Below are 208,212 nucleotides of genomic sequence, written 5' to 3'. Positions count from 1 at the left end.
CACGTCTTTTAAAGGCTCCTGTAGTTCTCACAATGGACGCAAGGAAGTTTTAGGACGCCAGGCAAAAGTCGACCGCTTTGCAGAAATGTCTCGGGGTGAGCCCTCTGCGTCCCTGGCTGGCTGGGGGCCTGTTAAATTCTGTTAAAACAAAATAATCTAGAAAAAGGGGGAATGACAATGTAAATGTGCTCGAGGACCTTCACCATGCTTTTCACTCCCAGCAAAAGATAAAAACTCAGAGGCCAGACAGGGGGTGGGGGTAGTCAGTGGAAGAAAGTGAGTTACTGGAAAGAATACCCAAAGTGTCTAGATTTTTCCTCATCTCATTGCTTACCAATTCCATGTGAATGGGAAAGAGTGGGAAGAAAAGGAAAAGCCAAAAAAGAAAAGGAAAACCAGAAACAAACCACCAAAAAAAGCCCCAAAACGGGAATGAGAAGAGATTCCCGAAAGAATGGTGCTTACAGCCCTGCTTGCTGATTTAACAAAACCTAGACTGTCCTGAACCTCCGAGGTCTCTGAGGCACCGAGAAGCTATTGCAAAGCCACGACGGACGCTGCCTCTTGCTGGAATGATGACAGAAGCTTTTACAAGGCCGATTCTCCAGCGAGAGCTCTGGGGTACCACGGGCTGGCTTTCCAATTAGCCCATTTGTGCCCACTTAAAAGGAAATGAAGCTTGTCTCCTTCCGCTGTCTGGGGACCCTCATTTCAGGCAGCAAGGACTCTGGCAAAGAATGTTAAGTGGTACCTTTTAGCCTCCAAACGCTACCGCACTCCTCAAGCAGGGCCTGACTTTTCTACTTCAGTTGCGTGTATGGCATTGATCTGAAAGTACCTGGAAAGAAGTGACCTTGGCATTCACCCTTTGCTAGTCTTGCTATGATGGGTCCACACACTGGTAAGATAAAGGGCGTGACGTTAAAGTAAGTCTCACACACGAAGCAAAAAACAAGAACAAAAACAAAGAAACCCACGCCTGGATTTTAGAGAGACAAACACCAACAAAAACCCTCAAACGGTGTCCAAGTGGCAGAGCTCGTGGATGTTTTCTAAAAACGACAGCCGAACAGGTGGTGCAGACACTGGGTAGAGGCCACCCTGGACGTGCTCCCGTCACCGGTATCCTCATTCTCCAACCCCAATAAAAGCTAAGACCGGTTAAGCCCTTAGACCAAAGGGCCACGTCTACTCGAATACAAAGATCGGCTACCACCTCCGGTAAGGCAAACCACACCTAAAGCACAGCGACAGGAATGTTTCTGACTTTGCTCAACTGTAAATGACCCTGAAGGAAAGCACAAAACAGCAAGACAATTTATATACACGTAGAGTCATAGCATCTTTTCATCATGCAACACTGGCTCCCCACATCGGATTAAATAGAATAGTCACGCATATCGTCTATACACGTCTTTTCCTCCCTCCGTGAATACACGTGTGCTCGTCCTTGCCCAGGTCTCCAAGGCCACACGTGGTCACGGGCTACACTTGCTGCGTAAGAGTCCAGTTTGGATCTGCTTCTTGCTTAGGACACGTTCTGGGTCTTCTCTCAATTTTTCCGGATGTCCGCATACACCACAGACTCTGACTTGTTAATCTTGTCACTGTGATGTCCGCCAGAGTGGTCTAACTGCGCATATATGACTGGGCCCTGGAGAAGAGAAGGACAGTTATTAGGGATCTGGGGAAACGGGTGGTCCCTTCGAGGGCAGGTGCAGAAGCAATCATTAGAGTGATAACATTAGGGTTCCAGAGTAAAGGGTTCCTTCTTCGGAAGGTCTTCCAGAAGATCTCTTAGGAGCAGGATGTCTAGGACTGACTTTATCACCAAGACTGGGCTGCTCTGGGACAGTTAATGCTGGTGCCCAGAGGTGTTACCTTACTCTGCGTGGCTGTGTATCTGTTTGGGAGTTTCTATACAATGCAATATTCCTCCTCAGGAATTGCCCTTATGTTAGTCCCTGTCACAGGGCTCCTCAACCCTTGGAACTGGGATCCGAGGACGAAGATGGGGACTTGTACCAGCCTGAGACCCACGGACGCGGTGAGCCTCAGAATGTTGCACGTAGGAAACCAGTGTGTTGGATGCCAGCAAAGTCACGAACGATTTGAACTGGTCGCTTTGTACAAATAGGTGCTTAAAAACACTTCAAATATTCTCCCATGTACATACCTACCGTATAATCCTTTTAGTCTGATCCTATCATAACCAATAAAAGTACTGCTTCTTTAATATTTAAGAGCAGGTAACTATTTTTCCTATTTCAAAATAAAAAACCAAGAAGCTACGATGCAAAGAAAACCCTGCACGGACGAGTGTAGAAGAGGTCCTCCCCTCGGCCTCAGCAGGGAGGAAGGGGGCTGCAGGGCCCCAGCGGGGGCAGCCAGGGAAGGTGGGCTGCGGGCGGGGGGGTTGGGTGGGGGGGGCGGGGCACAGTGAGTTCTTGGACGCCTGGGGAGGAGGTCTGAGCAGAGGCTGGGGTTTCAAATATCAGACCGGTGCTTGCATTTCATGACCCTTACAGACCCTTCCAACCCAGAGATTCTAAAATTGTAAACAACAACAAAATGGCCCCGACTGTAAAAGAAAAGTCCAATCAAACCCAAAGTCAACTCTTCTCCCCATCCAGGAAAACTCTCCTTGAGAAGTCGAATACTGTGCTTAATCTTCCAACTTTGGAATCATAAGCTCGGTAGCCAAAAGCCTGTGTTTCGACTAAACATCCTCATTCCCACCTAGGAGGCCCACAGCCTGCATCCCCCCGGGTGTCACGGCGGATCCTGGGGGGTGTGGGCACTCGAACTCGAACTGTGTCTCTGGCCCGCAGCCTGCCCACTAACAGACGGCGATTGAGACCGCTGTAGACTGTCCAGCCGACGGCAGGTGCACGAGTGAGCCAGCGGAGATCAGCTGCTCTGCCCCCCGACCAGAAGACCCACCCAACCAACCTAGAGAATTGGGAGCCGAATAAATGGTGGCTGTTTAAGCCCTTATGTTTCGGGGTGGTTTGTTACACTGCATTAGGTTTAACTGACACACTAGGGGAGTGGAACAGAAAGAGAACAGAGAAAGCAAAGAAGAAAAAGAACACAGAATAATGTGAGAATCAGTCAGTAAATGTTAAAATACCAATTAAGGCCTCTCATGTGAGACAGTGCGGTCTTTCATGACAAGAGGACACAACAATTTGTTGAAAGCAACTGGGAAATCACTAAAGAATAAAAGAAACTCCCTCCTGTTGATGGGTTTGGTTTTTACAAATTGCTTACCACTATCCAATGCCCTCACTCTCCTTCCCTCTTAGAATAGGGTCCTGAGGTCAGGGATTTTGTTAGTTACGTGCCTAGAGCAGTATTGGGCAGACCCAGTAGGTGCTGGGTGAAGGGCTGGATGACGTAATGGAACCAAAGGACTTCTGGGATGTAGGTCAAGATCAGGCATCTGCTGGCAGGTCTAGTTCAGTCTAAATTTTTTTTTTTAATGTTTATTTTTGAGAGAGAGACAGAGCACAGCGGGGGAGGGACAGAGAGAGAGGGAGACACAGAATCTGAAGCAGGCTCCAGGGTCTGAGCTGTCAGCACAGAGCCCGACGTGGGGCTCGAACCCACAGACTGAGCGATCATGACCTGAGCCGAAGTCGGACGCTCAACCGACTGAGCCGCCCAGGCGCCCCATAAGCCTCTTACTTAATTTGAAAGCCACTTTTATTCAAGCTTTCTGTTACTAAGTCTTCCAATTATAACAAAAACGGTGACCAAGGACAGACAAATAATACAGCAAACTTAATGTCCTGCCCGGGTGTTACATCTTTTGTAAATTTCCTTGTTAGTGCATTCTGGATGCTACTGGTCTTCTGATAAGATAACATGGAGGTATTTACTCATCCAAGTGGTCATTACTAATGCTATTAGATAGGATGACGCCTGCAGGCAGGAAATGGAAGGTTTTGCTGATCAGGGAACATGTCACGGTAGAACCCTTGGAGGAAAGCACCAAGGGATCGTCCGCAAATATTCCCATCCACACCCCTACTTCACCGACCTGATTGCTAAGGTGGGCAGCAACTGCCTAAACCTGTTCTTATAAAGCACAGTGCACCAGGGGCCCTTATAATTAAATACAGAAAAATGAGGGGTGCCTGGGTGGCTCACTCAGTTAAGCGTCCAACTCTTGATCTCAGCTCAGGTCTTGATCGCAAGCTTGTGAGTTTGAGCCCCACACTGGGCTCCACAATGGGCATGAAGCCTACTTAAAAAAAGAAGAAGAAGAAGAAGAAGAAGAAGAAGAAGAAGAAGAAGAAGAAGAAAAATGAGAAGGTCAACTTGCCCTAACCCATCATTTCAGAGACGAGAACAGACGCTGAAGTTAAATAATTCTCCCCAAGTTAACACCATTGGCTAGACCCCAGAGTCAGTGCTAGTTTGTAACACATCACTAATTGTTTTTTAAAAATTTTTTAAATGTTTATTTATTTTTGAGAGAGAGAGAGACAGAGCATGAGTGGGGGAGGGGCGGAGAGAGAGGGAGACACAGAATCCAAAGCAGGCTCCAGGCTCTGAGCTGTCAGCACAGAGCATGACACGGGGCTCGAACCCACTGACTGTGAGATCGTGACCTGAGCTGAAGTTGGACGCTTAACTGACTGAGCCACCCGGGCACCTCACACATCATTAATTCTTAAAACACTACCCTGAAGTTTATCTAAATACAAAGATTTCCTCAAGGCTGTTGGTCAGGGTATTAAAAAACAATAATGACAACAATTATTCGTTAGGCTATGTATAAAAAAATTCTCCACATAATGGAAAATCCTAAAAATGATCTCAACACCCCAGGAGACTCGAAGGTTCTCGAGGGCAGGGCCTGGGTGTTAATCACGCCTGCATCTCCTGTGTTCAGCCCACATTGCACGTACAGTAAGCGCTCACCTGTGTGTGGAAGTGATCAGAACATACAAAGGGATGATTAGATTCTTTAATTTTTTTTTTAAAGTTTTTATTTATTTTTGGGACAGAGAGAGACAGAGCATGAACGGGGGAGGGACAGAGAGAGAGGGAGACACAGAATCGGAAGCAGGCTCCAGGCTCTGAGCCATCAGCCCAGAGCCCGACGTGGGGCTCGAACTCACGGACCGCGAGATCGTGACCTGAGCTGAAGTCGGAGGCTTAACCGACAGCGCCCCTTGGGATGATTAGATTCTTAAAAGAATTATTGTTTGGTTGTGCCCAACTTATAAAACGTATTTAATCTCCTAAATTCCCTAATGAGGTCAAGTTTCCCAAACTGTGAAAACCATTGTGGCCTTAGTTTGAACAAACTGAAGACACAGCTACCATAAAGGATTCTGGAGAGAACCTCCTCCGTTAAATACTCTGGGGCTCTGAAACGTATGCACCCCTGAGACATAAGCTGAAGGTAGCGTGTGGTGGTGAATAAAAACACACACCAGGGTCACCTGCTAACGCTCTACGGGGCTTGCAGAGTAAGTGAAGCGAATGTTTTAACCTCAGGGTGACATTCCCTGTTGTAAGTTGACACGCCCACTAAACGCAAATCTAAATGAAACAAATACTAGAAGATACATTTGCTAGGAAATCACACGGTCCACTTCCAAGCCTTGGGTTAACTGGCACAGGATTGGTAAATTCCAGAAACGTGCAAGGCAGAAACTAGTTTTAACAAGCACCACTGGAAACTAAAAAGTTTGGTAGGCAAGATGAAAATAACCGAGGAAGACCCAGGGGACTCCAGGTCCATGCCACCTGAACAGAAGCCCTGCTTTACAACAGGACGGGGAGAGCGGGGGGCCTTCAGGGGTCTGCACTGAGCCCAGAGGAAATAAGCCAAGAATCGACTATGAGGAACACCCCAAAGCTAACCTGGTGTTATCTTGCAAATGCCGAAAAATGCCAATAGAGATCGACACGGTGAGTGAATTCTCACCAACCTCTAGAAAATGCCATCGAGTCAGGCCTGGGCAGAACCCTGGGGGGCTTACTCACAGGAAGTGAGGCAGTCTCTGACTCCAGAACAGCAGGCACGGCTGGGGGAGGTGTCTGCACTGAAAACGGGGTGGGCGAGTCTGCTTCCTGAACAGTGAGCCCTCATCTCTCCTTCCTCTGTTCAACTCCCAAGCCGGAGATCAGATTTCCTTCTGGAAAAATTGACTAACTCGAGAGAAAGGACCCTCTGCAACTGACACTTAGAGGCCCCGAACTGGAAAACAGCCAGCACTTTATACAAACAGTGAAGCCCCCCCCCCCCCCCCCCCCCCGCCGGGAAGCTCTATCTCTGCACAAAGAGCTGATCAGATTTGAGTACCTTACTTTTCAAATGATTTGATTTATTTTTGAGGGGGGGAGGGGCAGAGCAAGGGGGGAATGGGGATCCGAAGTGGGGTCTGAGCTGTCAGCACAGAGCCCGATGTGGGGCTTGAACTCAAGAACTGTGAGATCATGACCTGAGCTAAAGTCAGACACTCAACCGACTGAGCCACCCAGGCGCCTCCAGATTTGAGTACCTTAATTAAATATGATGGATAGCCAAGGATCATTGGGCATTTGAGTAAAGCTTCTAATATGAAAGACAGAAATAATAAGAGAAAAAGGCAATTCAAAAGAAACAGCAAAATCAAGTGATGGGAGAAAACATTTACAAAATCACATAAAACAGAAGAAAAAACGATATGCTCAGAGAGGTAAGACTATGCATTCATGAAAACAAGTACAGGACGTTATAATTAGAGAATAAGAAATAGCTCTTGAGGGGTGCCTGGGTGGCTCAGTTGATTAAGCGTCCGATTTCGGCTCAGGTCATGATCTGAGTTCGTTTGTGAGTTCGAGCCCCACGTCGAGCTCTGTGCTGACGGCTCGGAGCCTGGAGCCCGCTTCAGATTCTGTGTCTCCCTCTCCGTCTGCCCCTCCCCTGCTCATGCTCTGTCTCTCTCTGACTCAAAAGTAAATAAAACATTAAAAAAAAGTATAAAAAAAAAAGAAATAGCTCTGGAAAATAAAAAGCTGAAATTTAATATTCAATAAAAGTTGAAGATAATAGTGCAGAAATTTGCTAGAAAGCAGAACAAAAACTGCAAAACAAAACATAAGAAAACTAAAGGACTGATCTAGGAGTTGGTCCAATTCCTGGCAGGAATTTCCAAGAAGAGAGAACCGAAAATGGAAGGAAGAACATCTCTAAAGAATAATGGAAGAAAATCTCCTAAAACTGAGGGACACAGTTTTCAGACAGAAAGAGCCCATGGAGCAACCAGCACAATGAATAAAAGACTCACAATTTTATAAAATTTCAGAACACAAGGGATAAAAAAGATTCTGAGAGGTGGAATAAAACCGCTACCAAAGAAGCAGGAATCAGAACGCAGCAACTTAGCACTGGAGGCTAGAAAAATCGACAATGTCTCAAAATACTGAAGGAAAACAATTCATAACCTGGAATCCTACCCAACTGCATTATCGAGCACGTCAGAGGGAGGAGAGTAAAAACATGCTAGAAACAAATGTGTTATCTTACAGTTTCGGAGGCCAGGAGGGCTAAACTCAAGTATCAGCAGGGCTGCGTTACTCTGGGGGCCGTGGGGGGATCCCACCTCCTTGTTCTTCCCGGCTTACGGAAGCTGCCTGCACTCCTTGGCTTGAGACTCCGTCCTCTATCTTCAAGGCCCAAGGTATGGCATCTTCAAATCTCTCCCTGACTCTGACCCTCCTGCCTCTCTCTCTCACAAGGACCCCTGTGATGACACTGGGCCCGCATGGATTATCCAGGAGAATCTCCCCATTTCAGATCCTTGATCAGAGCTGTGGGGTCCTTGTGAAAGGTGAGGCAATACCTTCCACAGGTCCTAGGAATGAGAATCTGGACACCTCTGGGGTCATTATTCTGCTTATCAAACAAAGCCTCAAAATTTTTATCTCCTGTGCATCTTTTCTCAAGAAGTTATGGATGATATGTTCCACTGTGACATGAGAATAAACTAAAAAGGTGAAGACCTGAGGTCTAAATAAGAAATGAGTAAATGAAATTCCTTGGGGGAGGAGGCCCAGGATGACTGCTCTGCAGCAGCCTAAGGCACAACAAAGCTAAAAGATTCTAACAGGTATGTCTCCAAAAAGAAAATGAAACCAACAGAATATGTGGCATGTTTGAAGGTGTTCCAATTAGAGAGTTCTGAGAAGGAATATAAATATGTACTTAGAAAACTATGCAAACAAAAAATGAGGCAAATATTGGCTCCGTGAAAAACAAAAAAGTATAAAAGGAAGCATATATATGTGGTACAACAGTGAAAAACAAACAGGTACATGTGGCACTGAAATATACCTAACTACAGTGAGATACACACTGGGGAGAGGCTGTGTATATATATGTATGTGTACAGAGTGTGTGCTGGGAAGAAAGGCTGGGAGAAAAAGAAATGTATGTTCTCATTTTTCATAGTATGGAGTCAGTAGATAGTATCTAAAATTGAAGTACTGAAGTAGCAATGTGATAAAGTTGTTCAGAAACATGAAGAAAATATCAGAAGAAATAGTGAAAAGAATAGAAAGCGTTTGCTATTATTCTTTGATTTTTTTTCCTTACTCCCTTCTCTTTCCTTTCCTTTCCAGACTCCCATCAGATTGTTTGATATTGTCCATTTTCACTCGTCTGCCCGTCTCTTCATGCTTCATTTTGGATAATTTCTATTGCTGTGTCTTCAAGCTTACTGATCTTTTCTTCTATAGTGTCTAATCTGTGGTTTACACCATCCAATGTTTTGTTTTGTTTTATTTTGTTTTGTTTCCACTTTGGTCTTTTTTATATTTCCTCATTATGTCAAGGTTTCCTTTACATCATTCAGGTTATTTAGAAGATTCATCATACTTGTTTAAAAGTCCTGGTTCTATGAATTCCATTGTCTGTCATTTCTGGGTTTGTTTCTGTTGGCTGGCTTTTCTCTTATTTTTGTTTTTATTTTCTTGCTTCTCTGTACGTGTGGTAATTTTTGACTGGTGCTGGACTTGGTAAACTTTGCATTGTTGGGTGCTGAATTTTGTTGTATTCTTGTAAAGAGTGTTGGGTTTTGTTATGGCATGCAGCTAAAATACTTTCTTAGTTTGATTCTTTAAAGGCCTCCTTTTACGCTTTGTTATGGCAGATCCACAGCATCCTTATTCTGGTGCTACCTTAACCCCACTACTAACGCATGACCATTCTGAGGACCACGACCGATATTCTGTATATTATGAGTTCTCTGCACTCTGGCTTTTAGGAACACAAACAGTTCCTAGCCCTGTAGGATATCATATAACCTATTGCTTTTCAAGTGGTTCTTTCTCTGGTTGTAGGGTCTTTTCTCCCATGCATGCAAAAAACTATACTCAGAAAAGGCTCAAGGGAGCCCCACCACTCCAGATGTCTGAAACTCTCTTCTTCTCTGTGTAGTTTCTTCTTTGCTGCAGCAAGCCTAGCTATGTTGGCCTCTCCAAACACTGACTTCTGCCTCCTCAATTCGGTGAGACAAATGAGCTCCATTTCTGTTTCTTCTCCTGGCACTGCAGTGTGGAAACTGCTTCAAGACAGTAAACTCAGACGATCACAGGACTCCTCGTTTCCTTTCTCTTAGGGAAAACAGTACCATTCAACCTGTTTGCCAATGTCCCCAAACCATTTGTTTCCTAGTCTGCTTTCGGCAGGTGAGCAACTCCCACAGCACTTCAAAGGCAGAAAAAAAGTTTCCAAGGCTTTTTAGATCTTAGGCCCAACTCTCAAGCCTTTATTCACAACCCTATCTCATTCACAATCCAAATTAGTGTATGTGAGGTATACTGTGTTATCCTAAGAGAGACAGACAGACTAGGAATAAGTCATGAGCCCTGATGCTGTTATGACAGAGAATGTACGGTCTAGAAACTTGAGCTCTAGCCCTAATTCTGTTGTTAGCTGGGTATGAGCTTTTAGTAATTTAATATCACAATGCCTCAGTTTCCTCACTATGTATTAACACCTTTACTTCCTTTTGAATCCATCCGACCTCTAAAACACCTCAGGGAAAAGCTGTAACTAACCAAATTCCTTAGGATGCTTTCGACCCCAGAAGAACAAAATTGCTCTACAACAGAATTGTATATACTAAGCTGTGGAATTTTTGCCACGCCACAATTACAGTTACAATAGCATAGCCAAAACACAGTATTAACCGTGATGCTAGATTCTGTGCTAAGTTATAAATAAAAGTTCTTTCTCTTCTGTACTTCAAAAAAAAAAAAAAAGTATTTTTTTTTTTTTTTTTTTTTTATTTAGAGGGAGAGAGAGCACACAGGAGCAGGGGAGAAGCAGAGAGGGAGACCGAGAATCCCAAGCAGACTCTGTGTTATCAGCGTAGAGCCTGACGCAGGGCTCGAGCTCACAAACTGTGAGGCCATGACCTGAGCTGAAATCAAGAGTCAGACGCTTCAACGACTGAGCCCCCAGGCGCCCCTTCTGTACTCTCTATAAGAAGCAGAAATTGATGCCTTTCCTTGTTCATCCAGCCTACCAGTTATCCAGATAAATGTTGACTTTCAATTTCTTCTGAAGAATTCATACAAAATAATTTTTTTATTTTCAATACCAAGAATATCCCTGCGAATTCCTGGTCCTATAGAGGACCTCAAAACAGAATCTAGGTCTTTGGATTTATTTCCTTAAGCAATGAAGGAATTACACCTGCCAAAGCCGTTTCCTAATTTCATTCGGGCCCGAGGAGCCACGTTATTGGCGAACAATCTGTTAGTGGTGCTTGCGATCCTCCCCAGCCAGCGTATTTCCCCTCGTCCTCTCTTGCTCTGTTTTCTGTCTTACTCCGCTTCTGTCTCACGGCTCAGTGTCCTCTCCTGCACCAGGCAAGTGGCAGAGAGCACAGGGCGGCGGGCAAAAGGGCAATCAGCCGTTACCTGGTGAGATCCAGAAGGCAGGCTCTTTACTAGACCCTCTGTGTCGCAGGGGGACTTCCGGGGAGCCTGCTTAACCGGTGAGACACTCTCTGATGTACTGCAGCTGATGAGTTGGCAATGTGGAGAACAGATGTAAAAAAAAAAAAAAATTAATTAAAATAAAGGGGGAAAAATATAGAAATGCAAGTGATGACAAGATGAAACCGCAGATAGAACAAAACACGACAGAATGATGAGTGTCAAAATGATCACAGATCTTGAGACTTTTTTTAATCCCTGACACTATCTCTCGTAAGTCAGTGAACCTCCTCTGGGCTAAATACAGAAACCAGTACGGTGCCACCTCTTTGCCTCACTGTGCAATAATCCTGTCTCCTGAAGGGCCTCTGGCTATAGTGCCCATTTATCCTCTGGCCCCTTCGTGTGTTTCTCCTGCCGTCACTCCTCTGGGATAAAGGTTTACGGGAGTAAGCTAAGCCTTCGTAACAGCAATGCAAGGCGAGCCCCTGCTGAATTTATTTCCCGAATTACAGATCCACATCGAAGCTGTAGTCTTGGCTCATCTCATTCCTTTCATTCCCTAGTTCCCCATCTTCGGTGTCCCCCCGCCAGAACTACAACCAAACCGAAGAAAACCCAGGAAGTCATGAGTGATAAGAAACTGTGGAATGCCACATCACACAGGCTGGACTTTTTCAAGGGCCCGGGGCGGGGGGGGGGGGGGGTCTTTAACAACAAGGATTATCTCGTAAATAAAGAAGGGAAGGCAAATGCCGGGAGGGAACTCTTTAGGGATTCTCTATTGGTACTTGTCAGAGCTTTAATCCTTTCGGATGTATTTTTAAAGAAAATCTTAGGAGTTTGGCAAGGTTCACGTTCAAGTGTTGTTACGAAGACCGAAGCCAGCTGTGTGTTTAAGCTGCGTCTTCTCTGAAACGGGAAGCTTTGCATCCCAAATGAAAATAGTCTGAGTATCTAACACAGAGAGGGTCTCAATCACAACACAATTCATGCATAAAAGAACACTAAAACACACACACACATACACACACACACGCACACACACGCACACACACAAAGCCATTCTACATGAGGAACATATATATTCGGATAATCGTACAAGCCCCTAGGAAACCTGACAACCCAGTTTCACTGGGCTGGTATGCTCGACAAGTTGCCAGTGCAAACGCAGGACGTATTTGCGGACAAACCATAATAACTGTTGGGTTAGCTCGGAGCAAGCTAGTTAGTCGTCAACAAGGGAGATGGGCTGAATACGTACACACGAATGTTAACAGCAACGGGCGATGTGATTAGTTACCATGTGTCTAGTGTAGGTGGAAGGAGACCCCAGCCCTGTTACAGTCCCAGTGTGTCGTCTATGTCAGCTTTTCTTAAGAAGTGGAAGATAAGCAGGATCTGATCCCGGCACACCAAGGTAGAAAAAGGGAGGGGGGAAAAAAAACCGAAGTAAGAAGAAAAGCAGCATTCACCACGCCATGCAGGATTCGAAGGCACGCTCTTCTGCCCCTTTATTAACCCCAAAGCGAAGAACTACAGAGGCTGGTATGTCCCCATCCTGGATTAGTCTCCCGTTGAAAACCAACACTCCGGTTATATTTCCTCGTAAAGCACTCACCATGCAAGGGGGGGAGATACAGTCGGCAGAACAGAAGCATTCCGAGCAAACAGTATCTGAATTTGAACACTCGAGCTTGTTTAAAACACGGCACTCCTAAAGCCGGGCGCAGAGGGGCCCGGGTTCCCGCCGTCCACGAGCAAGGGGGCCCGGGGCATGCAACCCTCTCAGATCACCGTGCCTTCGGGCTGGGTAAGCCGCGCCCGCGCACGTGGGACCCGGCTCGTGCTACACCTGGAAACCAGCCTCCGCTCAGTCTTACCCCACGAGTTCTACATAGCTTACATGGGTCAGCTGTCCAGCTGGAGTCGGGGAGAGAGAAGGTCCTCAGTTAGGCACACACCCTCTGCTCCAAGGGAACAGCCATAAACAAAAAGAAAATCTATTCCCCTCTATGTTTGGGTGCCCAACTTTTACTGTATCCCAGTTTGGATGGGTCCAGCCATGCACTCCAGAATGATCAAAGCAATACAGCTGCTTACAAAAGTACAGAAAGGAAAAGCCCTCATCATCATGTCCGTCAGCTGAAGCCCTTTACTGGCTTCACTGCACCAAACCGAAGAAAGGGACACTGATCCCCCTGAAGCAGGGATTAGTGTCACAGCCCACGTCTGACAGCAGGCCACCGATTTCTGCGTGCCCACGTCGGCACGCCTCTGATTCCGGTGTAAATGCAAACAGTAAGTAACTAATTCTTCACAATTCTTTTTCCATAAAAAACACAGGCAGTTTTTGATTCCTCCCCCCACCCACCCCCGCCCTTCCCCCCCCAAAGCAGTGCTACTTACCCAGTGTAGTCTCGTTTAGAGTTTCTCCTTCTATAGAGGACAGCCAGGATCATGCTGATGAGCAGAGTGAGCCCTAGGACCACGGCAGTAACTATACCCACCACCACCCAAACTGGAAACACGGGCAAGATCTCTAGAGAGAAAGAACAAAATCGTTTTAAGGTGCTTTGCTACCAAGAGAAGACGGGGGATTTTATGAAATTAGTAAGCGAGCGCTTTAGAGGCGACCACGTCCTCTTTTATCGTCCGCGTTATGAACTTCTGGTGTCTAACTGAGGATGTACACATCCTAAAGAATGAGCTTCAGGGCCAAGCGTTTCTGCACACACAATCCCTCCCTTTCAATGCTCTGAAGTCAAAGAAAATCCAGGGTGTGAATTCACCTCAGTGTGCTCTCCAACAAAGCAGACTTTGTCTCAAAAGGAGACACCAGAACCTGCATTTCCTGCTTATTTTCAAAAAAAGGAAGAAAAAAAAAAAAAAAAAAAGGAGGGTTGGGGGGAGAAAGAACTGTACTGTTTTTGTAAACGTTGAAACTTTCTCCTGGAGAATGGAGAAGCAGTATTCATCTTCTCTCCCGGTGCCCACCCCACCCAAGCACAGCGGATTTGGTCTTAACTTCTGATAAACACTGAAAACTGGACACTCCCGAAACCGGACCAGCAGGCTCCAGGTATCCGAAGGAGGAGGCCGGTTGCTACAGCTGTGTGAGTGCGGCTCCCAGCACCCTGGCACGTGAGGAGGGACCACAGGTGCACAGAAACAGGGACATAGCTAGCACAAAAACGCCCCTTCCAAATACACCCGGAGATGGAACTCTTGTTCTCCAACTAAACCGGAGATAAAGGGGGCTGCACCATCACCGCCGAAATACTCAAGAAGTACCTTTCTCTACAACATAGAGCCTAATGTGTCCTGGCTGGACAACAATGTCAGGAGGGTTCTTGACATCACAAATATAGGTGCCGTTGTGTATAAACTGCATATTTTCTATGTTGATTGACGCATCTTTCTTGTCGAGGTCTCCAGCCCAGCTGATTCTGTCCTTAAACGGTGGGTAATTCCCAGGATACACCTGCCCTTGCGAGTAGTGGAAAAACTGCAATTAGAAAAAAAAGAACACATGAGATTTTCTAAAGGCAGACGCTCTAAACTCTGTAATAGGCATGCTGTGTGTGGAAGGTTCTTTTTTTAAAAAAGACTTCATACAGAAAGAAATACAACTTCGTATCACAAATAAGCTATGGAATCTAAGCCAGACCGTTTAGAAATCACAGGGTTCAATCCTATTTCAGTGGAAGAAATAAACTCATGTGTCATCTTAAATTTTCGCAATATACCCCTGATGTAGTGATTACTGCCCACTTTTTCATATAGAAGGAAAAGGAGACTCAAAGAAGCCATTTGCCCAAGGTTACAGTGATAACAGGTGATGAATCCAAAGTCAAAGTCAGGACCATCTGACCCTTCACAGCCAGTGATTGTCATCGTGACAGAGCCTGTGAATCCAAAAGTTTCAGTCTGGATTCATGAAGTTTACTATTTAGTTATACAAAGACATGAAGAAAACAAAGCCTAAATATGACAGATCAGTTAGTCTGATGGGTTTCTCCCTCTTAGGTATCAGTTTCCTCTGGAAATGGCATGGGTGTGTGAGTGGAAGCCCAGACACCCCCAATGTTCTCGCTTCTCTTTGAAGAGTCAGACTCTAGCTCACTCTTTCCTCACACCTGCTTTTAGTCAAGGAACTCCTTCCTCAAAGAAAACGTCGACAAGGGCTGGTCAAGCCCAGCACCTTGGAAACTAGATTAAGGCCTGGCAAGTGGGGATCTATCCTGATACCTGGCTTCAATCCAAGCATCTCGGCAGGAGGCCCGATGCCTTTCTTCTTATTCACAGGTCGGGTGATAGTGGGGCCAGGCAAACAAATCAGTAGGAGTCAACCACGAGCTCCACAATAACTCAAACGGAACGTTTTCAGAACCCTCTGAACACAGCAAATCCTCCCTATGATCGCATCCATTCCTAAGATTTAAGGACCATTGATATTTTGGTAACTCCCCAGCCCCTCTCTCCATCCGTGATGTTCCCCTGAGCCCTAGAATCTCCTCACCCAAATGCCTACTAACTTTACAACCCAGCTGCCTACCTCCAAATTTATCACCTTGCTCTGTAACCTCCACCTTCCACCTGTGTGTCCCACCTCAACGGGTGGATTATTCCAGTCTCTCGAACTATAATCCTGGAGTAATCCTTGATTCCTCTACCTTCCTTCCCATCCAGTTAATCTCCACCCAGTGAATCCTGTCAATTCTACCTCATACCTTTCTCTCTTCTCTCTACTGAAGTCCCACTGATAATACCTCATTTCATGCTCTCATCATCTTGGACTGTGGCCTCTTTACTGGCCTTGATCTCCTCTAACCCACCCTCCACAATACCTAAATGATCACTAGAAAATATTAATAGTAATAATTACATTATTATCATTTATCAAGCATATACCCCTATGCTTAATATAATCTAAATGCTTGTTAAGAACTATGAAGGCTCTCAGGAACTAAGATCTGGGTGGCTCAGTTGGCTGAGCATCTGACTTTGGCTCGGGTCACGATCTCATGGTTCAACGGTTTGTGCTGACAGCTCAGAGCCTGGAGCCTGCTTTGGATTCTGTGTCTCCCTCTCTTTCTGCCCTTCTCCACTTGCACTCTGTCTCTCTGAAAAATAAATTAATGTTAAAAAAAAAAAAAAACAACTATGAAGGCTCTCGGATTTTACCCTCCTTGGAAGTCTGTTAGAGTTTTTACTAGCTTGGAGATGATCTCATAAGAGAATGGAAGCAGGGCTGAAGTGTGAAGCTGGAAGTGACCTGTAAGACATTCTAGACAAAGTGCTGAGCATTGTTAGCAGTGGGAAACTAGGCTTTCCAACGAGAGGAGGGACAAGGTACAAGAACTGTTGTAGGGCTATGAACCTCGTGGAATGTAAGGTTGGATTGAAAGATGAACAGAAGTGGAGGAACAACCAAGGGGGCTACTGCACTAGTCCTAGCACGGTTTTTATCACGTGATGGAGAGCAGAGAAGCAGGAAAGCTGACGAGCGCTAAATGTCAGAAATCAAAACAGAAGACCCAGCAAACATTCGTATTTCCTGGGATGGAAAAGAAGTGGGAGCAGATAGGGAAGGGCAGGACCAACATAAACCCCCATAAGACTCAAGATTTTAAAATCTGGGTCATTAGACAAACACAGCTACCTGAAAAGAACTAGCAAAGAAGGCAAACAGAGGGGAGAAAAGACGAGTTCCAGCTTAGACATGGGGACTGTGATTCCACGGCCCAGAAAAGGCATCTGTGGTATGCCGGGCTTCAATTTGCCTGAAAATCTGTGAAAATCAAAAGCATCCTGCTCATCTTCTTATACACGTTCTGACACCTGTGAGTTAAAAGATCTTCCAGGGGCGCCTGGGTGGCGCAGTCGGTTAAGCGTCCGACTTCAGCCAGGTCACGATCTCGCGGTGCGTGAGTTCGAGCCCCGCGTCGGGCTCTGGGCTGATGGCTCGGAGCCTGGAGCCTGTTTCCGATTCTGTGTCTCCCTCTCTCTCTGCCCCTCCCCCGTTCATGCGCTGTCTCTCTCTGTCCCAAAAATAAATAAAAAACGTTGAAAAAAAAAAGATCTTCCATCAATAGCTAAGCATTCTGGAACTACCTGTAACCAGGCTGGTGGGGAAGTACCAATGGGTTAGCTAAATACACTCATCAAAAATACAGCATGTTCTTTATAGTAAGTCTTGAGGTATGTTCACCTGCCTTGACCCCCTCGGCAAGAATGTTTGTAGAAAGAAACATTATTGAAAGAAAGTTATTACCATTGGACATCTTCCAGGGGATGTTTAATTTGCTGTAGACTCAACAATGCCCCCCATGTCTACTCTGACCGAAGACTTCAGCTGGGAAACCCTCGCAGGTTTAAACAATTCTTCAGACTTTCTTGAGTAAACCTACGCGTGCTTGCTTTTGCCTCTACAGGAAGCATGTTGTGCACTGAGGCCACATTTGTGTGAAGCAGCAGTAAGTTTTCCCAGGGGTGTGTGTGTGTGTGTGTGTGTGTGTGATGCCTGCTCTCACTCACTCCTGTGCTACCACACACAGAATCACACCCAGCCGGACCCGGTGAGCACTCCCGGACTTGACCTTAGCCTTCCTTCCTTCTTGGTACAACACCCAGGGCTTCCTCCTTTTTTATATAAATCCTGGGGGACACAGGTCCACCCAAGAATTTGGAAATCGGGTACATATTCCAACCCAGTGCAACCGAGATTTTCTTTTGGAGACTTATTTCAACAGAAGATACATAGCTTTGAGAACGTCACATATGAAACGGAAGCCACTGAGGCTAAACATAAAAACGGTTTTATTTCAGGGGCTATAGTTATCTCAATGCACACCCCCAAGTTTTCCCAGAGAAGACCCTCAGGAACTCAGGACCTAGAGACAATGGACAGGTAGTCCCTCTGTTCTTTAAGGAAAGGCATCAAGGGTAAATTCTTAACACAAGGCTTTCTGCAAAAAAAAAAAAAAAAAAGACGCTTCAAAATGTCATAGCAGCAGCTATGAGGCAGATAATTCCCACTAGAGTTTCTAAGCTGTGCCTTCTCAACAGGGGTGACATCTCCCCTGGGGGGGGGGGGGCAAATACTGGCTCTAAGGGCAAGGGAGAAAGAGAAAAATACTTCGATCTTTTTACACATAAAGCACAGATATGCAATGTATCTGTAGTATTAAAATTGCATGGGGCATCTGGGTGGCTCAGTCGGTTGAGGGTCCAACTCTTGATTTTGGCTCAGGTCATGATCTCATGGTCATGGAATCAAGCCCTGAGTCAGGCTCCGTGCTGAGCATGGAGCCCCCCCCCCCCCACTTTCTGTCTCTCTCTCTCTCTGTGCCTCTGTCTGTGCCCTGCTCTCTCTCTAGAAAAAAAAAAAGCCAACAAACCTATAAATAAATAAATGAATGAATGAATGAATGAATGAAGTTTCGTAGATGGGGGGCAGAAATTGGGAAAAGTGTGTTTTAAAAAGACTCCTTAGGGGGCGCCTGGGTGGCGCAGTCGGTTAAGCGTCCGACTTCAGCCAGGTCACGATCTCGCGGTCCGGGAGTTCGAGCCCCGCGTCAGGCTCTGGGCTGATGGCTCAGAGCCTGGAGCCTGTTTCTGATTCTGTGTCTCCCTCTCTCTCTGCCCCTCCCCCGTTCATGCTCTGTCTCTCTCTGTCCCAAAAATAAATAAACGTTGAAAAAAAAAAATTAAAAAAAAAAAAAAAAAAGACTCCTTAGGAAGGTGATCATGAACAAAAAGACTGAGAAACAGTGCTTCAAGCAATCCCTAAAGCCTAGAGTTGGTTATCAACAAATGTTTCCATCTGAGAGAGAAAGAACATGTAAGGGAAAAAAACAGAGTAACCAGAGTGCAAGAAAACGGGGTGTGAATGACTCCAGCCCGGATGGTGTGACGACTCTCGGAGCAGGTCCCCAGGCCCTCCCCAGCCTGTAAGTGGGGAGAAGTCTCCTTCCTCGTGAAGGTGAGGGGGTAATTACATCCGGGTGAGGACCAACAAGGTAACTCGTCATCATGCAAGAGAAGAAGTGGTCGGGAAGAGAAATGACAGACTCTGTCCCAGCTGCGCATGGACAACCGGGACTGTGAAACACTGTGAAAGCACATGCTGATACTTAAAGGACGGTCAACACGCAGACGGAACGGAAACACGGTGAGTTATGCCTGCTAGCCACCTCAGGAACTAGACCTAGCAGGAGCAGACTTGAACAATGTCCCCCTGGGCCCTCACAGCAGCCCCAGAAGGTGTGAGCATCCCCCCTCTTTGGGACAAGAATCAGGATGGTCGGTGTTGAAGAGCCCCACGGCTCAGCCAGCACTCGGCTAGTTACTAACTGGACCTCGCTTTCGTTCTGCCACTCACCTTAGTCTGAAGTCACCCACAAAGCATTCCTTTTTTTTTTTTTTTTTTTTAAGAGAGAGACAGAGGGAGGGAGGGAGAGAGAGCACATGCGCACCATGCGGGGCTCGATCTCACAACCGAGACATCATGACCGCAGATGAAATTAAGAGTGGGACGCTTAACCGACTGAGCCACCCAGGTGCCCCACCAATGTGCTATCCTTATTCCTACTGAGGACTGAGGGCAGCCTGGGTTGCACACGGTTCTGAAGACCCCACATCCCCACTGCACAGTGAGCTCCAGGGACGACTGCTGAGTCAGGCGGCTCTACGATAAATGCAAACAACCTCATAATTAAGTCAGAAAGGGGTGTGTGTGTGTGTGTGTGTGTGTGTGTGTGTGTAACAGGAAGACCTCAAAGAAATTCAATAAAAAATGGGGCAAATGAAAGCTGAAATGCGGATCAGAGTCATAAACCATGATCAGAGTCAGCAAGGCCGGCCAGCGGGGGCTCCGTGGAAGAGAAATTCCATAAGGGGATTTGATGGAGAAGAACTGGGGGGGCGGCAAGGGGGAGAGCGCTGTGCAAAGCCAAGGAAAGAGCTGCATTTAAGAGATGCTGAACTTATTTTTTCCTGGAGAGTTTAGAGCAAGAGAAGGGCCTTGAAATCTCCGAGTCAACGCAGTCACTCCTTTGGGAAGGGAACCATCAGAAGAATGGGTATTTATGACATCACAGCCGTAAAGAACCCGGGAGGCAGGCCCAGCAGGCGCGATCAAGCATTCCTACCGACACAGTGGTGTCGGTCCCCTCTGGCTGGAAGCTCCAGGAGACTGAGGTCAACGTGCCGGTGGTATTAGTAGACTTGAACTTGCAAGTCAGCTTCCCTTGTGTCCCATTTGCCACGAAGATTTCTTTTGGGGTATATACCTCCAAGGCCGATGTGCCCGTGGTCACTGGAGAGAGAGGAGCAAGGAAAGCTTGAGTAGCATTTAGTACAAATATCATGCTGCATATGACAAAGATATGACAAAGTTACTTGATATACACAGTTATAGAGATTATCTGTCTGTCTATCAATCAATCATCTCTCTCTCTCTGCTGCCATTGTGTCATACACATTTCTGGCAGAATATTCCACAGCCAGGTGCTTCCCAGAAGCGGGATAAACTGCTGACGGTCTGGGATTTTGTCTTTGGTTTTCAGTAAGAAGATACTTTCACGAGTTCAGCTATTACCTCATGTTTATGTTTTCTTTTTCATTAACAGACTTTATTTCTTAGAGCAGTTTTCGGGTTACAGAAACACTGAGCATGAAGCAGAGAGTTCCAGTATATTCCCTCACCCCTACCCCCAGTTTCCCCTACTCATAACATCTTTTGTGAGTGTGGTGTGTGTTATAATTGATGAGCCAATACTGTTACACTATTAACTAAAGCCCATCATTTATGGTAGGGTTCACTGTGTGTTACACATTCCATGGGTTTTGACAAATGTACAATGTCATGTATCCACTATTATAATAAAACACAGAATCCTTTTACTGTCCTAAACATCCCATGTTCCACCCATTCATTCTTCCCCCCTCCCCCTAAACCCCTGCCAACCACTGATTTTTTCCTGTATCTGTACGTTTGCCTTTTCCAGAACATTATAGAGCCGGAATCCTACAGCCTTTTCAGATTAGCTTTTATCACTTAGCTCTATTTACTTAAGTTTCCTCCTTGTCGTTTTATAGCATGACAGTTCATTTCTTTTGATTGCTGAGTAATATTCACGGTATGGATATTATCCATTCCCCTCCTGAAGGACATCTTGGTTGCTTCCCTGGTGGTCTGTTTTTAATGATGTAGAGGCCATATATATATATATATATATATATATATATATATATAAAGATGTATATATATATATACACACACACACACACAAATATGTATATATATATAATATATATTATATATAAATATAAATATATATATTAAAAATATGCATATATATGTGTGTGTGTATATACACATATATATATATATATACATATATTTTTTTTTGCTTAAGTAGTTCTCACATTCACCTGTTAAATTTCAACTGCTATCACACTGAACTTCTCTCATCTGCCATTTAATTTTAACACAATTAAAACTATTCTAGGTAAGGTATCACTTCATTCAGAGCCGTGTTTATTATTTCACTGATCCTTTTCCTGTAAGGGATTTAAGGCAAAAAACATGCACAACATGCTGTTTTCGTTAATGAAATCCCATCTACCGTTACATCTCAGTGCAACCTGTGCTAGATAACTGTGAGTTCAAGAACCAGCTGACCACACCGGGCCACGTTTTCACTCTACCCCTTGAGTTTCATTCAGTCAGCCTAAGCCCAGAAATAGTAATTCAAATGTCTATCACTTGTAATACAAAAATAGCTCCTTTTTTTTTTTTCCAAGATCTGTAATCAGAGGCAACTTAATCAGAGTTTTAAGGATGGCTGCTAAAATAATCTTCACTTAAAAAAGACACTTTCCTGGATTAAGTGAAGGTCAGAAAGGAAATTCGTTAGCCTAAAAATGGACACAATTAAAGCTAATGGAGGAAATATTATCTTCCAAATAGGGTATTTTCTAAAGAAATGGTTTGGAAAGAATCCGTATCTGCAGTGTTCCAATTATTCTCAGAATGTAACAGATGAGCAGAATGAGGAGGGGTTTGCTGTCACCCAGGACTGATGAGCACACTCAGTTTTTCTTCCTGAGGTCTCGCCCGAGACTCTAGGCCAGGCAGAAAAAGAGTACTCCCCCAGTTCTCCCAACCATCTTCCAAATGTTTATTCGCAGGACACAATGGGCACTTTGGCTATTCTTTTAAATAAACTGATAGCCATACTGTATCAATCAGATTTTTTTTCTGCTAAAGAGGGTGGATTATTATTATAGAGAACAATGGATTATTATTTGTGGCCCAAACCTCAAAACAAACCCTTCTTTCAAACAAGAAGCAAACAAAAGATGTTCCTTGCCTTTGTGGGTAGGCAGAAAACCAGCCCCAGGGCATCTGAGTTCAAAACGAGGGACAAAGCACAAGACCAGAAGATCTGACCAGCTTTTCCAGGAAGCAGTGTTGGCTTATAACCCTTATTTATGCTGCGTGATTTTGACTAGTTTTCTCCACAGTGGCAAGCGCTACAAGGAAAACCAGTCTGCGAAGTCAATAAATAAGTCTCCTCAGGGTTTTCTCAAAGCCAGACCCCTGCCTCAAGGCCGGCCTGCAAAATCTGGTCGGTACCGGAGAGGTTATTTAAAGATGTTTCAGTTTACAGTCACGGAATTTTGGCCGAAAAGACTAACCAAATCCCTAAAGTGGCTTTTAGACAATTGATCTGAGGCAGACTTAACTACACCAGAGCTGGTTAATATACAAGTGACTTAAAAACAAAAACAAAAACAAAAACCCTCACTCTTTGGCTCATTTGCACAGACAGCTGTTACAGCCAGGGTTATGGATTCCAACTCTGGTCAGTCAGCTGTTCCAAAAGAACAAAATGGCTCCATGCACAGCTAGTTAGCATCCTCTGATCCCTGACACTCTCTCTCTCTCTCTCTCTCTCTCTCTTTCCAGCTGTCCTAGTTCTTGGAGATCCCAACTAGTCATAAAATGAACTTCCCAAAGCCCTGGTCTCTTTGTTGATCTTCTCTTCTACAAAAATGTTACCCTCAGGCCTGCCCCAGCCCCCCATCCTCACATCCGACCCTCGGCCAGGGCTTCTCCGCCTTAGCACTACTGACAACCGGGCTCGACTGTTCTCTGCTCAGGTCTGTTCTATGCATCGCAGGACGTTCAGCAGGGTCCCTGGCCTCTACCAGGTGTCAGTGGAATCTTCTCCCCTTCCAGCTGTGGCAACCAAAAAGGACCCCAGACATTGAAACATCCTCTCAGGGGCCAAGTTACCGTGGCTGAGAATCAGTGCCCCAGACCCTACCAATACGAGCACCCGCTCCACAATCTCAAGCTTCTCTGCTCTCTGGCGGCCTCCTCCTGTCTTTCCAGACCACTTCCTCCAACACTCTGACTTTGCTGATCCTTCAGCCGCATCAGAACCTAAGATCTGTCACCCCCTCCCCCCAGAGGACCACTTCGTACCCTCCTCTCTGTGCTTCCTAGTTCACTGAGAAAACAAGCAAACCCGAAGGCAACTTCCTCGCGTCCCTCGCTCCCCGCAGCAGCGCCCCGTGCTCCGTGTTTCCTCTGCTACCACGTCCAAAAGGTCTGCACCTCTTCTCAGGGCCGGTCCCTGCTCGGGGCACAGGACCCCATCTTCTCTCGCCTAACTAAGGATGTTAATCCAGCAATCCTCCCTCTTTCTCCTGAAGTTCTCACTCTCAACTGAGTTACTGCCACCGGCCATATAAATTACCTATATTTATATCCCAGGTTTAGGGGGAAAAACATCTTGACCCTGCATCTCATTTGAAAGAACTGTCTATATTCACCGTGCGCAGTTTCTCTCCTCCCATATTCTCTCCATTTTTTTTAATTCTTTTAAGTTTATTTGAGAGAGAGAGAGACAGACAAACAGAGAAAGAGTGCAAGCATGCATGGGGGAGGGGCAGAGAAAGAGGGAGAAAGGAGAATCCCAAGCAGGATGCGGGGCTCGATCTCACGAACCGTGAGGTCACGACCTGAGTTGAAATCAAGAGCTGGACGCTTAACCCACTGAGCCACCCAGCCACCCCCTCCCATATTTTCTTGAATAAACCCAATCCAGGCTTTTATCCCCAGTACTCCACTAAAACTATTTTTTTTTAATTTTTTTTAATGTTTATTTTTGAGAGAGACAGAGACAGGATGTGAGTGGGTTAGGGGCAGAGAGAGAGGGAGACAGAACCTGAAGCAGGCTCCAGGCTCCGAGCTGTCGGCACAGAGCCCGACGTGGGGCTCGAACTCACAAGCTATGAGATCATGATCTGAGCTGAAGTCAGACGCTCAACCGACTGAGCCACCCAGGTGCCCCTAAAACTATTCTTGTCAAAGAATCTAATGGCCTCCATGTGGCTAAATCAACAGTCAATTCTCAAACTGACCTATTGCAACATCTGACACAGCCGATCCCTCCCAGCCTCGGAACACTTTTTCTTCCCATTTTAACTTCTGAAGCATCACTCTTTTGTTCTCTTATCTCACTGCCTGTTCCTTTCTAGTTCTCTGACCTCTGCATGTTGGAGAGTCCCAGATTCTCCCACTGACCTCTTATCTCTTGGGGACCTCATCTAGTTTCAAGGCTGTAAATATCACCTAAACGCTGATGATCCCTGTACACACACACACACACACACACCTATCAACGACTTCACTTGGATCTACCTGGCATCTCAAATTTAATATGACCAAATTGAATTCCCGATTCCCATCCTCAAACCCACCCTTCCACAGCCTATCCCATTTCTGTAAATGGCAATCCCAGCCTTCCAGTGGCTGAGGCCAAAACCCGGGAGTCCTTCTTGAGACCTCTTTCTCACATCCTTACCACCACGCTGTCACAAAACAGGTTTGTATCTACTTAGAAACATCTTCTCAAAAGTGATCTCTCACTGCCTCTCTCAGTGCTGCCATCTTGGTCCAAGCCACTCTCCTCTTTCACTTGGGATATTTCAGTGGCTTCCTAAACTGGTGTCTCTGCTCCTACCCTCACCCACTTAACCACAGCCAGTCCATGCTTTTTAAAATGCATTATCAGGGGGCGCCTGGGTGGCTCAGTCGGTTAAGTGCCTGACTCTTGGTTTCGGCTCGGGTCATGATCCCATGGTTTGTGGGCTCGAGCCCCACATCAGGCTCCATGCCGACAGTGGAGCCTGCTTGGGATTCTCTCTCTCTCCCCCCCTCTCCGCTCCTCCTCCACTTGCTCTGTTTCTCTCAAAATAAACTGAAAAAAAAAAAATTTAAATGCATATCAGATCTTATGACTCCTCTGCTCCAAACACTCCAAACAGTCTCCACATTAGCCAGGATCAGGACAAAGTCCTCACAGGTCCACAAAGCCCGACAAGAGCTAACTCCTAGCCACCTCTCAGACCTCGCCTCCCACCCTCCTCCTTCAGACACGCTGCAGCAGCCACCCTGGTCATTTTGTAGCTCCTCTGCCCGGGATGGGGGCCCCCAAGGACAGAGAACGCTAAGGACAAAAACATGGAGGTATCCCAGGAAGTCACGATGCCAGGAGAGACAAGGGAAGAGCAAGCAGCGATGTGGCACCCTGAGTCAGGTGCTCCCCCGGCTGCTCTCGGGAGGAGTCTGGGGAGACACCCTTGCTTACGGTGCCTGTGGTCGCCAAGCACAGCACGGCGGTTTCTAAACAAATGCGATGAGCAAGATGGGACGGCCAGAGAAGCTCTCCTGTGTGGGGAAAACACAGGTTTCCCTCTCGGACTGCATTCCATGAGGCTCAAGCAAGGGATGAGTTCACTGGTTTCTTAAACAATTGGGAATGGTTTGCTTTGTCCAGGCCTTTTCTTTTCCCCTCCTGAGTCACTAGGAGTATTATGGCAATACACAGTAAAATTATTGTGGAATTCAGATGGGCCTGTCTTCACAGTCATAAGAGGGAATTTTTAGGGACCAGTTAAAATGGCTAAAAATGCAAATGTAAAGTACCCTGAGATGCAGAGAAACCACTGGTCTAAACTCCATCAAGTCCATGCCACTGAGGACGGGAATCCCGTCTGAACGAGACGTTAAATAGGGGTCTTTTAGGCCTGAGATTCACAGTTACAGTACACGGGCAAAAACTGCTGTGAAAAGTATCAAAGCTTTAATTCAAAAACTTGGATGGGGAAAAGTGTCCTGCTGAATCCCGGAAAAACCAATTGCCTCAGGAATAAAAAACACAGAAATGAAAGGAAATGAAATGGAAAGATTAAGTGATATGTAAACGTTTTTATATCCTGCCAACTTTGGACTCTGAGTTATATATTAACTTACATGTAAATTTCAAAAACGGTAACAGGCGCTGAGCTTACGACTTTCTTCCTGGGGAAGGAATCCTGACCTGCTAAGTTACACCAGCATCCAGAGGGCAAGAAGACGAACAAGAACAGTCCTTCTTGTAGGAGATCAATTCAAATGAAAAAAGCCTGAAAAATTGTTTGACAAGTAATCGAAGAGTTCGCAGAATCAACTCAACACGGGTCATTTGTTTCTACAGCAGTCAACTATGACACCTACAACTTGGTTTTCTTCCATTTTGGATGGAGAACCAGAACAGTTTTGGGGGAAAATCCAAGTAAATACACAATACAAAAATAACACCCATCACAGCCACAAAGGAAAAAAGCAAATTCAAATTCAAAAATAGTTTGGCCAGGAGTCTGTTTCCTGATGTGATCTGTTTCAATACCGTGAATTGTTGAAGAAATGCAATGTCAGTAATGCCTCCAAAAGTGCCAAATGGTCTTGCTCCAAGTAAATTCAAACTCATACTATAAAATCATCTGAAATACATTGGAATAGCGTTATTACGGATGAATAAACACTTGCGGGGCCTAGACGGAGATCCCAAAACTTAACAAGTGAAACAATTCTTTGGCATATCACTTCTGGGTCCATTTGTAGTACCCTGGTTTGTAAAAACCTTATCCTTTGAACAGCTCCCACCACAGTTTTCCTTGAAACTGAAAGAAGGCTTTTGTTTTGATTTTTTTTTTTTGTTTTGGAAACACTTTGATGTCACCAGAATATTCTCCTGCCTAGAAGAATACAATCAAGTAATTTATTTAAATAGATTTCTGGCCTATCTCACCGGTACACAGTGTTAACCTGATATCGTAATATCGCCTAACCACAAGCATAAACATGACCTTTCAAAACATACTAAAAGGGAGAAATAAAAGGGCACCGAACACAACCGAGACGAGTGGCTCGGAGTGGAGGAAGGTAGACGGGGCAGGAGGAAAAAAGGCACACACTACTGGTAACGTTTTATTTCCTAGGGTAGGCCGTGAGGGCATGGGAGCTCATTTTAACGTGAGGTGTGTAAACTGTAGGCACGCGCACACACACACACTCTCTTTTGTATGTATTTTATTTTTCATAATAAAACCTGTTTTTCTTTTTAAAAGAAAGGAAGACATCAGTAAGGTGGTAAGAGATTTACCTCTTCAATTCCAGAATGCTCCAGTGAAAGCATTCAGCACAGGATTCCCTCACAGTGTCAATTGTCACTCCTACAATCAGGCTGGATACCAAGAAGCCAACTGATGACGTGTGTCAGTTGGAAACAGCACAGGGGCCGGGCTGGAGGCCTCACATCCTCAGAACGGGACCACTCTGCAGCTGAAGCGGGCTCCTTTCTTCCGTGAGTCAGGGCTATCTATCTTGGACTCCCTCGGCTGGATAGCACAAAGTAAGGGGAGGCTACAAAAATATACTCTCTTCGACGAACCCTAACGATTAATAAATTCAGCTTTTCGCTTGTCAGGAACACACTCCTCTACTACACGCTTTGGCTGTTATGCTTTGGGCCTCAATGTAAAAGTGACATCCTTACAACGTGTGCCCCAAATCCCCACCCTGTGCTCCCTCACATCCTGCCTGCCCCTGCGAAGGCTCCCTCACACTCTACTGGAATGACCGGCTGTCTGGAACCAGGAGAGAGCAGGGGACTGTGTCCACCTTGTTCACCGTCATATTCTCATCACCTCACAAATGCCTTTTGTCAACGCGTTCAACAAACGTTTTCTGGGAAATGGGGAGGAAGGAAGGAAAGGAAAGAAAAGAGAGAAAAAGAAAACATACCAACTAGACTCAGATAAGCTCAGCCATAAAAATTACACACTTGCTTCACAACAAATGCCTGTAGGATAATGCCCCAAACAAACAGTGTCTGCAAAGAGGACTCAGGGCCAGGCTCGGATGCTGAATCTGTCTTGGATGAGGCTGAGCCAGGCTTCGATAGACTCACCTTCCAATCTAGATGAGAGAATCCCAAAGGAGACTCATCTTTGGAAACGTTCAATAAGAAAAGTCTATGTACTTGAAGACCCTGAATGGCCAAAGCAATCTTGACAAAGAAAAACAGAAATGGAGGTATCACAATTCTAGACTTCAAGTTATATTACAAAGCTGTAGTAATCAAAACAGTATGGTGCTAGCACAAAAACAGACGCACAGATCAGTGGAACAGAAGAGAGAGCCCAGAAATAACCCACATTTATATGGTCAATTAATCTTCAACAAAGGAGGCATGAATAAGCAACGGGAAAAAGTCTCTTCAACAAATGGTGTTGGAAAAACTGGACAGTAACACGCAAAAGAATGAAACTGGGCACTTTCTTACACCATACACAAAAATAAACTCAAAATGGATTAAAGATGGGGGCATCTGGGTGGCTCAGTCAGTTGAACATCCGACTTTGGCTCAGGTCATGATCTCACAGCTCATGAGTTTGAGCCCCGCGTCGGGCTCTGTGCTGACACCTCAGAGCCTGGAGCCAGCTTCAGATTCTGTGTCTCCTTCTCTCTCTGCCCCTAACCCACTCGCATCCTGTCTCTGTCTCTCTCAAAAATAAATAAACATTAAAAAAAATTAAGAAGTGGATTAAAGATGTAAATGTGAGAGCTGAAACCATAAAAATCCTAGAAGAGAATATAGACAGTAATTTCTCTGACATCAGCTGTAACAACATCTTTCCAGATATGTCTCCTGAGGCAAGGTAAACAAAAGCAAAAATAAACTATTGGGACTACACCAAAATAAAAAGCTTCTGCACAGCAAAAGAAGCAACCATCAAAACTAAAAGACAACCTACCGAATGGGAGAAGATACTGCAAATGACATACTGGTAAAGGGTTAGTATCCAAAATATATATAAAGAGCTTATACAACTCAACCCTAAAAAAAAAAAAAAAAAAAGCCACAAATAATCCAGTTTAAAAATGGGCAGAAGACATGAACAGGCATTTCACCAAAGAAGACATCCAGATAGCCAAGAGACACATGGAAAGATGCTCCAACGTCATTTCATCATCAGGGAAATGCAAATCAAAACGACAATATGACATCGCCTCACACCTATTAGAATGGCTAAAATAAAAAACACAAAAAACAAGTATCGGTGAGGATGTAGAGAAATAGGATCCCTTGTGCACTGTTGGTGGGAATGCAACCTGGGGCAGCCACCATGGAAGACAGTATGGAGGTTCCCCGAAAATTAAAAAAAGAACTACCCTAAGACCCAGTAATAGCACTACAGGGTATTTACCCCCAACATATAAAAAGACTAATTCAAAGGGATACATGCTCCCCTATGTCATCTATTGCAGCATTATTTACAATAGCCAAATTATGGAAACAACCTAAGTGTCCATCAACAGATGAATGGATCATGATGTAAATGGATGAAGATACATAATGGAATATTATTCAGCCATAAAAAAAGAATAAAATCTTGCCATTTGCAACAACATGGATGGATCTAGAGAGTATAAGGCTAAGTGAAATGAGATAGTCAGAGAAAGACAAATACCACACGATTTCACTCATATGTGGGAATTTAAGAAACAAATGAACAGAGGAAAAAAAAGAGAGACAGACCAAGAAACAGACTCCTAACTATAGAGAATAAACTGATGGTTACTGGAGGGGAGGTGGGGGGAGGATGGGGTGATGGGAATTAAGGGCACAGTTATCTTGATAAGCACTGAGTTATATATGGAACTGTTGAATCACCATATTGTACACCTGAAACTAATATAACACTGTATCTTAACTACACTGGAATTAAAATTAAAAAAAAAACTTTATCTTGAAAAAAATAATAATAAGGCTGTGTACTTTCACTAACACACAGGATTACTCAACTCCTCTCAGAGTCCATTCCTTCCACTAATGATCAATGTCCAGCTGGCCACATCTCTATCTTTAACCTTTTTTGCACCAACAAAGGTCTTTCTGTTTCTCAAATGAGAGACATTCAAAAGGTCCTGAATCGGGCCAGTCATTGAACTGATCATTTGACTCCTTAAAGCCCTGGGATTTCTTCTTTGCCCTCCTCTATGTATGCACTGTTCATCTTTCTTTCCTGTTACTGCTTTCCTTTCCTTCAATCAACGGTTCATTCTTTCAAACCACACTGGGACTCAGCCTCTGCCCTTAATGGACTGACAGTCTCATGGAGACAAATAAACAACTATCTACAGTGCAGTGGCAGAGGCATGGTGCCTGGCCCCTGGGACGAGGAGACTTTACAGGACCAGGGCTTCCACTAAAGGACAAAGTGTCCAAACAGTCAAGCAGTCAACCCAAATGCCACAGTTGTAGTCAATCTGAGTTGTATCATCTACATCCAGTGTCCTAGCATTTCTCAGTTCTTAGCAAACTGATGGAAGTAAGAAATCAGATCATTTTATTTCCGATAGATGATAGTGGACTAAAAGGCTTACCGTAAAGAGCATGTTGAAAGCCCTGGGGGGCACATGTTATAGATAAAAAAAAAAAAACAAAAAAACCCAAAAACAAACAAAACACTATCACATACTTTACACTTCTCATGTGCTAAAACATACTTCTCTTTCTAGTCAAGCAAAAGACCACGGTACCTTACATGTATCTTTCCGAGCTCTCAAATCTTATCAGAAGGTCTACCAAATGTTAGAAGATATCTGAACTGAAATTTAATCCAAACCAGAAAAAAACCAAAATCCAAAATATTAGGGCCAACAACAGAACATGAGATTGGAAAGAATGTGACTGTGATCAAGGGCAAGAAGGGTATTCCTCACCTCCAAAATAAGGTAAAAGGGTGCAACGGAAAAACACCACTTACTGAGTGCTTATTACGGGTAAAGCATTACTAAACTAAGGAACATGTATTCTTTTTCAACAACACTGTTGGGTGTTATCTATTGGATGGAAACTCAAGAGAGGCTAAAGAACTTGCCCAAGTCACTTACTCAGCAGATATGGAGCCAAAAGTTGAATCCAGGATGTCCTGACCCCAAAGCCTAGCTCTTTCCGCTACGCTGATTCTCAAGCTTTATATGAATCTTTTATTCAAACAAAATATGGGTTCTTCTGGGGAACCGAGTATGTAATGGAGAAAGGTAGTTTTCACATACAAGTCGGATAAGTATTCAAAACTTACAATTTAAGTCCAAGAACGGCAGCACAGCACAATGGTTCTCGACCTTGGCTGCACACTGGAATCACCTAAGAGCTTTAAAAAATACTGATGCCATTGGGGCGCCTGGTTGGCTCAGTCGGTTAAGCGTCCGACTTCCGCTCAGGTCATGATCTTGCGGTCCGTGAGTTCGAGCCCCACGTCGGGCTCTGTGCTGACTGCTCAGAGCCTGGAGCTTGTTTCTGATTCTGTGTCTCCCTCTCTCTCTGACCCTCCCCCGTTCATGCTCTGTCTCTCTCTGTCTCAAAAATAAATAAACGTTAAAAAAAAAATTAAAAAATACTGATGCCTGGGGCACCTGAGTGGCTCAGTGGGTTAAGCATCTGACTCTTGATTTTGGCTCAGGCCATGATCTCACGGTCCATGGGAACCAAGCCCCATGTTGGGATCTGTGCCGATAGCTCGGAGCGTGCTTGGGATTCTCTCTCTCCCTCTCTCTGCCCCTCCCCTACTCGTGCTTTCTCTCCCTCAAGATAAATAAATAAAACATTTAAAAAAACAGTAGCTGTAAAAAATACCGATGCCTACTGAAACTACTCTGCGTGATACCGTAATGATGGATACATGTCATTATGCATTTGTACAACCTGGAGAGTATACCCTATTGTAAATCATGGACTTCAGGTGGTTCAGATGTAACACTGTAGGTTCATCAACTGTAACAAATGCACAGCTCTGGTGGGGATGTTGGTAACGAGGGAGGCTATGCATGCCTGGGAGAAAATGGCATAGGGATATATAACCTTTCTCTCAATTTTGCTGTGGAAAATAAAGTCTATTAAAAACAAATATTGGGGCGCCTGGGTGGCTCAGTCGGTTGAGCGTCCGACTTTGGCTCAGGTCATGATCTCGCGGTTCGTGGGTTCGAGCCCCGCGTCAGGCTCTGTGCTGACGGCTCAGAGTCTGGAAGCCTGCTTTGGATTCTGTGTCTCCCTCTCTCTCTGCTCCTCCCCTGCTTGTGTGCTGTCTCTCTCTCTCTCTCTCTCAAAAATGAATAAGTATAAAACAAAAACAAAAACAAAAACAAAAACAAACATTGATGTCTGAGTCCCACCCCTAGCCCCAGGGACTCTGGTTTAATTGGCATGGGGCATGGCCTGGGCACCAAGACTTTTAAAAGACCCCTAGGTGATTCTAAATTTGTAACCACTATCTTACAGACCACTGATATGGTACTATAATACAGTGAGATGGGCCCGAAGCATACGGGCCAAGCCTTACCTGGCATCTGGCTGAGTGTAGGTGCAGTATTTCACTTGTAAAATATATTATTAGTACACATGCAGAGACCTGAATTTTTTACGAGACTAAGGCAGTGATTGACTACCTTCTTAACCACACACTGGCAAGTTTAAACGTATACACAGAAATTACAAAAATCTGCTTCATTCTGAAGAATGCGTTAGCTGCTGGAATCGACACGGCAGTGGTCTCACAGTCCTCAAATTATGCCTATAACTTCACATCTGTGTATGTCGCTCTTTATTATTATTTTCATTGTTAAAAATAAACTTTAGGAAAAAAACGTACATCCAACATTTGGAAGCTCTAAGAGCACAGCTGCCAGACCCCCGCCCCCGGGAATCTACTGAAGAGAGCCTGGAAACTACCGTTCTGCTCGGTTTTTGAGAAGTTCAGGTTTACCGCAGGGGAGTAAAGCCACAGTCTGCTACTGCCGCAGCCTACAGCCGGACAGACTAACCACACGTTAACCGCACGGGAGAAGTGGATCCAACGGAGAAGGAAATGGTTCACCCCGGTTAGAGCTACGGGTGCTCTCAGAGCTTGGTCTCCTCCCTGCTTATTCTTTGGGCACGTTATTAATTAAACGCAAATTTACCCATGCCAATTTCTGAGATTTAAAACCCGGTTTAAAAGTCGCCCCGTTGCTTCACGAAGTCCCTGGTCCTCAGCACGGAGCACTAGACTTTTCAAAGTAACATCCCCCCCGCCTTTCCTGCTTTACATCGGTGAAGGCCAATGGATAGGCTGGTACCCGCTTGCTCTCACTTCCCTCACCAGGTCGCGCAGACGGCACACCTCTGGGCAACAGAGGTCCATCTCTAAAATCCTGCAGACTCTCAAAACTCCACCTAAACTTGACTTCAGTAAGACCCTCCCTGATCTGACTACCTCTTCTGCCCCAATACTCGGTATTTCGCGTACATCTCTCTGTGGCTACCAATTACTGAAGCAGCACCTTCAAGTGAGAGCCCAGGTCTTTTTTTGGTGCAGCAATCATCTCGAGCACCCCCCACCCCGACACTCAAGACTCCTTGAGGGGTGGAGTTACATCTTACTTGGCCTTTGTGGGCCAACGCACAGGATACCTCCGGGTGGTCACAAAGCTCTCAAAGAACACTTAAGGAGGAAACAAGCTGATTAATGGCTGAATTTTTAGGATTCCTGTAACGTGAAGTTATCGTTAATGAAACATATAGCACTTTTCTCTGGCTGAAGTAAATCAAAGAACCAACTTGCCCTTTAGCGGATACCTAACCTCAGGCAACAAGATTAAGCGGCACCATTTTGTCACCGCCATCGCGAGTTCAAAGTATGGATGCTCATCCTTGGACAGAACATAAAATATGAGAACTGAAAAAAAACATTTGCTTCTTGTCGAGATGCAGGCTTTGTTAGCATAAAACGATAACAACAAAAAAATTTAAAGAATTGTTTCAATGTTTATTTTTGAGAGAGAGAGAGAGAGACATACAGAGTGTGAGTGGGCGAGGGTCAGAAAGAGAGGGAGATACAGAATCCAAAGCAGACTCCGGGCTCTGAGACATCAGCACAGAGCCCGACGCGGGGCTCGAACTCACGAACTGTGAGATCATGACCCGAGCCAAAGTCGGACGCTCAACCGACCGAGTCACCCAGGCGCCCCATAATTTTAAAGATAATAATAAAAAAGGATTAGTATCAATTAAACAACTCATTTCCTGAATAGCAAATAAGGGCTGGCTCGTTCTGTGAGGGATGCAGTCTCATGAGACACCCCGCGTGAACACACGCGCATCGCGAATGCACGCAACAAACAACAAGTGCCGACAGTGTGCGGGGTCCGGGCACGATGCAGGAAGCAGGAAAGAGTCCTCCAAACGGGGATCACAGGCTACCCGGTCTGTACTTTACTTCTTGTTTATGGCACCTTACTCTCCCTAAAAAAGTTCCTTACAAAAACATCTCCTTAAAGTAGCAAACAGACTATATGTAGTTGAAGTTTGAAAAATGAAGAGGTGAGGCAGCATTTCATGGAAAATGCACTTGCAATTTATCTGGAATGCTGAAAAGAACCAAGACAGATGGATAGAAGGGCATTTTGCAGATAGAGAAAAACAGGATGATGTTTACAAATGAACTGTGTAGTTAACTTGGCTGGAGTAGAAGAAAGCTTTAAAGTTAAAAAGGCAGGCTGAGAAGCTGGAACTTGATCCTGGGGGAAGGGACACCACTGAGTATATTCGAGAAGGATGATACGGTAAAAGTGGACTTTTCGGTGGAGACATGAAAAACACAGAAAGAGGAGGGAAAGAAGAGACATTCAGACAGATTTCTCCCTGCGAAGGATTTTGTTTGTTTCATTTCTGCCCCACCACTGGACAAAAACAGAAAAAACTTCCAGGCATGACTCTTGTCTAAATCTTTCATAAGTAACAATGCTACTATGGACCAAATTATTCTTACGTATATAACCCTACGAAGTGAGTTTAGATACATGAGGAATATTTTTTAAAAAATAAGTAGTAGAGGGGCGCCTGGGTGGCTCAGTCGGTTAAGGGTGTGGCTCTTGATCTCAGCTCATGTCATGATCTCACAGTCCGGGGGGGCTGGTCCAGGGGAATCAAGCCCCCCGTCAGGCTCCGCGCTGACAATGTGGAGCCTGCTTGGGATTCTCTCCCTGTCTCTACCCCTCCCCACTGGAGCTCAGGCACTCTCTCTCAAAATAAATAAACTTAAAACATTTTTTAACTAAGTAATACATATATCTAGTTTCTTTGAAATAATTAATAATTCTACATGATTACGTTTGTCATATGGCTCCCACAAGCTCCTTTTAAGACTACAACCATTTTGATGGAAATATTGCTAAAATGTATTGTTTTTTTCTGCCTTCCTAAAAAGATAATACAGTGAGTAAAGGTTTGCAGAGAAACAGCGTTTACAAAGTTTCAAAGTATTCCTCCCCAAGACAGTTATTAAATACAAAAGGAAAAAATAGTACATTACAGCACAGAAACATGGTAGACATTATCTCCACTGAGGATCAAAGGGGGCGTCATCAGGGGCGGCTGGGTGGCTCAGTCAGTTAAGTGTCCGACTTCGGCTCAGGTCATGACCTCACGGTCCGTGGGTTCGAGCCCCGCGTCGGGCTCTGTGCTGACAGCTCAGAGCCTGGAGCCTGATTCAGATTCTGTGTCTCCCTCTCTCTCTGCCCCTCCCCTGTTCATGCTTTGTCTCTCTCTGTCTCAAAAATAAATAAACGTTAAAAAAAAAAAATGTAAAGGGGACGTCATTAGTAACGGAGCAAACTGGTAAGACATGCCTCCCTATCACATGCACCGAGAACAGCACGTCACTTCTGTGGTACTCCTGACAATTGAGTGTGACCGGAACCATCAGACAAACCTGATGGAGGGACATTCTACTATGTAAGTGGCCCTTATTCTTAAAACATGTTAATGTAAACTCAAGAAGAGAAAGAAAAAAGATTCAGGCAGTAATGCAAACTGAAGGCGACAGAAGGGCCCGGGACAGCTCAAAGAAACTCCCACAATGGACATTATTGGGACAGCTGGCAACATCTGAATGACACAGTAACTGTACCGCCTCAACATTAATTTCCTGATTTTGATAATTACACTGTGGTTACGTAAGATAATGCGCCTAGTCTTCAGGAAACATTCAAGTACTTAAACATTAAAGTACTTAAAGATAATGGGGGGCATACATGCACGCGCACGCACAAAAGTATTTAAGAATAAAGGATCAGGGGCGCCTGGGTGGCTCAGTCCGTTAAGTGTCCTATTCGTGATGTCAGCTCAGGTCACGATCTCAAGGTTTGTGAGATCGAGCCCCAAGTTGGGCTCTACGCTGACAGCACAGAGCCTACTCAGAATTCTCTCTCTCTGCCCCTCTCCTGCTTGTGTAGGCTCTCTCTCTCTCTCTCTCTCTCTCTCAAAATAAATAAACTTAAAAAAAAAAAGAATGAAGAATGAGCACTTCTGTAGCTTTCCTATAGTTGAAAAACACACACATGAGGGAGTGGGAGAAGGATTAAGGAAATATAGTAAAATGTTAACATTTGAGAAATCTGGGTGAAGGGTAAATGCTATTTTTTTTTTTTTTTTGCAATTCTCTTGTAAGTCTGAGATTACATCAAAAGAAAAATGGACAAGAAATAATGCAGTATTTTGTTTAACTGGGGGTTTTGTTTTTGTTTTTGTTTTGCTAACTCTTTGGTAACGGGACTTGTATGCACATCAGGAACATAATAAAACTGAGTGATGCCCATTGGGGCCCCTCGGATACGTGAGGCTATTGGCCCCGATCTAGAGGTCCCCAGCATGATTATTTTTGAACTTTTATAAATGCTTTCAATTTTCTTCCTATCTGCTGCATCCCCATCACCACTGCGGACTGCAGCTTGCCTCCAGCAGCCCCTACTGCGCCTGCTAATTGCTCTAATCTATTACCGGCTGGGAAAAACTCACCTAGTTCACGTTCATTTTACAGATGACACAATGCTAGCCCAGAGAGGCTAAGTCACTGATAGAAGGTATCCACATTATCAAGAACAGAAGAAGGATCTGAACAACTCTTTTGCTCTTTTTGTGACATCACGCTGGTCTGATGAGGGTATAAAATAACATAAAGTAGTTTATTTATGAAGAAGCATATTACGAGTAAAGTACCAAGAACCCAAAGGAGCAGACTTTGTCATATTAATCTTTGCGTTCACTGGATGTTTTTTTGCTTACTTTTTTTTTTTTTTAAAGCGACATTCCGTTTCTTTCTTTTTTGTCGTCGTTGTTAATTTATTTATTTTTGAGAGAGCCGAGGAGGGGCAGAGAGAAAGAATCCCGAGCAGGCTCTGCACCGTCAACACAGACCTCCACCCCACAAACAGATTATCACCCACTTGGATTTATATACGTGAGAACACAACGCGGCCCAAACAGCAAGGGAGGGCACATGCCATTAAGTCATCTGGAACCGATATAGTGTAAATGTACAACACGATAAATGTAAGGCACACTGGAGTGCCTTATTCCTCCACAAGTTCAGATTATCACCCCACTTGGATTATATACGTGAGACACAACAACGCGGCCAAACAGCAAAGGGAGGGCACATGCCATTAAGTCATCTGGAACCGAACATAGTGGAAAATGTACAACACGATAAAATGTAGGCACAACTGGAGTGCCTTATTCCTCCACAAGTTCAGATTATCACCCACTTGGATTATATACGTGAGACACAACAACGCGGCCAAACAGCAAAGGGAGGGCACATGCCATTAAGTCATCTGGAACCGAACATAGTGTAAAATGTACAACACGATAAAATGTAAGGCACAACTGGAGTGCCTTATTCCTCCACAAGTTCAGATTATCACCCACTTGGATTTATATACGTGAGACACAACAACGCGGCCAAACAGCAAAGGGAGGGCACGTGCCATTAAGTCATCTGGAACCGAATATAGTGTAAAATGTACAACACGATAAAATGTAAGGCACAACTGGAGTGCCTTATTCCTCCACAAGTTCAGATTATCACCCACTTGGATTTATATACGTGAGACACAACAACGCGGCCAAACAGCAAAGGGAGGGCACATGCCATTAAGTCATCTGGAACCGAATATAGTGTAAATGTACAACACGATTAAAATGTAAGGCACAACTGGAGTGCCTTATTCCTCCACAAGTTCAGATTATCACCCACTTGGATTTATATACGTGAGACACAACAACGCGGCCAAACAGCAAAAGGAGGGCACATGCCATTAAGTCATCTGGAACCGAATATAGTGTAAAATGTACAACACGATAAAATGTAAGGCACAACTGGAGTGCCTTATTCCTCCACAAGTATTTTTCCAGATGTTTTCAGATAACGGAGAGCATCTTCTGCCTCCTGACTTACTACGAACATTTCATGGGATGAAATCTCTCTCTGGAAACAATTCTTTGGAGTCATTCTCCCCAGAGGAATGGTATTTACTCAAAGGCTTCTGGATGGCAAGAATCGCTTAGAACAGAAAAGCCTGCCAAATGGTTGAAACTGCCATTTTGAGGAGGCTGATATGAAATCACTTTTCAAGCCCCAGGATATCTGAAAAAATTTACAAATCCAAATGTTTATGTACGGGGGAACTGTTTAAATAAATTTGGCATATCTATAAAAGTAAATATATCATGAGAAAGAACAAGGAAGTCCATTAGCGTCGATATGAAATGATCTCCGAGGCATATTCGATGAAAAAAAAATTCAACGAAAAAAATACAAAAATTCACTCAAAATGGACCACAGACTTAAATGTGGTCTTAAAACTATAACCTTAAATGCGGTCTTAAAACTATAGAACTCTTAGAAAACATAGTAAATCTCTGCGATCTTGGATTAGGTAATGATTTCTTAGATGTGGCACCAAAAGCACATGCAACAAAAGAAAAAATAGATAAACTGGACTTAAATTAAAATTTTTGTGCTTCACAGAACACCATCAAGAAAGTCAACCCACAGAATGGGAGAAACTGTTTGCAAATTTTATATCTGAGAAGGGGCTTGTAACCAAACATACAAAGGACCTTTAAACTCAACAACAAAAAAAGACAAACCAATTAAAATGGGCAAAGGACTGGAATAGACATTTCTCCCCCAAAAAAACCCCAAACAACCCAATAAGCCAATAAGAAGATGCTGAAACATCATTAATCACGAGAGAAATGCAAATGAAAACGACAATGAGATGCCACTTCACACCTGTTAGGATAACTATCATCAAAAAGACAGTAACTAGTATTGGTGAGGATGAGGAGAAGTTAAACCTCTCTGTGTTGCTGGTGGGAACATAAAGTGGTGCAGCCCTTTGGAAAACAGTTTGGCAGTTCGAGTTGCTACGACTTAGCGATCCTACTCCTACGTGTACATCCAAGAGAACTGAAAACACGCTCATCAACTGGCGAACAGGTAAACAAAGTCCCGTACAATATTTTTCAGGCATAAAAAGAAACAAAATATCGATATATGCAAAGGATGTACCTGGAAAACATCATGCTAAGGTAAACTAGACGCACTGTGATTCTATTTACAAGAAATCTCCAGAAGAGGCAAGCCCACAGAGACAGACAAGTAGATTAGAGGGGGTTGCAGGCAGAGAGGAATGGGGAGTGACCACTAAGGGGTACAGGGCTTCTTCATGGGGTGATGGAAGTGTTCCGAAATTAGGTAGCAATGATGGCTGCACTACTCTGTGAATATACCAAAACCCACCGAATTTTACACTTTAAGGGGGTGAATTTTATACTAGGTGGATTATATCCCAATAAAGCTGCTGTTTAAAAAAACAAGTTGTTGAACAGCCGGTATGGGATGTTACCAATTTACAGATCTGCTCAGGTCTCAATAAAATGTCTTTGGAAAGATATACAGGAAACTAACATTGGCCTCCTCAGCAAGGACTCCGAAGACAGAGAAAGATTTCTTACTATGGACAGTACTCTCTTTTTAAACTTCTGAACTATGTCTATTTTTTTTTATTAGAGGTGAACTGAAATTAGAAAATGTTTTTAATAGACTAGTCCCTTCCGCCAGTTTAACAATGCAAAGCTCTGTGCAACAATATACTCAGCGACAGCAGAGGGTATGAAGGCCAAAATTAGCTGGAAGTAACAGAAAAATTCGCGGTTTTCTATACTGTTTAATTCCGGTTCCATTAACTTTTCCTCATTGGTCTTCTCTTTGTATCTCAGTGGCTCTCTGATGAACACATTTTCTGTGCCTCTTTTATTTGGAGACCCAAACCGAACAAATATTTCCTATAAGGGATCAAATTTCCAAACTTAGGAAAAAAAAAATCTATTTGAAAAACTTTTTTAAAACCTTCTTCTACCAGATGTTATATTTTAGAGGAAGATAAGAATAATAAATGACCCTTAGGAGAAAGCCAAAAACAGCTTAGAAACAGTACTTCCTGCATGCTTTCCTCCAAATTCCCATCCAATTGGATTAAAACTACCCTATGAAAGCCATTCTTGGGGTGCCTGGGTGGATCAGTTGGTCAAGTCTCTGATTTCAGCTCAGGTCGTGATCTCGTGGTTTGTGAGTTCGAGCCCCGCGTTGGGCTCTGTGCTGACAGCTCAGAGCCCGAGGCATGCTTCGGATTCTACGTCTCCCTCTCTCTCTGCCCCTCTCCTGCTCATGCCCTCTCTCTCTCTCTCTCTCTCTCTCTCTCTCTCAAAAATAAACATTAAAAAAATTTAAAAAAAAAAGAAAGAAAGAAAGAAAGCCATCTTCTATTTTTCAGCCATAGCACCAGTCCAGAAATAGGCTTCCAAAACAAGCCACCGGACCCCAGCTCTACTCACACCTGGGGCAGAAGGAAATAGCCCCACTGGGTAAAGTTCTCCCTCCCATTCAATTCCGCACCATCTGGCTAGCTGCTTTCACTTGGGAGAGCTCTGTACCACTGATGAAATTTGATGTACTGCATTCTCTGCCCTCTTCTGTTACTATGTCAGTGCTACCCACCCCTCGCTGATGCAAACAGGGGCGGCTGGTCTACAAGGCTATGTGGACGCACCAATACAACCTAACTCCCCAGCGGCCCCACCAATCCTCCCAAGGCTGGCTCCAGGCTACCATCCCGCCAGTTGATCACTCTCCCCATGTCACTCCCGCTCCTTCCTACGTTTCTGCCACACCGAACTCCTAGCCCACTCCCCAACACAATACAGTCCTTAACACGCTCCTCTCTCCCGCTCACTCACACTGAGCCAACGCCTACTTTTCCTTCAAGGCAACTCTAAGACAATCACATCTGGCACTTGGTTCTGACTGTGGATATTTTCCCTGAAGCTTAAATGCACTTCTGCAGAAGAGGCATAAAGCTATAAAAATTTGCATCTTTCATCAATTCTAAGATGCCACTGATGGCTAAGACCCATTATTTCACGTGCCAGTGGGAACTGACTAATGCTGGTTCTGACTCACCAGCAACTGTAAGGCATATCCCAATGTCACAGATATTAAAACACGAGAAACGGTCTGAAAATTAAAGATCTGCAGTAAACCACAAATCTGAAAGGTAAAGATGTCGTCTTCCGACTATTTACCCGTAACATGTCTCCTGATAACTGTTTCCCAGTCTCTCCCAGGCCTCTGGCATCTAAAAGTCTGCATTTTACTCCCACTTGATCCTACTCCCCAACAGTTAACCCAGAACCTAAAACTTAAGATGCGCACAGTAAAACGGGAGTCCCATTTATTAAATTTAAAACCAAGAGTTCCTATTTATTAAGCATCTGCTTAATAAAGTACGCAAAGAATGTGATTAAGACTTAGAAACCATTAATGCCATACAAATAAAACTAAAAAAAAAAAAAAAAAAAAAGCTTCTTTGCCTACAACGACCCAGACAATACCAAGTATTTCAGAATCGTGGTTAACCCGAACGTATTAAAGATGTCAAATATTTTGTGTTTTTAAAAGATGGGGCGCCTGGGTGGCGCAGTCGGTTAAGCGTCCGACTTCAGCCAGGTCACGATCTCGCGGTCCGTGAGTTCGAGCCCCGCGTCAGACTCTGGGCTGATGGCTCAGAGCCTGGAGCCTGCTTCCGATTCTGTGTCTCCCTCTCTCTCTGCCCCTCCCCCGTTCATGCTCTGTCTCTCTCTGTCCCAAAAATAAATAAACGTTGAAAAAAAAAATTAAAAAAAAATAAATAAATAAAAGATACACAGGATACGGCCTTGGGTCCAAGGTTCCCAAGACATTCTTGATATTAGAGTTTGCAGAACCTTCCATTTGCAGTATTAGATTAATGTGACATGGTATTTACTTTAGTCCACAGACAACATTTCTGCCCTAGAACAGAAACAATGGTAAGCACTTAAAAACATTTTCGTCCGATGTTTGCTGACGGCTTTCAGGCGGCCCCAAGCCCCTGCCCCTAGGCAGGCCGATAAGAAAGCCCAGGTGATCCCTCCCGTGGAGCAGGCCGGAAGTTACCACCGAACCCCAGCCAGCAGCCCTGGCCCCGCCCCACCATCTGGTCAGGGTCAAGATGAAGCCAGTCCCCTTTACCTGTTCTTCTAAGCCACCTCTGACCCTGCTTGGGAAGCCTGCCCTGCTCTTCCCAGGACGTCTCATGACATGTTTAGCAAACCTTGTCATGCCTTCTTGGTGCCTACGCGGTACCTTCCGTTTCTACATCTGAACCCAATACTGCGGGGACGGGAGGGGGATCCATTCCACCTCTGCAGCGCCCACAACAGTTATTCTTGAAGTGATCTTCTGATTTCACTCCCAATTAGATTTAATGAAACCAACACATATAGATGTTCACCCACTGCTGTAAAGGGTCCATGAAAAGAACTTTTTTTTTTTTTAATTTTTTTTTTTCAACGTTTATTTATTTTTGGGACAGAGAGAGACAGAGCATGAACGGGGGAGGGGCAGAGAGAGAGGGAGACACAGAATCGGAAACAGGCTCCAGGCTCCGAGCCATCAGCCCAGAGCCTGACGCGGGGCTCGAACTCCCGGACCGCGAGATCGTGACCTGGTTGAAGTTGGACGCTCAACCGACTGCGCCACCCAGGCGCCCCTGAAAAGAACTTCTATTAAGGCCCATAGGAGAACTTATTTCAGAGGGAGGTGGCAGGCCAACTGCTCGTCTATCCGTAGGTTCCTACAGAATCCGTGGACTTTATTTAGCCGCACTTTCCAACGGATCTTACTTGTTTTACTTATCAAAAGTTGTCCCCCCTGGGGCGCCTGGGTGGCTCAGTCGGTTAAGCGGCCGACTTCGGCTCAGGTCATGATCTCACAGTTTGTGGGTTCGAGCCCTGCATTGGGGGCTCTGTGCAGACAGTGTGGAGCCTGCTTCGGATTTTTGTGTCTCCCTCTCTCTCTGTCCCTCCCCTGCTCACACTCTGTGTCTCTCTCTCAATAATAAATAAACGTTAAAAAAAATTAAAAAAAAAAAGTTGTGCCCCCTGTAGGGTAAGTTTTTAACATGATACCACAATTTTTCCTGAAAAACTACCAGCGCGGCTATGTGCTCTGTCACTGTGGACACCAGAGGGCTACCTGAGATCACAAAGAATGGTGTATAACCTGGCGCAAAGACCCCTTTGTGCGTCCACTTCTGCTTAAATTGTTCTCATAATAGTGTCTATGGTTGTTACAAGAATGAAATGAGCTAGTATCTCATTAAAGGGCTCAAGGGCTTAGAAGAATGCCTGGCCTATGGAAGCTCCACATGGACTTCTGATAAATAACTAAGCAGCTGCAATGACACTTAGGTATATTTGTGCAATGGGATGCTTCTGGACTATACCAAGTACCCATCAAAACAGACAGTAGCCTCGCCCTTCTCCGAGCAACCACTGTACCAATAAGGAGCTCCCAAATCGTGGTCCCCTTTATCTCATGCATTATTTGTTCTCTCTCCAAATGCACTCGAAGCACCTTGAGTGCACACACAGGTCACCCCCAGGCTTCTGCTGCACCTGCCACGGCACTTTTGCGGCGTCAGCCTCCTTAGCTGTGTGATGTGGGCCGGACTGGCTACTTCGGCAACGGTGTACCAGTTGTAGCCGGAAGGAGAGGCTAGAAAGGCTGCCCAGCCCCACCTCAATGAGATCTGTTTCTCGAAATGGAAGGTGTTCTAAAGCAATCGGTAAGTAAAGGCTGTTCAGCAATCGTTCACACAGAATCCAGAGACAGAGGCCAAGTTAGCCAGGATCAGAGCACTGGAAAACAAAACAATATCAGGGCGCCTGGGTGGCTCAGCCGGTTGGACGGCTGGCTTCAGCTCAGGTCATGATCTCTCGGTCCGTGAGTTCAAGCCCCACGTCGGGCTCTGTGCTGACAGCTCTGAGCCTGGAGCCTGCTTCGGATTCTGTGTCTCCCTCTCTCTCTGCCCCTCCCCCTGCTCATGCTCTGTCTCTCTCTCTCTGTCTCAAAAATAAATAAAACATTAAAAAAAATTAAAAAAAAAAACTCAAAACAATATGACCTGACTACTGGAAGCAAGAGGCATCGTTACCTTTACTTACTCACACTCTGCCTAAAGGAGCTGATGCTGCTTACCGTAAATGCATATAAATGTTAAATAAAATACGGAAATCAGGAAAATATAAAGATCGATATTGGGGTAGGAGAATAGAACACAGAGAGGCAGGAGATACGGTCCATAAAGTGGCTAAAACAAAGCTTTCCCTGGCTGGCGTTCTGGAAGAGATTTCTCACATACATTATATGCGCAGGGCAGGCTGAGTCATGTGAGGAGCGTGTCCCCAGCCACACCTAGGGTAGTGAAATAATGAGTTTTATAAAGCAGGTTCTCCTGACACTCTTAAAAAAACCAAACAAGCAAAACAAAGCAAAACAAAACAAAACCCCCCAAAAGCAGCGAACAACATGACACCACCATAGATTCAAAGAAAGTAACTGTACAAGGGGCCTAAGCCCAAGTGTCCAAGTGCAAAGCCAAGCCGAGGACAAAACGTGGAACAGCTTCAGAAATAAATGGACCGTATGTCACTTCAACAATCCTTTACAAAGACCACTTCCCTTAACTGGGCTGCTGATAAAAGTTGTTTGGTGAACCGTTTCCGTTATATTCTTTGCCACTGGGGTCTGTGCTGATTATCAAAGGCAGACCCACATTCTTAACAGATCAAAGAACAGAGCCGGCTGTAAACACCGAGGTGCCAAATCAAGGCTCTCTGTAGCCTAGATCTGTGGCCACCTCACCCGAGGGAGGGGAGCGATGGGCGGGCCCCTTGAAGGCGACAGCAAGCGCTTTTCTTGGAGAGTAACTTTGGGAATGCCCCAGGATGAAGTAGAAATGAACTGATCACACTGCTGGCTCTAGAACACAGAGCACAGGCAACATGATTTTAGTCCAGAAATTTCCCATGGCACTTACTACCAGTCACCCAAGGCAGCCATCTGCTACACACTGTGTAAGGCCCAAGCCAGGAGTGGGAAAGGGCTTGGTACCCTACATCAGGAGGGTGAGAGGTCCCTGCTGAGTTACCCACCACACTCGCCGTGGTGGGGCCAGCCCACAGGGGGATGGGAATGGTCAGCATACCGTACGCCCAAAGATACCCCAGAGCGTGCACCGGACATTGATCCTCCCTGGGAGAAGAGCAGTGGTCACAGAGCAGGGGAGGTTGTGCAGGGCCCAGGAGACCAGGTGCTGGAAAGCAGCTGGGTAAAAAGACCCATCCCAGGGAAGCAGGGAGGTGGCAAGAGGCAAGTCTGCATGTGAGCAGAGGCTCTTAAGTCCCTGTGTATACCCCACTGTCCCATCAGACTCATGTACAAAACACACATTCAAGGGGCGCCTGGGTGGCTCAGTCGATTAAGCATCTGACTTCGGCTCAGGTCATCATCTCACAGTCCGTGGGTTCGAGCCCCGCGTCGGGCTCTGTGCTGACAGCTCAGAGCCTGGAGCCTGCTTCGGATTCTGTGTCTCCCCCTCTCCTGCTGGCACTCTGTCTCTCTCTCTCTCTCAAAATAAAAGTAAACATTAAAAAAAAATTTTTAAATTTTTTTTTTTTTCAACGTTTATTTATTTTTGGGACAGAGAGAGAGCATGAACGGGGGAGGGGCAGAGAGAGAGGGAGACACAGCATCGGAAACAGGCTCCAGGCTCTGAGCCATCAGCCCAGAGCCCGACGCGGGGCTCGAACTCACGGACCGCGAGATCGTGACCTGGCTGAAGTCGGACGCTCAACCGACTGCGCCACCCAGGCGCCCCAAAAAAAATTTTTAAAGCACACATTCAAAGATAAAACTATTGGGGAGGGGGACTGGGCGGCTCAGTTGGCTAAGCGTCTGACTCTTGATTTCGGCTCAGGTCATGATCTCACAGTTCGTGAGTTCGAGCCTTCAGCTGGGCTCTGCTCAGGACGTGGAGCCTGCTTGGGATTCTCTCTCTCCCTCTCTCTCTCTGCCCCTCCCCCATGCATGCACCCTCACGCTCTCTTTCTCTCTGCAAAATAAATAAACATTAAAAAAAAAAAAAAACACAACAAGCAAAGAAAAAACTACTGGGGTGCCTGGCTGGCTCAGTCAGAGAAGCATACGACTCCTGATCTCAGGGTAGTGAGTTCAAGCCCCACGTTAGGTGTAGAGAGTACTTAAATAAATAATTTTTTAAAAAGATAAAATTATTAAGAGCTTCAAGACGGTGACCTCAGAGCATTAAACCCCAAGTTGATTGCGGGGTCCTTCTGAGTGCGGTGCCCCGTGTAACTGCACTGGCTGTGTGCCTATGAGGCTGGTTGTGACAGCCATAAGAAATCGTGCCGAATACTGTCACCAAGTGTCTGTTTTTCAGTGATAAAACGTACCCATAAACCTAGCAACGGAATGAGTGGGAAAAGATATTCCTCTGTCACATTTATAATTCTGTATCATATCATCCAGAGCAAACATTGGCTCAAAGTTACCACCACTACCTAGAAAATGTTTTGGCTCTAAAACATGAAACAATTGTTCCCATTCTGACTCTGGTAGACTGATATGGGACTCCTTACGGAATGCCTTCAGGCAATCCATATATGTTTACTTTAAGAGTTGAAAATTGGGGCGCCTGGGTGGCTCAGTCGGTTAAGCGGCCGACTTCAGCTCGGGTCATGATCTCGCGGTCCGTGAGTTCGAGCCCCGCGTCAGGCTCTGGGCTGATGGCTCAGAGCCTGGAGCCTGCTTCCGATTCTGTGTCTCCCTCTCTGTCTCTGCCCCTCCTCCATTCATGCTCTGTCTCTCTCTGTCTCAAAAATAAATAAACATTAAGAAAAAAAAAGAGTTGAAAATTACCTTTTATTGAAAGTGATTATTAATATATCTGCCTGTAATATTACACTTCACCAACCTGCTCTTATATGTGCACTTGCATTCAAGGTTTTTGACATTATGTGGAAAACAAAAATAAGTTGATCAAACTGAAGGATTTTAAGGAAAGCGATATGATCTGATGCAAAATGGTTCCTGCTCCCGTGCGGGAAATAGAATGGGGGCAATACAGACAGAAACAGAGAAACCGGCGGGAAGGTACCATAGCGGTTCTGGTACAGGGTAGTGGTGGCCTGGGCGGCAGGGGCGGGGTGACGAGGCAGAAATGGACACTAAACAGGACTTCGTGCTGACGACTGAACGTGGGAATGAAGAAAAATGAACGAAGAGTGACTCCTGGGTTTCTGGCCTGAACAAATAGATAAATGAAGGTGCTCATAGAGCTGGACGTTTAGCTGGGGAGAAGGAAGAGAAATCAACCTGCATTGTTGCAAATGTTGAGTCTGAGACGTCTACACGCCTCCGAATGGAGTCAAGTAGGTACCAGGATATGGAGGGCTGAAGCTCACAGAGGTCTTGGCTGTGTATACATTTCTGAAGATAGCAATACACAGGTGGTCGTTAAAATCCCAGAAGAGGGGCACTTGGGTGGCTCAGCATCCGACTTCGGCTCAGGACATGATCTCATGGTTCACGAGTTCGAGCCCCGCATCGGGCTCTGTGCTGACAGCTCGGAGCCTGGAGCCTGCTTCGGATCCTGTGTCTCCCTCTCTCTCTCTGCCCCTCCCCCACTCATATCCTGTCTCTCTCTCTCTCTCTCTCTCTCAAAAATATATAAAACATTAAAACATTAAATCACAGAAGAAAATGTCACCACATTGGACAATAATGTAGAGAAAGATAAGGGCCAGGCTTCAGTGATGAGGAGCACTGAGCTGTCGAGGTCAGGTATGGAGGGAAGACGGGGGCAAGTTGTGAGAAGGGAAGAAAACCAGAGAACGGGGTGTCAGGAAGCCAAGGGAAGGGGCGTGGCAGAAAGGTCTCAGAAGATGACCACAGCAAAGGGTAAAGAGGGACTGGCAGCCTGGAGCGCACGGACAATCCCGACAGGAGAAGTCTGTATGCGGAGGAAGCAGCTGTGACAAGGTTGGACTCCAGAAGGATGGCAAGGAAGGAAGTGTGTGCAGAGACAGGAGCACAGGCAGTTCTTGAGAAATTCTGCTGAGAGCCGGAGCCTGGAAAGGTAGCGAAAGGGTGTATTGTAAGAAGAACGATCCAAAGAGAGGCAATAACTAAAGCAAGAAAGCTCTGGGTAGACGAAAAGAGCTTCGGGTTTCCCCAAAGCTGTATTCCCCACCCAGTACAATGAAGGGACAGAAGGGCAAAGGAGGCAGGAATTTTTGCAAGGAAGTGATTCTAACAATGGATCACAGACTCCAGGCTGGAGAAGGGGAGAGGAGCAGCCAGGAAGTGATTCACGTAAATAAGAAAATGGGGAGGCATCAGAGGTAATGAGTTCCAGAAAGTATTGCAGTCAGACTCGAAGAAGAGGAGGGTGCTCGACCGACAGGGGGAGGTTTTGGAGCTGGTGCATTTTCTGGTACTGACGAGGTTCGGGGAAGACAAGCGGGTAGGACAGATGGTCAGAGCAGATGTTCAGAGCCGTAAGACACAACTCCTCAAGAGGCAGCACGCGCCTGGAAACTCCCTGCAGGTGACTGTGGTCAACAGGGATATGACAAATGAGGGGAAAATGCAGACACTCCCTGAGAGGGAGGTACAAAACAAGCCCTCTGGCCTGTTCCCCAGGTAGAAAGCTGCTCAGCAGGCTCCCTGGGGCTCCCTGTGTGTGTGTGGGGGGGGGGGGTGTCATGGCAATGCTCAGAGGCAGGCAGCACCTGCTGAGACTTTCAGAGCTCAAACTCTATGCTTTTATAAGGTAAATTATACCTGAAAATTTTAGACAGTTTTTTTTGTTGAGAGAGAGAGAGAGAGTGTGTGCGCTCAGGGAGAAAGGCAGGAGAGAGAGAGAATCTTAAGCAGGCTCCACACTCAGCAGAAAGCCCAACGCAGGGCTCCCAAGACCCTGGGTTCATGACCTGAGCTGAAATCAAGAGTCAATCAACGGAGCCACCCAGGGGCCCCGATTTTAGAGTTTTAATTTTTATTTTAGATATTCAGAAAGCTCCTGTATCTCAAAACTTTACTTGAACCAAGTATATAGCAACACGTTGCTATATGGTGACCCACAACTCAACAGACATCTACTGGCTTCCCACCGTTTCAGGTTCTTTTCTGGGCCTCAGTGTAGATTTACACTGTAGTGGGAGAGCCAAGAAAGAGCAGACATGTAAGGAAAAAAATAATATATTTTGTTATAAACAGTAGGGAGACTACACACGAGAGCAATGGACATCAGCAGTAACGGGGCTGGCAGTGATATGCTCATTTTACTTGGGGCCATTGCCTTGCTAGGTGCCACGGGCGTCCGCCACACGTGTGTTCATTTTTGTGCACGCCTGTGTCCAACATTCTTTCCATGTTATGTTGGTGTAGTAAATACCTCAAAACCTGATAAAAAAAAAAACAGATTAAGAAAAACACAGAGGCTAACGAATTTTGAAACGAGAAGCATCAACACTCAACGGGTAATACTATTCACCCGTGGAGAATCCACTCTATGCGACAGGCTCTCTGTCTAGGGGCTCTCTCAAGACACAGGAAACTCTAAAGCCCAGTCAAGGTTTCTAGGCTGTCTCTTCATGTCTAAGGTGTCAGTGTCATTGTCAGTGCGGGGCAACACTGGCCAGTGAAGAGCAGGACTTAACCAGTCTAATGCATCTGTCAGCTCATTATATATATATATATATATATATATATATATATATATATATATTCCTACCACGGACAGAAAGCTATTTCAGGCTACCATTGCCACTGTGGTCACTCTGATGATCCCATATTCCCTGGACTATCTTGTGAGGACAGTCTGTCTTTACACAGGGGAGAAAAATGCACTACCAACCCCATCCACTTAAGCACTTTGCCCCCTGCCCCAGCATTTATAATGCTTACTTTAAGTTAATAAGCTGACATTATGTTCTTACTGAATATCGTGCCCTTGAGAGCTTGGTTAGATGGTTTCCCCCTGAGCCATATCACTGTCAAGTCCAGTGTCTGGAGTAAGGCCTGACTGCTCCCTGGATCTTGAGGTCCCAAGTTCTAGGAGGACCTGTCTCCTCATTTTCGCTCACTCTCTGCTCTGATGTTTACAGTTCCCACCTGGGGTTCAGTTTAATGGTTCGCCTAATATCTACTAAATGCTTCCCATGGTCTGGGTATTGTGCTAAATGTTAGAGACCCAGAGATGAATAAGACACAGTTTCTGCATTTGGAGAAGCTATCTTATAAAAAGATAATCTTATAGAAAGCAATAGAAAGGAAGCTTAGAGGCAGGGTGCTTGGCCTTACCTGGGGATATCTGCTAGATGACATTGCACTTGCGATGGAAAGGCTACATAGGAGTCAGCCAGGTAAACAAATACAGAGAAGGGCAATCAAGAGGGAGACTGAATATATCATACACAAAATCAAGAAGGCAAAATGAGTATCAGGCAGAAACGTTGCAAACAATCAGTGGAGTGCAAGGAAGAGAATGGCAGGCGATGAGCGCAGATGAGGGCAGGACGGAGGAATCAAGTTCAGGACCCGAGCTCATCCCAGAGATAATAGGGATGAAGGGTCTTAGCACAGGAGTGGCCTGATTGCATCCGCCCATGAAAAACCCCTCTGGCAACAGCTGGGAGGGTAGACCAGAGGGGAGAAAGTCGCGGAGGCGAGACCCGCGAGGAGGCTCTCTTGGTAACCTGGGCTTAAATGACTGGGACTTGTCCCAGCACACTGGAAAGGTAGAAATGGATTCAGAAATAGAAGGAAAACACTGGCAAGACTCTGATTACATTCACGGAGGTGGGGGAGGGAAAGGGAGGATTCTAAGATGATGCTCAAGCTTTTGTCTTGGGCGACTGAGGGAAAAGCAAATGGGACAGCAGGACATGAGAAGACTGCGGCGGCGGGGGGGGGGGGGTGGAGTGGAGGTGCAGTGTGGGAAAGGAGACATACGTGGAGTTGAGTTTTCAATATGCAGGGTCGGGGTGCCTCTGGATGCTCTGAGGAAAGTATGTGGACAAGGCGCAAGAGTCTGCAGTTCAGGGCGATGAAGACACATTTGGGAGTCACCGCTTCCCTAACGAATCCTTATGGAATGCCTGTATCTACCGAATATGGGTTGTGATAGAAAGAACGAAAGGAGAAGGTCACCAAAGATGAGCACATGGTGAGACTACCAGAGGGCTGAGAGCAGAACCGAAAGAAAATCAACGCCAGGGCACCAGAGGGAGGGAAAGGCTTGGGACGAACGGAAGAGCAATGAGAAGCAGAAGCGACGTCTCAAAGACAGAGGAAGTTAGATCAGAGGAAGTTAGATCAGATCATCAAAGAAAGCAAAGAAGTCCAGAACGAAAAGGCCTGGAACAGGTCATTGGGTTTGGCGATATCAGGTGGCCTTTATCAAAGTGTCGCATGGGTGAGAGGAGGTCAGACATCATGACATGAGATGTGAACAGGAAGTACTGAAACAGAGCAAAGAACGGAACTGTTCGCAACCCGGCCACATCAACAATTTGAGATTTCCACCTACAGCCTATCTTGTATAATTCATTCCTGGTGTGGTGGTTACTTTTTTGTATCATCTTGGCTGATGGACCAATAATCTTTGGCCAAAGATTAATCTGGATGTTTCTATGAAGTTGTTTTTTGAAACACTGAAACTGGCAAAGTAGATTATCCTTCACGGTGTAGGGGGGCTTCATCCATTCAGCTGTAAAAGAACAAAAGATTAACCACCCCTGAAAAAGAATACTACCAGTAGACTGCCCTTAGACTCAAACTATACTAGTTCCCTGAATCTCTACCCTGCTGGCCTATCCCGTAGATTTTAGGATTACTAAGCTTACATAACTGTGTGAGTCATTTCCTTAAAATTATCTATCTACCCACCCATCCATCTATCCATCCATCCATCCTTATGGTTCTGTTTCTCAAACACTAATACAGATTTGGGTACAGAGAATGGTTCTAGACTAACAGAATCTCAAGGCCAAGTTTTCTGAATCTGATCCTGGGGTGTCTGGAATTGGCTTTCTAATGTGATTAGATTTAAAGACACAAACGACTCAATTTCCAGTAGGTAAAGAGAGCACCGATAGTCCATGGCACGATATGGTCAAAGAGATATGTAAACATCACCACTGGATATCCTACTAATCAAACACTTATAAAGGCAAGGTTCTGGGTCACCAAGTATATAATACCTTTGAACACTCATCAAACTAATGAATACAATGATAACGGCTGATTGTTCCTCAGGTCACTAGATAAGGTGGGAAAGAGGGGGTCCGAATTCCAAGGTGAATTTCTGAACAAATGATCAGAAAATTTCTCTATCCTGAAAGACACCCTTATCTGCTTTAGCCGCAGAGCCGAGACTGAGGACACCAAGCCCAGAATCTCATCCTGAGAGGCGCTGAACTACAAAGCAAACAGAACTCCTAACCTCACAGGGCATCTATTTTTTTTTTTTTAATTTTTTTTTTCAACGTTTATTTATTTTTGGGACAGAGAGAGACAGAGCATGAACGGGGGAGGGGCAGAGAGAGAGGGAGACACAGAACCGGAAACAGGCTCCAGGCTCTGAGCCATCAGCCCAGAGCCCGACGCGGGGCTCGAACTCCTGGACCGCGAGATCGTGACCTGGCTGAAGTCGGACGCTCAACCGACTGCGCCACCCAGGCGCCCCAACAGGGCATCTATTAAAGTGAGAGCACTGACTAGAAAGGACTAGAACCCTGAAAACCGGGGACGCTGTGGGAAGACTCTGATAAGGTGGAGACACTGAACCCCTAAACACTGACGAGTCCTCTCTCAGTAGAAGACACCTGCCTGAGCAGACTAACCTGAGAAAACGGTGATGGCCTCTCGGAGGCAGCTGCCCTGAAAGACACGACTCTCCTCGGGACCCACACCCCCCACTCCTCTGTGCTTCCAGATTTAGAACCAGACTCAAGTCACAGAAGGCCCCCGGAGGTACAGAGCATGACCCACGAGGAGACCCACTACACTCCAAAAGAACTACTGGGTTTTTCTCATTTATACAGACAGAGATCCAGGGACTGCGTGTGGGAGAACAGTAAAAGAAACAAAAGTGCATCAGGCCAAATTTATTGATACGGGCGCGCTCAACAGAGGTTCTGCATTTCGTGTTGCAGCTCAGAGAGTCACAAAGAGCTCTAACAGTTGCTTCCTCGGCCGAAACGTGGATCACAAGCGGCCACAGCAAATGAACATGAAGTGCCAGGCCTGTCTCGGGTTAATAGAGAGGAAGGGATTCAAAGGCTTAGGTAGACTGGAACGTTAGAGTGGATTTGTCATTTGAGACCTACTCACCACCCCCCCCCACTGCCCCGGGGGGGGGGGGGGTCCAGCAGACACACCTTTCCCCATGATGGTGAGAAATGAATTTCTGGGAGGAGCCCCGGCATCCCTGAAAAGCTCTGTGATTACTTTGTGAGCCAGCCCTCCGGTGGGAACAGTGCCTCCTAAAGGCGATGGAAGGAAGTGCTTCCTGGAGTGGCAGGGGCCAAGCGGCAGAGGAGTGAGGGCAGAATCAGAACAGCCAGCCTTGCACAGACCTGCAGCATTAGCTGGATGATGATCGTGGTGTTCCTAGAAGAGATACAGACAGGCAGCCTCCTCAATTCTTACTTGACATGTAAAGACTTTTTTTTTTTTTTTAAAGTTTTTTTATTGATTTTTGGGACAGAGAGAGACAGAGCATGAACGGGGGAGGGGCAGAGAGAGAGGGAGACACAGAATCGGAAACAGGCTCCAGGCTCTGAGCCATCAGCCCAGAGCCCGACGCGGGGCTCGAACTCACGGACCGCGAGATCGTGACCTGGCTGAAGTTGGACGCTTAACCGACTGCGCCACCCAGGCGCCCCAAGACTTTTTTTTTAATGGTTTGTCTTGATTTCTCTTGAGAGAGAGGCGGGGGAAGAGGCAGAGAGAGGGAGAGGAAGAGAGAGAGAGAGGGAGAAAGAATCCCACGGTTCGACGCAGGGCCCGAACCCGCGAACCGCGAGATCATAACCTGGGCCAAAATCAAGAGTCGGACGCTTAACCGACCGAGCCCCCCGGGCGCCGCCCCCTTACTTGATCTTTATAAGCAGAAAAGTTGTAGGTCAAGTGAATTAAAGTCTTGAGGCATAAAAACATAAAGTCACATGTCCTCGATCAATTCCAACCTTGAGCCACTTTACAGACCCAGAACCCCTCAGTAAAGGGGAGGCCGGGTCCAAACTAGCATAAATTAAAAAAAGGAATCTGGGGGCGCCTGGGTGGCTCAGTCGGTTAAACGTCCGACTTCAGCCAGGTCACGATCTCGCGGTATGTGAGTTCGAGCCCCGCGTCGGGCTCTGTGCTGACTGCTCAGAGCCTGGAGCCTGTTTCAGATTCTGTGTCTCCCTCTCTCTCTGACCCTCCCCTGTTCATGCTCTGTCTCTCTCTGTCTCAAAAATAAATGAACGTTAAAAAAAAAATTAAAAAAAAAAAAAAAAAAGGAATCTGAATGAAGGTGTTTAAGTGGCAAACCACTAGCTCTATGTACCAAAATACTTAAAGAACTAAAAACGTGTTCTGTTGCTCTTGGTATTTACAAGAGTAAGAGAAAATTTCAGAGATAAAATACTGTACGGGCCCACAACCTCTTACCGAAAACCCCTGGGGCCAGATGTGTTTCGGATGGAGAATTTTTCAGGTTTAAAAAAAATTAATACAATGCCTACACTATATATCATCTCCCAGCCCCGGCAGGGCCCCGGGGAGCATCCCGTAACCAAACACATCAGTATTTCTGCAGTGAAACACGTATCAGTCACACCGAGTGGGATCGTGCCTAAAAACAGGCTCTCATTAGTACCGGTCAAGTTCTGCAACCAAAAGACTTTGTGTCAAGCTTAGAAAAAAACGTTCGGTTTCCAGAGATCTGGAGATTTTAAAGTGCTCACAAGAGGCTGCGAAGCTACGGTCTGAAGGGAGAACGAGAAACTGCCCCCCAGCGTGTTCTGTTTTCTGAAGCGCACGTATGACAACTTGATCGCAATCGGTGTCGCCTCGACTTACTGTCAAGACTTGCTCTACCTTCTCCACGATGTACGATTCAGCAGCTCTCACCAGGGTTCTTCTACACTGCCAGGCACCGGGGGAAAAAAATTAAGTTCCTAACAGTGGAAAGGTGATGAAGACCAAGTCCCCACAAGTTCAGGGCTGGACCTCCTCTAGAGGCAGACGGCAGGGCCACAGGGCCACAGGGCCTCGGGCAATGGGGCGCAGGGGTGCAGGGGCCAAAGAGAGGCACCGGCGAGGAGCCTCTGCTGCAAACACCCTGGGCCTGTGTGGACGTCCTGCAGGGTAAGCCTGCCACTGGTCTAACTGCAGAAAGATCAGCACAGCCTCCAGAAGAACTCAGCCCAAGCAGAGAGGCAAAGGCTCAGTGGCCTGGTCCACATGTAGAGCCTCCTGAAGAGGGGCAAGGGACCTTTCTGAGCCCAGCATGGAGTCAGACACTTGGTTGACTAGATTCCGGCTGTGTCCTAGCCAGAAGGATCTGCGTAAGAGGGAGAAGAACCTACGAAAACCACTCAAGATTAAAAATCCCTGAGGAGTAGGGGCGCCTGGGTGTCTGTCGGGGTAAGCATCTGACTCTTGATTTCAGCTCAGGTCGCGATCTTGCGGTTCATGAGTTCGAGCCCTGCATCCGGCTCTGTGCTGACAGTGCAGAGGCTGCTTGGGATTTTCTGTCTCTCCCGCATTCCTTCTCTCTCTCTCTCTCTCAAAAATAAATAATAAATCTTTAAAAATCCCTGAGGAGTAGTCAGAGCATTGGGTGGAACAGACTCCACGCTGTTCGTAAGGATGGCTTCAACACACAGGCTCTGTGTCTCCAGAGCAGAATCAGCAGTACGGAGGCTTGGAGAGTCTCACACAAACATTACCACAAAGAGAAGGAAATTGGTGGACACCGTGGGACAGAGTAAAGACGCTCTGTAAACATTTCAGATATGCCAAAAGCCTCCTAAAAAATGTTTGGAGACTTCGCAAGAGAAATTCTATAATACAGCAGAGAAGTTGCAAAAATATATGCTTTGAGTTCCAACTCCATCATATATGAGCTTTGTGTAGCCTTGGGCAAGTTACACAACCTATCTGATTCTTCGTTTCCTCATCTATAAAATTCATAAAAATAATAATTATCACAGAATTGTAATGAGTTGATGAGACAATGCACGTAAGTTGCTTAGCAAAGGCTTGGCACACAGTAAGCACTCAGTCACTGAAGGCAGAGCAAAAGACAACAGGAAGCTAGTTCTAAATCCAAATTTCTAAGGGCTAAGAAACAGGAACTATAGACGGTAGAACGCACGCACGCACGCACGCACGCACACACAGAACCTGTATCTATACAGACAGATATAATATCAATCAATTCAAAATTTCTCCCTAACTACTCACTTTCTCTCTGCCCTTCTTAGCCGTTTAGGAGATTTCAAATATTTGCATTTTAACACATTTTTCTCTCAGGAAACTGAGTCTTTCACCTATCACCTAGGTAGAAGAAGGCTATATAACAAATACAACCTGAACGTGACTGGAGAGTAACTAACTATAAGACACGGTCTGGCGCAGACTCATAAAGTTCTCAGTGAAGCTCAATGTAGCACCTTCATTTTTTTCAAGTGCTATCTGGAAAAAGCACAAGTGACATAACTCCACACTGTGTTCCTTCATGACTGAAGACAAAAGAATAACACATTTCTTAATTTTGATAAAGGCATCTTAAAAATAATTTTTTATTTTTTTTAAAAGCTTATTTATTTGAGAGACAGACAGTGAACAAGAGAACAAGCATGCAAGTAGGGGAGGGGCAGAGAGAGAGGGGGAGAGAGAGAATCCCAGGCAGGCTCCACACTGTCAGCACAGAGCCTGACACGGGGCTTGAACCCACGAACTGTAAGATCATGACCTGGGCCAAAGTCAGATGCTTACCTGACTGAGCCACCCAGGCACCCCCAAAAATGTCTTTCAATTGCACAGAATAAATTCCCCAGATCCCAAAGTAGAACATCAGAGTCCTAGCATGAACAATGTTCACTGCAAATTCATCAAAGTTTGTTCAGTTGGTTACAGCATGATACTAACTGCGCTCAAGTTGTGGATTTCAATCTGTGTGGCAGTTATCTACAATAATAATAATAAATAATAATAATAATAATAATAAATAAATAAATAAATAAATAATAAATAACTTAGGCTAGGTAAAGACATAGTACATTTCTAAACCCAATTAATTACAACTAAGGTCTGGGTACAGTATATCAGTTGCTAGAAAACTACAGTTGAGCCCTTGAACAATAGGAGTCGACAGTAGGCCATTAGCAGTTAAGTTTTCAGGAAGCAACGTTGTAACTGAATTTTCGACTTGGGGGGGGGGGGTGGTCGGCGTCCCTAACCCCAGTGTTCTTCAAGGGCCAACCACATTGCAACTACATGCCCAGTCAATCAGAGGTACTGCAAAGTATCACAATTTCTAAAGAGACCCCTGAGTTTGGAAGAAAAATAAATAAATAATCGAACCATTTATTAATGAAATCATCCTTTTCTTGATAAAGGCTTAATGGGACCAAGAGAAAATTATAAGTGAATAAAAATCACAGCAGCCACATGCATTCAAAAAGATAATGAATAAAGAGGTTTAAGGGCAAAGATATAAAGGTCCCAAGAGACCATCAAATTTCTCAATTTAGGCACTAGGAATGGGCCCAAAGCCAACTGATCTCTAACTTCTTGTGGCAGTCAAAGTCCCAAGGACTGTGGTCTGGACTCTAGGGCATTGCTAATGTCAAGCACTTGGCAAACTAAGAGTGGAAAAGGAAGAAAGGAAAATCACTCAAGATACACGAAGACTTCGTATCTCCTCAGCCGCAGGGACCAAGACCCAGAGCCGTACGATACTCGAGACCTTCTAGTTTTTCTAATAATTAAATTCCCTTCGATGGGACCTAAAGACCAAACGAATCCATAAAAATTCTGTCAGAGCAAACCCTTTATTCTCGCTTTGCAAATTATGCCAGTGGTCGGAGAGAGCAAGATTAAAATCTTCACAAGGTTTAGGTACACGTGAGATGCACGTTTTACAGAGAATTCAAATTCTCAGATAAAAGATACAACTTAAATAAAAACACCGGCTTTGGGGGCCCGTGGAAGATTCTAATCATCCAGGAAAAATGTGATTGTGGAATCACATGAATCAGCCTCAGTGGGAATAGAAGGGAATGTGAGAAATATTTAACAGGTAGGCCAGCATTTTCTAGATGCAGCAATATTTCTGAAAAACCACGTAGATCGAGTCTTTCCCAATCAAATCGCATTCTAAAAACTCAGTAGGAAAGATCAACCATCAAGGAAATCTCATGTGTCCTTTGTGAGTTGAAACAAATACCTATTTTGTAATACAAATAGTGCTCTATGGGTTTTTTTTTTTTAATTCTGTGAATTTGCATAATAGGTGAATCATATTTTCTTTTTTTTTTTTTTCAACGTTTTTTATTTATTTTTGGGACAGAGAGAGGCAGAGCACGAACGGGGGAGGGGCAGAGAGAGAGGGAGACACAGAATCCGAAGCAGGCTCCAGGCTCTGAGCCATCAGCCCAAACCTGACGCGGGGCTCGAACTCACGGACCGTGAGATAGTGACCTGAGCTGAAGTTGGATGCTCAACCGACTGAGCCACCCAGGCGCCCCTTTTTATCTATTTTTTTAATATTGTTTTTTAAAGTTTATTTTTGAGAGAGAGAGAGAGAGAGAGCTGGGGAGGGGCAGAGAGACACAGAATCCGAAGCAGGCTCCAGGCTCCTAGCCGTCAGCCCAGAGCCTGACGCGGGGCTCGAACTCACGGACTGCGGATCGTGACCTGAGCCGAAGTCGGACGCTCAACCGACTGAGCCACCCAGGCGCCTCATAATCTGTCCTTTATTATTCATGATTGAAGCATACCCATCCTGTGGAGGATCCAGTCTCCCTGCTGCATCCACAGTAATTCAAAGGGCGCCCGGCACTCGGTAGGTGTTTATTTAGTGCATAAAGACTTGGTGAAAACACAAACTTCGCTTCATGTACTTTTCACTTAGATCTTTCACAGAGGACTTGTTTTCATTTCTTCTTTTGGCAGTATCTGACCCTAGTGGCTATGCTAGAGTTAGAGTAAAAACAAGTGGTAGAATTTTTTTTTTAAGACTAAGTTTTAGTATCCTGACAGGTAAATCAGCAAAAGGCTGACGGAATTAGTACTGAGATCCGTGGCGTTTCAACTGCAGAGGTAGTGTCTCAAGTCTAAATCTTGGCAACAAGCGTCAAGTAATAGAAAAGTCCTATTGACAAAACACTGAAGGGCTACAACAAACATGATCAAATAATTTAAATATGTAATAACTAGTAATTCCAGAACTATGATGTTTAAAGTCGTTGAAGAGGGCGCCTGGCTGACTCAGTCAGAAGAGCATGTGACTCTCTATCTCAGGATCATGAGTTCAGGCCCCACATCAGGTGTGGAGATTAGTTAAATAAATAAACCTTAAGGGGCAGTCAGTTGAGTGTCCGATTCTTATTCTTAATTTTGGCTGAGGTTGTGATCTCACAGTTTGTAGGTTTGAGCCCCGCGTCAGGCTCTAAGCTGATAGCACGGAGCCTGCTTGAGATTCTCCCTCTCTCTCTGCCCCTCCCTCATACACTCTCTCTGTCTCGCTCAAAATAAATAAATAAGCTTATAAATAAATAAGGAAACTAAAAAAAATAAAGTAGTTGGAGAATGTTAATTTATCGCACACATACTTAAAGAGTGAAAATAACCAGATGATACATGAAATCACACTTGGGGAAAAAATATTCCTTCTTTTTTTTTTTTTATTTAAAAAAATTTTTTTTAACGTTTATTTATTTATTTTTGAGACAGAGAGAGACACAGCATGAACGGGGGAGGGGCAGAGAGAGAGGGAAACACAGAACCGGAAGCAGGCTCCAGGCTCTGAGCCATCAGCCCAGAGCCCGACGCGGGGCTCGAACTCACGGACCACGAGATCGTGACCTGAGCCGAAGTCGGACGCTTAACCGACCGAGCCACCCAGGCGCCCCAATATTCCTTGTTTCAAGAAACACTGGATACCCGCTATGCGCCAGGCTAAATCCTAACTACAGATTACAAACTACTAACAAACTGTTATTGAGACATACATATGCCTCACTGCCCTTTAACAACCATTAGCATCTATCCTATCCACTGTGCTAAGCACTGGGGATATTTATATAAACAAGACAAACGCTATCTGTCCTGGATTCTCAGAGAGGAAAGAAGAAAAACCAAATAGTTAGAAATTACAAAAAAGAAATAAACAAAGGACCAGGAAATGATAACAGGGAACTCCCCTGGATAGGGTGGTTAGAGAAAGGCTTCTCTGAAAAAAAGACATTTAGAGACATTTATATAAAAAGACATTTATTTTTGAGAGAGAAAGCACATGTGTGTGCATGCGAGCAAGAGAGCTGTGGAGACACGGGACCAGAGAATCCCAGCAGGCTCTGTGCTGTCAGCACAGAGCCCAATGCAGGGCTTGAACTCATGAACCATGAGATCACCACCTGAGCTGAAATCAAAAGTCGGTCACTTAACCAACCGAGGCACCCAGGTGCCCCTGAAAAAGTGACATTTATGCCCTCACTGATGAAAAGGAGACCGCTCTGGGCAGTCCTGGGGAAACGGTATGCCAGGGAGCCGGAACAGCAAATGCACAGGACCTGAGAGGGGGATGAGTGTCAAAGAGAACAAGATGGCAGTGTGGCTTGAATAGAGTGAGCCAGGGGGTGAGTGACACAAGCTGAAGTCAGAGAGGCAGTAACCAGATCTCACACAAAGCACCGCAGGCCATGGGGAGAAGCTGGTGAGTCATTGAGAATGTCAGGGGAAGCCATTAAGGACTGTAAGCAAGAAAGTAAGACGATCTGATTACATTTTTCTAAAAATCATTCCTGCAGTTGGGCGAAGAATGGATTAAAAAGAGGCACGATGGGGAAATGGGGGAGACCAGCTGGGTGACTCTGCCTAAAATGCTAAAAGCGGACTGTTCGTTGACAAGAAAAAAAAGGGGGTGAATTCCAAACGCATTTGGGCGATGGCAGAACCGGATGTGGGGCTTGATGAGGGGCAGGGCGGAATCGAGGGTGGGTCCCAGCCTTCTGGGTTGGGCAATTAGATGAAAGCCATTTACTGAAATGGGTGGTGCCAATCACGGAGCTTCCTTCTTCAGACCCTGTGTGTGTCCTTCCTATGTAAAGGTGATCAGAGACACGACAATTGCCAAATGCACTCAATCCTCATCTGACACTGTTAACCACTATCTCTTCCTTCAACCTTCATTCGGTCTTGGTTTCCAAGACACCACATTCTTCCCGTTCTTCATTTCCTCATCAGACCTCCCTCCCAGGTTCCCTACAGCCCAGGGCTCTGTCCTCGGCCCTCTGCTATTTCCTTCAACACACTCTTCCACGGTGACCTCATCCAAACCATGCAAGCTTTTACTCTCTTCTGTGATGCCTCCCAAATCGGTGCTTCCAACCAGAGCTTTCTCCTCATCTCTCCAGCACCATCTATCCCAACTGTTTTCTTCCCACTTCTATTAGGATGTCTCAGCAGCGTGTAAAGCTCAACATACCCCAAAGTAACTTCATCACCACCTTCCTCATACGCTATTCCCTCATCCACATTCTTGACCTGTGAGAAGCCCCATCTGCCCAAAATAGGCTCAGCTTCCCAAGCCCCAAACCTTAGGATCACCTTACCCTCCTCTTTCAAGCCGACAGCACATCAATTTGCAAGCCCTATCAAATTTACTCTCTAGCTAGCGCTCAAGAGCGTGTCCTCTCTTCATATCCCACTGCTTTCATTCACGCCCCCCTCTCTGGAGTAGAATAGCCCTCTGATCTCCTCAGTCTCAGACCACTCCGACCCATCCTTCACGTCTCCACAGAGAAAGAAAGGCTTCACCAGCCTCCACAGTCCTCAGGATAAAGACCCAGCCTTACAAATGGCAAACAAGGTCCTCTGTGAGTTAGTGCCTCTGGCTGGCTCTCCTGCCTTGACTGCCCCCATCTCTTTCCCAGCCACACTCCTACCTCCCACCACACGGACCGACCAACAGGTCCATTCAGGACTCTGTATATGCGGTTTCCTCGCCCAGTGCCTACTCAGCTTAAGCACCCCTTCCTCTGGTGGCCTGCCCTCCAGTCTGAGATGATGGCTCTACCTAGGGCTCTCACAGCACACCGTTATCCAAGGACTTCTTGTATTAACTATCACACTCTGTTTCTCCCACTGAACTGGAAATGATGTGAAGTCAGGGACCGTCCTTCTAGAATACTTTTGGTGCTTGGTACTTAAAAGGTTTGCTGGGTAACTATGTATCTGCATCAAATTCAGGAAGGTTTTCTATAAAAACGAACTGTTACGTACACCGTCCATGACCAGAAAAAGACGATTTGGCAAGAAGCAGCATTCAATCGTTTTCTAAAATTAAGCTAACCTTAGCTGCTGACTCTCCTACATCAGTATGCACCTTTCATTACTGAAGAGCTGGGTACATCCGAGATAAATGTAGCTCTCATTCTGATGATCTGTTCGTATTAATATCCATGAATACTCAGGTTTTCAGTTCTGCTTCTTTTAGTACCTTCAGTCTAATTAAGATCATCCTGACGTCCTCAGTACAATGTCTGACCTCTCGTGTCTAATTATTCTGTCTGAAGCACCCGAGCTTTCTGACAAACCTTAGTTTTAGGCTATTTCCTGCCTTCACTTAAAAGACAAACATTGTCATCATCACCAACAACCCCCCCCCCACACACACACTTTTAACCTTTTTTTTTTTTCCCCCTCACTAGAGATATTTACAGGGAATGGACTGTCTTATGCATACGAAGTACATTTTCAAGGAGGGTGACACTTCTACATTCATACTTCACCATGTTGGGATCAGTGGCTAAATGGTAAGTTTTCCTGGTTCGGAAGATTACACCGAAGACTTTTCCAGGGAAGAAATTACTGAGTAAACTTGTATTCAGACACTGTGATGCAACTGGTATTTTGAGAAACAAAAGAAACGAAAAAGTCTACGTGGTTTCCCAGGAGTTGGCCCTCTCTATAACCATTACTTAACCACATTCTGAGGCAGCAAGTACGCCGCTTTGAACAAGAGCACAAAAAAGTCCTATGGCCAACACTTCAGATGTCCATAAAACAACTCACCCAATGCCATAAATCGAGCCTGGGGTTTACCTTAAGTTGACCCATGAAATTAAGCAAGAAAAAAGGGTCATTTTTTTTAAAAAAAAAGGGAAAAGGAAAAACGGGCTTTTTACTGTGTCTTGACAAACTGCGGTGACTATGCCTGGAGTTATTACGTATTTGACCAAATTCTTTTAAGCCAGCTCATTCCAGTATTCCAGTGATGTTCCCAGTCTCTGCTTCCGAAGCAGAGGTAATCTGAATGTCCCCTCGGTGGGTGCTCTGCAAGCCACACGAGACGCACGAGACCCCAGGGCTCTTCCATCACGAGCCTTAAAAAATGGATCGGAGAGCACCCGAAATGGAATTTACAAGGTAAAACCAAACATTCGCTTAAAGCGGGGAAACAACCCAACAAAGGCCTTGCAAATGAAAGCCCTACCACCTTCCGCCACCTCGCATAGGTGGAGAGCGCCCGAACCCCGGGCTCCCGAACGGGAATCCCAGACGGGCCCGGGCGACCCCGGGTCCCCAGGCGGGGAGGGCAGGAGACCCCGCCGGCCCGCGGTCCCGACAGCCCCCCCCGCCCCAGGAAGGAGCAAGGTGGGGAGCTCGCCCCTCCTCCCGCACGCGCAGGGATCGGGAGGAAGGAAGGCTCCGCGCTCCCCCGACCCCGGAGCGCGCAGGCCGCGCCCCCTCCCCATCTCGGCGCCCGGCGCGCAGGGCCCGCGGCTGCCTCGAGGGAAGGGCGCCGGCCCCGCGAGGCCCCCGCCGCCCCGGCCCGGCCCCGGCATCACTCACACAGCCCGAGCGCCGCCGCCAGCACCGACCACAGCCAGCGCCTGCGGGCTGGGGCTGCAATCACTGCCTCGGCCCCGGCGGGCACTGCCATCGTCCTCCCGCCGCCGCCGCCGCCGCCGCCGCCGCGGCCCTGGGTCCCCGTCCCCGCTGCGCTCGGCTCGGCTCGCCACAGGGGCTCCAGCCTCGTCGCGCCCGCGCCCGCTGGCACCTCCACGCCGCGCTCCCCGCTCCTGGCCCCCACGCCGGCCCCAGCCGTCCGCTCATTGGCCGGCCCCGCTCCCTCGCCAGGACGCGATTGGAGGACACCGACTGCCCATCACGCCCTCTGCTCCGGAGGCCCGCCCTCCCCCCGGTCCCACCCAGGCTTCCACCCCAGGCTCCTTCTCCTGGCGCTGGAGGCCTGGCTCTTGGGCGGCGCTGGCTGCCGCCCGGCGCGCCGCCTGCTCCGGTGTCCGCCAGTGTCCCGTACACCGGCCGCCGGCCGCCGTCTCCTCTGCCTCTTCGGAGCTCCAGTCCAGCAGATCTCTGCATAGTGTCTCCTGGCCGGCGGGTCTTCGCCGGGTCTGCGCTCGCCTCTGAGTCACCCCTTCTGGGTTTCTGGAGCCTCACCTAAAGGGAAAGCAGCAGTTCATTTACAAAGAAATTAGAATGAAGGGGACGATGGGATGATGGGATGATTCGGCCGCCCACATGGAGCACATCTCCCGCCTGGCCCCTTGCGAGGCCTGTCCTTTGCCTCGACTAGGTAATTTATGTGTCGCAATTGGAGAAATCTAGCTTTAAAAGAAGTCTCCATCTTGCCCGGATCTCCTCTTAGGAGTACTCCTTTTGGCTTAAGAAAGGGTGGAAACTGGGAACTCTTTCCTGCTGCTTGGAACACGAATGAATGCGCTTTTTGTTTGTTTTCCCTTTTGCACACTAAATGTCCCTCAATTTGTCAATAAAAGCGGGCGTGGGGAAGTTTCTGACTGAAGTGCCTTGGCCGACTCTGCTCAACTTGGTTACTTTGGCCCAGAACAGTGTATGCCACTCAGTGGATGCCCAATAAGTACTGGAGAGTGTTTGGAAGGGTCCTTATGAGATACCCAAGAAGGGCACAGAAGGGGGGAACAGAAGCATGAAAAGTTGAGAGTAAGTGAAGGAAAGGAAGAATACAGATTGGCGGCGGTGGGGGGGGGGGGCGCGATGGAGTGAAGGAAGGAACGAAACGTAGACAATTAGGACAAGAGTGGGGCCTGGTGAGAAAACCCAAGTGCGATCTCTCATTGTGGGTTTTGTCTAAAGTCAGCTTTATAAACGCCGGTCCTGATATTTTTGCTGTTTTAGCCTCCCAACCTTGTATGCAAATTCATAATAATTAGCATTAGTGAGAGAAAGCTAAAAAAGCATGACATTTTGCCCTATAAGATCCTAATGAAGTGTGTCTGAAATGTCCATTGAATAGAATACAAATGCATTCAGTGAGTAACTACTATGTGCTATAGCTGTAGAACACCTAGGCTTTCCTCTCAAGAAGTGCACAGTCCACCAGTGTGGACAAACAGGTACTAGATTTTTTTTTTTTAATTTTGTATTTATTTTTGAGAAAGAGAGAGAGAGACAGAGTGTGAGCAGGGGAGGGGGCAGAGAGAGAGGGAGACACAGAATGTGAAGCACGCTCTAGGCTCTGAGCTGTCAGCACAGAGCCCCTCGCAGGGCTCGAACTTGTGAACCGTGAGATCATGGCCCCAGCCGAAGTAGGATGTTCAACCCTTTTAACCGACTGAGCCACCCAGGTACCCTGGTACTAGAGGTTTTTTAATGCTTGAAGAGAAGGGCGAATAAAGGAGAAACCCAAGACCAACAGAGGCAGTGGTTCTCAAAGACGCATGCAATGTTACAAGCTTCTCTGACTGTGATGTACCTCAACACACATACCTTCCCCCTCTGAGAACCACTGGCCCAAGAGATGTGTGGGAAAGATAGATGCACAGAGGATGTAACATTTGAGATGGCCTTTAAACGATGAGTACAGGTTCGCCAGAAAGTGTCAGGAAAAGCAAACTCAGAAACAGGAAAACAGTACCAGGTGCAAGAAATAGTAAATCCTGCATGGTTTGGAACTTCAGAGGAGTGAGGGAAAGAGAATGCTGGAAAAGTAGGCCGTGGTCATCTTTTGAAGAGCCCTAGGTTGTCTTTATTGCACAGGCAGTGGGGAGAGGTAAAGGGGAAGTGACAAGTTCAAGCCTGTGTTTTAGGAGGGTGACCACTGCAGCAGACCAGGTGAGTGGGAAGAGAGGTAGAGGGGAAGACAAGGGGTGGAGAAGCATTTCAGGGAGATGGTGACGGGACTGGGGATCAATTGGATGGGAAGTCTAATCAATAGGAAAGAATCCAGAAAGACAGGTGTAACCTCTAGTTTTTGGCCTGAGTAAAGAATGGTGATAGCCAGGCAACCAAAACTAAGAGCCGAGGAAGAGGGGCTCCTGGGTGGAGCCCAGTTGGTTAAGTGTCTGACTCTTGGGATTGGGACTGAGTGCAGAGCCTGCTTGGGATTCTCCCTCTGCCCCTCCCCTGCTTGCGCTGTCTCTGTCTCTCTCAAAATAGGTAAATGAACTTTTAAAATATGCATAAAATAGCAATCCCTATCAAAATAACACCAGCATTCTTCACAGAGCTAGAACAAACAATCCTATAATTTGTGTGGAACCAGAAAAGACCCCGAATAGCCAAAGCAATCTTGAAAAAGAAAACCAAAGGTGGAGACATCACAATCCTAGACTTCAAGCTGTATTACAAAGCTGTAATCATCGAGACAGTATGGTACTGGCACAAAGACACTCAGATCGATGGACAGAATAGAGAACCCAGAAATAGACCCACAAATGTATGGCCAACTAATCCTTGACAAAGCAGGAAAGAGTATCCAATGGAATAAAGACAGTCTCTTTGGCAAGTGGTGCTGGGAAAACTGAACAGCAACATGCAGAAAAATGAACCTGGACCACTTTCTTACACCCTACACAAAAATAAACTCAAAATGGTTGAAAGACCTAAATGTAAGACAGAAAGCCATCAAAATCCTCGAGGAGAAATTAGGCAAAACCTCTTTGACCTTGGCCACAGCAACTTCTTACTCAACATGTCTCTGGAGGCAAGGGAAACAAAAGCAAAAATGAACTATTGGGACCTCATTGAAATAAAAGGCTTCTGCACAGCAAAGGAAACAATCTGCAAAACCAAAAGGCAACCGACAGAATGGGAGAAGATATTTGCAAATGACATATCAGATAAAGGGTTAGTGTCCAAAATCTATAAAGAACTTATCAAACTCAACACCCAAAAAACGAATAATCCAGTGAAGAAATGGGCAAAAGATATGAATAGGCACTTCTCCAAAGAAGACATCCATATGGCCAACCAACACATGCAAAAATGCTCCATATCGCTCACCATCAGGGAATACAAATCAAAACCACAATGAGATACCACCTCACACCTGTTGGAATGGCTAGCATTAACCACTCAGGCAACAACAGATGATGGCGAGGATGCGAAGAAAGAGGGTCTTTGCTCTGGTGGTGGGAATGCAAACTGGTGTGGCCACTCTGGAAAACAGTATGGCAGTTCCTCAAAAAATTAAACATAGAACTACTCTATGACACAGAAATTGCTCTACTAGGTATTTATCCAAGGAATACAGGTGTGCTGTTTCAAAGGGATACATGCACCCCCATGTTTATAGCAGCACTATCAACAATAGCCAAAGTATGGAAAGAGCCCAAATTTCCATCAACTGATGAATGGATAAAGAAGATGTGGTATATATATACACTGGAGTATTACTCGGCAATCAAAAAAGAATGAAATCTTGCCATTTGCAACTTCATGGATGGATCTAGAGGGTATTACGCTAAGTGAAATTAGTCAGAGAAAGACAAATATCATATGACTTCACTCATATGAGGAGTTCAAGATACAAAGCAGATGAACATAAGGGAAGGGAAGCAAAAATAATGTAAAAACAGGCAGGAGGACAAAACATAAAAGACTCTTAAATATAGAGAACAGAGGGTCGCTGGAGGGGTTGTGGGAGGCGGGGTGGGCTACATGGGTAAGGGGCATTCAGGAATCTACTCCTAACTTGGATGTAAATTAATAAATAAATAAATTCATATATACAAATAATATACGTATAAATAAATTCATATATACAAATAAATTTATATAAATATATATACAAATACATTTATATAAATAAATAATTTATGAATAAATATATAAATAAAAATAAATAAATAAAACTTTTTATTAAAAATAAAATTTATATAGGGGCGCCTGGGTGGCGCAGTCGGTTAAGCGTCCGACATCAGCCAGGTCACGATCTCGCGGTCCGTGAGTTCGAGCCCCGCATCAGGCTCTGGGCTGTTGGCTTGGAGCCTGTTTCCGGTTCTGTGTCTCCCTCTCTCTCTGCCCGTCCCCCGTTCATGCTCTGTCTCTCTCTGTCCCAAAAATAAATAAAAAACATTGAAAAAAAAATTTAAAAAAAATAAAATAAAATTTATATATATATGTAAATAAATATACATACATATACATATGTAAATAAATATATAAAAATAATCTATATTTATAAATGTATATATTTATAAATATAAATATATAAATATAAATATATAAATATAAATATATAATGTTTATATATAAATATATATACATATATACATATATGTAAATAAATATATAAAAATAAATATAAATATTATATAAATATATTTATAAATATAAATATATAAATATATATATATTTATAAATATAAATATATAAATATATAAATATTTATAAATAAAATATATATAAATGTATAATATTTATATATAAATATAAATATAATATATATATTATATACAATATATATACATATACATATATATGTAAATAAATATATATAACATACTATATATAAATAGATATATATGTATGTGTATATATATACATAAAATAAAAGCCAAGGAAAAGAAACCGGTCTGTGAGGACGGCTAACGAGCTGGGCCTTGGACATAGCTTAAAATGCCGAGAACACACCATGGGCAACCAGAAGGCAATTAGATATCGAGGCCTGCCGCCCAGGGAAGCCGCAGAAGGGCTACACGGAGCCTGAGAGGCTGCCGTGGCGGTGAGGTGCTCTACAGTACACGGGAAAAAACGACCTCTGAGACGTCACCTGCTTGGAAAAGTCAGAGGGCTTGTCTATCCGAGCACTAGTTGCTGGGACTCCTGGATGACACCCGGATTTGGCCACCCCCGGACTGAGCACAGCAGCCCCCCTCCCTTCTTCCCTGGCTTCAAGCCCCAGCCAGCTTCTCCCCGCATGCCTTGGCATTCTCTCCAGTCCCCCAAAGCCTGTGTGCACCCCCCACAGGTAGGAAAACCAGGCCAGAGAGAACAAACGAGAAAAACTCGACTATGAGTTGTTTCGCAGGGGGCTGGCCTCCACCTGAAAGCGGACAGAATGAATTTCCCATTCACATCCTTTCTAGAGCCTTTCATCGGCTCCTTATTGCCCTAAGCATGAAGCCCAAACACCTTGGCCGGCATGCACATCCTTGCAGACTGCGTTTGTGAGCCCCTGCCCTGTGCCCTCCAGCCCACACTCCAGTCGTGCAATCCGAACCTGCCTTCAGCTCCAGCCCTGCCTCTTCACGCCCGCAGGGCTCTGTTCTCGCTGCTTCCTCAGGCTTCAGGCCTCCCCTCTGTCCCTTGACGGTCAAAGTTTATCTTCTCGTCTTTCAGAATATAAGTGGAGGGTGAGTTCCTCTAGAAAGGTTTCCCGCAGTCTCTAATACCTACGCCGCCCTGTGTGCACTTGACCACTGCCATCCGGTACAGCTCTGTACTCCTTCTGATTTCTATCGCATCGTCTTTAGGTTTTAGAATAGGATTCCTCTCTCAGGGTCTTTGCAAACACACATGGGAGTAATGTATTGGGCGGTACGTTCTCAATAAATGTTACTGGTATCATATCAGCACTTGCTTGCTATTATCTATTTACCTGTCTGTCTCCCATACAAAATGGTCCCCCTCTAGGGACACGGGGGACTAGCCATACGGTTCCATGTTTTCCCAGGGCCTTCAGACAGAGCCTGGCACACAGCAACACTCGTCTCCTATTACTCTCACTCTTGCTCCCCTCCTCTTAGCCACACTGTCCCCATTGCTATTTCTGGAACCTTTCAGGTACACTCAGGTGTCAGGGTGTTGGCACTGGCTTATCCCCCTCTACCCAGTTGGTTCTTCCAGATACGGACCTGCCTCACACCTTCCTGACCTTCTAGCCTTTGCTGCCATGTTATCTTCTCAAAGAGGCCTATGCTTACCACCCATTCAAGTCGCAAACCCTCCCTATGCAATTTATGTCTGCGTTATATTTGTCGGATGAAGAGATGGGTGAATGTTTATTAAATTGATCTAGTGAAGTTACAAAGAAAAAACCAAGCATGCGAGGTTGTTTGAGCCACAGCCCTTACACTGTGGTTTCTGATGCTGCTGTAGAAAGTAAATGGGAAAACAAACCCAAAACCTTTGGATTCCAATCATTATTGGTTAGCCCGTGATCCTCACTCAACAAACCTCCTCGTCTTCCCATACCGCTTTCCTCCTAGAAACTTCCCTTCACCAGCTCAAGCAGTTCAGGCAATACGATGAGAATCCACTGAGGACTTCCAATCAAGTCAGAAAGGTCCTTTTAATGGATGACTGCCTCTGAAAAGAAGGGGCTCCTTGGGGGAGAACTTTCCCCACAAAATCAATAATAAGAAAAAGTCATGCACAGAGGCCTTCTGAGAACAGTTATCTACACAGGCCCATCGGCTCACAGACTTCCTTTTCCATGCAGTGCACAAAAAATGCAGTTGTGGGGCGCCTGGGTGGCTCAGCCGGTTAAGTGTCTGATTCTTGGTTTTGGCGCAGGTCATGATCTCACGTTCATGAGTTAGAGCCCTGCGTCGGGGGTCAGTGCTGCTGGTGTGGAGCCTGCTTGGGATTCTCTCTCTCCCTCTCTCTGTCCCTGCCCTGCTCTCTCTCTCTCTCTCTCTCTCCCCCTCTCAATAAATAAACTTAAAAAAAAAAAAGATAAGGGGCACTCAGGAGCATCTAGTGCTGGCAAATATGTACAGACAGAATTTTCTAGGGCTGGAATTAATGGGAGAAATTAGGAAGAGGGTGACAGACACCAAAATTTCACACAGCTATTTGTGACTGTGGCAGAATCTTCCCCCACCTCCCGTATTCTCACTGGCGTCCTTTCCCTCCTTGTCTTTTAAGATCTGTTGCTAGAGGCATTGGAACACTGTGATCTGTGGGTCGCGATAGCAAGAGGTTTCTGGAACACTGAGAATCGGATTATTCACAAATAGATATCAGAGCCAAAGATGAATCCCAGGCCACCATGAAAAAGATTTGCCTGAAGCTGAATCAATTTCATTGACATTTCTATTGCCAGGATGGCTTAATTCAGAAGGGTTGCATTTTTTTGCTAGAAAATACTGAAAATTAGAGTTCTAGTGTCTGTGATATTTCTGGGCACCAAATTGGGGTAACAAGAATAATGGGGGTCCTTAGAGAGAGGTTGACTGTAGAAGTACATGTCACCAGGCTTCTTCATTCACTGTGATGGGGAGAAAATGCTCCTTAAGATCCTCTGCCTCCCTGGACCCCACTTCTGCTTCACAGAAACCTACAAGGGAAGAATGTCCCTTGCAGAGGGTCACAGGTCACAGGTGTCCCTTCACCAGGATACAGATATTTATCACTGTGGGTTAGGCAATCGATATTCTGAAGTTTTGTTACTGTCGGTCTTCCTGCATCATTGGGAGAGGTAAGTGAGATACTCCAATGGGGCCTGAAGAGTAATAGACAAACTGTTTTTCAATCCCTGGAGCGAAGTAGGAGTAAGAAAAAAACCCCTGAAAACAGTAATAACTATACCAAATTCAAGCGGGAAAGGAGAGCACAGAGACACCTTAGGAACTGTAGACACTGAGGTTTTCAGAAATCTGAAGTGGCGACAGTTTTTTATCTCACAAGTCATAATTTTTAGCTCCTCATTCTCATGAGAAATAGAAACTTCTTGGCGGCTCTTCCTGCCCATGGGTCCTGTCCTGGGGCTTTAATAAAATCAAAAACCATAGGAAGAATGTTGACCATTCAGTGTCTGGTACATAGTATTGTACTGTTTGTTGAGCAATCAGATGAATGAACACACTGATATGAAATAAAACAAATGAAGAGGTCTATTTAGGGTAGCCACCCTTCCACTTGTTGCCGATCTGGTTTGTTATTTGTTAGAGAGACAGTTTACCAAGATCTGTATTGTTAAGGAACTTGAAACCAGTTCGCCAATTACTGAGCACCGGCTTTGTTGGCATAAGTTTAAATACTAAATATTTAAGAATTTAAAATATAGTAAGCAAGTCATGCCATAAAAGATACCGGGATGATCGGACACCAGTTATAATGAATTACACAATTGGTTGCCAGTTATACAGATTTCAGTGTTGGTGTTGGCATCTTGTCCTCCAATAAATCATGATTAGAGGAGACAAGACTGCACCCCAGTTCTATGCCACATACAGTTGATTTTAATATGTTACAGGATCTCTCCGGGAAGGTCAGAGTTTGGGATTTATCCGAAAGGAAAGAGATTTTCCAGCCGAAGAGAATAGTTTGAGTAAAAACACAATGGGAATTCACAAGGCTTGGAAAGGTGGCATTTTGAACCCTACGATAAAAGGTAGTCCTGAAACCGACAATTTTACTATTATTAGAAAGCGCAAGGTCCAGAACACGGTAAGGAAAGTGTCTAGGATTTTCCTGCCACAGGGACGTTGCAACAGACACACTGCGATCTATTAGCGATGAATATAAACAGACTTACGGTTTTCGAAATAAGAGGTAAATATTACGCTGGTAGCGAGACCGTTTGTTTTCTTCTGTGTCGGATTCTCAAAGATAAAAAGTTAAAAAGGAAAATAGAAAACTCTAGAACACAAAACCATACGAACACCGGAGACAGAGTATGTAAATAACCACTTGGGGGCGCCAGAAAAAGTATCTTTCCCTTCCTTTAGTATAGCAGGCAGTAGGAGACTACATCGGCTCGTTGGTCTAGGGGTATGATTCTCGCTTAGGGTGCGAGAGGTCCCGGGTTCAAATCCCGGACGAGCCCTCCTTTTTTAAAAACTTCTCGATGAATTAAAAAGTTTCTGAATCTTAGAGCAATACACGCAATAAGTATATGTTGGTGCAAAACACGAAATCGAGGTTTTTGTTTTTGTTTTTTTTTAACATTACACCCGATACCATGAAAAGACAACGTGAAAACGGAGAAAGTTTGAAGACATTTTAACACTTTGGAAACGCTGTCGCTACCCCGATCAGTTCCCGAGTCGCGCGCGTGGGCAAGGGACGCAGAGTTCCGTTCTCGGTTGTCCGCAGCCGCGGGCCGGGTGCTGGGCGTCGGCAGGTGGACGGCGCGCCCCTTCTCGCGGACCGACCAGTGCTCGGCGCCCTGCCCACGTGCGGCGGGGGTGTTGGGGGGACCAGGACTCTGCACCAGGCGCCTCTCTTTCCCAGCGCGCGTGCTGTAAGGGTACAGCGGTTCTCCCCCTTGCTCTGCGACGCACCGTGGCCATTTGGTACGAATGGATCCCATTCGATTTCTTGCTTCGCAAAATTGGGGGAATCAACATTCGAGCTCAAGGGACCAGAGCACTCTGTTTCTTATAAGTGTGAGTAAGAAAAAAAAGAATGAAAGTGTAAAGTGCGGAGGGAAAGAGAAAGAAAAGCCTGGGCTCGTCCGGGATTTGAACCCGGGACCTCTCGCACCCGAAGCGAGAATCATACCCCTAGACCAACGAGCCACTCTCGGCAGAGCGGTTCCCGGCGCCTCCCTTCAGCCTCGCCCCGCCTCTCGTCGCCTTTCCCGCCGACCCGACCTGCGACCTTTCTCCCACCGCCTGGACCGTGCACCCGCAGCGGTGGGCCTCGGAACCCCTCTCGCCTCAGCCACACCACCCAGCGCCCGGGTCTACGCCGCACACGGCGGTAGCGGCGGGCGCGGAGGCCGCGGCTGGGAGGGTGCGGGGCCCCGCGGGGTGCCGGCCGCGCAGCGTCTCGCCGCCGTCAGTGCTCGCTGGGCGCGAGGGGACCGTCGCGCCTGGCTCAGCCTCCCGTTCGTGCCCTCGGACGGCAGCCCGCTGCTGAAAGCAGGCGGGCGGAGCGGGCGCGGAAGAAACCCCGGAGGAGGGTTAAGAGCTAACTTTCCCAGGGCTGCTCATGGGATCTTGCAGGTACGGAGCTCGCAGGATGTTCGTCACGTCCCGCCCGTAGGCACTACGGGTCTCCCTTTGCAAAGGAAACGCAGGCCCCACACGCTAGGTAGCTCGCTCGGGGCGGTGGGCTAGAAAGGCTTCGGAAAGGTCGGCAGGTGGGGCGGAGGCGAGAGGCGCCCAGACGGCTGCAGGGGCCTGGAGGACTTCCGGCCCGGGCGCCCCCCTGCTGCTGGAGGGCGGGGCCTCGACTCGCCCCGCCCCCGGCGCCCCGCCCCGGCCGCCCGCCCCGGCGCCCGCCCCCGGCGCCCCGCCCCCGGCGCCCCGCCCCCGGCGCCCCGCCCCCGGCGCCCCCGCCCCCGGCGCCCCGCCCCCGGCGCACCCGCCCCCGGCGCCCCCGACCCCGGCGCCCCGCCCGGCGCCCCGCCCCGAGCGCCCCGCCCCCGCCGCCCCGCCCCCGGCTGCCCCGCCCCCGGCGCCCCCGCCCCCGGCGCCCCGCCCCCGGCCGCCCCGGCGCCCCGCCCCCGGCGCCCCGCCCCCGGCGCCCCCGCCCCCGGCGCCCGCCTCTTCCCAGGGCTGCGGAGGGCCAGGTTCAGGACCCCAAGCTTCCTTTGAGTCGGGGTCCGTGGCAGCCGTTGCTCCGTAGCTGTCAGCTCTCCCGAGGGGTCAGTGTTCTTGTCCCTTCACCTTTTGGAAGCTCCCCGCTTCCCCCAGCTTCTCTGCTCTTCCCCTCTCCCTTCCTCCTGAGGCCAGCGGGCTCTTGGGGTGTCTCTCAGTGACTGAAGGTCAGGACCTGAGCTCACGCCCTTGGCGGGGGCGGAGGGACACAAGTGAAAAGGCCTCAAATCAGAGAGCAAAACTAAAAAACCTTTTTCATAACCGAATCTGACCCGGTAGTGATCCCAGAGCCCTGCCCGAGGACGTGGTGGAGGAGGGCAGCCCGGCCAAGCCCTCTGTTTGCTCTGATGGCCGGCCAGACTTTTAACGACACCCTCTCCTTGTCTGAGGTTATCCTCCTCCTCCTGAGCCGAGGTTTCAGAGCTTCGAACTCCTTCGTAGTTTGAGGACAGGTTCGGGGTGCGGTGGGTTCAGGGGTGACCGCGGGGCGGGAGGAGCTCTCAGCAGAGTCCTGAGCGATCCGCTTTGCCCTCTCCTTGAGACGGTGCCTTCGCTGGGCTCACTCTGCCCTGCCTGAGCTGGAGCCCCCTCCTGGGGCTCATTCCTTCCCCTCGCCAGGTGCCATGGGAGGTAAGGCTGGAGGCCTCTCCTGCCTCTGCCGGTGTCCACTCTCAAGGTTATTGTTGAATTTCCCACGCTTGCTCTCTCATCCCTTAGGCTGTCTGCCGTGACTTCAGAGGGCACCAGCGAGACAATGCAGCATGATCTCCTTCTTCTGTAAGGGACCCTAAGTGGTGTCCAACATTTCATCCATGTCAATGTGACTTGACTGACGCATCTGACCTTGTCCAGATTTCTAGGTCAAAGGAGGTGACCGTTTTTGTCCTTTGACGACTTCTCCGGCTCTTGAGGCAATTCCATGCCAATGAGCTTAGCTTGGCTGGTTAGCAAGTAAGGTGGGAACTGGCGTGGAAGAAGGGAACTGGTGGTTCTTGGAGAACTTTGAAACCCGTGCTTTGATGTTTTAATTTTACTTAAGGGATTTGGGGGCATCGAGGCTTTTTGAGAATGACGGTAATGTTAGAAGTCCGACGGAAGAAAGATTCCTTTGACTTGGGGTCAGATGCACGAGAGGAAGATGGGGAGATTAGAGAAGGTCCATTAAGAGATGATTAGAATAACGCTGGGAGGATGTCAGCCTTGAAACCGTGAACGGCTTTAAACATCACTTAGGTTCCTATTTTATGATTAATGGTTGTGTGCCACTGAATTCGGACCCAATCTAGACCTCAGCGGTGCAGCGTTGGTTCTGCCATGATGCGGTTACTCTTTGGAAATGAGAATACAATTTAATCATACGGCTCTGCCATTCAGAGGGACCTTCCTGCTCACTCGGCCCCCGGGACTGGACTCTCGACCGGGTGCCGAGCCTTGTTTGCTGCCTGTGAGGTTAGGCACCAACTGCCTCTCAGGCCACCGCAGTTGTCACAACTGGCAGATCTGCTTCACCACTGCAGGCCATGTCCTGATCCAAACAGAAACTTGAATCTGCTCGCACATGCGTCTTTTTCCAGGCTCCAGTCCAATATCCCATAGTAGCTTCAGCTACTTTTTACTAAACACATCTCTGGGTTTCGATGTGGTTTCCCCTCGGTGATTCTTTTTCTGAGGTTTATCTCATGCCTTCCTCTGGATTTTGCAGTCCCTGGATCATCAGAAATGAATCTTTGGAGCTGCCTCGGCCTGAGCGTTTTCACTCCCAAGTTTTCACTTGATTTAAGCTTTGAGAGTGCACGAAGTCCTAGAGGGGATAGACGTCCAAGGTCTAGATTGTGACAAGAACTGCCTTCTGCCAGAACACCATTTCCACCAGCACATCTTATTTTCCTTCTGTTTCATACACACTTGGTCTTGTTCTGGAAGTTACTGGCTGGGGAGAAGAGGACAGAAGTGCACGGTTTCCATGGGCAACAAGTGTGATTGTTCATGATAGTGTGTGACAAGGAAGAAAGATAGACAATTACATATCGTAAGATCTTAATTTTGTTACAACCAAGAATTAAAACAAAACAAATATATATATGTGTGTGTATATATATATATATATATATATACATATATATACACAGATTTAAAAACTAGAAAAATCCATAAAATCTTAACACCAGTGATTTCTAAGTAGAGGAATTACAATTTTTTGCTTATTTTTCTTTTCCTCCACAAGTTGTTTAAAATAAAGATGTACTGCTTTTATAATGAGGGAAAAAAATAAGGATAATGAGTATCTTGAAATCACAAAGGAACACAGAGGGCTTAAAACTTTCTTTGTGCTTGGTGGAAGACAGGAGATACAGAATCGGAGGCAATGCAAAGCAGGCCCTTTGCTTTTTCATGCCAGCTGCTTCCAGAGGTGGTCAGTGAGTGACTGTCACCCCTGAGGGGCCAGGGGCAGTTGTGATGGGGACGTGCCCGGCACCATGCCACACCTGCGGCTTCCTTAGATAGTCCGACAGGAGTGACCAGTGTTGCAAGTCCTATTATTTTGAGTACCAGCCATATATAATCATCCTAGAGTCTTGTTCTGAATGCTGGTACATTCCAGACAATTCCAGTACATTCCAGTACAGTCCAGTCCACTCATTCTTTTAAAAAAGAGGCGGTTGAGAAGTGTGATAACTGACGTGACAGGTTTGCCTAAATTCAAGTACTTTCCTGAAATCTGTATGTAAAACTACACCAGGAAAGGCCAGAGTCATTACTTACGGGAGTACCCAGGGGGGACCCTTGCTCATTTCGATCCCTTCCTTCTGCATCATGTGCCCCTCCTGGCATCTCCCTGGCAATGCCAGGACCAGGGTGTTGCAGCTCCCACAGAGAAGCCCACAACTTAGAAGGATTAGAAGGAATAAGAAGTCTTTTTGCTTCTGTTTTTGAGGGGGATGGTTTTGCCCTGGTGGCTCCCTTTTCACTGAGAAGCATGAAACATACTCGTCTCCTCCTCCTCCGTGGGGTCTCAAAGAACCACGGTTTCCTGCCCCATTTGACCACAGTGGAGCCTCTCCGGAATTCCCACAGATTTGTGGGATTTGAGGGCAGAGCTGGAATAAACGTCTTCTCAGCAACCATAATCACTGGGGTTGGGACCTCACTGGACTGAGAGGGAACCTGGGTTACCCCAAGCAATACCGGGAGGTGAGAGAAGTGTGTCTCCTGCCCCTAGACTTTTCTATACCTTGCTCTTTTTTTCAACCCCATCTGGGGAGGATCTCAAGAACCAACTCAACCCAAGCGGGGATGACAAAGGAGACTTAAACTATTCCTTCTCTCAGGACATGCCTTTTGATTGGGGAAGAAGACCGAAGCCAGTGGAATCAGGGGCTAATTATGACATCTCAGGCATCTGGTATCAGATAAGGGAGGTGTTGGGTAGCGATGGATGTTGAAAATAATCCTACTCCAGCTCTGAAATCAATTCAATCATTCATTACTTAACAAATATTTATTGAGCACCTATAACGCATGAGGCACTATACACAATGAAGAACAATACAGACATCGTCTTTACCCTCATGGAGCTCCAGGTTAGCTCTGGACAAGCAATACATTATTCCATGAAATCATGAGACTCATTTTCACTGGTGGCTTATGAAAAGAAATTCCATTTTATTTGAGTAGCGCTTGCATTTTGCTCAGTGGTCTTGGTATCTTCAGAAGTCATCTGGTCACACATCATATAGAAGCATTCTATTCATACTATTTTTACCTGGTCCATAGAGCATCAAGTTGATTAAAACAAATTTAATTCTTTAGTAAACAATGGAATAGTAGTTTGGTGTATCTGGGATTTCCCTGTTGGACGCATCTGGCGTGTGTGTGCGCATGTGTGCGTGTGTGTGCGTTTGCCTACCCAGCATTATTCCCTTTGGTAACAGCACCCCATTTGAGCTCTGTTGTTCCCATTCACAGTCCTTGCCGATTGCACAGGATTGACCCTTAGCTCCTGGCAGGGGGTCAGGGTGGTGGTGTCATGTGACCCAGGCCTGGCCAATCTGAACTCTGAACTCTGCACCTCCTTGGTCACAAAGACTGGTTCAGCTAGGAACATGTGATCCACAGGGGCCTATAGAAAACCTTTTCAGGATTCCCCCCCTCCCCCCCCCCCCGTTATCAGAAAAGAATCTGCTTTTCTCAATTGGTTTGCAGGCTGTGAAGAGCCTGGTTGGGAATATGGCCAACACAGAGGAAAGCAGAGACCAAGAATGAGAGGTTTCTGATACTGAGTGTTGTATTTAGGCCTATCCATGGATTTGTATGTTACTCAGTATATAGGTAGGGAGAGAGAGAAAGGCAGGGGGAGAGAGGGAGAGAGAGGTTGATTCATATAGTTTTGTTTTTCATCAGCCAATTTGAGTTGGGCTTCTTTCATTAGCAACTGAAGGTCCTCATTCATTCAACTAAACTATTACACTCCCTAAAGTATTTAATCAAAAGAAGATGATGAACCGATTGCCTGTCCACTAGTTTCTTCCTTTTACTGGACATATATTTATTGTCTAGTCTACTGATCACAGGCCCAAACCAACGTGGTTCAGGGTGACCTCAGTGAGGAGAGTGGAGGGCTCAGACCCCGGGGCTTCTTGTGGTCATCTGGTTCCACATGCAACTGAAACAGTGTCACAGCCCCCTATTAAACACTGGCATATCCTTTCAAAGCATCCGGGGTTTTTTCCTTGCTCCGTTTCTGGAGAAAGGAAGGATACAGTTTAAAATTCAAGCTGGATGACAAAGGTACAGGAGGAGGGACTCTGTCCCCTTTCTTTAGCCTTGTAGCTGTGAAGAACCAGTGTTTTATTTCAAGCCTATTAGGGAAGCCCGAAGGAAACACAATCTTCCTGGCCCGGTAAGGACCTGGAGCTACCTAAGACAGCCATAGATTCCTTTGATCCTCAACTTTGAGATCCCAGATCTGCAAATGCAACACATAATCAGAGTTGTTTCGGGAAAGGAGAGTGATAACCAGCTGGCCTAGCCTGTGGCAGGACCCGAGGTTCTGAGGTTCCTGCACTTTGTGAACTCCCTGCTGAGAGCCCCCATCACTAATGACAACCTCTGGGAATAGGGTCTCTGTTTTCTCACAAAAGAGATTCAGGAATGTGACTAATAGGGACCCAGGCAGACAGAAAGGTATTCTGACCCCATCACACCTGCTCCTTCAGTGTCACATTCCTGTCATTTTGTATTGCTCCTTACTCACCTGCTGCTGTAAGGTGTAGCCGCTCCAGACAAAAAATCGTTTCATCTTCACATCTACATCCCATGCTTTCTGTTCCAGTCCTTTTTCAAGTCAAGGAAAGTGGCAGATGTCCCCTTTATGTCACACATGCTCATAATCATGCACACATTCACTAAACTCTGGTCTGAATATGCGTGCGTGTAGAAATAACCCAAAGACATATATAATCGTTTGCGGGGGGGGGGTGTATACATCTCTGTTGATGATAGATAGATAGATGATTGGATGGACAGATATACATTATATAGACCTCAAATTAACTGAAACACACATCTCTCCAAAATTCTGCGAAAACATAAAACTTCTAATATTGGGCTTGACTATGTTACAAGTTTTAGAAGACGCATGTATTTAAAAATAGTTTTGAAAAAATATATATCCCAAGTATTAACACTATTCTGGCATTAGGAAAACTGTAACAGGATGAAAACATAGAGGTACCAGCAGTGACATAAGGCCCTTTGTCTGGAGGACTATTTTCTGAGTCAGGGTAGGAGGTGGTCTAACAGGCCTCCAGAAAAACAACTGCCCACCTACCTCATCAGCACAACGAGACACTGAAATACTCGAATCTGAGTAAGAACCAACCCTAAAGATTAAACATTTATGTGGATTGACCTCTTTGGGCACGAGTGCATCAAGAGGGGAGGAGGGTATTAGTCAAGGAACGGGTAGTCAGGCCCGTTCCTTGCAAAGCCCCTGCACTTTCCACAAAGAACATTAAAGCGAAAGCTACCCAGTGAGAAGACTGAAGACCCAACCCTCCTCCTGAGTCTGGAAAGAGAGCCTGGGCTTTGATTCCAGAGCAGCTTCCCAGGGAATCTAGGAAGGATGTTCTAGTTTTGTACCTTTCAAAATATGATGCTCAAAGCACCTCCCAGGAAAGATCTACTCCATGCTCAAGATCTCCTCCTGGAAGTGCAAATCTCATCCCTCCAGGCCCAGAGGGCAGGCATCGTTAAGGTCTCCTTGCTCTGCACACAGCAAATGCAGCACACGGAGCCGTGAAACCTCTGGACATCTGCTTCTCCATGAGGTTTGCTCCCTGCCCCCCCCCCCCCCCCCCCCCCCCCCCGCCAGAAGAGGGACCGCTAAGCCTGTCACCTCCCAGTGTACCAACAACTAGAAAACTACCCAAAAGTAAAAGCTCCCCCTGGATGGAACAGATACCTATTTTTTTAATGTTGCGGTAAGTATCTCTTTCCAGTCCAAGGATTAAAAACTTGCTGGCCAGTTCAAATTTGGATGAAGCTGAGAGGTTGTCTCCGGGTCTTGATACAACGTAAGGTCTTCTGTAACTTATCGGATTTATATCTCCAGCGACACTATTTTCTTTTGTTCCTAGCCGGTCTGAAATTTGTTCTTACTTACATCTGAGAATCGTAACAACTTGTCAGAACAGTAAAAAGGGTATCACTTTACACAAACAAAATCTGATTAGCTAAATCAGAATCCAGTTCCGACGTCAGCTGCAGGGACAGGTGGGTGTGGATAGGATTCAGGCCCCGCAGCTGACCAGTATTCCTGGGAGTTGTCACCACAGTAAATTGTTTTAAATAATTTTTGTTTGTCTGCTTTTAACCAAGTCCAGTAAGTGACACAAACTCAGGCTGATACAAGGCTGCTGCCCTCTGCCGGATCTGTCTGCAAGGGGACGTTCAGCGTGGAGACCTGGAAATAACACGCTCTGTCTTCAGGCGGCCTCCGACCCTCCACGAAATTCTCCTTTGGCTTCATTTGCTGCTACTACTCTTGCTGCTACTTCTAAAGAGAGGTCTCCAGCAGCTGCATCACTAGGCACAAGGAGCTCTTCACATTTTAGTGTCCTGGACAGGAGTGTCATCCTGTGAACAGAGGAGGAAAGAAGGAGTTAGGAAGAGAGGGTGGGGAAAATCCTCAGCACATCTTGGGGATGCCAGATCGAGCAGTAATTGTACCACCAGTAGAAGTGACGGTAATAATAACGCTATGTGCTCGATGTAGTTTTTTTTTTTTTTTTACATGCATCAACCCATTTATTCCTCACAAAAGCAACAGGAGTTAGGTACTTCTATTAGCCCTGTTCTACAGGTGGGGCAATTAAGGCACAGAAAGGTCAAGTGACTTCTAGGTCACACAGCTAGGAAGTAATGGAGTCAGGATTCAAAACCAAGGACCAGAGCTTGAGCCCTCAACTACTAAGTGACATTGCCTGTTCCTTGACGCCTGACTTCCCATGTCCTTCCTGCCCTAGCTTCTTACCCACTAAATTTCATCTTCCTGTTACACTGCTCCAAGATCTTTGGTGGCATAAAAGTGCAACAAGAACAGAAGGAATCGAAAAGAGAAGGTGGATACTTAGTAAAAGGATAGGAAAATAGCTATTTATTCAACACTCATCCAAAAGTATTAGTTTTAGCTCCTTCTGGGATGAGCTGGCCTTACCACCGTGAGTTCTCTGGCTGGGAAAGAGACATTTATGAACGCACCCGAGGCATCAGGTAGCATGTGCCGTTGGCCCCCCCAGTGCACTATACTGAGCGTGTGGAGGCGCCTGAGTCTCTGGGGGTGTTTGTCCTTGGGGCGGTCGGGGAAGGCCTATGGAAGGCCGAGATTCAGTGGGAGAATTTCCGGGTAGCAGTGAAGGTCACCTTGGTTGGGGGTGCAGGCATTTCTGGTGGGGGGCGGAGGATGCATAGCATCTTGTGGAATGCAGGGTGCTGCGGGCCGGCTGGAGTCCCGCGCCATCACAGGGGAAAGGGAATGGATGCGGGGAGTTCAGCATGCTGAGGAGGGTGAACTCAAGTGGGATCAAAGGTTTTGCGGTAGGAGAGTAGCCACGGAGGTGGCATTTTCGGGATGATGAGCTTGGTGCTCGTGTACAGGGCGGGTCTGGAGACCAGGGATTCCGTTCGGAGTGGGTTGTGACTGCAGAGACAAGAATGGGCAGAGCTGGGGCCACGGTGGAGATGGAGGGACAGCAGAAGGCACCAAATGGGAAACTCCCTGAGACCCAGATGATTAGGCAGGGAGCTGGGAGAAATTAAGTACCTCATCAGCAGAAACGCTTAAAGAGAACAAAGGAAACCAGTAGAACCCTGTGGGTTCCAGTAGAATACAGGTGAAGACACAGCAAGCAGGAGGAGTTTGGTTCTGGGCGTGAGGGGCTGGCAGGCATCCGAGCACAGTGCCCTGTCCGTGTGGGGTTGGGACACAGGCCAGGCTGGTGCTAAGCAGTCAGGAGCGGCCCAGTGGCTGGTGGTGAGGTCCAACCTTAGGGGTCAGTTACAAAACACAACAGCTAGAGTGTGGGAGTCGGGGCTGAGGACAGAATGTGGCAGCTCTTCTTTAGGAGGGGGAGGGAGGGAGGCTGGCTGGGTGGCCCAGCGCTGACGGACACTGGTGGGAGGGAGGTGGCTTCCGGGACAGGTTGCCAGCATCAGCCCCTTGGCAGAGGTGAGGATGACCAGTCTTTGGTGGCACTTAGAGCTTCAATTCTTAGTTCGGAGCGAGATCACAAGGGGAAGCAAATGAGAGGGAGACAGAGCGATAGGGAAGGGGCAGACTTGGGGGCTATTTCTTTGGGACTGGGCAGATCAGAGCATGTCTGTAGGCAGAAGGGGCTGAGCTAGTGGGGGGCTAGAAACGCGGAAGAATACATGGATGGATGAAATCCCCAGTGTCACCCCTCACTTAAAATGCACAGACACACTCTACAAGCGTCCTGTAAAAATGTCCACCAACTGGCACTTGGGGGAAGCCAGACCACAGCAGATGGGGGTTCGTCTGAGCAAGTAGGGACCTGTCCTCGGATTCACACGCTGAGGGTCTGAGGCAGGCAGTGCCCCAGCTGCTCTTCCTTTCAGTCACCTAGGAGGTGAGGTCGTTTGCAGAGCGGGAGGGGCTGGGGGAGGAGTAACTGAGGAATGTGGGTGAAGACTGGCTCAGCCCAGTTGGTAAGAGTTCCTAATAGATCCAGGCAGCATGGCCGTGTGAATTGCACAGTGACACGCACGAGTCTCGGCAAAGAAGGTGGCGCGATGGTGGCTTAGCTTTGCAGATTAATAGAGAGAGAGGAGGTCAATGGGAAAAGGGCCATGAAGGGGGCACCCGGGTGGCTCAGTCCGTTGAGCGTCCGACTCCTGATTTCGGCTCAGGTCATGACCCCAGGGTTGTGGGATCGAGCCCTGGTAAGGAGCTTGCTTATGATTCTTTCCTTCTGCCCCTCTCCCCCACCCACATGCACTGTCTCTCTCTAAAATAAAAAATAATTGGGGCGCCTGGGTGGCTCCGTCAGTTAAGCGTCTGACTTCGGCTCAGGTCATGATCTCGCGGTCTGTGAGTTCGAGCCCCGCGTCGGGCTCTGTGCTGACCGCTCAGGAGCCTGGAGCCGGTTTCAGATTCTGTGTTTCCCTCTCTCTCTGCCCCTCCCCTGTTCATGCTCTGTCTCTCTCTGTCTCAAAAATAAATAAACGTTAAAAAAAATTTTTTTTAATAAAATAAAATAAAAAATAATAACATAAAATAAAACAAAATAAATGAGGGGAATGAAGGTGCAGGATAGCACAGCCATGGACCTGGTCCCTGTGGACCCCCCCCCCCCCAAGTTCTCAGTGTAGGACAGGTGCTAAGGGAGGGGCTGAAGAGGGAAAGCACAGGAGTGTGTTCCCAAGTGAGGAGAGACAGGCCAAGAACTGAGGCTCGGAGACCTGCCCACTTAACCAGGAGGAAAAAGTAAACAGAGTTCTAAAGGCAGGGGAGGCCTAGCAGAAGGTGGTATCTCATCAGCTGAGGGAGAAAGGAATTTCGAATCAAATCCTGAGAGATCAAGGAGAATGCCCGGGAAAAGCAGTGGAACCAGGCAGCGAGGAAGCCAGCACGTCGGTCCTACGAAGTCTTGAATGTGATGTCAAACATCCTGAGTGTCGTCCTTGGGGTAAGTTTATCTCTGGCATCACCTGAGCGCCCTGCATGGTACCGGGTATGTAACAAGCATCTGAGAACCACTTGTTCAGTTTATTTACAGTGTGGGAGCCAGATCTTACTCGGTGCCCTCTTTCCGGGGGCGCTTTGCCTGTAAACAGAGCCCGTGTTGTGATTTGATATAGCCAGCCTGTTCCAGGACTGGAGTTCCCAGAATGGCTCATTCTTTAAGCACCAAATGTTAAAATACTTGTGAGGGGCTGGGTCACAGGCGGTTAACCCTCCACAGCGCCGATGCCTCGGGCCTACTGAGGCGGCCTTCCCCTGCTCTCTCTTGAAGGAGTCGCTCCGTCCTCTGTGCCTCACACAGGGCTGCCTTCCCTGGGAAGAATCACATTTATTCCCGTCTTGTCTTTGTTCATCTCTTTGTTTTATCTGTCATCATCACTGAGAGGGACAAAGAGGATGGGAGTCGACACGCCTCCCGGGATAAAGGAATCCGCGGATGTGCAGAGATGCGGTGTGATGTAGCTCATTCTGATGACTAGAGCCCGTGTCCGTCATGTCAACACTGAGCTCTGTGACCTTGGACAAGGTCATGTCCCCTCCTGGAGCTTCAGCTCCTTCCTCTCGAAAACCAGGGGGTTGGAGGAAGGGTGCCAAAGTGTTGTGCCTCCGTGACAGGTCAGGAGGGGGAGAAGGACAGAGAGGTGGGGGGTGGGGAGCTACTCTTTGGGACCCGGGCTTGGGTTTGGAAGCAGAGCGCTCGTGAGGGTGCGGGCACCCGGCTCCCTCCCCAGGGCTGTCAGATACAAGTGACCCGAGAGGTCCAGGTGAGCCTGTGCCAAAGCTCCCAGAGCTTCTGCAGGAAGCCTTCTCTACCTGAGACCTCCCTGAAGCTCTTCCACCAGGGTGACTTCCTAACCCTTCAAGACTAGAAGATGCTGCCAGTGAGACGGGAAGCTCTCCTGGGAAGACAGGCGCCTCCTAGCCTGAAAATAAGAGGCAGCAGCCACCGGCAGGTGGCCACGTGGACTCAGTGGCTTCATCGTCAGAAAGAAGTGAGGATCTGAGGGGCACCGAGGTGGCTCAGTCGGTTGGGTGTCCGACTCTGGCTTAGTTCGTGATCACACGGTTCGTCAGTTCGAGCCCCGCATCGGGCTCTCTGCTGTCAGTGCGGAGCCTGCTTTGGATCCTCTGTCCCTTTCTCTCTGCCCTTCAACCTGCTTACACACACTCTCTCTCAAAAATATACAAACATTAAAAAAAAAAAAGTCCGTATCCGAGGCACGTGTTTGCGTTCTGGACACCTGGTGGAGGTCTCCAGGTGACAGGATCAGATCATGCGTTTATAATGGACGGTGTTAAAGAAACGTGAAGCATCTTTGTCTGACAGCCCAGCCAGAGGGGTCTTAGTCATACCTCAAGAGTCTTTGGGACTCACACCTTCTCTCTTGGGTGGGAATAACGTGAGGGTCCCCGGTGAGTTCCCCTGCCCCCAAACACATCAACCCCTCTGATATGTCTAGTTCTATCATTAGAGATTATTTCTTTCGGGTCAAGCAGTTTTCTCCTTTTTAAAAATTCGTTCATTCACTCAACAAATACACTTTTTAAGAACTACAATGTTCTGGGTTTAGTGGCAAATGCTGGGGATCGGTGACGGGGAAAAAGTAGAGAGAGATGATAAGAAAATAAGTAAGAGCGTGTCAAATAGTGATACACACCGTGATGGCAAAGTGGAACAGTGGATGAGAGTAGCCGAGTGGTCAAGACAGGCCCGAGGGACATCCGAAGGATGGGTGGGAAGCGTCCCAAGTGGGGGACAACCGGGACAGAGCTCTGAGCAGGGAGTGAGCTTGGTATAGTTGAAGAACCGAATGACCACTGACGTGGCTAAAGCACAGTGAGGGGAAGGATCGGGGGCACCCGAGAGCAGCAGGGCCTCACAAAGGGTTTGGATTTACTTTGAGTGCACTGGGATATCATGGGACAGGGGATGGGGAGGCGTAGTGGGATGCACACCCAGAGATACGTCCAATCCTAGCCCCCGGTACCTGTGAATGCGGACTTACTTGAAACTGGGATCTTTGCAGATGTAATGAAAGACCTCAAAATGATTCTGGATTTAGGGTGGGTCCTACATCCAATGCCTGGTGTCCTTCTGAGAGAAAGGAGGGGGGCTGGGGATGCATAGAGCCAGGGAAAGACCCCATGAAGACAGAGGCAGAGATGAGAGTGACGGGTCTGTAAGCCAGGGAATGCCGAGGATTGCTGACGGCTGCCAGATGCTGGGAGAGGCAAGGAGGGGCCGGGGGTGCCAGCGGCCATCAGAAGTTAGGGAACCGGCTCGGGACAGACTTTCCCTCCGAGCCTCCAGAGGGAACCAACACTGCCCACGCCTCCAGAATTGTGAGAAAATAAAATTTCTATGGTTTTAAGTTCCCAAGTCTGTGGAATTTGTTATGGCAGCCCTAGGTATTGAATACAGGAGGTGAGTAATTTTAGCCACGAGTAGATGATCTAAACACACACACACTTTCTCCTTTGCCTGTGCTTCGAGCTTCCCCGAGACAACTCCCTGCCCACTGCCACATTCCGCCTTCTTCAGAGTGCCCTGAAGAGCTGCTGGTCCCCCACACTAGCCGAGTTGATGGGGAAGGTGCGCCCCCTTCATCTCTGAGCCCCTCCGGCAGGGAGCTGGGCCCAGGGCCCTGACTCAGTCACCTCGGTCTCCACACACACCCACAGCACAACAGACCTCCGAACGGGCAGGAAGGTGGAGACAGCACGGGCCTCCTTTCTTGTCCCTCTGTCCCCTCACATTTGCCACAACTTGTCTCAACCCAGTGCCTGTGTTTCTGCACACTTGAGCTCATCTGCGAGGAAGTGTGAGCAGGCACGCACCGGCCCCGGCCCTGCCTCCTCAGGGGAACACGCCGGCCACTCACCTCTGTCTTGGGGGCCTCATCGCTGGGGTCGCAGCCTGGCTCCAGAACGGCCCCCTCTTCGTCCTTTTCCTCGCCTCTCCCCTGCTCAAAGCTGTGGCCGCCCTCCACTCCTCCAGGGGGGCTCGGTGGGGCCTCCCCCGCAGCTCCCTCCGTCAGCCCCTTTGTGTCTTGGCTCCTCTGCCCGGGCTCACCCTCTTCATTTTCTGCCCTCTCCTCCTTCACCTCTGCAGACTTTCCTGTCTGTTCCCCGGCTGGTTTTTCTTCCGCGGGGCTCCTGCACCCGTTCGCTGCCTCCGGGCTGGAGGCCGGGGCTGGTTGAACGGCCTCCTCCTTGGCTGGACGGGTGCCGGCCTCCTCTTCAGAGCCCCGCACAGCCTCCTGGTGATGCTGGGCTTCCCCCGGGGCTCTGCCCTTCTCCTCCTGCTTCTCCGTCCTGCTGGACGTCCTCCTCAGAGGAGGCTTCTCCTGGGACCCCAGCTCCCCCACTGGCTTCTCGCTGGGCGGCGGGGACCCCGGGGCCTTGCTCTTGGACGGGAACACCTCATCCCCATTCTCTTCCTTGGCACCATTCTCCTGGGATGACTCGGGGGCCCTGAAACCTCCCAGGTCCCCACAGTCTGACTGAGACCTTCGAAATCGCCTGGAGGGAGGGCGCCTTTTTATCGAGCCCCTCGTCCGCACCTGGAAGAACAGGTGAAGAAGAATTATCTGAAGCCTGTAAAAAAAGGCCAAGAGGAGGACGGCATGTTCCTTCAACGTCCAAAGCACCGCTCTGTCAGCCAGCTGTCAAGGGGTCGTTTGATTTTCCAGGAGAATGTACCCTGTGTGCTATGCATCACTGGCTAGGGCCCCAGGGGGGTCGTGAAAGCACATGGTAACCCATAGGTTTTTGTCTCATGAAAACGCAAATGCTTTCCCTCCACTAAAAAGGATAACCTCCAATTTTATTATCCTGTGAAACGTTCATCAGTTTCATGTCTAACTTAGCAATTGGATTCTAACATCTGTTTCTTCAATTGCCTATAAATAACCGGTTGTTCGTTCTCTGAATGAGCTTTACCATCTAAATTGACAAGCTGAATAAAATCTATCTCTCTTGCGAATAAGAGTCACGTTTTAGCATTCAGGAAATTATACTCTGGCAAAGGTGAACCCAACAGAGGAGAGGGTAAAGGGCCTGCTGATGGCCTGGCCTTGCTCTGGGACCTCACGGGCACACCGCTGGACAGCTGGTGACTAGCTTCACCCCTTTCCCCAGCGTGGCCCTCCTGGCCCTCTGCAGCACTGGCTAATGCCAGGAAAGCTGAGCAGCTAGATGCCTTTGCTTTCCAGGAACCAGGTCCACCGTGAGCAGAAGCCATGCCTTACAAGCGTCCAACGGAGCTGCCCGGAGATCCTCTCCTCTCTGGGAATCACTCAGGCCTCACGTAGGCCCACTGGACTTGGCCATAACTTCAACGGAAATGTTTATCTGGATGCCCTACTTTATTCACGTGATGTGTCCTTATTTAAGTCTTTATACGTAGATGAAATCTTATTTTTATAAACCTCAAATCTGATTTTCCCACTGGCTTACATTTTGGTTATTTGTCAATTCTAGTTCCTTCTCAGAAATTTGGAGTCAATACTTGGTTTAAAAGGGCTTCCTAGGCCCTTTCCCGAGACCCTGGTGCTGCCAGCCCTACAAGCTATCAAGGCTCCGCCCGGCCCTCATGATCAGAGGGTTCAGGAATAACCTTGCCTCACTCTGCTGCTGTCAGAAGGCTAAGGCCTCCAGTATTACAACCTGGGGGCAGTGCCTCCCTCCCTGCCCCGACTCCCTAGCCTCCCCAGAGAGCACCTTATGAAGAGACGAGGCTCTCCCCTGGATTCCTCTCTGCCGTCAGGGGTCTCTCCCTGGTCTCACTCTGGGGTGGAGGATCTCCAACCTATCCCCGGCCAGCAGACTCAAGCCTTAGCGCCAGTTTGTTTCCAGGCCGTTCCCTTAGCGCCAGTAGAAACAAGTCCTACCTGTTTCTACACATGTGACTTTCTTCCCCTAGATGGGTTTTCTGGAATGGCCCAAAAGACCCCACTCTTTCCATCTATAACTTTGAAGTTGTATCCATCTGCCATTCCCTGGAGTCACACCCCCCCTTATGTCGGCCCTTGCCTGGCTCTGGCCCAGATTTGCTGGACACCTGCACAGGCTGTATTGGAGAATATCTCTGATTCGTACTGTGTATGGCATCAGGCAGAGGATCTGATGAAAGGAAGCACACACATCAGGGCAGCATCTACAGAAATGGGCCCTAGGTACATCTTTTTGCAAAGGGAACCGTTTGGATGTTCTTTAACGGGCAGGCTGCAGTAAGAATGATTTAAACCCACACTGGGTCGCTTAGAAGTATTAACATCAAGCCAGAACAGAGTGTTCTGGAGTCCCAGTGACCCTGCCCACCCTCTGCATCAATCACCGATCGGGCCTTTAGCGTTTATTTTCAGCTTTTGACACGACTCTCTGTGCAGCTGGGGTCGGTCCTGAATTCTCACCCCTCTCCCCACAAAGGATAGAGCGTTCCACCCCCCAACTGTGCTTTCTGGGCGAGCGGCACAGCTACTGGGAGAGGGGATGAGAGGCAGGCTAGGCAGAGGGGTGATCTCAGTCACAGATCACCGGCAACAGAAGAAATTTCCCTCTGCTGGAAACCAACTCCGACTGCAGCTCAAAAGCGTCCTCCTTTCCCCGAGACAACATCAGGGCAGAGAAAATCCAGGACTGGCACCGGACAGGGCCACAGCGCTTCGGACCCAGAGGTTACCTTATTGTAGCAGGGCAGATGGCTGCCCTCCGGAGGCTGGTCAAAGCTGACCGGCACCTCCTCCAGCTCGCCAGCCTGACACCGCACACCAGGGCTGCTGGGGGTGGACGGCGGGCTCTGGAATGGCGATACCGCGGCCTTGAGTCCAGGACTCTTGGGTGAGGCGCCAGGCAGCAGGGCTGCTGGATCGAAAGCTAAGTTGGCCTGCCGAGAAAAGGTGAGACGTTTCAAACGGGTGGGAGATGGGTATGTCTGCGTGAGCTTGTTGGGTGCCTGGCCTGGAACTGGTTGCGACTACGTAACATGAGGCTTTTTGGGTTACCTCCCAACCAATTATCCAGTCACGTCACGTCCGACCCCTGGAAGCACTGCCTCCTCAAGCCATCTCTGGCTACCTGGCTCACCGCAGGCTGCATTCCAGAAGGCCCAGAAAGTACCGATTTGGATCCAACAAAAATGCCCTGGAACAGCTCCAACTTATACACAAAGAGGCCAAAGTAGCACCTGCAGGCACACGATCTCACAGCAAGTCAACGCCCTTTATCAACTTTCTCAGCAGAGCCAATAGTAGCCACTGCCTACCGGATGCCTCCTATTTGCTGGCATACAAAACCTTCCCCTCTACAACAGACCTGTGTGTTCCATTTTGTTCTGATCGCGAACATCAGGACGGTGGCGAAGGAGCCTGCCCTGGGATTCAAGCCAGCTCTGCTGGTCTCTTATGCGTTGTTGGTAGATGGCCAGAAGAGTGGTGGACACAGCAGGCTGCCCAGCCCTTCCAAGAGGGAGCCCGCGGAGCAGACGTCAGTGTGTGCCCCACCTGGGCCATGGCGGGACAGGTGAAACCACATTCAAGGGCATCCGGAGGGCAACAGAGGGGAGAGGTTACCCAAAGGTAACAGAGGCCTGAGGGAGCCAAGAGCTGGGTAGGGGCGGGGGGCAGGGCGAGGCAGGTGGTCCCAGCTCCAGCCTGTGGCAGTGGAGAAGGTGGTGGTGCAGGAGGGCCTGTGGGGTGGATTGCAGTGAGCACTGGGTCCTCTTTAGCGCCATCGAGGGGCAGTCCTCCTGCTCCGGCGCCCTCTGGGTCTCCAGATCCCGGCCCAGCAGGGAGGACTTGCCCGGAAGGGATGGTGTGACGGGCAGATGACGCAGTGGGAAGTACAGGGGCTCTCCACACCGACAGACCTGACTGCCAAGCTCAGATGTTTCACTTAATAGCTGTGTGACCTCCAGTGAGTCCAATAAATAGCCTGAGTCTTGAACTGTATTTGTCCAAACCGGTTAGCATGACCGCCTGAGTCCTTCATGATCTGGTCCCTGGCACTCGCTCCTGCCATCACCCACTCATGCTCCACACTCCCCCCCCCCCCCCCCCAGAGCCCTCTCAGTGCCCCCTTCTTCCAGCCAAGGCTCTGCTGTCCAGGAGAACTGTGTGCTTTTGGACCTGCAGACTCTACGCTGTTATTCTTGTTTAGGAAAGTACCAGTATCTCTGTGATATTAAGAAAGACCTTACAGCAGGGGCGCCTGGATGGCTGTCGGTTAAGCATTGGACTCTTGATTTCCACTCAGGTCATGATCTCTTAGTTCATGAGTTTGAGCCCCGCACTGGGCTCTGAGCTGGCAGCACCGAGCCTGCAGGGGATTCTCTCTCCCTCTGCCCCTTCCTGACTTGTTCTCTCAAGTAAATAAATATACTTAAAAAAAAAAAAAAAAAGGCCTTATAATATGGACAAAACTCAGTCACGGTAAGAATTAAGAACGTGAAGATTGCATAGCAATGCTGTGAGCCCAAACCATGGCAAAAAGCAGCACATGGTGAGTGCCTGTGACGGCTTCAGGGCAGTGGACACTTGGGTTGGGAGTTAAGAGGTCTCCCTCCCCACCCAACTTCAAGCTGGAAAGCTCCCTCTGTAAGACTGCCTGCAAATAAAATATATTTTGCTAGCCAGCAGGAAACTTGAACTTGGAATTATGGGCTAGTCCAGTGAAGAAAAACCATACCTCATAACTCATCTAATAGAGTATTTAGAAGGAAAGTCTAGCTGGTGATGCATTTCTTAGTTCTTGGCCACCACCCCCCCCTTCCCAACAAAGTAAGGGCTCCTATGGCATCTGGCCAAATTGTCATTCTGTTCTTCTTCTTTTTTTAAAAGCAGGCTCCAGAACTCACGACCCTGAGATCAAGACCTGAGCTGAGATGGAGTCTGACGCTTAACCGACTGAGCCACCCAGGCGCTCCTTGTTGCTGATGTTCTTAATGAGACTGAAGGATCAGTGATCACAACCTTCTTCTCAGTGGCTGAGCTTCCCAGAGACGCTCCTCACTGACGGGAAAGGGGAAGGAGACCGAGACTGCGGGGCACAGAGCATGTGGGAACTAACTTCCGGCACTTGGATGAGGGCTGAGGTGGGCTGCAGGAAGGCGAAGGTGCAGGTCCCGGGCTACACCCCTCAGCTGGCTGTACATCGGGATCCTTTCTGAGAGACCCTCCTTACGTACGTACTCAGGAGCCTTGCACAGGCAGAAGCTCCTTCCCCGCTGCTGCTGCTGCTGTTGCTGCTGCTGCTGCTGCGGTGCCATCAGGCCTTTTCAGCAGGAGTTACCCTTCAGGGAGTCCCCTCCCACCGGCCACAGGGCGGGCTCAGGCCAGAAACCAGAGAGGCTTTTCTTGACCAGAAATCATGCCCGGGCTCTCCCAGAGGTGGAACCGTAGAAGCGGCAGCTACTTGTCTCGGCACGCCTCTAACAGTGATTTCTGACTAGGTTTTCCTAGTCGGGCCCAGATGGGAGGATACGGTGCGCAGGAGCCTTACGGTTCTCCTGGGTGGAGCACAGAGACCGTGGTGAAAGCTCTTGCGTCCTCCACACGCCCTATCCAGACATGCCCCTCTCCTCTGCGCTTTGGCTCATGCTGTCCCACACCAGGGGCACCTTCCTCCTTCCTTTCTAGCCACCCATCCCTGAGGACCGACTCAGGGTGTAGGTGTTTCATAAAGCATTCATTAATTACTCCTGCCCACTCTTCTCTCTTCTTGCTCTAAAATTCTAGAGCACGGCTCTCACCTGGGGCGACGGTGGAGGGCAACTGTGTTCCCAGGAGATGCCCAAAGACGTCTTTCATTGTCACAACTTCTGGAGAGTGCTACCGGCATTGAGTGAGTAGGGACCAGGGATGCTGCTAAACATCTTGCGATGCACAGGGCAGTGCCCCGCCTGCGCGAACACTGCCCAGGTTGAGGAACTCTGATTTAGAGGAGTAAGAACTGACACACGGCAAGCACACCATTTAGACCTCTGGGGTTTCCTTTCCTTTAAGTCTCTTATTGTACTACGTGTGAAAATCCCGTCTCCCCCAAAAGGCTGCGAGCTCAAGTACAGTGCCGCACGGTCAGTTGCATCCCCAGGAAAGGCAGCCAGCTGTGGTGCAATGGTGAGGGCTCTGGGTTCACAAGCTGATAGACGGAGAGGCGGGCATTCCAAACAACGGATTCTGCCATGTCAGTGCAATGCCTAGCTGTTGAATTTCAGCCCTGTGTAAAGCTGAAACAGTTTGTGGGGGCATTCAGGCCTTGCTTGGGAGGACTTGGCTAGTCCTGGAGTGTCTCTTGGGCTCTAATGTCTTTTTCCTGTAAGATTCTTGAGACATCCCATTATCCGCCAACCACCATGATCCGTTAACTTCATGAGCTCATGCTTGACATGATGTTTATTTTAGCTCTTTGCCCCTAGATAGGGCTCCTCATCCTTCACAGCTGGTTATCAGAGATCAACTCTTCAGGTGACAGATGGTGCTATCCCCAGGAGCCCCAAAGACGTGCACATGTTGCACAAGAGGTGGGGTGGCGTCAGAAGTAGCAATGGGTAACCACTGTGCACTTACCTGAAGCTTCTCAATCAGAGGCGAACTCTTCACCTTGATTTTAGGAGGGTGGCTTGCATTGGGCGGTGATTTCTACAGAGCAAATGGACCAAAACAACGGAATCAGTGAGGTGAAGGGAGGTGGGGTTCTGGCTGGAGCCCCAAAGGCCCAGGTGAAAGAAGAGGAGAAGTTGATTTCACCGCTTTCCCACTTAGCTTTCAGCAGCCCACCCACCTGGTCAGGGCCTGGGCCTGGGTGGGCTCCCCACCACCCCTCCCTCGTCTCACAGGTATAAGACCACTTGAATCTATGAATCAGAGCAGGCTGGACAGACATCTGAAACACAGGTGGTCTCCTGTTCCAGAAAGGATGACTTCATGGTCATTATGAGACAACAGACTATGGCTGAGGGGATGAGATCTGCACCTCCTGACCTTCAACAACATGAGCCAATGATGGGAGGGAATTCCAGAGAGAAAGGGCAAAATGACTATTTGTTCTGTTTGTACAAACAACAGAAGACACCACAGACCAAAGGTGAAAGCTTACAGAGGTTTAACTGAAATTTCTCCCTTGAACTAATGATATTTTGGAAAATCCAAACCACCAATAGTGTTATTTATAGATTATCATTTTCCAAAACATCGTTCATTTCGATTAAGCAGACATTTACCGAGTATCGACTACATTCCCGGCATTGTCTTGCCTGGTTATACGACGATGAACACGATATGGTCTCTGGCCTCTAGAAGCGATCAATGGCTGATACATACATATAAAACCATACATATGGAGGCACCCTGGTGACTCAGCTGGTTAAGTGTCCGACTTCAGCTCAGGTCATGATCTCATAGCTTGTGGGTTCAAGCCCCACATCAGGCTCTGTGCTGACAGCTCAGAGCCTGGAGCCTGCTTCAGATTCTGTGTCTTCCTCCCTCTCTGTCCCTCCCCCACTCGTGCTCTGACTCTCTTGGTCTCTCAAAAATAAACATTGAAAGAAATTTAAAAATAAAAAACAAAACCATACGTTATGTTCTGCTAGCTGGAGATATGTTTGTGATGAATGTCGGTCAGGAACCTTGTCTGTATTTTATTGTATCTAAAAAGATGGACCCCTTCTTGTTTTGTCTAAAATCCCTGCAACTTGAGTCTGGTTCTACAGGTATATGAGGACACTGATGATGATGATGATGGTGAAGAAGATGGTGGTGACTTCCATGTTGTTTAGCAGAGGCCAAGGCACAAAAGGGATTTTTCTACAGTTTAGAGACCCCACATACATTACCTGCCCCAGCCCCCGTGGACTCATTTAGCTGAATCACAAAAAGAAGAACACCAATCTCCTGGAAACATTCTGAGATACTTATTGAGTGAGATGACTGTATTTTAGTGACGGAAGGAGGAAGATTTACTCAGTTCAACTCCTTGTGACCCTTTTAAGGCCCAACATTGAGGAAGAGGCACTGGAGTGGGACAGTCACCAGCTGGGACTCTGGCTCTGACAGGAGCCGGACGGGTGCCCCGGCCTCAGCCTCCTCCACCAACACCCAGGCAGGTGGGTTAGAATAAATGACTCTCAGAACGCCTCCAGCTCGAAGGTGCCTCTGGCTCCATGAGTTTACACTGTCACACATACTCCTAGAGCAGTTTACAAGGCGCCTTGTGTTGGTGACAAGTACAAAGAGCTGCCAGCCCCAAATCAGTTGACTTCTGTGCTCTATGGTGAAATTTCACATGAGCCACTATTTCTAAAGATACTGTTTAAGGAAGTGCAGCAACAATTTTGCTGACAAACTTTGCTTTTTGTAATACCAGAAACTCTTCTCTTCCTCAACTGACCACTATATGTATATACATACACATATATATATATATAATGTGTGCGTATATATACATACATATATATATAATTCATTTATCGTTGAAAGACAGAGAGAGATAGAGCACCAGTGGGGGAGGCGCAGAGAGAGAAGGAGACACAGAATCCAAAGCAGGCTCCAGTCTCCGAGCTGTCAGCACAGAGCCTGACGCAGGGCTCGAACCCACAAACCGCAAGATCATGACCTGAGCCGAAGTAGGATGCTCAACCGACCGAGCCACCCAGGTGTCCCCATATATATACTTTTAAGTAGGCTTCACACCCAGCACGGAGCCCAACGTGGAGCCTGAATTCACGATCCCAAGATCAAGACCCGAGCTGAGATCAAGAGTTGGATGCTTAACCAACTGAGCCATCCAGGCGCTCCCTGACCACTATCTTCTGAAGAGAGTGAAAATTCAATACACGCAGCCCCTTCGCTATAGGATAGTGCGGGGAACCTAGCTCATGCTCCCCAAGATCCTTATTGCTTGGAATTGAACAGCAAAGCAGGAGGACTCCAAAATAGCTGCTAGTGCAGTTCCTAGGAACGGCAGCAGGTGGCAGCATTTCCTTTGCCATTTAACACGGGACTCCAGGCAGGTGGCTGGGCCTAAGACCACCGAAGGAGAAAAACCAGCCTCAAGCTCTATGGGTGTATATTCATATCTGCACATGATGTTCCTATAATGTCTAGAAATCATGAACCTGACTTTTCAGATGGGAGTGTTTTTCGGCCCTTCTCTGGCAGACAAGGCAAGGTTTACGGCCATACTAAATACCCTTTTGGCTGGGTTCTCCAGAGAGGAGTAACTCCTGGTCACCCCATGGTCTCAGGCCTGAGCAGGCATAGGGAGGGGGCGGGAATGAAGGGATGGAGAGACCCTTCCCTGCACTGTGCCTCGGGGACTGAGCGGCAGCCCGACTGGGGCCCTCCCTTCAGGCCCCCCTGAGGTTCCCCAAGGCCACGCCGTGGGAACGGAAAGTGGAGAACTGCAGGCCGCAGACTCCGTCCAGCCCAGCCACACAAAGCTGGTTGTTCTTTGTATTTCTGTGTGATTTTCAAGGTGACAAAAAGTCATCGATCCTGGAAGCGATGTCCTTCTTATGTGCAAGCAGCCGGTCACTCCAGGCAGGACTGTTTCCTCTAACATCCACTCTCCTACTCATCCAGCCCTTGGCCCTTCTATGCTATTTAACCGCTGGGCGGTACCTCATGGGATGAGCCTGTAGGTTTATTTCTCCCAGAGCCGGGAAACTAACCTGACTCATTCTGCTTTTATTCCAGAGAATAAAACACCCCCATCTGGCCCCCATCATCTGTCTGGTTAGTGTTCCTGTCTTACTTCACAAATAAGGAAGAAGGCTCAGTGCAGTATGGTGGCTTCTCCAGGGCCAACTCTGGGTCATCAGGGGGTAGCCTCACAGGAGGCTCCTGATGGCCAAGGCCTCAGCCTGTTGCCCAGGGGCTGAAAGTCACAAGGAGAAGCTGACCCTTGGTAAAGAGAAGTTGTCGGTATGCATCTGGCCATAGCACGAGCTAATAACCCCATGATGCCACACAACCATCAAGTCAGTGCTTGAAGAAATGCCAACAGAAAAGACTCAGTTTTTAAAAACCGTGTTTCTCGGGGTTCCCATTCCAGAAGAAGGCTGCTGTTCGGTGTGTGGGGCAGCGATCTCTGAGCAGGGGGGCTCTAGACGCCACCACCCCACTGGATCAGGGGCAGCTGCGCGTTTCCGCTTTCTCTGGTGGGCTTTGGCCTGTAAGCCTTGGGTGGGAAAGGCTGCTCTCCTCGTGTTCGTTACATACGTGCTCAAGGTCACACGGGTATCTAGTGTCTATTGTCAGGCTGCTGGTCCTCAGAAAGGAAGGGGGAGGGAGGTAGTTGAAGCGGGATTTGTGAATTGAACCGTCTTTGGCTTGCTTGCTTTCTCTAGAGGCTGGCTTCCCAGGCTGGACGAGAGAACACGTGAGTTCATTTCTGCAGGAGTGTGACGGGAGCACAGTGAAAGTTCATGGGCTGCTGGGATGGGGGACGGAGAAGTCACTCCTACAGCTACAATTAGATAAATAAGGGTCGGTACACACGCAGTTTGGGAATCTACTGCCGGCTATGATCTGTGATGCCAGCACCTTCCTTGTGTTGGTAACGTTGGCTATTTTATATGTGAGGGCAACGAGGCTTCTGTGCGCTCTGATTTTCTTCCAATGATCCAGAACAATAGCCAGTCTTTGCAAGGATAGCACGGAACCACGGCATTCGCTCATGTGGCAATTCTGCCTTATGTAAGTGCTGCGTCTCTTTCCAGGTGTCTTTTCCACAAGGAAGGTCATATAAACCGGACCTGGAGTAGAACATAATACTCTACAGCACATTCTCTTTGTTGAAATTCTCAGTCTTGAGAAACAGTGCTCCTGTCCTTGACAGACCCTGAAGGAGGCTCCGTTAGAGAGAGCAGGAAGGAACCTGGTCTCCAAAGTAAAGAATTCTAGAAGCAGTAAGAGGAGATGCATCCCCCAGTCTGAAAGGGAGAAACTCCCTGCACAGGTGTCAAGGTCTGAATGTGTGCCTCCTGTGCCCCCTCCCGTCAGAAGGAGAAGGCAGACTCATGACCGGTGTCCCCTGAGTCCTGGAACGGCACTTACCTCCTCACCGTTCTGGCCCAGCTCTACCTTGGGGGGGAACAGGGGGAGGGAGCAGGGTGGTTTCCTTCTTGTTGGCTTACAGGCTGGTGTCTGGAGGGAGGGGGACAGACAGACACACAGAAAGAAAAAGAGAGAGAGGTAGTCAGGCAACAGGGAGGAAGAGGAGGAAGTGGAAGCTGGTTGAGGAATGTTCAGGGATGTCTGGAGGAGAAAAGATGTAGGAAGGCTTGCCTGCCACTAGCCATACACAGGAACTCTCTCCACCCGTCCACCCCTCTGACTCCCAGGCTCCCGTCCCAGTCCTGCTGCTGCTGGAGCCTGACTTGACATTCGCCGGCCTGAAACAACATCTCGAACCGATATCTGCTTCTAGCCTCCAGGCGCTGCCAGTACCCTAGACCAACACTAGCTTCTTCACCCTTTACGACATTCCTACAATGTCTAGAAATCAAGGACTGATTTTTCAGATGGCGAAACAAAAGCACAAAACACTGTACCTAAAAAAGCATGATAGCAGCGCCTTTGTCCCAAGGGGCCACCCCCCAACTTTGGGGTGCCCTTCCTTCATGTTCTCCTAAGGAGCTCTTCAGACCGCGTGGCTCCAGAAAATGTAGCCCAAATCTCCCCCTTTTACTCTGTCCTCTCCAGCAGGATACCTCTGGGGCCCACTGATCATTGGATCCCTGTCCTTCCGGATCCCTGGCTTCCTAGCTGAATGCACGTTCCTGTAACTCTTCTCTTCCTCTTCAACTCTCAATTCAGAATCTGTCCCCCTCTTGCCTTGCTCCTGATTCCTGGACCCTGGGGCAGGGCTGAGGATGGGCATTTCTTTATCCTGAACCAGTCTAGGCCTGGCACAGCTGGGCGAGATCTAAGTCTCCCACAGTGGATGATCGAGATGGAAATGAATCCAGGCATCCATCTTTCCAGCTCTCTGCCCTTTGTCTCCTCGCTCCGGGCCACAGTGTAAGCCTCACTCTGGTGAGGAAAGATCCTGCACAGGCCAGCAGCATGGCCACATTCCTCACATTCAGAGGGACCCCTCTCTGGCTTCTCTTCCTAATTTGGTAATTACCAAGCCTCCTCCCTCCCTCTCCTCTGGGCCTGACCCAGACTTCCCCTTCCTCCAGCCCCCTTCCGGAAGAGGGGCTCGGAAGACGCCTGACTCACCTCCTTTGCAGCGGCTGCCTGCTCCCTAAACCGCCCAGCCAGCTGGGCCACCGAGGGGGGTGCCGAGTCATCCACGTTGGCACTGGTCTCTGCCGGTCTTTCCTGGCAAACCAAGGGAAAGCAAAAGTTAACCAGCAAATCTATCCTCGGCTCTTCTCAGTGTTGTTACTGGGTGCCACACACAGCCCTTGTTTCGTGACCGTAAGCAGAGAAGCTGTGACAATGAGGTATTTTAATAGCATCTTGCAATTGACCCCTGCATCCAAGGATTTTAAAAATCATCCAGTCGGGGTGCCTGGGTGGCTCAGTCGGTTGAGCGTCCGACTTTGGCTCAGGTCATGATCTCGCAGTTCGTGAGTTCGAGCCCCTCATCGGGCTCTGTGCTGACAGATTGGAGCCTGGAGCCTGCTTCGGATTCTGTGTCTCCCTCTCTCTCTGCTCCTAACCTACTCGCGTCCTGTCTCTGTCTCTCTCAAAAATAAATAAACATTAAAAAAAACCTTTTTTAAATCATCCAGTCAACCACGTGTCGTGAATATTTAGGGTGTGCTCGGCCCTGGGTGTGGCTCTGGGTCCCGTCCCGAAGGGGAACCCAGGGGTCTGGGAAGCAGCGTAAGCCCTGTGCTCCTCATGCTGCAAAGACCTAGACTGAAAAGGGGCATGTGGAGAGGAGATGACAGGAGTCGCCTTCCTTTGGGCAGAAGAGGCTTTCAGAAATGGGGGCTGGCAAGATGCATTGGCAAGCAAGGCTTCAAGTGTATGAAACGGGGTAAGCAAATGCCCTTTATTCAACTTTTAGCACGTGTATATGTCTTGTCTTCCCTCCTTAACTGAATGCCTTGGACAAAGAAGCGTCCGGTACATATTTGTTGAATTAATAAATAAATGACAGGAGAAGCAGGTAGCACGGCCAGACCCCCTGGATTTAACCCCTGGGTGGCTCTGTCTCCCACTAGCTCAGTGACCTGGACGAACGCCTTTACCTTTCTGTGCCCTGACAGGGATAATAGTAGCACATCACTCGCAGGGTCTGCGGATTAAATGATTTACTGTCTGAAGGGCTGGGACCAGGCCTGGCACACCCGTAAGCGCGTTGGAAGATTTGTTTAAATTCCTACAGCAACGGGGTCCTTCCAAGAGCCCCTGTGATGATTCAGGTCAGGTACTTGACACGGTGCGTTTCTGTCTCCCCAGAAACTCATCGCTTTCCCTCCTGTTCTTTTTGCTGGAGAAACCACCTGGGCGATGGGCTTCTCCACGTTGGCTACGAGCGTGCCTGTGCCCCTGCCCTGCCACCAGCAAAGACCACTGCTTCCCTGCAGCCGTCCCTCCCTCCAGTGCCTCCAGGCTCCCCCAGGAGGCCAAGACGCACGCACCCCAGAACCGTTCACCCCCACCTGCCACTTGTCACCGCGACACGACACACTCGGTGAGTCAGCGAGTGCTGTAAAAGGCCGCCTCGCTTCTGCCGGCTTGCATGCGGCCCCCATAGTAATTTTTTAAACATCCCTTCTCGAGACATGAGGCTTCTGTGTTTTGTGACCACGTTGACGGCATTTCTCACACGGGTGCAAACGCGCCCTACCTTTTCCCCTCCTCATGGGTGGCCTGAGACTGGGAGGATCTGAGTGGCAGCTGGCCCAAAAAGTCCACTTCTCCACGGGGCGCATACTTCCCAAACACAAGGCATGCTCCCCCCCCCGCTTCCGGCGTCCCCACGACACACAAACACACACATGCACGCATGCGCGCGCCAAAAGCCCGTACATACGCACGCACGCATGCGCGCGCCAATACGCATGCGTGCCCACGGGGCGCATGCACTGCACATGCGCGCGCGCGCACACACACTCCTTAGGCCCTCCTTTTTTCTTCCTTGGTGGAACCTTCCTTGGTTTCCATAGGGGTGTCGCAGTAAATGTGTGTGGTTGTGCCAGACGCTGCCGGCTTGGGGCAGGGCAAACCCGGAGCCCACCAAGGAAAAGTGCAGTTAAGTAGATGGGGCAGAACTCTGTGAGGCAGGCTTTGTTCAGAGACGGGCAAGAACTGCTGGGACCACGGCCCTTCAGATCTGAGAACAGGCTGTTCGGGAGGAAAGACCAGTCCGTCTTTACGGTTTCCGGCTGTGATTCAAGGTCAACCCCATTCCAGCCTAAACACCCGATGCTGACTTCGCATAAAGATGTGAAAGGATTCACCTCTATTCAAGATGCCAGGTTCTCCGTAATGCTGGGGAAAAGCGGGGGAATCTGATGCCCACTCCGGGAGGGGCCCGCTGGGCAGAGGCACACGACTCACACCTGTCTGCCTTCCACGCGTGCCACGATAGGGGTCGTCAGAGGGGAACGGCTCGTCCTTTGGGAACAACGGAGAGGCTTCGGGCACAGTGTGATTACTTGGGCCGCTCTTGGCAAAGACGCCAGGCCGATCAGTTTGTCCATCTGTCTAACTTCCTGCCCACGTAACAGATCAGTCTCTCTGTCCGTTGCTATTTATTGCTCGGGGTCCTGCTGACAACGTACTTTACCTCAGCTTCGAAGGCACCCAATCACTGGTGTGCAGGAAGATACATTCCAGATAAAAATAGAGCTGTACAGGAATCAAAAACTCCTCCCTAACTTCCCTGTCTGGAAACTGGGCTTGGCCAGGGGCTCAGAAGTGAGAGATCTATGAGGCTTCTGGAAGCATTTAGGGCTTAAAAGCTGGGTTGAAGGAAAGATTTTAATACACCCGAGTTTGTTTTCCTGGAGCCCAATGAATGACTTTTCTTTAGAACGTCTAAGGACTCCAGAGCTGGTTGAAACTGTTACATCCACTCACCACCCGCCCCTCGTCAGATTCTTTCTCTTTTTTTTAAATATTAGATATAATTTATTGTCAATTTGGTTTCCATACAACACCCAGTGCTCATCCCAACAGGTGCCCTCCTCAGTGCCCATTACAGTCTCTTATTCTCAGTTGTAGAAGACCGCCTTCTCCTAGCTAGCCCACTGAAGCCCAGAAAGGGCGAGTAACTTAGCCAGAGTCACACAGGAGGAAGCCAAACAATAATCTGTGCAACATTCTACTCCAACACCCGATAACCCAGCAAAGGATATTAGTTAAGTAGTATAATTTGTGAAGGTGTTTTGAAAACTAAAGTGCTATACAAAGAGTGAAATTATTATTAGCCACTGGGTTGCACAGGTGCAATGGAAGAAGCATGGCCTTGGAGGTGGACAGAAGCCAGTGGCTCAGCCCGTCTGAGGTCCTGCCTGGATTTCTGCCTTGTGACTCTGGCAGGTACAACTACTAACCTCCTCCAGGGGTCCAATGGCACACCACCTCAGGTCCAGGTTAGTGAGCAACTTCACTAGCTTTCTGTCTTGGCGCTGGGGCTGGTTTGGTAAGGCCATGCTCTCGCCTGGACTGAGAGCCCTTGCCTCGTCTCAGACTTTCCTGGGACCCCTCAGCCTCCCCCGGATTAAGTGTTCTTTCTCTGTCCCTAAAATGTCCACAAAGTATTTAACACAGAGCCTGGAACATAGAAAGTCTTGTTGAAGGGTGCTGTCTTTCTCCTCCCCACATCCAACCCAGCCTGCAGTCTCAGGGCCTGGGTACCTGTTCCCAGGGTCACTGACACACTCTGGGCCGTGTCGGTCACGGGACCACCCCGGCCTGCATCCACACTGAGTCTTAACCACTGCTTAGACCTCAGCTCATCCTTTCTTCTTGGGCCAATCTCTAGGTCTTAAATCTGTCCCTTTGTGTCTTGCTTTAGATGACACTCATTTCCTCGGACTGTCGGTCTTCATTCCATTTTCCTGGGCCCAGATCTTGCTTACCAAGCCCTCCCTGCTACCATTCCAGCCCGGCTCTGCCAGCCAGCTTGGAAACCACTTCTGTGGTTCCTGTCTGACTTTGCCTAGGCCAGAAAAAAAAAAAAAACAACCACCTCTGGTGTTTACTTTCCATTTCTATGGGACTTTCTTCTGAGAACTGAGGAGCCCCTGTGTCTGGACGGCATGGAACTTCCCCCAAGCTGTTGCCATGTTGAGTAAATACGATTTGCATGCTGCCTACGATCCACATAGTGGGACCTTTGTGTACAGGTCCGAATTGGGCTCTGCCCACCTCCCTGGCTCTTCCCCTGTTTCTCCATCCTCCACCTTGGCCCAAGGTCTAAGTATCTGACAGTGTCTGGGCCTTGGATTAGGGAAACAAGGCACCAAGGGAGGCCTCTTCATCTGTAGCTTGGGAGGAGAAGCAATGAGGGGGCTCTGCCTGGGGGCTGAGGAACCCCTGCTCTTGGCTAAACGGAAGGTTCTCTTGCTCACCAGAAACAGGCCAGACACCCAGAGCCTTGAAAATATAAGGTGTGCTTGCTTCTTTGCACTTCTAGATCTACAGGGGATCTTAACCCGGTCATTTAAGGGATCTGCACTCTTCCAACAGGACCATACTTAAACCATCACTTCAAAGGGATCAACAGACAAGTCTCTCTGGGATGCCACAGTGGTTCCAGAGTCTTCCTTTACACGCTTACCTTATATCCCTGACACTTCAGTTCACCCCAGTGTCCAGCCATTACCATCCGTGGATGATGCAAACGGCACTGGACCGGGAACCAGATGGGCCCATTTGACCCGCCTACGTACTCAGGACACCTGCTATGTGGGAAGCACTGTCCTTAAGAGCACTTGACACATTTCCTGTAATGCTCACAACACCGCTGCCAGAAGAAGAAACTGCCCAGAGTTGCTATTCAAGTTAGGAAGGGCCAGCCCCACAGTTAGCTAGATTCCAAAGCTCTAGCTCTTTCCGGACCAACATGCTAGATAGCTCTAGACCCTTACTGGAAGGGTTATCTTATTCAGTCATTAATATCTCAGTCTGCCATCAATCAATATTTACTGTTCTAGGCCCTGGGATATAATAGCAAACAAGGCAGGGTTCTTGCCCTTATGGGGTTGCTATTCCAGTGAGGGAAGCAAACAATGAACACACACTCAGATAAATAAGGGAGCTTGTTAAATGCTAAGGAAGAGAGGAAATAGGGCACTTTATCTCTGGGGGGTGTGGGAAGGCATTTATGAGGGAAGACATCATCCGAGTTAAATCCCAGCTGAGGAAAGGGTGGGGGGAAAAACTCTCCTGAGCAGAAAGCACAGACAGAAACGAAGGCTGAGGGCCAGAGCGAAAAGCGTGGCAGGGACATGTTGGATACGTGAGACGAGGGGAGGTGAGGGCGACAGACAGCCTGGGGCCTGCCATGTGGGAAGCAATCTGTATTTTATTCTGAGGGAATGGAACGCCATTTGGAGGGTTTCAAGGACGGGTGTGACCTGGGCCACACATAAGAGGCTGTCTGTGGAGGACGGATGAGAAGTAGAAGTGGAGACCAGGAGGAAGGTTCTGGCAGTGGTCCAGGTAATGGTGGCGTGGCCAGTCTTGCAGCAGGCAGGGGGTGCGAAAGGGTGCGCTGGGAGTAGGACAATGAAGAATTATTGATGCACCAGGTCTAGGACGCAAGGGACGAGAGTGGCCAAGGACGACTCCCGGAAGTCTGATTTGGACAACGGGACTCAGGGGTATTGTTTCCTGGGTTGGGGACGGCTTGTTGGGGAAAGAAATGTGACTGAGGGTAGATGGGGGATGAACAGGTCTCGCTTGCTCCTGAAAGTCTGGACTGTCTGTAGATACCCAAATGGAGACACAGTGCAGGGAGCCGAATGGACACCCACATCTGGAGCTCAGAGGAGGCATCCAGGCTGGAAACAAAACTCATTAGAGATGGTATTCGCAGTCACAGGACTAGATGAAATCATAGGATATACAGAACAGGGAAAGGAAGAGGTCCACAGACGGAACTCTGGGCCACCTGCTCATCGGCGCTGAGCTGGCTTCGCTCACAAAGGTGGGGACACTGCTCCTGGGGCTGCAAGGCCAGCCCTGCAGACACTTCCCTGCAGACTGCAGACGGGAGGAGTGGGCGCCGGAAGATTTCTGTGGCTTAGGTGACAGAAGGTAAGAAATCCTGGAATGTCACGGCCAGAAAAAACCTCGTGTCCTCCACCCATGCTGCTGGCTCCCCTTATTCCTCGTTTCTTGAGCATCTGTAGATACCACAGGACGCGCTGGGATAACGGTGGCCCTGACAGAGGAAACAGCCTGTTTTGGAGGAGGTGGGAGCGGAGGGGAGGTGAAGAAGGAGAACAGCCACGTGACGAGGCAGGAGAATGGGAGCGGATGTGAACGCTGATCAGATATTTCACATAAGGGGCGCCTGGGTGGCTCGGGGGTAAACATCCGGCTTCGGCTCGGGTCATGATCTCACGTGAGTTCGAGCCCCACGTCGGGCCCTGTGCTCTCAGCTCAGAGCCTGGTGCCTGCTTCAGATTCTTTGTCTCCCTCTCTCTCTGCCCCTCGCCCTCCCCCTCTGCCCCTCTCAAAAATAAACATTAAGTTATTATTTTTTTAAGCCCAACAAATATTTCGTATAAGTCTAAAAAAGTCCCCAATATCCCCTCCCTACCCACTTATAGGCTTTAAGGATCTGAGAATAGCAGGTGCTTGGCCTCTGAGAATCTCTCCCAGGGAAAACCCAGGTAAAGTACTGTGCTTGTGGGAAGAGCAGGCCCCTGACCCGAGGAGTGTGTCCCTCCTGAGGACCTTCAGGGCTTCCCATTTCCTCCCAGGATGTGGTGCTGTGGCCCAGCAGCATAGACAAGAGTTCAGCAGCCCTCGATGGGCAGGACGCCGTGCCGACTGCTCTCGTGGTCTCAGAATCAGTGCAGCCCACAGCCCCAGGTGCCTGGTGGCTCATCCAGGTGGGCTTAGTGGCAGTGGTGCAGGCAGGGCTAGGGTCTAGGTGCGTCCCAGGTAACAGCAGGGACAACAGAGAAGAGGGACAGAGATGCTCGTTCTAGTGCCATTATAGAGACAGGACCTTAAAAAATGTAATTTGGGAGACACGGTATGTTAAATTTCTTTATAAAGACCCGTTAACTGTTGGACAAGCATAAGGAAAACATTTCTTTTGAGTCTGATGCGGTTGGCAATGCACAAGGACAATTTGATAGAAGTGGGAGCAACTAATTCAGAGTCAGACCTGGGTCCTAGTCTTGGCTGTGACGTGTGTTGGATGCGGGCCTTTCTGACCCTGAGTTTCCTCATTTGTAAACAGAGTTGCTAACACCCGTCAGCCTTTGCTCCAACCCAGTGTGCAACACGTGCCCTGTCTTCCGGAGGCTGCACCGTCGTTTTCTCATACACACCAGCAAGTGGCTGATAGCCCCAGAGTCCCCACGAGATTCAGAATCAGCCTGGTCTATTCCAGGAAGCGTGCACAGCTGACTATGTTATCGCGCTTTCTGTGGGGCAGTAGAGCACACGGCTCAGGCTTTGGGCCAGACTGCCTGGGTTCAAATCCTGGCTCTGCATTCACTAGTTCTGTGGCCTCGGACAAGCTACCTTAAGCTCTTGTGTGCCTCAGCTTCCTTTCGTGCCTCAGTTTCTATCTGTAAAATGGGGGATGATGAGGGTAGCACCTATGATACATGGTCACTGGAGGGAGTTGATGAGTTCATGCACGTAAAATGCTCCGAATGGGGCACGGAATGAAGTACGTGTTCCAGAACTGTTAGCTATTACTGAACGCTGGCTGTGGGGCTAGCGGCTCCCCTAAATAGGCCAAGGGATGTCCAGGGTCTCGTCGAATCTACTCTTGCCCTTCCATTCCCTCTGGGTCACGGAAGCCTCAGGGGGAGCCCCAGCTGGCTACCATGGGCTCCCGCTGCTTCCTGCCATCCTCAGCTCGAGGGTGGGCTGTCTTATCACCTAGGCAGCCTCCTAACACCCATCACTGGCTGTTCAAACCATCGCCGAGCAACTGGCGTGCACAGGAACGCGCGATTAAAAACAGTAAGCGAAACTAAGCTTAATAGGGTGGCTTTTAGGGTCATGACGTAGGTCCCAGCTGTCCAAAGCCCTGTCAAATCAAAGCAGCTGGATCAGACTATCAGATGAACGTTGAAGACGTGCTGCTTGCTCCGTGAAGGAAGCCGGTCACCAAAGACCACGTGTTGCATGACTCCGCTTATACAGAAAGTCCAGAGGAAGCAAATCTTTGGGGACAAGAGAGTAGATTCCTAGTGGTGGCAGTTACTGTGTCGTAGATTACGACAGAGAGCAGTGGTTGCTGAGGGCTGGAGGGGAGGGGTAGACAAGGAGGGGGGGGGTGCGTGCCAAGGGGCATCTTCTTTGGGAGGTGATGAAAATGTTACAAAATCGACCGTGGTGATTGTTGCACGACTCTGTGAACACACTAAAAACCGTGGAATTTCACCCTTTAAATGGGTGAATTGTGTGACACGTAAATTCGCTCTCAATAAAGCCTGTTGGTTTGGGAGTGGGAGAGGCCAATGGAGAGAAAGCAGCTCTGTTTCCACGTTCCTGACTTCCCTTCCTTCACGGTTGGCCTCCTCTACCCACAGGCTCGGGCTTTCCCAGGCTCCCAGCATGCCTTACGGCTGCAGACCTATCTAAGGAGTCTCTCCCAACTTGCTGCTGGAGGGGCTCATTATGCAGTCAGGTACCTTATAGGTTTGTAAGGACGACGGAATGAGTTTGAAGCCAAACACCCAGCAAAGAGCCTGACACTTAGGGGGGCACTCAGTCCACGGTCACTCATTTATTTATCCACTCCGTGAATATTTATCGAACATCTATCATGTGCCCAACACTGCCTCAGTGTGGGGATATAAAGACGAAAGCTCGTGGTCCTGGCGCTCAAGGAGCTTCTTGTCCAGCTGAAAAACAGAGTAAGAAAACTACCATAATGCAGAAAGACCGCGGCCGCAATTGGGAAACGTGTGTCGCTGTGATAGAAGCTCGGGACTTAAGGGGACTTAAGCCACGTGGGTGACTCAGGGAAAGCTTCGCCGAGGAAGTGATGCTTAAGCAGTCTGGAAGGCCGGCAGGGACGGAGGGACCGGGGGATGGCGGGGGGGGGGGGGAGGGAAGAGGCCTCGTCGGGCACAGGGGACCCACTGGCAGGTGCAAAGTGTCAAAGTGTGGAAGACTACGTCTTGGGGAGACTTTAATTGGTTCAACGTGGGCTAAGCAGAAGGGGGGATAGAAAAGAGGTAGAGAAACAGAAAGCTGTGGCTTGCCCAGGGTTGAGGCGTCTCCACAATTTAATTCAGGCCCTAGCGTTTCCCCGTTAGCTGTATTGGCCCTGGGCAAATCTTGATTTCTCCGAGTCTCGGTTTCATCTCCTCTACAATCAGGGTGATAATCCCCGTCTCGCTGTGCTGGGATGAGGAGGATGTGAGATGATGGCCACCAGAGCCAACGCTGACTCCGAGCTTCCTCTGTGCTAGGCTCGTACCTCGGCACATGGGACGTGAACGATGCCAGCCGCGGTACTGAGGCTGCGCTACGGGACGTGGACTTTCTTCCCGAGGCTGGGGTGAGCTAATAAAACATTCTCATGGGGAGCTATCGGATTTGCTGTTTAGAAGCGTCCCTCTGGAAGCAGGTGGTACAACAACATGTGTTTCCATCCCTTCTGGTCCTTGGGCAGCTGCCGCTCTGTGAAGGTGGTGCTGGTGGAAAGGGAAGTGTGTTTCCGTCCCCCTCGCCGCCTCCTTCGCTTTTCCTCCTTCTGGTGTGATTATAGCTTGTTACCACCTAACACGGGGAGCTCTCAGAGGCTTGCTGGTTAGGGACACCAGGTAGGTCCCGAGCATGATCTCGGATCGGTCCCTTTCTTGTGTCACTTGCGCTCCCGAAGCCTCAGCCTCCTCGTCTGTGCAGGGAGAATAATGCCCGCCTCACCTTCCTCACGGGAGAGTCGTGAGGCTCGGAGGACTCAAGGAGGAGAGGAAGCAGAGATGGCCAGGACAGGTACTGTCTGCACCCCAGAGTCTATGGGCTGCTGGGGAACAGAGATGGTTAAAACGTATCTAACGTGTGATGGATCTGCATGGTAGGGAGAAATGGGCCCCAAAGACACCCACATCCCAATCCCTGGAATGTGTGGCTATGGTAGGTTCCGTGGCCAAGGGGAATGAAGGGAGCAGGTGGAATGAAGGTTGCCGATCGGCTGCCCTTAACATAGGGAGACTGTCCTGAATTAGCTGGGTGGTCCCAGTGCAGTGACGAGCATTCCTAGATGTGGCAGAGTCGGGTGAGAAAGGGGGCTGCTAGCCGGAGTGAGGCTGTAAGGAGGGCGTAACCCACCATCCCTGGCCCTGAAGACGAGGAGGGCGACAGCTGAGCCGGGCAGGCAGCCTCAGAGCTGGAAAAGGAGGGGGTTTCTCCCCCGGAGCCTCCAGAAGTGACACAGAAGAGACCCATTCCGGACTCGTGAGCGCCAGAACCGCAAAGCAACAGACTTGAATTGTTGAAGCCACGAACTTTGTTACACTGGCCGTGGGAAAAGAGCGCGAGCCGGCAAGTTCTTGCTGAGCACCCGCTGGCCGTGTGTCTGGGCTGCGGGATCACAGTGCTGAAAACGACACACCTGCTCTCCCTGGAACCCACGTTTGGGGGGGGGGGACCGGCAGTGAACAAATGAACGAGTGGATGTATCGTATGTGAGTGGTGCTAATGCTCTGAAGGGTTAGCCTGAAAAGGGGGCGCCGGGCACTGCTTCTGGGGCGTGATCACAGGAGACACCCCTCCCCCAGAGGAGGAGGGGGATGAGGGGCAGGGGGAGGATGAAGAGGAGGAGGGGGAGGAAAGAGGAGGGAGGAGGTGACTCTCAGTTGAGGACGCTGTGAACTGAGGACACCATCCTTCTGAGCTGGGACCCGGTTCTAAGGGCCATGCAAAGTCACGGGAGGGTTTTAAGCAAAACCATTGGATTCACTTCTGTGATCCCTGTGGCTGAGAAATGGCTGGGGACAGGAGCCCGGTTCGGAAGCTGTTGCCATTGTCATAAAAGGTGAACAATGAGCATGTTGACAAGCCACTGCTGCCCACGGGGCCTCTGGCCAGGTCTGGATCTGCCAGGGCGGCCGGGAGGTGCGTTCGGGGAGGCTGAGTGCGGGGAACAGCGGAAGGGGCAGGAAGGGGGCGAGATCCTGACAAATGTTGAGGGACAATGGCTGGGGGCAGTGGCCAGGATGAAAGCGAGTCTGGTGACAGGGGGTCCCAGGGTCTTGAAGGTCGGGAGTGTGCAATCTCGGATGTACAGCTGTTAGATGTCTAGCGTTATCTGGCTCCCCCTGCGATCTGCACCTTGAGTAAAGGCTATGAGTGCAAGCAGCAGCCTTTTATTTTTGCTTGCTTCCTTCCTTTCTTCCTTTCTCACCTTTATTCATCTTTGAGAGACACAGAGAGACAGCATGTGAGGGAGGGAGGGGCAGAGGGAGGAGCAGAGAGAGAGGGAGACACAGAATCCGAAGCAGGCTCCGGGCTCTGAGCTGTCAGCACACAGCCCGATGCGGGGCTCGAACTCACGAACCGCGAGATCGTGACCTGAGCCGAAGTCGGACGCCTAACCCACTGAGCCACCCACGCGCCCCTATTGTGCTTTCTTGAGGGGTGAGAATCCCAAGCGTCTACGGCCCACCTTTCGTGGGTAAAGGAATAGCGTCAGGCCGCAGAGTTTGTGGGTTCACCGGCTCAGAAGATGTAAATGAGCCCTTACCACACGGCAGGCCCTCGGCCAGACTCCAGGGGTTTGTGGGTGGGCGGGCCAGTGGGGCGCTTAGGGCTGCCGGCCTTGCAGGAGAGTGAGGACCAGGACTCCGCAGGGGCAGAGACCAGGGCTCAGAGGTGGCCGTGAGCAACACGTCCATCCGGGATTCAGTGGCTGTCTTCAGGATGGCTTTACAGCCGTAGGGCTGGAGCCAGCATATTCTGCCGACCTCAGGAGTCTGCCAGCCGAGGGAGTCTTCCCAGACTGGCAAGGGACAGGACTCAAAAGCACTTTGGGAGAAAGGATTCCCACCCAGGATGGGTGCCTGTCCAGGTGGTGCGGGGAGGAGTCAGGATCCTGCCCACGTCTCTGGCGGACAGGGGCTCCCTTTCCAGAGAGGGGAGCCCGGGGAGAAGAGCTGGGTGGTGAGAGGCAGGGCCAGCCCCAGGAGCGGAGGGCTCTCAGGAGGGGCAGGGGTCAGCCCCCACACCCCCCCCCCCAGCTCCCGCAAGTGCCTGCCGGGGATTTCTGGAGTCTGCACCCTCGGTTTGAAACCTGGCTCCTGCTACAAGGTGAGCTGGGGTGCAGAGGAGCGGCGCCCCCCCCCCCCCCAGCCTTGCCTGTCGGGCGGCCTCTGAACAGCTCGGCTTCTTGTTTTTGTTTATAATTTGTAGGCCAAAAGGGAGTGTTTAAAAGAACTGACTCCGCATAGCCGGCAGGGCTGATCTGGTGGGTTTTCCCCCACCGAGGCCGACAAATCAACCTACGATCCGTGGCTCTCCAGTGAGTTCAGAAGGGCCCTGTCTCACACTGCTTAGTGCCGTAACAAGGCCCGTTTCACTGAGAGCCCCTCAAGTCTGAGGTGCGGGGTGGGGCCCGGGGAGCCACCCCCGGGGGTCATAGCCGCAGCCCCCTGGGGGCCCCACACGAGAACCTAATTAGGAGCCATTCCTGCTTCCGGGGTGAGCGTGGCAGCGAGCATGTGTCCTGGGGTCCGGGACATTTGTCCTTCAGGCCGCAGCAGAAAGCCGAGACATGCCTTCTAAGATTAGAACGAGTCACCCAAGGACCCGGGCCTGCCTCCCGGTCAGCTGCAGCCTCTCCTGTTACAGCAGCTCCCCTGCCCTCCCCTCCTCCCTCCACGTCTGGGGCTGGACTTTTAGCAGGGAGCCCCTGAGGACGCTCTGCAGGTTGGGTCACCGCAGGCGGGGCGCACGGCCGGGCCCTCTGCTCCCTCCCTGCTCCCTCCCGTGGTTTTACCACATCTTGGCCTCGTTCATTCATTCATTCATCCGTCCATCCATTCTTCCTGTCCCTCCAGGCCCCGGGCCAGGACAGAACAATAAACTAGTTCTTCCATAACGGAAGCTACAGTCTAGTGAGGGAGCCATGAGTTCCACGGTCATCATTATTCTTACCCCAGTTGATTGTTCACCAGGGAGGAGAATGATACCCGGGGAAAGGACAGGGAGAGCAAGTGACAAGGGGACCGGACCCAACGATCGTGTTTAAACTGAGCTCTGAAAACTAAGCAGAAGGGATGCGAGTGAGATGCGGTGGGGAGGGGAGGGGGTGGCCAAGAGCATTCCAAGGAGAGCTGACGCAAAGGCCAAGAACCGAGAACAGGTGTTTGCAGTAATGAAAGGAGGCTGGAACTCAGAGAGCTTATCAAATACCCACAGTTTTGCAAGACTGTCTCCTTCTGCTGTAACCTCCGAGCACAGGGACCATGTCTTATTCAAGTCCCCATCCCCTAGCCCATTGCCTGGCCCACGTTAAGTGCTCGAGAAATGCCAGTAAATGAATGAATGAAGAAACGAATGACGCCACGGTACTAGCCAACAGCACTGGGCTGACATTGTGAAAGCTTGATAAATATAGATCAGGACCTTGGAGTGAAAATGGAAACAAAGTGTCAGCCAGGGTTGGCTCTGGGCATACCAGAGCTGAATATTTTCATTAAGGCTCATTGACTCATCCAAGGTCACTGCAATCATAACTGGAGGGCAAGGAAGGGGCAAGGAATGAGATCTTCCTTGCCCAGTCGAATACTTAGCAGCCTGACCCTCCAACCTCTGCTTGGAGCTGGGCAATCCGTTATAATTTCATATTCCCATTGCTGGCATCTGTCGTCTCCAGTTTTAACAACCCAATCTATCCTCAAACATGACCTATCTAAAACATCCTTAAAATCTGTCCATTTCTTTATCTTAGAGTGGTTGAATCTTTGTGCTCGCCTGTCGATATTTTCGGACGCGTTTCACCAAGGAGCAGACTGAGGCAAAGGGAGGCACGGGTCCCCTGCCAAAGTAGAATGGCGTCTGCCCCAATGGATCTGAGGCCCACAGCTCTGCCCTGACCTCTGCCACCGTCCTCCACACCTTTGCTGCCCAGGCCGCTCTCGGCAGGAGTCTGTGATCCCTGATGCGTCCTAGAGGCCCCATACACGGGACAGGCTCCACCTGCCCTGGAAGCCTACCCAGCTGGGAGGGGCCGGAGGTCTTGAAGCTCTTATTTAATGATCTTTCCCATCTCCTCTTGCCACATCCTTCAAAGAAGAGAAAAGAAAACCACCTGCCTGAGTTTAGTTGCTTCACTTGAAAGGTCTATTGGGTTTTATAGAACAAAACTGCTGGCTTCCTTGGCCTGAAAAGGGGAGACAGGAAGGGTGGGGAGTTTGGCCTTCAGCCTGCAGAGGCTGGTCGATGGCCACACCTCCCTTTCTCCTCTACCCTTCGTTCCAGCTGCTCCCTTGGGGCCTGGTGGGAGCGGTCCCTCCAGGTGCTGCTTGACAGCATTCCAGGGCAGCAGCCCCTTGTGAGTGCAGACCTGCGTGCAGTGACTGCAGGGCCACTGGGTCCCCGTTGTACCCAACGTTGTCAACACTCGGAGTGATTTATCCGCACCCACTGCCATCACTGAACCGTCTCTCTTTAGAAACTCGTTTTGAATTAATAATAGCAATAATAAAGCAGCTAACGTGCCGCGTGTTTACCATGCCGGGTGCTGTGTTAAGATTGTCTCCTTCAAGTCTCACAACATCCCTGGGAGACGGGTTTCGTAGTCACCTCCGATTTGCGGATGGGAAAACAGACAGCTCCAGAACCGGCTCAGTACTGCACAGCTACCCATGACGGGCCTGCCATCCACATGCACACGGTTTACAGAAGCCCGTGTCCTAACCACAGTACCACGTGGCCTCCATCAGAAAAGCATTGGTGAGTTCACATTTTGAGATTAAAAAGTACTGCTGAATTAAGTAATAAGACAAACGACCCAATTAAAAAAAAAAAAATGGGCAAAGGTTTTGAACAGACACTTCACCAGAAAAGATATATGAGCAGCTAATAAGCACATTAGTGATTAGGTAAATGCAAATTAAAACTGCAAAGAGACACGACCACACGCGCACAAGATGACTCAGATGCACCAAACCGACAAGACCACACATCGGTGACGCTGCAGAGCAACCGGAACGCTCTTCCCATTGGTGGGAACGCTACATGGGAACCGGAAATCTCTTCCCATTGGTGGGAATGCTACACGGAAACTGGAACGCTCTTCCCACTGGTGGGAACGCTACACGGAAATTGGAGCGCTCTTCCCATTGGTGGGAATGCTACATGGAAACTGGAAATCTCTTACCATTGGTGGAAACGCTACACGGAAACTGGAACGCTCTTCCCATTGGTGGGAATGCTACATGGAAACTGGAAATCTCTTACCATTGGTGGAAACGCTACACGGAAACTGGAACACCCTTCCCATTGGAGGGAACGCTACACGGAAACCGGAACGCCCTTCCCATTGGTGGGAACGCTACACGGAAACTGGAACGCTCTTCCCATTGGTGGGAATGCTACACGGAAACTGGAACGCTCTTCCCATTGGTGGGAACGCTACACGGAAAGTGGAAATCTCTTACCATTGGTGGAAACGCTACACAGAAACTGGAACACCCTTCCCATTGGTGGGAACGCTACACGGAAATTGGAGCGCTCTTCCCATTGGTTGGAACGCTACAGAAACTGGAAATCTCTTACCATTGGTGGAAACGCTACACAGAAACCGGAACGCTCCTCCCATTGGTGGGCACGCTAAGTGGATAGCCACTCAGAAAAATATTTTAGCAGCTTCCCATCAAGTTACACACACACTAACCTAAGAGCAGTGAAAACATATTTCCACATAAAAACTCGTATGTAAATATTTAGAGCAGTTTTATTATTAATAGCCCAGATCTAGAAACAACCCAAATGTCCATCAACTGGTGAGGGGGTAAACAAAAATACTGAGTGATACTTGTATTATAGAATACTACTTAGCAAAAAAGGAATAAACCAGAGCTACGCACAACAACATGGGTGAATCCTGAAAGCATTATGCCAAATGAAAGAAGTCAGGCACAAAACACTACCAGTATGATTCCATTTACATAATATTTTTAAAAGGCAAAAGCTATAATGACAGCAGATCGCTGATTGCCCGGGACCGAGGGTAGGGACGGGGGACTGACTGCAAAGGTACAAGGGAACTTTCGAAGTGAAGGAAATGTTCTATCCCTCGGCTGCGATTTATACCTTATGGTGGGGAGTACATGAACGTACATAGTTGTCAACACTCATCAATTTGTACATTTAAAATAGGTGAATTTTACTGTGACAGATTTTACCTTATGAATGTGATAAACATTTAAAGCATTAAAAAAAAAAGTACTCATCAAATTAAAACGTTTTTAAAGGTTGAGGTTGCACTTTGTCTGCACTTGCCCCGGGGCTAGGGACCCCAGCCTGGTCCCAGGATGCCAGCCCCGTGGGCCCAATGGCGTTGGCAAGATGGCACCACGGTTGCAGGAGGTTGGCAGCCCCTGGAAGCCTCTAGGAGCGGGCCACACCCAGCCATTCCCGTCCAACCCAGGGCAGCTGCCAGCACTCATTTAGCAAGAATGGTGAAGCAAGTACAGAATTTGAAGCCTGAAAAGGCCCGGTTTTTCACCATTCACGGGTGGTGGAATCTCAGGCAACTGCCTGGTTTGCTCAGAGTCTCATCGGTAAAATGTGGCTAATAACAGCCCCTGTGGCGTCACGGGGACGCTAAGAGTTAGTGTTTGATTAGACGGTTTGGGTTCAAATCCACATCCTGCCTCTTACTAGATCTATGATCTTAGGCAAGACTCTTAACTTTGCTGAGTCTCAGTTTCCCCGCTTGTAAAATAAGGCTTTTTAAAAAAATTTTTTTTAACGTTTTTATTTATTTTTGAGACAGAGAGAGACAGAGCATGAGCGGGGGAGGGGCAGAGAGAGAGAGGGAGACACAGAATCCGAAGCAGGCTCCAGGCTCTGAGCCGTCAGCACAGAGCCCTACGTGGGGCTCGAACTCACGGACCGTGAGATCATGACCTGAGCCGAAGTCGGCCGCTTAACCGACTGAGCCACCCAGGCGCCCCTAAAATAAAGCTTTTAATAGCACTTGTCTCATCTGATTATATTATTCGGGCTATAAAGCCCAAATGAGATCATGCACGTAAAGCCTGGCACATAACAAGCTTTCCCTCACATGTTAGCCATTGTCGTTGTCACTTGAGATACTGACTGCCACACAGTAGGTGTTAGTTGGGACGTGGGCTCCCTCGCACTCCTTGCAGGGATGCCTGGCTGCTGCCAGTTGGTCTTGAAGAATTGCAAGGGCCGGGCAGCGACCTGCCAAGTCACTTTCATTCTCCTCCTGTAGAACAAGCTGGCAGGCCAGGTGGGTCGGCATTGCAGCTCAGTGTCAGAGGAGTTTACAAATGGGAATCTTCTGAATCGCACAAAAGAATCAAGTGTGATTCTGGACCCCGGCCACAAGCAGCCTCGCTCGCAGCGGGGCCGTCCGTGTGCTGGGTCATGTGGATGTCTTGGGGGTGATGGGGGCGGGACCAGCCATCAGAGGGAGGCCTGCCTCGGGTTTCTGTAGGTGGGGAAGGGTCTTGCCTTTCACCCAGGGCCCTGCACCACGAAGGGGCCGTAAAAGGAGAAAGCCCCATGGCCAGAGCGTGAGGGCTATGCCTGCCCCTGCAGGTACAAGTCCGACCAGGATAGTTTCTCAAGAGGGAGCAGAGGCCCTCCGGGGCTACTGTGGGCGAAGGGCTTGAGCAGCTCTCCAGGGAACATGGCTTGGGTCCAAATGGTGCAGGAGTGGGAATAAGGGGTCAAGTTTCTGGGCAGACACGCTCCATCCTGCAGAAGGGAATATCCAGATGAGTTATTTCAAGAGCTGAGCAGCCTGAGGGCGGGGAGGCCACTGACCCAGCAGTCAGGGGAGCTGGGTGAACTCTTTGCCCTTCTGTTTCCTCATCTGCGAAATGAGGGGCTCACTAAGGCCCTTAAAGCTAGCTCACTCTTTATTTTTTCACAATTAACGTCCCTCTGAAGAAAACGAATACCTAGGTCATCTTTCTTGCGGAGGTGGAAACGGAGGGAGGTAGCCGAAGTTCACGCAGACTCGGAGCAAACTTTGCCAGCAAGCTCAGGAATCCCAAGGAGATCAGAGTGGTACGGCCTGACCATCTTTACACACAGCTCTTCTCCTCCTCCTTCCAAGGAAGAGTCGAAGAATGGACCCCCCTCCCATTCTCAAACCGGAAATCAAATGGGCAATGTGACGGAATCCCTTCGTTCCAATTGGCAAACTGGGCTCAGGAATTCTTTGGGGAAGAAGGGTTTCAGAAGAGCAAGACGGCATGGCTCCAATAGCCTACGAAGCGTTTAGCACTCAAGAGAAAGTGGACGAAAACCCAGCAACGAAGAACAACGACCAAACTGGACCCGGGGGTACGAGGCCCAGAGACGCGTACCTGTGAAGGGACAAAGTAAAGGAGTACAAGAGAGGCCGGTTCTTTCCTGTGCTGCTGCCCCAGGTGGGGAAAGAAGAACCCCTCGCTCTGGTTTTCTTTTAAAGTTTATTCATCGGGGAAGCCTTACAAAGAAGTCACGACAGGTTTGGTTTTCTTTCATTCACACCCCTCGGCTTGTTTGCTATCTGTGCACCCAGGGGCAGGTGCAGCCTCGCAGTTCTGAAGGGGGAAGGGTTGAGGCAGGCTAGTGCCTGCCTAGGGCTCTAAGAATTAATGGACCCGTAAGGAAGCTCTGGGGGTAGGTGCGGACAGGCACCCTAGCGTGGGTGACTCCCTGGGGCCCTGTGGGAAGAAGGAGGGATCCTTTCCACATGGGGCTCCCAGGTTCTGGGCAGAAATTCATCACAAGGAACCCGGAAAGGGTCCTTCCCGTGGTGAGCACACAAACACACTGATCCCAGCCCAGGAAGCAATGAGTACAGACAGGGCCGAAGACACAAATAAACCAATCTCCTCCCCTTGTCCTCTCCTCCGCTTCTGTTGTCTCCTCCACCGCCTGCACATAGGAAGTTTCTCTAGACACCAGCGAATCTGCTCCTCACTTATTGGGCACAAGATGGCTTGTTTTTTTCTTAATGTTTATTTATTTTTGAGAGAAAGAAAGAGAGCAAGTGCGAGCGGGGGAGGGGCAGAGAGAGAGGGAGACACAGAAGCCGAAGCAGGCTCCAGGCTCGGAGCCGTCAGCACAGAGCCCGACGCGGGGCTCGAACTCACGGACCGCGAGATCACAACCTGAGCCAAAGTTGGACGCTTAACCGACAGAGCCACCCAGGCGCCCCCGATTTGGTTTTTCCTATCGACAATGGAGCTGTGGCCATCCCAGGCAATACTTAATCCCATCACACCCCCCCCAACACCTGCTCACTGCCTCCAGGGAGCCCGGGAAGGCCTTTGCTATGGCTTTTCCGGGAGAGGTGGCTCCACTCTCAGAGGCTTCCAGGCCCCTTCACACGCAGGGAATCTGGGAGTGCAAAACGACCTCCTTAACCCCCACGGAAAACAGAGAGGAAGCGGTGCTTAATTCCACCTCAGGGTCAGCGTGGTGTGGTAACGAGGTCAGACGGGCCCCGCCAGCCTGCTGTCCAAGCTCAGGCCGGTGAGATGCAGTGAGAGGGCTCAGAGTCCAAAGGAGAGTCTAGTCCCAGATCTGCCCCTCTCAGCGGGGACCCGTCTCCTCTAGAAATCATTCCCTCGTCTGTAAAATGAGGATGATACCTGCTACATAGGATCATTACGAAGATTAAATGAAATGAGTGTGGGAAGTGTCTTACGAGCCAAAAGTTATTCTTCCTACTCTCCACCAATTTGATTTAATCTCATCAAGAACCGGTCCTTGTTAGGGTTAGGACCTGCTTGGTCGTTGAGACATTTAAGTTAAGCAGGGACTTCTCCATAGGTTCATCACTGCAGGTATTTTAAAGCCAAGCAAGATTTTTAAATTTTTTTTTAACGTTTATTTATTTTTGAGACAGAGAGAGACAGAGCATGAACAGGGGAGGGTCAGAGAGAGAGGGAGACACAGAATCCGAAACAGGCTCCGGGCTCTGTGCTGACAGCACAGAGCCCGACGTGGGGCTCGAACTCACGAACCGCGAGATCATGACCTGAGCCGAAGTCGGCCGCCCAACCGACTGAGCCACCCAGGCGCCCCATGCCAAGCAAGATTTTAAAAAGATACAATATTTCCCCAGAAGTCATGGCTAAACCTCATTTTAGTGAAGGCCAGAGAAAGTTCCTGGAAAATAAAAGCAATCAGATGGCCCACAGACACATGAAAAGATGCTCAACATCAATCAACCTCAGGGAAATACAAATCGAAACTCCAATGAGATTATCACCTCATACTTGTCAGAACGGCTAAAATCAAAAACACACGAAACCACAAATGTCGGCAGGGATGTGGAGAAAAAGGAACCCTTTCACACTGTTTGTTGGTGGGAATGCAAACTGGTGCAGCCTCTGGAAAACAGTATGGAGGGTCCTCAAAAAATTACAGATAGGATTACCTTATGATCCAGTAATTTCACTACCGGGTATTTACCCAAAGAAAACAAAAATACTAACTCAAACAGATATACGCACTCCCGTGTTGATTGCAGCCCTATTTATAATAGCCAAATTATGGAACCAACCCAAGTGTCCATCAACAGATGAATGGATACAGAAGATGTGGTATATATACAATGGGATATTACTTTTTTAGTCAACCATAAAAAAGGAACGAGATCTTGCCATTTGCAACCACATGGATGGATCTAGAAAGTACAATGCTAAGTGAAATAAGTCAGACCGAGAAAGACAAATACCATGTGATTTCACTCACATGTGGAATTTAAGAAACAAAACAAAACAGACAAACAAAGAAAAAAAGAGATGAACGCAAAACCAGGCTCTTAACTATAGAGAACAGAGAGGTTACCAGAGAGGAGGTGGGTGGGGGGAAGGTGAAAACAGGTGATGGGCACTGAATGATGCATAGAATTTTTTTTTAATGTTTATTATTTTTGAGAGAGAGAGAGAGAGAGAGAGAGAGAGAGACAGAGCACAAGCAGGGAAGAGGCAGAGAGAGAGGGAGACGCAGAATCGGAAGCAGGCTCCAGGCCCCGAGCTGTCAGCACAGAGCCCGACGCGGGGCTCGAACTCACAGACCACGAGATCATGACCTGAGCTGTAGTCGGCCGCCCAACCGACTGAGCCACCCAGGCGCCCCTAGAATTGTTAAATCCCTACACTGTACGCCTGAAACTGACAGAACACTGCCATATGCGAACTACACCGGAATTAAGATTAAAAACATTAAAAAGCAATCAGTCAGCAAGTTGATTTGTTGAGAGAAATTCAGTCACGGTCCCTGCTCTGTGGAGTCCAGTTGGGGAAATCTGAACCAAAAATAAAGCAGGAGCGAGTGACGAAGATGACAGTTGTATCCATGGGGGCATGGCTAGTGGCCCCAGGGAATAGCGCAGGCGGTAACTGTTGCTGCATGTGAGGACCCAGGAAGGAGAAGCCACGGGGTAAGGACGGGGGTAAGACTGGATCAGAGGGTGGTTACAGACAGTGCCTGGAGACAGCGTGTTTGACTCCTAGCCCCACTCTGCTCCTGATGTGACTGTGGGCAGGGAACTTCGCCTCTTGCGGTTTCGGGGGCCTCATCTGTAAAGTGAGGACAGCAATATTTACATCAGGGTCTTGTCTAAGATTCAAAGGAGAGCGTGCATACAGTGCTTAGCACGGAGTCTGGCACGTAATAAATGCTCGATCAGTGCAGGCTATTATTAAACATGAAGCCAAAGGACTGAGAATTTATCCTGAATCTGTCAGGAGTCCATCGGGGAGTTTAAAGAAGAAAAAATTTGTCCTGAATTCTTACAAGGCAAACCACACTGCAAAGAGGCACTCGAGCAGCCCACAGGGGTGCAGACAGCCTTTTGGAGAAAAGGCTGGGTGTCCAGGGAAGGTGTGGGACACCCAGCTCAGGCGGCAGGAAGGGATCCTGTGACCTCGGAGGCTCTGGAGCGAGCGCATGGGGAGTTCAGGGACATTCCACATTTATTCTGCCAGAAAGACGGACAAAATATAGAAGGCAGCTGGGAAAATGGAAGGAAAAATCCCATTTAAGGAGCAAACGGAGGAGGGGGCTGTCAGGGGTGGGAAGAGAAGACAGAGGCTAAGAGCTGGAGACAGAAAACTCCAGACTGGTATCAGCTATAGGATCTGGCCAGAGAATACACACGTGGTCTGAGGGGAGCCTGGAATAACAGTTCCCAGCATGCTTTGCTAAATTCCCACGCCTGGCTCTGGGGTTCATGACAATTTTTTTTTTAATTGATAGTCTTTTTTTTTTTTTTTAATTTTTATCTTTTTAAGTTTAGAGAGAGACAGAGCACAAGCGGGGAGGGGCAGAGTGAGAGGGAGACACAGAATCGGAAGCAGGCTCCGGGCTCTGAGCTGTCAGCACAGAGCCTGACCGGGGCTCGAACCCACAAACTGTGGTATCATGACCTGAGCTGAAGTCAGATTCTTAACCGTCTGAGCCACCCAGGTGCCCTGGGGTTTGTGACATTTTGAAGGCACTGAGATTAGTTAGCTGAAGCACAGGACACAACAGCAGAGTACAGGATAAAACAGTGTTAAAATGGAAGTACTTCCCTTTTTTTTTTTTAATTTTTTTTTCAACGTTTATTTATTTTTGGGACAGAGAGAGACAGAGCATGAACGGGGGAGGGGCAGAGAGAGAGGGAGACACAGAATCGGAAACAGGCTCCAGGCTCTGAGCCATCAGCCCAGAGCCCGACGCGGGGCTCGAACTCACGGACCGTGAGATCGTGACCTGGCTGAAGTCGGACGCTTAACCGACTGCGCCACCCAGGCGCCCCAGTACTTCCCTTTTTTAACTAAGAGAGAAATTCTAGAAGCTTTTAAAAAGAAGCCCCTCTAGCTGTAAAAAAAAAAAAAAAAAAAAAAAAGCAAATTTTTTTTTTATAGCAAAAATACTGTAAATGAAGTAAAGAGAAAACAATAGATCTGGAAGTGTTTGTAACAGATGAAAAGGAGATGGTATCTGTTATGTAAAGTGCTCTTACAAAATGACAAGAACAATGTGTAACAAAGGATATAAGCAAGCCATTCACAGAAAAGCAAACCCCGAAAGTCCAGGAAACGTAAAAGATGCTCAAACTTGTGAGTTGGCAGAGAAATATAAGTTAAATTAACCCTAAGACTTCTCTTTATGTTTATCCGACAGGTCACGGGGGAGGCAGGAGAGGAGAGAAATAGTTATTGCTGTTTGGGAAACAGGAAAAAGGAACCATCATATGTTGCTGGAGGAAATGTGAGTTCTTACAGCCTTTGGGGGAAGTTATCTGTCAATATTTATTAAGTTAGATTACACAAACCTTGCAATTCAGCCCCATGCTCCTGAGAATATACTCCATAAACATAAAAGGCCCAGCATATAAGGACGTGAAGGCTGATTGCGGCCCTGTTTATAGCAGCAAAACACTGGGAACAGAGCAAAATACCCGTAAAGAGGGAAATGGTTTATGGCCCATCCACGTAATGGGTTATTATGAAACCATTAAAAAGGATGAATTGGAGCCCTCCAAACTTCCATGAAAAATTGTAAAGTGAGAACAGTAAGATGCACAGAAGTCTGTATAATACGACTCCAGTTTGGGGTGCCTGGGTGGCTCAGTCAGTTAAGCGTCCGACTTCAGCTCAGGTCACCATCTCACAGTTTGTGAGTTCGAGCCCCGCGTGGGGCTCTGAGCTGACAGCTCAGAGCCTGGAGCCTGCTTCGGATTCTGTGTCTCCTTCTCTCTCTGTGCCCCTCCCCCACTTGTGCTCGGTCTCTCAAAAATAAATCAATGTAAAAGAAAATTTTTAAAAATACGACTCCAGTTTTATAAAGCAACGCTAAGTGACCCATCTCACTAGGCGTGTGTATCTACAGGAGTGTGTTTGCATAACATATATGCAATGACTTACATAGGATAGAATACTTTTATCCTACAGAAAGGGCTATATGAGATTTCTGGAGGCTGGGGTGGTGAGGAGGGAAGCTGATTTGGAGGAGGCAAATCAAAAGGAAAACACTGCCTGTAAAACCCAATACGCTTGCTATCATTTTAGTTACATAGTAAATTAGAACTGATTTCTGGGGTTGCCCGGCATTGTTTTCAAAGGAAAGCAAGCACATTGCCAAGACATATAATAAGATAAACGTAACGAAAAATGTTTGCATATTGAAATGAGACTCTGAAACTCTACTCCCCAAATCTTTCGGGAAGGTCCGGTTGGAACAGGGGAACGAATACCTGAAAACAACTCTGGAGTGGGTCGTCAGTCCTCTCAAAATATCAAAACCAGGACCTGAGTGTCAGGGGACAGGACACATATGCCCAGATGGGAGGAGAAGGAGGAAGCAAAGTTAATAATTCCATAAAAATACTGTGTTGCATTTGTTATGATGAGCACCGGGTGATGTATGGAATTGCTGAATCACGATATTGTACACCTGAAACGAACATAGCACCCTATGTTGACTATACTGATACTAAAATAAAATGAATCCAGTATCCGAATATGATTCAGTGATCAAAAAGAATGAAATCTCGTCATTTGCAGCAGCAAGGAAGGAACTAGACTGTATTATGCTAAGCAAAATAAGTCAATCAGAGAAAGACAAATATATGATTTCACTCATAGGTGGACTTTAAGAAACAAAACAGATAAACATAGGGAAGGGAAGGAAAAGTAAGATGAAAACAGAGAGGGAGGCCAACCATAAGATTCTTAGATACAAAGAACAAACTGAGGGTTGCTGGAGGGGAAGTGGGCAAGGGGATGGGCTAAATGGATGATGGGCATCAAGGAGGGCACTTGCTGGGATGAACACTGGGTGTTATGTGTAAGTGATGAATCACTGGGTTCTACTCCTGAAATCAAGACTACACTGTATGTTAACTAACTTGGATTTCAAGAAATGAATTAAAAAAAAAAATGTGTCGGTATCACAATTTCGGACCTCAAGTTATATTACAAAGCTGTAGTAATGAACATAATGTGGCACTGGCACAAAAACAGACACACGGATCAACGGAGAAGAATATAAAACCCAGAAATAAACCTACAACTATATGATCAATTAGTTTCGGACAAAGCGGGAAAGGCTATGCAATGGGAAAAGGACAGTCTCTTCGGCAAATGGAGTTAGGAAAACTGGACAGCGACACGCGAAAGAAATAAACTGGACCACTTTCTCACAGCATACACAAAAATAAATTCAAAATGGCTTAAAGACCTAAGTGTGAGACCTAAAACCATAAAAGTCCCAGAAGAGAGCAGAGGCAGCAAGGTCTCTGACACCGACCATAGCAACATTATTCTACATATGTCATCCAAACAAAAAGCTTCTGCACAGTGAAGGAAACAGTCAACAAAACTAAAAGGAAATCTACAGAATGGGAGAAGATATTTGCAAATGACACGTCCAATAACAGGTCAGTATCCAGAATATATAAAAAGCTGATACAACTCAACAATCAAAAACCAACAATCCAATTAAAAATGGGCAGAAGACATGAACAGACATTTCTCCAAAGAAGACATACAGATGGCTAAAGGACACATGACAAGATGCTCAACATCACTCATCAGCAGGGAAATGCAACTCAAAACCACAATGAGACATCACCTCACACCTGTCAGAATGGCTAAAAACAACACAAGAAACAACAGGTGTTAGCAAGGATGTGGAGAGAAAAGAACCTTCTTGTACTGGTGGTGGGAATACAAACTGGTGCAGCCGCTGTGGAAAACAGGACGGAGGTTCCTCAAAAAGTTAAAAATACTACCCTATGATCCAGCAATCGCACTAGTAGGTATTTACCCAAAGAACACAAAAATACTAATTCAAAGGGATACATGCACCCCAATGTTTGTAGCAGCATTATTTAGCATAGGCAAATTATGGTAGCAGCCCAGGTATTCATCAACAGATGGAAAAGAAGATGTGGTATATATACACAATGGAATATCATTCAGCCATTAGAAGAATCAAATCTTGCCATTTGCAACAACATGGATGGAGCTAGGAGTATAACGCTAAGTGAAACAAGTCAGTCAGAGAAAGACAAACACACATGATTTCATTCACACGTGGGATTTAAGAAACAACACAAACGAGCACAGGGGAGAAAAAGAGAAAGAGACAAACCAAGAAACAGACTCCTGACTACAGGGGACAAACTGGTGGTTACCAGTGGGGAGGTGGGTGGGGGATGGGGGAAATAAGTGATGGGGATTAAGGAGTGCCTTTGTTATGATGAGCACCGGGTGATGTATGGAATTGCTGAATCACGATATTGTACACCTGTTGAAACGAACATAACACCGTATGGTGACTATACTGATACTAAAATAAAATGAAAAAAAAAAGGTACTGTGTCACTAAGTTTAAATTTTTTTTTTTAATGTTTATTCTTGAGAGAGAAAGATAGGGCATGAGTGGGGAAGGGGCAGGGAGAGAAAGGGAGGCACAGAATCTGAAACCGGCTCCAGGCTCTGAGCTGTCAGCAGAGAGCCCGATGCGGGGCTCGAACTCGGAAACGGCGAGATCATGACCTGAGCTGAAGTCGGTAGCTCAACCGACTGAGCCACCCAGGTGCCCCTGTGTCACTAACTTTAAAAATATGCACCTTGAAGCTGTTTTTAGGCTTAGTAAAATCTAGGCGAATTTACCCCATTTTCAGGAGCCCCAAACACATTTTTAAAAAAAATGTTTCATGCAGTATTTGAATCCAAACACATTTTTATTTATTTAAAAAAAAAATTTTTTTTAATGTTTATTTACTTTTGAGACAGAGAGAGACAGAGCATGAACGGGGGAGGGTCAGAGAGAGAGAGGGAGACACAGAATCTGAAGCAGGCTCCAGGCTCTGAGCTGTCAGCACAGAGCCCGACGCGGGGCTCGAACTCACGAACCGTGAGATCATGACCTGAGCCGAAGTCGGACGCTTAACCGACTGAGCCACCCAGGCGCCCCCCAAACACGTTTTTAAATGCCGTCCCTTTGCTGTTACAGACTGCTCTCTGCTCAAGGAAACGATCGATCCGAAGCCAAAGCGTCCCCTTCCGGGTCAGCATATACTCAGAAAAAAAACCAATTACGAGACAAGAGAAAGGAGAAAGAGGTCATTTCCTTTAGGCCCCACACCCTGATTTTCTACAGATCTTGGACGACTCAGCACGGGTACATTTCTACCCTCGACGAGAAACAGGCTACGTCCCCAGCAGAGTCGTGTAATCAGCGGTTTGGGAAAGGAAAAAGAGGCCAGGAGTCAACACGGATCGTGTGTCTGCTCCGTTCGAGGCGGATCATGGACGTAGTGTTTAATCCCCTCAACAGCCGTGTGGGGTAGATACTACTATGCCATTAGCCTTGTTTGACAAGGAAGCACAGGGATAAAGGAATCCTCCCAGAGTCCCACGCTGGTCTAGTGGAGTTGGGTGCAGAACTTGGTCAGACTGACACTTACCGCGACACACCCATGACGTGTGTTTGTACTCTAGATGCCAGTGGTGTCGATTCCGAACAAGAGCTGCCATGCTGGGAATGCAGCTTGACAGTTGGGAGCCACGACCTCTTTGAGAGCGGGTGGGAGACTTTCCCAGCGTACAAGACCCGTTCTGATCCTGAGTGTACCTCCAAAGCCTGTTTTCACGCACCTCTCCGCTTTCACTGAGGGTGGGCGCTACAAACCCTGGTGCCCTCAGAGGCCAGGCAGGTGGTGGACAGGATTGGGTGGGGGAAACCCCCGCCACCCGCGTGAAAGGGGCCGCTGCCACCCTTCTCCGGCCCACTGCCCGCATGGCTCACACGGAGTCGTTTTGCAGAAGGTCATTCAAGTGATTGGCTTTTTCAAGAGAAGATTAAAAGCCTGACTTGTAAGTATGATCTATTGATTTGGGGTTTTTTCTTAATGTTAATTTTTGAAAGGGAGAGAGACAGACAGACGGACAGAGGGCGAGTGGGGGAGGGGCAGAGAGAGAGGGAGACACAGAATCCAAAGCAGGCTCCCAGGCCCTGCGCTGTCAGCACAGAGCCTGACTCGGGGTTCGAACTCGTGAACCACAGGATCGTGACCTGAGCTGCAGTCGGATGCCTTCACCGACTGAGCTACCCAGGTGCTCCTTGATTTCATTTTTAACAACAAAAAAACAAAACATAAAACAAAACAAGACAAAAAAAGGAAAACTTCACTGGGGCGAGACAATGTGTGCCTGCGGCATGTGATCTAGAAGTTTGCTACTTCTGATTTATGGAAAGAATGTTTATCCTATTTGGCCTGTTTTCCTGGATGATCCCCGGAGCTATCCTTTGGTTTAATAGGTGCATTTATTTTTGATTATCAAGTGTACATCACTGATTCATCGCCTTTATATGAAATAACATCGCAGGCATTATCATCTCCTCATCGGATTCTAAGGGGGGTCAGGGTGAACTCCAGACAGGATGAGGGAGGGACCCGGGCTTGAGTCCTGCTCCTGCCCCGTCAGTGGCCACTAGACCCCTTAACCATTCTGAGTGTTAGTCTCCTAATCAGTAACGTGGGCCAGAAATATCCCACTCGCAGAATGGCTGTGAAGGTTTTAAAAGACTAGCTGTGTAACAAAAGTACTCGATCAATAAGTGTCCCGTTCCTTGTAAGAGACAGATACGAGGCTCCGTAGGTTCACGTATGTTGTAAAATAGATGAACAGAGAGAGATGTGGCTTTACTGAGGGTTTCTTTGCTTTACGAAAGGGCTTCCCGTCACCAAAAGGCTTTCCCCAAAGCTCTCCTTTGTGTGTAACTTTCTGGGGGTAAAAATAAACAGGTATTCTGCCTTTTCAGTAGCTGTTCCGCAGGGCTATCATAATTGGCGGGAGGTGGGAGAACTAACTGTCCCACAAATAAGAAATAAAGAATGATCCTCCCGGAGCTGCGAAGCTGTCATCGATGCCACAACAGCTAGGGACTCGACAACCAGAGGTCTTCCCGCTCTGCAGTCTCCCCGTTGCCACCTCTCACCAGGCGGCATTAGGAGCAAAGGCCCGCTCACCGCACGGCCGCGTGGTGGGCAGCACAAAGCGAGCTGTGGAGGGGCCGTGTGTGCACCAGAGGGGGTCCGAGGCGGCGCACGCAGGTCGCAAAGCGGGGAGACGTTTTGGAAATCTCAGGAACAAAGCTGAGGATGTCATGGGCTCTGTTCTTTCTGACGGCACCGCCACAGGAAACACCTGTGGACAGCAGGAAACTGGAGGAATTAAAAATAACTGCCTGATCCCGAAAACATAAATAAAAGAGGAGAGTAGAATGGCCCCTTTTCTTCACAGGGAACACAAACAAGGCAATATCTGGTTTGAGCCATTTCCTCTCTGCAAAGCACATCCCTCCTGTGGGCAGAGATGTGCCTGGGCCACACGCTTCAACAGCCCAAGACGTCCGGATGCCCGGGATGGCGGTCGCGGAAGGTCCTGAGCAGGCTCTAAGTCGCCACGCTGGAGATTCCTTTTGCAGGAGCGGGGGACTGAGGAAGCTGAGCTCATTTCCTTGGGGCAGAGGTGTAGCCTCCATCTAGTTTTGGAAACGAGGGGCCCCTGTGCTCTTCCTCCACGGTTTTCCCAACCCCTGGGACTCGGTCTCTGGAAGCCATGAAGATCAGCGACAATCGCCGGGTCCCTGGATCAGGTTGAGCCCAGGAGCGGACGTGCAGGTGGTGGAACGAGGGGACATCAGATTCTGCTCTCTCTCCCCGGCCTTCCCACATTCGACAGGTCACCAAGCCTAGTGACTGTCTTCTGTTCATCCTGTACTTCCGGTCTGGCCCCTTCATTCTCACAGGGGTCGCTGCGCCTAAATCCCACCCCCCCCACCCCCCCGTCACCTCTCCTGGCACTTTCTCAATAATAACAGTACCTACTTTGCATTTACCATGTGCCAAGAATACTCTAGTGCTCAATAAAGAGATCTCATTGGGTCACCGCCAGCCAGCCAGCCATCCAGGCATTACGATCATCACGTTGTTAACGGCAGAATCGGAGCTCAGAGAGGCTACCTGACTTGCGGACGATGATGGCAAAGCCCTGGCAGTCGAGCTCCACGCCCTCCTCTTCCCACCACGCTCTCCTGCGGCGCCCCAAGCACGCTCTGTATTTTCACGCCTCTGTGTCTTCGTCCGTGCTGTTTCTCTACCTCAAAAGCCTCGTCTTTATTTCCTCCTGGACAGCTCTTCTTCCTCCAAGACCCAGCTTCTTGCTGCCTCCGAGAAGCCTTCAGGGACCTCTCCCATAGCACTTCCGTGGCTACAGTGAACTCCGTCCCTCTCACCGGCGTGACTCCCCTTACAGGCACGTCCCATCCACTTTACCTGGGCTTCCCCCATTCCTAGCAGGGTGGCCAATTCCGAGTGGGTGTGCAATAAATATTTACTGGTTTGAAGACAACAGCCACTGGGTAAAGACTGAGGCCCTGGTTTCTGGACCAAGTCTCGGGGCCTCCACCTGTTAGAAAAAGCCAGCCGTCGTCTACTCAGCTCCTCTCCTGTATTTCCAAAGGGGCCAAGGTTTGCATTTTGGAAACTCTCCCACAGGACTCTAACACGCACCCAGGGCTGGAAACCATTGCTTTGATCTAAAAAAGACTTAGAGGAGGCAAAGCCTGCCAGGGCAGAAGCTTGCTAAGGGAAATCACACAACGTGTTTACACATGTGAAATCTCTATGAAATAAGCACCAGAAAGCAACGAACGCAGAAAAACTTCCAAAACCGAAGGGGAAGATACTCCAAGTTATCATTTGGGAAGACACGGAATGTTGGTGGTCAATAATAAAATGCAAATTGACTTTAAGGTAACATCGCACGACCATTAGATTGGCAAACTGTGTCATCATGATAAAAAGCCAGCATTGCCAGGATTATAGGGAAATGGTTTCCTTAAAAACTGCTGTTAGCATTACCTATTGATGCGTGCTGCCCTCTCTTGAAACAATGGTCTGGGACTGTGTCACAGGAGCTTGAAAATGCTTTGCTCTATTTTCAGAATAGACACTAAGGAAATGAAGAAAAATGCAGTTTATATGAAATTATCTACAGCATTGCTATTCACATAAAGGTGAAAAATTAGAAACCGTCTGAATACTAAATCTGAGAGAACCGTTGGAGAAAACCACACGGCACGAAGGCAATAAAACACTACGCTTCCATTAGAAATGACAAGCACTCCACATTCCTGACACAGATGTTTATGGAACAAAAAGAAAACAAGGGCTGGGAGATTCATTGCCCGGTACGCAGTGATGAGACTCACAGAAACACAGATATAAACGGACAGAGACAAGAGAAGTCAATTTCGAAGGATGGGCAGAAAAAAAAAAAAACAACGTAATGTTCGTGAGCTTCGAAGCTGTCCACGGTTTTCATCATTAGAAGACGTGTGCCCCCAGCTGGGACAGCAAGTGGCAGGTCTCTCTGTTTGGAGGGGAGGCCTGGTGCCAGTCTGACAGCTGCTCGTATCTTTACCTAGGCCTCTTGGCTGGAAATACGCGCCCGTATCTGGCCAGGGTGAGGTTTCAACTTTAAAGGGGCCCAGTTCCTTTTAAACTCTAATCCTCTCCAGTCCAGATGATAAGAAGGGAATCACTGGAGAGTGAACAAAGATAGGAGCCAGGGCGGGGGGATCTCCTCCCGGGGCCTGGAAACAGGGCGCTGCCCTCCTGTGGGAAAAGGCGCTGCTGTCTGTGTGAAAGGAAACATCTGGGGCCCCCCACCCAGACAGGAGTGGAGGTGAGGCGGGGAGAGCAGCCTCTTCAGGAGCAACTGGGAGAGAGGTTGCTGGAGGCTCTGGCTCCTTCTGCCAGCCCCCAGCGCCCTCTCGACAGAGGGCACATAGGCAGTGGACCGATGTCCATGGTCCTGCTGAGATTCACCCTTCGTCTTGGCCGGGTAGACATGGCGTCCCCAATGGAATAGTGACTGGGGAGTAAGAGCCCCGTACCGGCAACAAAAACTACCCGCGGGGCGATGGGGAGGAGCGGTGAAGTTCCAGACAGGGGGACCAGCACCAGCCAAGGCCTACAAGACAGGAAGCTGTGAGAATTTTCCAGAAGGGCCGGAAAGTGCCATGGTCGCAGTCCACAGGACCGCACTGTGCGTTGGCAGGAGAGGTGACCAGACGGAGGCTGGGCCTGGGTGAAGGGAGCACGGAGAGCACGAGAGCCAGGCGGGAGCTGCCGGTGCAGGGCTCAGTGTGCCCGGGGGCCCTCTTTCCAGGATATGGCCCAGGGACAGGCATGACAGAAGTAACAAGGAGCCAGGCATGGAGTGAAAGGTGGGCCCTGGGCCACCGCTCCGGTGCCCAGAGGCCTCGGAGCTCATTTCCACCCCGCGGCCGTGGTTCGGGGGCCGTGACCTCCGCCGCAACCTTTCCATTCTCACCTACGGCTGGAAGTGAGGCTCTGGGTCTGGGGGTGTCGTTATGGGCTGAACGGTGTCCCCCAGACTCGTATGTTGATGTCTTAACCCTCAGGACCTCGGCACGAGACCATGTGGAGACAGGTCTTCAAAGAGCAAGTCAAGTGAGAACGAGGTCCTTAGGGCAGGTCCTCATCCAACGCGACTGGTGTCCTTCTAAAACATTAGGAAACACACGGAGGGGACACCCCGTGCAGATGCCGGAGAAGACGCCCATCCTACGGCCAAGAGCAGAGGCCTCAGAGGAAACCAGCCCCGAGGACATGTTCATCTTGGACCTCTGGCCTCCAGAGCTGTGAGGAAATGCACGTCTGTTGTGAGAGCCCACGGTCTGTGGTACGTGGTTACGGGAGCCCCAGCCAACTAACACAGGCATTGAACCCGGCCTGCGGAAGCTGCCTCTGGGGCTGGGCCCCGAGGTCCCCCTCGTGCCAGCCCGCCGTGAATGCGCTCGCTCACGGCATGGCATCAGGGCCAGAGCGCCTCGCTTCCCCTGCGCTATCAAAACCGAGCCATTGGCTGGGCTGGAATCCTGGCCCTCCCTGCTCTGGTCTTAACTGGTATTTGTGTTTCTAAAACTCAAAACGCGTCACCGGACAGAAGAAGGGGGGGTCCCTCTAGCTCCTGAACTTTGCCCTGAACTGTGGCTAGAGCAGAGCTCCCGGCTGGAGTGAGGGGGCAGTGGTCCCTCTAGTATGGACAGGAGGCCCTTCCTCATGACCCAGGGCCTCCAGGTGGGCCCCAGGGGTATCGGGTCAGAGACATCCAAGACGAGAGAGGCCAGAAGTCCTGCCGACCCGCTGCCGGCTTCCTCCTTGTGGCTCCAACATGGCTTCTGCCTCTGAGCCCGGTGATCTGGGCTGGACCCAACCTGTTCTTTCGTCTGTAACAGCCGCTCTGAGTTTCAAAGGCAAACCACAAGAGGAGGAGGAAGCAGAGACCCAGGCAGAGGAGCACACCCTGTGGCTCTCCCCCCCCCACTCTCTCTCTCTCTCTCTCTCTCTCTCTCTCAGGCTCCAGAGCGCCTGCCTCTCTTTGAGGGACCAAGTCGCTTTCCAGATACTTCCCTGTGTCTTCCAAAGCACAAAGGTGACAACACCCTGCCTCTTCCGTACCTTTTCCAAGTCCTTGACTACGAACACATGGTCCCATTTAATCCTCCCCATAAGCCAAGCAGGGATGGTGATACACCTGATGAGCACCCCAAATCTTGTGCCGCTGATCACAGCAATTCAGCGACGGACTTCAGTCCAGAGCCCTGACCTGCACCACTGTGCCTGACTTAGCTGGGCTGTGACACTCGCTTGGTTCTCCCCTGGGGCACACCCCAACACCCCAACACCCACAGTGCCCTTCACAGGCCCCGGGGGCACAGGTGAGCTGCCTTTCACTATGGACACTCGAAGCCCAGCCCCAGGTCTGCCCTCCCTTCAAACGCTGTGGCCACACCTAGGCATCCGCATTAGCGCACAGAGCCCTAGAACCGGGCTGCCCCTTCCCTTAGTCTCCAGGGAGGCCTTAGGGAGAAAGTTCATGGCCCTGGGAGGAAGGGTCCCCCTCCAGGGGGGAGGGAGGTCCTCCCCCCTCTACCCCCACAGTCCCTTCTGAAGCCCCACTTGCCCGATCTCTAGTTCAGACGACTGACCAGCCCCCTACAGGACCCCATGCCGAGCTCGCTCTCTCTCTCTCTCTCTCTCTCTCTCTCTCTCTCTCTCTTTCGGAGCCACAGCAAACTTTCTGAGATGGAAATCTGATCACATGACTCCGTGCCCCCCATTGCCCTGAGAATAAAGTGGGCGGTGGCACCAAGAGGTGGCTTTGGAGAGCTCTAACGGTTTCCCCATGATCTCATCAGCCACGCCAAATAAACACCCAACTGACTACTTTAAAAAGTGTGTGCTACAAATGCACCTCCAGGGCCCCTCAGGATCAGGACTGAGCTAAGCGGACCGAGCCTGAAAGAGACTCCTTGCAAATCTGAAATCCTGGGCAGAAATCGCGCCCTCCCTTCTCTCCTGCCTTGTCCCAGACTGAGCCCGGCTATCACCTCCTCTGGGACACCTCTCCTCCTCCCTGCAGGTCACACCCCAATCTGTGTCCCCGGGCACACGTCTATGAGAATAAGTGACCACGCTGTTGCAGTCACCTGTTATCCTTCCGACTTCCTTACTAGGCTGCAAGCCCCTTGTGGGCAGGGCCCAAGTTTTATTCCCTTTTGTGTCCAGAATTTCCGGCACAGGACCTGACATGGTGGCCGCTCATTACGTATTTTTACTAAGCAAGCAAGCGAGTGAGTGTCTCTCCTCCCTAATCCAGACCACTCTTGCCCATGACCGTGAGGGGGTTCCTAGGTGCAAGTCCACTGCTCCCCAGAGGCCATTCCAAACCCTAGGGTGTTCTGTCCCCACCCTTGACTGGGAGTGAGGCTCTTGGGGTCCCATGCTGTCTCTGCCCCGCCTCCCCCTCGCTGGCATGTAATTTCCCCTTAACTGCAGCTGTTCCAGCCGGAAGTACCAGATTGTTGCTTCATTTCCCACGGTGCCCACAGCCCTTTCCTGCCCTCCCCTGCTCCTCCCGGCTGGTGGCGGACCCACAGGAGGACCTGGGAGGACAGGGCTCTGCACCGACCCGGGTGCCACGGGTCGCTGTCACCTCACATTCCCTACAATTTGTGCACGCCAGGTACAGAGAGCCTTGAAGAAAGGAAGGAAGGAAGGACGGGGCCGATTTGGCGACATTTACTGAGAACCACAGAAACATTCATATTCTTTGACCTAATAATTCCACTCCTGGGAATTGCTTCTGAAGAAATAATTCAAAAGGACAACAAAAAAGATACATGTACTGTGTATCGCTGTGTTATTTACAGTAAGGAGAACGTGAAAGCAAACGCCATGTCCCAAAATAGAAAAAAATGATTAAATAAATTATGGTATATTTATATAACAGAATGCCATCCAAACATTTAAAATGAAAAGAGGGCTATGTAGAACAAGGATATTGTCTTGGAAACAAGATTAAGTGAAAAGATATAGACTTGCATATACGCTGATTACAACTTTGTAACAACTAAGTGTGTGGCTAAAAATAATAAAGACACACAAAATTGAAAGTAGTTACGTTACGCGGAATCATCTTTTTCCCCCGATTTTTTTCTTCATGGAAAAGGGAATTACAATTGAGGATCAGAAAGGAGCAAGAAAAAGAAAAACAGTTGTGTTAGGATGATGAATTTTTACAATTTTACCTTTAAATGTGCAATATTAATAATCTAATAATCTAATAATAATAGAGAATGCAAGCAGGAGAGAGGGGCAGAGAGAGAGAATCTTAAGCAGGGTCCACGCTCAGTGCAGAGCCCAACATGGGGATCCATCCCATGACCTTGGGATCACGACCTGAGCCGAAATCAAGAGTTAGCCACTCAATGGACTGAGCCACCCAGGCGCCCCTAAAATAACAGTTTAAAGCTAAAGTGAAAACTCCTGAACACAACGTCCTAGGGTTTTCTGGGAGGATTTTTTGTTGGTTGTGGTTTTAGCATTGTTTTACAAATAATACCAAGAACATCCTAATTCAGACCTTCTCAACATGTGGCTGTAGGTCTATGGATTCTCTGATGTGGGATCTGTAGCCTGATTGCCACAAACAGCACTTAAAAGCCCTCTGCCCACTGAATAAATAATTCTGTCCCCCTCTCCCTCCATTCTCTTCCTCTTGGCTACCACAATCCCAGCCCCCGGGTCACAGCTGAGAGGTGAGGAGGGCCCCATTCCTTGAGCTTGAGAGACAGTTAAGGGAAGGAAAATGGAACCCCACAAAGCAGAGACCTAGGGAGGCCTCCTGTGCAGGATAAAAACTCCAGGTCCTACATTGGTGGGGTACAGAGAGAAAGCCTGAGGTGGAGTATTTTTTTTTCTGTGTTAGTCTACATGAAGTTGACGGTCAGTTAACTGGGGACCCCGGGGGGCTCAGTAGGTTAAGCATCCGACTCTTGGTTTCAGCTCAGGTCATGATCTCACAGTTTGTGAGTCTGAGCCCCACGTGGGGCTCTGTGCTGGCAGCTGTGGAGCCTGCTTGGGATTCTCTGTCCCTCTTTCTGTCCCTCCCCCGCTGCTTGCCCTCTCTCTCTCTCTTAAATAAACATTAACAAACAAAACTCCCAACCCTGTGCATGTGAATTAAAGCGCTCGTTCATTGTCTTTATTCGTCTCCTGGTGTTCCTCAAACGTGAGAGTTGCCCATCGCCTTGGCCTTGGCCTTGGCCACTGTCTCCTTGCAGTGGCTTTTACCTCCCCTGCTTCAGAGACCATTTCTGTGCAGGGGACCACTGAACCTTCTGAATGTCCGGTTCCCAACGTCCTGCCGATGCCTCAACCAAAACTCAGCCTCTCCCCTGCCAAACTAGCAACATTCTTCTCGCTGCTCTGGATGGAAAGTGCAGTCGCTCTGATCGCTCTCTCTCTCACCGCTGCCCCTGAGGCTGCTCCAATCTCAAGGCTGCTACCAATCTCAAGGCCACCTCTCCTTGTGCTTTAGCCCCTCAGCTGGTACATCACCCTCCAGAGTCTCCCCACCCTCCCCCTGTGCGCTGGGACCAGATGAATAAGCCCTCGGGCGCCCCTTCGACCCTGGGAGCCCCCCTCCCCCCCCACCGAGGACCTTCACTTCCCACTGAAGAAAGCCCACATTACCAGTGTTGTCTTTCCAGCCGGTGCACAGTCTAAGTTTCATCCTAGCTTTCCGCCAGCCCCACCTCTGCCCATCCCTGCGTGCACGCACACTTGTGCACATGTGTGCACACACGCGCGCTCCCTTAAGAGACCCTCCACTTCGGTCACTTGAGGTACGACTCATGGCTGCCCACGCACGTCTCTCGTTCCTCCTCGTCACATTAGCTCTGCACCACCGTTTCTTCCTCGTCCCTGCACCACAGCCACCTGCTTAAAAAAACCTTCCTCGTTTGGGGCGCCTGGGTGGCGCAGTCGGTTAAGCGTCCGACTTCAGCCAGGTCACGATCTCGCGGTCCATGAGTTCGAGCCCCGCGTCGGGCTCTGGGCTGATGGCTGGGAGCCTGGAGCCTGTTTCCGATTCTGTGTCTCCCTCTCTCTCTGCCCCTCCCCCGTTCATGCTCTGTCTCTCTCTCTCTCTGTCCCAAAAATAAATAAACGTTGAAAAAAAAATTAAAAAAAAAAACAAAAAACCTTCCTCGCGTTCAGTGCCGGCTCTGAAGTCACCCCTCCCCTGAAGCCTCGTGCACAGCACCAGTCTCTGAGAAAGTCCCCCGGTCCTGTGGTCTTGTCACTTACATAACACCCTGTGCCCTGCACTTATGTGCCGATGCATCCTGTCACCTCCCACCCCCGGTAGGAAGGTGATTGAGATCCTGCCTTTATGTGTGACTCTCTCCGAGGAGGGACCGAGGCAGCACCTACTTAGTAGGCCCACTAAACACACGTGGGATGACGGACCAAGCGGCCTCTCCTGGCCGGGCCCACGTTTTCCCAACACCAAGCACAGGACTTTACATTCACCCCTGTTTAATTTCGTTAGGTCGGTTTGGGCCCGGCACCCCATCCTATATAAATCATTTTGAACTCGAATACCTCACGTAGAGTGTAGTAACTATCCTGGCTGGGGGTCATCTAGATTCTCCCCAGTGTTTCATCAAAGGCATTAATAAACATGTTTCGCGAAGCCAGGGCTAAGGACAGAGCCCTGTGGCCCAGCCCTGGAGACATCCAGCCGGAAAACCCTGAGGGGTGAAGTGTGGCCCCCTACACTCTGGGCAAGGTAGTTCGTCCCGCTCCGAATTCATCTTGCCGAAAAATCCTTCCTACCACAAGTAACGCAACTCTTTGAGATTTCAAAATTTCCTGGCTGGCACATGCAAGCTCTCAATTCCTTCAACCCAGCCGGAAGCTCAGGACTGACGTCCGCTGAGAAGGGTTCTGGCTTGGGTGATGAACTTCCAAATACCTCCCAGCAGTCTCTGCTCCCCAGCAGGGACCTCCCGAGCAGGTGTGGAAGGCGAGGACAGGTCAGGGGAGACGTAACCCAGGTAAGTGAGAGGGAGGGAGGGGCAGAAAAGCAGTAGGATGGTCAGCCTCTCTCCTTCCGAGGTCCTGCCTCATTTCTCTGTCCTACCAGGCGAACCTACCAAACACACGTGCCGTCTCCTGTCCCCGCACCCCTTTCTTTGAAATATAATTACTGAGCCAATGATACTCCCTTCTTCTTCCAGGCCTTGGCTGCCCTGCGAGCCTGCGGCCTAGATTTGCTGTTCCAGCACTGCCCCAAGCACCAGCCTCTTACAGAGGCCCAGGGAGATTCACCAGCGGAGGTCTGCACGCCGTGTGCGCTAACAGCCCCTCTACACACACGCTATCAGGGAGTCACGCCCTCTCGGGCCGGAGGAGAACTTCAGCTGTCCTCTTGTCTATCCTGGGTCCCAGCCAAAGCTGCACCAAAGGCGAGGGAGGCCGTTCTCTTAAAAATCTACTCATGTATTCAGCAATCACGTCCAACCTACTATGAGACAGGCACTGTTCTAAGCACTTGACGCAAATATGAACTCATTGAATCCTCTAACAACCCAATCGTGTAGGTACTCTTAACTGTTTCTATTTTACAGATGGGAAAACCAAGGCACAGAGAGGTCACAAGCTAGTAACTGGTAAAGTCAGGACTCGAACCCAGCTGTGTGTCTCCTGCGTGGGTATTCTTAACCCTTATGCCACGTCTTTGCCTCTCCGGGAGGTGATGTGAAGCCTGCAATCCGATCTTCATTCAAAAGGGTGTGTTGAATACATACTGTGCTGATTGTAGCCTACTAGGGCCAATGATGAGGATTCTTAGAGCTTACCGCTTAGTTGAAGAGATAAGGGAGCGTGCTTTAAAAAGACAGCATGGTAGGGGCGCCTGGGTGGCTCAGTCAGGTTGAGGGTCCGGCTTCAGCTCAGGTCATGATCTCTCAGTCCGTGAGTTCGAGCCCCGCATCGGGCTCTGTGCTAACAAACAGCTCAGAGCCTGGAGCCTGCTTCAGATTCTTTATCTCTCTCTCTCTCTCTCCGTCCCCTGCTCATGCTCTGCCTCTCTCTGTCTCTCAAAAATAAGTAAATGTTAAAAAAAGAAGAAAGAAAGCATGGTAGAATTGGAAAACATTTTCCTTATGACCATTACACAGACCAGGATCTTTTTTTTTTTATTATTATTTTTTTAAATTTTTTTAAAAATTTTTTTTTAACATTTATTTATTTTTGAGACAGAGAGAGACAGAGCATGAACGGGGGAGGGGCAGAGAGAGAGGGAGACACAGAATCGGAAGCAGGCTCCAGGCTCTGAGCCATCATCCCAGAGCCCGACGCGGGGCTCGAACTCACGGACCGCGAGATCGTGACCTGAGCTGAAGTCGGACGCCTAACCGACTGCGCCACCCAGGCGCCCCGACCAGGATCTTTTTTATGCATCTTCCGGCCTTCAGGGGAAGTCTTAGCTCTGGTTCACAGACGCCAATATCCCCTTCTTTGCACTCCCTCTGCCGCCTCCCATTAGGCAAAGAGAACACCAGAACTTTCTTACAGAAGACACGCTCAGGGATGTTACAATTTTTCACAATATCCACGTAACAAATATTAATAACCATGCCACCATGACTTTATATCCATGGGATGTTTTAATGTTCCAAGGCAGCTTCATAATTTTTTTTTTTTTTCCATCACACATGATCTTACTTCCTTCTCAAATGAACCCTCTAAGGTAGGTAAAGTGGGCACAAGCTTTACAGACGGAGGTACCAACCAGGACCTTAAAGCTACTTACTGACTGTGGACCCGGAACTCAGGTTTCGTGGTTTACCCGTCCACACAGCATCCCTGTTGTCCTGTCCCAAATGCGGTGCGCAGAAAAGGAAACCCAAGGGGGAACCGAGGGCAGAGGGTGGCCTGTTGCTACCATTGCCTTCAAATTCCACCCCCTGATTCCAGTGATATTTGCAGGCTTTCACTCACCCCTTCCTTAGACACAGAAGGAAGGGCTTATGGGAAAAATTGTAATTCTGCGTGTCTTGTAACTACATGCGGGAAAAAAAAGCACAGGTTCCCTATTCCCTATGGGGGAGCATTTCCGAGCCAGCAAGGGTGGCTGCAAGCAGTGACTCTTGGTGGCACAGTCTGTGGAATTGGCTGCTCCGGGGCCAAGATGTTTGAGAAACTTTTTGATTCTATTATTTTTTTTTTTCTTGTAACCTCTTTATTCTTTTTTTAATGTTTATTTTATTTTTGAGAGAAAGACAGAGTGCAAGAGGGGGAGGGGAATAGAGAAAGGGAGGCAGGACCCGAAGCAGGCTGCAGGCTCTGTGCTATCAGCACAGAGCCTGATGGGGGGCTCGAACTCACGAACCGTGAGAACGCCACCTAAGCCAGAGTCTGACGCTTAACGGACTGAGCCACGCGGGTGCCCCTAACTCATTTATTCTTCGAGAAACACTACAAACAGTTGCACCTAATGGCTCATGTTTCATTTCACTGATACCGTGTTCCTACAGAAACGGGGTATGTGTGTTGGCCCCATGAATTTCCCTCCAAACCCATCTGCCGCTCCGAATCACGCTCCAAAGCGTGAAGGGGAATTAAAATCACTGAAAACATTCTTTGTGTTGGCGAAGCAGGTTTCGTTTTCATCGGGAAGAACATCTCCAGCCACGAGGTGTGTAAGTCCCCAGGGAATGAGCGTGAGCGGCGCAGGTAAGTGTTCTTCCCCAGGCTTCACACCTTTGCCAGCGTGAAAGACACGGTCTTGCTTCCAGACCCAGTTCACGGATCATCTCGTCTCCTCTGGAAGTCCTGTAAGACCCCAAGGCACACGGATGGTGTTCACGACACATTCCTAACTCTTCTCATTCCCGGCACATGGGGGCACGTGGGAGGATCGCTCTTCTCCACTCCTGGGGTTGAGTGTGGCTGTACGGTCAGAGCCAGGGCCAGTGCCAGTCCTCTAGAACTTTCCTTCCCTCTGCCAGGACAACTGACAATGTTCCATATGGAAGTTGCTCCGTCAGCCTGGGTCGCAGAGGGAGGACAAGGACACGGAGCAGAACCCCCAGCCCAACTCTTTTTTTTTTTTTTTTTTTTTTAATGTTTATCCATTTTGGAAAGACAGAGAGAGACAGAGCACAAGCAGGGGTGGGCAGACAGAGAGGGGGACACAGAATCGGAAGCAGGCTCCAGTCTCTGAGCTGTCAGCACAGAGCCCGACGCGGGGCTCAAACTCACGGACCGCGAGATCATGACCTGAGCTGAAGTCGGAAGCTCAACCGACTGAGCCACCCAGGCGCCCCTTCCCCCACCCCAACGCCTAACCGACACGTAGCGTGAGAGAAAGAAACCTTTGCTGTCTTCAGCCGCTAAGACTGTGGAATTGCACTTTACAGACACACACTAGCCTGTCCTGACCATTACCTGTCATCACGTGTGACACCAAACTGCTTACTCACTGCCTTTACAGAGCCAATCAAATTGTTTTGTATCATTTCTTCCATCTCTGCGCCCTCTCCACTTCCAAACTCTACGGATCTTGAGAGCAGGTATTGCGTCTTGTTAATTTCCATTTGGTAGCCACTCAAAACATGTCCCCAACTCAGTGAATAAAGGGATGAATAATGAACAGGTAGTTGATAACAGAATATCAAATGACATCACATAAAATGCAATTTTATCATCTTGTTGGCACAATCCTTTCTGAATGTGGAGTTGATCCTGGATAATCTTAAGTGGCTCCTCCCAGCCAGCTAATACCACACTTATCTCATTGGAAAGAGACCAGACCAGGGGGAGATAATCTTTATAGCTCCATGGCAATGTCCCATGGCACCCTGTGGACCTCGTCTCCCAACTGTGGCTCTGACCAGAAAGAAATGTGGCTGCGATCCACCCCGATGTGGGTCTTGCTACCCGAGAGGCAGGAAATTGGTCACACAACAGATATCAACAAATATTCACTGGTAATTCACTCAAGGGCAGTGACAGAGGCGGTATTGTCCCAATGTGGCTTGCAATAACCAAGGATTCACCCTGCCAATCCCCAAGTCCCCTGCCCCCAGAACGGACAGCAAGTTGCCCGCTGTAGTGAGCTACACGGCACCCTCCAAGAAGATATGATCACTCCACGGTCTCTGGAACCTGGGAATGTTACCTCGTTTAGTAAAAGGGTATTGATTCTGAGATGGGGAAATTCCCCTGGATTATCAGTGTGGGTCCTAAATCCAATGACACATGTCCTTACGAGAGACACACAGAGGAGAAGGTAACGTGAACGCGAGGCAAAGACTGCAGTGGCCACAAGCCAAGGAAGCCGGCGCCTGCCAGGAGCTGGAAGAGGCGGGGAACAGACTCCCCTGAGCCTCGTTAGGGGATGTGGCCCTGGGACACCAATTGCAGCCATCCGGCCTCCAGAACCCAGAGGATACAGCCCTGTTGTTTTAAGCCACCTCGTTTGCAGCCACGTTGTGGCAGTCCCAGCAAACTCTTCTATCTGCCATCTCCACGGGCTCTAGACCCCCACGTGGGCAGCACTCGGGCGCTTTGCTGTCGCCTGGGCGTCGGCAGCTCTCGGGGCCTCCCATTCGTCGCCCCTGAAAACACAGGGGCTTGGAACCCGGTTCTTCTCCCGCATACTTCACTTCAGGGGAGGGGAGGGGATTTGGGCACCACTGGGAAACAGGGGCCAGGGGCTCTCCCAGGAAGACCCCTCGAGGGAGACTAGAAGAACAAGGAATAGCACTGCACCTGGGGGGGTTGGGCCTCCAAGCACACCCCCCCCCCCAATCTCTGCGCTCCTGGGTTAGAACAATGACAGTAAAAGCTGTTCCTGTCCCTGTCCCTCCCAGAGTTAATGGTGCTTGCTGGGTATGACCTAGGAAACTGAGCACCGCTGCCTGCACGTAGACCATACACAGAACTGGGGAGGCAAGAAAGGAATTACAAGCTGATTTCAACACACGGATGTGCAGTGCCCCGTACAAGGGAAGTTCCTGAGCCAAGCACCCAGAGTCCTTCGGCGGAGGTCTGACTTTGCCACCAACTGATTTTTTTTTTTTTTTTTTTAGTGTTTATTTTATTTTTGAGAGACAGAGAGAGACAGCATGAGCGGGAGAGGGCAGAGAGAGAGAGAGGGAGACCCAGAATATGAAGGCAGGCTCCAGGCTCTGAGCTGTCAGCCCAGAGCCCCACGCGGGGCTTGAACTCACAGACCGCGAGATCATGACCTGAGCCGAAGTCGGTCAATTAACCGACTGAGCCACCCAGGTGCCCCGCCACTAACTGATTTTAAGCATGACCATCGGTCAAGCATTTCTGTTTAGTTTCCTCATGTTTAAAATGGACGGAATAGGGACACCTGGGTGGCTCAGTCGGTTAAGCGTCTGACAAGATCAAGTCACGATCTTGTGGTTTTGTGGGTTCAAGCCCCGCGCTGGGTTCTGCACCGGCAGCGTGAAGCCTGCTTGGGATTCTCTTTCTCTCCCCCTGTGTCTGCCCCTCCCCCACTCACACTGTCTCTCTCTCTCTCTCTGAAAATTCACTGTCTCTCTCTTTCTCTCTCTGAAAATAAATAAAGGTTAAAAAATTAAAAAATAAATAAATAAAATGAACGGAACGGGAGAGATTGCTAACAGTCCTTCTTGCTCTCAAAACCCTAAGCCCTAAAATTGAATTTTTATTTAAACTTCCTTTTTTTTTTTTTTTTTTTTTGCCACAGACGCTTAGGCTAGTTTCACCCAGAGATACAGCTGGAACCTTTCGCAAATCTTTCCGATATGTAGCAAGGTCTCAGAGTAAATCTCTGCCGGACCTTCAAGGCCCCGGGCCTAGCCACCTGGCCTCCACTGTATGCTGGCCCTGAGCTGAAGGAGTGGCCAGGCCGAGGGGCCTGTGGTCTCCCCGTGAGCACACAGGCACTGTGGGGGCGGTCAGAGCCTCTCCGGTGCGGGACAAAGAACAGGGGCCAATGGGGGGGCTGGCTCTTCCAGACTACCGTCACCTTCTAGACATAACTGGATCACACTGACGAAAACAGATGTGGTGGGTCTTTATGAGGACTAAAAAAAGATAAACTTAGGCAAAACCTCTATTTTAGTAGGCACTCCCACACTGACATCGATGTGGTTGCTCAGAACTTCTCCCCGATCCATCAAAACATACCTCAAGAGCAAGACGAGCCAGAGACCCAAAGCCTGGGAATGTATGTTGCGGGGGGAGGGAGGGTGTGCGACATGGGGCCACCCCCTCATGCTGGCAGGGCTGTCCCTTTAGCTCACGTGCCGGGCAAGGGTCTGCAGGGGAGGCCCCGAGGGCGCCTGAAGCCCTGGGTGGCATATTGTGACACGTAAATTCTTAGTGACCTCTGCTGTGGGTGCTGGGCTTTCGTCACAGCAGCCACAAGCTCAGCTTCCTGTTTCTGTTGTGCTGTGTGGCTGGGTCCGGCCGGGGCGATGCACATGCTCGGCTGCTGCTGGGCCCACCTCGCCTGTCCCTGTGCTGCCCTGGGCCAAAGGTAAATGCTGGTTTTCTAGAACATGCACACGCTGTGCGGCCACAACAGCCACAGTGGGAAGAATGAGAGGGGTTGCAGGTAGAGGTGTGAATGGACAAGGAGGTTTTTTGTGAGCCTGGTTGTTCCCAGAAGCCTTTTTTCTTTTTTCTTTTCTTTTCTTTTCTTTTCTTTCTTTTCTTTCTTTCTTTTCTTTTCTTTTCTTTTCTTTTCTTTTTCTTTTCTTTTTCTTTTTCTTTTCTTTCCTTTTCTTTTCCTCTTTTATTTTCCTTTCCTTCTTTCTTTCTCTTCTTTCTTTCTTTCTTTTTTCTTTTTTCTTTCTTTCTCTTTTTTTTCTTTAAAGCTTATTCATTTTTGAGAGAGACAGAGCGTGAGCAGGGGAGGGGCAGAGAGAGAGAGGGAGACACAGCATCTGAAGCAGTCTCCGGGCACAGAGCCCGACGTGGGGCTCAAACTCACAAACCGTGAGATCATGACCTGAGCCGAAGTCAGACGCTTCACGGAGCGAGCCACCCAGGTGCCCCGTCCCAGAGGCCTCTTTCTGTCGGGGAAGGAAAGAGGGCCGTGGGAGTGACTTCTGGTGAGCCTGACCAAAGGCATTCCCCTGGGGCCCGCAGCCCGTTTCATATGGATTTCCTCAGCAAGAGTGTGTAGGTGCAGGCCTGGGGCACAGCACGCTCGTCACTGGCTGAGCACCCCCAGGGCCGCCAGGAGGCTGCACCTTTGTGGGGGGATCCCCCAGCAGAGGAAGCAAGTTTTCTCTGGCTCCCATTAGAGAGGCTGCCTTTGAACTCCTACACACCTGAGAACTTACCAAGACACTATCTTGAATTTTTTTTTTTTTTATGTTATGTCATGTGTGTACATCTTGTTTCCCCAAATAGAAGAGAGCTCCTTTAAGGCGGGAACTGTAACTTACATTTCTCTGTAACCCCATCCTGTCCCCCAACTGCAAATACCTTTATCTCGCTTTATCCTCCAGGAACGAACGGCAGGTGGTTCCCCAGGCACACCACGCTGTTTCGAGCACCAAACGCTTTGCTCTTGTCACTTCCTCTCACTGGAACACTTGTCCCAATTTTGTGCACCAAGACTCCTACTCATGTCTCAAGACTCAACTTAGAAACGGTCTGTCACAGGAAGCCCCCCTGAATTCAGGCCAGGTGCGTTGCCTCTCCTGGGTGCTTGGGAGCTCAAACCTCAGTTCTGCACTGTTGGGTGCTCGCCCTGCCCCCAGACCTGAGTTCTGCAAGGCTGGGCGGGGTGAGGCGTTTATCTTTGTGCCCCCAGTGCCTGGCCTAATTAAAGAGCGAGGGTGTGGTGTCCTGTGAATTGGTAGGGATCGATTACAGAACATCCAGTCTGGGAAAGAGCTGTGATTGCTACCCCGAGGCCAGGAGGGTGGTCCTGATATGGCACAAGCAGGTTCCAAACAAAAGGCTGGGGACGTCTGGCGATGCAGACACTTAGTTTCTTGGCTGGAATGTCGGACTCCGGTGTTTGGAATTTCTCAGTGCTTCCAGCCTGGGGGCCCCAACACTATCCATTAAGGATGGGCTCTGATGGCATCTCAGAAAGGTCTCCTACACGTCCTACACATCCACGTCACCTTCCCAGGGAGCCACTGGAGCTGTGATTGCAGTGGCTGGAGCCCCTTCTCCCAGAAAAGGATGTGACCCATCCAAATGAGCCTTTACAGGGGAGCCTCACAGGCTCAGCCGTCATTGTCCACAATCCCCCGGAAGACAGGTATCCAGGAGGCCCCCAAAGGAAGAAGATGGGCGTTCACTGCCCAAACGACCAGGGTACAAGGGCAGTGTCCTCGCCGGTCTGACTCAGGTAGATCCATTCAGGAGGTGAGCTCCTGGAGAGCCTCAGGGCAGTAAGGTTGATGGCGGCCACCACGCCCTAGCACTGAGTCCGCAGTATCGTTTGCCCTCTTTTGCACACAGAGATAAAAAATGTCCGTACGATACCCCGAAGGCCGAACATGAAGTGGTATCGCTTTTGTGCTGAAAGTGACGATCGTACTTCTCAAGGCTTAGGCTGCACTCCTCCCCAGACGAGAGAAGCACTGCTGTTGGCTTTCCAAAGGTCCAACAGCAACCTCAGTGTCTCGGCTTCCTCCCTTACGATGGGGGGGGGGGGGGAGAGGGGTGAAGGGGCGCGGAGGGGGGACAGCGAGAGATGGTTTCATTCCACCCACAGCCTTGAGATGTTTCAATTGTAGTGAGTGGAGTAGGGCTGGTCAAGCTGGCTGCAAACCTAAAACTAATACTAGAGGAAGGCAGGGCTGCCTTCAGACTTCTCTGGAACCAAAATGCTTTCCCCTGTGGCCCTGATAAGATTACCGGGCTGCTGAGCCGCCAGCGTTCAGATTTCCCACGGAACCGCTCGCCTTGCCCAGAGGAGGCTCCCTGCGGATCAGGCTCTGAAACCTGACTCCCTCCCAGGAATGCACACTCACCCCTCCTGTGATCGGGCCTGGGCCCTTCCAGTTCGACTGCCCCAAGTTCCCGCTGTTACTGCAGCCCCTTGAATGAAAGGTGTCAGCTAAGTGGAAGCCAGTGTAACTTTGTGGGTCCCACAGAGCACCTGGGAGCCAGAGAGGAATGTGGGGCTATGGGGGCATGCCCACAAGTCCTCCGAGCTAAACCCCAGCTTCCAGAGGCCATGCGGTCCCTGATTATGACCCATAAACTCCAGCCAGCAGCCAACATACGGCTCAGTGAGAGGGGGAGTCCAAAACCAGCAAAGGCTGTTGGTGAAATTGTGGTTAAAAAAAAAAAATTGAATGAAATAAAAAAAAAAATCAGTGAAAAAGCAGGTTACAAACGGAATACGTTAAATATACAGGCACACACACACGTACACACACACTCTGTGTACCTCCCTCTTTCTCTCGTCATCGTGCTACTGATAGTCTGCAAGGATAAAAGATATGACAGCCCCACAGGTGACATTTCAAACACAAGCTCCAGTATGCAATAAATGCTCAGTAAATACGGAATAAACGGACGAATAACCAAGAATATCTGGGAAGGATGTGGAGTTGCCTCAGAGAAAAGGGCTCATTAACTGTCTCCATCTAAATTAGAAATCCATGGTTTGTTCAGTGGCAATAAAGTTTAATGGTCCCAGACTAAATCTTTCATTTGTTCAACGAAATAGACATATGGCCGTGGGAGATAAGTTTAATTTTCACGTGTCTACTATTAGTTGAACACGTGAAGCATTTAGTCTGTAAAAATTAAACTTTTTGCAAGCACTCTCAGGCTATTTGATAGGGCCTGCAACTTATATTTAAACAACTAAGGATATTAATTTAACGTAGATGTCCTAAGTCTCCAGCTCTTTCTTTACTATATAATTCTCTGTTCTAGGCTCCTATCCACAGTGATGTCACCTATGATCTCTTCTAAAAATGAATCGCATTTGCATCTTGGGAGGCCTGTATTTCTCATGGAGTGCTGGGCATCTCAAAACCGATATACCTGAACCTTGCTTTAAAAAAAAAAAAGTCCCATTGGGGCGCCTGGGTGGCTCAGGCAGTTAGGCGTCCGACGTCGGTTCAGGTCATGATCTCGCGGTTTGTGAGTTCGAGCCCCGTGTCGGGATCTGCACTGACAGCTCGGAGCCTGGAGCCTGCTTCCGATTCTGTGTCTCCCTCTCTCTCTCTCTCTGCCTCTCCCCTGCTCATAGTCTGTCTCTGTCTCTCAAAAATAAATAAATGTAAAAAAATAAATAAATTAAAACAAATAAGATTAAATTACAAAATCCGATCTCTCTCCCATCATCAACCATTTATTTATTTCCTCGTTCAAAAACCATTTACGGTCTGTTGGGCCTTCCAGGGAGAGGGCCAGGTGGGCAGGCAGTTCCAAGTCGGCCTAGGACTCTAATGCAGCTTGAACAAAGTGCTCTGAGAGCGAGGTCAACGACCCTGGGGGCACCTGGGAAGGCTTCCCAAGGCGGAGACACTGGAGCCGTGGACAGAGAGGTCAAGGAGTTCCCTGTTGCTGTTAATTCATTTCCCAAGCAAACTTCTCTTGAGAAATGAGATGATTATACTTCTAGGCACTGTGCTAACTGAGCTCACACACAGACGTCAATTCTCATTTCTCCTTCAACACGGGGTCTTCGCTCCTGCATCGCATCGTTTCCATCCTTTTTGTCTCTCGAAGTCAGACTCTGGGCGTGGACCCTCAGAGAAGCTTCTCAGCCTACTTCCCCTGCTCACTCAATGAACTGGCATTTCTGCCAACTCATCCCTGCAACTTCTGGGCCGCCATCTTGCTAAATGCCCGGCAGTTTCCTACTGTCCAGGGAGCAGAACCCGGGGCCATCCACTACCTGGCCTTTGAGGCCTGCAGCTGGCCTCTGTCTGAATTAGAAAAAGGCACCCCTTGGGGGCACAGCGAGACAAGGCGACTTTGTGTGAAGAAAAAGTAACCCCTTCCTCCAGATGGCTTGGATTCCAGCTCCCACTCACCCACTTGGCCAGCATCCACTATACTTGGAGGCCCTGTGGTTTTTATCTTATTACTTTCATTTTTTTTTTTTCTCTCTCACTGCTTCCCTACCTTCCTCTCCAGCCAACTGGCCTACTTTCCTGAACAAAGCTGGCATGTTCTCCCTGTACCCATTCCTTATGCCTTCTCCTCCTCACCACCCACCCTGCTTTCAAGGCTTCTGTCAAGTCTCACCTCGAAATATCGGAATACTGTAGCACTTATGATCTGCAGTAGTCATTCATTTGGCATTCACCCATCTGAAAATTGCGTCCACGACGGGGTCTAGTAAGTCCCATCTCCCCTACCGGACTGTGTGTGAGCTTTTAAAACCCATCTTTATCTTGTTTATTCCAGAGGGCTTAATGAGGGCTGAAGTAATGACTGAGACTGTCGATAATGGGAACAGTGACTTAAAAAAAGAAAAGATTCGCCAAAGACTTCTAATAGGCAAGTGGGTTCTAGAGAATGAATGTTGAGTCAGCCCTGTTGGTCTGACTTGAATTCCTAATGCAGCTAATATAACTCAGTTTCTCCCCAAGTATAGTGGTGCCTTCAAGCTCAAAAGGGACTCTCATCTCTCAAAAGAGGGTTTTACTCTGCGAGTTGGCAGGAGTTCCCAAACCCCACTCCTGCATACCATGACCCCCCATAAAAAGTTTACTTCCTGGTTCAGAACTGTCACTTCCCCAGTCTCTCAGTTTCCTCTTTACTTCCTTTTCCAGGGCCCGCAGTCCAAGTTCTTTTTTCAGTCTTTTCGACAAAGAAACTTCAAAAGCAGGGCACATTGACAGACTTCCTGGCTAGCTGAGCAATTCCTCTCATCCCCCCTCACCCCCACACCCCCCATCTTGGTGAGATTCCCCCGTCAGTAACTACACTACGCATCTCTGGAGCCGGGAGGTGGGGCACAGAGAGGGGGGCTCCCCCCCCAACACCGGCCCCAAGCCACACAGGAAGTTGCTCAGGTGAGAATTTCAGGGCCTCCCCCCCCCCCGCCCCTCCCCACACACCATTCCTTCCTCAGCTGAGGGAGAAGAGAGTGCCTCTGTGGAAGGAGTCCCTCTATCTCTTCCCAGAACAAAGTTCACACACGCATTTGGCCCTCAAGCGGCAACATGCTTTTAAGCCTAAAGCGTGCTTTGCTCTTATCCCCAATCCATTTCTGCGAGAAATGAGCCAGGTCCTACATCATATTGAACCTCTAGCCTAGGGCCTGAGGCCCCCTGTACTCTCCCAGAGGAGGGAACCCACTTTTTTAACATTTTTAATGTCTATTTATTTATTTATTTTTTTTTTTTTTAAATTTTTTTTTTTTCAACGTTTATTTATTTTTGGGACAGAGAGAGACAGAGCATGAACGGGGGAGGGGCAGAGAGAGAGGGAGACACAGAATCGGAAACAGGCTCCAGGCTCTGAGCCATCAGCCCAGAGCCCGACGCGGGGCTCGAACTCACGGACCGCGAGATCGTGACCTGGCTGAAGTCGGACGCTTAACCGACTGCGCCACCCAGGCGCCCCTGTGTCTATTTATTTTTGAGAGAGAGAGAGAGACAGAGACAGAGCACGAGTAGGTGAGGGGCAGAGAGAGAGAGGGAGACACAGAATTACAGCCACAGAGGGCTCCAGGCTCTGAGCTGTCTGCACAGAGCTTGACACGGGGCTCGAACTCACGAACCGTGAAATCGCGACCTGAGTGGAAGTTGACTGAGCCACCCAGGTGCCCCTGAGGGAACCCACTTCTCAAGCAACTTCTCTAGGAGCTTTCATTCACCCGGCCTGACCACCCAGGCGCCCCAGGGGCTGTCTCCCTCCTCGGCCCTGATCTGCCCTGATCTGCCCTGAGGCCGCATCGCCGGAGAGATTCCCGAGGCCGACTGTGAACACCACCTGCTGAGCTTGGCGGAGAGTTCCCGGCCACCCTTCTGCAGCCCTGATCTGCCTGAATTTCCCTGACTTGCAAATGCTTCTACGGAGGGTCCAACCCACACTCTGCAGGCTCCCTGAAGATGATCCCTGTTCCCTGAAGACAACCGGTCGAGCTGCATGCCTGAATGCGGGATGCCCGCTCCATACAGACCCACAGCCCTTCAGAGAAGTCACAGAGGCAGGCCCAGCAGAGAGTCTAGCTTAGGACAGCCGCCCAGGGCTCCTGCACAGAGCCTGGAGCTGGGAAGAGAGAAGACTGTCTGTGAGTTGATTGTCGCTGCCAGGCTCAGGAGGAACAGTTTTCGTTTTGAACATGGGTGGGAGTGGCACCCCTGGCAGGCGCACTTCCAGCGGTGAATGTGGGTGGGAATCACCTTAGAAGCCACATAACATTTGCACCTTCTCCTTTCATCGTTTTCGAAAGCCCTGTCCTGCTAAGATCGGCTGAGGGCTGAAGGTCAGGTCTCCATTTCAAGGGGGAAATCTACGGACGCCTCCAAATGTGGCCAAGGGAGGGACCGGGGAATCCAGCGGGCATTCCTGCGCAGGACAGCGGCGCCTGGACCCCACTGAGGCCGGAACGGCGCCAGGAAAGACCCACGCGCAGAAGGGAGCCGCGGAGAGCCTCCCCCGGGGTGCGCCCCCCACACGCGGCCGGCACACCTCAGACGGCGGGGACACGCAGGGGACTCGCGCGTGTATCAGAAGCGGTGCCATTTCACCGCCCACGACGGGAGCTTCCCGGAAAGTTCTGAAAGGACGTGCGACAGACTGGGGCTTGACAAGCAAGAGGACTCTCTGGAAGAGGCCAGTCTGCAGTGGAAAAGGGAAGCCCACAGCCGGGCACAGAAGTGCCTCGCGTCGCCTGTTCTGTTTCCCTTTTCAGTACCCGGCCTCTCTGCAGATTCGGGGGCTTCGGCTTCCGTGCGAGTGTTCGCCCACGCGTTCGCCCGTTTACGCAGTCGGCTGCACCGCACTCTCGGATTCTGAAGCCGGGAGGTCCACACCCCACACCTGGAGCCCCCGGACGGGACCTTCGACCTCCCCCACCCCCCCACTCCGCGCGCTCCCTCTCGGGTCCCCCCGCCGCCCCGGGGGGGGGTGTCTCCCAGGGAGCGCGGGGCGCTCCGGGGCGCGTCCACCCTCCCCTGGGGGGCGGCCGCGGCCCCGCGCCCCCAGCCCTGCGCCCGGGGCTTTACCTCCATGGCCTCCAGGTGCCGGCTCCGCGGCGGCCGCGCTCGCTGTCCGCTCGGCTCCCCGCGCCCGCCGGGCCGGGGCTGCGGCGCGCAGGGCAAGGGGGCGGCGGCGCGCCGGCTGCCTCGCTCGGGACTGCGGGCGGCCCGGCCCTGCGCGAGAGCACGAGGGAGGGGGGAGGCCGGGGGTGGGGGGAGGGGGGAAGGGGTGGGGAGCGGGGGAGGGAGGCCGGCGATCAGGGTTTAAATTTAGACGCAAATCTAAACAGATACTGTCCCCTCCCAGGGCAGGACTCGGGCGAGGGAGCCGCGACTCCATTAATCTGCCCAAACATGGGGATGGGACAACCGCCTGGCCCCTCTTCCTGGCGAAGTTTCCGCCGGACCCCGGTCTCTGCCCGGGTCCCAGCCCTTTTCAACCTCGCCCTCCTTTCACATGCCTTTTTCTGGCTCTAAAAGTTAAAGTTGTTCTTCTATTCCTTTCCTCTCCCCTCTTTTCTGTTTCTTTTACGTGCATCCTTGTTGCTTTCGTCCTTTTTTTTTTTTTTTTAAATTATTGCATTCATGTCATACCTGGGTTTCCTGGCGTTCTGGCGTGGGAGCGAGAGGACTGTGGAGGCGTCTGTGCTCTCTCATGGCCCCAGACGGGAGCTGTGGCAACGCTCAGTGTGGCACCGACAGGACCACCTTTCCTATTTTCATCGCCTTTCTTTTCCACGTGCACGGTCACATTTTCAGGAAACCGCTATCAATCTATCCGTCTCTCATCTGTGTATAGGGCGGGGTGGGGGTGGGGGTGGGGGTGGGGGTGGGGGTGGGGGTGGGGGGGGGGGTTGGGGAGGAAGGACAAGAAATCCAAGCAAAGATTTTCAGGTTCCCTGTGGCGTGAAATCTTTTTCTTTTCCCCTGATTAGACTGATGCATTGGATTCTGTGGGAATTTCAGCTCCCACAAGCTGCTTGCTAAAGGGCCTTTTCCCCTTCGTGTTTAATAGAGTAAAGGCCAAGATCCTGAACATCCGATTCCCAGAAGACCCAGCATAGCAGCCCTCCCCCAGCGCTGTCCCAGCCCTCTGGGCAGCCAAGAGGCTGGAAGATGAGGAGGCCACACCGGAGGGATGTGGGACCTGGAATCTGCTAACAGCTTGTATACTGGCCACCGGCCCCAGGTGCCCCTTCTGGATCCCTCCTCCCAGGACAGAGAGAAGAGGGGACATGGGTGCAGGGATTATGGGGGGGGGGGGATTGGCTGGCAGGGAGGGAGGCCTCCTGTCCTGCCCCCATGCCCAAGGCCTCACCCAGGGCACCCGGGACAGGGAGGGCCCTCTTCAGAGGCAGCGGGCCCTGTGAAGGGAAATTTACGGAGAATCCCATAAAGGAAACAAGTTGAGAGTTTGCTCACACTAGGGAGAGCTGCGCTGACTCTGCTGTTCATCCCAACACCACCCCGGGGGCTTTCAGGCCCTTGGATTGCTGCTTTGGGTACCAGTCTTAGAAACATGACCTTCTTCCTATCGTAGAACCTTCTAAAGCCTGACTTTCTAAAACACTAACAGCCCGAATGCCGCAGTATTTTCTAGTTCATCAAACTGAATGGGACAACGGGGGCAAAGACCTTGATTTCAGAAACAGATTGAGGGTTGTATTCTAGCTCTGCTACTTTCTTGCTGAGTTTCCTTGGACAGGTCACTTGACCTCTCTGATCCCCGGTTTCCTCAATCTGTACAGTTTAGTAGTCACTCTGAGAAGAGTAGCTATTTTTTACAATGTTTCACTTTGTGTACAAGCTCCAATCGGTAGGGACCAGATCTTTCTTTTATTTAGAGCAGGGCATTCTGGGGCCCAAGGAAAGGGTCCCCTCCCCATTTCAGCCACGCAGCTACAGATGTGAGGACTCTAGGGCAGGACTGGCAGCAGGAAAGGAAATTTCCTGGTACCTTCCAATGCATACTTGTGGCTGTGATTGTTTTCCTTTCTTCCTTTTAAAAAAAAATTTTTTTTTAATGTTTATTTATTTTTTCAGACGATGTGAGAGACAGAGTGCAAGCAGCAGAGGGACAGACAGAGGGAGACACAGAATCCGAAGCGGGCTCCAGGCTCTAGAGCGGTCAGCCCAGAGCCTGATGCGGGGCTCGAACTCATCAACCATGAGATCATGACCTGATCTGAAATCGGACGCCTAACGACTGAGCCGCTCTCAGCGCCCCTTCCTTTCTTCCTTTTAAAGGAGCATGGCTGAGCTGGTGACAGGTACATAGTTTCTTACCATGTCTTCTAACCCTGACTCATGGCGCCTCTTTCTGCCTCCATGTTGTCACCCTTCCTTTCGGCTCAGAAAGGGAGCCGAGGGGACTGCCCCAGCACAGGTTTCTGGCTTCAAAACAGAAGGACGGAAGTGCCTACCCAAAGGAAACCGTTAGGCCCAGATAGCATCTCAGTCACCCAAGGTAACTTGCAGCTGCACCCCACGCCCTGCCCCAGGCCTTCCCTTGCCCAGTGAGAACCCATAGCCCACAGTGCGAACAAACTCGGCCTCTGCCATGCTCCGGGGTCTCAAGATCTGCAGAGTAGAAAGCTGCTGCAGCTTTGGGCCCTAGGCAGAGACCTTCACTGGAGGCAGGAATGGAAAATGGGGAGAGAGGGGTCGGGGGGAGCGACCGCTCTGAGCTCAGTTTCAGCAGCCATGAGTAGGGGTGGGGGGTGTGCCCCCCTTCTGCCCCTCCTGCCCCTCCAGAAGATCCCCAGAAGCCAGAGTCGCGATAGCCCGCCGGTAAACCCTCTGTTTTTGCTGGGTCACCTGGGGTTGTGACTTGCTGCCCTATGGGCTGGGAGAAGCTGACAGCCTAAGGGGAAGGGAAAGTGGCTCGGAGGGGGTGGTTCCCCTCCCTCTCTGGGGGGCTGGCTGTCTCATCAGGACCCACTTCCTTTACTTTCTCCCACGCCCCCTTCACACAGCCTTGCAGTCTGAACCAGCCAAGCAGTAAATAAAGGCCAGGGCAGGATGAAGAACAGGGAGCAGTAGAGACACAGCCAGGGCAGGGATCCCAAAGAGGAGCCCGTATCACCACGGGCAGCCGGACGCACATGGCAGGCCCTCAACAGATATTTGGTGAGTGAGTGGACAAACGAATAAGTGAAGCCGATTAGTAGAATCTTTGTCTTTGAATCGAAGACAAAGCCTTTTCCATAGATAGGTCTCCAAGGGGAGAAAAGACCCACTGGGAGAAAAGATCCTTGAAGGCCATGAGAAGTTAGGCAGTAACTTAATTTTTGAACAGACTTGTCAAGAGCTCATTCATTCAGTCAGCTCTTAGTAAGCGGCCACAGCGTACTGCTGATGGTCTATTTTTAAAATGAAGAGCAGGAAGGGGCACCTGGATGGCTGGGTTGGAAGGGCATACACCTCTTGACCTCGGGGTCATGAGTTCGAGCCCCACATGGGGTGTAGAGATTGCTTAAGTAACTAAAGCTTTAAAAAAAATTAAGAGCAAGGAACCCAACAAATATTCTTGCATGACTGCAAATAATTAACTTTAAAAAAATAGATCTTTCAGCCCTCAGTTCAGGGAATGTGGCAAAAACAAAACAACTCATTCTGCCGCAGGTGACTATCCTTGAGGAGTTGAAAACGTTGAGAGGAAAGCATAAAGACTTGGGGTTTTTATGTGTTTACGGCGTGGCCATGGAGGGTTTCCCAGCGGAAGACCGTAGCCGTATTTCATGTGTGGAAGGTCAATTGAGGAGGAAGGCAGCAGGGTAGCAATGGAGCCATAGGGAAGACGTCGAAGTGTGTGGAGAACCGTCAGCAGGGATCGGAGACCTCATGAGGAAGGCTTTCGATTGGCCCTTTGGGGGTCAGGAGATTGGCTACACAGGGAAGTCGAGCAAATAAGTTGATATATCGAAGCCAGTGGGAGAGAAGTTTCTCACTGATGGTGAAGGGAGGTACGAATATGCAAGGGGTGGCGTGGGGGGACTAGAATGAGCTAGACTGGACTAGAATGAACTCTGGTGCTGGATTGGAATGGGAGGTAATGGTGTGAAGTCATGGCTTTCAGCCTGTAGATAGCTGTAAATAGCAATGCATATACACACATGCATCTATTTCTTAGTTTGAGCCACTGAGAGAGCGTAGGAGCAGTGACACCCCGGTAGCAATCAGTGCACCCAGAGCCCAGGTCTTGGTTTCTAAATACCATTCTCCACTAAAGGAACACAGAAAATGGGTGATGACAGGGCTGGGGCAGATGAAGAACAAGATGAGCCTGGAACTTGTTGTTTTGACAGAAAATATGGAAGTTCTCAATGAATGACAGAGAGACACTAAAAGGACACCGAAGCCCGCTTACAGGAGTATCGGCTTAGGTCACGATCTCATGGTCGTGAGTTCGAGCCCCACGCCGGGTTCTGTGCTGAGCATACAGCCTGCTTGGGATTCTCTCTCTCCCCCTCCCCCCGCTCTTTCTCTTTCTCCAAATAAACTTAAAAAAAAAAAATAAAAGAAGTTCATAGGTCTAAACTGATATAAACAAACAAGTGGGAGAAGAGAAGGTTCTTTACCGCACAATACCAATGAAGAAATGTAAAACAAAGTTTAGAAGAAAACTGCCGTGTGACAATCATCGTAGCTATAATTCCAGGTGAGAAACATTAAGGGGTGTTAAATCCGGTGGGGAAAAATGAGATGAGGAATGGGATTTTACATGATTTAAAAAGATCGCCCCTACAAGTTGCTCATTAATTACAAAGGGGGAGAGGGGCGCCTGGGTGGCTCAGTCGGTTAAGCGTCCGACTTCGGCTCAGGTCACGATCTCGCGGTCCGTGAGTTCGAGCCCCGCGTCGGGCTCTGGGCTGATGGCTCAGAGCCTGGAGCCTGCTTCCGGTTCTGTGTCTCCCTCTCTCTCTCTGCCCCTCCCCCGTTCATGCTCTGTCTCTCTCTGTCTCAAAAATAAATTTAAAAAAATGTTAAAAAAAATAAAAAAAAATTACAAAGGGGAGAAAGCACCTTTACAGCGAACAACCGTAACAGACACCATATTAATCAAGTGATCAAAGTAAACACGACCAACAGTGGGGCAAACTGATATCACATGCTACCTGATGGGATACAATAGGAACATACCATCACTTCTGTGATATTCTTGCCCAAAGTGCATAACCCGAATCTAATCATGAGGAAACGTTGCAGAAGCTACATAGGAAGACATTCCTCAAAGTGACGGGTCCAGAGTCTCCAAGTGCAGTCAGAGGAAGTGCAGGGAAGGGGCCTAGGCTGAAGGAGATGGAGGTCACGTGACCACTGGTTCCCCGTGTGGTTCTGGGTTGGCTGCTTTGACTAGAAAGTCTATTTTTTTTTTTTACTATAAAGTCTATCAAAGGGTTATCGTATGCACCTGTATCAAATCATGGCCACATACACTTTAAGTATCTTACAGTGTTACTGGTCCATATAATGATACCTCAGTAAAGCTGAAAAAAAGAAATTATTAGGATGATTGGCAACACCGTAAGGACTCCTGGGTGAAGGCGATGTGGGGGTCTTTGTATTAATCCTACAGCTTTTCTCAATGTTTAAAATTATTTCAAACTAAAGAAATGAAGAAAAAAGGTGGTGGGGGAAGAATCGAGCTGTCCCATTTCTTTGATTTCAGCTGATTCCCTATCCAGTCCCTCCGTCGTCTGTTCCTCTCCGCTCCACCCCCACCCAGACATCCACAAGGTGGCCGGGGGTCTACTGTCCCCTGCTTTGGAGAGAGACGATCGGCAGAGAATACCCGGTCCTCTGGCCTGACAGAGGATGGAGACAGGAAGGGGGAGATTATTCAAGTCTTTGTACAAATATCTTTCTGTGGTTGCGATAACTACATGCATCTTTGTGATTTGGAGGATTTAAAAAAAGAAGAAATCAAAGAACCAAACTGGACTGAGGGAGGGCTGCACTCGGCTCAGGTGCACCTAGGAAGGGGCTGGGGGGTCCCAAGCTGAGAGAAGGCCAATTAGGGATTTCCTAGGGTGGGGCAGGGGCAACTCAACTAGGAACGTGGTCCCATCACCAAGGCCAAGGAACAGTGCTGACAAAAACCCAAAGTGGGTGGTCTGGAGGCCCCGAAAGATTGCGACCTTCTCCTTCTGAGGCAGACCCCATGTTCTGGAATGATATTACACAGCCCTACAAGGAATCTCAAACCTTCTCAGCCTTGAAGCATCTCAAGCAGAGCACCTGAGAACCAGCCTCACCTCCAGCCGTAAACTAGAATGCCTCAAGGAGCTTTGAAAAAAAATATCTAGGGCCGTCTGGGTGGCTCAGTCGGTTGAGCGTCTGACTTCGGCTCAGGTCATGATCTCACGGTTCCTGAGTTCGAGCCGTGCGTTGGGCTCTATGCTGACAGCTCAGAGCCTGGGGCCTGCTCCAGATTCTGTCTGCCGCCCTGTCTCTGACCCATCCCCACTCATGCTCTGTCTCTCTCTGTCCTAAAAATAAATAAAACATTAAAAAAAATTAAAAAAAAAATCTATTCCTGGGCCCCACCCCAGTGGACAGGGAGTGGTGCCAGGTATCGGTGTGTTTTGTAAGCTTCAGCCAAGAGGTAAATCCTGAATAGTCTAAGCCAATTATGGAAATAACATTCCTCTTGCCAGAAATTCGATTGGAGAGAAATACGTGAGGACATGTTGGCCAATGAGATAAAAGGGGAAAATCTTTATGCTTTCTGATAAAGAAACACATTGGAAGGGAAGCTCTATAAATATTGGGTGTTTTCCTACCTAATGTTATGCCTGGGAGTGCATCGACCATTTTGCTACTATGAGGCAAAGCTGGGCAGAGCCAGAATAGAAGCTCCAGGAAGGCGGAGTCTTTTGTTTCTTTTTTGGTCCTTGTATATTCCACGTACCTAAATCAAGGCCAGGCACAAATAGGCACTCAGTGAATATTCATCAAATAAGGAACCCCAATGACTATCAAGGCACTGAACTGACCAGTTCTAGAGGGACTATCCCCTGGATTTCTTGTTATGTGAAGCAATATATTTGTTTGTGGCTCAAGCCATTGGAGCACAATATTTTGTTATAGCTGAAAGCGAGTCAGAGAGACACAAACTTAGCGTCCATGTGATTCAGATAAACACAAACTTAGAAGACAAAATCAGACATATATTCCAGCGCAGGGAAAAGAGTTCCTCAAAAAATGTTCAGCAGAGGGGCGCCTGGGTGGCGCAGTCGGTTAAGCGTCCGACTTCAGCCAGGTCACGATCTCGCGGCCCGTGAGTTCGAGCCCCGCGTCGGGCTCTGGGCTGATGGCTCAGAGCCTGGAGCCTGTTTCCGATTCTGTGTCTCCCTCTCTCTCTGCCCCTCCCCCGTTCATGCTCTGTCTCTCTCTGTCCCAAAAATAAATAAATAAACGTTGAAAAAAAAAAATTAAAAAAAAATGTTCAGCAGAGATGTGGCGAAAGAGATGGGACAGAAGGGCAGAGAGAGAAACACACACATACAGAGATAAACAGAGATGGGAGAATACGATGCCACCCCCCCCCAAAAAAAAGTGGGAAACCTGGCTAATACCTATTGGAAACGAAAAAAATTTAGATTGAATAAATGAGATTAATCACTGTCAGAATCTGAAGTGTCTTAATTCCCATCTGAGTTTGGGGGAGCAGGTATAGATAATCATCTATTTTTCCTTATTCTTTTTTTTTTTTTACATTTATTCATTTTTGAGAGTCAGAGAGAGAGACAGAGCATGAGTGGCACGGGGGGAGGCAGAGAGAGAGGGAGACACAGAATCAGACGCAGGCTCCAGGCTCTGGGCGGTCAGCAAAGAATCCCGGCGTGGGGCTCGAACTCACAGACCTCAAGATCATGCCCTGAGCTGAAGTCGGATGCGTAAGCAACTGAGCCACCCAGGCGCCCCTTTCCTTGTCCTTAAAAAGAAAAAGGACTGATTTCTTCTAGAAAGAAAAGTGGGTGGTAGGTACAGAATTAAAAGTACGTTTTCCTAGAATAACTGCGTATCACAATTTCTTGTAGGATATTGTTAGTATCGGTAAGTGCTGAGGCAGGTTTGCTTGTAGAGGCGTTTACTAATGTGAATCAGTATCTGGGATTGGGCAGAGCTTGTCCAAAGCTGGAGGCTTTGGCCTTAAAATAAAGATCCACATGGCCTTAAAATAAATATCCGCGATGATTCTACACGAATGAAGTAGAACAGCTTATGAGAAACATGAGTACCCAAGTCCCGCCTACCACTCATCCCCCTTTGCTTTTTTCCACGGACAACGGGCAAAGAATGAAGTGGAAAGTTGTCTGCACGCATGTGCTCATTTGCAACCCCAGCACAGCGCACATCTGCAAAACTCTGCTAAAAACCCATGGCGCCACCTGTTAGTTTCTCTTTTCCTCTTGTGTGGTCTCACTATTCATCCATTTGCTCGGGACAGAAACCTGGGAGTCGTTCTTGATTGTTCCTTCACGTCCACCACCAGGTGCTACGAGTCAGGCTCTGAAACATCCTGCCCACCCCCACCAGCCACCGTCACCGCCATGGTTCATCCGGATGAGATGTCCCCGTTCGTCTCCGTGCGTCTCCCGTGCTGTCCCGACTCACCATCTCCCCCCACAGAGCTTCCACTCTACGGACAGCAGTCTTGCCAAAATGTGTCACTCACACCCCTTCCTGACAAGGCCACACCTGCCTCTCCGGCCTCTTCTCCCCAAAGAACACCCCGGGCTCTGTGCCTGGAGTCTGCTTCGGATTCTGTGTCTCCCTCTCTCTCTCCCCCTCCCCCACTCACACTCTGTCTCTGTCTCCTTCGAAAATGAACATTAAAAAAAAAAATAAAAAAAAAAAACATAAAGCATAGTAACAGAGAGGGTAGCACAGAGATTTATAAAGATCCACATTGAAACCAGACTTCCTGGGTCCTCCTGTGACCTTGATCATGTCACCTAACCATTTTGCCCCTCTTTTTCTCCATCTGTAAAATGGGGGTAATAGAATTTACCACATAGAGCTGTCAGGAGTCAATGAAGTAATACACGGGAAATGCTTAATATAGTTGCCAGTGAATATTGAATGTGATAAACGTGGGATCATCTTTGTCATATTTCTTCTGATTTGTACTCTATTCAGCACTTCTTGAATATTCTATGTTCAGATTCAATTCTGCATTTTTTTTTCTTGCACAGGCCAAAAAAAAAAAAAATGGGAAGGGAGGCAGGGGTTTCATATCTCAATTATAAATACATTTCACTCGCTTGAGCAGTGTTTCTTCATTTTGGAAACGAGTTTTAAGTTACCCTCATTTAAATAATGCATCAATTTCATGCAGAAACTATGGGGTTTTTCTGGAATCGTCAAGGATTTGACCTTCTCTTCTGACTGTTACCACTTATTAACTAGTTTACTTGCCCTCATCTACTATTGGATAACCTTGCAACTTTTCGTGCCAAAGGCTTTTCTATGAGCGTCCAGTTTCGGAGTATGTCATTACTACGTTTCCTGCACACAACTTTCTTCTTTTTCTGCTTCCTGACCTGTGATAGTATTTCAGACTTAAAAAAAATTTTTTTTGATGTTTATTTATTTTTGAGACAGAGAGAGACAGAGCGTGAACGGGGGAGGGTCAGAGAGAGAGAGGGAGACACAGAATCCGAAGCGGGCTCCAGGCTCTGAGCTGTCAGCCCAGAGCCCGACGCGGGGCTCGAACCCACAGACCGTGAGATCGTGACCTGAGCCGAAGTCGGAGGCTCAACCGACTGAGCCACCCAGGCGCCCCTATTTCAGACTTTTTAAGATTGTTTTCATCTTGGTGTGCCCAGTACCATTGGCCCTGTGAGGCCCACACAGGGTCCCAATCTTACAGGAGTGTCATTTATCTGAGAAGGCGATAAAGGTCTGAGTAGACCCTTGAACGCTTGAATCATAATTTGAACTAAACACAAAAGGCCCGGAGGCAAGAGGATAGAGGAAGCTGAGCTCGGTTGCTTGGTAGAGATGGGGGTGGTGGGGATCTGGGTCGAAGAACCATGTGAGCGAACCAGGAGCCTTGAGGAGGGGCGGAGAGGGAACTGAGTCTGTCTGATGCCAGCCTGGGCGATCCTTCTCAGGTTTACAGTTTCTGCTCCAACGGGCACACGTTAGCCCTTTGAGTGGGCATCACGTTTACTCTATGCTGACCTCCTCGTGCAGGGCCAGCTGCTCCCAGAGTTTTGTTCTGGGAGTGCTCTACGCTCGGTATCTGCTTCTGAAAAACAGATGACATGTGCATTGACCTCGAGCACGGTTGCTTCTGATTTGTCTTTTCTGTTTTGTTTTCGCACGTGATGGGGACTATAGGCAGCAACGCAGAGAAAGACATGGGGTGAGCGGGGACAGAGACAGGACAACCACTCACCTGTAGTGACTGAGGGCAGAGGGGCCACGCCAAGGCCCGGGGCCCCCAGGACCCTTCCTACCACCTGTGTGCTTCCTAAAGGACAAAGTTACTTCGCCATTCTCTTTCCTTATTTGAGGATAACTCTCATCGGTCACCCGTGGACGAAGTGAGGCGCTCATAATGAAAATGACCATAAATCTAGAGTGAAAAGGCTTAGGCACTAAATGTGACCCTACCCAGCCCGGCTGGTGATGAACAAAGGAGGCAGACAGTCCCTGACGGAAACGTGCAGGGAGATGAACGGCCTCTGCTGCGGAAAGGGGAATGGTGTGGGTGGCCGTGGTAGGGAGCAGGGGTGGGGGTGGGGTGGGGAAGGAATTTGCATCTCGTGGCCTAATCAGATCCGAAACCTAACATCCTGTTTTCTGTAGGTTGAGCACATCAGTAGCTGAAAGCCTCCTCTGACCATCGTCAGCTCAGGAAGTGAGAGTTAAGGGCCTTGCAGATGGGGACCCAGCTCCTGAGTGACCATGCCTGAGAAAGTGTCCACCCGCACCCCAGCCCTCCCTCTGCCACAATTCTAGGACTCCAGACCTCACCCCTCCTCTTCAGAGACTTATCAACAGGAAGTGAAATCGGCTGGAACGCTCTGTTCCCTTGACATTTTTGTTTTAATTCTGCAGCTGTGTTGAAGGCTTTATGAATTATCTCTCTGGCTCTGTGTCTTGGGTCTGCCTGTTTGCCTGGTGCTTTTTCTTTCACACCCATGCACAAGTCATGGTTCCCATAAGGCTGGTGGACCCGAGGGAGAACTAGGGTTGATAAGAAGGACGTGGGGTGGTAAGAAAGCACTTTAGGGCCTGTAGCAGTAACATTTGATGAGCTAAGGAGGGTGACCGCTTGCTTAGGGATCATTACTGAGGGGAAACGAAATGCTGAAGAGGAATTCCTAAATTGTTAGCGATGTGCGCTGTCCATGGCCATCTCCCCTCCCCTCGCTATGGTCCCTCTGTCTACCTCCTGTCACGGTGTGGGCCTGTCTTCTTTCCTCAATATTCTCTAGTGTCTACTCCGCACATGCCTTACTCACGCTTATTCTCACTCAGGAAGCACATGGTAAACAAACAAACGAAGCTTCTCTCCCTTCCTTTATCCCCTGTCAGCTTATCAGTCAAAAAACCACATCACAGCTCACACATGCAACTCGATCCTACTTGGTCCTAAGGTGTTATCTCTTGATCTCTGGTAGCCGAAGTTCACAGGTCCGGCCTTGGCGAATGTCTAATTTTTGTACACAGCGCATCCTCTCCCAAGGCTCATCAGGGCATTATTATTATTATTATTATTTCTGTCCTGGTTTGTTTCCCTTCGACTGCCTCTCATTCGAGTCTAGGGGGAAAAGACCTCTCAACTCAGAGACTGGGGTCTCTAAAGCCCCCTCATGGCCACGAGGAAGGTGATGATTATTCTTTCTCCAAGTTCTTCTGCTTCAACAGACCCAAGAAGAGTGTCCCCTATCCATGAGAGTAGCTGGCCCATTAACCTTACAAATGTAAGCTGTCAGGGATGCTTTTATTTATTTATTTATTAAAAAAAAATCTTTAATGTTTATTTTTGGGAAAGAGACAGAGCACGAGTGGGGAAGGAGCAGAGAGAGGGGGATATAGAATCTGAAGCAAGCTCCAGGCTCTGAGCTGTCAGCACAGAGACTGATGCGGGGCTCGAACCCATGAACCATGAGATCGTCACCTGAGCCGAGGTCAGATGCTTGACCTACCGAGTCAGCAAGACACCCCGCCAGGGTTGGTTTTAAAGGAGTATCTGCGGCAGCAAATGACTTATAGTCACATAGGTTGGAGATGCTTTGTCAATCACTTGAAACTTAACATAGCTCATAAGACAGGTATGGTCCCATGTGTCTCTGTAAACCCACATCTAGAAAACCCATACACAGATCTGTCGTCGGTTGGCAATCCTGGGCTATCATTTCAAATGCCTGCTAGTATCCGCCCAAATTTTATATTTCAAAATCAGTATTTTGAATCAGAATCCTATATTTAAGAAATGAAACTATGGAAAGCCCACAGTGAACATCATACTCAACAATGAAAAACCTGAAGATCAGGAACAAGGCAGGTTTGCCCAATCCTACCACTGGAAGTGCTTGCCAGAGTAATTAGGCAAGAAAAAGGAATAAAAGGTTTCCAAATTGCAAAGGAATAAATAAGATTCTCTTTGTTCACAGATGATATAATCTTATATGTAGAAAATCCTAAAGATCCCCCCCCCCACACACACAAACTGTTATAACTAATAATCAAACTCAGCAAAGTTTTAGGATACAACATCCACTCACGAAAATCATTTGTGATTATTGACAATGAACTGACAATGAACAATCCAGGAAGGAAATTAAGACAACAATCCCATTTACAATGGCATTTAAAAAATAAGATATTTAGGAGTAAACTTAACCAGAGTGAAATGCCTGTACGCTGAAAACTACAAAACATTGCTAAGAGAAACTAAAGAAGACACAAATAAATGGAAAGACATTATGTGTTTGTTCATTGGAAAACTTAATATTGCTAAAATGTCCACACAACCCAAAGCTATCTACAGTCTCAATACAATTTCTTTTATAATCCCAATGGCTTTTTTTTTCAGAAATAGAAAAAAAAATCATAAAATTCATGTGGAATCTCAAATCGCCTGAATTGCACCTCCCCCCGCCCCCACCAAATCTTGAAAAACAAGAACGAAGTTGGAGGCCTCACACTTCCTGCATTGAAATCATAAATGCTGCAGTAACCAAAACAGGTACTGGCATAAAGACAGACACACAGACCGATGGACAGAACAGAGAACCCCGAAATCAACTTTGTGCATATGGTCAAGTGATGTTCAACACAGCACCAAGACCACACGATGGGAAAGGACAGCGTCTTCAACTGACACAGTGTTTGGACAACTGGATATTCACCATGTGAAAGATTGAAGTTAGATCCTTGCCTTACACCGTATTTAAAAATTAACTCAAAATGGATTAAAGACGTAAACATAAAACCTCAAACTACAAAAGTCTTAGAATTGAAAACAGGGGAAAATCTTCAGGACCTTGGCTTTGGTAATGATTTATTGGCTATGACACCAAAAGAACAGGCAACAAAAGCAAAAATAGACAAAATGGGACCACATCAAACTTTAAAACTTCTACTCATTGAAGGGAACAATCAACAGAGTGAAAAGGCAATCTACGGAATGGGGGGAAATTATGTGTCTGATAAGGGGATTAGTATCCAGAACGTATAAAGAACTACAGTTCAACAACAAAAAGCTCCTACAACTCAACAACAAAAACCCGAATAACGCAGTTAAAAAACAGGCAAAAGACTTGAATAGACATTTCTTGAAGCAGATACACAGATGGCCAACAAGCATACGAAGAGATGCTTAACATGACTAATCATTAGAGAAATTCAGTTACCATCACATGAGATAATCCGTTCCCACTCATTAGGATAGCAACTATAAAAAAACACAAGACACAGAACCACAAGCATTGGCCAGGATGTGGGGAAACTGGAATCCTCGTGTACCACTGGTGGGAATGTAAAATGGTGCGGCCACTATGCAAAATGGTATAGCGTTTCCTCAGATCCAGCAATCCCTCTTCTAGGTATATATATATATATCCAAAAGAATTTAAAGCAGGATCTCAAAAGATACTTGCACCCCTATGTTTATTGGAAGATTATTCACAATAGTAGTGAAAGCAGCCCGAATGTCCATTGGCAAATGAATGCATAAAGGAAATGCGATACACACACACGCACACACACACACACACACACACACACACACACAGTGGAATATTACAGCCTTAAAAAATAAGGGAAATCTGTCACATGCTACAACACGTATGAACCTTGAGGACATTATGCCGAGTGAAATAAGCCAATCGCAAAAAGACAAATACTATATGACTCCACTTATATGAGAGATGTAGAGTAGTCCAATTCACGGAAACAGGAAGTAGAACGGTGGTTGCCACGGGCTGGGGGAGGGGAGAGGGAGATCGTTATTCAAATGGGTACAGAGTTTCTGGTTTTGCAAGATGAAAAAGTTCTGGAGATCTGCTACACAACAATGTGAATAGAGTTAACAGCACTGAACGTACACTTAAAAATGGTTACGAGGGTACATCTTATCATATATATTTTTTGTTTTAACCACAAATAAAACTATACAAGGTGGGGGGGGAGGGGAGTAGAAGCATGAACGCTTGAATATGCCCAATCGAAAGTTACCTTCACTGGTGCCGCACCTGTGGGTTTGTGTCAAAGACCAGGCCCACGACTAACTGAGTAAAAATTTCTAAAACAGCATGTATGGGGACCAACAAGGAGAGCACCTTTATAACAACTCGGCTTCCAACTGTGGTCTCTTGTGAGAGGGAGGGAACACCGGTGAACTGAGAAGTCAGTCTCAGGCAATCACTTATGGAGATGTCATAAACCACCCACGTTTTGATTGAGTTGAACTGCCTGACTTTCAAGGGAGTTCCTGACGTGGAGATTCTAGGACCATAGACCACCACGGGGCTGACGGTGGTGATCGGAGAGGCCCTTTGGCTTTGCACATGATCTCAGTCTCTCTGATCGGGCCGTGAGATGAAGTGCGGAGGCCACAGACTGAAGCGCCAGGTGAGGGGATAAAGTGCGGGGTGGTCGTTACACTGAGGGTCTGTGGGTCGGCCAGTGCGGTGTTCAGGCAGAGCAGGAGGCCAGCAAAGCCTTGGAAGGAGTGGACGGGGAAGGGAGACACGTGATAAATCTCAGCATCTTTCAAAGTAGGAAACAAGAGGTCATGTGCCTCCTGATCTGATGCGACAGGGAGCACACGGGGCCGCCTACGATGAGACATTTGCAAAAGGAAAGAAATTAAAAATTCAACCAGGCTCCAATCGTGGTCCAGCTTGAACATCCAGTTTACGGGAAATAGAGCGTATGGTTCATGTACGGCCCATGAGGATTTTAATCAGCAAAACCTGGAAGAGGAATTTCTATAGATCAAATGAACTGGTTTCTTCTACAAATAAATGACGTCGTAAAAAAGAAAAGGAAAGAAGGAACTGTTCTAAATTGAGAGAGACTGAAGAGAAGTATCAAAAATGCCATGCGCAGAATCTCATTGGATCGTGGTTCAAACACACCAATGGTTTTGAGAGGGTCGGGAAAGTTTGAACACAGATGATATGCAGAAATCTATGTTCCTTTTCTCACGTGTGATAGTGACGTGAAATACAAAAGGTATTACATGCCAGAAGTATATATACCGAAGAATTCACGGCTAAACTTACGTGAGGTCCAAGATTCGCCTTAAAGCATTCCAGAAAAAAACATGGTTAAGGGAATAGATAAGGCAGGATTGGGAATACACCAACCGCTGTTGAAACTGAGTGTGACAGGGGCGCCTGGGTGGCTCAGTCGGTTGAGCGTCCGACTTTGGCTCAGGTCACGATCACATGGTCCGTGAGTTCGAGCCCCGCGTCGGGCTCTGGGCTGACGGCTCGGAGCCTGGAGCCTGCTTCAGATTCTGTGTCTCCCTCTCTCTCTGACCCTCCCCCGTTCATGCTCTGTCTCTCTCTGTCTCAAAAATAAATAAACCTTAAAAAAAAAATAAAAAAAAAAAAAAAGAAACTGAGTGTGACACGTGGGAATTCTCTCCGGGTGTTTGTGTGCCCTTACAAATTTCCACACTAATGGAATGACAGTGAACCGACTCAAGCGGACTAGGTATCTGAAACGGGTCTTGGTGTCGAAGGGGGAAAGGGTAGTGAAAACTTTGAGATCAATAAATGCGTCTTTATCTACTTTACAGGTTTGCTTCAGGGCCGTCTGCTTCACGTGGTTAGGGGCAGAGTCACTTCATTCATTTTCTCAACACTTCGAGAGTCAGCTCCGCGACCGAGCCACCCACACCTAGGTAAACTCCCGAGGGAAGGGAGTGGCCAGATCTGTGAAAGACAGGTACGCGAATGTTCACGTCGGATCGATTCACGATAGTACAAAGCTAGAAACACCCCAAGTATGGAAGAAACCAATCAACTAACAGTGTATGTCATTCATACCACAAAATGTTACGCGGCACCGAAAGGAAACCACTGACACACACACACAGACACAGACGAATTTCAAACACCTAATGCTGAGAACCGGACACAGAGGAATCTCTGCCGTGATGTTTGAGCGCAGACACCGCTAATGGAGGTCGACGGAAGCCAGATAGTAGCCGTTCCCGGGTACTGGTATTGACTGGGGAGGGGCAGAGGGACCCTCTCAAGGTGATGGAAAGGTCTTACATCGTGATCTGAGGGCCAGGGTGTGCCTGTGTAAGAACCCATTGACCCGGACGTTTAAGATCGTGTGCATTTTGTGCATTCTAGGCTGTATACAACTCAATTTTAAAAATAGGAAAAGGAAAAGAAAAAAAAACCCAAAACCTTTGAAGCATTTGGAAGCTCCAAGAGAGACCTACGTGATGGTGTAACTTAAGATAATTTTAGGGTCTAAAAACACCTGAGCTCCTGATTCTGCAATCAAGTCCCTTCTGAGCAAAATGCTGCCTGGAATGTTCTGGAGTCCAGGGTCAGGGAAAGGGTTCCAGTTCTACCCCAGACTTCCATCCTGGTTTTGCCCTCTTGCAAAATACGTCAGCCCTGCTTTCCCAGCTGTTTGCCTCAGTAGCAATTAAAGAATCCTCTGTTTTTTCTTTTTCTTTTTTTTCCCGAAAACATTCATGGCAAATTCCCAATCATCGCCAATTCAATACCCCAAGCCAAATGAAGATGTCATGTACAGACTAACGAGCACGCGGCCTTCGAAGAAGACATGATTTGTTGTCCCGGCCCTCCTTCTGGGACGGGAGGGGGGGCTGGGGCAGGGGACTGGGTGGCAGAGTTGGGTAAATAGTACTCACTACCGACCTATGGAAAGAAGACTTGGGCTCTAAGTCTAGCTATTTCTCTGACTAGTTACGTGTTTGGGGGGCCGATCATGCAACGTGTCTTGCCCCCTGTTCCGCATCTGAGAACTGGGGGTGTGAGCCTGTACGGAGCTTGTGGATTCACTAAGATCGTGTGCACACAGTTGTGTGCAGGCCCTGTTGTGACTCTGATAGAAGAGGAGGAGGGAGAAGCGACGCGTCTACGCTTCTTCTCTTTCTCTTGTCCCTTTCCCCTCCTCCTAACCTCCTAGTGCCTTGAGGGTCCCCAGGCGGCGCCTGCTGTCGTCAAGACCCCACTCCGGCCCCTCCTCTCAGGTGCCCCGCTGCACGCCTGTGTCAGACGGGTGGCCGGTGCCCTCCGGATGCCCTCTGAGGGGGGGGGGGCAGAGAGAGCAGAGGTGCTGCTGTCGATTTCACCGAGGAGGAGACATTGGGATTAACGACGAAGACCCGAAGCGGATCTCTCCAGACGGGGGGGAGATGAGCAGAAGCAAACCAGAGGATACACGAACAGGTGCCCTACAGGGAGGGCAAAGCCTCGTGTGTGGCGGGGATGGTGGACAAGGGTGGGGGCGGGATCTGGACACCCTGAGGGGCGTCGACTTTGGAAGGAGAAGGGGCAACGCAGCAGAGGCTGTTCTGCAGGGCTCAGAACTGCATTTGGGGACCATATTCCGGCGGCAGACAGAGTTCGAGGCAATGTGTTTGCAGACAGGGAAACAAATCAGGAAGCCCTGGCCACGCCAGCTGAGACAGGATAAAGACCTAAAGTGGAACCGAGGGGAGGATTTGAGAGACGTGACAGATATCTTACTGATTAGCTAGGACTGGCATGCAGGGGGGACACCGGAGCTGCTGGGAAGAACTTCAACTTTCAGATCAGGGTTGCCAGACTTACTGGCCAAAAATACAGGGCCGATGTCCGGATAAATTCGAATTGCAGGTCATCGGTGAGTAATTTTTAGTGTAAACGTGTCCTGTGCAATAATTCATCTAACGTTCAGATTGCGCCGGGTGTCCTGGGTTTTATCTGACGAGTCTACTTCGGAATCATTTCCCTAAAATGCAAATCTGATTTGCTTAAACCACTGCAATCTCGATTCGATTTCCCAGGTAGATAATCCTCCTGGACAGAGACTGCACTTGTTAGTTAGAAAGAGTGTTTGGGGCCACTGAGCCATCATAGTTTTCCTTCTCGGATGGAGGACGAGCCTAGCAGAGAGCACTTTTCCAGCATTGTGTTTATTTCAGGGGCATGAGCCACCTGTACCATCATTTATCTGGTGCGTTATTAGATCTATGTTAAATTTGCTCACTTCTAAATTAGCGTTGTCCTAAGTGATCATATCCATGAAAGCCCAAGTTTAGCATGCTAGGTGTTTTTTTTTCTGTACCATTTTTAAAATGTTTATTTACTTTTGAGAGAGAGAACACGAGCAGGGGAGGGGCAGAGAGAGAGGGAGACAGAGAATCAGAAGCAGGCTCGAGGCTCTGAGCTGTCGGCACAGAGCCCGACTCAGGGCCCGAACTCACAAACCGTGAGATCATGACCTGAGCCAAAGTTGGACGCTTAACCGACTGAGCCACCCAGGCGCCCCTTTTCTGTACCATTTAAAATAAACACATGACTGTAAAATAATTTTTTTATCCCCGTACTACATAAAACTTGCATACATACTCTGGGACATTCCAGGAGAGTAGGGAGAGCTGGGCTGGGGTGGGCTGGTCTGACTCATACCCTATGGGCCTGGAGCCCCCGTCACTGTCTGGAAGGGGAAGAAGATGTCCTGGGGTGCTTATGAACCTTCGCTTGACTGTACTAGACAGAAGACAGACAAGCCCCTGATAAGGGATGGGCAAGTGGGACTGGAGCTCATCTTCCAAGGTTCTTCTGGCCCCACTGCCCAAGAAGAGCGACATGGGGGCACGTGAGGGCCGAGAACTTGGCTGGAGGTGGGGTTAAAGCATTGATCTCCCAGGGGAGCAACTCCTCTCCCCAGGGACTGTCAGCAGATATCCAAGAAGGCTCCCTGTGGGATTCGGACACAGACGGCGATCTACCCACTTGCACAATGTCGAATTGTTCCTGATTTGTTTAGAAAGCTTCTCCTGATACTTGGTAGTGGTTCGGGCTGGTGTCAGTCCAACACAGAGAGAGGCCTTTCACAGGTTTCTTGGTGGAGATTGGAGCCATTGGAACTGGGGCGCCTGAACTCAAACCAAGCAGCCGTTCTTGCCCAGGCCCCTCTGGCCCCAAGAGCCCAGAGGCTCTAATCATGGTTTCAGCACGTCAGCCAAATAATGGCCCTCACGGTTGTGTTTCCCGAATGCCACAAGGGTCTCTTCCCTCCAGGTATCCCGGATCCACCCTGCTCGTGAAAAGACCTCTGGACTGTGGCAGCATCACTCTGGGCCCTCTCTCTGCTTATCAAAGTCTAGAACCCCTTGGTGTGGGCTGACGGATGCCTGCATACTTTTCCGAGGTGGGCCAGTGAGACAAAAGACAGTAGGGATGAGGGGGATTAGTTAGAGTAAATGTTAGGCTGCTGTAACAGACATAACAAAATGCAGGGACTCAGACTAAGTTATTTCCCGCTCACATAAAATTTCAGGTGACTAGTTCAGACTCCAAAACGGCTTCCTCAGACCTTCCATCACATTCCATATCCCCGCCGCCAGGAAGGAGACCACAGGCTTGTGTTTTAAGGGGCCGACCGGGAAGAGTGAACGTCTCGCTTCTACTTATCTTTCACGTTGGCCCAAACAGAATGACACGGGCAATTGTAGCCGCAAGGAAAATTGGGAACTCCAGTCTTTAGCTGAGTTGCTACTGTGCAGTAAGGACCTCTATTGCTGTAGAAAAAGAGGATAGATATTGGGGAGAACGGACAACTGCTCCCACAACGACTCTAGGAAGCTCTGGCGTGGATTGGAGAGGCCATTTACATTTTCTTTAAAAGGTCTGGATTCAGAGACAGATTGTCTCATTCGGAGCCAAATCTCTGCCCCTTCAGCGTGATCTTGGCAAGTTTTGGAACCTCTCTGAACCTCAGTCCTCCCCTCTGTGCAATTAGGTAGTGGTAGTTAGTCTGCCCATCTCACTGGGATGTTGGGAGACTCAAACTAATGTCTCCGAGAGGAGGTGAGCAGGTGACGGTCACCTGAAAAGCAGAAGCCCAGAGGTTGTTTTCTGTTGTCGTGGCCTTTTTTTTTTTTAATTAAAAAAAATGTTTATTTATTTTTGAGAGAGAGAGAGAATGCAAGCAGAGGAGGGGCAGAGAGAGAGGGAGACGCAGAATCCGAGGCAGGCTCCAGGCTCTGAGCTGTCAGCACAGAGCCCGACACGGGGCGCGAACTCACAAACCGTGAGATCATGACCTGAGCTGAAATCACGAGTCAGATGCTCAACTGCAGGGACCCGAGAGAGTTCGAGTTAATGGCATTTTCCACCATTTTATCTCTGACAGTGCACAGCACAGTACCTGACACGTGAAACGGGTCATTAGAGTATTTCCTGGATACGCTTAGGTTGTTGGATTGATATTTTTAAAGAATCACAGTTGGGGCATAGAGCCTGTTTAAGGATTCTCTCTCTCTCTCTCCCTCTGCCCCTCTCCCCAGCTCTCTCTCTCTCTCTCAGAAAAAAAAAAAAAAAAAAAGAAATCATAGCTGCATTCCAAGAGTTGAAGGTGAAAGTCTTGCAAAGTCTCGCAAGACTTGCAAAGTCTTCATGGGACTAAGGTTTTTATGTAGCTACGACCAGCACGTGAAATCAAGGAGAGAAGTTTTCGGGACACAGTTGTTCAGATTCCTGGATTCCTGGCAGGACCCGAGCAGGAGTTCACCAATGGCCCACCGTGTCTGGTGTCTGAGCCGCACTCAGTCTTGAATCTGTGGCAAAAGCAGATGGCACTTTCGGCAGACATCCCCCTGGGAGAGAATTTCCCATGAGGTACGGGCACGGCAGCCCTCCATCCCGGATTTTATGGCATGGCCCAATTCCACGTCTTTTGCTTGGAAGTCCTTAGAAAGGCACGTGCCCGGTCGGGTAATGAGTCCTGCTCTTGAATTTGGGAAGTATGGTTACAGCAGGCACGTGGAAAGTTCCTTTTATTGCTTCCTGCTGGTGAATCAAAAGTACAGGGCTGGGACTGCTCAGGACAGCCCGCTTTACCTAGGGAGGGACCTCAGGGCTCATGTCATGAGTCATTCTGTTATTCTGTTGAGGTCAGGAAGCTGGGGGTGGTGGGGAGGTGGGGGGGGGGGAAGCTTCTCATAGAGAAAGTCAACTGGGGCTGGAGCAAGGCTGCAGCCTGAGAGCCGGGTCTGGAAAAGCTACAGAAAGTGGTAACAGGAAAGAAGAGAAGCAGAGACAGAAACTGCTCTTTGGACCTCATTGCACCAAGGAAGGAGGTGACCCAAGGCTCCTTGTGACACAGGAAGAAACACATTTGAGGAAGTGAGAGCTCTCCCTGCAGATCCCTCAGATTAGAGGCCAACCATGGGTGGCCCCAGAGCAAGTGAGAGGCTCTCTTGTGGTTCTAGCTCTTTCCACACCCGGGTGGGGTCACTGCTGGGTAAGGGTGCCTCTCCCCAGCACTGTCAAACCAGAAGTCTTTTGTTTTCTAGGATCGGTCCATTAAGATGCTCCCAGCACCTTGGGGCGCCTGGGTGGCTCAGTCGGTTGAGTGTCCAAGTGTCTGACTGATCGGCTCAGGCCATGATCTTGTGGTTTGTGGGTTCGAGCCCCACGTCGGGCTCTGTGCTGATGCCTTGGAGCCTGGAGCCTGCTTCAGATTCTGTGTCCCCCTCTCTCTCTGCCCCTCCCCCGCTCACGCTCTGTCTCTCAAAAATAAACGTCAATATATATATATTTAAAAAGATGCTCCTGGCCCTCATTCCTCCCACCCTTCAGGCCCCAGCTTGTGTGATGGCTCCCTAAGGGTTAAGCTTTGTGCTAGGACTCGGGAGTCCTGGGGTCCTGTCTGGATTCACTAATCAGCTCTGAAACCTTGGGCACATCATCTCTCCCCGCTCGGATCCCCGTTTTTCTTGCCAGTCAAACGAGGAGTAGGAAAGATGACAGCTATAGAGTGCTCACCACTTACTAGACTGGTTACTTTGTCCTCGGGTGAGTCGGCAAGCCGACTCCACGCTGGAAAAGCCTGAAAGTGCTAGTTTTCCTCATCCAGTAAAATCTTTTTAATTCTACACACTCGGGTTATTCACTCATTCACTCAAACGCGTACTGAGCACCACTATATGTCAGTACTGCTAAGGGACAAATGGTGCTGGCTTCTACTTAAGTAGAAGTCCCTCTAATGTGTCACGTGCTCTTTTGCACGCTTTAGGTAGATCAGCCATCGCGTTTCGTCCTCCCCACGGTGCTATGAGATAATACTTCCGTTTTAGGCTACGAAGAGTTTAACTTGCTCCGTACATCTTCGATTCTAGGTCAGACTCCAAAGGCGGTGTTTTGATACCCTAATTCTGTTGCTGCACAGAAAAATGACACGCAGTTCATTGGTTCTGATCTTCAGGAGGTTCCAGCCAGCAGCAGAAGGCTGGCCTGCGGGCCCTGGAGCCCTTGACAATGTTCATTCGTGCATTGGAACGTGTCCCACCCATCCTGGAAAACCTGGTGAGCCTAGAACACACAGGCAACCCCTTTTCTCTCCACGCCCCCAGCTGGGAGTTCCAGGATCGGGGCCCCACAGGAATGTAAACTGTAGAAACAGTGCCCTCGTGTGTGAGAATGACAACACACGTTTGAACCCAAGAGAAGGACAGATTTTTTTTTTTAACGTGAAATTTATTGGCAAATTACCAAGAAGCACTTTAGTTTTCACTCTTTTTTTTTTCTTCTTCTTCTTTCCTTCTTATGTCTTTGAAGCCTGCTGGGGCGAAATGGTGACAACTCACCAAACCTGCCGAAATTTACCCAGAAGCAAATTACGAAGTGGTAGGACCAGCGGGAGAGGGTGAAGGGCGGTAATCTTGAAACGCTTCCTCGCTTCCTCGCTGAGAGATTTGATGTTCTGTGCCAGCCTGGAGAATCAGAACTTCTGTTGTTCCAATCTGACAACGATCCTTACTTCTTACATGCTCCTTTTCTTCCTTTATACTTTCTTTTTCATTTCTTTTATCTTTGTCTCGTTTTCCGTTCATTTGCCTCCCCCCTCCCCCCCTCCCCCGCTACTCTCCCCAACTACTCTTAGAAACAGTTGTATTTACTTATAAATCATAGCATTTTTATTTCTCTTTTATGTTACTCAAAAAATAGACCTCTTCCTTTTTGAGTGTGTGTTTCGGTGGGGAGGGGATGCAAAGAGGGAAACTGATAGAGAAAATCAGATGTGGATCGAGAAGATCCGGATTTGTCTCCATCTATCCCTCCCTCTACAAGGCTAATCCCTTTACAAAGGATTAGCCATTGTTTATTAAAAAACATACCATACTGGGGCGCCTGGGTGGCTCAGTCGGTTAAGCCATCTTCGGCTCAGGTCATGATCTCACAGTCCGTGAGTTCGAGCCCCGGGTCGGGCTCTGTGCTGACAGCTCAGAGCCTGGAGCCTGCTTCCGATTCTGTGTCTCCCTCTCTCTCTGACCGTCCCCTGTTCATGCTCTGTCTCTATCTCTGTCTCAAAACTAAACAAACAAACAAACAAACAAAAATTTAAAAAACAAACAAAAACATACCATACAAATGACACAATATGTAGTTTGGGAGGTATGGTATAGGAAAACATGTAATAATGTAAAGTTCAGGGCTAAGACCAGCACAAAGTAATGTATATCTGTTCATTTGCTCAAAGTAGGTCACAAGATACTTCATTGTGAAATCTCTCAGACAAACCAAGGCAAAGAGGAACAAACAATCAGTAATCGTATTTATCACGTCCATTAGGTGAAAACAAACAATTATTCTTTGGAAGGACGGTGCTGTCTGCTATTGGGACCTGAGAAATTCTCCCATGGGTTCTCGTGATGGGAGGGCTGAGTCGATGGGAAACGTTCTCACCAAGGCCCTTGCCATAGTCATAGTTAACAAATCTCCTACAGTCGTTGCTTGTAACAGTGTTCAAAGTAAGGCTGACAGTGTAACGCCAAGGTACAGTGCAGCAAAAATAAAACCAAACAAGGGGAGAAAACAATGTAATCCAATCAGGCAAGTCGCTGCTACTCTGGTACATTTCAAGGGTACATTTTAGAATAGCTACAAAAGTGAGTGGACCCTTGTTCTCAGGAAATCTACCACCCACGTTATTTGTCCTGACTAGGATTTTGATAAAACTGAACAAGGCAGAATATGAGGCTGTAATCTCTTCAAGAACCTGTGTTATTGATAAAAAAGAAGTTTATTGTGCTTTTAAGAACTAAAAGGGAAAAGAGAACTAGGATTCCATCCAGACACATGGCGGGCTGGTGCCCTATCCCATCTCAGCGGAGGGTGAAATACAGGTGCCTAGAAGCTAGAGCCAAAATGTCACTCAGAAAACATTTTGGGGTCTCCTCCAGCTTATGAAAGAAAGAAAGAGACATCAAAAAAAATCTCAAATTTTCGTGGACTCAGGACCTACTAAGATACTTGTTTAAAATGCAGAGCCCTGGGACCCCCCACCAAAGATCTTGACTTCATTGTTCTAGAGTGGATCCATGAATCTGCATTTTAAACTCAGAAACAACTGGGGCAAGACCCTGCCTTAAAATGGGGCCGTGAGAATTCTAGATGGGGGAAAAAGAATTCCAAGCCGATGCCGGCGATCGCTCACTGGGACAAAAATCTCTGACTAACACGCCCTGGACTGACGTGAACTTTAAACTATAGTTTCCTGGTCAGCCCTGCAGGACGAATTAGTTTAGACTTGTGCCCCTTCCCCCAGGAACTAAATGTCCTAACCTGAGGGAAAGATTTGCTGCTTTAAGCCACGTTTATGTCGGAAGATGTTTGCCAAAATTGTTTTGATTTTAGAATAGAGAAACTCGGGGCGCCCGGGGGGCACAGTCGGTTAAGCGTCCGACTTCAGCCAGGTCACGATCTCGCGGTCCGGGAGTTCGAGCCCCGCGTCAGGCTCTGGGCTGATGGCTCGGAGCCTGGAGCCTGTTTCCGATTCTGTGTCTCCCTCTCTCTCTGCCCCTCCCCCGTTCATGCTCTGTCTCTCTCTGTCCCAAAAATAAATAAACGTTGAAAAAAAAAATTAAAAAAAAAAAAAAGAATAGAGAAACTCAAGTGAGTAGATCAATCAGAATTAGGTGTGGCTGCACGTAACAGAAAAATCACAGTGGCTTAACGAACATGGGAGCTTACTTCTGTCGCAAAGGAATGAGTCTCCTACAGCTCTCTGCAAGGTCGGGACCCAGGCTCCTTCCACCGCCCTGACCTCCAGCATGTGGCTGAAGACCGTTTGCTGGGGCTCCTGTCATCGTTCTGTATTACAGCTAGCAGGAAAGAGGAAGGGTGAAGACAGATGCACTCCTTCCCTTTAAGGACATTTTCCGAGTTCGTGTTTCACGGCCATATCCGGCGGGCAGGGATTTGGAGGTCTGGGAAATGTACTCTTCGTTTTAGACGGCCACGTGCCGGGCTGAATTTGGGGGTTGGTCGCAAGAGGAAGAAGGGGGAAATGGGCATTGGGGGACCTCTACCAGTCTCTGCCGTCGTCGTGCAGACGTAGATCAGGCGACAAGGTCAGTCAATGGTAGAAGCCATTCCGAGGGGACAACATTAAAGTCATGTCACCTTTTTTAGAAAAAGTCTTTCATTTTTGTTTCTATTAAGATAATGTTCATGTTATTATGGTTTTTATTTTTATTTACTTAGTTTTTGATGTTTATTTATATTTGAGAGAGGGAGACAGTACGCAAGCCGAGGAGGGGCAGAGAGAGACAGAATCTGAAGCAGGCTCCAGGCTCTGAGCCGTCAGCACGGAGCCCGACGCGGGGCTCGAACTCACGGACCGCGAGATCATGACCTGAGCCGAAGTCAGACGCTTAACCGGTTGAGCCGCCCAGGTGCCCCAGAAAAAAAACCTTTCTGATCTCAGGAGCAGACACTCATGCTTCCTTCTTACCTCAGAGCAAAGGCAGTTCACAAGATACACCCTGAAAAGGCGATGGGTGGAAATCCCTCTGCTTGTTTCCATCCTTAGCGTTTTGAAAACCGCACACGTGTAATACGGCTGTGACAAGCCCAGAGGCCCAGGTTCTCTCCTGCCACAGCCCACCCCCGAGTCCTGCCTCACGGGCCGTCCTGGGAACGTTTTGGGTGTTCCTCGTCAGACAAGATTACGTCTCCCGCTCAAACTCGTTACCTGATTTCTCATGCTTCCCCTGACTTCTATTTTGTTTTGTTCTGTATCCGTGTGGAGTTTTACTGTTATTTGTCACGAAGAGGGAGGCAGGGGGTGTCAAAGATTAGAGATGTTAGAAAGGTAAAGGGGCTCAAGAAATCGACATGTGTTCTTACAGGTTATTCCTTGGTACATAAACCAGGAAATGTAAACGGGACTAGGTTTGCTCTGTTGTTTTGTTTTGTTTTGTTTTGTTTTGTCTTGTTTTGTTTTGTTTTCCACTTGCCTTAAGGAAGTTTCTTTATTTGGAATATCTGATGGCTGGAGAGGAGCTCTTGTCCCTCCTTTTTGATTTACTTATTTGTTTATCCAATGCTGTGTTGTTGTACGAAAGACTCAGGGTGGTCACAGTACAAACACGTTGACATTGGAGTCAAGTGATGGAAAAAGGCAAGTGTGGTAAGACTTATATCAGTGGCCGCGTAGGTGACAAATGAGGAGGTGAGCCAGGTGGGGCTGGAGAAACCATACCTTTCTAAGGGACAGCTGCCTTAAAATGGCCCAGGCCACCTGACTGGTTTTCCTCAGAAGATGGCAAAAACGCAGATTTCCTGATATAACTTTCAGAAACGCCATTTAAAAAACAAAAACAAAAACAAAATTTCAAATTGGAATCTCTGAGGTTAGAAGCCAGCTGGTAGTTTTCCTCGGAGAGGCGGGGACCGCTGGGAGGAGACGTGAGCATGATTGCCTGGAACATTCTGAGTCTTCCCCTGGGCTGGTTCTATGGGTGTGTGCAGTTCGTGAACGTGTAAGGGGGGGGCCACACGCTTAGGATTTGTGCCTTTCCCCTCAGATGAAAAGGTAAAAGGTTAATTCGTGTCGAAGCATCTGCAGTCTGGCTAAAGTACATCTCTAGCCTGGACTGGAGAGGCGGACACCATTTTAACTGTTGAAATAAGACCACAGAGGAAGTGGGGTTGTCGATATGGAAGGGCCGGTCCCAGGGTCCAAGAGTGATGAACAGGAAGTCAGAAATCCACTTTGGAGCTTCCCAGCAGCCAAAGAAAAATGGGAAGTAAAAAAAATATAGTCATTTATATGGTATGTCAGGCCGAGGACAGAAAACAGATCAACGAATACCCGAAAAAACCTTCCCGGGCACACAAAACTGACAACACATTTTCTGTGTGGTTTTTGTCACCGGGTGAAAGAGTTTTTATTTTTTCGTCTCGGGCTTATTTTATGAGTTTTGCCTTGCCGGACTGGGAGAAGAAATTTCTTTTTCATGCAAAAGTAAATATGTTCATATATATGTATATATAGAGAGATATTATATATACATATATAATACCTAAATTAGATTATTACCAATACCCCCCAAACTGCTGAAGTGTCTTCCTCTCAGCCGTCCGCTTCCCCAGTAGAGGTCTGTTATCCTGAATTTTGTGTTTTAAATTCCTTGGCTTTGTCTGTCTATCTATCTATCTATCTATCTATCATCTATCTATCTAGTTAGAGAAGGCACAAGTGGGCAAGGGGGAGAGAGAGAGAGAGAGAGAGAAGTGGGGCTCATCCGGAGTGGGGCTCGTGTTCACCTGAAGTGGGACTCATGCTCACCCGATGTGGGACTCGAACTCACGAACCGTGAGAACATGACCTGAACCGAAGTCACATGCTTAACGACTGAGCCACCCAGGCGCCCTAAATTCCTTAAGACTTTTTAAAAAATAGTTTTACCACACACATATATATTTATAAGCTATATAAGCTAAATTGTGCTTCTTTTTGAGCTTAAAAAAGGGCATTATAGGATGGGCCACCTTCGGCAACTTGACCTTTCCCACTCAGCTTCGTATTTCTAAGGTGCGTTGACATTGACGCGGGCAGAGAGAATTTATTTTCATTGCTGTATAACATTCCACCAATGGGACTTGGTCTTTTGGGAAGAAATTCAAGACTTCTTGGAGAACTACCAGCACAGAGGCTCTTGTCTGGCCCTGGATGTGTGGGGTTATGATGGGTTGCTCCCACCTGGAGTGTAAGAAAGGAGCCAACACGGGGGAGAGCAGAGCGAGGAGGTAGGAAGAAACAGACCTGGAGGTCATCACTTGAACCCCAACCGCAGCCACGTCTGCACGTAGACCTTCTCTTGGGCTCTGTAGTAACAAGAACTCGTCCAGGCTCACGTCCGTGCTTTCGTCAGTTTGAGGGCCACTTTGCTGACACTTACCCAGACACTGTCCTCCCAGGTAACCATCTGAGAGCATCTGAAAGACAAATAGAGGGAGAGAGGCCATCTTCTTCTATGGTCTTCCCTTATGTGGCAGAAAGGAAGACGGCCTCTCCCTCCATTTGTCTGGAAGACAAATGAATAATACTAACAATGCACTTGATTATGCAAGCTCTCATGTGTGCATACGATACATATGCATGCTGGCGCGTACTTATAGATAAGTGACATAAGCTAGGGAGGGAGGAATGAGGATTCTCTGTGTACTCGTCGAACAATCCAGCAATCGCACTCCTTGGCATTCACCCAGAGGAGCTGAAAACTTACGTCCATACAAATAACCTGCACACAGATGTTTACAGCAGCCTTACTGACAACTGCCGAGACTTGGAGGCAACCAGTATGTTCTTCAATAGGGAAATGAGCAAATCAACTGTGGGACATCCAGATAACGGAAGATTGTCCGGTGCTAAAAACAAACACGCTATCAAGCCTTGAAAAGACACGGAGGAGCTTTACATGCGTATTATTAAGTGAAAGAAGCCCATCTGAAAAACCTCCATACTCTGTGATCCAAACCGTATGACACTGTGAAAAAGGCAAAGCTATAGAGACAGTAAAGAGACGAGTGGTTCCGGGGTGGGGATGGGGGTGAGGGAGGGACGGACAGGTGGAGCCCAGCGGCTCCCGAGGCAGCGAAAGTACTCTGTATAACATCGTAATGCTGTGTGCGTGTCATTACACGTCTGTCCGAACCCACAGAGTGTATAACACCACGAGTGAACCCTAGTGTAAATTGTGGCCTTTGGTTGATCCTGATGCGTCAGTAGGTTCATGGGTTGTGACGTATGTGGCACTCTGGTGGGGGGGGGGGGCTTGGCGCTGTTGAGAACGGAGGAGGCTGTGCATGTGTGGGGTGGGGAGCATATGGGAAACCTCTGTTCCCTTCATTCTTGCTGTGAACCTAGAATTGCTCTTTAAAAAAATTCATTTTTTTTTGAAAGGCAGACCGCCACTTTTTTTTTTTTTTTTGTGAAAGTGCAGCACCTCATTTGGATGTGTCTGGACTCTTGGAAGCTCGAGTCCTCCACATTCTCCTACAAATAGACCTTGAGAGCTTGTTTGGGGGCATCCACACACACACACACACACACACACACACACACACACAGTGAGTTATTCGGAGACTGGGAGCAGCCACCACAATGAAGAGTTAAAAATCCCTTTTTCAGTTTTAAGAGCTGGCTCAGTTTTCAGACCTAGAACCCATGAACGGAGAAGAGGCTGCATCCCTTGGAAGAAGGCCTTGTAACACCATGGCAGGTGTAAATGACAACGATGTCCCCCGTAGTTCCCTCCCACGAAAAGTAAGAGCTATGTAGTTAGGTCACTGTACGCTGAGGAAAGGGTGTATTCTGAGGACACGGGTTCAAGGGGATACGACGCCTGGAAACCCAAAGCATCACTTCAGCCCCTCGTCCCAGCAGGAGCGGGTGGGGACCAGGTAACAGCTGGCCTTGGTCTGGCTCACAGCTGCTCTCCTGGGGTCCACAGGCTCTCCCGGGGGTCATTTTCCCTGTCCCCAATGTATAATTTGAAGGGGGCAAACTTGAGGGTCAGCAGAAACCCTGTATTGGCCTGAACAGTGAGGTATCATCGCGGGGAAGGCCCGCCGCTATCCTCTGAGGTGTCCCCTTACGTCATCCGTCTCATAGGGGAGAATAGTGGTGACTCGTGCCACCCTTGAGAACACAAAGGACGTGCGTCGGTGGCCTCCGGTGCGTCTCCATTTAACTTATCACCCCGGCTTGACAGGGACCGTGGAGGATGACAGGAGACTGTGGCAAACTCTACCGAGTCGCAGCGTCGACAGCAGCTGCTGTGACACGTGCTCTTTGCTAGTGAATTAACACTAATGTGTCCATTCCCTTTCTCGCCCTGTCAGGAAGGAGAATCTGAAACAGTTCTTATTCGTGTGGGAGTCCAAAGTATACATTCTTGCTCCTCTAGAACCTTCCCTCCTTCCGTAATAATATAGTAGAGGGACCTGGGCATTTGGGCCGTGGGACGTGGTCATCACATTGGTCCATCTTATTGCTGACATCGTGTTATTCAGACCATATGACCAAACAATGGCTAACACATTGGAAGAACTGTTGAGACACATGAGCCCTACTTTCTGACCCTACCCCAGTGTGGGGGTGGGGAGTGGTTATGGCCTGGTGGTGGTGGAAAGTCTCTCCACCTGCTTTTGCTGGGCAGAGGTGGAGTCTTAGCTTTTTTCTATGGTATTTGGCTGGAGTAGAGAGATGACTGTCTGGAAGTTTCTGCCTTGCTAGAATGACCCATTCATGGTCTTTGGCTAAAGAGAACAGACTTTTGTTGGGACTCCCCCCTCCCCCATCTATGCCCATTTGTGTTTCCAGGTTGCCAGTTTCTTTAGCAGCAAGTCTGGGACATATGAGACAGAAGAAAATCCAGAGAAACCACCACTGTGTCGTTCCTCAGGTCCCGTGGCGTCTAGCCGGTCACCCACTTGTTCTCCACCTTTCAGAGTCTTATGTTTTTTTTAAATATGTGTATAATTTCCAGAGTTTCCAGTTGTACTTAGTGGGAGGAATAGAGAAGAGGAATATTCACTCCGTCTTCTGGAAAGTGGAAGTCCAGAAGTGTTTGATCCACAGAAATGAGATCTCTCACAACCTAACATCGGATCAAGAGATCTACTTGCACAGGGGAAGCACAAGTGGGCCCATGACCCTGAGATTCACTGGTCCTTCACCTACCAGAACACTCAGAAAATGCCATCCTGAGAGAGCCACGGAACGCCCTCTGGAAGGCACAGCTGAGGTGCTGGGCTGGAGTTGACACCATGTGAGGACTGGTGTCATCCTCCTGGACCAAGCATGCATTCCTGGCCACCAATCATTATACGGTGTCGTGTCCCCAGTAGGCAGACTACTCGGGCTTGGAAAAGGGGTAAAAGTGAGAGAGGTCCTACTTATCATGGCTCCAAGTGGTCAATTTTGGAAATGTGCTCTTCTTGCTCTACAATGCAGGTCCAGAGGCCTTGGCCCCCCCGGGGGTGTCATGCATCCACCCATCACCTTGGCTTTCTCATGCTGAGAGATCAGCATGAAAAGACCCTGATCATTAGGAGGAGGCGAATCTGCTATTATACTGGAGAGACAGATGGACTCCTCATTGTCAACCTTTCCGTGGAGGGGCGGGGTGAAAGCAGAAAGTATTCAGAGAGTGGGGATTTGATTTCTTCACTCTCCTGACTTCTAGCGCCTTGTAGGGCTGTTCCAGCTTCTGCTGTCCTAACTCATCTCGGTACCCAGTCTCACACCACCGTTGCCAAGAATCTGTGTGAAGCGGCCTCTAGGCGGCGCCACTGCCGGAGATCTTGCCTGCGACGACAGGGTACTTCCCTTCTGCCTCCTCAGCGACTGATGCTGCTTTTTGATGCTTCTTGGCCTTGTGGGTTCAAGCTTTCCTGTCTGTAGAAAGCAGGCTGTCAAGGTTCCAAATGCAGCCTGTCCATAGAGGGCTGTGGTTTCCCAGGGGTTAAATTCTTTCTTTTTGCACACGGCAATAGTGACAGGATCAGCTCCCCAGTCTGAAGAGTGTCCAGAATCCTTGGGGCTTTTCACTGGGGGGAACAGATGGATGCAAAGACCGAAGGAGGATGCTCCGGTGACAGGCATTAAGATGGGATCTTAAGTTGTGCTCTAAGCTGTACAGGCTACAGAAGAAAACCCAGCCCCCAAAATGTTTAACTATTGCCCGTGATTTAATCACCCATTTACTAATTCGTCCACCCGTCAGTGCTTGAACACTGTCTGTGCCCGGGGCGATTCCGGACTGAACACACACAGGGTCCTTGCTCTGGTCTGAACATTCACGTCCTGCCCAAATCCACAGCTTGGAAGCCTAACGCCCGGTGTGATGTGTTAGAAGACCGAGCCTCTGGGAGGCGATTAGGTCGGGACTGGTGCTTTTCTGAAAAGAAATCCCCAGAGCTCCCTTGTCACTTCCACCACGTGAGGATACCAGGAGAAGCCGCTGACGCAGCACAGGGCCCTTACCCGACCATGCCGGCACCTGATCTCGGACTCCCAGATTCCAGAACTTGTGTTGTTTTCAAACCACTCAGTCTGTAGTATCTTGTTACAGCAGCCTGAACCGACCAACTTAGTCTCCTGCTCACGGAGTTTCCATTCTAGCGGAGAGGGCGGACAAACATAATTATTCGTGGTGGTGAGTGCTAGGAAGAAAATAAAGCGGGGTCACAGAGCCCGGAGTGACTGCAAGTTGTGTGCGGGGAAGGCATGGCCGGGGAGAGTCTCTCTTCCTGAAGTTGTCCTCAACCAGTGGAGGAGGCTGAGAAGAGCTCAGAGAAGTGAGTTCCCAGAGTCAGGAAGACCCGGGTAAAGTCCCTGAGGTGGAAAGGTCTGAGGTGTTGGCAGATGGCAAGGAGACACGTGGCTGGGGCAGGGGGTGAGCGGAGGGGCTGTGGCTTGAGAGGTCAGCCGGGTGCAGCCCAGGTAGGACCTCGTGGGCATGCAAAGGAGGACGGACATTCAGTGGAACGAGGAGCTGCTGGAGGGTGTCTGGAAAGAAGGAACATGCTCTGCTTGTAATTACTTAAGGAGCATGAGAATTTTTTTTAAAGTCATGTCTACAGCAACGTGGGGCTCGAACTTACAACCCTGAGATCAAGAGCCGCATGCTCTACAGACTGAGCCAGCCAGGTGCCCCTGAGAGTTGTGTTTTTTTTTACCGGTTGTTCTGGTCTAGGATTTTTCACACGTCTTTGTGGAATCTATACGGCGAAGCCTGTAAAAGATTTCTAGTTCATTCTAGTTACCACAGCTGGTATTCTAGTAGTCACCCGGCGGCTGACAGTACCTTCTGTCACAATTTAACCTCCAAAGTAGAGTCATCCTTGTCTGTATCAAAACCTGTGATTGTCCAAAATAAAGCCCATGCTTAATACATGTAGCTTTTTCTAACGTGCAAAAGCTCCTTACATGAAAAATAGAAATATTGGGGCACCTGGGTGGCTCAGTCGGTTAGGCGTCTGACTCTTGATTTGGGCTCAGGTCATGATCTCACGGTTCTTGAGATCAAAGCCCCTCCTCGGGCTCCGTGCTGACAGCATGGAGCCTGCTTGGGATTCTCTCTCTCCCTCTCTCTCTCTCTCTCTCTCAAAATAAATAAATAGACATGAAAACTTAGAAATATTTTTCAAACAGTGGTTTAAGGAATGGTGCGTTAAGATCTAAATGATGCAGGGGCCTCATATGCGAGCCACGCAGCGTCTTGACTCAATTCAGCGTCTTGACGACTCAATTCTGTCTGTCGCTACTTAGCTTTCATTGTCCTTCTTCCTTTTTAGGAAAAACTATTAATGGTCCCACATTCCCTAACTCCCCCACCCCTCCCCACACCACTCATCCGCTTTCTGGGGAAGTGAAGATTTTGACCCTGGACCTAAGCATCTCGGACGTTGTAGAGAAGCAAGAGGGGGATTCAGTCTGCCGCCTGTCACCTGAAGACCTTGACCAAAGCCAGCTTCTCATCCGCCTCAGACACAGTCTCTAGCCAACGACAGCTTTACCTACCTAAGTAGCTTCTGTTTGCCCGGAGACAAAGCGGGTCACGTTAACAGTAACGCTCTGGGTTTATGGTCCCCCACCTCCGCTCACGGCAGCGGGACCTGGCCCCTATCCCCCAGCCTTCCCATCACCCATCCCATCAGGACGTCACTCTGACATTGTAAAGAAGTCACGGAAAGACTCTGACTTCCATCTTGCCGGCCCTCTCTCCTTCTCCCTCAACCACTTGCTTCGAAACCAGCTGCCAGGAGGTGAACGGCCCTATGCAGAGGCCATGTGACAAGGACTGGAGGGAGGCCTCCAACCAGCAGCCAGCAAGAAACGGAGACCCTCACTCGAAAACACACTAGGGACTGCATCCTACCTGTGAATGAGCCTAGAAGCAGACCCGCTCCCAGAGGAGCCTGGAGGTGACCACAGTCCCTGGCGTCAACAGGCCCACCACCCACCGTCGGCTCTACTCCCTTCGTCCTACAGCTCCTTTTTCCCAACACCCCGTGTCTCCCTGCCTGTGTATGTTCTACTTCCTCAGTGTAGACGTCTTCCCTTCCTCCTCCCCGCCCACTTTCTCGCTGTCTACGAAGCTTCCATTTATCCTTCGAGGTTCAACTCAACAATTGCCCCTGATATGGAGCCTTCTCTAGGTTCCTTCCTCCACGTGTCCTCTACCCCTTGTGAACTCATCCACACAGCACTAGTGTGGATCTGACCCAGTCAGAGAACCAGGGCAGCGCTGTGTGAAAAGGCGAGCATGCAGGGTGGGTTCTTGACCAGGGTCAAACCCAGCTGTAAAGAGGAGAGGACTATTTCCCGGTGGGTCCACGGGGGATGGAGAGCAGCTCAGGATGGTTGGTCCAGCCACTCCTAGCTAAGGGTTTTCCCCAATATTCCAACGAGGAGGGTTTGCCAATTAAGAGCTCAAGTACCTCGGTGTTATTCTCGAGCATCTCTGCTTGGTCAACCTCGCTTCCTACTGTTGATTTTAGGCCTTATGTGCAAAGAATTCCATCAGATATTATTAGCCAGGCAGCCATTCGATAAGCATTAATTGAGTGCCTACCTCATGCATTGGGAATGCAGGGGTGGATAAGACAGACAACATTCCAGCTCTCCTGGAGCTTGGGTTCCAGCAGGGGACACAAGGACGAGTAGCTATATAAATAAATATAGTTATTAGAGTGTGGTAATCGCTATGAAAGAAATGGACAGTGCTCTCCACTGAAGAGTAAGAGAGGAGGGCCTCTTAGAAACAGCGGTCAAGAAGGCACCTCTGGGAAGTGCATCTGAGTGGAGATCTGGAAGGCAGTGAGGTGGCCATGCCCATAGATGAGGAGGAGAATGTGGGGCACCCGGGCACCAGGAGTAGTGCAAAGACAGACACTGAGGAGAGGTGCTTGAAGTTGGGGGGTTGTGTAGACCTCGTTCTTTTAAAAAAAATGTTTATTTATTTATTAGTGAGAGAGAGAGAGAGAGAGCACAAGCAGGGGAGGAGCAGACACAGAATCTGAAGCAGGTTCCAGGCTTCGAGTTGTTCGTGCAGAGGCTGATGCCAGGCTTGAACCCACAAACTATGAGATCACGACCTCGGACCCTTAACCGACTGAGCCACCCAGGCGCCCCCGTAGACCTCATGTTAAAGCTCCAGTGCACGGAGACCAAGTTCCAGGCACCTGTTTTGCTATGGAGCTATACTAGGGCCTGGTGTTATTCTGAATACTGGCAGTAAGGGGCATAGCAATACGTAAAAAACATTTTTTTTTTGTCCTCTTGTAAAAACATCATTGTGAAACTCACCAAAGGCCCATATTTTGCATGCTAACAGACTATACAGCCAAAACAGCTGTCAGATCCCATCTAATCCAACCTCCTTTCAGATGAGAAAACTGAGGTCCAACAAGGTAAAATGGAAATCCCGTGGTCCACGACGTGACTGCGGCAGTGGTGAGATGAGAACTCCAAATGTGCGATTATGTACACTCTTCCCTTAACAGGTTAAGGCAGCTACTCAAGTTACTTGTATTTGTTTTGAAAATTATAAACCCGATCTTCCTCCTCTTAAATTTCTCCCTCCCTAGTTTCCCATCTAGCTTGAAACTCTTTCCAATTCAGTTGTTAAAAAGGAAACCGACTTTGATGAAGGGTTGTTCACCCTCCTCTCACCCCAAGGTGAAAGCAGTGTGTGCAACGGCGTTCTTTGTCTACGAGAGGGAACTGAAAACTCCCGTTCACAGTAAACAGTCTTGTTTCTATACAGAAGTTCTCACTGAGTAGCCTGAGAATCTGCTCAGCTGAATAAGGGGAGGGTGAGTTTGAAAGCAGAGGCCGGACTTTGGCTCACATACCTGTTGCCTACACCTGCTCACATGACTGGCCCAAAGCGGCTGAATGAAATTACTTCACCCATGTTGAACAGCTCAGCCTCAGAGGGCCAGGTATCCGCCAGAGCCGGATTTACAAAGCTGACGAACTCTTGCACAAGCATCACCACGCAGCATTTATAACAATTAAGATGGGGGTTTAAAGCCAGGCCACAAAGAGTAGGATTCACTCCAGGAGCTGTGACCAAAGCTTATGGGTACAAAGAAAGTAGGTCAGGTGGTATGAACTTATTTACCGATTCGTAGAATATCATCATGAGAAGGTGTCCGGATGGGACTGAGGTAGCCGTGCCCACCGCTGAGCGAACAGCACACGGGGCACAGCGAACAGAGCTCACAATGCTCTTCCTGGAAGAAGATTCTTAGGAGCATGGCCTGAGAGGGGCAGTAAGGGTGAGAGCTTTGTGAAAGCACTGACCCCTCAGATGACTTAACAGGTCCATAAGTGGTTTCGAGAAGTTCAAATTTGTGCATGAACACCGAGAGTCCACCAACAATCCCTTAGTGTCTCTGAGAGACTCCTGGGCCAGGAGCAGCTTGTAAGGTGCTAAACTTGGGGCCTTCTGTCTTTCCCACTTTGGTACGGATAGTGAAGTAAACAGAAAAGAGGAGCATAGATAGAAAATGCAGCATTTCTTCTCACGTGCCTGTCGGATATCCGTATCCAAAGGTATTCTCAAAAGGCGTGTGTGTGTGTGTGTGTGTGTGTGTGTGTGTGTGTGTGTGAAGACGCCCGCCTTCTCCTAGCAAGATGATTTAGGCGACTTCCCTAATTTCTCTAAGCCTCAGCAAACCTCGCACTGGGGACAGTTTCCCGGCCCTGAAAGAGGCGGCGGACAGGTGCGGGGGGGAGGTGCTAAACAAGTCCCCGCCCCAGTAGGTAGCCGAGCACGCAAGGGACCCGCCCCCTACTGCCCCCGGCTCCGATTGGCCCCCGCGGAGGGGGCGTGGCCGGCCTGCGCCGCGGTGGGCGGGGCCGGGCGCGCTCGGCTAACCCCGGGCGCCTGTGGGTGGCGGGGCTGCGGCCTCTCGCAGCAGTCACCGCCATGGCCGGCCGAGCCCGCGGGTCCGCGCGCGCGCTGTTCGCCGCCCTGCTGGCGCCGGCGCTGGTGGCGCTGCTGGTGGCGCCGGCGCGGGGCCGGGGCGGCCGGGGTCACGGGGACTGGGACGCCGCCGCGGCGCTGCCGCCGCTGCCGCCCCGCGAGGACGCGGCGCGCGTGGCCCGCTTCGTGACGCACGTCTGCGACTGGGGCGCACTGGCCACCCTCTCCACGGACCAGGCGGTGCGCGGCTGGGCCTTCGCCGACGTCCTCTCGCTCAGCGACGGGCCCCCCGGCGCGGGCAGCGGCGTGCCCTACTTCTACCTGAGCCCGCTGCAGCAGTCCGTGGGCAACCTGCAGGTGAGCGGGCGACGACGGGGCCAGCCTTTCTTTCGGTCGCCGAAATTCTGCTCGGGGACGGAGGGCGGGGCAACCAGAGGGAAGACTTTGCTCGCGGCCCACAGCCCTGCCTCTTCTCTCCCGCGCTGGCCGGGCGGGCTTTGCAGCCTTCTGACTGTTGGGCAACTCAGTGCCGGGAATTTCACGCACGCCCCCGCCTCCGGGTTGAATTCTCTGCCCGTGTCTACTTGGAGGACTTCGCATCCCTGACTCGTCCTGGGGCACGGCTGCGCGTGTTATTAAAAGTCTTACAGGGCTTGCCCTTCCTAGGAATTTTCCTGTCAGCAGCAGGAAGCTAACACACAACATCGTGAGTGATTAATGCAGTCTTTAGGCCCCCGGTGCGCATGACCTTCCCTGGTTAGGAGCAGCACGGAGTTGGGTCTGGGTGCTCATCCTGTGCCCACCTTTTGTGGCAGGGCCAGGTTTACAACTCTGGTGGACCTCTGCTGTCCCGAGAGTGGTGTGACCGCTGCGCAGCGCTCTGAGTCCAGCAGTGGGCTTCGGATGAAGAACTGAAGGCATGAGACCGGTTAAATAACCTGCCCAGAGCCAGTAGCCAAACTGGAATCTTAAGCGAGGTCTGTCTGCCGTCAAAATACAGGACACAGAATGGTGGCGCACGAGCTGCCCGTGTCCCTCGGGCCAGTTGTCTTTGGTCCACGGAGTTCTGTTTGGTTTTTAACAAATTTGAGTTACAGTAGTCCCCCCCCCCCCGCCCCTTATCCCTGGTTCCATTTCAGCGTTTCAGCTGCCTGAAGTCAACTGCATTCCAGAAGCAGAAGATCCTTCTGAGGGGTTGTCTTAGAGTCTAGTAGCCTAGTGCTAGGTTGCAAAAGCCGCCCCATGTCATCTCGTCATGTGGGCATTTGATCATCTCTCATCATCCTCGGAGGAGGAGTGAGTACAGGACAAGAAGATACTTGGAGAGAGCACATCCACATAACCTTTATTAGGGTATAATTGTACCTTTCTATTTGTTATTGTTGCTAATCTCTTACTATGACTAATTTATAAATCGAACTTTGTCACAGGTGTGTGTGTGTGTAGAAAAAGACATGAGGTTCGGTACTATTCAGGGTTTCAGGCAGGCATCCACTGGGGGTCTTGGGTTGTATCCCCCCGTGGGTAACGGGTGGGGGGGGACTATTGTAGCTACCGCCATTCAAAAATTGAGATTTCAATTACAGATCTAAATGTTTAACTTCTTGGAAGATCCGTGGCCCTGGGGGCTTGAATTCTTTGAGCAAAACCAGAAACAGCTGCCTCCTTTTAAGGCACCGACACCTCTGTTCACCCTTCCCTTAATCCCAGCCCCCTCCACCCCCGTAGGCATTTGCCCAAAGGAAGCTCATTCTGTTCAATCAGTGACGCTCAACCTTGTCTGCAAACACAGTCACCTGGGAAGACTTTTAAAAATATAGTGCCGAGGGATTTTATTAAAAAAAAACAACTCCCCATTCCCTCCCTGATGCTTCTCATGAGGGAGAGGGGATGGAGAACAACTACTGCCCACACGACCCTATTTAAACTCGTGCGGATATGGTCATCTGCGTTGCAGGAAGGAGGAAAAGTAAGATGTACAGGGACTGTACAGATGTCAGTGACAGACGTCACTGGTGAGTGACCAGCCACTGATGACTTCCAGGTAGAACTCCAGCTCAGGTCTTTGGCAGATCTAGGGACACAGTGTAAGGAACCTATCCAGGATTTCAGGTACCCATGATGGCAGTGAAAAGATGTGGCCACATCAGAATGAGTCTGACTCGTATTGGTTTATAGTTTCTGCTTTTCCTCCCGCCTCTGCCTCTTATCTTCTCCGTGTCACCCAACCACCTGATTACATGCACACAATGCCACTCAGCATTTCCCTCTGCCCAGAAGCCTTCAACAACAACCGGCTGCCTAGAGCTGCGTAAGATTCACTTGGGATGTTTGTTAAAAATACGAACACCAGGGCTGGGACTCGAGCCCAGAAGTCAGCATTTTAACAAGCTCTCCAGGCAGGTCATTCTTGGAAAGCACAGACAGACATTGGCCTTACAGAATACAATTCTGACTCTTTAGCTTGGAGTTGAGCCCCCCACCCCACCCCCATCCCACCAAAGCCTCTCTTTCGGGTAGATTGGGTTTCTCATTACAGTCATGTCCCACATTTCCCCAGTTCTGTTTCTGCAATGCCCTTTACCTTTAATACGTCATCCCACTTCCGTCCCGATTTTGAAAATCTTCTGAGGCTCCCTGTACTGTCCATATAATTCCAGGCTATGTTGACATCTCCTTACCCTAAACTGTACTGTTCACTTGGCGATTAGTTATACGATGCCTTCTGATCTCTTCTGTGTCATTTTGCATTATTTAAGTTTTGTTTATGTCTGACTTTACAACCAGATTATAAAGTCACAGAGAAAGGACTTTTTTTTGTTTTTTCCCTCCTATGGCGCCTTGCCTAATAGTGTATAGACAGTGAATGTTTGGCGAAATGATTTCAAGGAGTTCCCTTTATAACCAGTGTTGTGATGGGTCACCATGAGATGGCAGAATTTTCCACACAAGCCGTTGAAAGCGCTAAATGCAACGTGTGAATTTTGCTGTAATCTGTCAGCAGTGTCTTTCACGAAGCTGATTTCTGAATAAGAAAGAATTGAGAATTTTGCCTGCTTCACTTTTTGAGTCTAAGTGTTGTTCTTTTACTGCTGAAACAGGAATGAACAACTTCTCCAGTTTTGAAATCACATGACAATTTCTGCTAGCATAAGATAACAAAAAAACATGATTCAGCTACTTTCTTGCTTAATTAGCTAGTTGGACAACTGTGGTATTTTTATGCACTAGTTTCGTATTAGAGTCTAAGCCTTTAGATCTTTCAGTGAAAGCTCTAGACCAGCCTTGTATTTGGGTGATCCTGTAATTGTAATTTCTCTGGTTAATATGAAACAGCTTAAAGGCTTAAGGAAAAAGGGTGTTAAAATAATTCTTACTGAGTTAATTTCAAATCTGAAACCCTACCCCCTGCTTTTTGGGAGGAAAGGTCAAGATCAGTCTCTATCCAACAGGTGATTTTCTCAAGTGGTCAGTGGTGTTTTACCATTCATTGTTTCATGGAAGAATGCTCAGCTCTAGGGACAGTGTGTATATAACTTGTGAAATTTATTACCTCTCCAGAGACAATATTTCATGTGGGAGTATCTTTATTTTCTCTCTGCAGGAGAATCCACATGCTACCCTGACCATGTCTTTGGCACAGACTAACTTCTGCAGGAAACAGGGATTTGATCCCCAAAGTCCCCTCTGTGCTCACATAATGCTGTCAGGAACTGTTACCAAGGTAAGTGGTTATCCCACCAGAACACAGACAGGTTTTAGAAGAGTATCACCTGAGGGGCCTGGGGGTGCTCAGTCGGTTAAGCGTCTGATTCTTGATATCGGCTCGGGTCATGATCGCGAGATTGCAGTCATGAGATCGAGCCCCGAGTCGAGCTCTACGCACAGGGTGGAGTCTGCTTGGGATTCTCTCTCTCCCTCTGTCTCTGCCCCTCCCCTGCTCGTGCTCCCTCTCTCTCTCAAAATAAGTAAATAAATGAAAAAAAAAAAGCATCATCTATTAACAATGAAAGGAGATATTTTAAGAATAAAATGAAAATGATTTGTGATTGAGATAATATGCAATTTCAGGAAAACTAAAGACTTAAATCAGTTCATTTCGTATAGGTGTTCGATAGGTATTTACGCAGAAAGCGAACTATTGTTTGAAGCTGAATGGATGTAGCTCTGTAAGGTGCATCTGCTCAACCAGAGATCTCTGCTCCTGGCCATGCTGTTCACTGCACAATATTTCCCACGTGTGGGTTCCTTGTCTCCATATTTTCACAGTGGCTCACGGCAGAGAGCCTACCAAGTGAGCGAGGAGAGGGGTGCCCGTTACTGGAGGCCAGACGTGGGTTTAGACAGTGGGGTGATTGCTGCAGGGCAGAGGGCAAGGTGTCCTAGCGCTGATCTGATTGCCGAACCCGCACATTTGCTTTTCGACGTTGTCAGCCACGCTGACCTCAGACAAGTTTGATTTATGGTCTGGACGTTCCGTGTGGGCGCATCTCTGTGGCTGCATTTCACCAGAGAAAGGAGGGGTGGCAAATACTCTTGAGTTCCACGGTGCTCCTTTGAAAGACTTTTATCTTTTGTGAACTTGCGTCTCCGTGTTTAAGATGGCTTGTCCTGGGGTACGTGTGCTGACGTTTTATCACGTGCCCCGTGCCGGGTACTCTGACAGCTCCAAATGACCACTCGACCGCGAAAGCTGGTGCTGGTGATGGGTTCCCACTTCAGTAAATCTCTTACCGCCAACACCTGGACTCTGTTGTTTTCTGCTTTCCTGCGTGCTTCCTTCATTTTCTCTTGATTCCTTAAGTCGAAGATCAGGATTTATAACTAAATAAACGCTTCAGGATTTGTAGAAGAATCACACATCCTTAACGGGGTTGCGGCCATGAGTCGTTTACATCACGTGTGTCCTTTAGGTGAATGAATCAGAAATGGACTTTGCCAAGCAGTCGCTGTTCGTCCGACACCCTGAGATGAAAACATGGCCCTCCAGCCACAATTGGTTCTTTGCGAAGTTGAATATAACCAACATCTGGGTCCTGGACTACTTCGGTGGACCCAAAATAGTGACACCCGAAGAATATTATAATGTCACATTTCAGTAAGTATTTACACAGCTTTCGTCTTTCTAATGTTGCCGCTTTTATTTGCGGTCCTCAATCTTTTAAAGCCAGGGGGCTCTTAACTCTTTCTTCCACCAGGGGACCCTTTGGCAAGCTGGGAAAGCCTCTGATCCCCCCTCAGAATATTTTTTAGGAGTATAATATACATTGGAAATACAATGGAAACCAACTATATTGTATTGAATGTAATGTATTGAATGCATTGAAATACATTTATAAAACATAAGTTAATTCATACATTATATGAATATAATGTAATGTATTGAAATGGATTGAAATACATTTATAAAAATATTTTTTAAACGTGTGGTATAGTAACATGTTGACTTTTAAAAAACATGTTGACTTTTTAGTGAACATATTAAATAAGATTTAGTAGCGAGTCTATATTACTGTCCTTTCTGAGTAGTGAGGGCTGAATTAATTTAAGACATCTGCGACAGCTCTAACATGATGTGAAAGTATCTGTGGGTTCTTTATTTCTGTTGATGACAGTCACAGATACGCTGTCACCACTGGGGTTTATTGCCCACATTCATCATTGAAGGAAATGATAAATTTCAGGTAGAGCTTAATGAAAACCTCTCTTTTCCATCCAAGTTCACAGAGCCCTGAACTCTGCCTATAGGCTTGGACACCAGGTTGAGAACTTGTTTGTCTGTTTTGTTGTTGTTTTTTTAATGTTTTTATTTATTTTTGAGAGAGAGAGAGACAGAGGTCACAAGCGGGGGAGGGGCAGAGAGAGAGGGAGACCCAGAATCTGAAGTAGGCTCCAGGCTCTGAGGTGTCAGTGCAGAGCCTGATGTGGGGCTTGAACCCACAAACTGTGAGATCATGACCTGAGCTGAAGTCGGACGCTCAATCGACTGAGCCACCCAGGCGCCCCTGGGGCCTTGTTTTAAGGCTATGCTTTGGGGCCCTGGTTGGAGCCCAGTTCTGGCCCCTGATGGCATTTTCCCATGAGCACCAGACTTCGGCACTTCTGGACTACGAATGGTACACATCTGAGTCTGAGCATGCGGTCCTGCGCCCATCGACCTCAGTGCTGTGAATGCTGGGGGGCCGTGTGGGACACCCACCAGGAAGTGGACACTTGGGGGTGAGGAGGTTGCCACCCAAGGGGCCCTGGGAAAGAACAAAGAAGAAGATAGCCTGGAAATGGGAAAAGAACAGGAAAAAGGGGTGTGATCAGATCTTCTGACATTAGGTCAGGGTTCAAATGAAGGAATACAGAGGACTGGGACTTTTCCCGGGTGACACGGGTCACTGGCATAGCTGACATCCTCAAGGCCCAACAGCCAGTGATCATGGCAGCAGTGATAGCAGCTGGGGCTCGGTGGGCGCTGTTCGGGCTGCCGTGAACCGCCTGCTTTCTCCCCACCAGACGTTCGGTAGTGTTTCTCCTCGTCTGGAAGGTGGAGAGCTGGAGCCCTGAAGAGTAAGTCTGATGGCCAGTATGTGCTGGTGCCTGGACTGAGACCCTGGCATTCTAGCCCCGGGGCCCCCACCTTGCTTCTGCCCACAAAGATCGACTGTGCCTCTGGTCACCTCACTGCTGGCTGGCTGGGCTCCTCGCCCGGTGTCAGCCATGTGACGCACTTCTGCTGTAACGACTGGCTGCTGTTTGCAGAGATTAGGGTGACGATGCTAAGTTAGACCCATAGGTCATGGTCATTTGGGGGCTTCATTCTCAGTGTTTCTTTATTTTGTCTCTTACTCTGTTGTAGAACAGTTCCACATTGGAGCGCTGACTTCCCGTCACCCTGGTAAATTTCTTTACGGCAAAGCTCGGGCTTTATTTATTTAGTCAATCAATCCCAGACAGGGCCTAGGACAGCGCATGGCCCAGAACAGGCGCGTAGTAAACACTGGCTACTTGTCAGGCTGATAATTTGAGACAAAGATCCTCAGCTCCTTTGAGTAAAGAATTCGGCAGTGGTGTTTATGTTGCTTCTGTATATGCAGGAGAAGAGGCACAGGCCAGTGATTCTCTTCCGGACCCACAAAACCACCTGACTTTATAGGAATACAGACACAGCAGTTCCAGCATCACGACCGGGCAGTGAATTCTCCAGTAAGCTGGTTAAAATTTGTAAGACGTGACCATCTCTCATGTACAGTCATTTTTGCATAAATGACGTGCCCGAGGGCAGTGCTTGCTTTAATAACAAAAATGAGCTTGCCCCTGTTGAATAAGTGAGTAAAATAGATAAATTTGAGGTTCCCATTTTATTTCACAGACGAGTGAGCCTCGTCTGCAGCTCAGAGAAAAGACGGAGCATTATCCTGTCCTTTGGAGAGGAGGACCAAAGGCTAGACCAGAGTCGGACCCCTTCTAAGGCAGGACACCCGAAATCCTAGAGATAGACACGTCTGACCACTAGTTGTCCATTTCAGAGTCTGGGAGTGGGCCCCTCATCATCCTACCCACCTCGTTTGCCCGTAGCCCAGGAGAGGGTAATGCCTGTGAGGGCCGAGAGCCTGCACGCTCCGAGGGAACCGCTCCCAGGGGCCTCGTGGCTTTCTGGAACTTTACAGAATGGCCGGCTTGCGCAGCTCAGTTTTGGAAGATGTTACTTCTCCAGATGCCATAAAGCCTCCGCATCTGAAGTCCGTTGCATTCTGGTGTGGTCTCGAGAGAGCTTCAGTACAAGTGCCACTTAGTAGGGCTCACGTGGGGATTGACTGAATCTGGTGTGGCTCATTGGACTGTTGGGTCCAGACCACGAACATATTTGCACGTGGACCGGAAGGTTCTGCCGCCACACGGCCCATCTGCGGGCGTCCCTGAGTGGGCGGTTCTCAGGGGTCTCAGCAGTCGCCTCCTGTCACCGTTGAGCCTGAGCTGCGGGGTGCTCACCCCAGGCCCCCCCTCCCCGCCCGGTGCTCCCGAAGGTTCCCCAGCACAGGCACAGGGAGTAGAAGGCTGTAAGCCACCGTCTGGCCCGGTCTCCCTCACCTGGACGTGGTTTCCTGGCAGCTGTGGCCAGACTGCGGCAGGAAAGGGGGTCCAGGTCGCCTCCCCGGCCAAACTCAGTGTCGTGGGAAGCTTGGCTGATTCCCTTCTGTCCTCAAACGCTGTTGTCTTTTAAGTGAGCTGTCAGGTGTTCTGGGTGCTCATCTGTGCTTCATCCCGGCGGCGCTTCCTGGAGCGTGTGGCACCGCACTCGGAGGCGAGGGGTGCTGGCTAAAATGAAGATTCCAGGGCCCGACCCTACACGTGCTGATACCAGAACTCCGGAGCAAGCCCAGGCGACTCTCGGGTACCTGAAGCGGCTGAAATTAGCTCCAAATTTTAAGCTTCTGGATCAGGAGTTTCTCTCGTCAGTGATTATTAACTCGGAAGATTTGTCAGCTCGGTTTAATGAAATCATTCTTCCTCTCTCTTGCCTTCTCTAGGTGAAGCAGAATACAGCGAGTTAACAGCACCCGGCGGGTTGCTTGGGATGCTCCCACAGACTGGAAGGGCTTAACGCGTCTCTGTGGAATGTTTCCCAGATGCACGTGCTGATTTGCTTGCTTGCTCGTTCACTCGCTCGCTCGCTTACAAGGTAGCGCCGGACTGATCCTGGATTTCTCGGAAGACGTGGTTGCTAGATCTTCTATTTTTTTCAAATTTTGAAGCCATTTTCATAGAGTTATGCCTTCATTATGACCCAAGAAGCTTTGGTCTGTCAATTCCAAATGGTTTTCTAACGGGGCTCCCGGAAGAGGGGTGGGTGCCAGATTTAGATTGCCCACTGGCATTTGAAGGTACTTGAAGACGTGTGGGTGCTTTCCGGAAGCCCCCCGGGCTGGGGAGAGGGCCTCGCTCACCCACGGCTGCACCAGCACTGCCCAAGCCTGCTCGGCAGGGCTGGCCTGTGTCACCGCGCGCCCGCAGGTATGTGGCCGAGCCAGACTGTGGTGGACCACTGGTGGACCTTCCTCCCCGTGGTCCATTTGTGTCTGACTGTCCTGGGTGGTGTTGATCCAACGTAGGGCGATACTTCTTATAAAAGAACTTCTTTTTCCGCTTTTCAAATCCGAAGTGATAATTACCTAGAATGAGAGAAGTCCATAAAAGCTTCTGAATTTCATTTGCCCCCCTGTGCGGACACCGTATAATCCTCGTCCTCCACTCAAAACACACCTACGCACATGTACACGCTGTCTTACTTTTTGCCCCCACATGGCTTGCAAAAGAAAAAAGAGGGGTGAAGGGGATCTTGTGGAAATCATTTCCCTGTTTTGTAAGTTAAGTTTCCTGGACATAGACCAGCTTGAGCCAGGTCCAAAGCCCGCGGCTGCCCAGTGCACTCTGTAGCTTGTTAACTAACGGCGCTCTCAACAGTGGCCTAAGGCTTCCTCAGCTGTTCTGAACCTTCAAATGGCTCCCATGTTGTTACCACCTAACGGGTCGTCGGGGAGAAGACAACACGACTTTAAAAACCAACCACGTTTCTCCAGAAAAGAAGAAACTGTTTGCTTTTGTTGCCTAGATACGTGATTTCTGAAGATGAGGGAAGGTGCTTCGTAAAGAAGTGTGTCAGGGATCAAGCCACTGAATCGCTAGCTAAGAGGAAGGAAGTTGAATGGGAGTCCTTGTGTTTGAAAACTACAGAACGAACCTACCTAAAATTCAGCAAATGGCTTCTGACTAAGAAAAATGACTTATCTTAAACTTGGTAAAATAGGTTTATTCCTCAAAATAATTAAAAGCGTTATTTTCCTGAAATGTGTTGGATTTATTTTCTTAACCGTAGATGTTAATATTTGTGACGCTTTGTTTCATTGCTGGTGAAACCCTTTTGCGTTTTTATTTTAGCATGCTGTTAAATCAGCCCTTGGCTGTTTCAGAGCTTACGGTGAATAATCTGACTTTTTCCCGTTGGTAAACAGCTCATCGTATCCTAACATTTGGGGGGTGGCCAGAATGCAACCTTTGTCAGGGGGCTTTCCTTGTGATAGAATTAGGTTGATGACGGGTATCTGCTTTTCTACCCTTACCGCACTGTTGTGAGTTTTGTCTCCATCATCTTATATAAAAACATACCTGTATTCAGGTAAGATCCAGTTACCACATAGGAAAGTCAACCGCTTTTTCATAGCAGGTGCCGGAGATCCCTTTACAGTTCGATGTGAAGACGAAGGCTCTGTTGTATTCTGACCACCAGAGGGCGCTGTAGACCACTTTTCTGGAGACGCTGGTTTCTTCTTTCTGGTTTCTTGGAGATGGGGATCAGATCCTTAAGAATGACACCCTGGGCCGGGTTGTGGGTGGACGGCCTTGATGAGAGGACACTGGGGCAAAGGCAGCCTCGTAGGGGCAAGGGGAAAAGCAGAGGCTTGGTCTCATGCTGTTGCTGCTAGGAATTTATCACTCCCTCCGTGTCATTTGCTTCGGGTCCCTTTTTATTCCACCTACAGCAAAAGAGGGACAGCGTCGCCCCCTTAACCAGATAAGGGGTGAGTGTATCAAATGGTGACTGGCTTTTTGGCAGAGAGCAAGGCAGGCCGTGATCAAGAAAAGAGAGAATAACTGGGCACCTGGGTGGCTCAGTCGGTTAAGTGTCTGACTTCCGCTCAGGACGTGATCTCACGGTCAGTGATTTCGAACCCCACATCGGGCTCTGTGCTGACAGCTCAGATCCTAGAGCCTGCTTTGGATTCGGTGTCTCCCTCTCTCTTTGCCCCTCCCTGCTCATACGCTGTCTCTCTCTCAAAAATAATAAACATTAAAAAAAAATTAAAAACAAAGAAAAGAGAATAGGGGCGCCTGGGCAGCTCAGTTGGTTAAGCGTCTGACTTCAGCTCAGGTCATGATCTTGCAGTCTGTGAGTTTGAGCCCCACGTTGGGCTCTGTGCTGACAGCTCAGAGCCTGGAACCTGCTTCAGATTCTGTCTCCCGCTCTCTCTGCCCCTCCCCCGCGTGTGCTCTGTCCCTGTCAAAAATAAATAAACTTTAACAACAAAAAAGAATAAAAGTAGAAAGGGAGTGGGAGCGGAACCTGAGCCCAGATGGCTGCATTTGGCGGATGTTGTCTTGGCTTTGGGTCTGTGCTTAGCAGGTCAAGGCTGTTTGTCTTTACCAGGCCGTGGCCAATAATTGGCATTTACTCTGTCATCTAGTCCAAGTTCAGATTCCTTGGAGGCATGAAATGGGGTGGTGGCAATCCTTTATGAGATGCGGCAGGGCCCAATGAAATCAATGCACAAATAATCTGGCTCGGGGTTGTTAATGTCATGGTTCCCTTCTTAGTAATATTCAGACTGAAGGTCACAAAGTAATCGAAGAGCAGAGCCTACTTTCCTGTAGTGGGGCATGTTTTCAGTTTTAGTAATGAAAAAAAAAAAAAAACATTCTCCTTTGTGCAAAGCTGTTAGGTCAGTGTTTTTTAGGGGAATTCCAAACTGTCACTTCAGAGCAGCTGCTTTATAAATTTTCATCTGACAAGACCATTATAATGTAAGTCCTTTTTGGAATCAAAGGAGGTGTAAATCAATGAATAAAACTTTATCCTTTTCGTATATATGTGTGTGTGTGTATATATATATGTGTGTGTGTGTGTGTGTGTGTGTGTGTGTGTGTGTGTATACATATCTGTATCTGTGTGGAAACATTTTTTTAAGTTTAAAAATTCATAATCTCACCAGCCAGCATGGCTGCGAATATTCTGATGTGTTTTCTTCCAATTTTTGTGTCCATGAAATATTTAAATGAGATCAAGATCATGCTGTTTAGTGATCATATATCACACTTTCACTTAATCATAAGCTTGTTATGTTACCAGAAACCATTCGTGAGGACAGCTTAGAATGGCTGCAGGATATTTTGTTAGATTGGGGTCCTCTGGGTACCAAATAATGGTCTGTATTAGCGCTCTGTTGCAGGAAACCTCGTCAAAGTAGTTGAAGCAAAAAGAGTTCACTGATCTTAAAATATTCCTTTCGAACTCAGTCTTCCTCTCCTGGCTTCTCTTTCCACTGTGTTGGTTTTAATTGCCGCCAATTGAATCTTACGGCAAAGGGGATACATCTTTCCCAGTGAGAGAATCGTTCCTGAATAATTCCTGTGTCCAGGAGTGGGCTTCCCCCACTGGCTGAGTTGGGTCCTGTGTCCTTCCCTGCAGCTGGGGGTTCAGAACGACAGGGACTGGGAGAATTTTGAAGCAGGGCTCCTGAAAGAAAAGGAAAAGTTAGGCTAATGAAAGGGACACTGGACAGACAGAAGCTAAGGACTGTTGTCACTTTCTCCAGGTTTTTTTTTTTTTTTTTTTTTTTTTTTAATGTTTAACACAAGCAGGGGAGGGGCAGAGAGAGAGGGAAAGAGAATCCCAGGCAGGCTCTGCCCTGTCCGCACAGGGCCCGTGTGGGGCTCGAACTCATGAACCACAAGATCATGACCGGAGCTGAAGTCAAGAGTCAGATGCTTAACCAACTGAGCCACCCAGGCGCCCCTCACTCTCCAGTTTTTGAACATTGAAGTGACTTCCAACTCCTCCCTGGTATAAGAGAAAGCTCTTTCTGCATAGAGTGTGTTCCACATCTCTGTTTATTTCCTTAGAGAGATTCCCAGCAGCGGAATTCCCACGCCAAAAGCTGTCAGTACTTGGTCCAAATTGCTCCTAAGAATTTATATCGATTGTCAATCAGTCCTGCAATCGACATGGGATAGTGCGCACCTAGGGCGCTGAATTTGATAGGTAAAAATAGCATGCTTTTAATTGACGACTCTTAGGTTACTGGTAACATTGGACATTTAAAAACTCAAATACTAGTTGCTTTCCTTTGCTTCAAGTATCAAGTGGCAACCCGTAGGCTGAGTTTTCTCAAAACTAAAGGTTATGATCGTCATAGGACTTGATTTTACAAATAAGTTCATCCACAGCATTTTATCTCCTCCTTGCTTGGGACACACATTACTTTCCCTTCTATAGGGAGGGAGTTGGAGTCCCCAGATGGTTAGTTTGGGGCTGTTCACGCCATCGCACCTCAGGCGGGCTCCTTAGCTCTGTCCCTAAGAATCCAGTGACCCCTCAAGCGGCTGGTTCATATGGGTCCTTTGAAGAAATGTTGGCATAGAAACGGCAAGGGTCACACGTCAGAGAAGAATGCACGTTTCACAGGTAGCGCACTGACATTTTGGGGGCAGACAGTGCCAAGTACAGGAAAGGGTGTGAGCTCAGGAGCCAAAGGGCTGTGTTCCAATCCCGACTCCACCACTTGGCCGAGTGGCTCTGGCAGGTGCTCTGCTGGAGGTCCCTTCTGTAGGTGGGCGATTGGCATTGGTTAGTCTCTGTCACCGTATTATCGTGCGGGATGGCCCGAGGCCACCCATTGCGTCGATGAGCTGGTCAGCCTGTAGAGGTGCAAAGACCTGGCCATTTTCTGGGTAATAACACTGCCAGAAGGTCACGCCTGTCATGTGTTAGTCACTGGCCTCCACTGTGCACGGGGAGCAGACGCCCCGCCCCCTCCGTGTGCTGGGTGTGTGCTATGTCCAAGGACAGGAGAGGGGGGCAGCTCTGGGACCCTGTGGTGAAACCTGGTGAGAGGTCAGGCCCCCCAGGCCAGGCGCTAGAAGAGCCTGGGGACTGCAGTGTGAACAGCGGTGGCTAGAGGTCCCCGCGGAGCTGCACTGAACTGTCCAGGGAAGGTCGCCCAGAGCAGGGAAATCCCGTTCAGTCCTCTCAACCCAGGGCCAGACCAGCTGCCCTGCTGGAGTTCAGGGCCCCTGTTTGCCTATTTTAACTTCCTTACCTTTCCCTTAAGCTGGTGACCATCCTAAGGAGCCATAAAGGTCTAGTTGGGGACCCATCTGTCCCTGCCCAGCAGCCCCCAGAGGTGGGCTCCCTTCAGACTTACTCCTCGAGCGGGACACAGGTCTGTATGGCGGAGTGGGGGGGGGGATCCCCAAGGTCCAGGCTGGGCTGAGAGAGGACTTCCGAGCCACCAGCTGCCCCCATCCCATGCAAACTCAGTTGGTCCTTCCCCTTTGCAAATGACCAAAATACAGGCTGCATGAAGTCAGAGCCTCTCCGGTGCAATCGGACGGGGTGGAGCCCTGCAAACCAGCGGCAACCTGTGAAGGTCTAATTGGCTTTATTGAATGATTCCTGAGTCAGGCAGCGTCTCATCCAGCAAGTGGAGGGGAGCTCCCAGGAGCTACACAAAAAGGGGGGCTTCTTATAGGCAGGAAGGGGCAGGGACAGGGAAAGAGTGGATTGCCTCATCTTTCTTTGGGGGAACAAAAGGGCCTTTGGGGTAGATACCCTCACTGGTGCTGACCAGAAAATTCCAGACTGACCAGTTAAGACTATGTTCGTGGAGAAGGCTGAAACTGCAATTAGGTTAGGCATGAAGCCTCGGTTTGGTGATGTGGGCTTAGCACAAGGGACTCCATTTTGGGTCTGTTGTGTGTGTTTGTGTGTGTGTATGTGTGTGTGTCCCTTATCTGGAAGCCTGGACCCAAGGCCATCATCTGGCCTGCACCCTCAGTCTAAGTGCCGCAGGGCTAGGTAAGCTGGCAGGGCTGAAAGGGGAGGGCGCTGGACAGGCAGGAGTTGTTATACGTAAATATAATTTCCAGCTAGAAGGCAACACGCAGGGGCCATCTAGTTTGGCCCTTCTGTCTTTTCTTTTTAAAGACAAGAAGAAGAAAGTACTTTACTTTTTTAATGCTTCGATGACAAACACAAAGACATTTTTTATCTGACAAATACTCACCCAACTTCAAGTATGTACGAGGCATGGCACCAGGCAGCCCTCGGGAGCCGCTTTTCTGGTAGAGGAGCCCACACCATTATTGATTTCTCAGGATGTTTTCCAGTCTCAAGTAATAAAAAAAAAATCCACCTCAAAGTTCGGCCCCTTCGTCTTTGAGCTGCAGACATCAAGGCTCAGAGAGGTAAAGTGATTTGGTCAAGGCCACCCAGCCAGGTAAGGGCGAAGCTGGGACCCTCTCCTGGGTTTGTGCATTCCCCCAGCAGCAGCTCTCTGCCACACCGCACTGAGGGGAAGGCCGTCTGGGAGAGTCGGAGGAGGGGATAAGCCATAGGAACGGTGGAGAATATCCGGGCTCTCAGATGCCCTGGCGTCTCCCGGTTTGAAGCTCGCTCATTGCAGATGATGATTTTGGGTTTGCTCAGATGCCCAGGAATGGACTTGATAGGCTTCTGTGGCTACACTTATCGCCTCCACCAGCCCAGGGGCCGGATCAACACGGGGCAGAGGCAGTGCGTTCCAACGTGGTGCCCAAGAGCTGCGAGGTTCAAGACGAGGAAGCACACGGGGGCCCTGCCCAGGGGCGGAGGCCTCCCTCCCTCCAGAGGACTTGTCCATGCCACCCGCCCCATCAGCAACCCTCCTCACTCCCTTGGGGCACCTGTCATTCCCAGAAGGACTTTGCGCACAGCATCTCGCCCCTGGAGTCCTTTCCCCAGGCCACGATGGGGAATGTCACCTCCCCTGAATGGTGTACATGGAACCAATTCTTCCCAACACCTATTCTGGGCACATAACGTATTTTACTCATTCCTTCAATCGCCCGCCGAGGAGCACACTGTCAGCCAGCACGTGGTAGGGCTGGGATTCGAACCCGGGGCTCGTGTCTCTCCACCACTGCGGACCAGCACCGGGAAAACCTGAGTTCCAGTCCTGCTCCGGCCACTTAGCAGCCTTGTGACCTTGAGCAAATTACTTCATCTTTCTGAGTCTCGGCTTCTGTAACTATCAAATGGGAACTGTACAAGCACTATTGACTACCTTGCTGAGTCGGAACGAAGAGTAAATATGACGCATACACTAGAGTGACCGGGGGACGCAAGGTCCCCATTGAAGCGGAAGCAGCTCTCTTTCCCGTGGAAGCCCCTTGACTACCGACGGCAATTCGCAGTCGGTTAGAATTCTTCTCCTCCCCTGACAGCATCTCTTTAATTTTACCCACTTCCCAGCTTGTTTCTGCCACCTCTTGCCACCTTTGAAAATCTTTTAGGGGCACCTGGGTGGCTCAGTCGATTAAGCGTCCGACTTCGACTCGGGTCATGATCTCACAGTTTGTGGGTTCGAGCCCCGCATCGGGCTCTGTGCTGACAGCTTAGAGCCTGGAGCCTGCTTTGGATTCTGTGACTCCCTCTCTCTCTGCCCCTCCCCGCTTGCACTCTGTCTCTCTCTCTCAAAAATAAGTAAACATTAAAAAATTTAAAAAAAAGATAGACACCAGGCGCATCTAATCTTCACAGAGGAAGAAGGAAGGAGCTTCTTACA

General features: G+C 48.8%; 3 protein-coding genes, 3 long non-coding RNA genes and 2 other non-coding genes across 14 annotated transcripts; 5 read left to right on the top strand and 3 right to left on the bottom strand.

Moving 5' to 3' along the window:
- Nucleotides 1–1,317: 1,317 nt before the first annotated feature.
- On the bottom strand, nucleotides 1,318–65,298 carry MPZL1 (myelin protein zero like 1). Its single transcript, XM_030302584.2, has 7 exons — nucleotides 65,168–65,298; nucleotides 64,768–64,997; nucleotides 20,106–20,272; nucleotides 14,245–14,458; nucleotides 13,360–13,492; nucleotides 10,933–11,035; nucleotides 1,318–1,654 (listed from the first exon to the last, which is right to left on the bottom strand). The coding sequence occupies exons 1-7, from the start codon at nucleotides 65,296–65,298 to the stop codon at nucleotides 1,553–1,555; spliced, it is 1,080 nt and encodes a 359-aa protein (XP_030158444.2). The 3' UTR covers nucleotides 1,318–1,552.
- Nucleotides 65,299–73,901: 8,603 nt separating this feature from the next.
- On the top strand, nucleotides 73,902–73,973 carry TRNAP-AGG. Its single transcript has one exon. It is a non-coding gene; the product is annotated as a tRNA-Pro (tRNA).
- A 622-nt stretch (nucleotides 73,974–74,595) lies between these two features.
- Nucleotides 74,596–74,667, bottom strand: TRNAP-CGG. The gene has a single exon. It is a non-coding gene; the product is annotated as a tRNA-Pro (tRNA).
- LOC115504754 lies at nucleotides 74,663–81,264 on the top strand. The gene is made up of 2 exons (XR_003965790.1): nucleotides 74,663–75,096; nucleotides 76,411–81,264. It is a non-coding gene; the product is annotated as an uncharacterized LOC115504754 (long non-coding RNA).
- On the bottom strand, nucleotides 79,333–154,602 carry RCSD1 (RCSD domain containing 1). 3 transcript variants are annotated; one of them, XM_030301865.1, is made up of 7 exons: nucleotides 154,471–154,601; nucleotides 101,182–101,283; nucleotides 100,012–100,101; nucleotides 95,524–95,595; nucleotides 91,641–91,844; nucleotides 88,840–89,520; nucleotides 79,333–82,830 (listed from the first exon to the last, which is right to left on the bottom strand). In XM_030301865.1, exons 1-7 carry the CDS (start codon nucleotides 154,531–154,533, stop codon nucleotides 82,798–82,800), a joined length of 1,245 nt encoding a protein of 414 aa, XP_030157725.1. In that variant the 5' UTR covers nucleotides 154,534–154,601; the 3' UTR covers nucleotides 79,333–82,797. The 3 variants fall into 3 exon arrangements, with proteins under 3 accessions (XP_030157725.1, XP_032447746.1, XP_030157728.1); XM_032591855.1 differs by lacking the exon at nucleotides 154,471–154,601 and adding an exon at nucleotides 153,904–153,994; XM_030301868.1 differs by lacking the exon at nucleotides 100,012–100,101 and having other exon boundaries at nucleotides 154,471–154,602.
- Nucleotides 146,740–149,785, top strand: LOC115504753. The gene is made up of 2 exons (XR_003965789.1): nucleotides 146,740–147,427; nucleotides 149,648–149,785. It is a non-coding gene; the product is annotated as an uncharacterized LOC115504753 (long non-coding RNA).
- A 1,390-nt stretch (nucleotides 154,603–155,992) lies between the features above and the next one.
- Nucleotides 155,993–158,330, top strand: LOC115504752. 2 transcript variants are annotated; one of them, XR_003965788.1, is made up of 4 exons: nucleotides 155,993–156,146; nucleotides 156,236–156,343; nucleotides 156,852–157,005; nucleotides 158,184–158,330. It is a non-coding gene; the product is annotated as an uncharacterized LOC115504752 (long non-coding RNA). The 2 variants fall into 2 exon arrangements; XR_003965787.1 differs by having other exon boundaries at nucleotides 156,232–156,343.
- Nucleotides 158,331–191,833: 33,503 nt separating this feature from the next.
- Nucleotides 191,834–201,682, top strand: CREG1 (cellular repressor of E1A stimulated genes 1). Of its 4 annotated transcripts, XM_030302305.1 has the most exons (5): nucleotides 191,834–192,202; nucleotides 195,450–195,569; nucleotides 196,759–196,943; nucleotides 198,693–198,731; nucleotides 199,363–199,487. In XM_030302305.1, coding segments are annotated over exons 1-5 (699 nt in total). In that variant the 5' UTR covers nucleotides 191,834–191,848; the 3' UTR covers nucleotides 199,364–199,487. The 4 variants fall into 4 exon arrangements, with proteins under 4 accessions (XP_030158165.1, XP_030158166.1, XP_030158164.1 ...); XM_030302306.1 differs by lacking the exons at nucleotides 198,693–198,731; nucleotides 199,363–199,487 and adding an exon at nucleotides 200,365–201,682; XM_030302304.1 differs by having other exon boundaries at nucleotides 198,693–199,487.
- Nucleotides 201,683–208,212: the final 6,530 nt, after the last annotated feature.

Source organism: Lynx canadensis, chromosome F1, assembly GCF_007474595.2.
Source record: "Lynx canadensis isolate LIC74 chromosome F1, mLynCan4.pri.v2, whole genome shotgun sequence".
Classification (NCBI taxonomy): domain Eukaryota; kingdom Metazoa; phylum Chordata; class Mammalia; order Carnivora; family Felidae; genus Lynx; species Lynx canadensis.
The sequence above is the reverse complement of the archived record's forward strand: the minus strand, read 5'-3'. Positions and strand labels throughout refer to the sequence as shown.

Coding starts and splice junctions, on each gene's coding strand:
- CREG1 (XM_030302304.1), top strand. CDS start 191,849: ATGGCCGGCCGAGCCCGCGGGTCCGCGCGCGCGCTGTTCGCCGCCCTG. Junction 195,570..196,758: donor TGTCAGGAACTGTTACCAAG/GTAAGTGGTTAT, acceptor TGTGTCCTTTAG/GTGAATGAATCAGAAATGGA. Junction 196,944..198,692: donor TATTATAATGTCACATTTCA/GTAAGTATTTAC, acceptor ACTCTGTTGTAG/AACAGTTCCACATTGGAGCG.
- RCSD1 (XM_030301865.1), bottom strand. CDS start 154,533: ATGAGAGAGCACAGACGCCTCCACAGTCCTCTCGCTCCCACGCCAGAA. Junction 95,596..100,011: donor TGGGCCAGAACGGTGAGGAG/GTAAGTGCCGTT, acceptor TTTGCTCTGTAG/AAATCACCGCCCAATGCAAG. Junction 82,831..88,839: donor ATGAGGCCCCCAAGACAGAG/GTGAGTGGCCGG, acceptor CTCTGTTCACAG/GATGACACTCCTGTCCAGGA.
- MPZL1 (XM_030302584.2), bottom strand. CDS start 65,298: ATGCAGAGATCTGCTGGACTGGAGCTCCGAAGAGGCAGAGGAGACGGC. Junction 20,273..64,767: donor GGCGGCGGCGCTCGGGCTGT/GTGAGTGATGCC, acceptor CTCTCTCTCCAG/TGACCACGGGCACATCGGCC. Junction 14,459..20,105: donor GGACCGACACCACTGTGTCG/GTAGGAATGCTT, acceptor TTCTAATTGCAG/TTTTTCCACTACTCGCAAGG.